The sequence below is a fragment of the Nerophis lumbriciformis genome, linkage group LG30 (genome assembly GCF_033978685.3).
Source record: "Nerophis lumbriciformis linkage group LG30, RoL_Nlum_v2.1, whole genome shotgun sequence".
Taxonomy (NCBI): Eukaryota; Metazoa; Chordata; class Actinopteri; order Syngnathiformes; family Syngnathidae; genus Nerophis; species Nerophis lumbriciformis.
Window position 1 is genome coordinate 5,448,845 of NC_084577.2, and position 251,242 is coordinate 5,700,086.

At 39.8% G+C, this 251,242-nt stretch overlaps 3 protein-coding genes across 9 annotated transcripts in view; all 3 read left to right on the forward strand.

Annotated features, from left to right (window-relative positions):
- The first annotated feature begins 5,946 nt into the window (after nucleotides 1-5,946).
- On the forward strand, nucleotides 5,947-105,188 carry LOC133572602 (eukaryotic translation initiation factor 4 gamma 1-like). 5 transcript variants are annotated; one of them, XM_061925420.2, is made up of 32 exons: nucleotides 5,947-6,004; nucleotides 11,708-11,828; nucleotides 20,215-20,301; nucleotides 31,671-31,703; nucleotides 32,170-32,190; nucleotides 32,592-32,777; nucleotides 37,408-37,510; nucleotides 55,015-55,154; nucleotides 68,835-68,924; nucleotides 69,469-69,559; nucleotides 73,004-73,954; nucleotides 74,104-74,192; nucleotides 75,736-75,931; nucleotides 76,124-76,257; nucleotides 78,652-78,777; nucleotides 78,866-79,273; nucleotides 82,110-82,256; nucleotides 82,365-82,598; nucleotides 82,692-82,796; nucleotides 82,902-83,192; nucleotides 83,517-83,643; nucleotides 83,723-83,831; nucleotides 87,018-87,256; nucleotides 87,376-87,503; nucleotides 88,274-88,446; nucleotides 88,651-88,776; nucleotides 89,797-89,878; nucleotides 92,886-92,984; nucleotides 93,178-93,312; nucleotides 93,606-93,687; nucleotides 103,952-104,092; nucleotides 104,161-105,188. In XM_061925420.2, exons 2-32 carry the CDS (start codon nucleotides 11,754-11,756, stop codon nucleotides 104,337-104,339), a joined length of 5,127 nt encoding a protein of 1,708 aa, XP_061781404.2. In that variant the 5' UTR covers nucleotides 5,947-6,004; nucleotides 11,708-11,753; the 3' UTR covers nucleotides 104,340-105,188. The 5 variants fall into 5 exon arrangements, with proteins under 5 accessions (XP_061781404.2, XP_061781405.2, XP_061781407.2 ...); XM_061925421.2 differs by lacking the exon at nucleotides 31,671-31,703; XM_061925423.2 differs by lacking the exons at nucleotides 5,947-6,004; nucleotides 11,708-11,828; nucleotides 20,215-20,301; ... (2 more) ...; nucleotides 32,592-32,777; nucleotides 37,408-37,510 and adding an exon at nucleotides 49,737-49,881.
- A 3,225-nt stretch (nucleotides 105,189-108,413) lies between these two features.
- alp3 (alkaline phosphatase 3) lies at nucleotides 108,414-186,645 on the forward strand. 3 transcript variants are annotated; one of them, XM_072911956.1, is made up of 12 exons: nucleotides 108,414-108,518; nucleotides 118,510-118,608; nucleotides 120,969-121,085; nucleotides 124,733-124,848; nucleotides 136,936-137,110; nucleotides 161,243-161,415; nucleotides 161,486-161,626; nucleotides 166,857-166,926; nucleotides 167,244-167,378; nucleotides 169,848-170,039; nucleotides 182,759-182,875; nucleotides 186,246-186,645. In XM_072911956.1, the coding sequence occupies exons 2-12, from the start codon at nucleotides 118,551-118,553 to the stop codon at nucleotides 186,557-186,559; spliced, it is 1,608 nt and encodes a 535-aa protein (XP_072768057.1). In that variant the 5' UTR covers nucleotides 108,414-108,518; nucleotides 118,510-118,550; the 3' UTR covers nucleotides 186,560-186,645. The 3 variants fall into 3 exon arrangements, with proteins under 3 accessions (XP_072768057.1, XP_072768056.1, XP_072768058.1); XM_072911955.1 differs by lacking the exon at nucleotides 118,510-118,608 and having other exon boundaries at nucleotides 108,420-108,518; XM_072911957.1 differs by lacking the exons at nucleotides 118,510-118,608; nucleotides 120,969-121,085 and having other exon boundaries at nucleotides 108,421-108,518.
- An 18,783-nt stretch (nucleotides 186,646-205,428) lies between these two features.
- The window catches only part of fam131ab (family with sequence similarity 131 member Ab), an 86,403-nt gene continuing 40,589 nt past the window's right edge, over nucleotides 205,429-251,242 (forward strand). The window contains exon 1 of the mRNA XM_061925432.2: nucleotides 205,429-205,973. Coding sequence (XP_061781416.1) covers nucleotides 205,947-205,973 — 27 coding nt within the window. The 5' untranslated portion in view covers nucleotides 205,429-205,946. The remainder of the gene's footprint in view (nucleotides 205,974-251,242) is intronic.

A 251,242-nucleotide genomic window follows, 5' to 3' on the forward strand; every position in this document is an offset into this window, starting at 1 on the left:
GCATGAAATGTAAACATTGTATATGAATTGTGCACAAATGACAATACATGACATGCAAACATGCGTGTGGATACTGTACGTGACATGCTAACATCGAGTGGCACAAATATGAGAGGGGCTGCATGACATGTAAACAATTATATGGATCAGTGCAGATATGATACATGACATGTAAACATGAATATGGGGTGGTACAAATATGCATGATGCTGTACATCAGTGGTTCTTAACCTGGGTTCGATCGAACCCTAGGGGTTCGGCAGAGGTCAAAACACACCCGACTCATCATGTAAATACAAACTTCTCCCTATCGGCAACAGCTGACTGATTTGCAGGTGTGTAATTTGTTGTGAGTTTATGCACTGTGTTGGTTTTGTTGTTTGAACAAGGTGATGTTCATGCACGGTTCATTTTATGCACCAGTAAAAAAAAACATGGTAACACTTTAGTATGGGGAACATATTCACCATTAATTAGTTGCTTATTAACATGCAAATTAGTAACATATTGGCTCTTAACTAGTCATTATTAAGTACTTATTAATGCCTTATTCGGCATGGCCTTATTATAACCCTAACCCTCTAACCCTGACCCTAACCCTAACCCTAACCAAATAACTCTAAATTAAGTCTTTATTACTTAGAATATGTTCCCCTAGTGTCCAAATAACTCTAAATTAAGTCTTTGTTACTTAGAATATGTTCCCCATACTAAAGTGTTACCAAAAACATATAACTTTGTCTTGAATTTGAAAAAAAAAAAACATTTTATTTTTCACTAAAGAAGGGTTCGGTGAATGCGCATATGAAACTAGTGGGGTTCGATACCTCCAACAAGGTTAAGAACCACTGCTGTACATGAAAGGTAAACATATGGTGTGCCACAATTATGATAAAGGCACCATGACATGTAAACATGATATGGCGTGCCACGATGATACATGCCATGTAAACATGATATGGAGTGCCACAAGATGATACATGCCATGTAAACATGATATGGCGTGGCACAAATATGATACATGCCATGTAACTATGATATGGAGTGGCACAAATATGATAAATGCCATGTAAATAGGATATGGGGTGGCACAAATATGATAAATGCCATGTAAATAGGATATGGGGTGGCACAAATATGATAAATGCCATGTAAATAGGATATGGAGTGGCACAAATATGATACATGCCATGTAACTATGATATGGAGTGGCACAAATATGATAAATGCCATGTAAATAGGATATGGGGTGGCACAAATATGATAAATGCCATGTAAATAGGATATGGGGTGGCACAAATATGATACTTAGACTTAGACTTAGTTCCTCCCATTCCTGTTGGAACATTGGGCGACGAGTCCCCTCTATTTGTTCCGGTCACTGGCGACCATTCTTGCTCCATGCCAGCTGACTCCCATCTCTCTCAGGTTTTCCTTGGCTGTTTGTCTCCACGTCTTCTTTGGCTGTCCTCTCTTCCTCTTTCCCCCTTCTGGTACCCAGTTCATTGCCACACTTGCCGGTCTCTCTCTTGGCAGTCGGAGTATGTGTCCAGCCATTCTCCTTCTCATGTCAGAGACTATGTCAGACAATGGTGCTACCCCTGCCCTTCTCATCACCTCTTCATTGGTGATGTGGTCTCTCCATGAGATCCTCAAGATGTATCTGAGGTACCGTCGGTGGAAGACATCCAGCTTGTTAGTAATGCTTGATGTCTTCATCCACGTCTCACAGGCATAGGTCACTGTAGGGATGACCACTGACATATACAGGCGCAGCTTTGTGGACGTACTGATAGATTTTGATGACCAGATGTTCCGTAGGCGTTGGAAGACTCCTGCAGCTTTTCCGATTCTGGTCTGTACATCCTTTTCTGTGTCTCCAGTGTTTGAGATGTTGCTTCCAAGATACGTGAAGTTCTCAACGTACTCTATGCCTTGTTCGCCTACGGTGAGCAGTGGAACGTTTTGGTCTTGTGCGACGGTCATGGCCTTGATCTTCTCTTGGCTTATACGTAGGCCAACTTTTTCCCCTGCTCATGCAGATTGTTGGTCAATTTTTGGAGCGCAGCGTAATATGATAAATGCCATGTAAATAGAATATGGGGTGGCACACATGATAAATGCCATGTAAATAGGATATGGAGTGGCACAAATATGATATATATATGTCGATCTTCCTTTACGCCTGTGAAACATGGACCCTTACAGCAGAGCTGCAGAAAAGAATTCAGAACATGGAGATGAGATGCTACAGAAGACTCATGGGTATCTCCTACACCCAACATGTCACAAACGAAGAAGTCCGGCAAAAGATTAGCCAAGCCATCGGCCCACATGATGACCTGCTCACCACGGTCATAAAGCGGAAACTGAGGTGGTACGGACACATCACCAGATCCTGAGGCCTTGCAAAAACCATCCTGCAAGGCACCGTACAAGGTGACAGGAGACGAGGGAGACAAAAGAAAAGATGGGAAGATAACATCGGAGAATGGACTCACCTGAAACTCACTGAGGCAATGAGAGCTGCTAAGGACAGAGAGGGATGGAGAGAGCTGGTCAACAGATCGTCTGTGGTGCCCCAACGACCCTCCGGGGTTATGGGATAGGTTAGGTTAGGTTAGGTAAATAGGATATATAGTGGAACAAATAAGATAAATGCCATGTAAATAGGAAATGGAGTGGCACAAATATGATAAATGCCATGTAAATAGGATATGGAATGGCACACATGATAAATGCCATGTCAATAGGATATGGAGTGGAACAAATAAGAAGTACATATTCCGTACAATTGACCACTAAATGGTAACACCCGAATAAGTTTTTCAACTTGTTTAAGTCGGGGTCCACTTAAATTGATTCATGATACAGATATATACTATCATATATACTATCATCAAAATACAGTCATCACACAAGATAATCATCAGGGTATATACATTGAATTATTTACATTATTTACAATCCGGGGTGTGGAGGGGGGGGGGTTAGGTTTGGTTGTTATCATCTTTCATCAACAACTGAGAACAGAGAAATGGATATTGGAACAGTGTAGGTCTGACTTGGTAGGATATGTACAGCAAGTAGTGGACATAGAGAGAGAGAGAAAGAGAGAGAGAGATCAGAAGGCATAAGAAAAAGTATCTACATTTGATTGTTTACATTTGATTCTTAACAATCCGGGGAGGGTGTTAGTTTAGGGTTGAAGTTGCCTGGAGGTGTACTTTTATTGCGGTTTTGAAGGAGGATAGAGATGCTCTTTCTTTTATACCTGTTGGGAGCGCATTCCACATTGATGTGGCATAGAAAGAGAATGAGTTAAGACCTTTGTTAGATCGAAATCTGGGTTTAACGTGGTTAGTGGAGCTCCCCCTGGTGTTGTGGTTATGGCGGTCATTTACGTTATGGGAGTAGTTTGACATATACTTCGGTATCAGGGAGGTGTATCGGATTCTATAGACTAGGCTCAGTGCAAGTTGTTTTATTCTGTCCTCCACAATGGGCCAGCCCACGTTGGAGAAGTGGGTAGGAGTGAGGTGGGATCTGGGGTGGAGGTCTAGAAGTAATCTGACTAGCTTGTTCTGGGATGTTGATATTAATGATGTTAAATATGATTTGGAGCGGCGCAAATGTGTTAACATGACATGTAAATATGATACGGAGTGATGCCAATATGATACATGGCATGTAAACATGAGTGGTGCAAATATGAGAATTAGTTTCAAACAACATTACTTGCATAAAAAGAACAAGACATCATACTTGCCAACCTTGAGACCTCCGATTTCGGGAGGTGGGGGGGGGGGTCGTGGTTGGGGTGGGGGCGTGGTTAAGAGGGGAGGAGTATATTTACAGCTAGAATTCAGCAAGTATATATATGAAATACTTGACTTTCAGTGAATTCTATATATATATATATATATATATATATATATATATATACATATATATATGTATATATATATATATATGTATATTTATTTTATTATATATATATATATATATATATATATATATATATATATATATATATATATATATATATAAGAGAAATACTTGAATTTCAGTGTTCATTTATTTACACATATACACACACACATAACACTCATCTACTCATTGTTGAGTTAAGGGTTGAATTGTTCATCCTTGTTCTATTCTCTGTCACTATTTTTCTAACCATGCTGAACACCCTCTCTGATGATGCATTCTGCTTCGTCTCTTTGTTGCGTAAGCAGTTGTGCACTGCACTCTCTAAAAGCTATACATGTTATTGTCACATATGCATGTACAGTAGATGGCAGTGTTGTCCTGTTTAAGAGTGTCACAACATTGCTGTTTACGGCAGACGAACTGCTTTACGGTAGACGAAAAGGTGACTGCTGTTGTTGTGTGTTGTTGCCGCGCTGGGAGGACGTTAATGAAACTGCCTAACAATAAATTTAAAAAATTTAAATTTAAAAAACATGCCTCTTCAATACAGCCATTACTTGCCTGTCTTGAGGATATCAAGGCCTGGATGGCCCTAAACTTCTTAAATTTTAATGAAAAGAAGACAGAAGTAATAGTGTTTGGACCTAGTGGTACCTGTGAGCTCCCCCCTGTTGACTTTGGCCCTTTGGCTTTGCACGTTAAGCCCATGGTCACCAACCTGGGCTTTCGTATTGACTGTGATTTTAAATTGGACCGTCAGATTGGCACAGTGGTGAAAGCCAGCTTTTTTTATTTACGTCAGCTGGCCAAGGTTAAAAACCTTCTTTCTAGGCAACAGTTAGAGACAGTAATCCATGCCTTTACTACATCTCGGCTGGATTACTGTAACTCTTTATATTTTGGAATTAGTCAGTCCTCCCTCTCACGTCTGCAGCTGGTCCAAAATGCAGCTGCCCGACTTTTAACTAACACAAGAAAAAGAGAGCACATTACTCCTGTTTTAGCCTCCCTCCACTGGCTGCCTGTGTCTTTTAGAGTCCATTTTAAGATTATCTTACTCGTTTTTAAATCCTTACGTGGTCTTGCCCCACCTTACCTCTCTGAGCTGCTCCATCTGTATGCCCCCACCCGGTCCCTCAGGTCAGCTGATCAGCTGATCCTGGAGGTACCCAAAACAAAGCGCAAGCTCAGAGGGGACAGAGCTTTCTCTGTTGTGGGTCCCAAACTCTGGAACGATCTCCCTCTCCATGTGAGACAGGCCCCTTCTTTGGCTATTTTCAAGACCCTTCTTAAAACCCATTTTTATTCACTGGCTTTTAACCCAGCATGAGACTTTGAACTGTTTTTAGCTTTTAACTTTTTGAACTGTTTTTAACTTTTAAACTGTTTTTATCTAACAAACTGTTCTTAGGGTAATTTATATTTGCTTTTTAATTGTGTATTTTTATTTCTGTTTTAAATGTTATTTTTTAGTCTGTCCTTTGCCTCTATTTCTTTGTGGTGTACAGCCCTTTGTTTTTCCAACTGTGCTTGTTTTTAAAGGGCTTTATAAATAAAGTTGGTATGGTATGGTATGGTATAAACCCACATAAGAAACCAAGAACTCGCCCTCGATCATTCTACAGTTACAATGTGATTGGGCAGGCATGCTGTTTATATTGTGGGAAAGCGGACGTGAAAACAGGCTGTCGACACGTCACTCAGGTCCGCATGGAGCTGGAGGGAGGGTGGCCTCCAGCTCCGCCTGAATTTCGGGAGATTTTCGGGAGAAAATTTGTCCCGGGAGGTTTTCAGGAGAGGCGCTGAATTTCGGGAGTCTCCCGGAAAATCCGGGATGATTGGCAAGTATGCATAGAAGTACAATACGTTTTGAGTCACTAGAAAAAAGAATATATACATTATAATGCGTTATTACTACAAATAACATTTTAAAAGTATATAATAAAACTGCAACCAGTAAAGTACCTTTCTGCGATATAGTACCACGTGACCGGATTTGGCCGGTAGCACCTCTGTACCGGCTTCCGGGAAGGTTTTGTCCGTCCGGCTCTGCGGACTCAAGGAGAGTAAGGTAACGAGACGCTCCTCGGCATTGATTCTGATTTATGTGTTTATTTAGTCGACATACGTCTTGTGACTTTACCGTAGACTCACAACGAGGTCTTCCTTGAGCGTTTAGTATACATGTTGTAAATATCCCCGGGTTGTAAAGAGGTTTAAAATGATGTTATCAGGGCCGGTGCTCCTGCTGTGTTTTCGGGGATTAGCCTAGCTAGCTAACTACATAGCTAGCCGGCTAGGCTAATCCCCGTGCTAAAGCGACGTGGGTGTTCCCTCTTCGGTGGAGCCTCCGTAGCCTGTTTGCTCAAACTCGGAATAGAAAGCCAATACACGTCCCATTTAAATACACGTAACAGTTGTTAACACGTCACAAGTGTGAGTCAATTAATCTGTCTCCCGGTTTTGCTGGTTAACGTGCTAACAATGTCAGTTGCGCGATCGTTTTAAGCCATTGCGGCTATAGTTTTGTAGTAGAATTATAACATCGTGACATTTGATTAGATGTAATACTGGTCAAATAATACTTTGTTGAGCTCGCTAACATGTTTGCAAATTGCCTATGTCGTGTCATTGAATCTAATCGGAATGCAGTGCATGTGCTTAAAAGGCAGGAAAAACGAGGTTATAAATTGTGTTCTGTCAGTACTGTGCATTATTATATGGTGACAGTCATTTGTTCACCTTGCTGAGTAGTTAAACATTTGCTATGTTATAAATATAATTCCAGACAAAGCTATTGGCTTCTTTACGAAAATCTAAGCAATATTGGTACAGTATTTTTGTCAATACTCCCAGCTGTCAAGCAGAGATGTCTGTTTTACGTGCTAAATAGTTACCGAGCCGAATTAACATTACAGTTCTATAGCAGCTACTAACGATAAGGTATATCTGCTATAATCGTGCTTTTCGGAGATTGGGTTAGAAAAGGATGAGACTCCCAATAGTTTGAGGTGTGGCTAGCAAGAGGCCCAGAAGCATGGCAAACCACGTGGTTAACGCGCGTCTTTGCGGCAGAGTTGGCCGCTTGCCTTCCAGGCCATATATGACGCACACCGTAGCCGGATAGCACAAAATATACACTATTATTTATATGGGTGTTTAAGTAGATGTCATACAACCGCCATCGTGAATGATTCGTTTTTTTTTTTTGCTTGTTGCGCGTGTGTATGAAAAAGACAGTCACGCCCCTGAAACGATCACGCCGATAAAAGCAGGGATCGTGAGTCAAGTCGGGGCTGGGCGTGCTGCGAGTTGCGGTATGAATGAATTGCATATTCCTTTTGTCGTATGATTTTTGTGAGCGTACCTTTTTTTTTTTTTTTTTTTTTTTTTTTAAATGCTGCAAGATTATAAACAAATGCAAAAGAAATGTGCCGCGCGGGTCAGAAACAAGACGATCTCCCAAAAAACAACTGTATTAGAGAAATGCTGCAATTTCCTGGAACAAAACAGAAGTTCGCCGGACTGCCAGGGACGCCAGTATTTACAATAATTTGCAGTATTGTTTAACATATTGTATATGTATTGTGTGCTTTTTTTCTTTTTCTCTTTGTTTTTTTCTTGTAATTTTACTGCCTTTTTTTTTTTTTTTTTACATCATGGCCAGGGGACTACAGATAAAAACTAGCCTTCTGGCTAATTCTGTCTTTTTTACCCATGTGTACACATTAGAGATGCGCGGATAGGCAATTTATCTCATCCGCAACCGCGTCAGAAAGTCGTCATCCATCCGCCATCCACCCGATGTAACGTTTGATCTGAACTGCATCCGCCCGTTGTTATATATCTAATATTAATTTAAAAAAAAAAAAAAAAGGGTGAAAACTACGCGAATTGCACCTTGTGCAGACAAGATTTTTCGATCGGACACGGAGGAATTAGCCATGTAAAAGACCACGTTGGGACAAAAAAACACAAGTCTAATGCCGTTGCTAGCGATACAAGTGGAAAACTTTCAACGTTTTTCGTCGCCCAAACAGATTCTTTGGATGTGATAAATGCCGAAGTTTTATTTACGGAGGCAATAATTGAGCATGGACTTCCAATCGCACTGGCTGATCACATGGGACAGTTAATAATGTAATGCAACCTTTAAAAATCATTACGCGGTGATCGCGATCCCAAAAATAAACTTTTCTTGCATGATAATGTCCAGAAAATTTCGCTTTATATTACTATAGAGTCCTTTTAACGAATGAGTTTGATGGTTTATCACAAACCTTAAATGAAATTCCATGGCCACCGTCCTGCTCTCTATATCAACCAGGGTGAGCCCCACCCCTTTCGTGAGCGCACTGAGCGCGGAGTGACCCCTGTTACGCGCCCCCGGCCACGGGGGTGGCGGGCAGGTAAACTGCTTACCTGCTGCGCGTGACGCCGGCCGCGGCGAAAGCGGACGAGGCGGGGTGTCGGTGCGGTGGGCGCGGTAGTGACCCTGGACGTGCGTCGGGCCCTTCTCGCGGATCGCCTCAGCTACGGCTCCCGGTGGGGCCCTCTCGGGGGAAGGGGCCTCGGTCCCGGACCCCGGCGAGGCGTCCCTTCTCCGCTCCGTAAAAGTGTCCATCTCTTTTCTTTTTTTTTCTTCTGTTGTGGCATATGCAGCAGGTGCCTGCTCGTTTTTCGTATGTGGGTAACAACATTTAACTATGTATATATATTTACCAATTGGTTTAACTGCCACCCGCAAAAAAAAAAAAAAAAAAAAAAATCTAATTAATCCGCCCGACCCGACCCGCGAGCCGATAAAATCTTATTTTTTTTAATTTCATCCGCCCGATCCGCGGATAATCCGCGGACTCCGCGGTTGTGTCCGCAAACCGCGCATCTCTAGTACACATTCTCATTAAAGGTGCTGTTTTATTTTATTTTTTTTACTTTTAATTGTTTTATTACCGTAATCAATCTAACAAAACAATACCATAATAATGGACCACAATGGAAACAAGCCTTTTGGCTTTTGGTGCCATCAATTTGCCTTTTTAACGCATTACATGGATTCAATTCTTTAAGATGTCAATAAACCTCTCAATCAATCAATCAAAAATAATGCAATTCCAAAACCAAATCCGACCCAGCAACATTCAGAATACCAATAAACAGAGCAATTGAGAGGACACACAAACTTGACAAAAAACAATCCAAAAGCAGTCAAACAAAAATGAATAATGTCAATTTGATATTATTCGATATTAGTCATGTGTTTTTATGAAATTGCATTGTACCCTTTGAAATAACATAATCTAATCTAAGCAACGGTTACCGTATTTTCCGCACCATAAGGCGCCCTGGGTTAAAAGCCGCGCCTTCAATGAACGGCATATTTCAAAACTTTGTCCACCAATAAGCCGCCCCGTGTTGTAAGCCGCATCTAACTGCGCTAAAGGAATGTCAAAAAAACAGTCAGATAGGTCAGTCAAACTTTAATAATATATTAAAAACCAGCGTTCTATCAACTCTGTTCACTCCCAAAATGTACGCAAATGTGCAATCACAAACATACGTATATCAACATGGACAGAGCTGCGTGAAAAAAGCCACCCGGCCTCTTCGCGTAAACTTAAACTTACCTTAACCACTCGCTCATCTTTTCTTCATCCATCCATCCCTTCGAGTTAGCTTTTATGATGACGCCGGCTGGAAAGGTCTCTTTTGGCAAGGTCTTCCTTTTGAATATCACCATGGGTGGAAGTTAGCATGGCAAGCTAAAACCACAGTGAAGGATGACTTCTCATTCCCTGTGGTGCGAATATTCACCGTACGTGCTCCCGTACCACAGTGCGGTTCACAGGAATATCAGTTGCTGTGAAATACGGTAGTAATCCGTGTGCGGATGGAGAGATTGCGTCTTTTCATGAACCGGATCCTTGTCGCTTAGTAGGAGCCATTTTGTGGTCTTTACAGATGTAAACAGGAAATGAAACGTACAGTGATATCCGCGCGTTTTTTCTTCTTCTTCCGGGGGCGGGTGGTTGCTTACAGTAGAAGAAGAAGCGCTTCCTGTTCTATGGGGGCGGGTGCTTACCTTGGCGGTTGCTTGCGTAGAAGAAGAAGCGCTTCCTGTTCTACCGGGAAAAAAGATGGCGGCTGTTTACCTAAGTTGCAAGATCGAAACTTTATGAAAATGAATCTTAATATTTATCCATATATAAAGCGCACCTGGTTAAAAGCCGCACTGTCAGCTTTTGAGTAAATTTGTGGTTTTTAGGTGCGGCTAATGGTGCGGAAAATACGGTATTATGAAAAAAGACACACAAACATTTACTTTTATCACTGGTTGTCACCGACAATTGTTAGCCCGTCATTTGTCATTTGGTATGCTAAAATAAAACCTACTGCTGCTCATATAGTATTAATGCAGTGTTTCACAACCACATATTTTGCATTGGAAAAATGTACCCCAGAAAAATGGATGGAAATGTAACTGCACACCACCAAACATATAAATGTATTTATAATCTGCCATCTGGTGGAAAAACATTTAATTGTTCTTCATGTCGCTGGCTTAGACTGTTACATTTCTGTACTATCCATCCATCCATTTGGCTTAGACTGTTACATTTCTGTACTATCCATGCATCCATTTTCTACCGCTTGTCCCTTTTTGGGTCGCGGGGGTGCTGCAGCCTATCTCAGCTTCATTCGGGCGGAAGGCGTCCACCCTGGACAAGTCGCCACCTCATTGCAGGGCCAACACAGATAGACCACATTCACACTCACATTCACACACTAGGGCCAATTTTGTAAAAAACTGAAACAATTTTTTAACTAATTAGATTCAATTTGATAATTTGCCAAAGCACACTTGATGATCTCTCATTAAAGGTGCTGCTTGCAACTTCCTCATAGTAATATTTTTCAAAGCAAAAAATATAACATGCACACAGTTTGTAATGATTAGTGGTTTAACACAACATTTTTGTTTGACAATTGTCTATATTTTTCACAATTACAAAGTTTATGTAATAACAATTTTTACCGACCCGAATAAAATTATTGCTGTTTACGGCTGTCACTCACCTGCTTTCGTCAACAGGTATGCGCAGGGAGCGCGTGCACATATACGAAAGCAGTCCAAAAGAAGCAACAAACAATTTTCAGTCATGTTGTAGTTATGATAAAATATACATTCACTGACAGCTAACACTAGCTATGCAACTTGCTATTAGCTAACAACACCTAAAGCTAATGCGTGTGCATGTGTTACGTACATACGTAATTACATAATTACGTAGGTAAAGCTGTGAGAGGGCGAGATATACTGTGTAAAAATACTTTGGAAATTTGACGCCCTCTACGCATCTGTGTAAATGTTGCAAATAGCCCCTTTAACACTAGTTGGGATAGGAATCACTGCATTAATGTATATAAAGGCACATTACTGGTGTTGAGTGTTACTTTCTCTTAAGAATACACTTTGTCCATATCTTATTGGAGTTAGGGTATCCTATATGCTCACTGTGATGTGTATCCTGTTTAGTCTTTCCCCTATAGGTTTTCAGCTTGCCAACATTAAAAGGTTGCAATATTAGACACCAAAGCAGGAAGAGTCAACAGTTTTTACTTTTATTGATTTATTTTCATTCAATTTTTTTATGACAATTATTTAACAAATGAGTGAGTTACACCACAACACAATACCAGGGTTCATTATGTAGTGCACCCCTCAATAAACTTCACTTTGCAGCATATTTTACTTGGATGTTCTCTTCTAAAGGCTTGCACAGCTGTGGACGTCCCCCTCCTATGCAGAACTCCATGAAATGAATAAAGCACCACAGCCTGGAACAGGACCCCCCTCTCACCCTCACCCTGCCCCCTCCCCTGGCCTTTCACAGGTAAGGTTGTATGTATGTACTGTACTGGGGATGTCACAAAATGAACAATTTCATATCACGGTTATCATTATTATCAAGTAATTTTTTTTAAATAATTTTAATAAATTTATGCATTATTAGAAAACTATTTTGCATGTTTTGTGTTTCTTATGCTTCACTGATACTTTTAGTCTTAGTATTTTATCCGTTTTAATGGCTAAGCTTTTATTCTTTTAAATTATGGTTTGTATCGGAGAACTTTGATTTATTTAAATGAAAAGTGCCTGACAAATAAAATCTATCACTGTTATTTATTATTTTTGGCGGGCACTGTGGCGTCCTACTCTGTTCAGCAGTCCTTGAACGCCCCCCCCTAGAAAAACGTCTTAGTCTTAATCCTCAAAGTATTGAACGATCAATCTGTTCTAAGAGGGTACAGCTTGTTGATTTAATGTACACCGTTGAATAGCTTGGACAGCGTTTTGTTTATATAAGTTTAGATTGGGGTGTGTCGTTTCTTAATGGCGGAGGATGTTAATGGCTTTTGTTTCATGTTAGCATTTAAGCTAGCAAGCTGGCGCCAGTCAGTCATGAATTTATCAAAGTACAGTTATCTATCACGGTTTTTCGGTCATTTTAATTTAAACGGTAATACTAACTAACCGTTGGACGTTTTACCGCGGTCATCATTATTACCGTTTATCGTTACACCCCTAGTATGTACATACTAGGGGTGTAACATCAGTGTAATATTGTGAATAGGTATAATAACGTAATATTAGTGATACACTCTATAGCTGTGATGTCAGAGATGACATCCGTTTCCTACCGCTTGTCTATCGCAGGGGGGCTGGAGCCTATACCAGCTGCGCTCGGGCATATGTATTATATTTACTTTATTTTAGTTTTTATTAGTGAAAACAAGTTCAACAGTTAAAAGCAAATGTGTAAGTCATGCATGCAAAATTATAACAGATTTCAAAGGGCCCTGCCTTGTTTTGTGACCCATTCAAAATAAATGTTTCCTCATCCAGTTGTATAAAGGGATGGGTATACATTTTTACCGACACAAGTACGGGACAAGCGGTAGAAAATGGATGGAAGTACTAAATCGGTACTTCTGATACGGTACAAAATCGGTACTTCTGATACGGTACCAGTTCTTAAAGGGGAACTGTACTTTTTTGGGAATTTTGCCTATTGTTTACAACCATTATGAAAGACTTGACGATGGATGTTATTTTTTTTAAGGCATTATAACAATTAAATAAATGCAATCAAAAGTCCGCTTACAAAGGAGCCTATGGGAGACGCTCAGTTCTGCCTATAATGCCCTTAAAATTAGGGTTTTTTATACATGATGTAAGTATATATGTAATGTAGTAACAGGTACATTTATAATAACATTTAATATTTAAGTGTTTTGTACCCCGCCTACCGCCCGAATGCAGCTGAGATAGGCTCCAGCACCCCCTGTGACCCCAAAAAGCGACAATCGGTAGAAAATGGATGGGTATTCACCCATCCATTTTCTACCGATTGTCGCTGATCATTTTCGGCATTAATTTCAAAAACGCATCAATCAATCAATGTTTATTTATATAGCCCTAAATCACAAGTGTCTCAAACGGCTGCACAAGCCACAACGACATCCGCGGTACAGAGCCCACATAAGGGCAGGGAAAACTCACCCCAGTGGGACGTCGATGTGAATGACTATGAGAAACCTTGGAGAGGACCGCATATGTGGGTAACCCCCTACCCCTCTCGGAGAGACCGAAAGCAATGGATGTCGAGTGGGTCTGACGTAATATTGTGAAAGTCCTGTCCATAGTGGATCTAACATATTAGTGAAAGTCCAGTCCATAGTGGGTCTAACAAATGTAATAATAATAATAATATTACTATTATTATTATTATTATTATTATTATTATTATTAATAATAAGTATATAAAATATAATAAAACATCCCTTACTGTATAAGCTGTCATGAGGATGCTGACTGCTGGGAGGTTCATATATTCCCATTTAGATAAAGAATGAGTCATAATCACTGCGAAGAAACAGGGTGGGGGGTACCAAGCGTCTTTGCATGTCATTCTAGCCAGTTCGGAATCCTACATGACTGTCAAAGTGTACCAACATGTCGGAATACATCTCCAGCCACCTATTTTCTATGTGAGAGGCATGATTTATGATCTACAGTAAACTTCCAAGGAGCAGGGAAGCGAGAAAACAGCAGACCACTCGATGATGTAAACATGGGGACACACGGTTGTGATCACGACGCCACTATAAATAGTTTGCCTGCGTTAGCGCTTATAATAACAATATCACTAATACTTGGTTAATATTCAAGTCACAAAATGTAAATGGGGTGTTGTTGGCGCTTTTTGGGTGGTTATTTGATGGATTCTATGGGCGGAATAGAGGTCCCTCCGTTTGGCCCAGCTGTAAGCGGGCTTTTATTTACGTTTATTTAATTATTATTTTTTTAAATCCACCCGTCGTCATGTCTTTCATAATGATTGTGAACGATAAGCAAAATTCCAAAAAAAGTGCAGTTCCCCTTTAAATGGTGCCTAAAACAATACTAAAAAATAGAAAATGTACAAATATTGTTAAAAACAAAGCATTTTTATTTTTAAGGAGTTTGTGACATTCAAGTTGAACTAAATTGTAATTTAAACACTTCAATAATGTTAATAAAATGTAAATCCATACATACATACATATTTGTGTGTATATTTATATACATATATATATATTTATATATTAGGGCTGTCAAGTGATTAGTTTTTTGTTTCAAATTAATCACACTCTAATTCTATGATTAATCACAGGTTATTATTTGCTTGCATAAATGAAATGTTCTCAAAAAAACGTGTGTGTGTGTGTACAATATGTGTATATATACAGTATGTGTTTGTGTGTATGTTCTGCCCTCACTAAATGTGTTAAGGTTATACAGCTTGGCAGACAGCTAGCAAACAATCCAAGACATTCTTATAAAGTTCCAAAGCAGATGAATCCATTTAGGCTCTTTATTGTTGTTGATCTTGCTTTGTCTTGTTTCCTATCTTTACCTTTGTCTTGCACTGGACTTTTATGTAAAACTGAAATACACACAATGACAAATGTATAAGCTATGTGATTCAAATAACATACTGAAATGTAATACAAAATATGTAAATATTAGCTTTACACAAATATACAGCACTATCATCAAAAAAATACTGCTGAGTGTTGAAACTGTTTCGATGGTGGAAATATACGACTGGCAGCCATTTTAAGTCCTCAAAACATCCATTAAAACAGTGCACAAACATCGTTTTTCAATAAACATCTTAGTATCAAATATAACCACTTTTCACCTTAATATTGATTTATATAAACAAGTTAAACAGTTTGCTTACAGACTTATCTTTTCCAAGGCTTGTAAGAGCTAACACAACTTGTCTACTTCTCAATTGTCTCATGAACAGAACTGACATCGTCAACCCGGAATTGCCCAAACAAATAAAGTGTAGTATTTTCCTATCGCCACAAGGTGTCAGTAAGAGTCTACAATAAAATGGGCATAACACTCCCTGCCTGGTATAATGTTTTATACCACTATACAGTCTCTTTACAAAGGAGCAACACAACCTCTGATACAGGTCTAGTGTAGATTCTTGGAGTACCTTGTCGAATGATCTTGGCGTCTACTTTTCTTACTTTGTTGTCATGGCTGTTGATAGACTTGACGATGAGTCCAGTGGGCCAATCATTTCTTCTCACCTGGCCGTCTTTCAGTAGTACTTTGTCTCCGACTTGCAGGTTAGGCCTTTCTGCATACCATTTTCTCCTATTCTTGTTTCCATGTCTTCCAGAATCTATCAGAGAGAAGTTGGACTTGCCGCCATTGTTTTGAGTGGATGTCTTTCACATTGAAGTCTCCTGGCAGTGCAGATATGACATCTCTCTTCTGCGTATGATAAAGGGATGAAAGACGCTTTGATGCTTGCTCCCGATTTTTGAGAGGTGGCGATGAGGTGATTGATAGGGTAACGTGGCAACCCAAGTGTTTGACTCATCTTTGTATACTTCTTTGTTCATAATGTCAAGTAAAGCTTGACCATCTGGAGACAAACCTGGTTTATCGTCATTCTTAGCTTTTTGAAAAACTTGTCTGCCGAGGTTGTCCATCTCCTCCAGATGTTTGGGGGGTTACAGACCATGGCACGGATTAGGACTGTTGAACTTTTCACTGACACGAATGGTGTTAGAACATGGACTTAGAAAGGTTTCCTGTCCATTGTGCAGCAGATTAGTCCTGAAGACATTGATGTTTGCTGGTTTATGAGCTCCTCCAAGACATACTTCCCCGACTATGACCCACCCTAGGTCAAGACGTTGTGCATAAGGTGCCTCGTCAGGTCCATTGTACTGCTCCCTTACTTTATGCACTTGGATGATATCTCTTCCGAGTAAAATCAAAATTGATGCATTGGGGTCAACTGCTGGTATCTTTCCTGCCGGTGGAGCTAGATGAGGATGATGCTGAATAATCTCTGGTGATGGGATCTCGGATCTGTCATCCGTTGTCATGTCGCATTCTATAAGTGTGGGGAGAGGTACTGTGGTTTGTATGTCCAATGACTCTATAATTAAGTTGCATACACGTCTTCCTGCTGTCTCCATTACCCCAGAACATGTCCTCAGTGTGTATGGTGCTGAATCTGATTTGATGCCGAAGAGATTGAAGAAATCTGTTTTGCAAGGGATCGGTTACTTTGCTCATCCAGGACAAGCATACATTTTGACAGCTTTCTCTCTTTGGCCAGCAGGGTATGCTCTGACTAAACACATTTTGGAACAGGATTTTGGAGTCACTGAATTGCCACAGATCTCAGTACACTTTGATATCACTGATGGGATGAGATCTTCATTATTCTCCCCGCCTTGATCTTCCTTCACTGGGGAGTTCTCCGTTATTGGTGGTGGACCAGGGTGAAGCGCTGTGATGTGCCTAGTGCTGTCACACTCTTTACAATGCATGGCTTTTTCACAATCTTTTGCTATGTGTCTCCTAGATGCGCAACATCGATAACAGATGTGTTGCTCTTTCAGATAAGGACGGCGTGGCGCAGTGGGAGAGTGGCCGTGCGCAACCCGAGGGTCCCTGGTTCAATCCCCACCTAGTACCAACCTCGTCATGTCCGTTGTGTCCTGAGCAAGACACTTCACCCTTGCTCCTGATGGGTGCTGGTTAGCGCCTTGCATGGCAGCTCCCTCCATCAGTGTGTGAATGTGTGTGTGAATGGGTAAATGTGGAAGTAATGTCAAAGCGCTTTGAGTACCTTGAAGGTAGAAAAGCGCTATACAAGTACAACCCATTTATCATTTATAAGCCTTTCTTTCTTCGAGTGGTTTGTTTCGGAAGCCACGGAATTTACGTAGACGGTGAGGCTTATTGTGAATGGGACATAGTTTATCTGGGTCTTCCGATTTATTTTCTCGGAAGTTGTTGTTTAGCTTCAGGTACTGTCGCCACTTCAGTTTTCTTTACAGACACTGGTGTCCTGTAATTCGGTTGAAGTCGTTCTTGTCTAGCATTAGTTTCGCTACCACTGGTGACACAGGCAAAGCTGGGATCATTGCGGATCCTAGCTTCTTCCATAATGAAGTTCACAAAGAAGTGAAATGGTGGATAAGTCACCTTTTTGTCCCTTTTGTATGCTGAGCCTGCACTAACTCATTTTTCTTGGAGACAATATGGTAGCTTGATCAGGATGGAACTAATGCCATGAGCTGTGTCAAGATGAAGAAGACCGGTTAAAAGTTCATTTGACTTTGCTGCGTCAAACTCAAGAAGAAGGTCCCCAAACTCTCTCAGTCTTTGGTTGTCTGTGTTTGAGATATTTGGGAAGTTCTCAAGTTTTTTAAGTAAAGCATGCTCAATTATGTCAGGTGCTCCGTATGACTCCTCTAGCCTCTGGCACACCATTACGACCCCAGCTTCTGCATTATGTATGTACACGGCTCTTAATCTCTTAGCTTGTTCTGCTGATTGAGGTCCAAGCCATTTAGCCAGCATATCCAATTCCTCGCGTGCACTGAGATATAGGTCCCTTGTGGAGCCGATGAATGATGCCTTCCAGGCCCAGTAATTTTGTGGTTGGTCATCAAACTTGAGAAGACCAGAGCTAACCATCTCTTTACGCATTAGGTATTTAGCCAGGTCTGATGCACCACGATTGTCGAAGGAAGTTGCTCCTGTTGCGGAAAAGTGATGAGGCTGGGTATGGTGGAAGGATTTTTGATATGAAGAATCTATCCTTTGAGTTGCATCATTCCTTGTGAAGGGGTCTTTTGATGGACTTGCAGTAATACGAAACGGTGGAGTGCCCACGTCTCCTCGATGTGGTTGTTTGTGGTGCTGGACAGGTACGTAATTGGGCACATGGTACTTTACATCATCCATCTCTTGTTTATTAGCCGTTGTGTTGAACTTAACATCTTCATCGTTGTCCATTGTCTGCTGGCGCTCTAAGGAAGAGATCAGTATTGGCTGATTTAAAGAATGGAGTGAGTGTTGGCCATGAGATGCCTCTGACATTTGCTCCACATACTCTTTAGTGTGTTCTACTGGGCTTAGCACTGGCATATTAAAATCAAATTGACTTCTTTGGATATAACTTCCTTCTTGAGCTGATATGTCTAAAACATGTGCTTCAGCGGCTTTTGCTGATTTTAACAGAAGCAGATTAGCTTGTATTTCCGCTTGCTGTTTTAACATTTCTGCTTCTTTTTGTGCAAAGGAAAGTTTGACACGTGCACTTTCTGCTTTAGCACGCGCTTTTGCAGCAGCAACGATCACTGACGTCATCCGACTTGAGGGAGATGAATGTGACGATCTTGAACTTCTTTCATGTTCGCTTACGTCTTCTTTTGAGTGCTCCATGGTGTGCTGTTTACCACTGGATGTTGAAGAGAATGCTGCGTTATGTCTCTGTGAAGCCCGCTGTGCTTTCAGTCTTTTTACTGTTTTGCCCTCACTATATGTGTTGAGGTTATACAGCTTGGCAGACAGCTAACAAACAATCCAAGACGTTCTCATAAAGTTCCAAAGCAGATTAATCCATTTAGGCTCTTTATTGTTGTTGATCTTGCTTTGTCTTTTTCCTGTCTTTACTTTTGTCTTGCACTGGACTTTTATGTAAAACTGAAATACACACAATGACCAATGTATAAGCTATGTGATTCAAATAACCTACTGAAATGTAATACAAAATATGTAAATATTAGATTTACACAAATATACAGCACTATCATCAAACAAATACTGCTGAGTGTTGAAACTATTTCGATGGTGGAAATATACGACTAGCAGTCATTTTAAGTCCTCAAAACATCCATTAAAACAGTGCACAAAAATCGTTTTTCAATACATATCTTAGTATCAAATTGAACCACTTTCCACCTTAATATTGATTTATATAAACAAGTTAAACAGTTTACTTACAGACTTCTCTTTTCCAAGGCTTGTAAGAGCTAACACAACTTGTCTACTTCTCAATTGTCTCATGAACTGAACTGACATCGTGGACCCGGATTTGCCCAAACAAATGAAGTGTAGTATTTTCCTATCGCCACAAGGTGTCAGTAAGAGTCTACAATCAATGTATCAGTATATATATATATGTATGTATGTATGTATGTATGTATGTATGTATGTGTATATATATATATGTATGTATGTATGTATGTATGTATATGTGTATATGTATGTATGTATATGTGTATATATATATATGTATATGTATATATATATATATGTGTGTATGTGTATATATATATATATATGTGTGTATGTGTATATATATATATGTGTGTGTGTATATGTATATATATTTATATATATGTGTGTGTATATATGTATATATATATATGTGTATATGTGTATATATATGTGTATGTTTATATATATTTTATATATGTATGTATTATAATGGGTGTGTGTACTTTGTTAAAATGCAAATCACAACATATAAATATTGTATTGTTGGCGATTTGTGAATGTTTTTCAAGAGGGCTTTGTGGGCATAGTACAGGACTCCCATTAGCTACATTGTTAGCCATTTTGTTTTTACTGAATATTAGGATGGATTACAAATTAGAATGCATATAAAATAAAGACATATAGCTGAATGCAATGGAGGTGATGCATACATAAGAAATACTTTTTACAACATCGCTGAAGTTGACATTTCAAACTATCTGATTGCCACCCCATATTTTATTCTCTGCTTCAATTTATCTTGTGCAGGTTGATTTCCTCATGTAGTGACACTCCTTACGTACTCCCTATTTCCGCTGTCACGTTACTTGGCTTCTGTTGATTTTACATTTTGTTTTTTGCAGTCCTCATTCCCCCTTGGGCAGCCCCCCTCTGTTGTATTTACCACCACACCACCCCCACAAATGAACCCAACACCTCAGCCCAGACAGGTAGGAATACTGAAGTTTGCTCTGGCCACACACGCATGCACACATGCACACTTATTTGTATCCCAGAATAGACTATATATACACTGTAAATTCTAATTTGAATTACCTTTAAATGCTTCACCTTAATAGATTTCTCCCTTCCACTTAAGCCAAATGTTTGTCACAGATAAAACTTTTTTTTTTTAATTATTTGTTTCACATGAAGAAACCTGTTAAGTTCTCCCTTGGGTGGTGCCCAACCCCTCCACAATGTTTCAAGTATCGTTTGCTAACATAAGAACTAACAAACCATATCAACAAGAAAATATCTCTTTGGCTAAAGTGTCACTGAACTGCTCATTTTAGGAAATTGATTATAGAGGTTTTGCCTAAATGTTGCTACCTGAATAAAGTATGGTTCTTTTAAATGTTAAGTACACTTAAAGAACCGTCTGTTAAATGTTTACTGTACATAAGTTGTAGCTGGTTATCATATTTTTGGACTCCCTGATTTAAAGCTCAACACATATTTTATTTAAAGGGGACCTATGTTGAATTTGTCTTTTCTGACTTATATTTTTGTACAATGTTGGATACTTGTGTTGAACAATGCCGAAGCATCAAATCATAAGGTTCGTGTATTCTGACGTGAGCTTCCACACAGTTTTGGATGGCTCTGTTTGCGGGTTTTGCAGTCTGGCTACGTTATGACGTCACTGCGAGGTAGAAGCACTTATTTAGACATCAAGGGCCTGATCTAGGGTTGGGCAATAAAACGATAATCGATATACTGTATATCGCAAAATAAAATTTCCTCTATAGAATTATGAGGCACCTGTGCGTGTCAGACTGCACATACGCGCCATTCTGCAAATAAATTGCAATCAGCACTGTTAAGTAAATAACTTCCAGATCTGTCATTAAATTGGGTTTTAAAAAATGTATAATCTTGCATAATGTACTATGTAAATTGTTGTTTGCATCTATGGGACTGCTGTATGTGCGCACACACATTACGTGCATTCGTCTTTCCTCATAATGTTCCATTAAGTCCGCCGTTATTTAGAGTTTAGCTTTAGCCTGATCTACTAAAGGTTTGCGTGTACAAAAACACGTACACAACGCGGATCTCCTAAATTTGGGCGCAGAGGATTGTGTCATGTCTGAAAATGATGTGCAAACTGTACCAGTTATGCACATGGCTGTGAGAAAAGAGGTGCCTGTACTACTACGTCCATGTGTCTGTGTCAACATATTTGGACTGTCATGAATAAAAAAAAATATTAGCCAAAACATATATTCAGCAATACAGGGCTTTTAAAGATACAGCTATTAAAACAATATTGTATAGCTGCTAGATGTCTTAACTCAGTGGCCTAGTGGTTAGAGTGTCCACCCTGAGATCGGTAGGTCAGAGTTCAAACCCCGGCCGAGTCATACCAAAGACTATAAAAATGGGACCCATTACCTCCCTGCTTAACACTCAGCATCAAGGGTTGGAATTGGGGGTTAAATCACCAAAAATTATTCCCGGGCGCGGCCACCGCTGCTGCCCACTGCTCCCCTCACCTCCCAAGGGGTGATCAAGGGAGATGGGTCAAATGCAGAGAATAATTTCGCCACACCTTGTGTGTGTGTGTGACAATCATTGGTACTTTAACTTTTAACTTTAAGGGGCTGAGTATAACAAATGTAACTGATGCGTTTGGGTGTCTGCTGGCGTTTTTCCATTTAGGAAGTACATTATAATATACCTCCTATATAAAAAAAACATCTTTCAATAAGCATATACCGTATTTTTCGGAGTATAATTCGCACCGGAGTATAACTCACACCTGCTGAAAATGCATAATAAAGAAGGAAAAAAACATATATAAGTCGCACTGGGGTATAAGTCGCATTTTTTGGGGGAAATGTATTTGATAAAAGCCAACACCAAGAATAGACATTTGAAAGGCAATTTAAAATAAATAAAGAATAGTGAACAACAGGCTGAATAAGTGTACGTTATATGAGGCATAAATAACCAACTGAGAACGTGCCTGGTATGTTAACGTAACATATTATGGTAAGAGTCATTCAAATAACTAACACATATAACATGCTATACGTTTACCAAACAATCTGTCACTCCTAATCGCTAAATCCCATGAAATCTTATACGTCTAGACTCTTACGTGAATGAACTAAATAATAATATTTGATATTTTACGGTAATGTGTTAATAATTTCACACATAAGTCGCTCCTGAGTATAAGTCGTAGGCCCGGCCAAACTATGAAAAAAACTGCGACTTATAGTTCGAAAAATACGGTACTTGCATTTAGATCAGGGATGTCAAACATGCGGCCCGGATCAGGCCCGTGAAACAGGTTCAATTCGGCCCGCGAGATGAGTATGCTAAGTGTTAAATTGAGCTGCATTTTTAAATTAAAGAAACTGTTGTTCTAAATTTGTCCGTTGAGTGTCGCAATAGTTAGGCAAGCAATATACATCCATCCATCCATTTTCTACCGCTTATTCCCTTTGGGGTCGCGGGGGGCGCTGGAGCCTATCTCAGCTACAATCGGGCGGAAGGCGGGGTACACCCTGGACAAGTCGCCACCTCATCGCAGGGCCAACACAGATAGACAGACAACATTCACACTCACATCCACACACTAGGGCCATCCATTCATTCATATATATAATTTTTTCGTAAAAATACAAATTTTTAATGTGTGGTGACCATATCTATGGGGATGACTTTTATTTTATTTTGAAGTAGTTGCGACTTCCTCCTGGTCAACTTCCTTTTTTTCACTTTAGCGAACTACGCATGCAAGTGACGTCAAGGTAACAATGGGGTCACATGCATATTTACATTGGAGTCTGATAAAAAATAACATTTTACTTGCAGTGTATACAGTCAGATGGAGAGAATGAAATTTAAAAAATATCAGACTTGGGCCAATTTGGCCTGCAGTGTAAACATATCATCTCAGGGCGTTCAATAGTTCGCAACTGGACTGCTTGGTTTGTCTTGGAAGACGTTTCGCCGCTCATCCGAGTAGGCAAGACAAACTAAGCAGTCCAGTTGCGAACGACTGAATGCCCTGAGATGACAACGACCTGGATGAAAGAGAACATTCATAGGTAATGTAAACATACGGTAGTCTTAATGGCAGGGGTGCCCACACTTTTTTAGCAGGCGAGCTATGATACATATGTGTGTGTGTGTGTGTGTGTGTGTGTGTGTATATATATATATATATATATATATATATATATATACACACAGGTAAAAGCCAGTAAATTAGAATATTTTGAAAAACTTGATTTATTTCAGTAATTGCATTCAAAAGGTGTAACTTGTACATTATATTTATTCATTGCACACAGACTGATGCATTCAAATGTTTATTTCATTTAATTTTGATGATTTGAAGTGGCAACAAATGAAAATCCAAAATTCCGTGTGTCACAAAATTAGAATATTACTTAAGGCTAATACAAAAAAGGGATTTTTAGAAATGTTGGCCAACTGAAAAGTATGAAAATGAAAAATATGAGCATGTTCAATACTCAATACTTGGTTGGAGCTCCTTTTGCCTCAATTACTGCGTTAATGCGGCGTGGCATGGAGTCGATGAGTTTCTGGCACTGCTCAGGTGTTATGAGAGCCCAGGTTGCTCTGATAGTGGCCTTCAACTCTTCTGCGTTTTTGGGTCTGGCATTCTGCATCTTCCTTTTCACAATACCCCACAGATTTTCTATGGGGCTAAGGTCAGGGGAGTTGGCGGGCCAATTTAGAACAGAAATACCATGGTCCGTAAACCAGGCACGGGTAGATTTTGCGCTGTGTGCAGGCGCCAAGTCCTGTTGGAACTTGAAATCTCCATCTCCATAGAGCAGGTCAGCAGCAGGAAGCATGAAGTGCTCTAAAACTTGCTGGTAGACGGCTGCGTTGACCCTGGATCTCAGGAAACAGAGTGGACCGACACCAGCAGATGACATGGCACCCCAAACCATCACCCAACCATGCAAATTTTGCATTTCCTTTGGAAATCGAGGTCCCAGAGTCTGGAGGAAGACAGGAGAGGCACAGGATCCACGTTGCCTGAAGTCTAGTGTAAAGTTTCCACCATCAGTGATGGTTTGGGGTGCCATGTCATCTGCTGGTGTCGGTCCACTCTGTTTCCTGAGATCCCGGGTCAACGCAGCCGTCTACCAGCAAGTTTATACATATATATATATATATATATATGTGTGTATATATATATATATATGTGTATATATATGTGTGTATATATATATGTTTATATATATGTGTATATATATATGTTTATATATATGTGTATATATAATAATAATAATAATAATAACTTGGATTTATATAGCGCTTTTCTAAGTACCCAAAGTCGCTTTACATGTAGAACCCATCAATCATTCACACCTGGTGGTGGTAAGCTACTTTCATAGCCACAGCTGCCCTGGGGTAGACTGACGGAAGCGTGGCTGCAATTTGCGCCAACGGCCCCTCCGACCACCACCTATCATTCAATTCACCGGTGTGAGTGGCACCGGGGGCAAAGGGTGAAGTGTCCCGCCCAAGGACACAACGGCAGCGATTTTTTATTTTTGGATGGTAAGAGGCGGGGAGCGAACCTGCAACCCTCAGGTTTCTGGCACGGTTGCTCTACCCACTACGCCATGCCGCCACATATATATATATATATATATATATGTGTATATATATGTGTGTATATATATATGTTTATATATATGTGTGTATATATATATGTTTATATATATGTATGTATATATATGTTTATATATATATGTGTATGTATGTATGTATATATATATATATATATATATATATATATATATATAAATATATGTATAAATATGTTTATATATATATATATGTGTATATATATATATATATATATATGTGTATATATATATATAATATATATATATATATAATGTGTGTGTGTATACATATATATATATATATATATGTTTATGTGTGTGTGTGTGTATATATATATATATATATATATATATATATATATGTTTATGTGTGTGTGTGTATATATGTATGTATATATATATATGTTTATGTGTATATATATATATATATATATATATATATTAGGCCTACAACAACTAATCGATTATAAAAATAGTTGGCGATTAATTTAGTCATCGATTCGTTCGATCTATGCTATGCGCACGCGCAGAGGCAACTTTTTTATTTTTTTTATTTTTATTAATTTATATATATATTATATATTTATAAACTGCAACTATTACAAACAGCTGAGAAACAATAATCAAAATAAGTATGGTGCCAGTATGCTGTTTTTTTTCAATAAAATACTGGAAAGGATAGAAATGTAGTTATTTTGGTGACCAAGATTGTTCAATCTTTATATAAACGACATTTGTAAGGTTACGAAGGACTTAAAGTTGGTTTTTATTTGCAGACGACACAACTGCTTTCTGTTCAGGAGAGAGCACACAGAAGATAATACAAATAATAACAGAAGAAATGAACAAATTAAAAAGATGGTTTGACAAAAACAGACTACCGTATTTTCCGCACTATAAGGCGCACCGGATTATTAGCCGCACCTTCAATGAATTACATATTTCATAACTTTGTCCACCAATAAGCCGCCCCGGATTATAAGCCGCGCCTACGCTGCGCTAAAGGGAATGTCAAAAAAACAGTCAGATAGTTCAGTCAAACTTTAATAATATATTGAAAACCAGCGTTCTAACAACTCTGTCCCAAAATGTACGCAAATGTGCAATCACAAACATAGTAAAATTCAAAATGGTGTAGAGCAATAGCAACATAATGTTGCTCGAACGTTAATGTCACAACACACAAAATAAACATAGCACTCACTTTCTGAAGTTATTCTTCATTCGTAAATCCTTCGAATTCTTCGTCTTCGGTGTCCGAATTGAAAAGTTGCGCAAGCGTGGGATCCAAAATGGCCGGTTCCGTCTCGTCGAAGTCATCGGAGTCAGTGTCGCTGTTGTTGTCCAGTAGTTCTGTGAATCCTGCCTTCCGGAAAGCTCGGACCACAGTTGTGACCGAAATATCTGCCCAGGCATTTACGATCCACTGGCAAATGTTGGTGTATGTCGTCCGGCGCTGTCTGCCCGTCTTAGTGAAGGTGTGTTCGCCTTCGGTAATCCATTGTTCCCACGCCGTTCGCAGTCGTGATTTGAATGCCCTGTTGACACCAATATCCAGCGGTTGGAGTTCTTTGGTTAATCCACCCGGAATGACGGCGAGTGTTGTATTTGTGTGCTTCACTTGTTTTTTGACACCATCTGTGATGCGGGCGCGCATAGAGTCGTATATCAACATGGACGGAGCTGTGTGAAAAAAGCCACCCGGCCTCTTCGCGTAAACTTCCCTTAACCACTCGCTCATCTTTTCTTCATCCATCCATCCCTTCGAGTTAGCTTTTATGATGACGCCGGCTGGAAAGGTCTCTTTTGGCAAGGTCTTCCTTTTGAATATCACCATGGGAGGAAGTTTCTGGCCATTAGCATGGCAAGCTAGAACCACAGTGAAGGACGACTTCTCATTCCCTGTGGTGCGAATATTCACCGTACGTGCTCCCGTAGGAGCCATTTTGTAGTCTGGTCTTTACAGATGTAAACACACAAAGGAAATGAAACGAAATATCCGCGCGCTTCTTTTTCTTCCGGGGGCGGGTGGTAGTTTACAGTAGAAGAAGAAGCGCTTCCTATTCTATGGGGGCGGGTGCTTACCTTGGCGGTTGCTTGCGTAGAAGAAGAAGCGCTTCCTGTTCTACCGGGAAAAAAGATGGCGGCTGTTTACCGAAGTTGCGAGATCGAAACTTTATGAAAATGAATCGTAATATTAATCCATATATAAAGCGCACCGGGTTATAAGGCGCACTGTCAGCTTTTGAGAAAATTTGTGGTTTTTAGGTGCGCCTTATAGTGCGGAAAATACGGTATCTTTGAATCTCAGTAAAACTAAAATAATGCTATTTGGTAATAGTAGAAAAGAGCATCATACACAAATACAAATAGACGAAGTAGACATAGAAAGGGTAAAATAAACTAGATTTTTGGGAGTATTAATAGATGATCAAATGAACTGGAAATCTCATATACAAAACATACAACATAAGGTGGCAAAAAACATTTCAATAATGAATAAAGCAAAATATGTCCTGGGCCAAAAATCACTACATATTCTCTACTGCTCGCTAGTGTTACCATATCTGAGTTATTGTGCAGAAATATGGGGAAATAACTACAAATGTGCGCTACATTCGCTAACCGTGTTACAAAAAAGATCAGTTAGAATAATACATAATGTTGGATATAGAGAACACACAAACCCTTTATTTATTAAGTCAGAAATATTAAAGTTTGGTGATTTGGTAAAATTGCAAACAGCTAAAATGATGTACAAAGCAAACTATAACCTGCTACCAAAGAATGTACAACAATTCTTCTCAACTAAAGAGGAGAAATATAACCTTAGAGGAAAAAATAATTTAAAACATTTATATGCACGTACAACACTTAGAACTTTTAGCATATCAGTATGTGGAATTAAATTATGGAATGGATTAAGTAAAGAAGTTAAAAATTGTACTGATATGATCCAGTTTAAGAGGTTGTTCAAAATAATAGTGCTTACAGAGTACAAAAAAGAAGAATTATGAGGAATACTTTCAACCTTATTGAAAATAAGATATTCTTCATCTCAGTATGTTAATAATGACTGAATTAATTAATTAATTACATATTACAAAACTGTTGTATACTAATTCATAGATGTTATTTTATTATATAAAAAGGTCAGTAAATGATTCTATATATTTGTAAACGCTTGAAGTGGGAAAGGGGTAGGATTAAATAAGCTTTGCTTCTTCCTACTCCTTTTCGGGCATGATGTAAAATGAAATTGTGTGATGTATTATGATGTAAGTGTGTTCATGTTCGAAATAAACTAAAGAAAGACGTCTTTGAGAGGTGGATGGATACGGGGTCCCTCGGTGCTCGGTCGATGTTACGATCGTCTGTATTTTGAGCACCCGGCTTTTGTAGTGGTTCGTAGAGGCTTTGCGCCGGTGGTGGGTGGCCCGCTCTGTTAGCAACCATTTTTACAACGTGCTCGAACGATGGCAGTTGAGAAAAGAAGGGAAGTGTTGTTAATGCTTCACGTGTCTCCGCAACTCCATCATTTGTTTGGATATGCACAGCAATGCTGTTTTGCCGTGCAACTTGTGGCGTTTGTTGTCTGTTCATCCGCGTGGGTGCCTTTCCAGGTTTTGGGAAACTAGCTAGAGTGCCGAGACAATGGCGAGGCGTGCGGTTTTGTTTTGTTAAAAAATGCGAGCCTGCTGGTAATATTTGGGTAACCCTGCGGGAGAGGAGGGCACTGATGTAATAATGCATTTATTTTTCCCAATAACTTTGGGAGTTACTGGCTGATCAACATTGAACCTCTGTTGCCAATCACTCTTACTCGCTCTCTCATGAGCCCACTGTCCATCGGTTGCCCCCCAGTGGTTGGCTGACTGTTGGTTGTCAACATGCTTGGTTTGAAATGGAGCGAAGCTGTTTTTTTTAAATGTTAATATCGCCGACCATCTCCCTCATTTAAAGGCCTACTGAAATGCGATTTTCTTATTTAAACGGGGATAGCAGGTCCATTCTATGTGTCATACTTGATCATTTCGTGATATTGCCATATTTTTGCTGAAAGGATTTAGTAGAGAACATCGACGATAAAGTTCGCAACTTTTTGTCGCTGATAAAAAAGCCTTGCCTGTACCGGAAGTAGCAGACGAGCAGCGTGACGTCACAGGTTGTGGAGCTCCTCACATCCGCACATTGTTTACAATCATTGCCACCAGCAGCGAGAGCGATTCAGACCGAGAAAGCAACGATTTCCCCATTAATTTGAGCGAGGATGAAAGATTTGTGGATGAGGAAAGTGAGAGTGAAGGACTAGAGGGCAGTGGGAGCGATTCAGATTGGGAAGATGCTGTGAGAGGCGGGAGGGACCTGATATTCAGCTGGGAATGACTAAAACAGTAAATAAACACAAGACATATATATACTCTATTAGCCACAACACAACCAGGCTTATATTTAATATGCCACAAATTAATCCCGCATAACAAACACCTCCCCCTCCCGTCCATATAACCCACCAATACAACTCAAACACCTGCACAACACACTCAATCCCACAGCCCAAAGTACCGTTCACCTCCCCAAAGTTCATACAGCACATATATTTCCCCAAAGTCCCCAAAGTTACGTACGTGACATGCACATAACGGCACGCACGTACGGGCAAGCGATCAAATGTTCGGAAGCCGCAGCTGCTCACGGTACCGCGTCTGCGTATCCAACTCAAAGTCCTCCTGGTAAGAGTCTCTGTTGTCCCAGTTCTCCACAGGCCAATGGTAAAGCTTGACTGTCATCTTTCGGGAATGTAAACAATGAAACACCGGCTGTGTTTGTGTTACTGCATCCGGCCGCAATACACCGCTTCTCACCTACAGCTTTCTTCTCTGCTGTCTCCATTGTTCATTGAACAAATTGCAAAAGATTCACCAACACAGATGTCCAGAATACTGTGGAATTTTGCGATGAAAACAGACGACTTAATAGCTGGCCACCATGCTGTCCCAAAATGTCCTCTACAACCCGTGACGTCACGCGCAGGCGTCGTCATCATACCGAGACGTTTTCAGCAGGATATTTCGCGCGAAATTTAAAATTGCACTTTAGTAAGCTAACCCGGCCGTATTGGCATGTGTTGCAATTTCATCATTGATATATAAACTATAAGACTGCGTGGTCCGTAGTAGTGGGTTTCAGTAGGCCTTTAATCACAGTAGCCAAAATTGTGATCACGATTAAAATTCGATTGATTGTGTAGCCCTAATTAGTGGGCCAAATCACCTATATCAGAAAATAATCTGATGGAAATGACTGCTGTCATTTGATCATTATAATAACATATTTAAATTATGATGTCTGGTTTGAGACAAGTGTGCTGCTCCTTTACTTGACACACACCTCGAAACTTCACCACATCTTGTCAAATCACTATTTGTAATAAACACATTTTATTTGCTGCACTGGAGGCGAGCATTGCTGACTTGGAAGCTGCTGTGCAAAGTGGAGTAACAATAGCCGCTAGCTTGCCTACAAAGATGCACGAGTGGACGGCGCTGCTATATATGTTTGCTAATGTTTATTCTCGTCTTCAGTAAGGTAAGCTAACGGAGCATGTCTATGAATCATTTTGCAGACTTTCTTGGCTCTCGAGCTGTTTTGAAGATTGTCAACTGATTGCTAGTCTCGCGCAATTTCCGGGACTTGATTCTGCACTCAAGTAACCTAAAACACGGAGCTTATTTTTATTGATTGTAACGGCTGCTACCGACGCAGCCAAATTGCTTGCTTGTGAAACGGGATATCCGGTTGCATCGATTTATCCCTCAAAACCCTACACGCCAACTAATATTACACACCTATAGTTTGCAAACGCTGTTTAGCGCATGTTATTTAAATCTTAGTAAAACGGATCCTAAGTCAAGCTTTCAGCCACTCTGCTTCAGACCATGAGGAAACACACAAAAAAGGTAAACTCTAATCGTGGCATGTGCCAAAAAACACCGATGTGCGACATAGAGTGACGTAAATGCAGCTAAAAGCATTTTTTTTCATTCACTCTCTGAATCAACCAAAGAGTGTGCAGGTATAACTGTTATGACAGGGTTAATCTATATAATTCATCCATCCATCCATTTGTTTGTTTATATTCGACCATGTCTGGAAAAAATATTGCGGTGATGATTCCAAGATAAACAGTGTACATTAAATAAAAAAATACATTATTATACTTTCGGAGAGAGTACGGCATGGTTTTATTTGTAATCTCTTCCACTAACACCTTGTGGACAGACTAAAAAACGGATTATATTTCTGACTGTGGGGTAAGATTTATGTAAAATTTACACCAAAGCATATCCTATACATATATAGACCACACGGATATGTTTTAAATGTAGACTAAAATCGTCATAGGTCCCCTTTAAAATACATCAGTACACAGAAGCCCATTTGTGTCACTGACAGGAGCGTCACTTGGTGAAACTCACAAGGCAAATGTTTTCCAAATATGGTGTAGGGAAAGAGGTGAACAGAAAGCCAATACAGGATGATACAGATGCTTCTTGTTTTAAATAGTTTTAATGTTTGGCTTTAATGCTGCAGAGCTGAAATGAGTTAGTCCGCTTGAGTGAAGCATGGGTCTGGTACTTTTTTTTTTTTTTTGTCTTTAATGTCTTCAATGTCTGCCTCTCCTCTTCTAGTTTGCCTCAGGGCCCAGGCCTTTACATCAACAGGTACTAACAGCATCACTGACTATATAACAAGAAGCATTTCAATAAACACAAAACAAAATATTACCAATGTATTAGTTTTGAACCGCATGAACAATTGCCGGAATTAAAATAATCTGGTCTTTTTGTTTGGAGTATTTTATTTCAGAAGTCTACTGCTATTCATATACTCACCACAGGTTTTATAACGTTTTTATATTAGTTTTACAAAATGGATCACACAAAAGTTAGCCGCATATGCAGATGAACAGCACCAAGTAAAGATCTAAATGATAATTATTCGGTCTTCTTTCATGTTGGGTAGTACTGTACTACATTCAGGGAGGAGGGATCCTTCTCTGCATGTTTCTTGGTAATTCACTGCTTGATTTAGAATGTATTGTTGCTGCTTTGCACTGACAGTGGTGCTGTATTCTCTCAAACTGTCCCACCTCATGCATGTATTTCTGTCTTCTTTGTGCTGCTAAAGGGAAACTTTAGATCACTACAGGTTAGTATTTCGTCCACTGCCCAATTTGTCTTTCTTCTTTTCTCTTCCTCCTGAGAACTGACTAATAAATATGTGCCTGTGTATTGCTTTTTCGTTTGGCTTGAATTAATTTTGCTGGCTACAGCAGTCACCTCCCAAGTCAGCAGCAGAATGTCAATGAGGAGGCTCTGAATGAAACGGCCTTAGTTGCCTTTTTATCCAGGGGCAGACTTGCATTATGTTCCTACTATGAGTCTAGGGTTTAGAGCTAATATCAGTTGAGTTGTTTTTTTTGTGGACCAATAATTTAATTTATCTTTCGTACCATATTTCTTTATCGTATTTTGTGTCCTGATGTGGATTTTTCACCTGTGCTTTTTCCTTGGTCCCTCTCCTTGGATTACCCCCTGTCTATGATCCAGCCCTACTACACTAACAGAGCAAGTCTGCCTCCCAGTAGTGGGCCTCGTGGCGTTCCACCCAACAGTGCTCCTCGGTCTGTGACTTCCACCCACGTCTACCCTGGCTCCCAAATGATGATGATCCCAGGACAACAGCTGTCTTTCCCCAGCTCACCACAGGGAGCGGCCTATTTTATACCAGGCCAGGTATAGGCAAAATGTATAAAGCATTCTACACTGTGTGCACAAATATTTGGCATGTTATGTTTTTGAGGATTTTATTTTTAATCAACAATTTAGGGGTTTTGAGATTGAAAACCCCTCAAATACTGTCCATCAATCAAAGGCTGCCAGTTGCCTGATCTGTTCCCCATCAACTTTTTAAAAAAAAACGTTTTTACTTCACTGTAAATCTCTTGTTTAAGAAGGGCACACTAGTTCCCAATTAGGGTTAGGACAGGTGAGGAATAATCGTGTGTTACATTTGTACTGGGAAGTCGGAATTTCAACTGGAATGGCCCTTGATGTCTGATTTCCCACTCGGAAAGTTGGAGCATTCTCACCACCCTCGAGTTGCTGTTCTGAATGTAAACAGTACCGTATTTTCCGCACTATAAGGCGCACCGGATTATTAGCCGCACCTTCTATGAATTACATATTTCATAATTTTGTCCACCAATAAGCCGCCCCGGACTATAAACCGCGCCTACGCTGCGCTAAAGTGAATGTCAAAAAAACGCTGCGCTAAAGTGAATGTCAAAAAAACAGTCAGATAGTTCAGTCAAACTTTAATAATATATTGAAAACCAGCGTTCTAACAACTCTGTCCCAAAATGTACGCAAATGTGCAATCACAAACATAGTAAAATTCAAAATGGTGTAGAGCAATAGTAACATAATGTTGCTCGAACGTTAATGTCACAACACACAAAATAAACATAGCGCTCACCTTCTGAAGTTATTCTTCATTCGTAAATCCTTCGAATTCTTCGTCTTCGGTGTCCGAATTGAAAAGTTGCGCAAGCGTGGTATCCAAAATGGCCGGTTCCGTCTCGTAGAAGTCATCGGGAGTCAGTGTCGCTGTTGTTCTGTGAATCCTGCCTTCCGGAAAGCTCGGACCACAGTTGTGACCGAAATATCTGCCCAAGCATTTACGATCCACTGGCAAATGTTGGCGTATGTCGTCCGAGGCTGTCTGCCCGTCTTAGTGAAGGTGTGTTCGCCTTCGGAGCTGTGTGAAAAAAGCCACCCGGCCTCTTCGCGTAAACTTCCCTTAACCACTCGCTCATCTTTTCTTCATCCATCCATCCCTTCGAGTTAGCTTTTATGATGACGCCGGCTGGAAAGGTCTCTTTTGGCAAGGTCTTCCTTTTGAATATCACCATGAGTGGAAGTTAGCATGGCAAGCTAGAACCACAGTGAAGGATGACTTCTCATTCCCTGTGGTGCGAATATTCACCGTACGTGCTCCCGTTCCACAGTGCGGTTCAGTTGCTGTGAAATACGGTAGTAATCCGTGTGCGGATGGAGAGATTGCGTCTTTTTATGAACCGGATCGCTTAGTAGGAGCCATTTTGTGGTCTTTACAGATGTAAACAGGAAATGAAACGTACGGTGATATCCGCGCGTTTTTTCTTCTTCTTCCGGGGGCGGGTGAAGCGCTTCCTGTTCTATGGGGGCGGGTGAAGCGCTTCCTGTTCTATGGGGGCGGGTGCTTTCCTTGGCGGTTGCTTGCGTAGAAGAAGAAGCGCTTCCTGTTCTACCGGGAAAAAAGATGGCGGCTGTTTACCGAAGTTGCGAGATCGAAACTTTATGAAAATTAATCGTAATAAAGCGCACCGGGTTATAAGGCGCACTGTTAGCTTTTGAGAAAATTTGTGGTTTTTAGGTGCGCCTTATAGTGCGGAAAATACGGTAATATAAGCTTCTATAATATCCGTCATTTGCACTTCTGATTTTTGTTGTGCTAAAAAATCAGCCATTTACAGCGCTTCACTTTTTCTAAATGTTTTTTGTTACAGCCTTGTTCCAAAATGGAGTTCATATTTGTCTTCAAAACTGTACTTATAATACCCCATAATGACATTGTGGAAAGGTTTCTTAAAACAAATTCTGCAAATTTTTTAAAACTAAACAAATACAAAAACACTTGTACATAAGTATTCACAGCTTTTGCTCAAAACTATGTTGATGCACCATTGGCAGCAATTACAGCCACAAGTCTTTTTAACCTATCTTTGGGCAGTTTTGCCCATTGCCCATTCCACAAGTACAACCATCTCTGCAGCAGTCCACCAATCAGGCCTGTATGGTTTAGTGACCCCTCATCACCAAGCCAATGCCATCTTTACTGTGACGCATGGAGGTAACAGCATCATGTTGTGGGGATGTTTTTCAGCCGTAAGAACTGGGAAACTAGCCAGGGTTAGGGATGTCCTATAATGGCTTTTTGCCGATATCCGATATTCCGATATTGTCCAACTCTTTAATTACCGATATCAACCGATACCGATATCAACCGATATTTACAGTCATGGAATTAACACATTATTATGCCTAACTTGGACAACCAGTTATGGTGAAGATAAGGTACTTTAAAAATGTTTTAATAAAATAAGATAAATAAATTAAAAACATTTACTTGAATAAAAAAGAAAGTAAAACAATATAAAAACAGTTACATAAAAACTAGTAATTAATGAAAATTTGTAAAATTAACTGTTAAAGGTTAGTACTATTAGTGGACCAGCAGCACGCACAATCATGTGTTCTTACGGACTGTATCCCTGCAGACTGTATTGATATATATTGATATATAATGTAGGAACCAGAATATTAATAACAGAAAGAAACAACCCTTTTGTGTGAATGAGTGTAAATGTTGGAGGGGGTTTTTTTGGGTTGGCGCACTTATTGTAAGTGTATCTTGTGTTTTTATGTTGATTTAATATAAAAAAAAACAACGAAAAAAACGATACCGATAATTAAAAAAACGATACCGATAATTTCCGATATTACATTTTAATGCATTTATCGGCATCTCTAGCCAGGATAGAGGGAACGATGAGTGCAGCACTGTACAGAGCCACTCTGTATGAAAACCAACCAACCTGATGGAGTTTGAGTTGCTGCAAAGGGGAATGAGCGAAACTGCCCAAAGAAAGTTGTGCTGAGCTTGTAGCATCGTATTCAAAGACTTGAGGCTGTAATTTCTGCCAAAGGTGCATAACCTATGTACATGTGATCTTTTATTGTGTCGTTGGGCACGGCACTTAGGGCGGTATAGCTCGGTTGGTAGAGTGGCCGTGCCAGCAACTTGAGGGTTCCAGGTTCGATCTCCGCTTCTGCCATCCTAGTCACTGCTGTTGTATCCTTGGGCAAGACACTTTACCCACCTGTCCCCCAGTGCCACCCACACTGGTTTAAAAATACAACTTGGATATTGGGTTTCACTCTGTAAAAGCGCTTTGAGTCACTAGAGAAAAGCGCTATATAAATATAATTCACTTCACACTTCACTTCACCCTCTTGTACTCTCAGCGCAAGTGATCAACACTTCCGCGTCAATCACGGTCCAATTTTGAAATGATTATGGGTTACATTTATTTTAAACATGCTACACAGATGGGTGAAAATGTTACTTTAGTTTTATCACATTTGCATGGATTTATTTTAGGAGCAAAATGCAATGAAAGGGTTGAAATTCCTTTTCGTGCGACACTTTTTCTTTAAGTAATTTGATCGTAAATGCAACTGAAAATAGACTGTGCGTGTGTGTATGTTCTACGTTGCGAGCAATAGCATCTGTCTTTCCTCTTCTACTGTGTTTAATGGTTGAAGAAATAGTCCATATTTTCCCGTAAGTTGTTCATATTCAGACAAGGCAAGCGCAAAAATAGCTTTTGTGGATATGGCCATCTTGACATCCAACCTCGTAACTGGAATGCTCACAACTCGGCTGTGATGTCAATCCCAGTGCCAACTTTAAACGTTCCAGGTAAATGAAACACACCATTATGACATTTTATGCCATTGTTCTTTAACCCTCAAGGCCTTTTTTTTTTGTAATTTTACTTATTCAAAATTCTTATGTGAGACAAGAACACATATGTCTTTTTTTTTTTTGTGTGTGTATTCTAAATCCAAAAAAAACACAGAAGCAAAATGTGGCTAACAATGTAAAATTCCCCAAAAATTGTAGTTCCCCTTTAAAGATTAAAAAACAAATGACGGGTGGAATAATGAAAACAAGCACAATTTCCAAATTCTTCAAATTGACCTCAAATCAATAGCTCGATAGCAAAAACTTGCACACAATTGCGTGTTTCCATAGGATACTGGGCTTTAACTTGTGTGGCGCTTTTGTCCCTTTAACATGTTTTGGGTGTAACATGTGAAAATTATGGGTATTTTGAAAAATGCAGACTTTCCTGTAGTACTAGATGAAGAACATATCTTTTTCATAGAGGAAGGGTTTTTAGCCTAGACTTGACTTATCGTTGCTTAATAATTGTGTACACAGTGTATATATAGTTTGACATGCAAATTGTAATTGGTACAACTTGAATTAATTTGTCTTTTAACACGACTTATCTGATTTTTTGTTGGAGGGTCTTCAACATTTTGAGGATTTTTTGACAGATGTCGCTGTCCTTAAGAGAGTGAAAAATATTTTTGACATGTATAGTGCTAATAATACACCCCTGTGCAGAATGACAATCAAAAAAACTAAATGTCAGCTGGCTGTTTTTTTTCCACCTTGGTGAATCTTTGCTATGTCTCAAACAAATGGCTTTTTTCCTCTTACACTGTCTTGTCCACTCACCTGTCTTCTTAGTACCGCTCACCAACCTACGTGGCCACACCCCAGCAATACAATGTACCCGCTGGCACTCCAGGTTTCTACCCAGGTACCAGCCCTGCTGAATACAGTAGTTATGGTAAGTGTATCTGCCTCCCTGGAGCCACTTACATACTAAGCACAGCAATGCAACTGGACACTCTGAATTACCCATAGGGGTGAGAGTGAATAGTTGTTTGTCTGTCCTGTTTGTGCCATGGAATTGCAAAATAGAGAAAATCCAAATTCCTTTGTGTAGCTGCACTAAACATTATATAGGTGCTGCTCAATAAATTAGAATATGACCAAAAACTTGATTTATTTCAGTAATTTCATTCAAAAAGTGAAACTTGCATTTTATATACATTCATTGCACACAGTCTGATATATTTTAAGTGGTGTTTTCTTTAGAAAATGGATGGATGGAATTCTGTTGTCTATAACTGAAAACTAATGAAAATCCCATATTCAATATTTCAGAAAATAGAATATTACTTCTAACCTATTAAAAAATGATTTTAGAAATGTTGGCCAACTGAAACGTATACGTGAAAAGTATGAACATGTACAGCTCTCAATACTTTGTCGGTGCTCTTTTTGCCTGAATTACTGAAGCAATACGGTGTGCCATGGACTTGATCAATCTATGGCACTCCTCAGTTGTTATGAGAGCCCAGGTTGGTCTAATATTGGCCCTCAGCTCTTCTGCATTGTTAGGTCTGGCCTATCGCATTTTCTTCTTGACAATACCGGAGACATTTACTATTTTTGTTTTTTTTGTCCTGTCCAGCTTTTCAGGCAAATCATATAGTTGATGTAGATAGCCATATCGGCTGTACAAATTCACTTTACCAAAGAGAAGTGTGGGATACTTCTCTTGTTGCCTTATTTGTATTTGACATTATTAAATGGATTTATATTATTATTTGGTGCAGCCGGGCCGGGGCAGGAGGGAATAGAAAGAGAAAAAAAGGATAACGGGGGGGGGAAATTGTGGGAACAAGAGGGTGATAAGACAGAGAGACAACAGCAAACACAACAACAATAACAACAGAACAACATCAGCAAATACGATATGTACAAATATGATGGTAAAAGTGATAGCAAAGAAGCAGTTAGTGAAATAAATGATAATACAGAAATGACAATGAACATTATTACACTACAAATGGAGCTAAACAAATACCAATAGAAATAGCACTATTGATAATGAATATTAACAATAATTACCTCTATCAACAATACAATTGTTTCAAATGCAACAATACATTTATGTAATGTTAACTTGAAATACAAAAGAAAGCAGATAAATGGAGGGGAAGAAAGAGAAGCCCAACTATATTAACCTTATAGATGTGTAACCCCGTTTCCCAGAGGGCAACAACGTTATTATGTTAGATGAAACGTGATTATATGCATGAGTGTATGTATGCATATGTACTTGTATATTTACATTGTGTATACAGGACTGTCTCAGAAAATTAGAATATTGTGATAAAGTTCTAATGAATGAATCCAGAATGTATGACATTTTTGTTTTTTTAATTGCATTACATAAAATAAAGAACTTTATCACAATATTTCAAATTTTCTGAGACATTCCTGTATGTATGTATGTTTGTATAGTGAATGTATATGTACAGTATATGTTTGTACCGGTACAGTGAATGTGTGTGTGGATATACGAACTTTGAGTGTGTAGGTATGTGCTATATTTGTGCATGTATGTGGGAGCGTAGGTACCTATGTGTATATGTATGAATAACTGTGTGTACGTGAGTATATGTGTATTTTTATGTACAATATACAAACCCCGTTTCCATATGAGTTGGGATATTGTGTTAGATGTAAATATAAACGGAATACAATGATTTGCAAATCATTTTCAACCCATATTCAGTTGAATATGCTACAAAGAACACATATTTGATGTTCAAACTGATAAACATTTTTTTTTTTTGCAAATAATCATTAACTTTAGAATTTGATGCCAGCAACACGTGACAAAGAAGTTGGGAAAGGTGGCAATAAATACTGATAAAGTTGAGGAATGCTCATCAAACACATATTTGGAACATCCCACAGGTGAACAGGCAAATTGGGAACAGGTGGGTGCCATGATTGGGTATAAAAGTAGAGTCCATGAAATGCTCAGTCATTCACAAACAAGGATGGGGCGAGGGTCACCACTTTGTCAACAAATGCATGAGCAAATTGTTGAACAGTTTAAGAAAAACCTTTCTCAACCAGCTATTGCAAGGAATTTAGGGATTTCACCATCTACGGTCTGTAATATCATCAAAGGGTTCAGAGAATCTGGAGAAATCACTGCACGTAAGCAGCGACTTTCGATCCCTCAGGCTGTACTGCATCAACAAGCGACATCAGTGTGTAAAGGATATCACCACATGGGCTCAGGAACACTTCAGAAACCCACTGTCAGTATCAACAGTTGGTCGCTACATCTGTAAGTGCAAGTTAAAACTCTCCTATGCAAGGCGAAAACCGTTTATCAACAACACCCAGAAACGCCGTCGGCTTCGCTGGGCCTGAGCTCATCTAAGATGGACTAATACAAAGTGGAAAAGTGTTCTGTGGTCTGACGAGTCCACATTTCAAATATTATTTGGAAACTGTGGACGTCGTGTCCTCCGGACCAAAGAGGAAAAGAACCATCCGGATTGTCATAGGCGCAAAGTTGAAAAGCCAGCATCTGTGATGGTATGGGGGTGTATTAGTGCCCAAGGAATGGGTAACTTACACATCTGTGAAGGCGCCATTAATGCTGAAAGGTACATACAGGTTTTGGAGCAACATATGTTGCCATCCAAGCAACGTTACCATGGACGCCCCTGCTTATTTCAGCAAGACAATGCCAATTCACGTGTTACATCAACGTGGCTTCATAGTAAAAGAGTGCGGGTACTAGACTGGCCTGCCTGTAGTCCAGACCTGTCTCCCATTGAAAATGTGTGGCGCATTATGAAGCCTAAAATACCACAACAGAGACCCCCGGACTGTTGAACAACATAAGCTGTACATCAAGCAAGAATGGGAAAGAATTCCACCTGAGAAGCTTCAAAAATGTGTCTCCTCAGTTCCCAAACGTTTACTGAGTGTTGTTAAAAGGAAAGGCCATGTAACACAGTGGTGAACATGCCCTTTCCCAACTACTTTGGCACGTGTTGCAGCCATGAAATTCAAAGTTAATGATTATTTGCAACAAAAAAAAATAAAGTTTATGAGTTTGAACATCAAATTTGTTGTTTTTGTAGTGCATTCAACTGAATATGGGTTGAAAATTATTCACAAATCATTGTATTCCGTTTATATTTACATCTAACACAATTTCCCAACTCATATGGAAACAGGGTTTGTATATGACTCACAGATACATTTACTATGGGGTTGAGGTCAGGCGAGTTTGCTGGTCAATTTAGAATATATATGACTCACAGATACATTTACTATGGGGTTCAGGTCAGGCGAGTTTGCTGGCCAATTTAGGACGGGGGTGCCATGGTCTTTAAACCAGATACTGGTAGTTTTGGCACTGTGTGAAGGTGCCAAGTTCTGTTGGAATATGAAATCTGATTTTTCATTAGGTTGGTCAGCAGCGTCAAGTATGAGGTATTCTAAAACTTCCTGTTAGGTGGCTGCAGTGACCGTGGACCTCAGAAAACACAGTGGACCAACACCAGCAGATCACATGTCTCCCTAAACCATCACTGACAGGAGACTTTACTTTAAAATTTCCACCCCAAACCATCACTGACTGGAAATTTTACTGTAAAGTTTGAGTGTCATCTCTGCTGGTTTTGTTCCACTGTGTTTTCTTAGGTCCAAGGTCTCGGCAGCCGTCTACCAGGAATTTTTAGAGCACTTCATGCTTCCTGCTGCTGACCAACGTTATGGAGATGCAGGTTACGGTACACATTAGATGTGTAAGTGGGACAGTCAGATTTGCTAAGAATTAAATGTTTATAGAAGATTCATTAGGAACTGCTTGGGGTCACTATCAGAGCAATCTGCGCTTCTAATAACACCTGAGGAGTGCCACAGACTGATGGAGTCCTTGTAACACTATATTGCTGCTGTAATTCAGGCAAAAGAAGCCCTGACTAAGTATTGAGAGCTGCCCATGATCATACTTTTCAGCTGGCCAACATTTCTAAAATCTTTTTTTTATTGGTCATAATACGAAGGTCCTGAGTTCAATCCTGGGCTCGGGATCATTCTATGTGGAGTTTGCATGTTCTCCCCGTGACTGCGTGGGTTCCCTTCGGCTACTCCGGCTTCCTCCCACCTCCAAAAAACATGCACCTGGGAATAGGTTGATTGGCAACACTAAATTGGCCCTAGTGTGTGAATGTGAGTGTGAATGTTGTCTGTCTATCTGTGTTGGCCCTGCGATGAGGTGGCGACTTGTCCAGGGTGCACCCCGCTTTCCGCCAAAATGCAGCTGATAGAGATGCGCGGTTTGCGGGCACAACCGCGGAGTCCGCGGATTATCCGCGAATCGGGCGGATGACAATTTAAAAAATTAGATTTTATCAGCGGGTCGGGTCGGGTCGAGTCGGGCGATTGAAATTTTAAAAAATTAGATTTTAAATAGATTCAGGCGGGTGGCAGTTAAACCAATTCGGAAATATATATACATAGTTAAATGTTGTTACCCACATACGAAAAACGAGCAGGCACCTGCAGCATATGCCACAACAGAAGAAAAAAAAAAAGAGATGGACACTTTTACGGAGCGGAGAAGGCCCCCGACGCCTCGCCGGGGTCCGGGACCGAGGCCCCTTCCCCCGAGAGGGCCCCACCGGGAGCCGTAGCTGAGGCGATCCGCGAGAAGGGCCCGACGCACGTCCAGGGTCACCACCGCGCCCACCGCACCGACACCCCGCCTCGTCCGCCTTCGCCGCGGCCGGCGTCACGCGCAGCAGGTAAGCAGCTTACCTGCCCGCCACCCCCGTGGCCGGGGGCTCGTAACAGGGGTCACTCCGCGCGCTCCGCCCGCGCAGCTTACCTGCCCGCCACCCCTGTTGCCGGGGTCGCGTAACAGGGGTCACTCCGCGCGCAGTGCGCTCACGAAAGGGGTGGGGCTCACCCTGGTTGATATAGACAGCAGCTAGGACGGTGGCCATGGAAGTTGGAACCCGCTAAGGAGTGTGTAACAACCCACCTGCCGAATCAACTAGCCCTGAAAATGGATGGCGCTGGAGCGTCGGGCCCATATACCCGGCCGTCGCCGGCAGCGAGACGCGCTTGGAGGTGCGCTCAGCGCGGCTCCCATATGATTGCGCACTGGTGTGCGTCTGGGTCGTGACAGCGTGGCACGCGAATGCTGCATTGGATCAGTCTCTTTTCTTTAACAGGCAAAAGCTTTATAACCTCACTAATGCCTTGCATCGTCTATATTAGATATATAACAACGGGCGGGTGCGGGCGGATGGCGGGCGGATGCGGTTCTGATCAAATGTTAGATCGGGTGGATTGCGGATGGTTGACGACTTTCTGATGCGGTTGCGGATGAAAATATTGCCTATCCGCGCATCTCTAGCAGCTGAGATTGGCTCCAGCACCCCCCGCAACCTAGGGGTTAGGGTTAGGGTTAACCCTAACCCTAACCCTGACAAGCGATAGAAAATGGATGGATGGATAAATAATATTCAAATTTTCTGAGGTACGGAATTTGGGATTTTCATCAGTTTTCAGTTATAATCTTTCAAATTAAAAGAAATAAACACTTGAAATATATCAGTCTGTGTGTAGTGATTGCATATAAAATCAAATGTTTAATCCCATTTTTAAATGAAATTACTGAAATAAACATGTTAATCATATTCACATTTATTAAGCAGCACCTGCTTAGTCTACTTCTTTTTCACATTTTATTCCATCTTCAACCATGTTGCACCCTCTAGAGGTTTTTGGGTGTCTGTGCATAGCAAGAGTACAGCATGTAACATCTCTGACCTCAGACTTAACAGGTGTTGGTGCATAAAGTACAGTAAATAAACTATTTGACTCCAGACTTACAAAAATCTATTAATAGGGTGCTTCAAATACAGTAATAGTATTATTGGACGTCATTTCATAAAGTTTAATAGAGTAGATTCTGTAAGAATATTCAGTTTGTTAAAATTATTGTTAGATCTATTTTAATAATCATTATATAAATATTGTTTAAGTGAATGGCTTTAGATTTGACAGTTCTGATTATGTACTTTTGCAGTGTTTCCCATAGATGCATTTTTGTTCGTCAATCCACACACAAACCTCTATCCATTTTCTACCGCTTCAACCCCTGGAAAAAAAATATGGAATCACATTTAAGTGTGGGCTTTAGTTGATATAACACTCCCGTCAGGGGGTGCATTCTACGGCGGGAGTGCATTCTCTACCACCAGGGGGCGGGATTACTGCGAGCCTCACACAGTGCATCTTCGCAGCAGTTTTATGATTGCTCAGCACAAGAAATACGTTACACACATACAGTTGTTGACAAAATACACTGTATATTATATACCTCAGCTAACTAAACTATAGAAATGTATAATATAATTCATATAGGAATACGGTCTCACTGCACAGCAGGCCAGCAGTTAGCCGACTCCGCAATCCATGGTGAGGCACAACTGAGTGACGTGCCTCAACTGGCTGCTGATCACCGCACCGTCTGTTCTCAGTATTTGAACGGCAAATGTGAAAATTCAACGATTTTGAATAAAAAGAATCTAAAACTGGTGAAATTAAATGGAAAATAACTTTATAGTATAATCACTGGATACATTTAACAATTTAATAAAATGTTTTTCTTTTTACATTTTTTTTCTTTCCATGATGGCAGGTGAGGCCCCGCCTCACCTCCCTCTAGTGACTGCACGTCACTGGCTAGAACTTTACGCAGCATTTTATTAGAAATGGCAACATCAGAGGATACAGTTTTGGCCTAAAAATGAATGAAAGTGGCGGACTTGCACAAAGCTCTTTGGGTAAACCTCTACCTTATATGAAGATACCTGTTGATGTAACTAAGACAAAACATGTTACTATACTATTTCAAAATTTGGAGCAAGTTTGGAAGTAGGCAAGATTGGTTTATAAAAATTTGCGCCATGCCTCTGGTTTAATCTAGTATTTTCTGGATTTATAGGGATCCCAATTACATAAAAACAGGTGACAACAGAAAATAAATTTGGCTTTGCATTATATGACCCCTTTAAGCAGACATTTTTTAGTAATGAGAAGAAAATGGACTTGAGTTGGTCGTGATAGACTTGTTAACAAAAGCATGATCGACTTAAGCGGACTCCTTTCTAACTGTTAAAAAGCATGGTCATTGTATTTTTTCCCAACCACTTTTTAATTATGTTACCATGTGTGCGATCAGGTTTTTTCCATTCATCCATCCATCCATCCATTTTCTACCGCTTATTCCCTTCGGGGTCGCGGGGGGCGCTGGAGCCTATCTCAGCTACAATCGGGCGGAAGGCGGGGTACACCCTGGACAAGTCGCCACCTCATCGCAGGGCCAACACAGATAGACAGACAACATTCACACTCACATTCACACACTAGGGCCAATTTAGTATTGCCAATCAACCTATCCCCAGGTGCATGTATTTGGAGGTGGGAGGAAGCCGGAGTACCCGGAGGGAACCCACGCAGTCCCGGGGAGAACATGCAAACTCCACACAGAAAGATCCCGAGCCTGGGATTGAACCCCAGACTACTCAGCACCTTCGTATTGTGAGGCAGACGCACTAACCCCTCTTTCACCGTGCTGCAATGATTTCCAAATCCAATATGCTTTCGAAGGGATCAAGGGCCATTGATATTTATGATTTTTTTTCAGCCTTGCGTCATTTGGGGAGGTACTGTAATTTCATGGATGTTAGACTTACTTCTTCCCCTGTTATCAAATCAAAGCTGTCTTTGAGAGATGACTAGTCTTTGCTTACAAGGTTTTTTATTTTAAATTTTTTTAGATGATGAGAAATTCACTTGCCAAACTTAAAACTTTTGAAATATTCTAAACTGGTGTTGTCTGCATGTGACGTTATGTCCAGTTGCAGACTTGGCAGTGGCTCAAGCACTTTTCGGGCAAACCGGCATATTTGGACAAACTGAAATGAAAGCATACTTGCAAATGAGACTCAGTCGTGTAAGAATACAAGATATAACGACTGGACAGCACAGTTATGATTAGGGATGTATACCGAGTACTAGTATTTCTGGGTACTGATTATTAATTGGGCCTGTACAGGAGGACTGGTCATTCTGCAAAAATTATATGGCTATCAGTATTTTTTATACACCTAAAGGTTATGCAATTGCGACAATGCTGTCAACAGTGCACCTACACATTATAAGTGACAGGCGTAAGACTTGATAACCCGCTGGAAATAGGGCTGCATGATTTTGAGGGAAAAAAACAATTGCGATTTTTCTGCCTAAAGGTACAGTCGCGATTTGATTTGCGATTTTTAGACTTTATTCATTTACTGTATATGCCTAAAACTACTAAAATGATGAGTGAAGGAAGTCAATCAACATTCTTGTTTTGAGTTGCCACACATTCAAAGAATACTTGGGTTTATGTACAAACCCCGTTTCCATATGAGTTGGGAAATTGTGTTAGATGTAAATATAAACGGAATACAATGATTTGCAAATCCTTTTCAACCCATATTCAATTGAACGCACTACAAAGACAAGATATTTGATGTTCAAACTCATAAACTTTATTTTTTTTTTGCAAATAATAATTAACTTTGAATTTCATGGCTGCAACATGTGCCAAAATAGTTGGGAAAGGGCATGTTCACCACTGTGTTACATCACCTTTTCTTTTAACAACACTCAATAAACGATTGGGAATTGAGGAAACTAATTGTTGAAGCTTTGAAATTGGAATTTTTCCCATTCTTGTTTTATGTAGAGCTTCAGTCGTTCAACAGTCCGGGGTCTTCGCTGTCGTATTTTACGCTTCATAATGCGCCACACATTTTCGATGGGAGACAGGTCTAGACTGCAGGCGGGCCAGGAAAGTACCAGCACTCTTTTTTTCCGAAGCCACGTTGTTGTAACACGTGCTGAATGTGGCTTGGCATTGTCTTGCTGAAATAAGCAGTGGCGTCCATGAAAAAGACGGCGCTTCGATGGCAGCATATGTTGTTCCAAAACCTGTATGTACCTTTCAGCATTAATAGTGCCTTCACAGATGTGTAAGTTACCCATGCCTTGGGCACTAATGCACCCCCATACCATCACAGATGCTGGCTTTTGAACTTTGCGTTGATAACAGTCTGGATGGTTCGCTTCCCCTTTGGTCCGGATGACACAATGTCGAATATTTCCAAAAACAATTTGAAATGTGGACTCGTCAGACCACAGAACACTTTTCCACTTTGCATGAGTCCATCTTAGATGATCTCGGGCCCAGAAAAGCCGGCGGAGTTTCTGGATGTTGTTGATAAATGGCCTTCACTTTGCATAGTAGAGCTTTAACTTGCACTTACAGATGTAGCGACAAGCTGTATTTAGTGACAGTGGTTTTCTGAAGTGTTCCTAAGCCAATGTGGTGATATCCTTTAGAGATTGATGTCGGTTTTTGATACAGTGCCGTCTGAGGGATCAAAGGTCACGGTCATTAAATGTTGGTTTCCGGCCATGCCGCTTACGTGGGGTGATTTCTCCAGATTCTCTGAACCTTTTGATGATATTATGGACCGTAGATGTTGAAATCCCTAAATTTCTTGCAATTGCACTTTGAGAAACGTTGTTCTTAAACTGTTTGACTATTTGCTCACGCAGTTGTGGACAAAGGGGGTGTACCTCGCCCCATCCTTTCTTGTGAAAGACTGAGCATTTTTTGGGAAGCTGTTTTTATACCCAATCATGGCCCCCACCTGTTCCCAATTAGCCTGCACACCTGTGGGATGTTCCAAATAAGTGTTTGATGAGCATTCCTCAACTTTATCAGTATTTATTGCCACCTTTCCCAACTTCTTTGTCACGTGTTGCTGGCATCAAATTCTAAAGTTAATGATTATTTGCAAAAAAAAAAAATGTTTATCAATTTGAACATCAAATATGTTGTCTTTGTAGCATATTCAACTGAATATGGGTTGAAAATGATTTGTAAATCATTGTATTCCGTTTATATTTACATCTAACACAATTTCCCAACTCATATGGAAACAGGGTTTGTATATAATGCCCACGGGGAGCGAGAGAGGGAGATCACATCTTTTAAATTAAAACTGATTTCCGGTTCATATTGCTTGTTAGTTTCTGCCCAGTTAAGGCGTAGCTTTTATACTTGTAGGCTTTAGTGTGTATTGCCTCACTAGTAGGGTTGTCCCGATACCAATAATTTGGTGCCGGTACCAAATTATATGTATATCTGCACTTTTCGATACTATAAGGGAACTACAAAAAATTTCAATATTGGCTTTATTTAAACAGAAAATCTTACAATACAATAAACATATGTTTTTTTATTGCGCTCAAAGAACAATTGTAGAAGGTTAAATTATAAATTAAAGGGCATTAAACACATTGGGCTTTTCTTGTTGCACTCAAAGAACAATTTTCCACATTACATATAGACTTAGACTTAGACTTAGACAAACTTTAATGATCCACAAGGGAAATTGTTCAACACAGTCGCTCAGTTACAATGATGGAAAGTGTAAGGATGGAAAGGACAATGCAGGTATAAATAGACTAATATAGCGATAAAAAATCTAACATGTATACGAATATATACATAATATGTGTAAATAATAAATGATAAATGGGTTATACTTGTATAGCGCTTTTCTACTTTCAAGGTACTCAAAGCGCTTTGACAATATTTCCACATTCACCCATTCACACACACATTCACACACTGATGGCGGGAGCTGCCATGCAAGGCGCTAACCAGCAGCCATCAGGAGCAAGGGGTGAAGTGTCTTGCCCAAGGACACAACACAGAATAATATATATACAGAATATAGTCTGCCATAAGCAAGGATTAGGTTAGAATGTAATAAAATGCTTCATAATTTATGGTGGTCTGTGCTTTAAGAAAAATCCAATTATTAGTAAGTACTAAAAACAAAACTGTGGATAAATGTACACAGATAAGCCATGTAGCAGGTAAACATGCAGTAGTTAAAGATAAAACACAAAATATAGTATTTTCACTTGCATTAGTTGACTGCTAATTGGGCAGTTTTAATTTGACATCAATCCAAGCAGCTGTGTGTGTGTGCATCTACGTATCTACATGTGCACAGCAGGGGAGCTAGTTTACTTATGAGAGTAGTGTGTGTGTTTAAGAGAATGGCAACATGTTGGCTGAGTGACTTCAGTGAGTGAGTGGGCGAATAAAGAGGAGAGAGGTAGCGCATGCACTGCAAAGTAGAAGGATGAACAGGTCCAGTTGTGTCCTGCAAAACTAACAATAAAGCAACCAGATCGTAACAAATCGACGGCCTTGTCATTCTGACCTCAAAGCAAAGCTTAGCAAACCTATTGACGAGTAAAGTGAAGTGTTAACCCCACGAAAACATCGACCCTGAAGTGAATGTCTGCCCTGTGCACCGCTACTACGGTCTGCACTGGAACAGAACAGCAGGACAGGTGTAACAACAACATCATTACCTGTCACTCTTTAAACTCCTTGTGCAGATCCGAATGCTTATTATTTAAATGTTGACTTAAGTTTGAAGCAAAGGTTGTAATATTAATCGCCACATTTGGCGAGGCGTGTTTTAAAGCAACACTTCAAGCGCGTTGCTTCATTGTTTAAATCGTCACCTTTATCGTTGGCTTTGAAGCCCAAATACTTCCATGTTTCGCTTCACGCACCCTCTTTATTAACCAGTAGAATTATCATTTTTTGCCATTCCTCCTCTCCAATATGTTATTGCTTGTATGCACTTTGTGTGTGCGTTTTGACATACTCAACATCATGCGCCTCGGGTCTGTCGTCACCGCCACACAGCGGCATTGAGATGAAAAAACGGTGCCGATACTTTTCAAAGGCAGAATAGTACCGATTTCAATCAATTAGTATCACGGTACTTTATTACTACTGGTATACCGAACAACCCTACTCACTAGTATGACTCCTTGTCTTGTCTTAGTTGAGGACTACTATGGTCTCTTAGTCCACCTACTGTGCATTTCCGCTCGCCTGCCAATGTACTTTTGAGGGAGAGTGTGAAGGTAAAAAAAAATGAAAGGCTGGAAAGAGTCACGAAGGTCGGAGGGAGGAGTACTGAAAGAGGCAGAGCCAAGCGCTGAAAGAAATCATTCTGAGCTGACAAGGGAAGAGAGGGCAGGGACAAATAAATGAGGCTTGTTGAGAAACAACCCCGACTCTCCATTTTGCTAATCATACCTTATTTTGCACTTAGCAAACATTCAGCATGGGGAATCGTGGGTCTCAGGAAGGGGTGGACTCTCAGGGTAGGTGTCTTCAGAATTACTGTCTGTCTTTTTTAGCTCACCCCCATGCTTTAGCTGCACATGCTCCTGTGCTTGAATACTCATATCTCATGCCTCTTATTTACAGTTTTGGGACACCGTCCAAGAAAAGTCACATTCTTCCTTTTGGCTTTTTGGTTGTGAGCAGGCTCCCTGCCTCCCTCGGTCTGTCCTCTCCCTCTTGCAAACTATCTTGTGTGGGTTTTGACTATATTTAGGCTGTGTTGGTCCTGGTCAACAATGCCGACTCAGTAATGTGAGTTGGACTGTAACGCTTGCAGTGGTGGAGAGTTGGTGTGTGTAGTTACTGTTGAGCTGAGCTCTTTAGTTTTGAATATTTTGTATGTCCTTACTTGCCTTTGACAAAGAGATAATTCTCAAAGGTTGAGGCTAGTATAAGTTACAAGGCTATCAGTTTGAAGAACAGAATGTCTTGTTTACATTATTGACTGGGTAAGCCAACAGAAGTACTTTGAACTTGTAGTATTTTTTGTATTTATGCTAAATTGGGGTTATTTAAACTTAACATTTTTTAATGGACGTAATCTATAATTTGTTTTATTAATGGGGTTAGGCCAGGAGTGAATGACTATGTGAAGAGTGTGATATGTCAGAGCTTAGAGGCCTCTCCATAGACCTTTCCAAGCCTTATGTCCTTTGTTTTAAAGGTTGCATGCAGATACAAAATATGTTAAATTTAGTTGCGTTTTCAAATTTTGCTGCTATTTAACAGTTTTAAAAATTGGAGCTATGGATCTTTGTTTCTGGACTCAATATGCTATAACTAAAAACCCCCGTACATTATTTGACTTCTTAATTTTGCTTTCATGCAAACATATTACATAAAAAAACTTAGGGGAAAAAAACTCTCAAACATGTTTTTAAATTATAATGGTCATGATGGTTGAAATGGAAAAAAATTTGGGAAAACAACACAACACTGCCCGGCATTATGGAAACTACACTATCTTTCATATTGATTAGAAGTGTAATGTATAGTGGAGTAATATTAATAATAGTAATATTAGTTTTAACAATTTGTGGTTGCCGATACAATTCAGGGACAATGTTATTTTTTCAGAAAGATCCGATCCGAAATTATTCAGAGTTGAAATCAATTTAGTAATGTTTCAGCAAAAACAAACAAAAAATCAAGCAATGTGACTCGCCGATGAAGTACAGTGTCTCAGGTGTGCGTAAGCATTTATGTTTCCTCATACCTATTGACGGTGTAGGCCCCTTGCTTCCTAACTTCCGTAGCCTCCTTGATGCATTTGTTGTATTTAATTGTTTGTAGTGAAATTACTTTTCTTAGGCTACCAGTTTTTATTACTTCATGTTGTGTTGCGGAAGTCGGTGTGTCGCCATAACTTGCTTCGCTGTCACGTCCTTTTTGGCTTAAAGTTGTGTTGCAGCTTTATAATATTGTGTTGTCGTTTGTCTCTGTTATGGCATTTGCAATCGTGCTGTAGCTGAAAGTTTTTGTGTTGTAATTTATGCTTTTGTCTTGTGGCATTTGCTTTTGTTATGACCTTATTTCGATGAGTGTAGCCATCCACCATTTTTGTTTTGATGCCGTCACAGACGGGTAAATAGACTTATGGTTTACCGTTCTTATCATTAAAAGTGCTGAACTTCATATCAAGTCTGCTGTTTTTAAATTCAATGTTTTTTTTTCTAGCATCAATAAAATCGATCAATTCCCTTTTAAAACGATTTTGGATCGATACCTATCTTCCGGAAGGCAAACTTGCTGAGCACAGATCGATATGCTTGAAATTTAGGAATATAAATCGATCTGTCTATATATGAATCAATTGTTACACCCCTAATATTTATACTTTAAAAAAGTAATTTTAAACCTTAAGGGACTCCCACCAAATTCACTAAGCCATTGGTATCTTTATTTTTTCTCATTGACCAATAATTATTTTTTATTCCAATGGGGTTCTTAGGTATTCAAGGTTTTGTTCTGCCACAGCTTTCCCAGCCAGTTTTGTGCATACTTTTTGTCAAAAGAACACAGTTCAGTTTTGTTTCGATGGTGCTCAAATTTTGTGTTGGTTGCAGATCTCAACACGGTGTTTCTTTCTTAAATGCAAGTGATTCAAAACACTTTAATTTGAGTTGTGTGTAACAGTAATGTGCACTCAGGTGTAATGCTAAGGATAGGATTATACAGGTAAAAGCCAGTAAATTAGAATATTTTGAAAAACTTGATTTATTTCAGTAATTGCATTCAAAAGGTGTAACTTGTACATTATATTTATTCATTGCACACAGACTGATGCATTCAAATGTTTATTTCATTTAATTTTGATGATTTGAAGTGGCAACAAATGAAAATCCAAAATTCCGTGTGTCACAAAATTAGAATATTACTTAAGGCTAATACAAAAAAGGGATTTTTAGAAATGTTGGCCAACTGAAAAGTATGAAAATGAAAAATATGAGCATGTCCAATACTCAATACTTGGTTGGAGCTCCTTTTGCCTCAATTACTGCGTTAATGCGGCGTGGCATGGAGTCGATGAGTTTCTGGCACTGCTCAGGTGTTATGAGAGCCCAGGTTGCTCTGATAGTGGCCTTCAACTCTTCTGCGTTTTTGGGTCTGGCATTCTGCATCTTCCTTTTCACAATACCCCACAGATTTTCTATGGGGCTAAGGTCAGGGGAGTTGGCGGGCCAATTTAGAACAGAAATACCATGGTCCGTAAACCAGGCACGGGTAGATTTTGCGCTGTGTGCAGGCGCCAAGTCCTGTTGGAACTTGAAATCTCCATCTCCATAGAGCAGGTCAGCAGCAGGAAGCATGAAGTGCTCTAAAACTTGCTGGTAGACGGCTGCGTTGACCCGGGATCTCAGGAAACAGAGTGGACCGACACCAGCAGATGACATGGCACCCCAAACCATCACCCAACCATGCAAATTTTGCATTTCCTTTGGAAATCGAGGTCCCAGAGTCTGGAGGAAGACAGGAGAGGCACAGGATCCACGTTGCCTGAAGTCTAGTGTAAAGTTTCCACCATCAGTGATGGTTTGGGGTGCCATGTCATCTGCTGGTGTCGGTCCACTCTGTTTCCTGAGATCCAGGGTCAACGCAGCCGTCTACCAGCAAGTTTTAGAGCACTTCATGCTATATAATCCAATGACGACAAATATCACGATCTGTTACTTGGAATGTAAATGATAATAGAACCATTTCACAACGGTTACAAAGGCTCCTAATTTGGCTGCTAATGTATGAGGTTGCGTAAATTCCAGCTGTTCTATTTTCTCAAATCTGTTATTAATTTACTTACTAATTTATTGTTAATGGTTGGTTACTTTCCATTGTAACATGGTTATATCAACACTTCAGTTAACATTTACTCAACACTTAATCTTCTGTTGTTCCAATACTTAATACATTTTTAATATCATTAAACGATGACATTTTTTATCACAATTTCAGGCAAAACAAAGGATTGCGGTGTAACAATATCAAATCAAATATTTTGATTATTTCCTACTACTGGCTACTACATTTCGTTTTTACTCCTAAATATTTTCTGATAATAAAAAATATAGATCTAACCACTGTAGAATCAATCCTGTATTGTTACTGGTGATATTTGTATTGATCTGTTCATCTTTGTTTACATTTAGGGCTCTGGCTTGCAGTTAGCGTTTAACATATCTTCTTACGGTGGAGCACAATGCCTGACTTAGATGTGGTTTTGAGATGTGGAGGGACATTAGACGCAAGCTAGAATTCTAAGTTTTAATGAGGAAGCGGGCTTTCACGTGACATTTTTTTTGCGGAAAACCGCTAGAATGTGTCATCACCATGCATTATTACGATATAACGCTAGTATTAAAAACTTTATTGTCGCCAAAATGTATATAATTTATATCGTATATCGTCTGAGTAGCGCAACCCTACAATAGAGCAAATTTTACACCAAAGCATTATTTTAAAAGTTATTGGCGAATTTTCATCTACCTTTAAGGAAATATTCAAATGGTATAATGAACAAGTCATTTCATTTTGTGGCTGATCCAGATATATTCTACTACGTTACAGTACCTTACGTTTAATTTACGAGCTTCAACGTGTGTGTTTATATGCAAATGACCCCACCTCCACCCACAGAGACAAAGACACTGGATGACTGACAAGAAGCTTCACTGTGTTTCTTTTATTCCTCTATAGATAGTTCAAAAAGTGATCGGCAGATTTTTATCTACCTCTTAGGAAATGTCAGAAATGGGATAAGTAACAAGTGATTACATTTTGAGGCTGATTCGGATCACAGTCTGGATTCAGGACTGTTTTTTTTATTGAGATATGGGATCTGGCAAAAGTCTGCACTCTGACTGCTTTTCTAGTTGCACAATTCAACATGTTCAAAAAGAGTAGGAGGAAGGAAAGCTCATTAAATCCAACACTTTTTCCATATCTCAGCAATTACTGATAGTTTGTTCATTTCATTTGTGGTAATTTATAACCATTTTGTGATAGGGAATGAAAAGAATAGAGAATGTGTAATGATAGATTGTGATGAATTGGGAAAAGTGTTTTAGTACATAAATACATAATAAAAGATAAATACAAATAATTAAACACATTACTTAAATAACAAGAAAATACATTACATTAAAGTGAATAAAAATATTTATAAATAAATACATCGAATAAATAATCTTTGAATTACTTACATTTTATTAATATAATTGATTCATTGACATTTACAAGTCTCCCAATGTAATTAATTCATTAATTTAGTCATTTGCTACCACTTAATGTTTTAGAATGTTTTCCATAATGTTGGGTAGATAAAGATGCAAATGCAAATTATCTCCACATCCAACTGACACCAAGGTGGTTAAAGTGCAGTGAATTCACTGTCATGATATTGTACCCTCATTAGATAATACTGAAGTTGCAGCTGTTATGTCTTGAATGATAAGGAGAGAGCCTCTTTGTCTTTTACATTTTACCTGACGTAAATGATTGTGTGACCATAGACTGTGTGTTTTTGTCTCTCTGTGTCAGGCCTATGTTGGTGTCGTTTTAAAGCTGTTGGTGTAGGCCTTTGTTTTGATTAATATTGTTCTCTGTCTGATCCACAGCGGGGGCTTATTATTCAACCCAACCTCAGTTTACCCCTCCAGTTCAGGCATCGCCCGTCATCATGAACCCAGCCCCTCAACAGCAGCAACCACCACCTCAGCCTCCTCAACACATCCACACCAAACGGGAACGTAAACAGGTAATGTCTATTGTTCTATTTATAGAAACATATTGAAAAGGTGGGTATCTGCTTTTCTTCCCAACATTTCAATTAAGTTTATGATGGACCCTTATTGGCCTGCAGTATTTTCTATCATGGTGACTATGCATAGTGAAGTCCTTTGAACACATCTAAATAGGTTATCACCTATGGATAGGTACATTAGCAATGCTCTCTGTTTATTCTTCACTTGTTAATTTCATTTTGTGGTGTATTTTGTAGGGATAAACTTAGAGTAATAGCAGATTGAGTGATTGTTAAGAATGATTGGATTGAATTCCTTTGTTGTTTACTCACAATTATGTCAAAATGATGTGACAAATTTATAAATTTGGTGCTACCTGTTGGTTCTCACATGTAAACAAATGATAACTGTGCTGTCTGGGAATGTAGTTTGTCTATAAAACACTATTTGGTAGGTGGCAATACGCATCGTAACTCACCTCATGAGCACTTGTAGTAGGAGGAATCATTGTTACTGTCTTAGCTCATATTTGAGGTGTGCATGATAAATATCGGACAGCGAAGTATCGACCTTATATGAGTTATTATGATGTCATAACATACCAATCTGATACTATAAAAAATTGCTTTAAAAAAATTACTCCAAAAAGCTGAAATTACCCGCACTGTGCTGTAGGTTGGTTCGGGTGAGCAAATCAAGCACTCCTTTTCTCTTGCTCGTGCTGTAAATGGCTTGTGGTAAACTTCTCCTGAGCTCACTGTAAACAAACATGGCGTTGATCTTGTAGGACTTTTTCACTATTGTAGAGGAAGACATTTACATGTTATTAGCACCCAATGTTCTGCAAACATTCCACAAGGAGGAAAAAACATGGAGATCAAACGTTATCAGCAACCTCAAATGGCAGCATCGCTACGACAAAGTTTTTATCGCTTAACAGGGTGCCTGCTGCTAAAAAAGCTGCTCCAAAGCCAGCCGCAAAAAAAAAAAAAAAAAGTTCTATCTGCATGGCGTTCGAAAACCAAAGCCAAAACCATGGTGCTGAAAGAACAGCCCTTTACCACTGTTAAGATACTGGCTTTTGTTGACTTGTAAACCACTTGGAGCCACAGTTTGTACTTCAGAGCCGCATGCGCTATTTTTCAAACTGTTTCAAATTTTTGTTTTGTTAATACCGTATTTTTCGGAGTATAAGTCGCTCCGGAGTATAAGTCGCACCGGCCGAAAATGCATAATAAAGGAGGAAAAAAACGTATATACTGTAAGTCGCACTGGAGTATAAGTCACATTTTTTGAGGAAATTTATTTGATAAAACCCAACACCAAGAATAGACATGTGGAAGGCAATTTAAAATAAATAAAGAATAGTGAACAACAGGCTGAATAAGTGTACGTTATATGACGCATAAATAACCAACTGAGAACGTGACTGGTATGTTAACGTAACATTATGGTAAGAGTAATTCAAATAACTATAACATATAGAACATGCTATACGTTTACCAAACAATCTGTCACTCCTAATCGCTAAATCCGATGACATCTTATACGTCTAGTCTCTTACGTGAATGAGCTAAATAATATTATTTGATATTTTACGGTAATGTGTTAATTTCACACATGAGTCGCTCCTGAGTATAAGTCGCACCCCCGGCCAAACTATAAAAAAATCTGCGACTTATAGTTCGAAAAATACGGTATTAGTGATGTGTAGTGGTGAAAAAAATTCAGAATGGCAATATATCGATACTAGATGATACTAGAAGTTGACAGTTAAATATAGGGCATTTCTTTGACATTTAAGTGGCAAAAAACTTTATCTACTTACTCTACAATGCAATACAATAAGGCTGAGACAATTTGTCAACGTTGTCAACGTTTTCAATGACGTCACATAAGTCGACGTCACATACACCTTGCTTCGGAAAATAATGGCCCTACCTAAGGAGAAAAAGATGCCACTAGTGTTGTTCTAATCGATAAGCCACTTCGCATTATTGACCAATTTCTTTGGAAAACTTTGTGATCGCCAGATGACAATCAATGCTTTCTAATGCTGATCACAAAATGATCACTTGTAGCTCATACCTTACAGCTCACTTACAGACAAGGCTACTTACTACTAGCTACTGCTAACAATTTGTGTATATCCATACTAGGGATGTCCCGATCCGATATTTGGATCGGATCGGCTGCCGATATTTGCCAAAAATTGCGTATCAACAAGGCATGGGAAAATGCCGATCCAGATCCAGTTTTAAAAAAAAAACCTCCGGTCCGTGTTTTCCAACGCACTTTTCTGCTGCTCCGTAATTTCCGTTCCGCATTTTCCAGCACACCTTCAACACATCCACAGGTCTGTCAATTCTCACGCAGTTGCTTTTAGCTGCTGGCATTACATGACAGGCTCTTCTCACTCTTTCCTGTGTCTCCCTCTCACAGACAGCAAGTGCACCTTCTTACACACGTCACATACTGTCACGACATACGTCACATACTGTCACGTCACACGTCACATACGTATACGTCCTCCCGAGCAGAGAGGTAGCAGCATGGCTAACATTAGCTGTGATGCTAGCGCAGCCGTGCGAGCAACGCTCCCTCTAATGTGCAATTGCGCACTGTTTAAGCGTCCTTTGCGCATAGCAAATCTATGCCACGCACAAAATCTAATAAAAAAATAAGCGCATAACAATTTTCGACACACGGACACGACAGAGAAAACAGTTTTCGTCATCATTGTTCAAATACTGTGACGTCTGTCGAGACACTTATCTCCATTCGGTGCCACACGCCCACACCATCAAAATGCTGAGGCAAAAATTTCCACATCAACACCGTATGAAAAAAGTAGTGATTTTTTTAGTTGTGATTTCCTTCTCTGCATGAAAGTTTAAAAGTAGCATATATTAATGCAGTATGAAGAAGAATGTTTTAATGTAGACATGCAAGCCTTGAAAGAAAATTTTGAAAATCAAGACTACATTTCCTGCAAATGGGTGCATTTCTACCCTATATTTTAACTTTAGATTTATTCTCATATCAAACTCTTTTGGCTGTCTTTTTGACACTTACATCTGGCGCCCCCCTCCACACCCTGGATTATAAATAATGTAAATAATTCAATGTGATTACCGTATCTTGTGTGATGACTGTCTTATGATGATAGTATATATCTGATAGTATATATCTGTATCATGAATCAATTTAAGTGGACCCCGACTTAAACAAGTTGAAAAACTTATTGGGGTGTTACCATTTAGTGGTCAATTGTACGGAATATGTACTTCACTGTGCAACCTACTAATAAAAGTCTCAATCAATCAATCAAAACACATAGAATCATCATACTGCTGTGATTATATGCATCAAGTGTTCATTCAAGGCTAAGGCAAAATATCGAGATATATATTGTGTATCGCAATATGGCCTTAAAATATCGCAACATTAAAAAAAGGCCATATCGCCCAGCCCTAGTTCAATGATGCCATTTCTGTTTGTCATGTATAATTTTGTCTATTTAGTGTTTATCCTTGAATAAACAGGTCAGTTTCTTGTTACCAACCATTGTGTATTATTCAAACTCCCCTAATTCAGCTGGCTAGTTGTTATCAAGAGTACTAAAACCCTTTTCAACATGATTCTGACAACTAAGTAGGCTAAATAACTTTAAACTTTAATACATGCTCGGATAGGCCAGTATCGGTCAGTATCGGTATCGGTCAGTATCGGTATCAGTATCGGTATCGGTCAGTATCGGTATCGGATCGGAAATGCAAAAACAATATCGGTATCGGATCGGAAGTGCAAAAACCTGGATCGGGACATCCCTAATCCATACTCAGTGAAGTGCGGCCCCTCTAAGGTAATGTCACCTCCATTGCGGCAAATAAACTTCATTTCTCATAAGTAATATCACAGTGGAACTAGAGAAAAATACAAAAAAAGTGACATATTGAGAAAAAGAGCAGTAGATGACAAGGAAACATGTTACCACTAAGCTAGTTTGAAACAACCGAATAAGTGCTTAGTTCACTTTCACAGACATGTAAATTGAACCATGTTACAGCAGAAAGTAAGCAGATATTAACAGCAAATTAAACAAGTAGATTAATAAGTCTAAAAAGATGATGATATTACAGCAGTCCTGTAATGCCAGGGCGTGTGACCTCGAGGAACATGTTTTTTTTCTTCCGTACTAGAATATAACGAAGTGTATGTAGCACTTGGCTTCATTGTAACCACAGTGAGAAACTCAGAAAAGGCCCGTGTGTTGTTTCCTTTAATGTTAATAAACTTACAATGTTATGCAGAGGAATAATTACAACAAATTATATTATTTATAGTCACGGTGGAGAGTGGGGGGGGGGGCGCGCAAGATATTTTCTTCTTCCGAGGGGGGGCGTAACAGAAAAAAATTGAGAAGCACTGTATTACAGCGACAAAAGCAATGTTGTGCTCTGATGTTGTCTGTCGTGTGCCAGGCGATCACGCAGGATTTTGTGTTGCTCCATAAATTGATGCAGTTGATACCAAGAGTAGCACAGTAGATGATTGATACTAGCGATTAGATTAATATTTTATTTTAACACTATGCATTTTTTGTCGTTTTTGTAATGTTTAAAAATTCAGGAAGTAAATCCCTGGAGACAGGTGGATTATGACTTTATATTACTCAAACAATTGTATAAAATAAAATAAGGAAATATTTTGTAGTTTATGTCATTACAGTGGCTTCATGTGTTTTTCTGCTGATTAAAATTGTGATTAAAAAGCAAAATAATTTAGTGATCTTAAATATTTTAAATAAAAAAGTAATAATCTCAATATCATTATTGCCAATACTGCACCTGCAACTACATGGTATTGAATCAATGCCCAAATTTGCAGTATGATCCACTCCTAGTTCACTTCCCAAAAAGTAAGGCGATTTTTTTGGGTTACTTTTTCAGATAATTTAAGTCCATAGCTCGCACCATAAATAAATCCTAAAATTTACACTTAGTACATGTAATCGGCTGATCTCACTTGTATAGATGTTATGGGACTAGGCAGCATAAAACCCTAATCAAAACACCCTTAGATGATACTTTAGAAAATAATCCTTTTAAGGTGCTCTCTAAAATGCAAATTAGAAATGACTTTTCACAGCAGCACACTGTAATGCACACGCTCTTCAAAGACATCAAGGTATCATCAATCAATCAATCAATCTTTGGCACCAGCTTAAGCACAAACAGGCATATTTATAGCCAACTACCTCTCGGTAATATTGCCACTTTCCATGCCAAGCCTGCTTTGTAGAAAGCGCTTGAAAGCATTGGATATACCATATACATGCTACTGACGAGCATTAGTGGTTTTACATGGTGATGTCAACAACTCCAAAATTGGTCATCAAACTACAGCTAAGAGGAACGTTACAATCAAACAGCTGGTGTTTAATAAGTACATTATCTACAGTATAAACACCTTTTCATTAAGTTAAATGTGCCAGTCTTTGTCTTTTTTAAATTGTACAAAGACTACTTCCTGGCTACGGCAACACACTGAAATGTATGCATATTTGCAAATGAGACTCAGAACCTGTTCCCAGAGTAACGTTTTTCGGTGGAAACGATAAAGAAATGTATTGTTTCAGCTAGAGATGTCCGATAATATCAGACTGCCGATATTATCGGCCGATAAATGCTTTAAAATGTGATATTGGAAATGATCGGTATCTGTTTCAAAAAGTAAAATGTATGACTTTTTAAAACGCCGCTATACGGAGTGGTACACGGACGTAGGGAGAAGTACAGAGCACCAATAAACCTTAAAGGCACTGCTTTTGCGTGCCGGCCCAATCACATAATATCTACGGCTTTTCACACACACAAGTGAATGCAATTCATACTTGGTCAACAGCCATACAGGTCACACTGTGGGTGGCCGTATAAACAACTTTAACACTGTTACAAATATGCGCCACGCTGTGAACCCACACCAAACAAGAATGACAAACACATTTCGGGAGAACATCCGCACCGTAACACAACATAAACACAACAGAACAAATACCCAGAACTCTTTGCAGCACTAACTCTTCTGAGACGCTACAATATACACCCCCCGGGGTCTTGTTCACGAGTGAGGGAAGAGTGAATCGTGAGATCGACAGGGGGATCGGTGCAACGTCTGCAGTGATGCAGACCTTTTATCGGTCTGTTGTGGTGAAGGAGCTAAGCCGGAAGGCAAAGCTCTCAATTTACTGGTCGATCTACGTCCCTATCCTCCCCTATGGTTATGACCAAAAGGACAAGTTCCAGAGTTTCCTCCTTCAGCTGGCGGGGCTCTCCCTTGGATTAGAATGCCCCCCAAACGCTTCCCAGGGAAGGTGTTTAGGGCACGTCCGACTGGCAGGAAACAAAACAGGGAGGACCAAGGACACGATGGAGAGACTGTCTCCCAGCTGGCTTGGGAACGTCTTGGGATCCCCCTGGGAAGAGATGGATGAAGCAGCTGGGGAGACGAAGTCTGGGCTTCTCTGCTTAGGCTGCTGCCCCCGCAACCGGACTTCGGATAAGCGGAGGAAGATGGAGGGATGTCCCTCCATCCATTTTCTACCGCTTGTCACTCTTGGGGTCGCGGATTGGCTGGGGCCTATTCAAGCTGCATTCGAGCGGAAGGCGGTGTACACCCTGGCAAGTCACCACATCATCACAGGGCCAACGCAGATAGACAAACAACATTCACACTCACATTCACACACTAGGGCCCATTTAGTGTTGCCAATCAACCGATTCCCAGGTGCATGTCTTTGGAGGTTGGAGGAAGCCGCAAATTAGTTTAAATACTAACACGATGTTAAGCTCGGGCCACCAGAAGAACAAGTGTTTTGTGTCCTTTGCTGTTTATAATACTGAAAAAAAAACAGGGTTTTACCGTTATATACTGTACTATTATGTACTACCAATGTTTAACATTGTAACTTTTGTATATAGCTTTTGTAAAGCGATGTTGGCAAATTGTGTGTGTGATGTACCGGTAGCTAATGACAGCCATTTCCTAACTTTTTTTGATTGGACAAGAATCACTTTTTAATATAGTGCACACACAACATCAAACAACAAAAATTAATCAGTACAAACACAAATATATCGAACATCCTCTTCTTTATTTTCCCTAAACACTATGTTAGGAAGTATGAACAACGCACCAACGCAAAGATTATGAATTATAACCTCACACATCGAAAGTTACATCACGTTGGCTAGCTCTGATGTAGCATAACAAGTAGCTCGTAGCAGCGAGCTCGTCAAGATTAAAGTATGATTAAAGCTACCAGAAGTGCATTTCTGCTTTAGTTTCCCACCAAACTACTGCTGGTTCAAGCATATTTGAGGGAAGCTGTAGAATGAGGTGTATTTCAGTGGATAAAGAATTTTCATCTTTCATATCGCTGCTACATTGATGTATAGCCAGTGGCAGTGGTTGCTAGCTGCTGATCCATCCAGAATGTCCTCACAGAGTTGGAAACGTATTATGTCCAAATGTCTGTGGCCCCTCCAATGCCCAGATTCCATGACATGTCTGTACTTGTTCTAGACCTTCTTTCACTTGTTTTATAAACCGACATGGACTTTCGTTATGTCACTATATGAATGAAGTCCGGTGCTCTGTCTCTGTCTGCTTCCAGTGCCACTTTTGGCGAGGCGTTGTACAACATAATTTTCACCCAGTAATCGTTTCTGCCTGGACGTGACTCATTCTTGATATGACACCGTGCAGACACATTAACTTTTCAACTCGGCGGCAAAACAAAACATAAACTTTACTCTGGGGACCGGCCATTCTAATTGTAAGAAAACAAAAAACAACTGGACAGCACAGTCAGCTGTGTGTTAAATGTTTAGTTAACCAAAAATTAAGATTGTATTGTTCAATTAATTAAGGTTTATTACCACAAACACACAGAAAAGTACCGAAAATCATAAACATAAACTACAAAATGGAACCACCGAGTACCAGTATATATTACCAAGTATCAGGAATTGGTACCGTATCAATTAAAAGGGACCCTTATTATGCAAAATGCAACATTTCTAAATTGTTGGTACCTGCTTATGTGTATTTGGGATCTGCATAACTCCAGGAAAATTTCAAAGCAAACCGTGGAGGCATTGCAGAGATATTTATAAAATAATCTTGTCTGCCTTCATACTTCCTCCAAATGAGCCGTTCTGTGACGTTTTCTGACTGTGACGTCTGTGGATATCTCCATATATGGTACAAATGTACCCAAAGATCTTTGCCTGAGTCTGCCCTTTTTAGTTTATGTAGGAGTAGTTAGGCCACATGTCCACAATGAAACCCAATGAACAAAAATGCTCTGTTGTTGGTTGCTTTATTCAGCACAAATCACTAAAGAAACGTTCAGCCTCTCTTGAAGTAAGAAGTGCTTTACTTTTAACTTTATTGATCCGTGGTAATTTGCCTTCAACTGTGAACATTGTCATTCTGAGTGTGTGCAGAGAGGAGTCGTGCTTCACTAACCACAAAACTTAACAAAAAGATCGATTTTCCGAAAAACTGTTTTTATTGGCGAGCTCGATGCCTCCTATTTATGGAAATAGAGGAGACAATGAAAAGGTAACTAATAGCAGTAGGTTAGAAATTATATGTTAGCAATGTTAACTTGATTTGCTCAGCCTTCTAATTTAAGACATCAGTGTCATCGTCCTGCGGCAAAATAAAGAATGATACTGGCAATGCACTTATTAGTTATATAATCTGTTATTACGTTAGCATTGTAGCTCGTAGCGTAGTTCATTGTATAGCTGGCTTCAGCCTAACGTTTACAAGAGTTTGAAGCAGAAGAGCAGTGAAGTTATTAACATGATATAGAATAGAAAATCATTTTATTGTCAATATATACATGTCTACATTCAGGATCTAGCATTGGAGAGATACAGATCCTGTAGAAGTTTAACCTTAGTTTATAAAAGTTAAAGTAAAGTTAAAGTACCAATGATTGTCACACACACACTAGGTGTGGCGAGATTATTCTCTGCATTTGACCCATCACCCTTGATCACCCCCTGGGAGGTGAGGGGAGCAGTGGGCAGCAGCGGTGGCCGCGCCCGGGAATCATTTTGGTGATTTAACACCCAATTCCAACCCTTGATGCTGAGTGCCAAGCAGGGAGGTAATGGGTCCCATTTTTTTATAGTCTTTGGTATGACTCGGCCGGGGTTTGAACTCACAACCTACCGATCTCAGGGCGGACACTCTAACCACAAGGCCACTGAGTAGGTTGTAGGTTATAGTTACAGACTTGACCAATGTTCCCTCTAAGATGCGCGCCTGTGCAATTGCGCACTACTCAAGCGTCCTCTGCGCACGGCAAATCTATGCCACGCACAAAATCAAATAAAAAAATAAGCGCATAATAATTTTCGACACGACACGGACACGACAGAGAAAACAGTTTTCGTCATCATTGTTCAAATATTGTAACGTCTGTCAAGACACTTTGAGGACATGAATTCCATCGATCACTTTACTGAGCAAAACTCTTTATTGTCGGCCATAAACACCTCACCAAAACATTAGTAAAAAAAAATTATATCTAGCAAAACTGGTCATTTTCTGCAGTACAAACCAGACCAAAACCAACTTTGTTATATCAACAGCAGCCGCTCGCTCTTTCTCACTTGCGCCAACACATGCACATATGGCACTTAGCCAGTGATGCGTTTACAGCCACACAAAAAGTCGGACAACTCCAACACCACACATAAAGTGTAGTTCCAGGTCGTTACACTATGATTTACCAATCAAATGTGTGCTTATTCTAGTGTCATTTATTAGGAATCTTAATTTATAAATATTAATCATGAAATGCTGTTAGTATATTAAATAAATACTAATAAAAATATATTTTTTACAAACAGGAAGTTGCAGGAATGTACACATGATCCCCTGCTTACATCTCATTGTGCAACATGTGAATGTTTTAATGGGAACTAAATGCAATGTATGCAGATTATTTCCAAAGCAGGACCTCCACCCAGACAAACAATACAAGTACACAGTTCATGAAAAACAATATTTTTTGTTATTGTCATTGTAAGTGGGCCTAAACACTTATATTAGAAAATAATCTCATGGAAATGACTGCTGTCATTTGATTATAATAATAAGAGAATGTTGTCTGTCTATCTGTGTTGGCCCTGCGATGAGGTGGGGACTTGTCCAGGGTGTACCCCGCCTTCCGCCCGAATGCAGCTGAGATAGGCTCTAGCACCCCGCGCGACCCCGAAAGGGACAAGCGGTAGAAAATGGATGGATGGATGGAGATTTAACTTGTTATTTAGTCAGGTTTGGGACTGGTGTGCTGCTGGTGTAGCCACAGTGTGCACGTCTGATGTTGCTCACATGGGCTCCACTGAATGCTCAGGGAGTTTTTGCGTTTGCTCACACACACGAAAAATTAGAGGGAACATTGGACTTGACTGATTCCTTCTGCTCCTCCACCTGCATTGTTTCCTTGTCATGCCGACAACTAAACTTGGCGTGTCCACTGCTCTCACTTTATCATCCGGGATGTTATGTTGTGGTGAAAGTCACTCAAAACAGATGGCTGGTGGCGGTCACCAAAACTAAAAAACATGGCTGCCGTGGCAGTGATGAAGGTTCACTCACCAAAGAACCACCATTACCGTATTTTTCGGGCTATAAGTCGCTCCAGAGTATAAGTCGCACCAGCCGAAAATGCACAATAAAGAAGGAAAAAAAACATATATAAGTCGCATTTTTGGGGGGAAATGTGTTTGATAAAACCCTACACCAAGAATAGACATTTGAAAGGCATATTCAAATAAATAAAGAATAGTAAACAACAGGCTGAATAAGTGTACGTTATATGAGGCATAAATAACCAACTGAGAACGTGCCTGGTATGTTAACGTAACATATTATGGTAATAGTCATTCAAATAACTATAACATGTAGAACATGCTATACATTTACCAAACAATCTGTCACTCCTAATCGCTAAATCCCATGACATCTTATACGTCTAGTCTCTTACATGAATGAGCTAAATAATATTATTTGATATTTTACGGTAATGTGTTAATAATTTCACACATAAGTCGCTCCTGAGTATAAGTCGCACCCCCGGCCAAACTGAAAAAAAACTGTGACTTATAGTCCGAAAAATACGGTATTCGAAAAGAACATGATTTATTAATGTCTTTTGACATATCAGGGCCATTTAATGATGACTTGGCACCTTTAACTGTAAACTAGTATAATTTAGGTATTAGTTTTGGTTCTTTAGGTCAACTTAATTTACTATTTTTGTGCAAATCATTAGTTTTTTTGCTGATATTGAGAAATCATTTCAACTAAAAGCTTTGCCTTTGCAGGTGAGATTGTGAGGGGGAAAAAAATACATTGACCAAAATAACAAACCCATAACAGAGAGGAAAAAAAATTAATTACGAAAAAAGTAGACAAGGAAAAAAGTAATCTTTCACCTCATCTGGTAATTGTGTAAATAGTATCAGTAAGTGAAACTTCTATTTTGACTATATGATGTATTATTTCTTTGTATGACTTTTGACTTTTGAATCGCATCAATAAATATATCAGATTTATTAAGAATGTTTCTTTTTTCTTTTACAATGTAATTGTTTTCTATTTTTGGTATTAGATTTCCATGTGATATTTAAAATAGACTGCAATGAACTTGACTGTAACATGAGGTGCTGTAAAACTACGCCGCTCATGTCCCATTTCTAGACGGTGCAGTCGATCTTCCTTTAAGAACGTGTGTGTCTGCTGCCTCCTATGTAATTGTCTTTGAGATTTAGGTTAAGAATTTACAGTTCACACTGGCAAAACCTTTTTTTTTTAAATTTAGCAATACAGAATATTGTCGTATCTATTTATACCTATATCTGTGTTTAATCTTCCTGTCGTATTGTATAAATCAGGGTTTTAGAGACATTCACAGCCTGAATATATGCCTTGAGCTTTGTTCTTTTGCCTTGCCTTTGGCTGGGTCCCTCTTTGGCTGCTTATCAGAGACTGGGGTTGCCTGGGGTTGGACTTTGAATTGGCCAAGGGGACACCCATTAGAAAGGGCCATTTGAGAAATAATGACACATTTGTTTGCGAGGATGAATGCGCTTTATCCAACAGTTTTTGTGTGCTCACGTATACAACTAAAAGCTTTTAGCATTGTTTTTTAGAGAGAGAGGTAAGCAATTTGGAGCCAAAGAACCACAAGGCTACCTTAAGAGTGTGCAAGCTTTTGCATCAAAGTTATAAAGTGTGTGTGTTAGCTTCCTGATAGTTAGCATATATTTTTTTAAAGTCAGGTATACTGATTGCGTCAAATTATCTTTTTTATTGCACTTACTTTATGTCATTGGAAAAACTAGAGCAGGAGGGGGTTGTGGGACGTGTCAGCACATTGCTCAGCTCCACGTGGCCAACTATCCCCCACCCCCTCCCTTACTTGGTTCTCTGGCACTCCCTCTTCTGCTAGTTTTGTCTGTTTTTTAGCAAGTGAGCAACTGATGAGCGTGAGGAAAAATTAGCAAAAGGGTACTCTCACTGGTAGACGCTCAATTGATTATAGCTATTCCTCTTTCGAAACCCTCCCATTCCTTCATATTGCACCCTCCCCTACTTCCCCCCTGGGCCTCTTTAACTGTTACTCTCTGTGGGTGGGAGTTGCACATTCCAATACCATAGCTCCAGTGGCTATCCTAGTTCCCTCCTCCCTGTTCTGTTCATCAAATGAGTGAAGCAGAGAGGGAGTGAAGTTGTTAGCGAGCCAACTGACAGCCCAGCCCAACCCTGCTCGGTTGTCAGCCTGAAACAGTTAAGATTAGGTAAAGCGTTCCGGCACCGGCCTGCGTTTTTTTTTGTCAAGTTTGGACCCCGCTTGAGCTGCTGCTCCACTCCCAGGATGAAATAGTTTTTTCCGTGCTCTTGTTACAAATAGCGGGCAATGGACACTGCTTGATAAAGGTTAGTCATGTTTGCCAACCGTTGTGATTTTTGAGTCAAAGTTCTAGAGGCCACCGTCTTTGTTGCGTGTGTTAGCTCAAGGTTAAATTTTTCACTTTAGTCCCATGACTGTGCACGTCACTTTTAGTGGCATTCTGGCTCATACCAGTTTCTCAGCAGCTCTGACTTCCTAGAATAAGCATGTCGTCTGTGAGTGAGCGAGTGTTTCAAAAATGTTTATGTGGCACTCAATATGAGCAAGTGATTGCACATTAACTTCTTTTCCTCTTTGCATGTTGTGTGCCAAGTTAAATTATGTTGTTTTCCTAACTTTTTTTTTTAAACAAACCCCTATATTTCATTATATTTTGGTTTAACGTGTAAATGGGTGCTCATAGTGGCTAGTGCTTTGCTGTTCCTGCATGTTTACAATGTGAGAAATATAGCATTTAATGTCATGAGAACAAACTGAAAACTGGAGGAATGCAAGATGGGAGGTTCTTATCTCAAGGACTACTGTGTTTCCCCCAATATATTTCATTATTACTCTGCATTTCCCTTTTATAAAGGTAATCTAAATCAATGCAACATTAGGGATGCAGCATATTTGTAAATGTATTTTTGTTCCTGACTGTTAGCACTGCATAACTTCGACCACTGATTCCCTTGTTTTTTTTTTTTAATAGATCAGAATAAAAGACCCAGAAAGTGGTAGAGACATTACAGAGGAGATTATGTCAGGGGGCCGCAGTGGCTCTACCCCAACACCACCACAGGTAAGTTATTGTAATGTAGGCCTTTACCTGACTGTTTTTTCCTTATTTTTCTTATTTAATTGACATTTGAAAATGCTTTGAATCAGTGACCTGCGGTCAGGTGAGGCACTGTAAGTGTGGCATTATTCTAGCTAATGGGACAATAAACTGCAGATAAATTTCATATGGCGAGGCGCACAATATTCCGTGAGAGAGCATATGTCAACTGGCAAGGGCTTGCTGCTGTCGTCTTTCTACAGATTGGAAAAGACAAACTAAACTCAAATGCGGAGGATTTTTAACAACAAAGTAACAGTTTTCCTGGAGAAGGAAAGTTGTGTTATTAATACATTGTGTGAATCCAACTTTGTATTTAATGTTTTTTTTAATGTGTCTTTTTTCACCATGTGAAACATCTGGTTATCCTCTTAATGACCAACCTGTAATATTTGATCAGAACACAGTAATTTAAATGTTAAAATAATAAGTCTGTGCCCCATGAGCAATTAACCTCACCTTATTTTTATTCTTACCACCAAAAATGTTGATGCTTAAATTTAAACAGACTGCCATATCTGGATCAGACAGTACAGGAGTGGTCCCGTCTAATGCTGAGATTGTACCAGCTGCTATTGCACCACTACCAGTTGGAGCAGGTAAGTCCCATATGCAGAGTCCTGACTATAATCCCAGGCGACACTGATTAAGAAGTTGCATTAATATGCATAATATTGGTACAGTCCAAAACTAAGACATGTAAAGTATGGCTGTCAAAATTAACACAATCAAAAGTAATCCTAATTAAAAATGTAAACGCAATCCATCCCTGAAATTTCTCTAACCTACTTGCAGTTTACAACCTTGACAAATGATATGAAACCATGTGTTAATCACAACGAATATTTATTTAACAAATAAACCTTAGGCTTAGGTCAGGCTTATTAAAAAAATAAGTACTAATTAAATATACTGTTTTAGAAGGGACTTTGAATAACTGACGAAAAATACCTTTTACAATTACGATGTGCTAAACTAAATAAACCAAAATAATAATGAATATGTTTAACTATAAATCCATCTGTCCATCCATTTTCTACCGTATATCTCTTTCGAAATGTCAATAAAACTAAAGTGCAAATGAAAATACAGCTTCACCACTTAAGTCATATTTTTTGCGCTTAAGAAACTTAGACTATCTCCAGACTTCTTCTGTTTCTTTGAGATTGTTACGCGACCCCAAAAGGGACAAGCGGTAGAAAATGGATGGATGGATGGATGGATTACTTCCACAAATGGTAGAAAAGTGTATTACCGCTGAGTACTGCTGCAGCTCATTCGCACCACAGCTCAGAAACATATGTTGGTCGCAGTCCAACAATGGGCCGCTCGCAGTCTAACAATGGGCTCAATGGTTAAGAAACACTGGTCGAGATAATATGTATTGGATATGCTTATGTTTAAATTTTGCTCCATTGTCACATTTTCAACCCCCTTTCTGAGGATGCATGCAAAACAGTTTGTTTGGGGTAACTGTCCTTTTAGATGTAAGTTAAATCCTCCAAGCCCCACCCCTGTACACTGTTGAAATTTTTATTTTGAAGACGAACATCACCGCTATTTTTTTCTCCAAAATAAACTTCATAGCATATCTTACTGCATGTTGAACATTGTAGTTATTGTACGCATCACACGTTTAGAGGACAATAATACTTTATTCACGTCTATGTCAATATGGTAAGCTAAACACCGCTTGATTGAAAACTTTACATTAGCACCCTGTAAGTACACTAATGTGACATAGACAACCGCTTTTGCACAAAACAGAACACTGATACATTGTGACAGCCAAGGTTTTGGTAACATGAACATGATATTGAAGATGATTAAACACATTAAGTGAATATTTATTTCCTTTTTTCTTGAAGCGCTCTGCTCAAATGAAACACCATTAATATAAATTATTTTATTCATTGGTGATTTTTTTCATTTTTTTAATCCACAGTGACCCTGTGATTAATCTGAATAAAATGGTTTGACTAGAAACTACCCATAAAGGGAAATGAGGAGTGTAAAATATGTAATTCACAATGTTGTATTTTACAGCAAAATGCATAGGACACATAGCATAAAAGGCATCAAAGCAATACAGTTTTTGAAAGCTGTCAAACAGCTGAGTGTTTTTAATGCAGTGGACCCTGAACATTACAATCAACAAGTGGAAAACATATGGAATTGTCGCAGGATCACAGACTGTTGAGGTTTGAAGGAAAATGCCAGGAAGAATAAAAAAGCTGAATGCATTTTTGGCAAGTACTACGTCTGTACTCCATGTGATTATAATATTTTCTAATCATATTATTTGCCTGACTATATGATTTTTTTGTCAGGACATATTGTTGTTTTTTTTTCATATAAATTCAAATTTCTGAGCTAAACATAATTGTGGGCTTTGGAGCTAGTGTTCAGTGTGACAGGCAAACTGCGGTATCTACGGTTACGGCTCTAATGTAACAATTTTGCTGGATATATTGTCAAAGGTATACCCTCTCTGTCCATTAAAGAATGCTTATTGCCAAATTTTGTGCATTTTTATTTGTATTTGAAATATGAAAACCACATCTTTTTGGCATTTTACCAATTAAATAACCCTTTTGGAGCTACATGATTGTCACTGGGCAATAACAGGCTGTTTGATGACACCAAGTTGTCTTTGAATTGTCGACAAACAGTGAGTGGTCCATAGTGCCCTCATATTTAAGCAACTGTTTTGATATCTCCTCTGGAGGCACAATACTATAGAAGTAAATGTACTGTACGCATACTATACAGTTCTATATGATTGCCTTTAAATCTCTATACATTCAAACTTGGTTATACATAACTAAAGCAGAAGTAATGACGTGTGTATTAATACTGTATTAAGAGTACAGTGCTTACTAAAGACATAGTGCTGGTGTATACCTCTATAATTTAAATGTATATTTATTATTTCCTATCAGTTTTAATATGAAAAGCTTCTAAAAAGTGAGCAATCCAAATTCTATATTACCGTAGTTAGCATTTTTAAGAATTAATTTGATAGAAGATCCATACACGAGAAATTTTGCCTAGTAACAAAGTGATGATTAAAAGATGGATAGCAACTATTAACTTTTGTTGCTTTGGCAAGGGTATGTGCTTTACATTTTCAATGATAATATTGTTGGTAAATTATCTGATGAAAAACAAAATTTGTGGTAATATACATGGGACATGTAAGTGTCAAAAAGACAGCCAAAAGAGGTTGTTGGTAGATGAGAATACATCTAAAGGTAAAATATAGTGTATAAATGCACCCAAATGCAGGAAACATCTTAATTTTGTAAAAAAAACAATTCAGGCTTGCGTGGCAGCACTTGGTGCTGATAGACATTTTCCTCTTTTTTTCGTTAGTTTTTCTCTTTTTTTCCTCAAAGAATGTTCGCATGTCTATTTTTTGAGTGTAATTATGTACATATGTACGGTATGTATAAATATGTTTGCTGAAGCGTGATTCTATGCATGAGTATATGTATGTATATGTACGTATCTATGCATGGATATGTACAGTGAATGTGTGTGTCTATGTATTTATGTATGTACATTGTGTGTGCGTGTGTTTGTATGTACAATATATGTCTAAGTATGTAAGCGTGGATGTATGCATGTACTGTATGTTTATCACCCAGTATGTGCGAGAGCCAAAGCACTGCCTTACTACTATTTGTTGATGAGAAATTATTTTTATATTTTCTGCGCTTCATCAGTAAATGGCCAATTAAACGTGTCAATTAGTGGTGCCCATAACAGTTTAGATTCTACAAATTCCAAAATAAGTATATACAATAGCTACAATGCTGCCGAAAAAACGACAGACACTTTCCCATGATACATTTTCAAATAAATATTATTTGTGTGTGTGGGGGGGGTGTGGGTGTGTGGGTGTTTGTGTGTGGTAAAATTGGAGAGACTGCCGCAACGCTACGGTTCTAACTTGAACTCAAAGTATAAATGAGACAGATATATGTAGTTCAAGAAAAAAATTAATGTGTTTTTTTTATTTTTTACTTTTTACCTTCCAGATGACAGAGATAAACCTTTGCTGCCTCATCTTTCTCAGCCCCCTGATATGGTTAAGAATGACTGCAACCCTACAGAAGCAGCCTCCTCTGACATGAACATTAATCCCACTGCTCCACCTCTAATATCAGAAGCATCAGAAACCCCTTGCAACTCGCTTTCTACCCTTGTGCCCAGCGTTCCCATTTCAGACGTAATGGACGCCCCCAAACCTCCCAGTGAACTAATTCCTGACCCCCCGTTGGCGCCTGAGGTGCCTGCCTATCCTGCACCCATTCCTGATCCTGTGCCTACTTCTGCTGGACAGGAAAACCCAGAAAGGACAGCAAAAAGGCTTAAGGACAAGGTGGATAGAGAGAATGCTATTAAACCAGAAGATATGTCTTCTTTTATGGACAAATCATATGCTCCTTCTGCCACCTCAAACGGCATGGCTGTTGATGAGCCAGAAAGGCCTTTGGGCATGTTACCATCTATTTGCCCGCAGGCTCCTCTGGAGTCTCCCATTGCTCAGCCTGAGGAGCTCCACCTTCCCAATGGTTTACCATTGCCAGCTCTACAAGATCCAGAGGCTCAGGCTGTTACCACAATAGGACGTGATGATAGCCCCATCGCTGAACCTGACATTTTTCTGCAGCCTGTGGTTAAAGCCTCCGAAGCCATCACAAAGGCAGTGCCTGCATCAGTCTTTGAAACAACTACAGCACCTGTTGAGTTGGAATCTACAGTCAGTCCAGTGGTTCCTGCTGAGCCAATTAGCCAGGCAGCACCTTCCCAGCCTGACGACCATAAAACAGTTCCTTCTGTTTCCCTCGACACAAAGGGGGATAACCCAATCCCTGAGTCCAATCACAAGGGAGAAACATCCTCTCCAGGTCCAATAGATGACCATGCCCCAGAGAAAGTGATCAGTCCTCCCCAAGTAGTACCCACTGCCCTTGTAGAAACTACAGGCAAGTCACCTACCACATCTATCTTAACATTTTGCAAAATTTGTTTTAAAATAACCTGACCACTTTGTCTCTATGCATTTACAGCAATTGTTGTCAAAATTATTGTGTTGTTTCCAATGTTTGTAAGTTTAATATCCATTGTTCTCTAGCTGCTGTGTCTGTGCCAAAGAAAAAGAGGAAAATGAAGGATTTGAACAAAAAGGAAGCAGTGGGTGATCTTTTAGATGCGTTTAAAGAGGTAGGTGTATATGCAGTCATAAAATGAACCTGCTTTAACAAGTAAGTTTCATTTAAGTGTTAGCCCATTATAATCAATGAAACTCTATAACCATCCCCATATTGATACTAACATACAATTCTGATGTATTTATTTGAACCATTTTTTTTCAGGGTGGAATGAATTAAAAAAATACATATTGTCATTATTATACTCAAAAGTACTTGTCATGCAAACAGGTGTATTTATAGTGGACTGCCTCTAGGTAATTCTCCAGTTTACTGTACCGGTATATGCTACTGATTATTATTAGCAAATTTACATGGCGATTTTAACACCTCCAAATTTGGCAATAAAAAATACATTTAAGCTGCATGTTTTAGTGAAACCACTAGTATGTAATATATACAGTACTTACTTTGTAGGGCTAAAAAAAAGACGAGATAGACACATTCAACTTAATGTCAATAGATTACTTCCTGCCTATGGCAACACACCTAGGACAAACTCAAACGAATGCATACATATTTTATTATTAAACAAATCAGCATATATTACCACATACACACAAGTACTAAAATGTTGTATCGTTGAGTACTGATACTGATTCCCTTAAATACGTATGCACATGAATGATGAGCGTATATACTGTAAACTTTTGACGCAAAATGGACATATAGACTCTAGAGTTGCAGGATATAGACAATATATGATATAAATGACATACATTTGGCAGATGATAGAACTTTTAATACTGTCGTTATGTCGTGATAATGAATGTTCATGACACAATCTGGCTGTGTCTGCAAATTTGACAGCGAGAAGCGAACGAACACACCCTCTCAACACACTGTAGCACAGTTATGATACCAAGTAGTATAGTATCAGGTCGATACCACAGCAGTTAGATCAATATTTTTACTATCAAGAAATATTTTGGTGTTTTTTTGTATTGTTTACAAACTCAGAAAATAAGTCCCTGCATACAGGAGGGCTTTACTGGCAAACAACAAAGAGTTTAATTTAGAGCCAATTGTTAGTCATAATTTAAAAATGTAATTTAATATTTTTTAATCACCATCCTGTGTTTTTTGTCTTATTATATCCATATCCATTCAATGATCTTGAAAATTGTCAGCATTGGTATGGCCAATACTGCCCCTGTAACTATCCTGGTATTTATTGGATCAATACCAACTTTTGTAGTATTCAAAGTATCCAAACAGAAGAATAACTGCATATCACATTTTAACTGAAGTGTAGCAAGAACCATGCATGGTACAACAGAAAGTAAACACATTTTAAAAGTAAATCAACAAGTCTATGAAGAATGGTTTTGAGAAAGTAGTACAACTGGAATCTGGAACTGCACATCAGCCAAATTAGTACCCCTTGTAACCTGTTGTGAAATGGTTGTTTTTTAATTTTTATATACCAAATAATATATTGTGATATATATTGTTATCGTAGGAGGGCTGCTATTTATTTTGCGAAACAGATTTTAGGCCTTATCGCCCATTCCTAATAGACTCCTATTTCCCTCCTTCTCACCCCTCTGATCCAGGAGAACATAGTTGTCCCACCAGAGCCTGAGATTGTCCCAGCACCATCAGCTGAAACCCAACTTCCCGCGGCTTCTCCAGCATTGGAGGACACGGACATGACTTGGGAGGACAAAGAGGACAAGTTGGATGCAGAGAACGTTCAGCCAGACGATAATGGGCAGACAGCAACCGACAAGAAATATCAGTATAAAGAAGGTGGGACTGTAACACCGTTCAGAGTCTTTTACACTCGGTTCAGTACGATCCATAAAACGTTGGTACATTTGCTTTCTTTTCTGATAGAAGTGTGTTTCAAAGTTATTAATGTAACCCTTCACTTTAGCTGTCAGAGGATTTTTCTTTATCTCAAATGATGTATGAAAATGAAATGAAACATTTTATTTTCAGAACAATGGCAGCCAATCAATCCAGAGGAAAAGAAAAAATATGACAGGGCGTTTCTGCTGGGTTTTCAGTTTACCTTGGCCAGCATGAACAAGCCCGAGGGTCTTCCTGCAATCAGTGATGTCGTACTTGACAAGGTGCAGACACAACTGACATACAAAAACAATGTACCCTTGTATAGAAAGATAACATAATATTCGTTAGATGCCAAATAGGGATGTAATGATAAATGGTAATAATGATAACCGTGGTAAAACTGTGCACATTGAACCAAGCTGGGCTCTTAGAACCGAGTGATCGTTCTATACACAAGAAGAAAAAAGACAGATGTGTTTTTACAGTACGTTCAAAGACCGCTGAACAGAGTAGGACACCGCGATGCCTGCCAGAAATAATAAATAATAATAATACATTTTATTTGTTAGGCACTTTTCATTTAAATAAATTATAAAGTTCTACAGTCGAAACCAATTTTTAAAACAATAAAAGCTTGGCCATTAAAACAGACACAATACTAACAAACACAAAAACTTGCAAAATAATGGGTTGTCTAACAGTGTGTCTATTTATTTTACTTATTTATAATCAGTGTGCATATAAGTATTTTCAGAGCACATTCGAATTTACTGTAAAAAAAAAAAAAGAGGTGTTTTAGAAAATTATGAATCAATTCAGAATTGGAATAAATAAGAATCACAATTCAAATGAAAATATATTTTTTTGGTGCACACATACATACCAGATTGTAATTAGAGCATCAAAATGCAAAACCCCCCCCCAAAAAACCAAGAGCAAAAACAATGCAATAGTCTTGTCATTTATTGAAAACTATTTAAATTCAAATGGACTATTCACCAGCTGACAAAAAGAACAATGTCTTAAAAAGTCAAAACATCTGCATTAAAATATGCTTTTAATTACATTTTCTGTGATACATTCACATTGTTATGCTGTACTGATGGCAAAGGCAAAAATATTTGTTTGAAAGTGGCAAAATTGTTGAACTGCACAAGCAAGCCTTCTTGTGAAAACCCAGCTCTGCTGAGGTTGAACACAGTAAAACCTTTTTGATTTATTAAAATATCTTGTGGCTCAAATCAAGTGGAAGACACCCCCCCCCCCTCCCCAAAAAAAAAATTCCTGCACAAAGCCAGAGCAACTGACTGTGAAGACATATCCTCGACCTAAATTAAGGCATGCACATTTTGACTACATAGTACAGCCATCTGCGACAGAATGGCTTAAAGATGGAGCTTCAGGTTGAGCAATGTCTTTTTAAGGCAACTGTCTTAAACTTTTGATCAGCTAATAAACAGTCCTGTTTGTTTAAAAGCAGTTCTCAATAGATTACTGACCCTCTATTTTTCTATATTGCTCCGTTTTTTAATTTTACAATTCGGTTACAATCCACCAGCACAAAATCTGAATACTACCAGTTTGAAAAAGTACTGACAAGCCCCGTTTGCACTGCACACCAAATCAAATTTTTTTTGCCCTCAAGTGACACATATCTGATTTTTTTGCCAGTATAAAGCTCCAATGTGCTTCGAATAAGATCTTTTGGCATCAGATTCAGGCCACATCAGGAGTTACTCCTGAATCCAATCTGTTGTTTTCAAATGGGACTTCAATCCAAACGTAATGTGACCCGAATGCGCCATTTTCGTCAGCTTTGTGCGAGCTACGTCATTTGTGTGGGCCGGAAAGATGCAGTTGCCAGCGGAAATGGATATTTCATCTCATCATCTGGTTTCGGCTTCTATTTAAGACGACTGATTTTTCGGTGCATCACTTGTCAATAGTGCTCAAATAATAGTTTATATGTAATATATGAATATATATTTTGATTCCGAAGAAATAGCGATTGTTGAAAGACCGTAATTGGCGCCCTGGCGCATTTGCCTTCATGTGAGTTGTAAAATAAAGCTCCCGTAGCGCCACGCTGATGTCCGTGTCTCCTATACTTAACAGCCCTAAAAAGGTTACAACCCTACCAAATGTATTACATACATTCATTATATCATTAATTTACTTTCACGTAAAAAAGTACTTTTATTTTGTAGTATTAGCATCTTCCTCCCAGTAAACTTCCTTTGTTTTCACTTTATCTAAGTGCGCATGCAAGTGACGTCAAGGCCACATTGGGGCCTTTGTGCGTTTACAGTGGAGTCTGATAAAGATCATATTTTACTTGCAGTGTAAACAGCCAGCTGGAAAAAAATCAGATTTGGATTACTTTGGCCTGCAGTGTAAATGTAGTCTTAAATGTTTTATGCGTATGTTAGAGTTGTCCGTAGTTGTGCAGCTACCTAAGGGGCAACATGGCTCAGGTGGTAGAGTAGTTGTAGGCTACCGCCCCGACCATGTCAGAGTATCTATCCTTAGCCAAGATACTGAAGCCCAAGTCATAATCGCTTTACAAGTAAAAAGTCAATTTACCCTTATTGCACATGCCAAAAATATGCAAGTTTAACATTTTTCCACATAATGTCCATGCAATTTGTGATTCACTTGTCTGTCTCTCTGCTCAGGCTAATAAGACTCCTCTGCGCCAGTTTGAACCTAGTCGCCTTACTGGGATGAACTGTGGTCCTGATTTCACACCTTCCTTTGCCAACCTTGGCAGGCCTGGTATGGGTGGAGGAAATAGAGGATCAGTAAGTAATTTCTCTTCACATCAAGGACATGTACCAGTAATTGAAATAGTCTGCCCTCTGATTTCCCCTGTCTGTCATCTTTTTATAGCCTCCGGGTATGGGTATGGGCATGGGCCCACGTCGTTCTCAACAGATGCAAAGGAAAGAGCCAAGGAAAATCATTACCAGCATGTCATTCAGTGACGATGTGAAGCTGAACAAGGCAGAGAAGGCATGGAAGCCTTCAGTGAAAAAATCTATGCAGAGGATAACAGCAGAGGAGACTGACGATTCTGATGCTGATCATCTGAAGACACAGGAATTGTTTAAAAGCGTCCGCAGTATTCTCAACAAACTGACCCCTCAAAAGTTTGAACAGCTTATGATACAAGTGAAAGAACTACAGATTGACACTGAAGTGAGGTTAAAAGGTGTCATAGACCTTACCTTCGAAAAAGCCATCTCTGAACCAGGCTTTTCAGTGGCCTACGCCAATATGTGCTGTTGTGTAATGGGGGTAAGTATTTAATCTGATTAATGATTGATTTGATTCCTTATTTTCCACGGTGCAATGTAAATACCACATACAGCCTCAATGATTTTTGAAAATAAGAATAGTTTACACATTGTCAAAATGATACATACAAGCTCAATTGTTGATCACGAGTTTCACCCTGACCAGATTCTTTTTTTTTTTATATTCAACAAGCTTATGGTGTATATATACTAAACCACAATGTTTTGTAGAATTGATTTCCATCCATCCATTTTCTACCGCTTGTCCCGCCAGTATTTAATTTAAATTGCACAGAAAGACCCCGACCTCGGGGTCTTTCTTTGGCGTTTGTATGTTCTCCCTGTGACTGTGTGGGTTCCCTCCGAGTACTCTTTCTCCCACCTCCAAAGACATGCACCTGGGGATAGGCTGATTGGCAACACTAAATTGACCCCAATGTGTGAATGTTTGTCTGTCTATCTGTGTTGTCCCCGCGATGAGGTGGCGACTTGTCCCAGGTTGTACCCCTCCTACCGCCCGGATGAAACTGGGATCGGCTCCAGCGACCCCAAGAGGGACAAACTGTAGAAAATAAATGGATGGTTTTAAGCATAGTCATGAAAATATGTTGACAGTGTTTTGCATAGCACTGCAATCTATTTGTGGTGTGGGGAGCTGAGATTACGTCACTGTCTAAATTGCACAATCGGCCATGATGCATATGCAATTTTTTTTAATGGCTAAACAAAAAAGTCATACATATATTTTGCATAATGTTAATTGGTTTATTTATTTGCCACAGCCCCATAAAAAACGAGTCATGGTCCGCAAATGGCATAAATTGAGTGGGATTTATGGAATGTCCTTAAAAAGACTTAATTTGAGCTTGATTCACCCATTCTTAAACCAGTTTTGATGTGTTTGGGATCGTTATCGTGTTGGAACACCTGGCTGTGTCCAAGTTTCAGCTTTATGAATTTAGAAGTGATCCTACTTAATGATTCTATACACGTTGTGCAGTGCTACAAAGTCCACTGGCAGCAACACAACCCCAGAACACGATGCTGCCAATGCTGTGTTTGACAGTTGGTTCAGTGTTCTTGGGTTTTGAATAGGGATGCCAATTCCGATACCGATCATTCATAAGTGAGATTGGCCATTACCGATTGCGTTTTAACTATACATTTTTGTATTCGTTTATTGAGAGTGCTATTGACAATATCAACACAATATTTAAACTAGGTCCTTATTTTCCTTAATTACACACAGTACATTTGTTTGAGCAAACGTGATGGGGCGGTATAGCTCGCTTGGTAGAGCGGCCGTACCAGCAACTTGAGGGTTGCAGGTTCGATCCCCGCTTCCGCCATCCTAGTCACTGCCGTTGTGTCCTTGGGCAAGACACTTTACCCACCTGCTCCCAGTGCCACCCACACTGCTTTAAATGTAACTTAGATATTGGGTTTCACTATGTAAAGCGCTTTGAGTCACTTGAGAAAAAGCGCTATATAAATGTAATTCACTTCACACTTCACAAACCAAAGTCAATAGTACAGACTAAACAAAACAAAGTCAATGGCTCTAAACAAAATCAAAAACTACTATCTATTACTCATTGAAAGCCTTGTTGCCCTCAAAGTCCTCCTGTGCCCAGCAAACCATTAACAAAAACAACAACAGTTATTTTGAGAAAAAAATATATAAATGTAATCACTCAAATTTTGAGATCGGTAGGTCGTGAGTTCAAACCCCGGCCGAGTCATACCAAAGAATATAAAAATGGGACCCATTACCTCCCTGCTTGGAACTCAGCATCAAGGGTTGGAATTGGGGGTTAAATCACCAAAAATGATTCCCGGGCGCGGCCACCGCTGTTGCTCTCTGCTCCCCTCACCTCCCAGGGGGTGATCAAGGGTGATGGGTCAAATGCAGAGAATAATTTTGCCACACCTAGTCTGTGTGTGACAATCATTGGTACTTTAACTTTAATATACCGGTACTGATTTTACCCTTGGAGACAACACCACCAATTTACAGTTACTGTAATATTATCCTCTCTTTAAACTTTTATTAATTTATTTGCTAATTTCCTGTTTAGTAACTGCTTACTTTCTGCTGTAACTGCCTTCCATCTTCACCTCTTAAATTTTACTAAACACTAATTGTCTGTTTCTAGCTAGTTTAGCGGCTAGCTTAGCTATTTGAATCCTTGCTCTCGGGGTGTAACATGTTTGGCCTCGTTTTAAAACTTGATACTGATACTTGATAATGATTCTTAAGATATTAGGAAATGCAGATTATTGGCCGTAATCGAGGTGATTATTGTCAACGTAGGGGAGCGTCTTTACACAGTATATGATGATAGACAAATAGCTGCTAACTTGTCAGCCGGGGACCTAAAAATTTAAATATTAGCCAGAAGGGATCTGCGTTAGTGATTGGCTTTGAAAAGTATTAATTATTAAATAATATTGTTGAATACTGATCAGTGGACAATCATTTGGCAAATCCCTAGTTTTAAAGCATCACCTTGACTACTCTACACATACTTATTATCATTGGGGTCAAATTGCTCAATTTTTGGTGTTATTTTTTGCTCAGCACCCTTTTCCTTTTTTTCCTTCACTGTGGAAAATGACCTTGGCGTTTCAGCAGTTTCCACTTCATGATAGGCTTGAACCTTGGTGGTTTCTGTGTTGTTCCTGAACATATAAACCATGTTTTTTCAGTTTAGGTTTTCTTTCAGACCTTAGCAAACAAATGACACATCCAAAAAACTTAATTACAATGACATTCATGGCAATGGTGTGTGTATGTTCTGCAATCTGCCAATAATACGTGTTTCTGATCTTGTTAGCTGAAAGTTCAAGCTACAGATAAGCTTGAAGGCACAGTGAATTTCAGGAAGCTGCTACTGAATCGATGCCAGAAAGAGTTTGAGAAGGATAAAGATGACAATGAGATTTTTGAGAAGAAGCAAAAAGAGCTGGATGCTGCCGAAGGGGTATGATATTGGCTAATTTCATACTTTTGGTTACATTTTATTTTGAGCATCCATTGTAATCTCTTCCATTACCGCATTTTTGGAAATGTCCTATTATTTCTGCAACAGGATGAGAAGAAGCGGTTAACTGAGGAGCTTAAAGAGGCGAAGTTCATTGCGAGGAAGCGCTCACTCGGGAATATCAAATTCATCGGTGAGCTTTTCAAGCTCAAGATGCTCACAGAGTTTATCATGCATGATTGCGTTCTGAAGCTACTCAAAAACCATGATGAAGAGTCTTTAGAGTGCCTGTGCAGACTGTTGTCCACCGTTGGCAAGGACCTCAACTCTGAGAAGGCAAAGGTACAACCCAAACTCTTAAGTTGAATTCATTGTGATTTTGATTAATAACTTTGTGTAGAAAATACAATACAATTTTTTTTTAATGGTCTTTAGCTCCGTATGGAACAGTACTTCAGCCAGATGGATAAAATAGTTAAGGAAAGGAAGACCACTTCCAGGATTCGCTTTATGTTACAAGATGTGATGGACCTTCGACGGGTAGGCCTGTGCACTACTACTAAAATGTTTCTAAGCTGTTTTAGGCTATTCATTTTGTGCACCCAAGCATTTATTGTGCATAACCCTCCTCCTGTGCCAACTCAGAATAACTGGGTGCCAAGACGAGGTGACCAAGGCCCTAAGACTATTGACCAGATTCACAAAGACGCTGAGCTGGAAGAGCAAAGAGAACAGATGAAAGTGCAGCAAGCGCTCATCTCCAAGAAAGATTCTGTCAGTGGTCCGGGAAGTAGAATGGGTGGCGGAGGATCAGGGAGTCGTGGGGCACCTCACACCTCTAGTCGCGGTGTTTCACCACAAGACGACGGTTGGAGCACAGTTTCCATCTGCAAGAACCGACCTTATGACGGCTCACGCCTAAGTAAAATGACAAAGGTAGTTCTTGTTGATGTTATATATGCATCCATAGTAAGCTGTACTGTTCTTTTCCAACTGCATCAAACACAATCAATGAATTGATCATCCCAGCTTGAATCAGCAATGATGTGAACGGCTGTTTTACTGCCTCCAAAAATCATCATTAACAATAGTGGTTTTGTTTAAAAAATTATATTTGTAGCACTTTCCCATTCACTTTGATATTATTGGACACATCCACCAAATTGATTTGAACTTTATGACATTAACCGAAGTATTAGAAGAGCTATGTTAAGGTACGGTATTTCTTTCTTTGAGGTTTTAATCCTGTGTTCTTTACAGACATCGCCTTTTGATGCCCTCAGTCAGTGTCTTGCTCCAGGAGGCAAAGGTGCATTAAGCTGGGGTAAGGGCAGCAGCGGTGGCAGCGGTGGCAGCGGTGGCAGCAGCACAAAGTCTGCTGATTTTGGTAGGTCTCTTTGTTCAATATGCCTGTGAGATACCTACCACCTTGCTTGGCCTTGGCGCTAAAGGCTATTTCTTCTCAGGCCCAGAATCAGGAGGCCGCCCAGCTACTAGCACTCTAAACAGGTTCTCAGCTCTACAGCAGCCCTCTTCAGGCTCTTCACTGGAGTCAGACCGGCGTGTTCCTCAAAGGTTAGGACAGAAAAGTTACCATTTTATGAAGTTACTCTTGCAGACCTGCCAACCTTGGTTACATTTTTTGAGTCAATGTTCATGCATGCATGTCTGTAATTTTGGGGGTCACATATTAGCAGTGAGACACGCTAACAGATCTGATTGAAATTATATTTATGATTTCTTACTGAAATGGTACCTATAAGAATGTAATGAAAAATGGTAATAATCATAACTGTGGTAAAGGTCCTAATGGTTAGTATTACTGTTTTAGATTAAAATGATCGAAAAAGCGGAATTGATGACTGCACTTTGATAAACTCATGGGCTGAGGGGTACCACCTCGCTAGCTTAAATGCTAACATAAAAACAAGAGCCGTTAACATATTTCCTCGTTAAGAAACAACATACCCCAACCTAAACTTATATACAGTGCATCTGGAAAGTATTCACAGCGCTTCACTTTTTCCACATTTTGTTATGTTATAGCCGTATTCCAAAATGGAATAAAATCAGTTTCCCCCCAAAGATTCTATCAAGCAATCAATACCTCATAATGACAATTTTTTTTGAAAGTTTGCAAATGTATTAAAACTAAACATATCACATATGTATATAATTATTCACAGCTTTTTTTTATTTAGTTGATGCACCTGTGGCAGCAATTCCAGTCTCAAGTCTTTTTGAATACAGTGCCACAAGCTTGGCACACCTATTTTTGGGCAGTTTAGCCCATTTCTCTATGCAGCACCTCTCAAGCTCCATCAGATTGGATGGGAAGCGTTGGTTTTCATCCAGGATATATCTGTACATTGCTGCATTCATCTTAGTCTCGTCAGGGAGGTGACCAAGAACCTCCCAGAAGTACACCCATCCCTGCAGCAATCCACCAATCAGGCCTGTATGGTTTAAGGGCAAGACAGAAGGCATTTCTTAGTAAAAAAAAAATTGCCAACATGAACCTGAAATACTCTGACCATGAGAAACAAAATTATCTGGTCTGATTAGGCACAGATTGAACTCTTTGGCGTGAATGCCAGGCATCATGTTTGGAGGAAACCAGGCACTGCTCATCACCAGGCCAATACCATCCCTACAGTGAGGCATGGTGGTGGCAGCATCATGTTGTGGGGATGTTTTTCAACAGCAGGAACTGAGACTAGTCAGGATAGAGGGAAAAATGAATGCAGCAATGTACAGAGACATCCTGGACGAAAACCAACACTTCCCCTTCAACCTGATGGAGCTTGAGAGATGCTGCAAAGAGGTATGGGCGAAACTGCCCAACGATAGGAGTGCCAAGCTTGTGGCATTGTATTCAAAAATTCTTGAAACTGTAACTGCTGCCAAAGGTGCATCAACAAAGTATTATTAAACAAAGGCTGAAAGTACTATGTACCGTATTTTTCGGACTATAAGTCGCAGTTTTTTTCATAGTTTGGCCGGGGGTGCGACTTATACTCAGGAGCGACTTATGTGTGAAATTATTAACACATTACCGTAAAATATCAAATAATATTATTTAGCTCATTCACGTAAGAGACTAGACGCATAAGATTTCATCGGATTTAGCGATTAGGAGTGACAGATTGTTTGGTAAACGTATAGCATGTTCTATATGTTATAGTTATTTGAATGACTCTTACCATAATATGTTACGTTAACATACCAGGCACGTTCTCAGTTGGTTATTCATGCGTCATATAATGTACACTTATTCAGCCTGTTGTTCACTATTCTTTATTTATTTTAAATTGCCTTTCAAATGTCTATTCTTGGTGTTGGGTTTTATCAAATAAATTTCCCCAAAAAATGAGACTTATACTCCGACTTATATATGTTTTTTTCCTTCTTTATTATGCATTTTCGGCCGATGCGATTTATACTCCGGAGCGACTTATAGTCCGGAGCGACTTATACTCCGAAAAATACGGTACATGTAATTCTTGTGTTGTTTTATTAAAAAACATTTTTTTTATAAAATTAAAAAACAATACTATTCTGTAGGATTTTAAGGACAAAATGAATGTATTACATTTTGGGATAATGCTGTAACATAACAAAATGTGGAAAAAGTGAAGCGCTGTGAATACTTTCCAGATGCACTGTACACACATTGCTGTCTGAGCAACTAAGCGATTCAATTGTGCACATTGAATCTACACGCGGTGCTCTCTTAGACGGAGTGATTGTTCAATATAGGAATACAAGACAGAGGTGTTTTTACAGTGTGTCAAGGACCACTGAACAGAGTAGGTTGCCACAATGCTCCCCAGAAATAACAAATACCGGTACTAGATTTAATTTGTTACTCCTTTTGATTTAAATAAATATTAAAGTGCTGCCCCTCAAATGTAAATACATGATGTGCCTCCAATCTTTTCTTCTCTAATTACCGTAAGTGTCAAGTGAAGTAAGGTAGCAGTAACCTCTTGGTGATGATAAATGGTTTAAATCTTTTAAAAATATATATTTTTCTTAAGAGTCTAAAAATCCACTCACCTATTTTAAATATTTTTTCATGATCGCTTTTATATTTGCCTCTAAACCTTTCAAAATAAGCCCAAATCTGCACGGATCCAGATAAAAAAACAGTAGCCTAATGGGGCTTACTCCATTGCCTGAAACCCAGAAATGCCTGGATGTGCCTCTTGGTGACGTGATTGCAACCCACCTACAGGGCTTTCATAATGTTATAACTTTTATTTAGAAGGTAGTAAACAGGTTTTGAATGCTCCAACTATGAAAATATTAGATTCCTAAATTGTGGAAATGAATTCACTACCGTCAACCGATTAACAGCGATAAACGATCTATTAAAGCTTAAGATTTTCAGATCTACATTATGTTAAAACTTTTAATATCCACCCAGTTAACGTTAATGTACAATTGTGCCCTCTCATCCAAAGTGAACATATAGGAGATGCATTAAAATATTTCTAGTGCCATGAATGTGTTAAATTCCCTCATCAGTTAAAATGTTTTTTTTTTCCTCAGAAGCATATTTGTGTAGGTTTAGGTGACAAATACCAGCCTGTTTTGAGGTATAAAAAATGCAGCCTTAAAAAACTTTGGTATGTGGTGAATGACAAGGTAATTTTTGTGATCCCAATTGTGCTTTGGAGTTGCATTGGACTATTCTGTATTTTTTTGTTATTAAGAACATTCAGCCTTTTCCATTGACTCTGTTCCGTCCCTAAACAGAAACAGCTCAAGTCGAGAACGAGGAGAGCGATTTGATCGCTCTGATCACGGTATTGACCGACGTGATGACCGAGATCGAAACAGGATACAGGTTGCCACTAAACGCAGCTTCAGTCGGGAAAATGAGCGGAGTCGGGAGAGGGACCGACGTGGGTCAGCAGATCCAGTCCGCAGAGTCGCAAACAGAACAGATGACAGAGATCAGGGCAGCAAAGAGAGAGCTCAGAGCAGAGAGAACGGTATCTAACTTTTACTCACACAGTTTATCAGTCTTGTTTGATCCTGCAATTTTATCAACCATTATTTCAGTTCACTTCACTGCACTTACATCTTTTTCTATTTTTGACGGCATAAACAGTGAAGAGGGAAACTACTTCCACACCTCCACCTCCCCAGGCCTCAACCAAGCCTTCAATGACTGTAGAAAAGCTAACCAAGAAATCCAAAGATATCATCGACGAATACCTCAGTATTGTTGATATCAAGGTAGCACATCAACACACAAAACAGAAAAAAAACACCCTCCTATTTTTCCCTACTGCATTCACTTTAGTGGAGTTAAAAAAATGTTTTGTCGCCAATACAAATGCTACCGGAGCACATTAAAATGCTGCTGTACATCAGTATATTGATATATTTAATCATACTATATCATATTATTCAGCGCACACTTACATGCACCCCAGGAGATGGAATTAATTTATTTTTAATTGCCCATGCATATTGCTGTATAAGGCATACACAATCTGCTGCACAAAATGAAGCCAACACCCATGAGTCTATAACTTTGTATTCTGTTGGTAAATAAGGATTAAATACATAGAATAGTGTCGGGTATATCTTATGACACAAACCAAAAATTGCAGTTTTACCCTTCCATACACAAACAATGACGCCATAGTTTTTGAAAGTCTTCACTCTGGCCGTAGCCGAACGATACACGTTTTTAAAGACAACGTTTTTGTTTGCATGTCGACAAGAGGCTAAAACTTTGAAGTATCCATATTCGGGTGAACCTGTCCTAACATTTTACTTATTCTGCTAATAAAGCCAAGTACAGAGAAGATCCAAGTACAGTGCTACCTCAGTTTTTGTGATTAGTCTGTTCCAAAAGGTCCATTGTAATCTGTTTTATACATATAAAAAAAACTATAAACAATTGTTCCCACAGAAAAGCAGATACATGCAATTGATCGGTACCAGACACCCAACAATGGCAACACAAAACACTTTTTTATGTGTGTCTGTCCCCACAGGAGGCCTTCGAATGTTTGCAGGAGATCGATTGTCCTCATCTCCTGTCTGTGTTTGTACAAGTCGGACTGGAGTCAACGCTGGAGCGTAGCACCTTGGCCAGACAGACCCTGGGCGGGCTGCTGCAGCAGCTCATTAAGGCAGACATCCTTCCGATGGAACAGTACTACAAAGGGTCAGTGCATTTTTTGGTCCTCATCGTTAGTCATCATGTGACATTTTTTAAGTAGTTGTTATACACTGTATATGTATTCCTCTTGTCATTCATGTGGTCTATATAAAATTATATTAATATTAATAGCGTGACATTTATCATAGTTTTTGCATTTGTTTTGTTCTGTTTTTCCTTAGTTATAAACCCTTGTCTTTGTTTACCTAGGCTTCATGAAATTCTGGAGACAGCGGATGAAATGGCAATAGATATCCCACACATCTGGCTGTACCTTTCAGAACTGATTACCCCCATGCTCTATGAGGGAGGGATCCCCATGGGAAACCTTTTCAAGTTAGTCTCAGACCACTCTGTACTAGGGATGCAACGATTAACTGGGTTTTCTATTAACTGTGCTTAAAACATCATGTTTAATCGCAGAAGCTCCACTACACTGTTTGTTTCCGTCTACCTCACTTGCTATAAATTAAAATTATGCTGGTATATTATTTTCACCCCAACTTACTTTTACGCACCTATTGAGAGACACGCTAGTATGCTACATTAGCTTAAAAATGGCTGCAATACAAAGCAACAAACTTTTCCTACCCAAACAAAAAAGCTTAAGTCGCAAGTGTGGGAACATTTCGGTTACTTGAAAATTACGAGGGTCATTGAAGATGATTCCTCACCCATTTGCAAGACATGCCAAAAGAAAGTTGTGGCCAAATGATCTAATTTATCCAATATGGTGTAGCTTTACACAGCAAAGTAAAGGTAAGAAATAACTGAGGTAAATTATGTTAGTGGCAAGTTACTTCATGAATAATAGTTTGTGAAGACTTAAATATGAACGTGTCACTTACAATCAGTAGTTTAAGGGCTTCATTCAGTGACCATTTAAAATAATATTAGATACACTGCATCTTCCTATCTGTGTTGAATAAACTATAGACTTTGTAAGTTTATATAGCAAATGTAAAACACTAATATAACACTGGGAGCTTTTAGAATAACAGCGCTATACCATGGGATCTAATTTTGTGCATTCTAGTTATTAATAACTAAGCATAAAAATGAATAAATGGGTATGGCTGAAAATAACACTTGAAAGTATTAGTCCTATTCTAATCATTTCCAACATCAAAAGCTTTTAGCAATGTCTGAGTTTATATATATATTTATATATTTTTTTGTGAAATTAATCACTGCATAATAATCATGAAACTGATTATTTCTCGGACTATAAGACTAAAATTGTACGGTCAAAATCTATAACCGTTGCATCCCTACTTTGCACCTCTTTAAATGTTCAAATACAAAATGGGAGAAATTTTCTAAATGATGTAAACAATATTTGTTGGATTTTTACAGGGAGATTTCAAAGCCTTTGATCCCACTGGGCAGCGCTGGAGACCTCCTGGCCACCATCCTCAATTTACTCTGCGAAGGAATGGTTAGATCATTCGAAATACCTTATCAAAGTAGATGTGAAGTTACCTTCACTATGAATTGCACATTGTAAATTATGTTTTGGAAACCGTGTTTGAGCGCTTAGTTTTTTAGTTTTTCTGCATAGAAACTGAGTCGATGTCATTCAAAAGACAGTTAGTAGTTTAGTTTGAGCTGTCTAGATTACTGGAACCTATTTGTTTTATTGTACAGTGGTTTTCTGTGACCATGCTTTTTGTTAGTTACATGAATGCAGACAAGAATAAAAGAAGATGCTTAGGACCAGCATAATGAAAATTAAGTGTATATAATATTTATGCATGGAAGTGTTTAAGTGCCTTTTTTCCATTCCCATATTTTTTCCGTTTATTTTGTCAACCCATCTACAGCCTTGTTCACAATGTAGGTCAATTCTGATTTTTTTTGCCCATATGCAACCTGTATCTGTTTTTTCCGACTCAGGCCTCGAATATATATATGCGATGCGTCCTCAATGTGAACGCTACCGCGTTTAGATCGCATTCATCCGACCAGAACGTCATCAAAAAGCATCATATTTATTCGCCAAAATAGACCGTTACAAAATTAACAGTTGACAACAGAGCAGAAAACAGGTGAAAACAATGTTTTTGGAACTCACGTGAAAGTTCCACCGCTCCTCCTATCTTCGACTGCTCGCCCACAGACATCGGGAAAAAAAAATACAGAGCCAAAATACTTGTCCTCTTCCTTCTTAATCTTCTACGCACAATAATTCGGTTGAGAAAATGTTGACCTTGATTGCACAAAATCCTTGAAATTGCCACAAATTCGCCAGTACTAAGACGACTAAAGTGAAAGCCATGTTTACTTTCCTAAACTATTGCGTGCGACGTCATGTCCGCATGCGGTTCAGATTACATTCACATTAGAAATCACACTTTTGTTGTAATGTGAACGGCCACTAAACAGATTGGATTTGACAAAAAAAATCAGATTTGGACTCCAGTGTGAACCTAGCCTAAAATAGACCAACTCCTCAAGTCCTGGTTCACCGCTTAAAGGGGCCCTGTTTTGAAAATCCAACTTTTTTCACCTATTGGTATCTGCTGTTCTGTATTTGGGATCTGTCCCGAAAATTTGAAATCAAACCGTGGAGGAATTACGAACATATTTATAAGATAATTTTGCCTTCCTTTCTCCTTCTGCCAAACAAGCTGTTTGGAATGTGCACAATTGTTGATGTCACAAATATGGAAACCCGTCAGCGGATTATCCATATACGGTATAAATATACCCAGAGTGCCTTGCATGCCTCCGCCATTGTAGTCCGCGATGCAGTCAATAAGCTCCTTCTTTTTCGCTTTTCTTTTGTTGTGGGGCAGACTAGATCGTACATAGACACGCATCATCCGCTGTTGCCATTTCTAATTTAAAGTAGCGTAAAGTTCTCACTTATATCTGTCAGTAGACTCTATATGGAACCCCTAAAAACTACAACAAAGTGGAAGCACGTAAATAAGACCGCTCACAAAACATAACATATTATATTCAACATTTTGACCAAAGAACCACCATTACATGTTATGTACACCACAAGGAAGTGTTTTAAATGTGGAAAAAAAAGTAATGATATGACCCCTTCTAGTTGACATTGACCTATTGTCGACCTAAAATTTGAGAGCCTAAGGGATCATTTAATTGTAAAATGGGTCTGTTAATATCAAGATGTGTTGTATTGTAAACGTCATTGTTATTGCTAGACAAAGTGAAACGACTACAGCAACATAACTACTGTCTAGTTACGCAGCACTTAAACACGCACAATTGGGATGCAACAATATGAAAATGTCATATTACTGTTATGACCAAAATAATGATGATGATGATAATATTATTATTAGTATGGTATTGTTGAAAGTGCTGAAAAAGTATACATGTGCTGAAATCGTCAACCCAATATTTTTTAAGAAAATAAAGATGCACGCAATATACTTCTTTGGCATAAGGAAAATTAAATATTGTTCTGGCTACTTTTTGGAAAAAATAATGTTTTGAGTTTTAAGGCATATACAATTTTAGCAGTACAGTCCCGTTACAAATGCTTTGTTCTGGTTTCTAAAGAGCCATATTATTTTTATTTGAGTACTCAAATATAGTAATCTTCTTCCGTTTTAAAATGTAAAGGTTTTACTGTTTTTTAATTATAAAGGTAAAACGGGGGTTTTTGTTTCACTTCCGGTTTTTGTGACGTCGAATGGGTTCATTTCCTGTTGTAGACATGTCCTTGTATTGATCTTCACATCTGTCACTCAGTTTAAGAGAGCACCGATTGAAAGTCAATGTGCACACTTGAATAGCTTAGTTGCTCAGATAGCAGTGTGTTTATATAAGTTTAGATTGGGGTATAATATTTGTAGCTGAACTTAATGTGTCTTGTATTCATGTTAGCATTTAAGCGAACTATCAATTAGCGTGCAAGCTGCTTCTACAGGAAATGTGCAGTATTACCGGTCCAAAATGGCAAACTCGATCACAGTTTTACGATCATTTTAACTTAAAAGGCTAATATCAAACTGTTGGGAATTTGACCAGGGTTTATCAATAATACCGGTCATTGTTACATTCCTTGTGCACACACTGACTTCCGTCACTTACTGCATTTATGAAAATGTTATTATCATGAAATTACCGCATCAGCTCTGTTATATACGAATAGGAAATACAAAAACAGAATGATTAAATAAATACACAAAAGCAAAAAATTAGGTCAACAAACTGCAGTAGGTTAAAACAAAAAGGTTATTCTTACACATTCTCCTCATGTCTCCGGCAAAAACTTCAAGTAAATGTTTCACTTTTGGTCATGTGACATCTACTTAAGTCAGCCAGTTTGAGGCGTGTCGACTTAAATGGGTACCACTGTATGAAATGTATTATTCGATGTCGGGCTTTAGAATGTGTAGGACTGTTTTATTTTTGTAAATTGTGTCTTTTTAAGGTTTGTTAATGTGGATGTTTTCCTTCAATAGAGCCATAACAAGGTGGGCACAATGTGGAGGGAAGCAGGACTCCAATGGAAAGACTACCTCCCTGAGGATATAGATGTCAACAAGTTTGTGACAGAAAAGGTGAGGCATGTCCATTAACTCCCATGTATTCAAGTTCATCCACAGTCTTAAACAACTATAAATAACCAATGGGAATGGATAATCACTTTGTTTATTGAAGAGAAACATATGATTCAGTTCAAACAACGTTCTGCTGTGGATTAGATGAAAGAAAAAGTGAATAGAATACTGAATACTTTGTTTTTTCCTGAAGAATGTGGCGTTCACACTGGGTGAAGAGCCTGAGAAGAGCAAAAAGAAGGAAATGATTTCTGCAGAGCTAACCAAACAGCTTGAAAGACTGATCCAGGATAAGGCTGACAACCAGAGAATATTTGACTGGATTGAAGTTCGTATGCTTTATTGTACTTTTTTAAAACAGTTAACTGATGTCTTTATTGTCATTTAATTCCTGTTCAATATTAAACAAAAGAGGATTACCCATGTTTTTATTAGTATTTCAAGCTTTTTAAAACAATATATGAATTTTGGAGAAAAGTATGTACACAACCTTGTAGATCCTTTCAATACACAACTAAGTCCAAAATACTCATTTTATGGATGGTTACAGGAAGCAATAACACAGCCAGGAGAATGCCTTTTAGTATTTAACATATGAGCATATTCATGTTTCTCTGTAAGGCCAATCTGGATGAGCAGCAGACCTCTTCCCACATGTTTGCCAGAGCCTTGATGACCTGCATCTGCCAGTCAGCTATCATTTGTGAGTTGTTTTCTTCACATTCTCCTTTTATATCTAAATAAGAGTGGCCAAAGGTCTCGATGTAAATTCAAGTTGAATAACACAGCTTTTTGTTTTCTTTGAGTGTGTTTATTGAGCTGTAAGAATCATCAATAGCAACAAACATCGAGTTTGGGTGTGTTTATTGAGCTGTAAGAATCATCAATAGCAACAAACATCGAGTGTTCATCATAGGGATGTCCCGATCCAATATTTGGATCGGATCGGCTGCCGATATTTGCCAAAAATTGCGTATCGGCAAGGCATGGGAAAATGCCGATCCAGATCCAGTTTAAAAAAAAAACTCCGGTCCGTGTTTTCCAACGCACAGATTTAAATAATACATTCCACTTTTCTGCTGCTCCGTAATTTCCGTTCCGCATTTTCCAGCACACCTTCAACACATCCACAATTCTCACGCAGTTGCTTTTAGCTGCTGGCATTACACGACAGGCTCTTCTCACTCTTTCCTGTGTCTCCCTCTCACAGACAGCGAGCGCACCTTCTTACACACGTCACGTCATACGTCACATACTGTCACGACACACGTCACATACGTATACGTCCTCCCCGAGCAGAGAGCGAGGTAGCGGCATGGCTAACGTTAGCTGTGATGCTAGCGCAGCCACTAAGGTGCGCGCCTGCTCAAGCGTCCTCTGCGCACGGCAAATCTATGCCACGCACAAAATCAAATAAAAAAATAAGCGCATAACAATTTTCGACACACGGACACGACAGAGACAACAGTTTTCGTCATCATTGTTCAAATATTGTGACGTCTGTCGAGACGCTTATCTCCATTCGGTGCCACACGTCCAGACTCCACACCATCAAAATGCCGAGGCAGGCAAAAATGTCCAGATCAACACCGTATGAAAAAATTAGTGATTTTTTTAGTTGTGATTTCCTTCTCTGCATGAAAGTTTAAAAGTAGCATATATTAATGCAGTATGAAGAAGAATGTTTTAATGTAGACATGCAAGCCTTGAAAGAACATTTTGAAAATCAATACTACATTTCCTGCAAATAGGTGGATTTCTACCCTACCGTATTTTCCGCACTATAAGGCGCACCGGATTATTAGCCGCACCTTCTATGAATTACATATTTCATAATTTTGTCCACCAATAAGCCGCCCCGGACTATAAGCCGCGCCTACGCTGCGCTAAAGTGAATGTCAAAAAAACGCTGCGCTAAAGTGAATGTCAAAAAAACAGTCAGATAGTTCAGTCAAACTTTAATAATATATTGAAAACCAGCGTTCTAACAACTCTGTCCCAAAATGTACGCAAATGTGCAATCACAAACATAGTAAAATTCAAAATGGTGTAGAGCAATAGTAACATAATGTTGCTCGAACGTTAATGTCACAACACACAAAATAAACATAGCGCTCACCTTCTGAAGTTATTCTTCATTCGTAAATCCTTCGAATTCTTCGTCTTCGGTGTCCGAATTGAAAAGTTGCGCAAGCGTGGTATCCAAAATGGCCGGTTCCGTCTCGTAGAAGTCATCGGGAGTCAGTGTCGCTGTTGTTCTGTGAATCCTGCCTTCCGGAAAGCTCGGACCACAGTTGTGACCGAAATATCTGCCCAAGCATTTACGATCCACTGGCAAATGTTGGCGTATGTCGTCCGAGGCTGTCTGCCCGTCTTAGTGAAGGTGTGTTCGCCTTCGGAGCTGTGTGAAAAAAGCCACCCGGCCTCTTCGCGTAAACTTCCCTTAACCACTCGCTCATCTTTTCTTCATCCATCCATCCCTTCGAGTTAGCTTTTATGATGACGCCGGCTGGAAAGGTCTCTTTTGGCAAGGTCTTCCTTTTGAATATCACCATGAGTGGAAGTTAGCATGGCAAGCTAGAACCACAGTGAAGGATGACTTCTCATTCCCTGTGGAGCGAATATTCACCGTACGTGCTCCCGTTCCACAGTGCGGTTCAGTTGCTGTGAAATACGGTAGTAATCCGTGTGCGGATGGAGAGATTGCGTCTTTTTATGAACCGGATCGCTTAGTAGGAGCCATTTTGTGGTCTTTACAGATGTAAACAGGAAATGAAACGTACGGTGATATCCGCGCGTTTTTTCTTCTTCTTCCGGGGGCGGGTGAAGCGCTTCCTGTTCTATGGGGGCGGGTGCTTTCCTTGGCGGTTGCTTGCGTAGAAGAAGAAGCGCTTCCTGTTCTACCGGGAAAAAAGATGGCGGCTGTTTACCGAAGTTGCGAGATCGAAACTTTATGAAAATTAATCGTAATAAAGCGCACCGGGTTATAAGGCGCACTGTTAGCTTTTGAGAAAATTTGTGGTTTTTAGGTGCGCCTTATAGTGCGGAAAATACGGTATATTTTAACTTTAGATTTATTCTCATATCAAACTATTTTGGCTGTCTTTTTGACACTTACATCCGGCGCCCCCCCTCCACACCCTGGATTATAAATAATGTAAATAATTCAATGTGATTATCTTGTGTGATGACTGTATTATGATGATAGTATATATCTGTATCATGAATCAATTTAAGTGGACCCCGATTTAAACAAGTTGAAAAACTTATTCGGGTGTTACCATTTAGTGGTCAATTGTACGGAATATGTAGTCCACTGTGCAACCTACTAATAAAAGTCTCAATCAATCAATCAAAACACACAGAATCATCATACTGCTGTGATTATATGAATCAAGTGTTCATTCAAGGTTAAGGCAAAATATCGAGATATATATTGTGTATCGCAATATGGCCTTAAAATATCACAATATTTAAAAAAAGGCCATATCGCCCAGCCCTAGTTCAATGATGACATTTCTGTTTGTCATGTATAATTTTGTCTATTTTGTGTTTATCCTTGAATAAACAGGTCAGTTTCTTGTTACCAACCATTGTGTATTATTCAAACTCCCCTAATTCAGCTGGCTAGTTGTTCAAGAGTACTAAAACCCTTTTCAACATGATTCTGACAACTAAGTACGCTAAATAACTTTAAACTTTAATACATGCTCGGATAGGCCAGTATCGGTCAGTATCGGTATCGGATCGGAAATGCAAAAACAATATCGGTATCGGATCGGAAGTGCAAAAACCTGGATCGGGACATCCCTAGTTCATCATGACAACAAAGATCAGCAATCAGGGATGAAACCAAGCAATAGCTAAACCACATCTAAACCAAGGTTATAAATGGCAAACATTTACATTTATCTTAAACACCATAAATAAATGGGAGGTTATGTTTCCAAGCACAGTACACAAACGTCATCAAATGTACCTTTTTGTATTTACACATGGCGGCAGATTTCGGTAATTGCTGTGAGTTGAGGGGGAAGAAAAGTGGCTAATGATGAGAAAGGTAAAGGAAAAAAGTTCAAATTCACCGTCAATCTGTGGCATCATCAGAAGAATGTGAGGTAAACAAGTACATTCCAAAACCCCAAAATTAATTGCAAAAGTAATGAAGGCGCAGTGATATTGTCAGGTGCCATCTTGCGTCTCGGACACATTAAAATCTGAAAGGAGACTCCTCTTTTTCCTCATGAAAAACGGCATATTGTGTTTAAAATCACAGTAACAACAAGTGAGGTGTGACAATTTGTTGAAGTTATTGACAAACGTAATTTTAAAAAATTCAGTCAGTGATGTGATTGTTGCCGTTTTTCCGGACAGAAATGAACGTGTTCGTGTGACCAGCGACTGCCGAGCAACAAGAAGGGAATTGTTCTAAATGTAGACGAAAAATCATAATATGACCCTTTTGAATAATTAATATTTGGAAGTTTGTCCATCAATTCTGTAATGTCTATGTCCTAATCGTGATGGTTCTTAAGTATCAATGATTTCCCCCACTCCTATTAGTAGCTGACAATGCTGCTTAATGTAAAGTTGTCTGTTGCAACCACCTGGAAAACCAATCCTAGATAAAGCAATCATTTTTTCTTCCAAACTGGACAGGTTGATAACCTGGTGCATTTAATTTGAAATACATCGGTATAGATACGTCTTAAACAGTAACAAACTGGCAAACCCTGAAGAGACGGTCAGAAAGCAGTTTGAAGATGGTGTGTAAAACAATCTATGGAAAATTTGGACCTAAGAACCACCAGTACATCAATCAATCAATGTTTACTTATATAGCCCTAAATCACTAGTGTTTCAAAGGGCTGCACAAGCCACAACGACATCCTCGGCTAAGATCCCACATCAGGGCAAGAAAAAACTCAACCCAATGGGATAACAATGAGAAACCTTGGAGGGGACCGCAGATGTGTAGTTTACCATGAGGTCAGGATCGAGGTTAAGTCTTTTGAGCAGAGGATGAATAACCGCTTTTTTGAATGCTAGGGGAACAGTGCCAGAGGAAAGTGATACGTTTATAATATTTAGCACTGATGGTCCTATGATTACAAACGGTTCCTTGATAAGTTTCCCAGGAAGTGGGTCAAGTAAACATGTTGTTTGTTTTATCCCATTTATACGCCTTAGTAGTTCCTCTAATGTTATTTCATCAAAAAGACAGAGACTATTTTGGAGGGCAATATCCGTCGTATATATATCCGTATCTGTGTTAATAAAACCCAGTTGTAGCTGAGACGCGTTGTCTTTAATCTCCTTTCTAATGAGTTCAATTTTCTTATTAAATAAATTCATAAAGTCATCTGCCGAGTGGGTGGAGCTACTGGAAGGAGTCCCTTGTTGGGTTAGCGATGCTACTGTACTGAACAAATATTTAGGATTGTTTTTGTTGAGGCGGATGAGATTTGAGTTGTATTTCGCTTTAGCTAAGGTAAGCATGCGTTTATAAATTATTAAACTATCACTCCATGCTTGAAGGAAAACCTCAAGTTTAGTCGCGCGCCATTTGCGTTCCAGCTTTCTACATGAATTTAAGAGTTCTAGTTTCAGTACCATGGGGTACGCCTTTTAGGGGCCCGTTTTAGCTTTAGCGGTGCTATACTATCAATGGTTTGGCGCAGGGCGTCGTTAAAGTTGTTAGTGAGGTTATCAACAGAGCCCACATAATATGGGAATGGTGCCATTACCGAAGGCAGTAGGCCAGCAAGAGTTATCGTTGTGGCAGCATTAATGTTGCGGCTGCTAAAGCAGTTGTTATTATTAGCTTGTTGTCAATGAGTCAGAACTTCGAATTTTATAAGGTAATGATCGGACATTACTTTAGTATACGGGAGTATCATAACTTTGGAGGTGGTGACAACCCTGACAAGCACTAGATCTATCGTATTTCCGTTGCGATGCGTGGGTTCATTTATTATTTGTGTAAGACCACAGCTGTCAATTATAGTCTGGAGCACCACGCACGGAGGGTCTGATGGAGTATTCATATGGATATTAAAGTCCCCCATTATAATTATATTGTCGGCGTGCGTCACTAGATCAGCAACGAACTCTGAGAATTCACTGATAAAGTCCGAATCGGGCCCAAGGGGGCGGTAGATAACAGCCAGGTAGAGAGGTAGCGGTGCGACAGACCTCATAGTAAGCACCTCAAATGATTTATATTTATTACTTATGTTAGGGGTAAGGTTAAGGTTTTCATTGTATATTAGTGCCCCCTCCCCCTTTTAAGGGGACGGGCAATATGCGCATTCGTATAGTTAGGAGGAGATACCTCGTTCAGCGCAAAAAATGTGTCTGGTTTGAGCCAGGTTTCGCTGAGACCAATGACGTTGAGATTGGTGTTTCTAATGACCTCATTAACTAATGACGTTTTGGGAAACAATGATTATGTTTAAAAAGCCCATATTATATAGGTAGTGGGCTGTTTTGAGGAATTTTTGTTAAAGTTATGCGTAGTAGTAATATTAATAATGTTGCGTTTATTTTGCGTAGTGAGCTTTAAGTAATTTCGACCATATCTAGGAATTGTTATGACGGGAATCTTCAGATTGTTTGCTTTGTGCCGCGATACATTGAACGCATCATAATTTGCCACCTCTGTAGAATGCATGTCCACCTCTGGCACAGTCACTGCAGAAAAAACAATGTGAGTTGTGTATTATTCTAGGAGAAATCCTATGTGTGCAGTAGAGATGCGCGAATAGGCAATTATTTCATCCGCAACCGCATCACAAAAGTCGTCATCCACCCGCCATCCACCCGAACTAACATTTCATCAAATCCACACCCGCCCGCCACCCGCCCGTTGTTATATATCTAATATAGACGATGCAAGGCATTAGTGAGGTTAGAAAGCTTTTGCCTGTTAAAGAAAGGAGACTGATCCAATGGAGCAGAGACATTCAATGCGTGCCACGCATTACTATCTCTTGGCCACGCATTAGTGGCTAAGAGATATTAATGCGTGATAATATTATTTATCATTATTATAGTATTATTGTCATTTCCATTAAGAAAGTGTTGACTATTGTTGCCAATGCCCTCTGATCAGGAGTGCGTTCCTCACACTTTGTGTGCGCAGTTGCAGCAAGCAGAACGATGCTTTTAAGAAGTTAAAAAAATGTTTTAGAAAGACTAGGCCTATATTTTCGTTAGGTAAAAAAAATGTTCTGAATTTATTTCAATGAATATTAACTTGTTAACGTTATAATGCGAGGGCAGGGTGCACAGTGAAACAGTGAACAATTTCGCGACAAAGATTAACCTTTATTGATTGATCTGCAGCCATGACAAAATATCAGACAATCTCCATTGTCAACGACAGGCAGGAAAATAAAGATAAACACATAGCCTATGTTGTAGGCATAGGCATAGGCTCATACGTTTTTAAGTTGGAATAAAAAAATAAATAAAAAATGTGCCTCATAAGCCTTAGGCTTAACTGACTCCTCACCCGGACTAACAGACTCTGTAATTGCCTGTGACCGGGCTTGCTGTCGTGTAGTTAGTCAAGTGTGACTCAAACAATAATCTATGTTCCTAGTCAGGATGATGGTGCCTTCCTGGTTAGGGTGAAGGCCGTCCCTCATCAGCAGGCCCGGTTTGCCCCAGAAAGAGGGCCAATTATCAATAAACGTTAGTCCCTGTTGTCTACAAAAACTAGCCAGCCACTTGTTAAGTGAGACTAATCTGCTATACCTCTCATCATTGCCTCTCGCAGGCAGGGCGCCAGAGACAAGTACTCGATGCCTGGACATCTTTCTAGCGAGATTACAAGTCCTAGCTATGTTTCTCTTTGTAATCTCTGACTGTCTCATCCTAGTGTCATTGGAGCCAACGTGTACAACTATGTTCGCATAGCTAGTGGTGCGATTAGCCTGTTGTATGTGTTTACTAGGCCTGTTGCGAGTTAGCTCCCTAAGATTAGCTTCAATGTCAGGTGCTTTGGCTCCGGGAATACACTTAATTATGGCTGGTTTGCTAAGCTTTATGTTTCGTTACATGTTATGTAGACCAGTGGTCCCCAACCACCGGGCCGAGGCCCGGTACTGATCCGTGGATCGATTGGTACCGGGCCGCACAAGAAATAAAAAATAAAAATACTTTTTATTTTTCTTATTTTTTATTAAATCAACATAAAAAACACAAGATACACTAACAATTAGTGCACCAACCCAAAAAACCTCCCTCCCTCATTCGCACAAAAGGGTTGTTTCTTTCTGTTATATAATGTAGGAACCAGAAATATTAATATCGTTGGGGACCACTGATGTAGACCACAATGAAGTGTTTTAAATGTAAAAAAACAATCTTATGACCCCTTTAATTTAAACTATTGAATATTGACAGCAATTTAGCAGTATCTCCCAAGATATTGTTTTTTTTTTTTTTTGAGATGCCTGAATTTGCAGATCATCCCAAAAATTGCAATGGAAAGTGCAGTTTTTTTTTTTTAGATCCATCCATCCATCCATTTTCTACCGCTTATTCCCTTTTTTAGATGTTTGTTGCAATAACATTATGTTTGTTGTATTAACATTACAGGAGAAAGTGAAAATTACAATAAATTATAGTGATTTGCACTCTGTGATCATAAAAGGGAAATTTGCTGAAGAAAAATACATTAATGAATACATTTAAATAAAAAGACATGGTAAGCAAAAATCTGTAAATACCGGTAGGCTTTATTCAGCCACAACAAAGTGCATGTGACCTCTGCAAGGAAAAGACTAAAAATATCTCATTTACTGTACATGAGGGAAAAAAAACCTAACAAGTAATTTATCATAGAGACGAGTAAACAATACAAATGATTACTATAGAAATTACTTTTGTATACCAACTGTACACTGACCACTCTAAAGTATATCAAAGCTTCATTTCTAGTGTTCTCCCTTAGAAAAATATGTACTTTAGTAAAATGGTTGAGGAGTATACTCACTTTTGTGAGCTACTGTATATCTACATAAGCCTGTTAAAGTTAATAAAGTGTACATTTAGGCATAGTGTATTTACATATCTTGAACAACAGTCTGCTCCATCTGCTGACATGTTTATTAATCACACGTGGCTAATTCACACGCAGTCATGCATAATTTGTCCGCTGTCTGCTGTTGTCTACAAGTTGCATATATTCTTGTGCACATTCGTGCAAGTTTTATATCGAAAGTCATATAAATGAATGAAATATACGTGTAATATATTAAATATATGTGTAATGTAATTAAATAAGCATCTAAATGAATTTGATATTGAAATCAGTACACTTAACTTTAGTTCTTTCATTATTATTTCTTGCAAGTGTGTGCTATCTCAGAGTGATCTGTGATCAGGTTTACATTTATATTAATTTCATACCAAATTGAAGAGGTAAGTTTGCCAAACATGCAAGAATACAGTTAAACCTGCGGTAAAGCCATAGTTTCAATCAATCAATCAATGTTTACTTATATAGCCCTAAATCACGAGTGTCTCAAAGAGCTGCACAAGCCACAACGACATCAGATCCCACATCAGGGCACTAAAAAACTCAACCCAATGGGATAACAATGAGAAACCTTGGAGGGGACCGCAGATCCCCCCCACCCCCCCAACCCCGTGGGCGACCGGTGCAATGGACCTCGAGTGGTTCTAGCATAATATTGTGAGAGTCAAGTCCATAGTGGATCTAACATAATAATGAGAGTCCAGTCCATAGTGGGGCCAGCAGGAGATCATCCCAAGCGGAGACAGGTCAGAAGCGCAAAGACGTCCCCAGTTTCAAGGGTAATTGTCAATACGCTGTTATATGGATGGATTGATGCGCGTGCACACACACACACACAAAGACACACATTACATTGCTTTTTTTCGCCACACAGCAGAGCGTTGATTGTGACGTAACAATCCTTTGTACAAAAATGAACACTTCAGTTTGCATTCATTAAAAGCAAGTTATAACAGACTGAACAACAACACATAACTTCAACTACTTCAACTTTAGCAACACCCCCCACATCAGACCCTGCAGGCATTGCAATAGGAGGTATAAACGATAAAACATTGAATATTAAGAAGGTGTAAACGTTCAACACATCCCTTTTTTTAATCCTTAAAGTTTTGTAATCAATAAGAAATATCCAGCAGCTAAATTGTGCCAAACATCAGGAAATGTGGAGTGTTTTGCATCTCACCCATCATGCACTGTAATGGATTTATACATGTGTAATTTTAAATTATATTTAGTGCTTGAACATGTTTTATAATGTCCACAAAGGTTAATAGGCAGGAGGTGTGTTATGTGTTTACTTTATTTGTTGGTTATAGTTGATTTATACCATTAGAGGGAAAAGTTGTTTGGATGGGATCATTTAAATGATTTAGTCACTGCCAAACTCATGGTCATCAACATCAATTACCGTATTTTTCGGAGTATAAGTCGCACCGGAGTATAAGTCGCACCTGCCGAAAATGCATAATAAAAAAGGAAAAAAACATATATAAGTCGCATTGGAGCCCGGCCAAACTATTAAAAAAACTGCGACTTATAGTCCGAAAAATACGGTATGTCATTGAAGGATCTCTCAGACTGTATTCTCAGGGGACCAAATTTAGGCAAAAACACAGCGGTCCAACCTTGTTAAAAGTTGTGATGTCTCGCGGGCCGCGCTAAAGAGAGCCCTAGTTTCGACACCCATGGTGTAAAAGTAAGAGGTCTTCCTTCACTCGTTATTTTCACGGTTTTATGCGTTTACATGTATAAAATAGCAAGTAAAATCGCATTCGCAATTTTGGAGTGAAAATGGCAACGTTTTTTTTTCTGCAGCCCTATGTCAAAGTACGACTAAACGTTAAACGAAAAATGGGTGAAACAAAGAATATATTGTGAACTTTTTCTAACAGTACTGTTGTTTTTTCATCAAAAGGTGAGAATCCATACAAAGTGAATGAAAAGGTGATCCATGAGAGAGCCGAGTTGCTACGGAAATTCCTCAAGGATGAACAGAAGGAGTTGCAGGCTCTCTATGCCTTACAGGCCCTCATGGTGCACATGGAGCAACCAGCCAGTGAGTAACCAAATACCATCGACAACAGTTTGATTACAAAGGCGTCACCTTTCTTGTTACGTCACCAGATCTGCATCGAATGTTCTTCGACGCGCTTTACGATGAGGACGTAATCAAAGAAGATGCCTTCGACAAGTGGGAGTCGAGCAAGGACCCCGCCGAGCAGCAGGGCAAGGGCGTGGCCATCAAGTCCGTCACCGCCTTCTTCAATTGGCTCCGCCAGGACGACGAATCCGACAACGTTTAGGTCATTGGACTGGTGGAATTTTAGCGAGCATCCTTGGGGAGAGAGGACGTAACATGGACGATTCAGCCTGAATCAGCAAAACCCTTCTGCATAAAAAGGAAAAAAAGCAATAAAAAAATTCTTCAACTGGGAGAGATTGTATTATGGATTGATGCCATTTCTTTTTTTTTTTTTCTCCTTTTTTCCCTTTTGCGATTGAATGTGCTAATTCTAAGAATACGGCAGCATTAAAAGAAAAATTATGAGGAGAGGACGCCATTTTTCTCAGTATTTGTTTTGATAGTTTAACTAAGGCTTTCTCTTACCTGAGCAAACAGTACTGACAAATGTGCTAGAAGCGCTTCACAAATATATCTATTTTTGATGACTTCATCCTTTTATCGTGACGCCTTGCCTTTGGTGTGTGATTACACGTGGACGCTTTGCTTTTTTATTTTCCCGTACTGGATGATTGGAGTGTGTTTTATACAAGACAAGAGGAAAAACAACTACACAGGATTGTGTCTAATGGATAAATTCTGGACTCCTGAGGATTAAACTTAAGAGGAGAACAACTTTGAACTTTGACCATTTTGCTGCTGGGGGGGCGATGGCGCTTTTTTCACGCCCCCTTCCACCTACTTAACCTACGCTGTGTGTCGCTTGTTTGCTGCAGCACACAACCTGAGCAGCAGGGGAACATTGCTGCACCGCTACATAGCTTGTTGGACCTTTAGATGGATACTCTTATTGAAACTTGAAAGCGCTATGAAGTTGAAAATCCACCTTATCAAAAGAACACTTTAAAAGAAGAAAAAAGTTTAACAGTACAAAATCCTATGGCCTTTTTTTTTTTTTTTTTTTTTTTTTTCTCATCCATAAATTGAAATGCATTTCAGGAGAATTATGTACATATAGTTTTTGTTTGGTTATTTTTTCCTTCTCTTCTGGGCGTTAACCCCTTGTATTTATATTTCTCTCCTCAGCTGGCAGAAGGTGCTCGTAATTATCAAACCCAATTAATTGATTACAATTTAGTCAAAATGTGTAAATAAATATTTGCTTTACTTTATTAAAGAATATATTTAATTAAAGAACATTATGCCTCTTTTCACATCCAAAACTGGAAGAAATAATAAAGACAGTTGGAAATCGAAACCTCCTATGATTGCTTTTGTTGCCATTTGTTACTTGATATTTTTAATGATGTAAATATTGTGATTTTTAATTTATTTTGTTGATTATGATTGAAATAGAGAATCTATAGTATATAGCAATTTAGATTTTAAGGCAAACAAATATATTTTATATCCAATTATGTGTGAACAGTTGCAGTATACTGTATGAATACAATATCAACAAAATAAGACAAAACAAAACAATACTATTCCTTTTTATTGCATACAATTGAGCAAAATATAGTTAATATTGCAAACAGCTATTTCAAACCGTTGGTTTTTTTGCCTACAAACTAAGTAATATAACATAATGAACAACAAAACGCATTTGTGGACGACAACAGAAAACAACTGAAAAATAGTATTGATCTGATACTGCCCTTTGGTATCAATATTTGGATTGACAATAGTTAAAGAGGTAACTTTTATTTTTGGGACTGACCGGCCTGCCCAAGTATATTGATTGTCATCATTTGTAATAATGACCATATTATCATACGATTTGAATGACTCCCATAATTGTCATATTTCCAATTAGAAGGTGGGCCTGCAGCTTTGCACTTACCAGCTGCAGTCAATCATGATCATTACCAAAGTTAATAAGGCCTTGGCCTTGACGAGTTTAGACATTCTAAAATCTTCAGCTGATTATAAGGTGAAAGTACAATCAAGGTGGGGCCCCAAAACGTCACATAAAAAACTACTTTTTCAATCAATCAATCAATCAAAGTTTATTTATACAGCCCTAATTTAAAAGAGTGTCTCAAAGGGCTGCACAAGCCACAGACATCCTCGGCTCAGATCCCAAGAAAAAACTCAACCCATGATGGTGTGTGTTCAAGCACCCAAGGGACTACAGAAATGGACCTTGGTCAAAACAACACAAGCGAGGACACTGCTCAGCGAAAATGTAGAAAGTGTGACCTTGGTGTCAATATTATGAGAGAGAACTGTGAAAAAAACCAAAAATATGTAATATCTACAAATTCTCAACATGCAATATCACATATATCCACTAGAGAGTGGTGTTGCACTTGTAGTCTCAACAGTTGCAACAAACTAATCATGGGCAAACCCATCAGTATCATAAAAATCTATTCAAAAGTAATTATTTTACAAATGTATATAATACAAATACAAAAAAAAATACAATTAACACATTAAATACAAATATGATGATTTTACTTTGTATCTATTCATAAACGTGGTACTCTCATTGCTAATTCTGTTCATTTGCATCTGATTAATAACGCCCCCCCCCCCCAAAAAAAATTAAATAAAAATTGGATTATGCGGCTGCTAGACTTTTGACAAGAACAAGAAAGTTTGATCATATTACGCCTATACTGGCTCACCTGCACTGGCTTCCCGTGCACTTAAGAAGTGACTTTAAGGTTTTACTACTTACGTATAAAATACTACACGGTCTAGCTCCGTCCTATCTTGTCGATTGCATTGTACCATATGTCCCGGCAAGAAATCTGCGTTCAAAGAACTCCGGCTTATTAGTGATTCCCAGAGCCCAAAAAAAGTCTGCGGGCTATAGAGCGTTTTCTATTCGGGCTCCAGTACTATGGAATGCCCTCCCGGTAACAATTAGAGATGCTACCTCAGTAGAAGCATTTAAGTCCCATCTTAAAACTCATTTGTATACTCTAGCCTTTAAATAGCCCCCCTGTTAGACCAGTTGATCTGCCGTTTCTTTTCTTTTCTCCTCTGCTCCCCTTTTCCTTGAGGGGGGGGGGGCACAGGTCCGGTGGCCATGGATGAAGTGCTGGCTGTCCAGAGTCGGGACCCGGGGTGGACCGCTCGCCTGTGCATCGGCTGGGAACATCTCTACGCTGCTGACCCGTCTCCGCTCGGGATGGTGTCCTGCTGGCCCCACTATGGACTGGACTCTTACTATTATGTTGGATCCACTATGGACTGGACTCTCACAATATTATGTCAGACCCACTCGACATCCATTGCTTTCGGTCTCCCCTAGAGGGGGGGGGTTACCCACATATGCGGTCCTCTCCAAGGTTTCTCATAGTCATTCACATCGACGTCCCACTGGGGTGAGTTTTTCCTTGCCCGTATGTGGGCTTTGTACCGAGGATGTCGTTGTGGCTTGTGCAGCCCTTTGAGACACTTGTGATTTAGGGCTATATAAATAAACATTGATTGATTGATTGATTGATTATATTAATATGTTGTATGTCCAGACTTAAAATACATTGGCGTCGTGTACATACAATATATTAGCGTGGAGATTGCAATGGGGTGCGCCATTTCTCCAATTTTGTTTAAGATAATTCTCATCGGAGCAAGACAAATGGTTGGAGGAATAAAACGACCATCTGGTCAGAGGTTACCCCCATTGAGGAGTTACATGTACGACATCACCAGCCTCCTCCAGACAGCAGCATGCACATCTTGGCTGCTGAGAAGGATGGACGAGATGATGGTATGGGCCAGAATGAAGATCCATCCATCCATCCATTTACTACCGCTTGTACACGAGTGTCATGAGGGGGTGCTGGAGCCTATCTCAGCTGCATTCGGGCGGAAGGCGGTGTACACCCTGGATAATCAACAATAACAATCAACAATCAACTTATTCCCAGGTGCATGTCTTTGGAGGTGGGAGGAAGCCGGGTAATGATATATATATATATAGATATGTGTTCTAGAACGTCTGGTATCCTTTTTGGGAAGGGGGGCTACTGTCAGGCTTGCCCCTGACAGTTTGGTTGTGTTTTAGTTTTTCCTCTGTGTATAGTATTTCCTGTCAGCGCTCTTGTTTTGGTTCTGTTTCCTGTTTCTCCCTGAGTGCTGTGTCCCCTCAGCTGTGGCTGATTGGCACCTGGCCACACCTGGTGTCAATCAGCCAGCTGCTATTTATACCTGCCCTACCCTCCAGTCACTGCTGGATTATTGATTGTCGTTCCTACCTGTCGTGTCGTTGTTTGCTGTATGCTGTCGTTGCTAGCTGTGTATTCCCTGGATCCTGACTCCTGTTCCTGCTTCCTGGTTTTTGGTTCGTGTTTTCCTTTTCTTATTTTTGAACATTAAAACCATGTTTTCGTGTACCAAGCCTGCTGCCATTTCTGCATCTTGGGGTTCGTCAACAACACACCTTGACATGTATGTATATGTGTGTGTATATATATATATATATATATATATACAGTGAAATGTTTTTCTTCTTCTATTTTTTAATTTTTATTTTTTAGCCCATTTCAAAAATGACAGTAAAACAAAAAAAAGAGCAAAATGGGGGACAGGGGTTGACAAAATTTGTTATTACTTAATTGTGTCAACATTTCAACTTTTGTCAACCCCTGTCCCCCATTTTGCTCTTTTTTTGTTTTACTGTCATTTTTGAAATGGGCTAAAAAAAAAAAAAATAGAAGAAGAAAAACATTTCACTGTGTATATATATATATATATGTATATATGTATGTGTGGGAAAAAAAATCACAAGACTATTTCATCTCTACAGGCCTGTTTCATGAGGGGGGGTTCCCTCAATCATCAGGAGATTTTAATGGGAGCATTCACATACCATGGTTTATATAGGGCACAGAGTGGGTGGGTACAGGCTGGCGTAGGGGCGTGGTGATTGGCTCATGTGTTACCTAGGAGGTGTTTCCGTCTGTGGCGGCATGCTGTTACAATTTCGCTGCGCTTGTTGAGGGATGACAGGTCTGGACGGTAAATAATAAACAGTTTCTCTTTCAAGCATAGGTTGCATCTTTTATTACCACTATTGTAAGGTGTGCTGGATGCAAGAATTTGCCATGTTATTGAATATTCAACATTATTGTCTTTGAGGTCCCAAATGTGTTTGCTGAGTTCTGTGGTATTCCGCAGGTTTTGGTTCCTGAAAGAAGCCTTGTGATTGTTCCATCTGGTTTTGAATTCTCCCTCGGTTAATCCTACATATGTGTCGGATGTGTTAATGTCCTTGCGTGTTACCTTAGATTGGTAGACAACTGATGTTTGTAAGCACCCCCCGTTGAGAGGGCAATCAGGTTTCTTTCGACAGTTACAGCCTTTGTTGGTTTTGGAGTCGCTCTGTCCGGTGGCAGACGGCTCATTTGCAATTGTTTTGTTGTGGTTTGAGATGATTTGTCGTATATTGTTCATACAGCTGTAGCTCAATTTAATGTTGTTCTTGTTGAATACTTTTCTTAGGGTGTTGTCTTTGGGAAAGTGTTTGTCAATCAGATTGAGGAATTTGTGTCCAATGTTAGTTGAGACGTTTTTGCTGTATGAGGGGTTGTACCAGATGATGTCGTTTCGTTTTCTGTTCTTTTTTGGCTGGTTTCCTGGCGTGGGTTCATAGGTGAGGGTGAAATTGTATCCGCTTTCATCAAGGGCTTTTTGGTACGGGGGGGTTGCTTGGTCAAATTCAGCTTTGCTAGATGACAGCATCGATAGCCTTTTATTAATTCCGTTAGGTATTCTTTTCGTGGTGGTGGGTGGGTGGATGCTGTCATGGTGCACGTATTGGAGTGTTGTGTTGGGTTTCGTGAATGGTTGGTAGCTGTTATTTCTCAGGTTGAAAGTGACGTCAAGGAAGTTGACGGTTTGCTTGTTGGCTTCAATCGTGATCCGTAGGCCGTTCTCTTTGAAAATTTGGCATATGCGCTTCTTGGTATTCTCGCTGCTCCTTGGCGAGGCGCGACACACTGCCAGTCCGTCATCACGGTAAATACCAAGGTTCAGATTGAGGCTAGCGAGCTGGGAGAGGAGGAAACTCCCAACGAGTTCACACGTTTCTGCTCCGTCAAAACTTCCCATAGTGACGTCAAATGTTGCATTGTTCTTTTTTTGCCATGGTGTACTGTTGTGGATGAGAATGGAGTTTTTTGCGTGGATGATGATGTTTCTTTCGTTGCCTGTGATTGAGTCGTAGTCTGAGGCGAAGTCTAGTGCTTGAGTCAGTAGGTCTTGCGTGATGGAAGGGTAAAATTCTTCGATATCAAAGGAGATAAAGTTGTGCTGTTGTTTGTCTTGGATGTTGTTGAACCATTTGATTACTGCTGCTGTATTTCTCCATTGGTTGAGTGGTGTTTTGTCCTTGATTTTTGTGTTGACTCTGTCCAGGATTATTTTGCTGATTTTTCCTATTTCAGATTTAGTTGGGTTTATTAGTCGGCATGTTGGGTTATTTGCGAAGTTGGGTTTGTGGTCCTTCAATGTGATGAAGGCTTCCTTGTTGGCTGTGGCGTCCACCCTGTCCTCAATGTCCAGTTCAGCCGCGATCCTTTTATTTTCCAGGTGGATGTTCTGTAAGGTATTGGGTTGTGCTTTTTTGTATGATTTGGTGATGCTTCTGTCCAGTAAGGTGTGATGTTCTGGTATGTCCATTCTGTAGAAGTTTGTGGTTTTATCGGCAGCTATGATGAGGTTGTTTACTTTCTTGATGCGTTCCTTGTCATTTTTCAGCTTGGTGAGTGGGTTGCGGATTGGCTTGAATTTGACTGATTGTATCATTTTGAGCATGTCGTTCTCAAAATCCTTTAGTTCCTCAACTGTGGGTGGGTTCTTGGTAGATTTGAATCCGTAAGTTTTCTTTTGCGTTCCTTTTGTTTCAGGGTGCAGGAAAAAATGTGCTTTCCACCGCATCCTTCTTAGGAAGTGTTCCGTCTTTTCTATGAGCCTTAGCTTGTAGTCATTCTGCGCGGGTATGGGAATGTTCTTCGTGGAGTAGTCGATGTTGAATTTTTCCATTTCTGATCGTCGTACAGTGCTCAACAAATGTCAATTTGGAGCGCAACCACCCACCCACCACCACGAAAAGAATACCTACCGGAATTAATAAAAGGCTATCGATGCTGTCATCTAGCAAAGCTGAATTTGACCAAGCAACCCCCCCGTACCAAAAAGCCCTTGATGAAAGCGGATACAATTTCACCCTCACCTATGAACCCACGCCAGGAAACCAGCCAAAAAAGAACAGAAAACGAAACGACATCATCTGGTACAACCCCCCCATACAGCAAAAACGTCTCAACTAACATTGGACACAAATTCCTCAATCTGATTGACAAACACTTTCCCAAAGACAACACCCTAAGAAAAGTATTCAACAAGAACAACATTAAATTGAGCTACAGCTGTATGAACAATATACGACAAATCATCTCAAACCACAACAAAACAATTGCAAATGAGCCGTCGGCCCCCGGACAGAGCGACTCCAAAACCAACAAAGGCTGTAACTGTCGAAAGAAACCTGATTGCCCTCTCAACGGGGGGTGCTTACAAACATCAGTTGTCTACCAATCTAAGGTAACACGCAAGGACATTAACACATCCGACACATATGTAGGATTAACCGAGGGAGAATTCAAAACCAGATGGAACAATCACAAGGCTTCTTTCAGGAACCAAAACCTGCGGAATACCACAGAACTCAGCAAACACATTTGGGACCTCAAAGACAATAATGTTGAATATTCAATAACATGGCAAATTCTTGCATCCAGCACACCTTACAATAGTGGTAATAAAAGATGCAACCTATGCTTGAAAGAGAAACTGTTTATTATTTACCGTCCAGACCTGTCATCCCTCAACAAGCGCAGCGAAATAGTAACAGCATGCCGCCACAGACGGAAACACCTCCTAGGTAACACATGAGCCAATCACCACGCCCCCACGCCAGCCTGTACCCACCCACTCTGTGCCCTATATAAACCATGGTATGTGAATGCTCCCATTAAAATCTCCTGATGATTGAGGGAACCCCCCCTCATGAAACAGGCCTGTAGAGATGAAATAGTCTTGTGATTTTTTTTCCCCACACATACATATATTGCGCTCTACTACGGTATCGAGCACTATTTTTTGGATAACCTTATTAAGACATATATATGTATATATATATATATATGTATATACAGTGAAATGTTTTTCTTCTTCTTTTTAAAAAAAAAAAAAGAAGAAAAACATTTCACATGTGTGTGTGTGTGTGTGTGCGTGTATGTGTATATATATTATATATATATATATATATATATATGTATACATTTATATGTATATCCATCCATCCATTTCCTATCGCTTATTCCCTTTGGGGTCGCAGGGGTGCTGGAGCCTATCTCAGCTACAATCGGTGTATATATATATATATATATATATATATATATATATATATATATATTTGTATAGTGTATATATATATGTATAGTGTACACAGTATGTACTACTCGTATTATTCACTTAAATGCAAAAAGAGAAATTCAAGCAGCGTGATGGAGTTTGTAATCCACTCTGCATTTCCACAAGTCTCTGATCAGCAGGGGCCTGCTCACGTTTGAAAGGCTCATCAGCGATTCCATCGGGAACGCCAAGCCACCAAATTAGTGCTGATAAATGTTCTATTATCTGCGTGACACGTTGTACTCGCTGAATAAGAAATGAGGCATCAATAAAGCTCTGCAACGACACCCACGCAGACATTTTGGTCAAGCGTGACAAATATTCATATATTGCTTGCGCATTCATTATAAAATGTCAGCCTTTTTAAAAGTAATCTACTTTAAATATCGCTTGTACACACGTAATAAAGTCATATGTCTATTTCACTGTTTAATTTACGCTGTGTAGGTGTACCTTATTTTGTGGCCAGTGATAGTCAGCTTTTGTACTAATGGACTTTCTCACACTTACATCATCATAAGCCCTGATGTGTTATCAGTTGACCGATACACACATAAGCGTATCATTACCCAAGTATCATAAATACTAAATACATACACTGTCCTTTTAATGCTGCATTCAAATTTTAGCGCCAGTTCTTGCCACTTAAGAAAAAAAAAGTATCTCTACGGTTGTATCTACAGTATACTGGCGCTGTGTCGATACCAAAATCGTTCAATGATCATGAAAAATATAAAGTATAACGTATCAGTATTGGTGATACACTTTGTATCGGATCAATGTCAAAATTTACAGTACTCATTCAAGGTGTATATCTTTTAATTATCTTGAAAAATCTTAGCTCTATAGCAGTTTCATTATCGGCGATACAAAGTATTAGGCCACTCAATATCAGATCGATACCAAAATTTACATGAGTAATTCTAGTAGTATTTTATTAGGATTATGATCGTGATCAATAAATTCAAAGCAAAATGACAAAAGCAGTCAGCGCTGAAACATTTAAAATAAAATCACATTGGTACCAATAATGGCCCTTTATTTACTTGTTTACAGATCAAAAGCAAAATTTGCTTATGTTTCAGTTGCCCTGTATTTACTTCGTTTCAGATCAATACTTAAATCTGAAGTAATTTTTCTAGTCGTATTTTTCAACTAAGGGCAAATTCCCAAAATCGTTCAATGATCTTGAAAATTTTCAAGCAAAATGTATTGTTACACACGTAAACATATCTATATCTAAGTATATGTATGTATATATATATATATATTAGATATGTATCGGCCTGCCGATATTATCGGCTGATAAATGCGTTAAAATGTAATATCGGAAATTATCGGTATCGTTTTTTTTTTATCGGTATTGTTTTTTGTTTTTTAATTGTTTTTGTTTTTTTATTAAATCAACATAAAAAACACAAGATACACTTACAATTAGTGCACCAACCCAAAAAACCTCCCTCCCCCATTTACACTCATTCACACTCATTCACACAAAAGGGATGTTTCTTTCTGTTATTAATATTCTGGTTCCTACATTATATATCAATATATATCAATACAGTCTGCAAGGGATACAGTCCGTAAGCACACATGATTGTGCGTGCTGCTGGTCCACTAATAGTACTAACCTTTAAGTTAATTTTACTCATTTTCATTAATTACTAGTTTCTATGTAACTGTTTTTATGTTGTTTTACTTTCTTTTTTATTCAAGAAAATGTTTTTAATTTATTTATCTTATTTTATTTTATTATTTTTATTAAAAAGTACCTTATCTTCACCATATCTGGTTGTCCAAATTAGGCATAATAATGTGTTAATTCCACAACTGTATATATCGATTGATATCGGTATCGGTTGATATTGGTATCGGTAATTAAAGAGTTGGACAATATCGGAATATCGGATATCGGCAAAAAGCCATTATCGGACATCCTTAATATATATATATATATATATATATATATATATATATATATATATATATATATATATATATATATATATATATATATATATATATATATATATATATATATATATAATGTGTGTGTGTGTATGTATATATATATATATATACAGTACAGGCCAAAAGTTTGGACACACCTTCTCATTTCAATGTGTTTTCTTTATTTTCATGACTATTTACATTGTAGATTGTCACTGAAGGCATCAAAACTATGACACCTGTGAAGTGAAAACCATTTCAGGCGACTACCTCTTGAAGCTCATCGAGAGAATGCCAAGAGTGTGCAAAACAGTAATCAGAGCAAAGGGTGGCTATTTTGAAGAAACTAGAATACAAAACATGTTTTCATGAATTTCACCCTTTTTTTTGTTAAGTATATAACTCCACATGTGTTCATTCATAGTTTTGATGCCTTCAGTGACCATCTACCAGTACAATATAAATAGTCATGAAAATAAAGAAAACACATTGAATGAGAAGGTGTATCCAAACTTCTGGCCTGCATTGTGTGTATATATATATATATATATATATATATATATATATATATATATATACAACAGCATTAAATTGAGCAGTGCTAGCCAATGAGTTTAAAGCACTAGGCCAGGGGTCTGCAACACAAAATGTTGAAGTAGCCATATTGGATCAAAATTATACATATACATATACATATATACACACACATACTGTATGTAGATAGATAGATAGATAGATAATAATAGAATAATATTAAATTAAAATGTTATTGCTGCAGTTTTTTTCAATCTTAATCAACAAATAAATGGCAAAATAAAATAAAAAAATAATTTGATGATCTTGTGAAATGTATGTTATTGTACAGTATCAGTATCGACAATATAAACAAAAAAATCTGTCTGGAGCTGCAAAAAGTTAAAAGCCTTATAATAGTGTTATAATGAAGGCAACACATGATAAAAGTGTCTATGTTAGCCTACTATCAAAATGACTATGTTTCGCAGGCTGACACAAATCTTCGTTGACAGAAATGTTGAAATTTAATATTTATTTTACACATTTTTACAACATTGGAAAACATTGGTAAAACAGAGGCTTCTCAGAGGGTGAGATAACTCCTTGGATTTACTGGCTTAGAATGGCTATAGGTATATACATATACAGGTAAAAGCCAGTAAATTAGAATATTTTGAAAAACTTGATTTATTTCAGTAATTGCATTCAAAAGGTGTAACTTGTACATTATATTTATTCATTGCACACAGACTGATGCATTCAAATGTTTATTTCATTTAATTTTGATGATTTGAAGTGGCAACAAATGAAAATCCAAAATTCCGTGTGTCACAAAATTAGAATATTACTTAAGGCTAATACAAAAAAGGGATTTTTAGAAATGTTGGCCAACTGAAAAGTATGAAAATGAAAAATATGAGCATGTACAATACTCAATACTTGGTTGGAGCTCCTTTTGCCTCAATTACTGCGTTAATGCGGCGTGGCATGGAGTCGATGAGTTTCTGGCACTGCTCAGGTGTTATGAGAGCCCAGGTTGCTCTGATAGTGGCCTTCAACTCTTCTGCGTTTTTGGGTCTGGCATTCTGCATCTTCCTTTTCACAATACCCCACAGATTTTCTATGGGGCTAAGGTCAGGGGAGTTGGCGGGCCAATTTAGAACAGAAATACCATGGTCCGTAAACCAGGCACGGGTAGATGTTGCGCTGTGTGCAGGCGCCAAGTCCTGTTGGAACTTGAAATCTCCATCTCCATAGAGCAGGTCAGCAGCAGGAAGCATGAAGTGCTCTAAAACTTGCTGGTAGACGGCTGCGTTGACCCTGGATCTCAGGAAACAGAGTGGACCGACACCAGCAGATGACATGGCACCCCAAACCATCACTGATGGTGGAAACTTTACACTAGACTTCAGGCAACGTGGATCCTGTGCCTCTCCTGTCTTCCTCCAGACTCTGGGACCTCGATTTCCAAAAAAAATGCAAAATTTGCATGGTTGGGTGATGGTTTGGGGTGCCATGTCATCTGCTGGTGTCGGTCCACTCTGTTTCCTGAGATCCAGGGTCAACGCAGCCGTCTACCAGCAAGTTTTAGAGCACTTCATGCTTCCTGCTGCTGACCTGCTCTATGGAGATGGAGATTTCAAGTTCCAACAGGACTTGGCGCCTGCACACAGCGCAAAATCTACCCGTGCCTGGTTTACGGACCATGGTATTTCTGTTCTAAATTGGCCCGCCAACTCCCCTGACCTTAGCCCCATAGAAAATCTGTGGGGTATTGTGAAAAGGAAGATGCAGAATGCCAGACCCAAAAACGCAGAAGAGTTGAAGGCCACTATCAGAGCAACCTGGGCTCTCATAACACCTGAGCAGTGCCAGAAACTCATCGACTCTATGCCACGCCGCATTAACGCAGTAATTGAGGCAAAAGGAGCTCCAACCAAGTATTGAGTATTGTACATGCTCATATTTTTCATTTTCATACTTTTCAGTTGGCCAACATTTCTAAAAATCCCTTTTTTGTATTAGCCTTACACAATATTCTAATTTTGTGACACACGGAATTTTGGATTTTCATTTGTTGCCACTTCAAATCATCAAAATTAAATGAAATAAACATTTGAATGCATCAGTCTGTGTGCAATGAATAACTATAATGTACAAGTTACACCTTTTGAATGCAATTACTGAAATAAATCAAGTTTTTCAAAATATTCTAATTTACTGGCTTTTACCTGTATGTATATATATAAGGTATAGATGTGTGTGTTCAAGAAGACGGCAGGCTGTCTTCTAATGGATTTATTACAATCTTTGCAAGCTGGGTTACGTTTGCTGTGGTCTGGAACAACATGGCACACAAACAACTATCTGAAATGCAGCCAATATTACATACAGATAATGTGTCATGAGACATGCAAATATAAATTAAATACACGGAGGACACAAGTAAAGGAAATTAAATGAGCTCAAATATACCTACAAGTGAGGCATAATGATGCAATATGTACATACAGCTAGCCTAAATAGCATGTTAGCATCGAATAGCTTGCAGTCATGTACTGACCAAATATGTCTAATCAGCACTCCACACAAGTCAATAACATCAACAAAGCTCACCTTTGTGTTTTCACGCACAGCATAAAATATTTGGTGGACAAAATGAGACAAAGGGGTGGTATAAAACACGTCTTTGTGTGGCAGCATCAGAGAAAATTGTACTTGTAAACAAACTACGGTGAGTTCAAGGACCGCCAAAATTAGTAGGACAAAACGGCGTTCGCCAAATACTCTCATCAGTGAAGCATGTTTAATATAAACAGTGGGATGACTAACAATTAGGAAGGTTTGTGTCATGTTTGTCCTTCTAAAGAAACCATATTAAAACAAAAAATATATTTTCTATTTTCATACATTTTCCAAAAAGCTCCAGGGACCCACTACGGCGGCGCTAAAGAGCTCATTGGCTAGTGCAGTCCTTAAGGCGTCAGGGAGATGTGTGTTACAATGCAATACCGTATATTATTAAAAATACTTTTCCCCCGTCATTATGTTTCTCAAGTGTGAGGCAGACTCTTATGATGGCAGTGTGTCAAAGAGAGGTAGAGTGAAAAGTGAAGTGAAATGAAACAATAAAAATTGGGGAAGTCAACTGGACTGTAAATTCCGACTCACACTAAAACTCACTTTACGTGGTCGTCACTGGATTATGCCTTTTGCTATAAGATGCATATAACTTATTAATGTATCTACATTGGTTTCATTTCAGTCCTGTTAGCAAATATATTTTCTGTCAGTATGTGTCCCTGCCGTACAATATCAGTAAAGCGTCTCTCAACACCAGCAATAAACGTATCAGCGTCATTTATGACACGTTGTTAATGATATCACAGGATGACCGAGACCAGATCGGTTCTCCAGCCTCAGCACAGCCATGGAGCTTTCAAGATTTGCTCTTTTACTTGTCATCTTTGTAACAACTGCAGCCAAAGGTAAGACGTTTAGATACTTTTGCCACCACTTGATGACGGAATTCCAGTCTCATAAAATCCAACACATAGCAGAGGAAAGAAAAGTCCAATATCAAAATCATTGATACCAAGGGTAGTATCAGTATTGGTCTTGCATTTTTATTTTCACTAATCTGGGTTTATATTGTATTGTTCATCTTGTTACATTATTGATATTGTTATATTTTATTATTTACATATTCTTTTTTATTCAAGAAAATGTTTTTAATTTATTTATCTTATTTTATTTTATTTATTTAAAAAAAAAGTACCATATCTTCACCATACCTGGTTGTCCAAATTAGGCATGATAATGTGTTAATTCCACGACTGTATATATCGGTTGATATCGGTATCGGTTGATATTGGTATCGGTAATTAAAGAGTTGGACAATATATATATATATTATTATTTTCTTAGCATTTTTTGCTAAAGGATTTGAATGAGCGCTGATAGTAGTTTTTGCTTTTGTTTTTGCTCAACCATTGTATGTAATAAAAGGAAACTAACTATACACAAATGCATAAAGAAAGAAATACACAATCAAATAAAATATATTATTAATAAATAATAATTGTATTGTTTTGTTATTATTGTTGGATTGTCATATATTGTTGTATTTGTATATATACACACGCACACACACATATATATATATATATATATATATATATATATATATATATATATATACATATATACACACACATACTGTATATAGATAGATAGATAACAGAATAATATTAAATTCAAATATTATTGCTGCAGTTTTTTTCAATTTTAATCAACAAATAAATGGCAAAATAGAATAAAAAATAATTTTATGATCTTGTTATTGTACAGTATCGGTATCGACAATAGAGGGTATTTAGCCCCCTGGTATCAAATCGATATCAAAATTTGCAGTAGCAATTTACTAGTATCCTACTTAGATTATGATAACGAGAAACAAATTAAAAGCAAAATGACAAAATCCATCAATGATCTTGAAAAATGTTGAGTAAAAGGTTTTGGTGTTAGTATCGGTGATACAGGCAATTCAGCCACTTGATATTGGATCAATAACATCATTTTCAGTATTAATTATATTATTATTTTATTGAGATTATGCTCATGATCCACAAATTAAAGGCACAATCTGACACTCATTCAATAATCTTGAAAACGTTCAAGTAAAACACATTGGTATCAGTATTGGCGATAGAGGGTAGTTAGTTAGCCACTTGGTATCAGATTGATACCAACATTTACAGGATTGATTATAGTAGTATTTTATTCAGATTATCATCATGATCAATATACTAAAGGTGAAATCACATGGGATCGGATCGGTATCAAAATGTACATGATCAGTTCTGGGAGTACAACATTTTTGATTATAATTATAATCAACAAATTGAAGCCAAAATTACAAAATCATTCAGGGATATTGAGGAATTTCAAGTAAACGTATCCGTATTGGCGATACGGGGTATTTTAGCCACATGGTATCGAATCGATACCAAAGTTCACAGTAATAATTCTAGTAGTATTTTATTGCGATTATTACCATGATCAACAAATTGAAGGCAAAATAAGTCAATGATGTTAAAAAATGTCAACTAAAAAGCATCGGTTCTGTATTTACTTGGTTTCAGATCGACACCAAAATCTGCTGAAAATTAATCATAAATATATTAAACAACTTAGAGGCAAAATACCCAAATGGTTCAATTAAATATTGAAAATGTTCAAATAAAAAGTATCGGTGTCAGCACTGGCTCTGTATTTACCGGGTCGATTGTAAACTCATTGTCTACTCATTACATCAAACTTTTTTTCACCAAGTACCACCTCAGGAAAAAAAAACTTGACTCTCCATAATGACCAACATTAAATGTTAAACATTAAAATACAGCAGCATAGTAGGCCCAAGTATTTATTAAAAACAACGCAGAGGTTTTATTCAACAAGTATATTAATTTTTTTGGCCATTGTAACATTACACACAGTTTGAACAGTAACACTGTGTTTGAATAGAGCTGACAAGGCATTTTCTTTCCTCTATTAAATATCTTACATTTGTACTGCTTGAATTAGTTTCTGTGTACATATTGAGAGTCACCTCAGACGCACTGATAATCTTGCGCTAATAATCATGCAGGAGATCAGAGGACATGATAATGAGGTGCGATACGGCAACACATCCACATCATCAAGGCCTGGACAAAGAGCAGTTCACTGGTTTCTCTCATGAAAACCGCTCCGGCTCATCTTATCAAATTAACTAAACAAAAAGTCAGCATCTTCCCCACAAGAGCGGTTCATGACGTTCATGTATGGCCGACGTGCTTCCTTACAGTCGAGGAGGAGAACCCGGAGTTCTGGAGATCACAAGCTCGGCAGACGTTGCGCAACGCTTTGAACAGGAAGCTGAACACCGACGTGGCCAAGAACATCTTGTTTTTCCTGGGAGATGGTGAGTTACGCAACAACACAGCCAGCAAGTCGTGGAGCATGTGAAACGGACGTCTGACCCAGTTAGTTGAAATCAATATCGGCATCTCAAATATCAAAACATAAACCCCCAAAGTTGTTTGGTCGGGTGTTGGTCCTCCAGTAGAAAATTGGATGGATAGAAAAGCGCGTGCGCGTGTGCGTGTGCGTGTGTGAGATCTGGCAATGCTTACTAAATGGGGACATCGCTCTGTTTACACAGTCACCTTTAGGGGACCTCTGACGGTGTGAGGACAAAAAAACAGGTCCCCTAAAGGGAAACCTTTTTAAAGGCCTACTGAAACCCACTACTACCGACCACGCAGTCTGATAGTTTATATATCAATGATGAAATCTTAACATTGCAACACATGCCAATAGCTTACTAAAGTGCAATTTTAAATTTCGCGCAAAATATCCTGCTGAAAACGTCTCGGTATGATGACGTCAGCGCGTGACGTCGCGGATTGTAGAGGACATTTTGGGACAGCATGGTGGCCAGCCAATAAGTCGTCTGTTTTCATCGCAAAATTCCACAGTATTCTGGACATCTGTGTTGGTGAATATTTTGCAATTTGTTCAATGAACAATGGAGACAGCAAAGAAGAAAGCTGTAGGTGGGAAGCGGTGTATTGCGGCCGACTGCAGCAACACAAACACAGCCGGTGTTTTATTGTTTACATTCCCGGAAGATGACAGTCAAGCTTTACCATTGGCTTGTGGAGAACTGGGACAACAGAGACTCTTACCAGGAAGACTTTGAGTTGGATGCGCAGACGCAGTACCGTGAGTACGCATGCAGCTGCGGCTTCCAAACATTTGATCGCTTGCCCATACGTGCGTGCCGCAATGTGCATGTCACGTACGTAACTTTGGGGACTTTGGGGAAATATATGTGCTGTATGAACTTTGGGGAGGTGAACGGTACTTTGGGCTGTGGGATTGAGTGTGTTGTGCAGGTGTTTGAGTTGTATTGGCAGGTTATATGGACGGGAGGGGGGAGGTGTTTGTTATGCGGGATTAATTTGTGGCATATAAATATAAGCCTGGTTGTGTTGTGGCTAATAGGGTATATATATGTCTTGTGTTTATTTACTGTTTTAGTCATCCCCAGCTGAATATCAGGTCCCACCCGCCTCTCACAGCATCTTCCCTATCTGAATCGCTCCCACTGCCCTCTAGTCCTTCACTCTCATTTCCTCATCCACGAGTCTTTCATTCTCGCTCAAATTAATGGGGAAATCGTCGCTTTCTCGATCCGAATCGCTCTCGCTGCTGGTGGCCATGATTGTAAACAATGTGCAGATGTGAGGAGCTCCACAACCTGTGACGTCACGCTACTCGTCTGCTACTTCCGGTACAGGCAAGGCTTTTTTATCAGCGACCAAAAGTTGCGAACTTTATCGTCGATGTTCTCTACTAAATCCTTTCAGCAAAAATATGGCAATATCGCAAAATGATCAAGTATGACACATAGAATGGACCTGCTATCCCCGTTTAAATAAGAAAATCACATTTCAGTAGGCCTTTAAATGATAGTCAGATCCATTCTGAAGATGCCTAAGTGATTTTTAAGCTTTGGCCCATAAAACATGTTCACTGGTTAGTTTGAGTGTGAGACATTTGCACAGCAGCCCCCTCATCGGGCTGTAGCTGGTTTGTTTACTTTGTTTACATGTTTCAAATATTGGTAAAAGAGAAAATTAATTTTATTGAAAAGTGAAACATTTATTATCCTGGCATTAATAGTACTTGTCATGATCCATGTCCCGGATCATGTTTTATGTTCTGTTAGTTTTGGACTTCATAGTTCCTGTTTTTTGTGCACCCTTGTTTGTTTTAGTTACCATGGTTACTTATTATTTCCACCTGCCTCTGATTAGTGTTCGCCCGCTCATCTGCTGCCCGAGCACTAATTATTATTTAATATATAATACCGGTATATATAATCATTATTTAAACCTGCCTTGCCCTCCAGTCAGTGCTGGAGTATTGTTTGTTGTATGCTGTGGACTCCCTGTTTCATGCAATGCTCTGTTCATGCTTGTTTTCTGGAGATACCATAGTTCATGCTGATGATTTCATGCTTAGTTCATGCTGCTCGTGCCTTGCCAAGTAAGTTTTGTTTATTCATGCCAAAGTTAGCGACTTTTTGTTTCATGTCCATAGTTCAGGCTAAGTGGTAGCTTTTGTTTCCTGTGTTAAGTTGTGCCTTCGCCTCGTGCGCCTTTTTGTTTTCACCTTTTTTTTCTGTCATCTCTGCATCTTGGGGTTCGTCACCACCACATCATGACAGTACTCAAAGTAGGTGTACTGTCACGACCTGTCACATCACGCCGTGACTTATTTGGAGTTTTTTTGCTGTTTTCCTGTGTGTAGTGTTTTAGTTCTTGTCTTGCTTTTTGTCTTTTTTTGGTATTTTCCTGTAGCAGTTTCATGTCTTCCTTTTTAGCGATATTTCCCGCATCTACTTTGTTTTAGCAATCAAGAATATTTCAGTTGTTATTATCCTTCTTTGTGGCGACATTGTTGATTGTCATGTCATGTTTGGATGTACATTGTGGACGCCGTCTTTGCTCCACAGTAAGTCTTTGCTGTCGTCCAGCATTCTGTTTACTTTGTAGCCAGTTCAGTTTTAGTTTCGTTCGGCATAGCCTTACCTAAGCTTCAATGCCTTTTCTTAAGGGCACTCACTTTTTTGTTTATTTTTGGTTTAAGCATAAGACACGTTTTTACCTGCACACTGCCTCCCGCTGTTTCCGACATTTACAAAGCAATTAGCTACTGGCTGCCACCTACTGATATGGAAAAGTATTACACGGTTACTCTGCCGAGCTCTAGACAGCACGGACACTCAACAACAACACATCATTTGCAGACTATAATTACTAGTTTGCAAAAAATGTTTTTAACCCAAATAGGTGAAATTAGATAATCTCCCACGGCACACCAGACTGTATCTCACGGCACACTAGTGTGCCACGGCACAGTGGTTGAAAAACACTGCCTTAGGATGACATTTTCATACAGCATGATTATAAAACATTACTACCTTAAAGTATGATTCACATTCTGAATTTTCCATCCTTCTATATATGGTAGTTGGAGTTGCAGACAACTTCATTACTGCCAAATAGCAGTTTTCAGTAATGTCACTGAAGATGCAGGATTTGCTTTAACATTTAAGTGGTGAAACTTCCTATAAGAGGACAACTGTAGTGCTGTATTCTGAGGATCATGTCATATTTAATTTGAACTTTTTTTTTTTTTTTTTAAATGGTCCTCAGTAGTCACGTACTAATTTGTGGGAATTATGCAAAATTATTTAAATTTGGTCCCCATGAACCATATTAACTCTTTTTCCCCAGGGGTCCCCAGTAAGAATGATCAGCACATTACTTCATCAATCCAGAGATTTAAAGATGTATATGAGCTAATTTTTTAATGCCTCCACAACCTGTAGAAAGGGTGGTCCCCACAAGGGATGATCAAAAACTTGGTCCCCATTCCAAATGATAACCAGAATGTGTGTGTGTGTGTGTGTGTGTGTGTGTGTGTGTGTGTGTGTGTGTGTGTGTGTGTGTGTGTGTGTGTGTGTGTGTGTGTGTGTGTGTTGCGTGTGCACGTTAGGTATGGGAATCACAACCTACACAGCAGCTCGTATACTCAAGGGACAACTGCAGAACCACACTGGAGAGGAGACAGTGATGACCATGGACACCTTCCCTCATGTGGGCTTGGCGAAGGTAACACACACACTAGAGATGCGCGGTTTGCGGACACAACCGCGGAGTCCGCGGATTATCCGCGGATCGGGCGGATGAAATTAAAAAAACTAAGATTTTATCCGCTCGCGGGTCGGGTCGGGCGGATCAATTTTTTTTTTTTTTTTTTTTTTTTGCGGGTGGCAGTTAAACCAATTCGGAAATATATATACATAGTTAAATGTTGTTACCCACATACGAAAAACGAGCAGGCACCTGCTGCATATGCCACAACAGAAGAAAAAAAAAGAAGAGATGGACACTTTTACGGAGCGGAGAAGGGACGCCTCGCCGGGGTCCGGGACCGAGGCCCCTTCCCCCGAGAGGGCCCCACCGGGAGCCGTAGCTGAGGCGATCCGCGAGAAGGGCCCGACGCACGTCCAGGGTCACTACCGCGCCCACCGCACCGACACCCCGCCTCGTCCGCTTTCGCCGCGGCCGGCGTCACGCGCAGCAGGTAAGCAGCTTACCTGCCCGCCACCCCCGTGGCCGGGGGCTCGTAACATGGGTCACTCCGCGCGCTCCGCCCGCGCAGCTTACCTGCTTGCCACCCCTGTTGCCGGGGGCGCGTAACAGGGGTCACTCCGCGCGTAGTGCGCTCATGAAAGGGGTGGGGCTCACCCTGGTTGATATAGAGAGCAGGACGGTGGCCATGGAAGTTGGAACCCGCTAAGGAGTGTGTAACAACCCACCTGCCGAATCAACTAGCCCTGAAAATGGATGGCGCTGGAGCGTGGGCCCATATACCCGGCCGTCGCCGGCAGCGAGACGCGCTTGGAGGTGCGCTCAGCGCGGCTCCCATATGATTACGCACTGGTGTGCGTCTGGGTCGTGACAGCGTGGCACGCGAATGTCTGTGCATTGGATCAGTCTCCTTTCTTTAACAGGCAAAAGCTTTATAACCTCACCATACCTGCCAACTTTTAAATCAGAAAAACCTAGTAGCCAGGGTCCAAGGGCCGCAGGCCCCGGTAGGTCCAGGACAAAGTCCTGGTGGAGGGTTCAGGGCTTCGCCCCCCGACGCAAAATGACTATTAGCATTCAGACAGGTTAAAATGTTGCTAAAACCATCACTTTTCTATCAGTCACAGTGACTTTTCAAAACAAAAATATTACAGCAAAAATCATATGGGTTGATTGACATGTTTATTCTGTAAGCTAACTTCAATAGTTTGAAATTATTTTGACAGTTAATGCCAGTTATCCTGTCAACCTTTCACAAGACTTCAATTTGTTAATTGAAAGTATAAATAGTATAAACACTTTTTACAGTATGTCGTGCTGTGAAATACAGCCGACAGGATTGCGCATGCATGGTGCAAGAGAACAAAGGACTTCTTTCATTTAAGGTTTGTGATAAACCATCAAACTCATTCGTTAAAAGGACTCTATAGTAATATAAAGCGAATTTTTCTGGACATTATCATGCAAGAAAAGTTTATTTTTGGGATCGCGATCACCGCGTAATGATTTTTAAAGGTTGCATTACATTATTAACTGTCCCATGTGATCAGCCAGTGCGATTGGAAGTCCATGCTCAATTATTGCCTCCGTAAATAAAACTTCGGCATTTATCACATCCAAAGAATCTGTTTGGGCGACGAAAAACGTTGAAAGTTTTCCACTTGTATCGCTAGCAACGGCATTAGACTTGTGTTTTTTTGTCCCAACGTGGTCTTTTACATCGCTAATTCCTCCGTGTCCGATCGAAAAATCTTGTCTGCACAAGGTGCAATTCGCGTAGTTTTCACCCTTTTTTAAATTTTTTTTATTAATATTAGATCTATAACAACGGGCGGATGGTGGGCGGATGCAGTTCTGATCAAACGTTACATCGGGTGGATGGCGGATGGTTGACGACTTTCTGACGCGGTTGCGGATGAAATAATTGCCTATCCGCGCATCTCTAACACACACACACAAGCATGCAGGGTTAAGGACGAGCTTCAACACAATCAAATCTAAAAAGTCACTTAAAGATTCACAAACTTGGGGATTTTTGGAAGCAGTACGAAGCCGCCTGTGCTGCTAAGCCGAGACCCGGCGTTAATAGCGGCGACCGCAGCAAACGTAAAGCCACAGGACTGATGAAGAAGTGTTTGATAAGAGGAAACAGTTTGAAAGAAAAGACCATAGGGTAAAAGAACCTGAAAAATTGTTTACGTTTACATTTGTGGTTCCTCTTGAGGCACAGGTAACTCTTAGCTAACTTTTATCATTTCATTATAGAACAATACACTTTATCATTTGAACCCTGATGTTTTTATGTTCTGCTAATGAATGTTGCTTTCCTAAGGGGCAGGCATTTTTAATGTTACTTATTTGTCATGATTAGACTAAAGGACCCCCGCCCTTCAAGAAATGTACCATAAAGTAGCCAGAATGTTTGTTTTTATAACCATACAATCCGTCATTTTTCACTGAAATATGATAATAAATCTGTCCCTTTACTTCACAGTGTAGATATTTACTGATTCATGTGGGATTATCACCACTGGATAAGAATAATCACAACAATACGTTATTATATTATTATTATTATTATTAGTGCATTTACTTAAGCCTCTCCCTGTCTTTAAAAAAGAATGAACTTTAATCAGGTCCTTGAATGCACCACAATTGTGTGCTAGGACACAGGTGCCAAACTCACACATCGTTTTTTTGTGCGTCAATAAAGTACTTCAGCTTTTCTCACTAAATATATTAATTCTTTCCAATTTGACAGAAAACAATACATGTACTACATGAAGTTAAAAAAAACAAACGTTTTTACTTTAATATTATCTAATAATGCAACACATATATTATCATACAAAATATATCAATCAACCAATCAATCAAAGTTTACTCATATAGCCCTTAATCACAAATGTCTCAAAGGGCTGCACAACCCACAACGACATCCTCGGAAAAAACTCAACCCTCAAACCTCATTTATTTATTTAACTCATAAGGTAGTTAAATAAATACTTAAATATCCACTTGACTCATAACATCTATCAAATCGCACACTTTAACGATGAGAATTGATTGTACGGTAAAAAAAATGGAAGCTCAGTCGCCAAAATTTTACAGCAAAATACAGTAATGCTGTAAAAAACAAAAAACAAAGCACTGTACCGTTACCGCAAATGCTACAGATAATATTTTTCTTAAAAAAATATGTAATGATAAAACGCATAGGCAATTAAGTAATATTAGAATAAGGCAGCTCGTCATACATTTATATTCAAATATCATTCAGTTACCACACGTTCCCACTTTGATTCAAACAACCTTTATATTGAAATCTGACTGCAACATGTTTTTCAGCATACATTTTATAACAGGATTTTGTTTTTAACCTTTTCGACCTCAGGGCCCAACTTTTTCCATTACAGAGGGGCCCCGGGTCCCACTCAAATATTAACACAGAATTAGTAATCTTACTCCTGATTTTAATCACATTCAATAATTATATTGAACCTACTGACAGTTTACAAGCTTGTCAAATGATATACAACCATGGGTTGATTATTAGTTAATTACTATATTTTTAACACACAAACTTTAGACTTAGGTCAGGCTGATTAGACTAGCTACTACTAGTACTAACCAAATATACTGCATTAAAAAGGGACTCAAATAATTGATAGAAGTAAATTGACATACAAGTATGTTGTAAATGAATAATGAATATATTTCCTAACTAAACTGTGTCATGTCTTGGTGATCATGTTTAGTTTGGCTATGTTCTGTTTGGTTTTTGCACTCTGTCAGTTTCTGTTTTTTCACTCCCTGTTTTGTTTCCATGACTACCAATCAGTTCACCTGTCCTCACGACTCACGCACCTGATTCATTTGAACTCACGCACCTGTTTTCAATCACCACATGACTATTTAAGCCTGTCATTTTCTGTTGGTCAGCCTGGCGACATCACATTCATGCTCTGCACTCTTGACACGCTGCTTACTCTGTCCAGGTCATAGTTCATGCTGCTCTTTTCTTGCCACGTAAGCTTTTTTGTTTATTCAAGCCACTGTTTTGTACCTCCGCTGTGAGCGCCTTTTGTTTGTTCCTTTTTTCCATAGTTCTGCCTTGGTGCGAGTTTTGTTTTATTAGCCAAGTTTGTTCCCCGCCTTGTGCGCCCCTTTTGTTTATACTTTTTATAATCTATTATTAAATCATGTATTTAACTTCACGCCATGTCTGGTCCAAATCCTTTGCACCATGGGAAAACAAACCATGCCAAAGTCCAAAGTCAGTGGCCTTGTGGCTAGAGTGTTCGCTGTGAGATTGGTAGATCGTGAGTTCAAACCCCGGCCGAGTCATACCAAAGACTATAAAAATGGGACCTATGACCTCCCTGTTTGACACTCAGCACCAAGGGTTGGAATTGGGGGTTAAATCACCAAAATTATTCCCGAACGCGGCCACCGCTGCTGCTCACTGCTCCCCTCACCTCCCAGGGGGTGGAACAAGGGGATGGGTCAAACGCAGAGAGTAATCAGTGGTACTTTAACTTTTAACTCTGGTTTGAGATTGTCATTACTGCCACACATGGTGGAAAAGTGTATTACAACTTAGTACCACAGCAGCCCAAACAAACCTCAGCTTAGAAAGAGATATTTTGGGGCGGCCCAACATCAGTTATGAAACATTTTATAACTGATTGATATAAATGACATCCTCAACTCATTTCTAAAAAAAGTGGCCCTAAAAAACACAGAGTGTTAATTTCATTCACATACTCCATCCCCAAATGGTGAGTGTGATGGTTATTTGTGCTGTACGTGTCCTGGGATTGACTGGTGACCCGTCCAGGGTGTAAGACTCTAAGACCCAAATCGTCTGTGATAGGCTCCAGCTCCACATGACAATAAAGGGAGGCCTGGGTTTTGCAATCAGTAGAGCATATGGCATCCTTTATCCTCAAGCCTCCATTGAATATGAATGTGATCAAGCTTCAGGCTGTACATCTGCTGCCTGACAACGCACACCATTTTAGTGCGGTGCATGAACTCATATCAGGGGAAAAGTGCCTAATTTTTTATAGACAATACCAGAAATATTATTTTGGTTTTTGTCAGGTTTTGTTGAGGCAGAAACTAATGACTGCGCTGTCAAAAGAAAACAAAATAGTTGACTGACTCCCTAACTTTCTGGCTTGTCAGCCTTAGTTGTGTTCTCTAACCCATTGATCCTCAAACTGTGCTACGCCTATCACGAGTTCGACAAATAATCACTTAATTAAAGATCCAAACACAGTGTCACTGTTCAAATTGTGTAATGTTACAATGGCCGAAAATATTAAATATACTTGTCAAATAAAACCTCTGCTTTGTTTTTTTTTTAATGAATATTTAGGCCTACTACGCTACTGTAGTTTAATGTTTGTCCTCATGGTGGTACTTTGTGAAAAAAGTTTAAGAACCACTGATCTAACCTACATATTGGTATATTCAACAAATCAGTTCTTTTCAATAGGGGTGTCCTGATCCAATGTTGATATTAGATATCGTTCTGATATCAGCCCCCCAAAAAAATACAATTAGTGAATTATGTTGGCTTTTATCTAAAATCGCTGATTTAAGTGCAAAGAAGTTTGGTGATTTCTTGTATTTTAGTAAAGTAATTTACAAAACGTAAACAAGGTAGGCTATAGGCTACTAGGAGCTATCAGCTACACAACAGCTAAGCACACATTAACACACAAGCAAGACATACATAATAAGTGCTCTTAGTTGAATAGTACTGCAGTTTAAAACCCAACATTTGTCATAATAATATAATAATAAACATATACAAAGCCCAAAACCAGTGAAGTTGGAACGTTGTGTAATTGGTAAATAAAAACAGAATGCAATGATTTGCAAATCCTTTTCAACTTATGTTCAATTGAATAAACTGCAAAGACAAGATACTTAACGTTCGAACTGAGAAACAATTTTTTTTTGTTGTAAATAATCATTAATCATTAAAATAATTTAATGGCAGCAATATATTGCAAAAAAGTTGGCACAGGGGCATTTTTTTTTACCACTGTGTTCCACGGCCTTTCCTTTTAACAACACTCAGTAAACGTTTGGGAACTGAGGAGACCAATTTTTGAAACTTTTCAGGTAGAATTCTTATTCTTTCCCATTCTTGCTTGATGTACAGCTTAAGTTGTTCAACAGTACGGGGTCTCCGTTGTGGTATTTTAGGCTTCATAATGCGCCACACATTTTCAATGGGAGACAGGTCTGGACTACAGGCAGGCCAGTCTAGTACCCGCACTCTTTTACTATGAAGCCACGTTGATGTAACACGTGGCTTGGCATTGTCTTGCTGAAATAAGCAGGGGCGTCCATGGTAACGTTGCTTGGATGGCAACATATGTTGCTCCAAAACCTGTATGTACCTTTCAGCATTAATGGCGCCTTCACAGATGTGTAATTTACCCATGCTTTGGACACTAATACACCCCCATACCATCACAGATGCTGGCTTTTCAATTTTGTGTCTGCAATAATCCGGATGGTTCTTTTCCTCTTTGGTCCGTGGGACACAAAGTCCACAGTTTCCAAAAACAATTTGAAATGTGGACTCGTCAGACCACAGAACACTTTTCCACTTTGTATCAGTCCATCTTAGATGAGCTCGGGCCCAGCGAAGCCGGCGGCATTTCTGGGTGTTGTTGATAAATGGCTTTCGCTTTGCATAGTAAAGTTTTAACTTCAATCTCAATCAATCAATCTTTATTTATATAGCCCTAAATCACAAGTGTCTCAAAGGGCTGCACAAGCCACAACGACATCCTCGGTACAAAGCCCACATACGGGCAAGGAAAAACTCACCCCAGTGGGACGTCGATGTGAATGACTATGAGAAACCTTGGAGAGGACCGCATATGTGGGTAACCCCCCCCCTCTAGGGGAGACCGAAAGCAATGGATGTCGAGTGGGTCTGACATAATATTGTGAGAGTCCAGTCCATAGTGGATCCAACATAATAGTAGTAGGAGTCCAGTCCATAGTGGGGCCAGCAGGACACCATCCCGAGCGGAGACGGGTCAGCAGCGCAGAGATGTTCCCAGCCGATGCACAGGCGAGCGGTCCACCCCGGGTCCCGACTCTGGACAGCCAGCACTTCATCCATGGCCACCGGACCTGTGCCCCCCTCCCTCAAGGAAAAGGGGAGCAGAGGAGAAAAGAAAAGAAACGGCAGATCAACTGGTCTAACAGGGGGGCTATTTAAAGGCTAGAGTATACAAATGAGTTTTAAGATGGGACTTAAATGCTTCTACTGAGGTAGCATCTCTAATTGTTACCGGGAGGGCATTCCATAGTACTGGAGCCCGAATAGAAAACGCTCTATAGCCCGCAGACTTTTTTTGGGCTCTGGGAATCACTAATAAGCCGGAGTTCTTTGAACGCAGATTTCTTGCCGGGACATATGGTACAATGCAATCGACAAGATAGGACGGAGCTAGACCGTGTAGTATTTTATACGTAAGTAGTAAAACCTTAAAGTCACTTCTTAAGTGCACAGGAAGCCAGTGCAGGTGAGCCAGTATAGGCGTAATATGATCAAACTTTCTTGTTCTTGTCAAAAGTCTAGCAGCCGCATTTTGTACCAACTGTAATTTTTTAATGCTAGACATAGGGAGACCCGAAAATAATACGTTACAGTAGTCGAGACGAGACGTAACGAACGCATGAATAATGATCTCAGCGTCGCTAGTGGATAAAATAGAACGAATTTTAGCGATATTACGGAGATGAAAGAAGGCCGTTTTAGTAACACTCTTAATGTGTGATTCAAACGAGAGAGTTGGGTCGAAGATAATACCCAGATTCTTTACTGATTCGCCTTGTGTAATTGTTTGGTTGTCAAATGTTAAGGTGGTATTATTAAATAAATGTCGGTGTTTAGCAGGACCGATAATCAGCATTTCCGTTTTCTTGGCGTTGAGTTGCAAGAAGTTAGCGGACATCCATTGTTTAATTTCATTAAGACACGCCTCCAGCTGACTACAATCCGGCGTGTTGGTCAGCTTTAGGGGCATGTAGAGTTGGGTGTCATCAGCATAACAATGAAAGCTAACACCGTATTTGCGTATGATGTCGCCTAGCGGCAGCATGTAAATACTAAAGAGTGCAGGGCCAAGAACCGAACCCTGAGGAACTCCGCACGTTACCTTAACATAGTCCGAGGTCACATTATTATGGGAGACGCATTGCATTCTGTCAGTAAGATAAGAGTTAAACCACGACAAAGCTAAGTCTGACATACCAATACGTGTTTTGATACGCTCTAATAAAATATTATGATCGACGGTATCGAAAGCAGCGCTAAGATCAAGAAGCAGCAACATAGATGACGCATCAGAATCCATCGTTAGCAGTAAATCATTAGTCATTTTTGCGAGGGCTGTCTCCGTAGAGTGATTTGCCCTGAAACCGGATTGAAAAGGTTCACAGAGATTGTTAGACACTAAGTGTTCATTTAGCTGCTGTGCGACAATTTTTTCGAGGATTTTCGAAATAAAGGGAAGGTGGGACACCGGTCGGTAGTTTACCATGAGGTCAGGATCAAGGTTAGGTCTTTTGAGCAGAGGATGAATAACCGCTTTCTTGAATGCTAGGGGAACAGTGCCAGAGGAAAGTGATAAGTTTATAATATTTAGCACTGATGGACCTAATAATACAAAAAGCTCCTTGATAAGTTTCCCAGGAAGTGGGTCAAGTAAACATGTTGTTTGTTTTATCCCACTTACACGCTGTAATAGTTCCTCTAATGTTATTTCATCAAAAAGAGAGAGACTATTTTGTATTGCAGTATCCGTCGTAGATACAGTTGTATCTGTGTTCATAGAACCCAGTTGTAGCTGGGATGCGTTGTTTTTAATCTCCTTTCTAATGAGTTCAATTTTCTTATTAAAGAAATTCATAAAGTCATCTGCCGAGTGGGTGGAGCTATTGGGAGGAGTCCCTTGTTGGGTTAGCGATGCTACTGTACTAAACAAAAATTTAGGGTCGTTTTTGTTGAGGCGGATGAGATTTGAGTAATATTTAGCTTTAGCTAAGGTAAGCATGCGTTTATACGATATTAAACTATCACTCCATGCTTGATGGAAAACCTCAAGCTTGGTCGCGCGCCATTTGCGTTCCAACTTTCTACATGATAATTTATGAGCTCTGGTTTCCTCTGTAAACCATGGGGTGCGCCTTTTAGGGGCCCTTTTTTGTTTTAGCGGTGCTATACTATCAATGGTTTTGCGCAGGGCATTGTCAAAGTTGTTAGTGAGGTTATCAATAGAGCCGACATAATTTGGGAATGGTGCCATTACCGAAGGCAGTAGGTCAGCAAGAGTCATCGTTGTGGCGGCATTAATGTTGCGGCTGCTATAGCAGTTATTATTATTATTAGTTTGTTGACAATGAGTCAGAACTTCGAATTTTATAAGGTAATGATCGGACATTACTTTAGTATACGGGAGTACCATAACTTTGGAGGTGGTGACACCCCTGACCAGCACTAGATCTATCGTATTGCCGTTGCGATGCGTAGGTTCATTTATTATTTGTGTAAGACGACAGCTATCAATTATAGTCTGGAGCGCCACGCACTGAGGGTCCGATGGGGTATTCATATGGATATTAAAGTCCCCCATTATGATTATATTGTCTGCGTGCGTCACTAGATCAGCAACGAACTCTGAGAATTCATTAATAAAGTCCGAGTAGGGCCCTGGGGGGCGGTAGATAACAGCCATATCGAGAGGCAGCGGTGCGACAGACCTCATAGTAAGCACCTCAAACGATTTGTATTTATTATTTAGGTTAGGGGTAAGGTTAAAGTTTTCATTGTATATTAGTGCGACCCCCCCACCCCTTTTAAGGGGACGGGCAATATGCGCATTCGTATAGTTAGGAGGAGATGCCTCATTTAGCGCAAAAAAATCGTCTGGTTTGAGCCAGGTTTCGCTAAGACCAATGACGTTAAGATTGTTGTCTCTAATGACCTCATTAACTAATAACGTTTTGGGAGACAATGATCTTATGTTTAAAAAGCCCATATTATAAGTATTGGGCTGTTTTGACGAGTTTTTGTTTAAATTATCCGTAGTAGAAATATTAATAATGTTGCGTTTATTATACGTAGTGCACTTTAAATAGTTTCGACCATATCTAGGAATTGATACGACGGGAATTTTCAGATTGTTTGCTTGATGCTGCGATCGACTGAACGCATCATGATTTGCCACCTCAGTAGAATGCATATCTACCCCGGACACATTCACAACAGAAAACACATTATGTGAGTTGTGTGTTATTCTAAGAAAATTGCTATGCGTACAGGAATTATCCAGCCTGGCGCTGGCTAGTTCTAGCTTAACTGACTCCTCACCCGGACTAGCAGGCTCTGTAATTGCCTGTGACCGGGCTTGCTCTAGTGTAGTTAGTCAAATGTGACTTAAACAGTAGTCTATATTCTTAGACAGGATGATGGCGCCTTCCTGGTTAGGGTGAAGGCCGTCCCTCATCAGCAAGCCTGGTTTGCCCCAGAAAGAGGGCCAATTATCAATAAACGTTAGTCCCTGTTGTCTACAGAAGCTAGCCAGCCACTTGTTAAGCTAAGTTAACTTGTACTTACAGATGTAGCGAAGAACTGTAGTTACTGACAGTGGGTTTGTGAAGTGTTCCTGAGCCCATGTGGTGATATCCTTTACACACTTATGTCGTTTGTTGATGCAGTACAGCCTGAGGGATCGAAGGTCACGGGCTTAGCTGCTTACGTGCAGTGATTTCTCCAGATTCTCTGAACCCTTTGATGATATTACGGACCGTAGATGGTGAAATCCCTAAATTCCTTGCAATAGCTGGTTGAGAAAGGTTTTTCTTAAACTGTTCAACAATTTGCTCATGCATTTGTTGACAAAGTGGTGACCCTCGCCCCATCCTTGCTTGTGAATGACTGAGCATTTCATGGAATCTACTTTTATACCCAACCATGGCACCCACCTGTTCCCAATTATCCTGTTCACCTGTGGGATGTTCCAAATAAATGTTTGATGAGCATTCCTCAACTTTCTCAGTCTTTTTTGCCACTTGTGCCAGCTTTTTTTAAACATGTTGCTGGCATCAAATTGCAAATGAGCTAATATTTGCAAAAAATAACAACATTGTCCAGTTTGAACATTAAGTATCTTGTCTTTGCAGTATATTCAATTGAAAATAGGTTGAAAAGGATTTTCAAATTACTGTATTTTGTTTTTATTTACAATTTACACAATGTACCAACGTCACTGGTTTTGGGGTTTGTACTATCATTAATTGCATAGTACTTACAGATACAATGTGTCCAAGGCAGTAGTATCCAGTAACAAATGTGTCCGCATCATTCAACCTGCTATGCCATGAGCTTAAATTAACGAATCATTGTGACCACTATGTGTCACCAAAAGCTATTACCACTCCACTTCAATTTGAAGACAGCGTTAGTCCAGTCCAGGTGATAGATAACACATAGGTTAGTATTTTGCATACCATTGATTGTTCTCTGCTTGAGCAATTTTACTGGATGATGCTTTTTCCAACATGCCACACTACAAAATAAGAAAAGTATGTATGACTCGTGCTGATATATCATATCAATATCTGTATCAGCCAATAGTGAAGACTCCAATGTCGTTATCGTATTGGAAATAAAAAAGTTTTATCGAGACATTTTTAAAGTACCTTTAAGTTACCTTCTGAGTCAATGAAGTACAGTATAAGCAATTATTTGTAATGATTTAAAAACAATCAAAAATATTACAAAACATAATTTTCCACTTATGACTAAAAAAACACAATAAAGTAAAACTACACTAAATACTGTGATACTATCGCCTGAAGGTAGTTTATGGTATTGCTGGAATTAATTGAGTGTTGTAGGTCTGTTTGTCATTAGATGCTCGCCTTACCTGTTCAACCACCAGGTTATGTTTTCCTTCTGGGACATATTTTTCATGCAGAAAAGATTCCACTCTGGAGAGTCAAGGCCAAACCTGTGGACTGTCAGTAAATAGCATTAATGCTGCTTTATTGTGCTTTGTGCAGACTTACAGTGTGGACTTCCAGATTGCAGATAGCGCCGCCACAGCCACTGCTTATCTGTGTGGAGTCAAAACCAACCTGAACACCATTGGTGTCAGTGCAGCAGCTCGAAATGGCGTCTGCAGGAGCCAGATGGGAAATGAAGTCACATCCATCCTGAAGTGGGCCAAAGATGCCGGTGAGAAAACTTTAAGATGCTGTAACAACCATGAGAGGTGTTAGTACAGTATATGGAAAAATAGGCGCGGGTTACTGTACTCATACTAAAGAAGCACCCTGAGTCTTATCATGTTACCATGTTATCAGCAGCCATAAATATCTTATGACCCACACACACACACACACACACACACACACACACACACACACACACACACACACACACACACACACACACACACACACACACACACACAGACCTCTGGACCAAGTGGGTCAAGGCCCATGACACCAAGTTTTAACGTGTTCAAATATTATCTTTCCTTGTTTTTGACCAGAAAATAATCCTAATTATACAAACCCCAAAACCAGTGAAGTTGGCACGTTGTGTAAGTCGTAAATAAATACAATGATTTGCAAAACCTTTTCATCCTATATTCAATTGAACAGACTTCAAAAACAAGATACTTAACGTTCAAACTGGAAAACGCTGTTATTTTGATGCCTGCAACATGTTTCAAAAAAGCTGGCACAAGTAGCAAAAAAGACTGAGAAAGTTGAGGAATGCTCATCAAACACTTATTTGGAACATCCCACAGGTGAACAGGCTAATTGGGAACAGGTGGGTGCCATGATTGGGTATAAAAGCAGCTTCCATGAAATGCTCAGTCCTTTACAAACAAGGACGGGGCGAGGGTCACCACTTTGTGAACAAATGCGTGAGCAAATTGTCCAACAGTTTAAGAACAACATTTCTCAACCAGCTATTGCAAGGAATTGAGGGATTTCACCATCTATTTTCCGCAATATCATCAAAAGGTTCAGAGAATCCGGAGAAATCACTGCACGTAAGCGATGATATTACGGACCTTGGATCCCTCGGGCGATGCTGCATCAAAAACAGACATCAGTGTGTAAAGGATATCACCACGTGGGCTTAGAAACACTTCAGAAAACCACTGTCAGTAACTGCAGTTGGTCGCTACATCTGTAAGTGCAAGTAAAACTCTACTATGCAAAGCGAAAACCATTTATCAACAACACCCAGAAACGCTGCTGGCTTCGCTGGGCCCAAGCTCATCTAATATAGACTGATGCAAAGTGGAAAAGTGTTCTGTGGTCTGATGAGTCCACATTTCCAATGGTTTTTGGAAACTGTGGACGTCGTGTCCTCCGGACCAAAGAGGAAAAGAACCATTCGGATTGTTATAGGCACAAAGTGTAAAAGCCAGCATGTGTGATGGTATGGGGGTGTATTAGTGCCCAAGACATGGGTAACTTACACATCTGTGAAGGCACCAATAATGCTGAAAGATACATACAGGTTTTGGAGCAACTTATGTTGCCATCCAAGCTCTGTGTTCAGCAAGACAATGCCATAGTAAAAGAGTGCGGGTACTAGACTGGCCTGCCTGTAGTCCAGACCTGTCTCCCATTGAAAATGTGTGGTGCAATATGAACCCTAAAATACCACAACGGAGACCCCGGACTGTTGAACAACTTAAGCTGTACATCAAGCAAGAATGGGAAAGAATTCCACTTGAAAAGCTTAAAAAATGTGTCTCCTCAGTTCCCAAATGTTTACTGAGTGTTGTTAAAAGGAAAGGCCATGTAACACAGTGGTAAAAATGCCCCTTTGCCAACTTTTTTGCGATGTGTTGCTGTTCGAACATTAAATATCTTGTCTTTACAGTTTATTCAAGTGAATATAAGTTGAAAATGATTTGCAAATCATTGTATTCTGTTTTTATTTACAACTTACACAACGTGCTAATTCACTGGTTTTGGGTTTTGTACATTGACTGGTTCAGGACACACAGTGGAGGACGTTTATGTCAACGCCCCTTGGACATGATTTTCTCCATCTGTGCATACATTTAAAAAATGTTTATTCTCGTTTTATATATAACTTTTTCCATCAAGGGCTGCAAGCTATGGATGTATCATTACAGCAAAACCATTTATAAATGTGTAATTCAATCTGTATGTGTGTGTGTAATCAGATCTGTGTGTCCATGTTCCAATTTGTAAAAATAATATCTGTCTTTCTTGTCGCAATTTGTGTGTCTGTGTTGGTATTTCTCTGTGTGTAAAAAAAAAGAAATGCAATCTGTCTGTCTGTGTTGAGACTTGTGTGTCTGTGGTTAGATTTGTGTCTGTGTAAAATAAATTAATCTGTGTTGTGATTTGTTTGTTTGTGTTGAGATTTTTCTGTGTGCAAAAAAAAAAATCTCTGTCTGTGGTCCGATATGTGTGTCTGTGCTTAGATTTGTGTCTTTGTAAAAAATAAAATAAAACAAATAGGTCCGTGTCGCAATTTGTGTCTGTGTTGAGATTTCTCTCTGCGTAAAAAAAAAAATCTGTCTGTCTGTGTTGCGATTTGTGTGTCTCTGTGTAGATTTGTGTGTGTGTAAAAAAAAAAAGGTGTTGTCATTTGTGTCTGTGATTAGATTTTTCTGTGTAAAAAAAAAAATCTCTGTCTGTGGTCCGATTTGTGTGTCCGTGCTTAGATTTGTCTTTGTAAAAAAAAAAAAATCTGTGTCGCGATTTGTGTGTCTGTGTTTAGATTTGTGTCTTTGCAAAAAAAAAAAAAAAAATCTGTGTCGCGATTTCTGTGTCTGTTTAGATTTGTGTCTGTGTAAAAAAAAAAAAAAAAATCTGTGTCGTGGTTTGTCTGTTAAGATTTTTCTGTGTAAAAAAAAAAATCTCTGTCTGCTGTCCGATTTGTGTGTCTGTGCTTAGATTTCTCCGTGCGTAAAAAAATAAAATCTGTCTGTCTGTGTTGCGATTTGTGTGTCTCTGTGTAAGTTTGTGTCTGTGTAAAAAAAAAAAGGTGTCTTGATTTGTGTCTGTGATTAGATTTTTCTGTGTGTAAAAAAAAAAAAAATCTCTGTCTGTGGTCCGATTTGTGTGTCAGTGCTTAGATTTGTCTTTGTAAAAAAAAAAAAAAATGTGTGTCGCGATTTGTGTGTCTGTGTTTAGATTTGTGTCTGTGTAAAAAAAAAAAAAAAAAAATGTGTGTCGGGGTTTGTCTGTGTTGAGATTTTTCTGTGCTGTCCGATTTGTATGGCTGTGCTCAGATATGTGTCTTTGTAAAAAAAAAAAAAAAATCCGTCTGTGTCGCAATTTGTGTGTCTGTGTTAAGATTTCTCTGTGCGTCCAAAAAAAAAAAAAATCTGTCTTTGTTGCAATTTTTGTGTCTGTGTGTAGATTTGTGTCTGCGTAAAATAAAAAATGGTGTCTTGATTTGTGTCTGTGATGAGATTTTTCTGTGTGTAAAAAAATAAATCTCTGTGCTCAGATTTGTGTGTCTGTGCTTGGATTTGTGTCTTTGTAAAAAATAAAATAAAACAAATAGGTCCGTGTCGCAATTTGTGTCTGTGTTGAGATTTCTCTCTGCGTAAAAAAAAAAAATCTGTCTGTCTGTGTTGCGATTTGTGTGTCTCTGTGTAGATTTGTGTGTGTGTAAAAAAAAAAAGGTGTTGTCATTTGTGTCTGTGATTAGATTTTTCTGTGTAAAAAAAAAATCTCTGTCTGTGGTCCGATTTGTGTGTCCGTGCTTAGATTTGTCTTTGTAAAAAAAAAAAAAATCTGTGTCGCGATTTGTGTGTCTGTGTTTAGATTTGTGTCTTTGCAAAAAAAAAAAAAAAAATCTGTGTCGCGATTTCTGTGTCTGTTTAGATTTGTGTCTGTGTAAAAAAAAAAAAAAAAATCTGTGTCGTGGTTTGTCTGTTAAGATTTTTCTGTGTAAAAAAAAAAATCTCTGTCTGCTGTCCGATTTGTGTCTGTGCTTGGATTTCTCCGTGCGTAAAAAAATAAAATCTGTCTGTCTGTGTTGCGATTTGTGTGTCTCTGTGTAAGTTTGTGTCTGTGTAAAAAAAAAAAGGTGTCTTGATTTGTGTCTGTGATTAGATTTTTCTGTGTGTAAAAAAAAAAAAATCTCTGTCTGTGGTCCGATTTGTGTGTCAGTGCTTAGATTTGTCTTTGTAAAAAAAAAAAAAAAATGTGTGTCGCGATTTGTGTGTCTGTGTTTAGATTTGTGTCTTTGCAAAAAAAAAATAAAAAATCTGTGTCGCGATTTCTGTGTCTGTTTAGATTTGTGTCTGTGTAAAAAAAAAAAAAAAAATCTGTGTCGTGGTTTGTCTGTTAAGATTTTTCTGTGTAAAAAAAAAAATCTGTCTGCTGTCCGATTTGTGTGTCTGTGCTTGGATTTCTCCGTGCGTAAAAAAATAAAATCTGTCTGTCTGTGTTGCGATTTGTGTGTCTCTGTGTAAGTTTGTGTCTGTGTAAAAAAAAAAAAGGTGTCTTGATTTGTGTCTGTGATTAGATTTTTCTGTGTGTAAAAAAAAAAAAATCTCTGTCTGTGGTCCGATTTGTGTGTCAGTGCTTAGATTTGTCTTTGTAAAAAAAAAAAAAATGTGTGTCGCGATTTGTGTGTCTGTGTTTAGATTTGTGTCTGTGTAAAAAAAAAAAAAAAAATGTGTGTCGGGGTTTGTCTGTGTTGAGATTTTTCTGTGTTGTCCGATTTGTATGGCTGTGCTCAGATATGTGTCTTTGTAAAAAAAAAAAAAAATCCGTCTGTGTCGCAATTTGTGTGTCTGTGTTAAGATTTCTCTGTGCGTCCAAAAAAAAAAAAAATCTGTCTTTGTTGCAATTTTTGTGTCTGTGTGTAGATTTGTGTCTGCGTAAAATAAAAAATGGTGTCTTGATTTGTGTCTGTGATGAGATTTTTCTGTGTGCAAAAAAAAAAATCTCTCTGTGGTCCGATATGTGTGTCTGTGCTTAGATTTGTGTCTTTGTAAAAAATAAAATAAAACAAATAGGTCCGTGTCGCAATTTGTGTCTGTGTTGAGATTTCTCTCTGCGTAAAAAAAAAAATCTGTCTGTCTGTGTTGCGATTTGTGTGTCTTTGTGTAGATTTGTGTGTGTGTAAAAAAAAAAGGTGTTGTCATTTGTGTCTGTGATTAGATTTTTCTGTGTAAAAAAAAAATCTCTGTCTGTGGTCCGATTTGTGTGTCCGTGCTTAGATTTGTCTTTGTAAAAAAAAAAAAAATCTGTGTCGCGATTTGTGTGTCTGTGTTTGGATTTGTGTCTTTGCAAAAAAAAAAAAAAAATCTGTGTCGCGATTTCTGTGTCTGTTTAGATTTGTGTCTGTGTAAAAAAAAAAAAAAAATCTGTGTCGTGGTTTGTCTGTTAAGATTTTTCTGTGTAAAAAAAAAAATCTCTGTCTGCTGTCCGATTTGTGTGTCTGTGCTTAGATTTCTCCGTGCGTAAAAAAATAAAATCTGTCTGTCTGTGTTGCGATTTGTGTGTCTCTGTGTAAGTTTGTGTCTGTGTAAAAAAAAAAAGGTGTCTTGATTTGTGTCTGTGATTAGATTTTTCTGTGTAAAAAAAAAAAAAATCTCTGTCTGTGGTCCGATTTGTGTGTCAGTGCTTAGATTTGTCTTTGTAAAAAAAAAAAAAAAATGTGTGTCGCGATTTGTGTGTCTGTGTTTAGATTTGTGTCTGTGTAAAAAAAAAAAAAAAAATGTGTGTCGGGGTTTGTCTGTGTTGAGATTTTTCTGTGCTGTCCGATTTGTATGGCTGTGCTCAGATATGTGTCTTTGTAAAAAAAAAAAAAAAATCCGTCTGTGTCGCAATTTGTGTGTCTGTGTTAAGATTTCTCTGTGCGTCCAAAAAAAAAAAAAATCTGTCTTTGTTGCAATTTTTGTGTCTGTGTGTAGATTTGTGTCTGCGTAAAATAAAAAATGGTGTCTTGATTTGTGTCTGTGATGAGATTTTTCTGTGTGTAAAAAAATAAATCTCTGTGCTCAGATTTGTGTGTCTGTGCTTGGATTTGTGTCTTTGTAAAAAAAAAAAATCTCTGTGTTGGGATTTGTGTCTTTGTAAAAAAAATGTACTGTCTGGGTCGCGATTTGTGTATCTGTGTTGAGATTTCTCTCTGTCTAAAATTTTTTTTCCACTTGACAGCGGAACTTATTATAGTTGCTGTGTTGTATTTTTTTTGGTTTGCCCTGTTCTTGCTGTGCACCGTAGGCGGCGCCTTTACTCAAGGCGGTGAGTGCTTTGTGCACAGCTGGGACTTACTGGCAATTAGGGTTTTCTAATGCAGCTTGGAAATCTCAGCTATTTGCCGCATCGTTGCATCTTTGTTGCGTACGCTGTTGGTGCCACTCCTAGAACCTGAGTTTTTTGGATTCGAATTGTAACTCACCTTGGAGTTTTTTTGTATTTGCACTTCAGAGCTACATGACATTTTGCTGGCTAACTACCTTTTTCCGTAGCACCTTTGCAGATTTAGCTAATGTGCATTTCTGTATGTTGTCCTACATTGAGCACCTCTCGGTCATGCCGTTGAAACAAAGAGCAAAACATAACCGCTTCACTTTTATTTTCCTATACTGACCACCTAGCAGCCAGTGATGTTAACGAGGCTGATGTTAACTTCCGAATCCAATGGTGGCCGATACTGACGGTCGATACCAGACATGTACTTTTTACTTGAAATTAGTGTTGTCCCGAAACCAACATTTTGGTACCGGTATCGGTACCAAAATTATTTTGATACTTTTCGGTACTTTTCTTAATAAAGGGGACCATAAAAAATTGCATTATTGGCTTTATTGTAACAAAAAATCTTAGGGTACATTAAACATATGTTTCTTATTGCAAGTTTGTCCTTAAATAAAATAGTGAACATACTAGACAACTTGTCATTTATTAGTAAGTAAACAAACAAAGGCTCCTAATTTAGTCTGCTGACGTATGCAGTAACGTATTGTGTCATTTTCCATTCTATTAATTTGTCAAAATTATTAAGGACAAGTGGTAGAAAATTAATTATTAATCTACTTGTTCATTTGCTGTTAATATCTGCTTACTTTCTCTTTTAACATGTTCTGTCTACACTTCTGTTAATATGTAATAATCACTTTGTCACGTAGTGGGGGGGGGGATGCAGACGGAACACTCCGGACAGGACGTGCAGGTAGGAACAGGGCCGGCCCGTGGCATAGGCCGTATAGGCAAATGCTAAGGGCGCCGTCCATCAGGGGGCGCCACGCCAGTGCCACAAATGTTGGAGAAAAAAAAAAAGAAAAAAAAAGTTGTTACTATGATTTCTAAATACAAAAAATAATCCCACGTTAATTAAAATGCAAAGTAAAGCCTATTTATTAGAAATATTATTTGTTACAACATTACGCCCCCCCCCCCCCCCCCCCCCCCCCCCTCCCCCCGCACGGTGCGCCCCCTCCCTTCCCGTATCATGACTCGTTTTGGACGTCACCACATCAAAAAATCAACACAAGATGTCAAAACGGCCAAAACTGTCAGGTGCCCAGGGAAGAAAAAAGAGAAAAGAAGAGGAGGAGAAACGAGAAAAGACAGAGGTAGCAGGTAGGTAACGTTAGCCTACATGAAATTATTTGTCTGTTACAGAATGTGATAGTAGCTGGCTTTTTAGCATTAAGCTAATGTTACATGATTCGGCAATTGCTAATCAATAAATAGCTAGTTCTGTTTTAACGTCGGGTTAATATTGTGGAGGGGGCTAAATTGTTATGGAAAATAATAATGTAACGTTAGGTAATTACAGTACTCCCACCTTACATTCCTCAGGGACATTTGTATTAGATCTTTTAAGCAGGTGTTTTTTGTTTACATTGTTATTGCCTTCTGGTTAGCTAATGTTTGCCCTGCAGGTAATAGTCACTTTTCCATCCCTTTATATATTAGGTATAGTTGTATGTAAAAAAAAAAAGGTCAAAGACAAAGCTATTCAGTTTCTTGTGAGTATATACACTTCACTGCCGATGTGGGGGGGCGCCACCTAAAATCTTGCCTAGGGCGCCAGATTGGTTAGGGCCGGGCCTGGGTAGGAACAGGGTTTATTTGTCGAAAGTCAAACAAGTACCAAAAACTGAAAACAAGCAAGAGGAAAAATGTGCCGATCGCACTCGAAGCTAGGCCGACTGACCGGCAAAGGCAGGCTTAAATAGTCCCTCTGATTAGTGCTCGGAAAACAGGTGAGCGTCCCGAGCACCAATCAGAGACAGCTGGAAACAATAAGCACCCACGGTAACTAAAAAAAAACAAGGGTCCACAAAAACAGGAACTAAGGGAGTCCAAAACTAACAGAATATAACAAAAACATGATTCGGGCCACGGATCATGACACACTTATTCTTCGGTTGTTTGATACTTTACATTAGTTTTGGATGATACCACAAATTTGGGTATCAATTCGATACCAAGTAGTTACAGGTTCATACATTGGTCATATTCAAAGTCCTCATGTGTCCAGGGACATATTTCCTGAGTTTATAAACATAATATAGATAAAAAAAAACGAAAGAAGATGTTGTGATGCCAAAAAATATCGACGTAATCATAGTAGTATTGACTAGACCAGGGGTGCTCACACTTTTTCTGCAGGCGAGCTACTTTTCAATTGATCAAGTCGTGGGGATCTACCTCATTCATATATATAATTTATATTTACTTATTTATGAAATATATGTTTTTGTTAACAAGTTAAAGGTGTTTAATGATAATGCAAGCATGTTTAACACATATAGTTAATATTGTTAATACATTAAAGGTGTTTAATGATAATACAAGTATGTTTAATACATATAGTTAATATTGTTAACAACTTAAAGGTGGTTAAAGATAATACAAGCATGTTTAACGCATATAGTTAATATTGTTAACAAGTTAAAGGTGGTTAAAGATAATACAAGCATGTTTAACATATATAGATTCCTTTCTTTCATGAAGACAAGAATACAGTATAAGTTGGTGTATTACCTGATTCTGATGACTTGCATTGATTGGAATCAGACAGTGGTGATGATAACGTCCGCATTTTCGAATGGAGGAGAAAAAAAGTCCTCCTTTCTGTCCAATACCACATGAAAGTGGTTGGTTTTTGGCATCTTATTTGTCCAGCTTCCGTACTCCTTTGTATACACTTTACAAGAAATACATTGTCGGCAAACTCCGTAGCTTGCTAGCTTGTGCACGCCAGCTTTCTGAGACTCTTATTTTGGTAGCGCAGGCAGGATGAAGCAGAGCTTTTATTGTGCAACTGTGCAGTCGGTCTTTGGAGTTTTGACGACAGGTACGGCGCCAGAGTCTGTTGAAATAAAGTGTTTCTCGCCTTCCAGTCGGTAATTTTAATGAGCTGGCAGCAGCCAGCGTCATCTCAGAAGACCCTCGGGTGCCGTGAATGTCAATCAAGTGACGAAAGTGACGTCATAGTGAAGATTTATGATCGCTCATTTTTAGGACTATTTTTTTAATGCCTGGCTGGTGATCGACTGACACACCCTCCGAGATCGACCGGTAGATCGCAATCGACGTAATGAGCACCCCTGGACTAGACCATCAACACCGGTGCCCCACAGGGTTGTGTGCTAAGCCCTGCGCTCTTCACCCTCTTCACACATGACTGCATAGCCTCTTCAACATCCAATCTCACTGTCAAATATGCAGACGACACCACGGTGCTTGGGCTCATCAGTAATAATGATGAGACAGCATACAATGCAGAGGTCCAACAGCTGGCTTCATGGTGTGCTAGCAATAACTTGGTTCTTAACACTAACAAAACCAAATAAGGAAAGGGCAGAACAAACACCCTCCACTTTTAATTAATAACAATCTCGTAGAAAGGGTCAAGCATTTCAAATTCTTAGGGGTGAACGTAACAGAAGATCTATGCTGGGACATAAACACTGCTTCTACAGTCGGAAAGGCCCAACAACGTCTTTTTCTTTTGAGGAAACTAAAATGCGCAAACATTCCGCAGAAATCAATGGTAAACTTTTACAACTGTGCCATCAGCAGTGTCCTCACTTACGGATTTTTAGTGTGGTTTGCTAGCTGCACTAAAGCGAACCAACAGGCCCTCCAGCGAGTGGTTAAAGCGGCGGGGAAAATGACAAGGACGATACTCCCAGAGATGAGTGCCATGTACACAACTCGCTGCCTAAGGCGAGTACACAACATCCTGAAGGACAGATACCACCCAGCACATGGCCTCTTCAACCTGCTACCCTCTGGAAGGAGGTATAGATCGATTCGCGCCAGGACCACCAGAATGTCTCACAGTCTGTATCCCCAGGCTGTGAGACCGCTAAATGAACATCCTGCCCCTTTGCTGCCCCGGACCATCTTATTACCTCACTCTTCACCACCTCAATAATTGTGCTCTGGACATTGCATTGCTGCAACATCAACGTAACACCCATCAGACATCTGACTGTTCCCACCCCCACGTCCCTCTTATCGCGATCTTCCTGACAATGCTTAAAATGTAAACTATTGCCAACCTGCACATCAATGCAGTTTCTATGCCGCTGGACAAAGCTCAAACAAAATCTCGTTGACATGTATGACTTAAGTGTTATTATGACAATGACAATAAAGGAATTGATTGATTGATAGATACGCTATTGTACTTGGTATCATTACAGTGGATGTTGGGTGTAGATCCACCAATGGCATTTGTTTACATTTTGACGCCGGTGAGCTACGGTGTGTAGTGAAGCATGTTTAGCTATTCCTCAATCTGCAGGGTTGATGCTTGTAAGAAACGTACTTTATTTGTTGCCATGGAGGCGAGGATTAGTGATTTAGAAGTAGCTAAAACACTGCCGACTGGGGCTGGATGTTAGCCTCTAGCTAGCTAGCTAACCATGTCTTAAAGCACCTCTTCCTGAGGGAGTTTCAGTGTTTTAACTTCACCTTTATCGTTAGTTTTTAAGCCAAAATGCGTCCGTTCTCCCTTTTCTGTCTACACACTGTGTCTACTTGTAAGTACTCCGTGATTGTGCGCTGCCGAACATGCTCGTCTGCCCCTAAACCAGCGATGACACGACGTGACGACGACGGGGGAGCGAGGGCGTGGGCGACCGGTACTTTTCAGAGGCGGTATAGTACCGAATACAATTCATTAGTATCGCGGTATTATACTAATACCGGTATACCGTACAACCCTACTTGAAATGTTATGATAATTTAATAATTTTGTTACTACTGTAGTGCACAATATGATCAAAAAACAATAACATTGTTTTAAATTGTTGACAAGGCAATTTTTCTGTTCTATACGTTAAATATATTATTGTATCCGTAATAACCTGATCAATTACATGTCTACTTCCATGCAGTGACTGGTGCTATTATTTTAGTATCACTCATTCCAGTTATAAACTGCTGAACATGCATCCCATGGAAAATTCTGTGTTTTTTTTTTCAGTGGGATAATTTCTCCAAATTTGAGAACTTTAAATACAGTGGTTTTTAATCTGGACCTGAACTAATGTGGTCTACTTAGTGAAAAAAGGGTTAAATGGGACTTTATTTCATGTCCACAAATCGATGAATCCAATCCACTTTAATGCACATTTCAAAAATGAATAAAAGTTTCACAAAGTGCTGCAAAGGAGTTAAAACACAAATTTATAAGCAGGAAAAAACTGAGAACAGTCAATTTTAAAAACACACTTAACTAAACAGACAAATATATAAAATACATAAAAGAAAAGAAAATAGACTAAAATCACACAATTCTCATGCTGGTTTAATAGCCAAAGAGTAAAAATATGTTGTAAGACGTGATTTAAAAATTGATTAAAGAGGGAGATCGTTCCAAAGTTTTGGAGTCACAGAAAATGCACGATCCCCTCTGGATTTTAACTGGGTTTTTGGGATGACGAGAAGAAATTGATCAGCTGACCTCAGAAACCTCGTGGGGGCGCATATTTTTAAAAGGCCTGCAACATATTGTGGCGCTAATCCAACAAACAATAACATTTTAAAATGAATGCTGAAATAAACTTGGAGCCAGTGAAGGGATGCTGAAACGAACTGGTTGGTGAAAAGTTTCACACACCATAAACTTTGTTATAATAATTATTTGTACAGTATTTCTGTTGATATTTTTGTGACGTTGTTATTTTTGGTTGTTATTTTGCACCACATGCACACACAGATCTGCCACGGTAGAAGTGTAGTCAAAGGAGTTGAACACAGACACTTTCTTTTTACACGGATACAAATCTGAGAGATTGAGATACGCATTTGCAAATTGTTTTGTCACATTAGTACTTCAACAGACGCACTGAAAAGTCTAAGCATTTTGTAAAAAAAAAAGGTAAAAACAGACACATATTTTAAGGCACAACTTTGCGTTACAAATGACAAAGCATATTATTATTTATTACTGTGGTATCAACTTTTCTCTTTTGGTCTAATTACATTACATCTTGTTGCTCTTTTGTCTCACATGTTTAATGTTTTTTGTTAAATGCTTTTTTGATGAGGGCCAAAAAAATTTGAGCTGCGAGTCGCAAATGGCCCCCACACTTTTGACACTTCTGCTCGTATCTAACTGAGCTGTTGTGCTAATTTTACCCTTGTGCAAACCGGACATTACATATGTTACTTATGTAATATACTGTTCAGCCGTCTGAAACTTAAACAGGGAGGTTTTCACAAGTTTTTTTTAGATTGAATTGCATTGTGTTTTTGATTGCAATGTTGTTAGAATTGGGTATATAAACATAATGTATACACACTTTCTTTAAAAACAATTCGGCCCCATTGACTCACTCTATAACTACTATTTTTTGACAGACTGTAATCCTGGTATGTTACCGTGATTTTTTTCCATGAAAACCAAATGAATCCCTTTATTGCCGATTGAAAAACAAGAAAATATTGTTTTGGTGTAGTTGCAACTCTTAAACACCAGACAGCGCCAGAAAACCATGAGCATAAATCTCAGAGCTTTGATGAGCGTAAATGAGTTAAACTGCCATTAAAATGCAAATAATATATCATCGAACACTTATTTGGAACATCCCACAGGTGAACAAACTACAAACCCCGTTTCCATATGAGTTGGGAAATTGTGTTGGATGTAAATATAAACGGAATACAATGATTTGCAAATCCTTTTCAACCCATATTCAATTGAATGCACTACAAAGACAAGATATTTGATGTTCAAACTCATAAACTTAATTTTTTTTTTGTAAATAATAATTAACTTAGAATTTCATGGCTGCAACACATGCCAACATCTTTTAACAACACTCAATAAACGATTGGCAACTGAGGAAACTAATTGTTGAAGCTTTGAAAGTGGAATTATTTCCCATTCTTGTTTTATGTAGAGCTTCAGTCGTTCAACAGTCCGGGGTCTCCGCTGTCCTATTTTACGCTTCATAATGTGCCACACATTTTCAATGGAAGACAGGTCTGGACTGCAGGCGGACCAGGAAAGTAACCGCACTCTTTTTTTACGAAGCCACGCTGTTGAAACACGTGCTGAATGTGGCTTGGCATTGTCTTGCTGAAATAAGCATGAAAAAGACGCTTAGATGGCAACACATGTTGTTCCAAAACCTGTATGTGCCTTTCAGCATTAATGGTGTCTTCACAGATGTGTATGTTACCCATGTCTTGGCCACTAATGCACCCCCATACCATCACAGATGCTGGCTTTTGATTTTTGCGTCAACAGTCTAGATGGTTTGCTTCCCCTTTGGTCCGGATGACACGATGTCGAATATTTCCAAAAACAATTTGAAATGTGGACTCGTCAGACCACAGAACACTTTTCCACTTTGCATGAGTCCATTTTAGATGATCTCGGGCCCAGAGAAGCCGGCGGCGTTTCTGGATGTTGTTGATAAATGGCTTTCGCTTTGCATAGTAGAGCTTTAACTTGCACTTACAGATGTAGCGACCAACTGTATTTAGTGACAGTGGTTTTCTGAAGTGTTCCTGAGCCCATGTGTTCGGTTTTTGATACAGTGCCGTCTGAGGGATCAAAGGTCATGGTCATTCAATGTTGGTTTCCGGCCAAGCCGCTTACGTGGAGTGATTTCTCCAGATTCTCTGAACCTTTTGATGATATTATGGACTGTAGATGTTGAAATCCCTAAATTTCTTGCAATTGCACTTTGAGAAACGTTGTTCTTAAACTGTTTGACTATTTGTTCACGCAGTTGTGGACAAAGGGGTGTACCTCGCCCCATCCTTTCAGTTTGAACATCAAATATGTTGTCTTTGTAGCATATTCAACTGAATATGGGTTGAAAATGATTTGCAAATCATTGTATTCCGTTTATATTTACATCTAACACAATTTCCCTACTCATATGGAAACGGGGTTTGTAATTGGGAACCGGTGGGTGCCATGATTGGGTATAAAAGCAGTGTGTGTGCGGCCCCAACCTACAGGGTGTTGTGATGTGTCTAGTGCAGTGTTTTTCAACCATTGTGCCGCGGCATGTCGTGAGATACAGTCTGGTGTGCCGTGGAAGATTATCTAATTTCACCTATTTGGGTTAAAAATATTTTTTGCAAACCAGTAATTATAGTCTGCAAATTATGTGTTGTTGTTGAGAGGTCAGTGCTATTTAGAGCTCGGCAGAGTAACCGTGTTATACTCTTCCATATCAGTAGGTGGCAGCCGGTAGCTAATTGCTTTGTAGATGTCGGAAACAGCAGGAGGCAGTGTGCAGGTGAAAAGGTGTCTAATGCTTAAACCAAAAATAAACAAAAGGTGAGTGCCCTTAAGAAAAGGCAGTTAGGGAAGGCTATGCAGAACAAAACTAAAACTGAACTGGCGACAAAGTAAACAAAAACAGAATGCTGGACGACAGCAAAGACTTACTGTGGAGCAAAGACGGCGTCAACAATGTACATCCGAACATGACATGACAATCAACAATGTCCCCACAAAGAAGGATAAAAACAACCGAAATATTCTTGATTGCTAAAACAAAGTACAAACGTTTGTAGATGCGGGAAATAGCGCTCAAAGGAAGACATGAGACTGCTATAGGAAAACACCAAAAAAAGAGGAAAAAGTCACCAAAATAGGTGCGCAAAACAAGAACTAAAACACTACACAGAGGAAAACAGCAAAAAACTCAAAATAAGTCACTGCGTGATGTGACAGGTGGTGACAGTCAGTGTTGGGACTACAAAGTAACGCGTTACTGTAACGCCGTTAGTTTCGGCGGTAACTAGTAATCTAACGCGTTATTTTTTTTTATTCAGTAATTTAGTTACCGTTACTACATGATGCGTTACTGCGTTATTTTACGTTACTTTTGATGTAGTATCGGCTAGAAACAGAAGCGCTGCGGTGTCGCGTTCTTCTGAATCTTCCTCTGTCACAAGCCGGAGAGAAGAAAAGAGGCGCGGTCTATGTGTGTGTGGATGTGGAGAGGGGAGGTTTGATCCGCGGTTTGATATATGAAACAAAAAAAAAAAAGTTGTTGGCACGTTCAGTCCACACACAGCGTGGTCATGGCGAGCGCAATAAATCAAATCAAATCAAATCAACTTTATTTATAAAGCACATTTAAAATTTACCACAGGGGTAGCCAAAGTGCTGTACAATGAGCAGGTTAAAAGATAAAACGAGTACCGAGCAAACACAACACAACACAAACAGAACACGATAAAAAATAAATAATTAAAATAGAATTAATAAAAACATAAAAACATAAAAACAGGATCACAGCAGGTGTATTATGGGGCGCCATTGCAAGATGGATATCACTCAGTGTTAAAAGCCATGGAATAAAAGTATGTTTTTAAGAGAGATTTAAAAACAGGAAGAGAGGAGGCTTGTCTAACACTCAGGGGTAGGTCGTTCCAGAGCTTGGGAGCAGCAATGGCGAAAGCTCTGTCACCTCTAAGCTTCAGCCTTGTGTCAGGGACCGTCAACAGCAGCTGATCGGCTGATCTTAAGGATCGGGTGGGGCAGTAAGGTTTAAGGAGGTCGGAGAGATAGGTTGGCGCGAGGTTGTTTAGACATTTAAAAACAAATAAAAGGAGTTTAAAATGTATTCGGTAACGCACAGGGAGCCAGTGAAGGGACGCTAAAATAGGGGTGATGTGCTCACGTCTGCGGGTCTGTGTTAGCAGACGAGCAGCAGAGTTCTGCACGAGCTGCAGGCGGGCAAGGGAGGCCTGGCTAATGCCTACATACAGGGCATTACAGTAATCAAGACGAGTCGAGATAAAAGCGTGGATTAATTTCTCAAGATCATGTCTTGATAGAAACGGTTTCACTTTCGCTATTTGGCGTAATTGATAAAAGCTTTTTTGAACGACGCTGCTGATTTGTTTTTCGAATTTAAAATCTGAGTCAAACTTTACCCCCAGGTTTGTGACAGAGTCGCTGAGATACGGGGTCAGAGTGCCGAGGTCAACGTTGGGGGAGGGAGAGCGACTTGGACCGAACAACATAACTTCTGTTTTGTCTTCATTTAGGCTCAGGAAGTTAGCTGAAAGCCAGACTTTGATGTCGTGCAGGCAGTCAATAAGACGTTGAACCGTGTTATTTTGTGCCATGGGAAAATAAATCTGGCAATCATTGGCATAAAAATGAAATGCAATACTGTACTTCCTAAAAATAGAACCAAGGGGGAGAAGGTAAAGCGCAAATAAAATTGGGGCAAGGATTGAGCCCTGGGGGACCCCATGTGGTAAAGGAGCTGTGGACGACATAAAACTGTCTACTTTTACACAAAAACTCCTGTCGGTTAGGTACGACCGGAACCAGTTGAGGGCGGCGCCCTTAATGCCCACACAGTTCTCAAGACGAGTGATTAAGGTGGCGTGGTCGACGGTGTCGAACGCAGCAGACAGATCTAAAAGCACCAGGACAACATATTTACCAGAATCAGTGGACAGGAGGATATCGTTAAAAACTTTTAGAAGCGCTGACTCTGTGCTGTGGAGGGCTTTAAAACCGGACTGGAACAGCTCAGTGATACCATTATCCTCTAAGAAGGGCAACAACTGACTGTAGACAACCTTCTCTAATATTTTGGAAATGTATGGAAGATTAGAGATAGGTCTGAAGTTAGAGAGGAGAGAGGGGTCGAGGCTGGGTTTTTTAAGCAGAGGTCGTACCACTGCATGTTTAAACTCTACTGGAACTATTCCAGAAGAGAGGCTACTATTGATAATGTTAAGGACACTTGATCCAATAGTAGCAAGTACCTCCTTAAACAGGCGAGGTGGGAGGGCATCTGCAGGAGAACCAGAGGGCTTCATATGACTAACTGTGTCACTTAAAAAAGAAAAGGACACCGGCTCAAACTGATGGAAAACAGAAGAGAAATGCAGGGGAACAGAAGGGTCATATGAAGGCTGAGATAGACTGGCTCTAGTTGACACAATTTTGTCAGTGAAAAAATGGAGACAATTTTCACAGAATTCAAAAGAAGCATCAAAACCAGCAGATTTGGGAGCATCAATGACAGTGTTAATAGTTTTAAACAGAACTCTGGGGTTGTTACAGTTAGAAGATATAATCTGAGATAGATATATATTCATTTCTGCTTTTACAGTCATCTGAAAGGAAAACAGGCTTTCTTTAAAAATGGCAAAGGACACATGCAGCCTGTCTTTTTTCCATTTTCTCTCTGCTCTTCTACATACGCGCCTGGCAGCCCGAGTGACGTCATTCAACCAGGGCTGAGGCGTAGCTTTAGCGCGGCGGCATTTGAAAGGCGCGAACGTGTCCAGTGTTTGTAAACAGATAGAGTTGAACCCAGAAACCAACTCTTCAGTATTCAGACACACAGATGCTGCAGAATTATCATCACAAAGAGTCGAAAAAATAGAGGAGAACCGAGCAGGAGACGAAGAATTAAACATGCGAGAGCGTTGGGGCGGTGCGCACAATTTAACTGGACACTGCGTGGCAATATCAAACAGGATCGGCATGTGATCAGAGAACACAGCGTCGCAAATGTCCAAATTAAAAACACACAAACCATACGAGAGCACTAAATCGAGTGTATGCCCGCGTTCATGTGTAGAACCACACACAGACTGTACAAAGTTAAATGAGACGATTATATTCAGGAAGCTCCTGGAAAGCGGCTCATCTGGACAGCAGGTGTGAATATTAAAATCACCCACAATAAGGACACGATCATATTTGGTCAGGATTTCAGACAGAAATTCAGAAAAGTCAGTTATAAAGTCTTTGTGGTACTTGGGTGGTCGATAGATGACGGCACACAGGACGACATCAGAAAGACCCAGTTCAAACATGCACAGTTCGAAGCTTGAAAAGGAGGATTGTAGGCGGATCTGACGGCATTTAAAGTCATTTTTAAAAACGACTGCTAATCCTCCTCCTTTTCGACCGGACGGCCGTGGGGAATTAAAGTAAGAACACTCCGGAGGCAGAAGTTCATTAAGAGGGGCGGACTCACCGGCTCTCAGCCATGTCTCCGTCACACAGAGGAAGTCCAGTCCGCGGGAAGTGAAGAAATCCTTCAGGATAAAAGTTTTGTTTGTCAAAGATCTTGCGTTCACAAGACCGAACCTGGCGGGGGCCAGCACGTCCAAGGCCGCAATTAATCCGGGTGGGGCCCGACACACAGCCCGCAGGTGGCGGTGATCCACCCCACGCCTCCGGGGGCGGGGACAGCAGGAGCGACGACGGCAAGCTTCTTCCTCCAAACCAACGATAGGAACCAGCCAGGAGCCGATAGGATCGAGCGAGCGTGGGTGCAGGAGGAGACCGGATACCGCACCATTCCTCCTTCGGGGAGCCACGGGAAGCCGGGCCAGGAGTGCCCTAACTTTCACCAGCTGGCCGCCACGTTTACCGCGGCGCCGGAGACGCTTCCGCCGGGGGATAGGAGCCAGGGGGCGGGAAAGGAAGGCAGGAATCCGGCCAGGTGAAAAAGCTGACTGGGACGTCGAAAAACCAACGTCGAAGTTGATCATATCAGTGGGAGAGGGGCAAAGATCCAACAGTGTTTGGCGGTCATACACAAGCAGTGAGCTGACAGAGACGAAAATAGACGCAAAAAACACAAAAACGAACAGAGCTGACAGCGAGAGACGGCAGGCCAAAGCACATACTGGCGCCATCTTGCATCCATTGATGCAATAACGGAGGAGCTTGAACGCCCCCGCCATTGAATCGGTGTGTTTATAAGTGCAGATTCGGTTGTGCAAAACGAGGGTTTTAAACACATGCTGAACGTGCTTGAACCACGTTACGACATCCCGTCGCGCACCCACTTCAGCAATAAGATTGTGCCAGATCTTTATGAGCAGGAGAAGAAAAAAGTTGTGGATGAACTATCCCGAGCATCATCTGTTGCGCTCATGACAGACGGGTGGACGTCCAGGGGAACTATAAGCGCTCACTTCATCACAGCAGACTGGGAGATGAGAAGACACGCCCCCTCTACGAGAGTCACCTTGCGCAGGTACTGACACAAGCAGTGGAGGAATGGAAGATAAAGATATCCCAGTCACACGTGATAATGCCAAAAATCAAATAATTACAGAGAATGAGGCAGGACTGGGACCACAGATAGGTGCTTTGCACATGTAGTGAATTTGGCATCACAGAAGGGAATCTCAGTCAATAGGATGGAGCGCCTCTTTGGGAGGATCAGGACGGTTTCTTACTTCCACCCAAGCACAACAGCTGCTCATGTGCTTAAGACAAAGCAAGAAATGCTAAAGCTGCCTGCTCATACATGATGTCCCAACGAGGTGGAACTCCACTTACGATATGTTGGAGCAGCAGGCAGCTATATACTCTGCATTGACCCACAACACCCTGAAGACAAATGTCACCCTGTCTGATGATGATGTGAGAGTGGCAGATGAGGTCCTCTAGGTGCTTAAACCCCTCAAAAGTGTTCCATCTCTACTGAGCACTGAAACTTCACCATCTGTGTCAATGATCCTGCCACTGAAAACAAGGATTCTACAATCCATGGCTCCAAGTGTGGAAGACAGCAGCATCACTCCAGATGTCAGGCTTTATTTCACTACCTATGTTTCAAGGAAGATGATGTTTCTTCTTATGTTGCACTTAAACTTGTTTTTTTATTAATGATCATTGGTCCAAGTTTAAAGAAAGGAGGAATGCCTTTTTATGTTGCACTGTTTTTCATTAATTATGTTAAAAGGAAAATAAAAATGCATGTCAAGTTGATCAACAGATTGTATTATTCTCCAGTGCAATAACAGTACTGAAATGAAGGCAAAAAGGGCATTAATGGGAGCTTTAAAAAAAAAAGAAGAAAAAAAGAAGTAACTAAATAGTTACTTTTCACAGTAACGCATTACTTTTTGGTGTAAGTAACTGAGTTAGTAACTGAGTTACTTTTGAAATAAAGTAACTAGTAACTGTAACTAGTTACTGGTTTTCAGTAACTAACCCAACACTGGTGACAGTACACCTACTTTGAGACAAGAGCTATATTGATGCATGCTTGGTTATGGTTTAAAGTCATATCCAACAATTGCGACGACTTTTTACTGTCAACTGAGTTTAATTTTTTAATGATTTCTGCTGGTGTGCCTCCGGGTTTTTTCAACGCAAAAAATGTGCCTTGGCTCAAAAAAGGTTGAAAAACACTGCACTAGTGCAGTAGTTAGAGGGAAAGTTGCATGTCTACTTCCCACCTGCTTGCTAACCTCTCGCTTACAGACACTGCCGCTGGCTAGCCCTTGTGGTGAACGGAGAAGCAGCCTTAGCGTCAGTCTTCTCCTGCCAGTACACAGCCTCTCCTTCACCAAGACTCCTGTCAGGCCACACACGGTAACTAGGGCCCCGCGGCCCAAGGCAAACGTGGCAGGGGATCTCGGAGCTGCAGTGGTCCCTAGAGGCGTGATGCGCAGAACCACATTGTGGATACGCCCTGGCATCACCCAACCACTGCCCCGCTGCCTTGTGGGTTAGTCTGGGAAGACAAAAGGCTAGGGGAGCACACCCTGAGAGAAAAGCCAGTGCTGGTAGGTGCACCATAGGCGGTCCTCCGACAGACCGGAGCTCCGGCAGCCTCCTGCAGCTGTGATAAGGTGCCGGTCGTTCTGGGTTTCCCTTGCCATCGGATACAGCTCCCCACAGCGAAGAAGTGACGTTGGAGTGTGTGCGTCTCCCTCGTCGCAAAAGACCTCAACGGCGGAGTGGGCGGATGATGGTTGCAGAAAAGCTCCACAACGGTCACAAAGGCGGAAGAAGGCTGCAGCAAAGATCAAGTTTCAAGTTTCAAGTTTTATTCGTCACATGCAGAGTACACCACAGTGAAATGCTTTTTTCCATGCTCTTCAGATATTGTGTACAGTGGGATCCAAACACTAGTTGCAGAATCTAATACACTAAATACCAAAAATACAAAAATTTGAATAGCTCTGATGTACATTAATTACAAGACAATAAGTTGCACAATAAGTTACAGTAGTTATGGTAGAGGTATCAGTACAAGTAGAAATACAGTAGTCAAATACTGTACCAGTATCAAGATCAAATAGTATAACAGTATATACAGTATAGGAAGCAACAAATATTAAGGTGTCTACAGTTCTTTGGCAGTTGAGTAGTGACAGTAGTATGAACAAAGGTAATGGAACAGTATGACTTCTTTATACTCTTGTTTTTACATTATTTACAGTCATTGAATGAACAGTATTGTATAGAGATGTCCGATAATATCGGCCTGCCGATAAATGCTTTAAAATGTAATATCGGAAATGATCGGTATCGTTTTTTTTATTATCGGTATTATTTTTTATTATTATTTATTTATTTATTTTTTAAATCAACATAAAAAACACAATATACACTTACAATTAGTGCACCAACCCAAAAAACCTCCCTCCCCCATTCATTCACACTCATTCACACAAAAGGGTTGTTTCTTTTTGTTATTAATATTCTGGTTCCTACATTATATATCAATATATATCAATATAGTCTGCAAGGGATACAGTCCGTAAGCACACATGATTGTGCGTGCTGCTGGTCCACTAATAGTACTAACTTTTAACAGTTAATTTTACAAATTTTCATTCATTACTAGTTTCTATGTAACTGTTTTTATATTGTTTTACTTTATTTTTTATTCAAGAAAATGTTTTTAATTTATTTATAGTATTTTATTTTATTTATTTAAAAAAAAAAAGGACCTTATCTTCACCATACCTGGTTGTCCAAATTAGTCATAATAACGTGTTAATTCCACGACTGTATATATCGGTATCGGTTGATATCGGTATTTGTAATTAAAGAGTTGGACAATATCGGAATATCGGATATCGGCAAAAAGCCATTATCGGACATCCCTAGAATTGTAGTCCGGTAATTACAGTGGTAAGTAAAGTGATTCTTGTGTGTGCAGTTTTGTGCAATTGTGATAAGTGTTAATCAGCGGTGCAGTTGAGCAGTCTGATGGCTTGGGGATAGAAGCTCCTCCTGAGTCTCTCCGTGTTGGCCATGAGACTCCGGTAGCGCTTGCCTGACCGCAGCAGTGAGAAGAGTTGCTTGGGTGGCTAGAGTCCCTCACTATCCTTTTGGCCTTGGATCTACACCGCCTGGTGTAGATGTTGCAGATGGTTGGGAGCACACCTCCGATGGTGCGCTCAGCTGATCTGGCCACTCTCTGCAGTCTGTTGCAGTCGTGTGGGCCCCCAATTGTCTTGGTCTCCATGCCACTGGACTCTGGCCTTCTCTTTGCGAAGGACAGCGTGCACCAGTCTCCCCACGCACAAGCGTTCTCCTGAAGGACCCACCAGCAGGAGGACAATCATACTCGTTTCGAGTGATCGCCGATGATGATAAAAGCAGCTTCCATGAAATGCTCAGTCATTCACAAACAAGGATGGGGCGAGGGTCACCACTTTGTCAACAAATGCGTGAGCAAATTGTGGCACAGTTTAAGAACAACATTTCTCAACCAGCTATTGCAAGTAATTTAGGGATTTCACCATATATGGTCTGTAATATCATCAAAAGGTTCAGAGAATCTGGAGAAATCACTGCACGTCACAATGAATGCCCCTGACCTTCGATCTAATTTATGACACTTTTATGAGTGGTTCCCTTTAGGATCCCAAGAGTAAGTGATCATAGTAAATATATCTCAACCTGCTGTCACTTTGCCTTTGCGGGGAAAACCAATGAAAATTACAGATGTCCGATAATGGCTTTTTTGCCGATATCCGATATTCCGAAATTGTCCAACTCTTTATTACCGATTCCGATATCAACCGATACTGATATATACAGTTGTGGAATTAACACATTATTATGCCTAATTTTGTTGTGAAGCACCGCTGGATGCATTAAACAATGTAACAAGGTTTTCCAAAATAAATCAACTCAAGTTATGGAAAAAAATGCCAACATGGCACTGCCATATTTATTATTGAAGTCACAAAGTGCATTATTTTTTTTAACATGCCTCAAAACAGCAGCTTGGAATTTGGAACATGCTCTCCCTGAGAGAGCATGAGTAGGTTGAGGTAGGCGGGGTTGAGGTGGGGTAGGGGGTAGCGGGTGGTGTATATTGTAGCGTCTCGGAAGAGTTAGTGCTGCAAGGGGTTCTGGGTATTAGTTCTGTTGTGTTTATGTTGTGTTACGGTGCGGATGTTCTCCCGAAATGTGTTTGTCATTCCTGTTTGGTGTGGGTTCACAGTGTGGCGCATATTTGTAACAGTGTTAAAGTTGTTTATACGGCCACCCTCAGTGGCCGTATACTGTTGACCAAGTATGATTTGCATTCACTTGTGTGTGTGAAAAGCCGTAGATATTGTGTGATTGGGCCGGCACGCAAAGGCAGTGCCTTTAAGGTTTATTGGCGCTTGGTACTCCTCCCTACGTCCGTGTACCACTCCGTACAGTGGCGTTTTAAAAAGTCATACATTTTACTTTTTGAAACCGATACCGGTAATTTCCGATATTACATTTTAAAGCATTTATCGGCCGATAATATCGGCAGTCCGATATTATCGGACATCTCTAATAAAAATTGTTACTATACCTGGTCTGTGCAATGTATATACATATATGTATATAGTGCAATGTCCCTATAAAATAAACAAATAAATATATCTCGACTGCAATGATGAAAAAAAGTTTTTGTACTTATGCAAATCTTTCTTCCTGGGGATAGTAATATATATATATTAAAAAAAATACACAATGCATTTTGTTAGTTGCTGTGGTCAACAATGCCATGCTTTTATTTAGAAGCTTACTTTGCAATGAACAGGAAGTGTTTGTGTGCACATTTTAATGCTGTGTAAGCCCTGACCTCAACCATATTGAACTGTATATTCCTAGGCAAGTCTGTCGGCATCGTGACAACCACACGGGTGCAACATGCCACCCCAGCCACCAGCTACGCCCACAGTGCCAGCAGGAAGTGGTACAGTGACGCCGACATGCCTGCTGCCGCCAAGAGGGACGGCTGCACAGACATCGCCTCTCAGCTGCTCAACAACACAGACATCGATGTGAGATTACATCGCTGACCTACAATATGAGCCATGTCATATTTTGCTGAGGGAGTGTCCGTGTTTCCAGGTGATTATCGGGGGTGGGAGAAAGTACATGACCCCCAGGGGCACCAAGGACCCGGAATACCCGAAAGACTACTTATCCATGGGTAAAAGACAAGACAAGCGTGACCTCATCAGTGAATGGCAAAGCATGAAAATTGGCAAGGTAAAAACTTTTGAAAAAAAATAAAATAAAAAATTGTCCGACGATTCAACTGTGAGGTTGAGAGTCAAATCAGACTCCTCAGAATCGAAAAGAATAGTCCACTTTTCTACACTCTTAATATTATCCAATGTATAATTTCCTGACCATGGAAAGCACCCAAACATTATATTCTACTTACTATTATGCAAAGAAAAAATACCCTCACCTTTGTTTCCCATTAAATAACTAAACAGTGATTGAATGTACAAATACAAATGATATTGCTGTATATGGCTGCAAAGATAAATTCCATTAGAAAAAAACTTTTGATATTCTGTCATATTTAATGACTATAACTACAAACCCCGTTTCCATATGAGTTGGGTTGTGTTAGATGTAAATATAAACGGAATAAAATGATTTGCAAATCCTTTTCAACCCACATTCAGTTGAATGCACTACAAAGACACCATATTTGATGTTCAAACTCATAAACTTTATTTTTTTTTTGCAAATAATTAACTTAGAATTTCATGGCTGCAACACGTGCCAAAGTAGTTGGGAAAGGGCATTTTCACCACTGTGTTACGTGGCCTTTCCTTTTAACAACACTCAGTAAACGTTTAGGGAACTGAGGAGACACATTTTTTAAGCTTCTCAGGTGGAATTCTTTCCCATTCTTGCTTGATGTACAGCTTAAGTTGTTCAACAGTCCGGGGGTCTCCGTTGTGGTATTTTAGGCTTCATAATGCGCCACACATTTTCAATGGGAGACAGGTCTGGACTACAGGCAGGCCAGTCTAGTACTCGCACTCTTTTACTATGAAGCCACGTTGATGTAACACGTAGCTTGGCATTGTCTTGCTGAAATAAGCAGGGGCGTCCATGGTAACGTTGCTTGGATGGCAACATATGTTGCTCCAAAACCTGTATGTACCTTTCAGCATTAATGGCGCCTTCACAGATGTGTAAGTTACCCATGTCTTGGGCACTAATACACCCCCATACCATCACAGATGCTGGCTTTTCAACTTTGCGCCTATAACAATCCGGATGGTTCTTTTCCTCTTTGGTCCGGAGGACACGACGTCCATAGTTTCCAAAAACAATTTCAAATGTGGACTCGTCAGACCACAGAACACTTTTCCACTTTGTATCAGTCCATCTTAGATGAGCTCAGGCCCAGCTGGGTGTTGTTGATAAACCGTTTTCGTCTTGCATAGGAGAGTTTTAACTTGCACTTACAGATGTAGCGACCAACTGTAGTTACTGACAGTGGGTTTCTGAAGTGTTCCTGAGCCCATGTGGTGATATTTTTTACACACTGATGTCGCTTGTTGATGCAGTACAGCCGGAGGGATTGAAAAACGTGATTAGCTGCTTACGTGCAGTGATTTCTCCAGATTCTCTGAACCCTTTGATGATATTACGGACCGTAGATGGTGAAATCCCTAAATTCCTTGCAATAGCTGGTTGAGAAAGGTTTTTCTTAAACTGTTCAACAATTTGCTCACGCATTTGTTGACAAAGTGGTGACCCTCGCCCCATCCTTGTTTGTGAATGACTGAGCATTTCATGAAATCTACTTTTATACCCAATCATGGCACCCACCTGTTCCCAATTTGCCTGTTCACCTGTGGGATGTTCCAAATAAGTGTTTGATGAGCATTCCTCATTTTTATCAGTATTTATTGCCACCTTTCCCAACTTCTTTGTCACGTGTTGCTGGCATCAAGTTCTAAAGTTAATGATTATTTGCAAAAAAAAAAAGAAGTTTATCAGTTTGATCAAATATGTTGTCTTTGTAGCATATTCAACTGAATATGGGTTGAAAATTATTTGCAAATAATTGTATTCCGTTTATATTTACATCTAACATAATTTCCCAACTCATATGGAAACGGCGTTTGTAATAAAAGATGATAAAATCCAGACCCCATGGAGTATCTAGAACTATGCAGACAAAGTTTCTGCATGGCCGCGACAACAAAGTGCACGTGAAAGCGGTGTGTGGGGGTGCTGTGATCTAAAGTTTAGTTTAGTTTTAAAAACATTTATAAATTAATACACACATGTTAAAAGTGCTATTTCAATATTGATGATGTGCATTCATAGCAAAAAAAATGGAGATTATGGCAGGCAAAATTTTTGTTTCTTATTCAAATTGTTTTCCCTAAAATATGCGTTGAGGCTATGATGTGTGTAATATCTGATTACACTGATCCAAGGGTCTCATTTTAACTCAGGGGCCACATGGAGGAACATTTATTCCCACGTGGGCCGGACTGATAAAATCATGGCATAATAATTAAAAAATAAAGACAACTTCAAAATGGTTTCGTTGTACTGGGGCCAACAATAGAACACTCACATTCTTAAAATGTAGAATAGAATAGAGAATAGAATAGAAAGTACTTTATTGATCCCTGGGGGAAATTCAACACCACAGTTCGCTCACAATAAACAATAAACACTTAGGTATTATTCACAAGTGAATAATATAACTACAGTCTATTATACAGCATTATTCACATGTGAATAATATAAATACAGTCTATTATTATACAGCATTATTCACATGTGAATAATATAAATACAGTCTATTATACAGCATTATTCACATGTGAATAATATAAATACAGTCTATTATAAAGCATTATTCACACATGAATAATATAAATACAGTCTATTATAAAGCATTATTCACCTGTGAAGATTACAAATAATCCTCTTCGCAAAACACTTCCAGTTAGTTGAAAATTCTGAGGAAAAAATTGGTGAAATTTCAAAAACACCATGAAGAACACGATGAACCTAAACTTTGTCTCAGTGTATTTACAAAGTCATTAAACTTAAGCCCTTCCTGTTCAGCATTCTCATGTTGGTGGTTTACCATTAAAGACGTGTTTTGAAAAGCAACCGTGTTTCCTCAAACCGCCGCATTGGTGACATCCACCACTGCAACCACACATTCATTTATCATCATTCAAATAATACAATTATGATATAAACAAAACCATTCTCAAAATGACACCATAGCCGAACTCAAGAGAACATAACTACAAACGTAACCAATGTGAACATGGTAGATTTAAGCATAAAATAAAATAGAACAAACAACAAATGTAGAAACACACATTTTTACAATGGAGTTCAGAGTGCACATCGTGCCGTTAACCAATTGCGAGCTTAGCAAAGTCTTTGAATCTTACTGTGTCGTTATTTTGTCCGTTGAGTGGATAATTTACAAATAAAGAAGGTATTGTGTGTCCTCAGCCACAACAGGAGCAACTGATAGTAGCGGCAGGCAATCCAGAGGGCGCTTAAAGTCAGCTGACAGGTCATCCTTAAACAGTGTCATGTGTGACGTGGGTTACACTTGAATTACTATTGCGACATCCAGTAAACACATTTTGAAGAACAGTTTATTTCATTAAAAAATTGCAGCTTATTTTTATACTTAGCAAACTCGTCTTGCCGGCCGTACGTTTGACACCCCTGAACTAATCGATAGATCACTCGACTATTAAAATAATCAATAGCTGCAGCCCTATTACTATATGTCCCTATTTACTTGCAATGATAAGGCATTTTTATTTTCTTATCTATATTTTTTTACCATCATTTATTTTTCTCTTAGTTTTTTATCAGTGCACAAGCAGTCTATTTTATTTTTACATATATCCTGGCAACTTTTAAAGACAAAAAGTAAACAAACCGTTTAACGACAAAATGCAAGCACATTAAAGGCCTACTGAAATGCGATTTTCTTATTTAAACGGGGATAGCGGGTCCATTCTATGTGTCATACTTGATCATTTTGCGATATTGCCATATTTTTGCTGAAAGGATTTAGTAGAGAACATCGACGATAAAGTTCGCAACTTTTGGTCGCTGATAAAAAAGCCTTGCCTGTACCGGAAGTAGCAGACGATATGCGCGTGACGTCACAGATTGTGGAGCTCCTCACATCCGCACATTGTTTACAATCATGGCCACCAGCAGCGAGAGCGATTCGGACCGAGAAAACGACGATTTCCCCATTAATTTGAGCGAGGATGAAAGATTCGTGGATGAGGAAAGTGAGAGTGAAGGACTAGAGGGCAGTGGGAGCGATTCAGATAGGGAAGATGCTGTGAGAGGCGGGTGGGACCTGATATTCAGCTGGGAATGACTAAAACAGTAAATAAACACAAGACATATATATACTCTATTAGCCACAACACAACCAGGCTTAAATTTAATAGGCCACAAATTAACCCTGCATAACAAACACCTCCCCCACTCAATCCCACAGCCCAAAGTATCGTTCACCTCCCCAAAGTTCATACAGCACATATATTTCCCCAAAGTCCCCAAAGTTACGTACGTGACATGCACATAGCGGCACACACGTACGGGCAAGCGATCACATTTTTGGAAGCCGCAGCTGCATGCGTACTCACGGTACCGCGTCTGCGCATCCAACTCAAAGTCCTCCTGGTAAGAGTCTCTGTTGTCCCAGTTCTCCACAGGCCAATGGTAAAGCTTGACTATCATCTTTCGGGACTGTAAACAATGAAACACCGGCTGTGTTATCCGGCACAACAGTCAGGGGTGCATTCTACGGCGGGGGTGCGTTATCCGGCACAACACCTGCCGCAATACACCGCTTCCCACCTACAGCTTTCTTCTTTGCTGTCTCCATTGTTCATTGAACAAATTGCAAAAGATTCACCAACACAGATGTTCAGAATACTGTGGAATTTTGCGATGAAAACAGACGACTTAATAGCTGGCCACCATGCTGTCCCAAAATGTCCTCTACAATCCGTGACGTCACGCGCAGGCGTCATCATACCGAGACGTTTTCAGCAGGATATTTCGCGCAAAATTTAAAATTGCACTTTAGTAAGCTAACCCGGCCGTATTGGCATGTGTTGCAATGTTAAGATTTCATCATTGATATATAAACTATCAGACTGCGTGGTCGGTAGTAGTGGGTTTCAGTAGGCCTTTAATTATTGTCAGTATTAACGTGTCAATGACATAGTGGGAATGAAAGATCAGTGATCGACATGGAGAAGGGGTTGGATTTAAATAAGCTCTGCTTCTAAAACTGTAATTGTAAACATATTCACAGTATGTACAAATTGTATTCAATTATAGTTGTGCATACAAACCGTAAAGTAAAGCGATAAAAAAAGCTTGTGTGACTTTTTGGTCTTTTGTGTGTGTGTGTGTGTGTGTGTGTGTGTGACTCCTCCTGTAGGTAGCTCATTATGTATGGAATAAAACTGATTTTGATGCTGTGGACCCTGAAACAACAGATTACCTTATGGGTGAGTTTGTGTTTGCTTTTTTATTTATTCTAATTGGAAAAAAAAAACCAACATTTTTTATAAATTATATATAATGTAAAGATATATGTATAATATTTATATATTTAAATTAAACATTTCCGTTAAATGTTATTTTCATTTTTTTTTAAATGTAATTAATTTTTGAAAATTATGAATTGAATTACAGTTGGAATAAATTAATATTTTTTTCAGCACCCATGAAGCATTTAGGGCCCTCCAACTGTGCAATCACGTGAAATAGTTCCATCCAACATTGATTCAATTTCCTCATACATTCTGCCCCTCTTCTCCCTCAGCTCTGTTTGAACCCGGTGATCTGCGATATGAGGCAGAGAGGGACCCCAACATGGACCCTTCCATTGTGGAGACCACGGAAAAAGCCATTCGCATCCTTCGGAAAAACCCCAGAGGCTTCTTCCTTCTGGTGGAGGGTGAGGACAAACGCACCAAATCGGTCCAATCTCATCCCTCAAGCAGGTGACAAGTCTGCTAAAAATAGGAACTAGTGGTCGCACCTGCTGCATCGGTTGCATCATTGATCTTATAATCGTCACAAAGGGGTTGATGGTAAAACTGGTGATGTGAGAATCGATACTGAAATATCAATACCGCCGATACCAGAACTTTATGCTCTAATATCGATTCTCAAATTAAAATACAGAGGCTTTTGATACTTTAGTTCAGGGGTGTCCAAACTTTTTCCACCAAGGGCCGCGTACTGAAAAGTCAAAGTGTGCGGGGACCATATTTGTCACAGCTCAGTATAACACAGTTTAAGAGGAACCCAAGGATGCAGACAAAAGGTGAGTTGAACAGTTCTTTACTGAAGTATTATACTCACAAAAAAGGCGCTCCTTACTGGAGGGAACAAAAGGCGACGGTGCAAAAAGGAGAACTCAAAATGGGCACCGTGGATAAAACAAAAACTATTATATAAAAATAGAACAAACTTGGGTCGGAGTTGCAAGACGTGCTACCACCGACGTAGACACCAAGCTGGATGGCACCGGGAGTGGCCAGAAGGACAAGCTGCAAGAAACTCGAAGCATGGAAGCCATATGAAGTGGAGAGCCGCGGAGTGGAATCACCAAGTGCCATCCAGCTGCCAAGGTGATGCTTAAATCGCATCAGGGTAAATTGGGAGCAGCTGTGCACGTCTCACAACTCCGCCCACAATGGGAACACAGGAACTCTAAGGGGAAGGAGAAATGAAGTAAAGGTCAACAAGGTCAACTGCACCAACAAAAGGAAAACTTAATACAAACCACAAGGTGGCAGCAGGTGGTGACAATATTGATATTTTTTTTAATTTAAAAAACATATATTGTCTTAGCTTTGTGTTTTAGGTGACTAACTATATTATTACAAATTATTAGGTACAACATTTCAACGTTTTCTCATTACATACAGATTTTTTACTCTTTTTTTCATACATTTTTACCTTATTTTATTCCCATGTAAGAATAGACAAAAATATTAATAATACAATTGTGTAACCTAATGTGTCAAAATTCTGCCTGTATGAAATAATTAATAATCAGTTACATATTTAACAGTGTTTATTATGGTTGTTGTAATTTTTCAAGTTAATTATTTCACAACTTATTAATATTTTATTATTTTGAATTAATTAACTAACTAAACTTTGTTCATATTTTGAGTATACTTATTTTAATTTTAGATCTGGGTTGTCTAAACTTTTTCCACCAAGGGCCACTTACTGAAAAGTCAAGCGGGTTTGGGGAGGAGACAGATATTATATATATTTAAAAACAAATTGTTGTGTTATAGGTGACTAAGTATTAGTTTAAAAATGCCAGCTTTTTCCCCATTACATTTCACATTTTGGCTCTTTTTTCTTACATATTTACTGTTTTTTGTTTTTTTTATAGATAGAGATGTTATTTGAAAACACAACTTTTAAAATTTTACCAGACATACTAGGTATACTGTATTTGCACAAAGTTTCAGTATTGGATCAGTATCGCCGATACCAGCCTGAATTCTACTCAGTATCGGATCAGAGAGAAAATCAGTGGTAGGTAAAACGTCAGTATCCATCCACCCATTTTATACCGCTTGTCCCTCTCGGGGTTTCGGAGGTGCTGGAGCCTATCCTAGCTGCATTCAGGCGGAAGGCGGGGTAGACCCTGGACAAGTCACCACCTGATTGCAGGGCCAACACGGATAGACAGACAACATTCACACTCACATTCCCACCCTAGGGCCAATTTAGTGTTGCCAATCAACCTATCCCCAGGTGCATGTCTTTGGAGGAAGCAGGAGTACCCGCAGTGAACCCACGCAGTCACGGGGAGAACATGCAAACTCCATACAGAAAGACCCTGAGCTTGGGGATCGAACCCAGGACCTTCTTGTTGTGAGGCACACACACTACCCCCTGTTCCATAGATTTGCATTTATATTTGGATTAGGCATTCACTAAAAATATTTCAAAATTGACTTTTTGTGAACAAACCCTCAGTCTAAAGTGCTGTATGAAACACTGGTGACTTGCCTTGGGTTTGCATTCGGCTCAATATAGTTGCCGCAGTGTGTGTGCGTGTGTGTGTGTGTGTGTGCGCGCGTGTGCGTGTGCGTGTTTGCTGCCTACCAAGCCATCTCTCGTCTAATCTGACTAATGGCCTTGAGAATTCGTGGTCCCACTCAGGGTCTTCCTAATTTCTCAACAATAACAAGCGCATGTCTAAATTGGATCAGGCATATGTTCCTGCGCCTAAATTGACTTTCCCATTCACTGCAGAGATGAGAAAGTAAAATGGAAAATCATTTGTCATCGTTACTTTCCTATAACGAAGCACAGGTTAGAATATATACGAACTGGCCCTATTATCGTCTTGTATTCTGCACCCCGACTTAAACCGCGACTCTGTTCCCAGGGGGTCGTATCGACCAGGCTCACCACGACGGCCGAGCATACATGGCGCTCCACGAGACAGTGGCTTTCGACAACGCCATTGCCAAGGGCCTTGAGCTCACCAGCGAGGGGGAGACGCTCACCGTAGTGATGGCCGACCATTCCCACCCGTTTACCTTCAATGGGTACCCTTTCCGAGGGCAAAGCATCCTGGGTAATTATCAACCTTGGCAAATACGAGCCACTGCTGCTCAATTTTGACTCTAAAGAGAGTGATTCCCAGTTAGCCACCTGATGGCGCTGTTGGCTCACCCTTTCCCCTCTCCCTCTCCCTCTGCAACCAAATGTCTGTTCATGCCATATGGAGTTTTTTTCTGCCAACAGGAAGTGGTGTCATGATTCACTGCCTGTTTACTTTCGCCTTGAAAGCCCCTGTGGTCCTGCGCAGGAAGGGCTTTCAAATGAAAAATTAGGTTACAACTATGGCATCAAAATTCTTGTGTGTAAAAAAACACACTGCTCATTTTAAACTCGCAATGTGTTGCTCCATTTCTCAACATGCGTGGTGCTCCACCCTATTGTCTCTTTTTGACCAGGAGGCAGTAGGCGTTTAAAATGAGCCTGCATGCGCAAAATGAGATTTTGTTTTTTACGTGCGAGGATTTTGGCACTGTTTTGATGTTACACACCAGGGGTTCCTAAACATTTTTTATTTCGGGCCAAACTTTTCCGCTTTAGGTGGACCCGGTGCCCACTCAAATGCCTTACTTACCTATCAAGGAGTAAATTAAAAAGTTTGCCATCTCTGCCTTCAATCGTCTCCGATACAGATCTTCGTTTTGTTCCTGGCTTTGTCATGAATAAGTTGAGAATCGTAACGACGCCTTTTAGATTTACTAAGGCCTGACATGTTTAGTAACTTTACCAGTGGCAGTAGCTCGACGAAGAGGGCGGTACTTTCTAATTGGTCAGACGGTGGAGGGCGGGGCATCAAAATTAAAACAATAACAAGATTTCGGGACTGTAAATTTAATTTTGAAATGAGCATATCCCAGCTGAACTACCGTTATCAGTTACAAATGTATTTGAAAAGAACATGATTTATTAATGCCTTTTGACATATCAGGGCCATTTAATGATGACTTGACATTAAATTATTACATATGGCACCTTTGAATAATTACCTAAATTTGTCATTAATTGTTTATAATTGGAAATAAATATATACAGTAAATGTGTTATCCAATGTGTCAATAATGTATTGGACAATATAGTTTACATACCACATGTGCATTTCCATTTATTACAAGTAATAAGAAAACGTAAATGCCATACTTACCTATCAAAGAGGAAATTAACAAGTTTGGCGTCAGATGAAAAAATCTTCTCCAACTTCAATCGTCTCAATCTTTCGAAGGCATCCTGAAACAAATCCTTGTTTTGTTCCTGGCTTTGTCATGAATAAGTTGAGAACCGTAACGACGCCTTTTAGATTTACTAAGGTCTGACATGTTTAGTAACTTTACCAGTGGCAGTAGCTCGACGAAGAGGGCGGTACTTTCTAATTGGTCAGACGGTGGAGGGCGGGGCATCGAAATTAAAACAATAACAAGATTTCGGGACTGTAAATTTAATTTTGAAATGAGCATATCCCAGCTGAACTACCGTTATCAGTTATAAATGTATTTGAAAAGAACATGATTTATTAATGCCTTTTGACATATCAGGGCCATTTAATGATGACTTGACATTAAATTATTACATATGGCACCTTTGAATAATTACCTAAATTTGTCATTAATTGTTTATAATTGGAAATAAATATATACAGTAAATGTGTTATTCAATGTGTCAATAATGTATTGGACAATATAGTTTACATACCACATGTGCATTTCCATTTATTACAAGTAATAAGAAAACGCAAATGCCATACTTACCTATCAAAGAGGAAATTAACAAGATTGGCGTCAGATGAAAAAATCTTCTCCAACTTCAATCGTCTCAATCTTTCAAAGGCATCCTGAAACAAATCCCTGTTTTGTTCCTGGCTTTGTCATGAATAAGTTGAGAATCGTAACGACGCCTTTTAGATTTACTAAGGCCTGACATGTTTAGTAACTTTACCAGTGGCAGTAGCTCGACGAAGAGGGCGGTACTTTCTAATTGGTCAGACGGTGGAGGGCGGGGCATCAAAATTAAAACAATAACAAGATTTCGGGACTGTAAATTTAATTTTGAAATGAGCATATCCCAGCTGAACTACCGTTATCAGTTATAAATGTATTTGAAAAGAACATGATTTATTAATGCCTTTTGACATATCAGGGCCATTTAATGATGACTTGACATTAAATTATTACATATGGCACCTTTGAATAATTACCTAAATTTGTCATTAATTGTTTATAATTGGAAATAAATATATACAGTAAATGTGTTATTCAATGTGTCAATAATGTATTGGACAATATAGTTTACATACCACATGTGCATTTCCATTTATTACAAGTAATAAGAAAACGTAAATGCCATACTTACCTATCAAAGAGGAAATTAACAAGTTTGGCGTCAGATGAAAAAATCTTCTCCAACTTCAATCGTCTCAATCTTTCAAAGGCATCCTGAAACAAATCCCTGTTTTGTTCCTGGCTTTGTCATGAATAAGTTGAGAATCGTAACGACGCCTTTTAGATTTACTAAGGCCTGACATGTTTAGTAACTTTACCAGTGGCAGTAGCTCGACGAAGAGGGCGGTACTTTCTAATTGGTCAGACGGTGGAGGGCGGGGCATCAAAATTAAAACAATAACAAGATTTCGGGACTGTAAATTTAATTTTGAAATGAGCATATCCCAGCTGAACTACCGTTATCAGTTATAAATGTATTTGAAAAGAACATGATTTATTAATGCCTTTTGACATATCAGGGCCATTTAATGATGACTTGACATTAAATTATTACATATGGCACCTTTGAATAATTACCTAAATTTGTCATTAATTGTTTATAATTGGAAATAAATATATACAGTAAATGTGTTATTCAATGTGTCAATAATGTATTGGACAATATAGTTTACATACCACATGTGCATTTCCATTTATTACAAGTAATAAGAAAACGTAAATGCCATACTTACCTATCAAAGAGGAAATTAACAAGTTTGGCGTCAGATGAAAAAATCTTCTCCAACTTCAATCGTCTCAATCTTTCGAAGGCATCCTGAAACAAATCCTTGTTTTGTTCCTGGCTTTGTCATGAATAAGTTGAGAACCGTAACGACGCCTTTTAGATTTACTAAGGTCTGACATGTTTAGTAACTTTACCAGTGGCAGTAGCTCGACGAAGAGGGCGGTACTTTCTAATTGGTCAGACGGTGGAGGGCGGGGCATCGAAATTAAAACAATAACAAGATTTCGGGACTGTAAATTTAATTTTGAAATGAGCATATCCCAGCTGAACTACCGTTATCAGTTATAAAGGTATTTGAAAAGAACATGATTTATTAATGCCTTTTGACATATCAGGGCCATTTAATGATGACTTGACATTAAATTATTACATATGGCACCTTTGAATAATTACCTAAATTTGTCATTAATTGTTTATAATTGGAAATAAATATATACAGTAAATGTGTTATTCAATGTGTCAATAATGTATTGGACAATATAGTTTACATACCACATGTGCATTTCCATTTATTACAAGTAATAAGAAAACGCAAATGCCATACTTACCTATCAAAGAGGAAATTAACAAGATTGGCGTCAGATGAAAAAATCTTCTCCAACTTCAATCGTCTCAATCTTTCAAAGGCATCCTGAAACAAATCCTTGTTTTGTTCCTGGCTTTGTCATGAATAAGTTGAGAATCGTAACGACGCCTTTTAGATTTACTAAGGCCTGACATGTTTAGTAACTTTACCAGTGGCAGTAGCTCGACGAAGAGGGCGGTACTTTCTAATTGGTCAGACGGTGGAGGGCGGGGCATCAAAATTAAAACAATAACAAGATTTCGGGACTGTAAATTTAATTTTGAAATGAGCATATCCCAGCTGAACTACCGTTATCAGTTATAAATGTATTTGAAAAGAACATGATTTATTAATGCCTTTTGACATATCAGGGCCATTTAATGATGACTTGACATTAAATTATTACATATGGCACCTTTGAATAATTACCTAAATTTGTCATTAATTGTTTATAATTGGAAATAAATATATACAGTAAATGTGTTATCCAATGTGTCAATAATGTATTGGACAATATAGTTTACATACCACATGTGCATTTCCATTTATTACAAGTAATAAGAAAACGTAAATGCCATACTTACCTATCAAAGAGGAAATTAACAAGTTTGGCGTCAGATGAAAAAATCTTCTCCAACTTCAATCGTCTCAATCTTTCGAAGGCATCCTGAAACAAATCCTTGTTTTGTTCCTGGCTTTGTCATGAATAAGTTGAGAACCGTAACGACGCCTTTTAGATTTACTAAGGTCTGACATGTTTAGTAACTTTACCAGTGGCAGTAGCTCGACGAAGAGGGCGGTACTTTCTAATTGGTCAGACGGTGGAGGGCGGGGCATCGAAATTAAAACAATAACAAGATTTCGGGACTGTAAATTTAATTTTGAAATGAGCATATCCCAGCTGAACTACCGTTATCAGTTATAAATGTATTTGAAAAGAACATGATTTATTAATGCCTTTTGACATATCAGGGCCATTTAATGATGACTTGACATTAAATTATTACATATGGCACCTTTGAATAATTACCTAAATTTGTCATTAATTGTTTATAATTGGAAATAAATATATACAGTAAATGTGTTATTCAATGTGTCAATAATGTATTGGACAATATAGTTTACATACCACATGTGCATTTCCATTTATTACAAGTAATAAGAAAACGTAAATGCCATACTTACCTATCAAAGAGGAAATTAACAAGATTGGCGTCAGATGAAAAAATCTTCTCCAACTTCAATCGTCTCAATCTTTCAAAGGCATCCTGAAACAAATCCCTGTTTTGTTCCTGGCTTTGTCATGAATAAGTTGAGAATCGTAACGACGCCTTTTAGATTTACTAAGGCCTGACATGTTTAGTAACTTTACCAGTGGCAGTAGCTCGACGAAGAGGGCGGTACTTTCTAATTGGTCAGACGGTGGAGGGCGGGGCATCAAAATTAAAACAATAACAAGATTTCGGGACTATAAATTTAATTTTGAAATGAGCATATCCCAGCTGAACTACCGTTATCAGTTATAAAGGTATTTGAAAAGAACATGATTTATTAATGCCTTTTGACATATCAGGGCCATTTAATGATGACTTGACATTAAATTATTACATATGGCACCTTTGAATAATTACCTAAATTTGTCATTAATTGTTTATAATTGGAAATAAATATATACAGTAAATGTGTTATCCAATGTGTCAATAATGTATTGGACAATATAGTTTACATACCACATGTGCATTTCCATTTATTACAAGTAATAAGAAAACGTAAATGCCATACTTACCTATCAAAGAGGAAATTAACAAGATTGGCGTCAGATGAAAAAATCTTCTCCAACTTCAATCGTCTCAATCTTTCAAAGGCATCCTGAAACAAATCCCTGTTTTGTTCCTGGCTTTGTCATGAATAAGTTGAGAATCGTAACGACGCCTTTTAGATTTACTAAGGCCTGACATGTTTAGTAACTTTACCAGTGGCAGTAGCTCGACGAAGAGGGCGGTACTTTCTAATTGGTCAGACGGTGGAGGGCGGGGCATCAAAATTAAAACAATAACAAGATTTCGGGACTGTAAATTTAATTTTGAAATGAGCATATCCCAGCTGAACTACCGTTATCAGTTATAAATGTATTTGAAAAGAACATTATTCATTAATGCCTTTTGACATATCAGGGCCATTTAATGATGACTTGACATTAAATTATTACATATGGCACCTTTGAATAATTACCTAAATTTGTCATTAATTGTTTATAATTGGAAATAAATATATACAGTAAATGTGTTATTCAATGTGTCAATAATGTATTGGACAATATAGTTTACATACCACATGTGCATTTCCATTTATTACAAGTAATAAGAAAACGTAAATGCCATACTTACCTATCAAAGAGGAAATTAACAAGTTTGGCGTCAGATGAAAAAATCTTCTCCAACTTCAATCGTCTCAATCTTTCGAAGGCATCCTGAAACAAATCCTTGTTTTGTTCCTGGCTTTGTCATGAATAAGTTGAGAACCGTAACGACGCCTTTTAGATTTACTAAGGTCTGACATGTTTAGTAACTTTACCAGTGGCAGTAGCTCGACGGAGTGGGCAGTGCTTTCTAATTGGTCAGACGGTGGAGGGCGGGGCATCGAAATTAAAACAACAACAAGATTTCGGGGCTGTAAATCTTATTTTGAAATGAGCATATCCCAGCCGAACTACCGTTATCACTTGTAAAGGTATTTGAAAATAACATGATTTATTAATGCCTTTTGACGTATCAGGGCCATTTAATGATGACTTGACATGAAATGATTACATATGGCACCTTTGAATAATTACCTAAATTTGTCATTAATTGTTTTTAATTGGAAATAAATATATACAGTAAATGTGTTATCCAATGTGTCAATAATGTATTGGACAATATAGTTTACCGCATATATCAAATGTCCATTTCCATTTATTACAAGTAATAAGAAAATGTAAATGCCTTACTTACCTATCAAAGAGGAAATTAACAGATGAAAAAATATTCTCTGCCTTCAATCGTCTCCATCTTTTAAAGGCATCCCGAAACAAATCCTTGTTTTGTTCCTGACTTTGTCATGAATAAGTTGAGAATCGTAACGATGCCTTTTATATTTACTAAGGTCTGACATGTTTAGTAACTTTACCAGTGGCAGTAGCTAGACAAAGAGGGCGGTGCGTAACTGACAACCTAAATGTGACACACTCACAGACATTCTAATTGGTCAAACAGTGGAGGGCGGGACATTGAAATGAAAACAATAACAAGATTTCGGGGCTGTAAATCTAGTTTTGAAATTAGCATATCCCGGCTGAACTACCGTTATCAGTTATAAAGGTATTCGAAAATAACATGTTGTATTAATGCCTTTTGACATATCAGGGCCATTTAATGATGACTTGACATGAAATTTCTACATATGGTACCTGTATTATTGAATTAGTAATCTTACTCTTGTTTTTAATCATAATCAATGATTATATCTGACCTACTTAAAGTTTACACAGAATACATTTTGTCAAATGATATGAAAGCATCACAAAGAGTATTATCAAGGCTCAGGTCAGGCTGATTACAAAAGTAAATACTAATTAAATATGCTGCAAAAGAAAGGGCGCATAAAAACCAATGAAAAATAAATGTACAAACAATTACGCAGTGCTAAAATAAATACATTCTAAATTAATTTATAACAATAATAACAAATATGTTTTTAAAATAGACTGTCAATAAAATTTAAGTGCAAATAAAGATACAGCTTCACCACTTTAGTCATAATTTTTGCGCTTAAGAAACTTCTTTGGCTCCAGACTTCTTCTGTTTCTTTGATATTGTCATTACTGCCTAAATATTTTTTGGCGGCCCTCTGGTTGGCGTTTGCGACTCAACAATGGGTTAAGAAACGCTGCTACAGACGACACAAAGACAGAATGATGAACATCACTGTTCATAAATCAGGCTTTAATTGACCGATTTTCACCTTTTAAAGACTCGTAGAGTTTGAAGTCTGCACTATTGAGTCATCATGCTACGCTACCTACTGTGTAATACTCTGCTTTCATTTTCCCACTCACAGAAAGGTCAATGACTTCTAAGAATGAATTGGTCAAAAAATTATTTCCTATAAATATTCATCTATATTTCTATATCATCTATATATGATGCCAGGCAGAAAAATGCAATGCTTTTCCACTAAATGGCAGAAGGTACATAAGTCAAGGCAAGGCAAGTTTATTCTTAGAGCACAATTTATACACAAGGCAGTTCAAAGTGCTTTGCAGAAAATTAAAAGAAGGCAAACATGAAAATATTAAAAAATCATGATAAAAAAAAATCATATTTCAAAATAAAATCTGAAAAAAAAAGCAGCATAAAAACAAATATAATTAAAATTAAAATCAATCAAATAGTGTAGATAGAATACTTTCAGTTGTCATATGCACAATTAAATGAAATATTTTCAACCAGATTGTGAACATTGCCAACATTGTGGCCTGTCTCACATCTTCTGGAAGACTATTCCAGTTTTTAGGAGCATAAAACTGCAACACAGTCTCACCATGTTTGGTCCTGACTCTAGGCACCAGCAGGAGACCACTCCCTGAGGTTCTCAGAGCTTGAGATGTCTCTAACATGTTAGAGATGTACTTTGGCACAACACCATGAAAAGACTCACACAAAAGCAGAGCTGTTTTAAAGTCTATTCTCTGAGCAACGGGAAGCCAATGCAGTGACCTGGACTAATATGGTCGTATTTCCTGGTTCTAGTCAGGACTCGAGCAGCAGCATTCCCAATGTACTGCAGCTGCTTTGCAGCTTGTTTAGAGAGCCCAGTTAGAAGACCAACCTGTCTAACCTGCCTGGAGACAAAGGCATGGATTAGTATTTTTAATAATTGACATAATTAACTTGTATACTCTCCTGTTGCCATTTTTACAACTTCTTTTGGGACAACATGTGTTATTTTTCTGACGTAAAATTGACGCCAAGTGACTTTAAAGCTCTTTCTACTGACATTAACTGGAGTTGTCATTTGGTATGTGTGTGTCTGCACATTGTGTTGCCGACCACCGGTTGCTTGACATTTCCTCAGGTTTGTACCCTCTTTAATTACAACACCCTCAGTCTCTACTATTCACTTTTCTCAGGACATTACATGATGTTCTCTCACTCCAGCAGCTTTACTCACTTATTAATCTCCTTCCCGCTTTATTGACTTCACCTGTGTCTGTTCTGTTCAATTTTGTTTTGTTTACTTGGCGCTTAATGGATCCGGCAAGAACCTGTCTGGGAACAAATGTGATTTATTTGCATTTTATTGTACAGGAAGACCTCTAAAGGTGAACTGAGTGCTACATGAGCCATTGCCAAAAGGGTGTTCAGCTGGACAGCCAATAAGAAACAGGCTAATTGTTTTGTTAAACTGTTAATTGACGTTTACAGACACTCTTAGGGCCCGATCTACAGGTTTGCGTGTATTAAAACGCTTTCAAACTTGATAGCACATGTAAATCTGATCTACCAAGCTTGTGCACAGAGGATTGTGTCTCATTTAGAGTGTCTGTCTTCATGAAAATGCAAAATATATGCTGATCCTCAGAGCCCCCACAATATTGGGAGAAGAAAATGCATATACAATTATTTAGCACATGCAGTGTGATTTATCAAGACTAAAACTGTTCTGCGGTTGCTGTTTTGCGTCTATATTTCTGCACATCTAGAAGGAAGCTGTTACCTACGTATGTATGTCAATATACAGTATATGGACTGTCCAAAATAACAATATTAGACATATTGTCTATTCGGCATTATCATTTTATAATTTTATAGCTGCTGGATCACTTCAAAGGCTAAATAAAACAAATTCAGCTATTTTATTTGACATTAATGATGTTTTTTTTTTTTGGTAAATATGAAAATAACTTCTTGCAAGTTGCATTTTCCTGTGTCTGGAACATGTGCTAAAAAAGTGGGTTCCATTGTAAATGCACCGCAGGACTGCTTCTAAAATGCCCAGAAAAAGTAGTACAAAGATGCCTGCTGCATGTTTCAAAACATAGCAAAACGCCACAGGTAGAAGCATGATAACATGAATGTGCAGTAAATGAGTGTCTCCATTGTGAAAGCCGTGTAATACACACAAAAACCTCATTCAAATAAGGCGGTCTTTTTGATTGATTGATTGAGACTTTTATTAGTAGATTGCACAGTACAGTACATATTCCGTACAATTGACCACTAAATGGTAACACCCGAATACGTTTTTCAACTTGTTTAAGTCGGGGTCCAGGTTAATCAATTAATGGTATAAATATATACTATCAGCATAATACAGTCATCACACAAGTTAATCATCAGAGTATATACATTGAATTATTTACATTATTTACAATCCGGGGGGTGGGATGTGGGGGGGTTGGGGGGGGGGGGGGGGGGGGTTAGGTTTGGTTGATATCAGCACTTCAGTCATCAACAATTATATCATCTGAGAAATGGACACTGAAACAGTGTAGGTCTCACTTCGTAGTATATGTACAGCGAGCAGTGAACATAGTGAGCTCAGAAAGCATAAGAACAAGTATATACATTTGATTATTTACATTTGGTTATTTATAATCCGGGGAGGTGGGATGTGGTGGGGGGAGGGTGTTAGTCGAGGGTTGTAGTTACCTGGAGGTGTTCTTTTAGTGCGGTTTTGAAGGAGGGTAGAGATGCACTTTCTTTTACACCTGTTGGGAGTGCATTCCATATTGATGTGGCATAGAAGGAGAATGAGTTAAGACCTCTGTTAGATCGGAATCTGGGTTTAACATGATTTGTGGAGCTGCCCCTGGTGTTGTGGTTATGGCGGTCATTTACGTTAAGGAAGTAGTTTGACATGTACTTCGGTATCAGGGAGGTGTAGCGAATTTTATTGACTAGGCAAGTTGTTTTACTCTGTCCTCCGCCCTGAGCCAGTCCACTTTGGAGAAGTGGGTAGGAGTGAGGTGGGATCTGGGGTGGAGGTCTAGAAGTAACCTGACTAGCTTGTTCTGGGATGTTTGGAGTCTAGATTTGAGGGTTTTAGAGGTGCTGGGGTACCAGGAGGTGTACACAGTCTTACTAGATCACACGCAACACACCCACTAATAGTACACACAAGTTTATTGATTACACGTGTTATTTAGTGCGTGCTATTTGGATTTTAGGAGATCAGGTCTTTGATCTCTGCAAGTTATGGCTCGGATCAAATGATAAACACATGTTACTTTGTGCATACATGGAAGCATGCTTCCACTTGGTTTCTGAATATTACAACCAAACGAGTCAATCCTGTCTAACCTAAAAAGTCCATCAAGCTATAATTAGACCCATTGTAGACTTTACGAATGGCTCGATACCACTTTTTCATGCCTGATACGGGTACTGATATCAATCCAAGACCTTCTTTTTTTCATTTCTTGATATAGTAATAGAGTTGTATGTATTGTTTGATATACAGTATACATAAAAAAACATGTTTAAACTGTACAACAAATGTAATTGCCCTCAACATGACTCAAATTATGAAATATCTTACCCTAAATGTTACAATGGCATTTAGGCCGAGTCAGTTTATTACCACACAAGTAGGTGAGAATTAGGGGCGTCCTGATCAGATATTGGTCCCGGAATAAATCACCCCCCCCCCAAACGATTCCCCTAAAATCTCCAATATAAGCAGTCCTGCAGCATGTTTACTTTTGCCAAAACACATTAATGTACTCCAATAAACACACAAGGTTGCTGTTTTATTGTATTTTAGTGAAGTCATTAACTAAAAGGCCAACAAGGAGCTAGCAGCTACACAACAGCTAAATTCAGAATAGCACACAAGCTAGAAGTGTCTTTAATTGAACAATAATGCAGTCTAAATCAGGACATTTGTCAATATAAACAAGTATAAACTAAGTATATTTGCAAATTGCTTAAAGTGGGCAGCTGTTACTCAGTCCTAGATCATTTACTTTATTACACCATGAACTCAATGGTGGCTTCCATTTAAAGGACATATAGCGTCCAGATTACTTTATTTTCACTAGCAAGTTGTTTTATTTTTTGCCCCAGGAAATGAAACAAAAAATATTTTTTAGGGCCCTGCATCTACTACACCTAAATCTAGGTCTGACTCGAAGAAAATAAAAAGTATATTGAATTTTACTTGATAAAGCCTTTTCTAACACTCCACACTACAAAAATGATGTATGTATGATTTTATTGATTTGTGTTAGTATCGTACATCGGATCAATATCAGCATTGGCCAATACTCAAGGCTCCGATATATGTATCGCATGGGGAGTGAAAAAGTTGTATCGGACACCTAGGGAGAATCGCAGAATAACTCACAGCAATATCATAATACATGTCACCAAACTGTTACATTACAAAACATTATATTATAAATAAATAAATGGGAAAAAAGATATGCACACATCACAATATCTTTACGGCCGAAGAAAAAAATTAAAATATATGTATTAAAGGTTTTTGAATATTGCATAAGCTATTTGCACATTATAATTACATATTAGTAAATATGTTCTTTGTTGAGTTAGCATTTGTTTTATGTTTTGCATTATCAAATGTTTTTATTTATTTATTGTTTCATTTTGATAATTAAAAAATAAGCTTTTTTGTATGATGTATGTTTTGTTTTTTGTATATGATATTTCCAAACTTTAGGGACACCCTGTGTATTTCTACCTCATACAGGCCAACAGAAATATATTAGAATTATCTGACAACACTGTAACGTTATTTATCATCATCATCTCTTTCAAAAGTTATATTGATGGAGTCTTGCCTTCTGTACTCTACTTCCCGTTCTGTTCCCGTTTAACCCTCCTCTTCATCCTAATCATCCTCCTCTTCCTCCCGGCGGTGCAGCAGTGATTAATGTGCTTGTGAAACTCTGAGCTCTTCATCAACAAGGAGACCAGGCGGGCTAATGGCTCATCTGGAGAGAACAACTGTTTAACCCGGCAAGGTTTAGACCCCTTGCAGCCCCCTAGGGATCCACAGAATTCACCCTTGTTTTGTCTGCAACTTTGTTCATGTGTGGGAAGAAGAAACATGAATACAAAAAAGAGCTGAATAACCCTTATTAAAAGGATATTTTTTGTATTTTTCAGGTAAATCTCCATTGTGGGCCAAAGACATGTTGCCTTACACCACACTCATGTACGGCAATGGACCTGGACACAAAATCACCAACGGCACACGTCCTGACATCCGCAATGTTGACACAAGTAAGATCCTTGTAGATGGGGAGAACGAGGTTGGTCGTCACCCTTTTCGTACTCTGGTGAGAAATCCCAGACAATTTGTGACAACTAACCCCATCACAGGGGTGGTTGCCCCACACTGCGGGGTTGGTTCAATCAATCAATCAATCAATCAATCAATGTTTATTTATATAGCCCTAAATCACAAGTGTTCAAAGGGCTGCACAAGCCACAACGACATCCGCGGTACAGAGCCCACATAAGAGCAAGGAAAAACTCACAACCCCAATGGGACGTCGATGTGAATGACTATGAGAAACCTTGGAGAGTCACATTGTAGTTTTATTGGTAAAAATGGGATGTCGACTTTCACAGGTTGAACTATACATTTATTGTATTTTCCGGGGTACTTAAGCCGCACCCACCAAATTTTAGAAGGAATAAATATTTTTACATATATTAGCCGCACCGGACTATAAGACGCAGATATACCGTATTTTCCGCACTATAAGGCGCACCGGATTATTAGCCGCACCTTCAATGAATTACATATTTCATAACTTTGTCCACCAATAAGCCGCCCCGGATTATAAGCCGCGCCTACGCTGCGCTAAAGGGAATGTCAAAAAAACAGTCAGATAGTTCAGTCAAACTTTAATAATATATTGAAAACCAGCGTTCTAACAACTCTGTCCCAAAATGTACGCAAATGTGCAATCACAAACATAGTAAAATTCAAAATGGTGTAGAGCAATAGCAACATAATGTTGCTCGAACGTTAATGTCACAACACACAAAATAAACATAGCGCTCACCTTCTGAAGTTATTCTTCATTCGTAAATCCTTCGAATTCTTCGTCTTCGGTGTCCGAATTGAAAAGTTGCGCAAGCGTGGCATGCAAAATGGCCGGTTCCGTCTCGTAGAAGTCATCGGAGTCAGTGTCGCTGTTGTTGTCCAGTAGTTCTGTGAATCCTGCCTTCCGGAAAGCTCGGACCACAGTTGTGACCGAAATATCTGCCCAGGCATTTACGATCCACTGGCAAATGTTGGCGTATGTCGTCCGGCGCTGTCTGCCCGTCTTAGTGAAGGTGTGTTCGCCTTCGGAGCTGTGTGAAAAAAGCCACCCGGCCTCTTCGCGTAAACTTCCCTTAACCACTCGCTCATCTTTTCTTCATCCATCCATCCCTTCGAGTTAGCTTTTATGATGACGCCGGCTGGAAAGGTCTCTTTTGGCAAGGTCTTCCTTTTGAATATCACCATGGGTGGAAGTTAGCATGGCAAGCTAGAACCACAGTGAAGGATGACTTCTCATTCCCTGTGGTGCGAATATTCACCGTACGTGCTCCCGTTCCACAGTGCGGTTCACAGGAATATCAGTTGCTGTGAAATACGGTAGTAATCCGTGTGCGGATGGAGAGATTGCGTCTTTTTATGAACCGGATCCTTTTCGCTTAGTAGGAGCCATTTTGTGGTCTTTACAGATGTAAACAGGAAATGAAACGTACGGTGATATCCGCGCGTTTTTTCTTCTTCTTCCGGGGGCGGGCGGTAGCTTACAGTAGAAGAAGAAGCGCTTCCTGTTCTATGGGGGCGGGTGCTTACCTTGGCGGTTGCTTGCGTAGAAGAAGAAGCGCTTCCTGTTCTACCGGGAAAAAAGATGGCGGCTGTTTACCGAAGTTGCGAGATCGAAACTTTATGAAAATGAATCGTAATAAAGCGCACCGGGTTATAAGGCGCACTGTTAGCTTTTGAGAAAATTTGTGGTTTTTAGGTGCGCCTTATAGTGCGGAAAATACGGTATACCGATACGAAAGATTTTGTAAATGTTTACTTACATTCCTTAAATAGACAAACTTTATTGATCCATTACCATGAATTGATTAACGTGGACCCCGACTTAAACAAGTTGAAAAACTTATTCGGGTGTTACCATTTAGTGGTCAATTGTACGGAATATGTACTGTACTGTGCAATCTACAAACGTACTAATACAAGTTTCAATCAATCAATCAATTCACAAGGGAAATTGTACAAATGTTTCTAACCGGTGCCTGTAACACGGCACTAAAACGGCACAAAACAGAAGTCATAGGCATGGACCCACTAGCTGCGGAAGCTAGTTCTCCAATCAGCTAAACAGACTCAATGACTCCACAGTGACGTTTTAGTGAATTTACTGAGGAATCTGTGAAACTGAAACAATTTCAAAAATAATCCCATTGTAAGTTAATAATATTAACACAGACACTTGTAGACGTGTTAGCATATTTGTTAATGCTAACGGCGCTAGCTTGAAGACATTAAAATAACATGTACAAATATGCATGAAAACACTCCTACAGACATCACACATGGGACGGTTTAGCAAGTATTAATTGTTTTAGTTATATTGTAAAATATTGCTCGGAGTGATGAATGAAGAATACTTTTGAGCAGAAACGCTATGCATGGTTATACTTCCAGGTCAAATGACGAAATAGGAAATACATTTTTAACCAGCTTTAGTTGCAGTGAGGGAACTTGTCCAAAAGATGGCGCCATAGCACAAACAATAACACACATTTTTTTTTGTCTTTGTCAGTGTTCTACTTGTGGACGACAGAGCAGACAGCGGACAAATAGGAAGCCTTTAGTGGTGTTTCTGTAATTATAATTATTACTATCATTAGTTATAATCAATTAAATCAAAACAGCAATTTGACAATGATCTCTGAGTATGTGCTTTTACTGCCATCTGGTGTCTACTTTTAAGTCTGTCCGGTATAAAACGAGTAAAACATCAATACAGTACAGTGTAACCTTATGAACTGAAGTAGTTCTTGGACAGGGTTCGTAAATAGAAAAAATATATATATTAAAGCAACGTTCGCCATTTAGACACTATTTAAACATAAATAACGGCCAAAATTCCTTATTTTAGTAAGGATTTGTACACTTTGAACACAATGTAAAGTGCTATACTATACTGTATAGAAAAAAAACATAGGAAGAGGGTGTTGGATCCATTATCTCTTTAATAACAAAGCCAAAGCAACAACTAGCTGAACCGTCTTACTATGCGGCCGCCCTGCCGACACGCACACACACTGTCACTAGCCCTGTGGTGCACTCACATTTTGAAATCACAAAACTCCTTAACTTTAACAGCCAGGTCACTACAATAGTTAAGAATAAAATAATAAAAAACACTTTATCTTGTTGGTAATCTTCTTTACGGTGGATACTTCCTGAATATTTCAAACCTCGCTTGTCCATTGCTTTCTTTGGACTCATACTGTGCTAGCAAAACTAGAAAAATGTACTAGTTAGTGTTTAAGAGTTAGAGTCTGGGTTTGGAGTTACCTTGGACAACAGCATATCTTTTTACATTCTTTTTTTTAATTTTTTTTACAGAAGCTAAAGCTTATGTCCAGCAGTCAGCAGTGCCCACTGACTCAGCCACCCACAGTGGCGAGGATGTGGCCGTGCTCGCCCGTGGACCCATGGCACACCTCTTCCACGGCGTCCAGGAGCAAAACTACATTGCCCACGCCATGGCCTATGCTGCGTGCGTGGGCGCAGACATGGGACACTGTCGGGGACTAACCACTCCGTCTTCGGCTCACACCCCCTTAGACAACAGCAACACACCTTTGGGAGCCCACGGGCCAACAGTATTGATCTGTGGACTCCTCAGCACATTCTTGGCCCTTAAAGTGCTGATTTAATGTCCCTTTACTTGAAGTCAAGTGCTACCATTTGGGTCATAGGAGGTGAAGGGGGGACATGTTTCCTGTTTCCTGGAATGACTGTGTCATCAACACCATACTGCCAATAAAGTATTTGTGGAAAAATGGTTTGTTTTTTCAAATAATAACTTATAAGTAACAAAGTTAAAACATTTTCTTCATTCATACAATGTGGAGAAAGGTTTTGAGGTCCATTTGCTACACACATTGTAAATTTTTACCAGGATTTCACAGCATTTTTCAGTATTTTTTCACAGTAAAATACTGTAATTAAAATACTGTAACATTACAGTAAATGACTGCAAAAATTACGATTTATTTTCTATTTCACATCATTTCATTATATTTTCACAGTAAAACACATCAAATCACAGTAAATCATAGTCATCTGTAAAATCACAACAAATTACTGTAAATTCAAACTGAGTGGTCCTTTCAGGGGTTCCGTAAACTATGTGGCACACTTTTGTACAGAAGGTCTCTTATGCTGTTAAAATAAGAGATAAAGATACAATTTCAATTTTGACGTTGCAGCATAAAGTTTTAATGTTATTGTCATTGTGTGAATGCTTGAAGACATTGAAGACACACCTATGTTATTCAACACCAAAGTTTAACTACAACATTTTTCTTCTCTATACTTTGGTGCGTTCTTCCTCCCACATTTTTTATTCAATTCACACCGTTCCAAATTCTAAATATTCAAGCCTATTCGGTAATCCAGGGCTTTACATCGACAAATTCACAAAATTCCCCTATTTCCCATTTTTTCCCCCATTCAAAATAAATTGGCCATTTTTCAAACTTACACAATCCCCCACATTTTTCAACCGATTCAAACCATTCCACCTTCAACACATTCCACCCATTCTGGAAATGTTTCCAAGTTTCAAAAAATTCCAGGATTTTCTAGTTTTCCAGGTTTTACCCTATTTCCATAATTTTTTCTTTTGACTACTATTTTCACATTTTACAACCCATCCTAACCATTTCACCATTTAAACATTCCTCTTTGTCACGACAAAAAACCAAGTTGGTTTTTAAATCATAAAAAAATTCCGGTTTTACCGAAATTCCAGGAATTCCTTAATACTATTTCGCACATAAAAATGCTACTACTTCAACATTTCTCAACCGATTCATACAATTCTAAAACCAACCAATTCAGCTCATTCAGGACATTCAAGCTATTTATTTATTTTTATTCAGCTTTTCGCGAAATTTCCAGGAAATTCCCAATGAAATGAATGGGACATTTTTTAAGGTTTCACATTCCCCACATTTTTCATCCGATTCAAACCGTTGCACCATCAACACATTCCACTCATTCTGGACATTCAAACTAACACTTTCCCCAGTTCCAAACCAAAATCTGGTTTTCTTGGAATTTCTGGAATTCTGTAACAGTAATTCTCAAATATAAATGTTCACTATTAACACAGTTATTAACCGATTCCAACCATTCCAACACCAACCAATTCAACTCATTCAGGACATTCAAGCTATTTAACACATTCAAAACCTTCTAAGTCTAAAAACTGAAAAACGCTGCAGAAGACTTTGAATCACAGAGGACGTACATGACTTTGATCTAAGCCAAACACTGCCATGACACACACAAGCTGGGCCTCCAACATATGCAAGGGTTAATTAAGGCTGCTGTGGGTTTGATGACATTACCACCGGCAGACCGTTAATAATGCAAAATATTTAAAGACCACCTATTTTTATCTTCGGGTGACAGATTATGGTAATTATTTTGGATTTGTGCCAGGGTTCAGAGTTTATTAAATCTGTTTTTCATTTGCTTCGGACTCATTTAGACTTGCTGCAGGCCATCTTTTTGTTCCAAATGATAGACCTGCTCTCGTTTATTGCACACATTAGGCTGAGACGCACACATTTTATAAGTAGACTGAGACCACCTTTGTGTCATCATCTGGAATAAATACTCTTTAAACATCAATTTGTATCTAATTTCTATAAAGTATATGTCTTTTGTATACTATAAGCCAGGAGTTTCCAAAGTCCGTCCTGGTGGCCATTTGCATTTTTATTGCTTCTTGGAATATCTTAAACACAAAATTAAATACGGCCTCTAATCAAAACCACCACAGATTACAATGGAACCCACTTAAATCGGTCCTGTTTATGTCGACCATAACCCATTGTTAACTTCATCATTATCACATTAAAATGTGCACACAGTCACTTCCTGCTCAATGCAAAATAAGCTCATTTTACAGACACCAACCAAATTCCGCTGGTACTACCTGGCATTGATTTACGGAAAGTCAAACAGTGCCATATTTTGATACCTTTGTTGCTCGTGACACTACACAGGCTCAAGCACTTGGCCGGGAAACAAGCACTAAAGCAGCACTTAAAGCGTACCCAGTGCCTCTAGGTAATGTTGCAAGTTTTAATGCCAACAAAGCAAGTATGCCCGATAGAAAACAATCAAAGGTAAAGAAAGGCTCCACTTTTCCAAAATGTGCTAGCTTGAGGCTAATTTACATTGGCTTTGCCATACACATGCTACTGATTTGCATTAGCGATTTTACATTGCGAATATTCATTATTAAATCCAAATTTGGTAAAGAAAAACTACAACTAAGATGCAATCAAACAGCTGGTGTGTAATAAATACAACACTTACAGTATAAATACTTTGTACTACAGGGCTCAATATTATCTAAACTAGCATATTCAGCTTCATGGCAGTGAACTTAGTCAGTGCACCATAGTTTATACACTACTGACATCTGATATCTTGGAATTGCAATTTCAAGCAATATAATCTTTGCAAATGAGTATCAGAAATGTACAAACCCTGTTTCCATATGAGTTGGGAAATTGTGTTAGATGTAAATATAAACGGAATACAATTATTTGCAAATCATTTTCAACCCATATTCAGTTGAATATGCTACAAAGACAACATATTTGATGTTCAAACTGATAAACATTTTTTGTTGTTGCAAATAATCATTAACTTTAGAATTTGATGCCAGCAACACGTGACAAAGAAGTTGGGAAAGGTGGCAATAAATACTGATAAACTTGAGGAATGCTCATCAAACACTTATTTGGAACATCCCACAGGGGAACAGGCAAATTGGGAACAGGTGGGTGCCATGATTGGGTATAAAAGTAGATTCCATGAAATGCTCAGTCATTCACAAACAAGGATGGGGAAAGGGTCACCACTTCGTCAACAAATGCGTGAGCAAATTGTTGAACAGTTTAAGAAAAAACATTCTCAACCAGCTATTGCAAGGAATTTAGGGATTTCACCATCTACGGTCCGTAATATCATCAAAGGGTTCAGAGAATCTGGAGAAATCACTGCACGTAAGCAGCTAAGCCCGTGACCTTCGATCCCTCAGGCTGTACTGCATCAACAAGCGACATCAGTGTGTAAAGGATATCACCACATGGGCTCAGGAACACTTCAGAAACCCACTATCAGTAACTACAGTTGGTCGCTACATCTGTAAGTGCAAGTTAAAACTCTCTTATGCAAGGCGAAAACCGTTTATCAACAACACCCAGAAACGCCGTTGGCTTCGCTGGGCCCGAGCTCATCTAAGATGGACTGATACAAAGTGGAAAAGTGTTCTGTGGTCTGACGAGTCCACATTTCAAATTGTTTTTGGAAACTGTGGACGTCGTGTCCTCCGGACCAAAGAGGAAAAGAACCATCCGGATTGTTATAGGCGCAAAGTGTAAAAGCCAGCATCTGTGATGGTATGGGGGTGTATTAGTGCCCAAGACATGGGTAACTTACACATCTGTGAAGGCGCCATTAATGCTGAAAGGTACATACAGGTTTTGGAGCAACATATGTTGCCCTCCAAGCAACGTTACCATGGACACCCCTGCTTATTTCAGCAAGACAATGCCAAGCCACGTGTTACATCAACGTGGCTTCATAGTAAAAGAGTGCGGGTACTAGACTGGCCTGCCTGTAGTCCAGACCTGTCTCCCATTGAAAATGTGTGGCGCATTATGAAGCCTAAAATACCACAACGGAGACCCCCGGACTGTTGAACAACTTAAGCTGTACATCAAGCAAGAATGGGAAATAATTAAACCTGAGAATCTTAAAAAATGTGTCTCCTCAGTTTCCAAACGTTTACTGAGTGTTGTTAAAAGGAAAGGCCATGTAACACAGTGGTGAACATGCCCTTTCCCAACTACTTTGGCACGTATTGCAGCCATGAAATTCTAAGTTAATTATCATTTGCCAAAAAAAAATAAAGTTTATGAGTTTGAACATCAAATATCTTGTCTTTGTAGTGCATTCAATTGAATATGGGTTGAAAAGGATTTGCAAATCATTGTATTCCGTTTATATTTACACCTAACACAATTTCCCAACTCATATGGAAACGGGGTTTGTAATAAGAAAACAAGACTGGACAGCACAGTCATTATAATCAGCTCGTTAAAAATGTGATATCAATAAATTGCATTGTTACACAATTAACATGCATTATCACACAAAAATACAAAAAAATATATGGTATTCTTGAGTACCAGTATTGATTCCTAGTTACTGGAAATTGCTATCGTAATTGGACAGCAACTAAGAAAATCTACATCTGCTATTTTTTTTAAATTATAGATGGTTAGCCATCAGAAGAAAAACATTGTGCAATGTTTTGTTTGGGTAATGTTGACAACTTCTTATATTGACTGCCGCTTATGTTGACATGAGTCCAAAGGACGTCGACTTAAACGAGTACAAACTGTCACCTATAACACAAATGCTGTTTTTTCCTTTAAACATAACAAACTACGTAGCATATTTTGACCTGCGTTGAATTGGTTTTAGTGTGTATCGTATTTTTCGGACTATAAGTCACAGTTTTTTTCATAGTTTGGCCGGGGGTGCGACTTATACTCAGGAGCGACTTATGTGTCAAATTATTAACACATTACCGTAAAATATCAAATAATATAAAAAAAAATAAAAAAAAAAAATTAAAAAAAAAACATTTAAAAAAATTAAATAATATTATTTAGCTCATTCACGTAAGAGACTAGACGTATAAGATTTCATGGGATTTAGCGATTAGGAGTGACAGATTGTTTGGTAAACGTATAGCATGTTCTATATGTTATAGTTATTTGAATGACTCTTACCATAATATATTACGTTAACATACCAGGCACGTTCTCAGTTGGTTATTTATGCCTCATGTAACGTACACTTATTCAGCCTGTTGTTCACTATTCTCTATTTATTTTAAATTGCCTTTCAAATGTCTATTCTTGGTGTTGGGTTTTATCAAATAAATTTCCCCCAAAAATGCGACTTATATATGTTTTTTTCCTTCTTTATTATGCATTTTCGGCCGGTGCGACTTATACTCCGAAAAATACGGTAATTGAAATAACATCAAAATCTAATAAATACATCAAACATCAAGAAACAAAACAGCTCGGAGTGCATAGTGTGGGTCCACGCTGCAGTTTCTCAGCAGTAAACAATGAATCGCTTTATTTTGTTACTTATACAAACTACATATTCAATCTTTAATGACCTCGGTATTTAACCTTCTGTGTAGTAACCAGCTCCTCACTTCATGTACTGCATGTCACCGTTTGGTGGCGCCACAGCAACAAACACAGGCTGTCACTTCTTTTGAAATATTTAAAACATGAACTCCAGGAAAATTGTCACCATACTTGCCAACCCTCCCGATTTTCCCGGGAGTCTCCCAAATTTCAGTGCCCCTCTTGAAAATCTCCCGGGGCAACCATTCTCCCGAATTTGTCCCGATTTCCACCCAGACAACAATATTGGGGGCGTGCCTTAAAGGCACTGCCTTTAGCGTCCTCTCTCACCTGAAAAGGAGACTATTATATATGTTTCCGTTGTCCATAGGTTTATCCATCCATCCATCCATCCATCTTCTTCCGCTTATCCGAGGTCGGGTCGCGGGGGCAGCAGCCTAAGCAGGGAAGCCCAGACTTCCCTCTCCCCAGCCACTTCGTCCAGCTCCTCCCGGGGGATCCCGAGGCGTTCCCAGGCCAGCCGGGAGACATAGTCTTCCCAACGTGTCCTGGGTCTTCCTCGTGGCCTCCTACCGGTCGGACATGCCCTAAACACCTCCTTAGGGAGGCGCTCGGGTGGCATCCTGACCAGATGCCCGAACCACCTCATCTGGCTCCTCTCGATGCGGAGGAGCAGCGGCTTTACTTTGAGCTCCCCCCGGATGACAGAGCTTCTCACCCTATCTCTAAGGGAGAGCCCCGCCACCCGGCGGAGGAAACTCATTTCGGCCGCTTGTACCCGTGATCTTGTCCTTTTGGTCATAACCCAAAGCTCATGACCATAGGTGAGGATGGGAACGTAGATCGACCGGTAAATTGAGAGCTTTGCCTTCCGGCTCAGCTCCTTCTTCACCACAACGGATCGATACAGCGTCCGCATTACTGAAGACGCCGCACCGATCCGCCTGTCGATCTCACGATCCACTCTTCCCTCACTCGTGAACAAGACTCCGAGGTACTTGAACTCCTCCACTTGGGGCAAGATCTCCTCCCCAACCCGGAGATGGCACTCCACCCTTTTCCGGGCGAGAACCATGGACTCGGACTTGGAGGTGCTGATTCTCATCCCAGTCGCTTCACACTCAGCTGCGAACCGATCCAGTGAGAGCTGAAGATCCTGGCCAGATGAAGCCATCAGGACCAAATCATCTGCAAAAAGCAGAGACCTAATCCTGCAGCCACCAAACCGGATCCCCTCAACGCCTTGACTGCGCCTAGAAATTCTGTCCATAAAAGTTATGAACAGAATCGGTGACAAAGGGCAGCCTTGGCGGAGTCCAACCCTCACCGGAAACGTGTCCGACTTACTGCCGGCAATGCGAACCAAGCTCTGACACTGATCATACAGGGAGCGGACCGCCACAATCAGACAGTCCGAAACCCCATACTCTCTGAGCACTCCCCACAGGACTTCCCGAGGGACACGGTCGAATGCCTTCTCCAAGTCCACAAAGCACATGTAGACTGGTTGGGCAAACTCCCATGCACCCTCAAGGACCCTGCCGAGAGTATAGAGCTGGTCCACAGTTCCACGACCAGGACGAAAACCACACTGTTCCTCCTGAATCCGAGGTTCGACTATCCGGCGTAGCCTCCTCTCCAGTACACCTGAATAGACCTTACCGGGAAGGCTGAGGAGTGTGATCCCACGATAGTTAGAAGGTTTATCTATAACCCATAAAGTAGGCAGGCACGGAGTTATTTCTCAGCGTGTGTTTATTCCAGCCGGCACGTTAATACACTGATACACAACATCCGGATTCCCATCATGCATTGCTTCAAAACTACGGCAAGTGGTAATGTCCAAAAACATGACAGAGACGAAGCAGAAGAACGAAGAAGAGACATGGCGACGACGAGTAAGAAGAAGAAGTACGCTTGCAAGTTCCAAAATAATTAGAAACAAATAATTTCAGTTCATCCAGGACAGCTCGAAGGGGAAGGGGTATGTTGCCTGCAAATTTTGTAGATCAGACTTCTCCATTGAACACGGTGGCCGAACGGATATACTCATTCATGAACGGATTATTTATTTATATATATTTATATATATATATATATATATATATATATATATATAAAAGAAATACTTCAAAATATATACACCCCCCCGCTTCCCCCCTACTCCCTCCACCCCCCATCCCCGCCACTCCCAATAGCTGCTATTTCCTATTAGCTTATTGGCTTCCGTGCTTGACTTCACTCAAGTACCTTGTGATTTTATTAGAGAACCTTCTAGATGTTAACTGGATGTCCAGCTTTGCAAAAGTAAACACGCTTGAGGACCGCTTGTATCAGAGCGCTTATTATCAGAGATTCTAGATGCAAGCCGATCATCCAATATTTGTTTTTTCTGATATCGGACCGATATCTGATATTAAAATCGTATCGGGACACCCTTAACTGTAGGCATTGTATTTATTACACACTAGGTCAGTGTTTTTCAACCACTGCGCCGCGGCACACTAGTGTGCCGTGAGATACAGTCTGGTGTGTTGTGGAAGATTATCTAATTTCACCTATTTGGGTTAAAAATATTTTTTGCAAACCAGTAATTATAGTCTGCAAATTATGTGTTGTTGTTGAGTGTCCGTGCTGTCTAGAGCTCGGCAGAGTAACCATGTAATACTCTTCCATATCAGTAGGTGGCAGCTGGTAGCTAATTGCTTTGTAAATGTCGGAAACAGCGGGAGGCAGTGTGCAGGTGAAAAGGTGTCTAATGCTTAAACCAAAAAAAAAACAAAAGGTGAGTGCCCTTAAGAAAAGGCAAGGAAAGTTAGGGAAGGCTATGCAGAACAAAACTATAACTGAACTGGCGACAAAGTAAACAAAAACAATGCTGGACGACAGCAAAGACTTACTGTGGAGCAAAGACGGCGTCCACAATGTACATCCGAACATGACATGACAATCAACAATGTCCCCACAAAGAAGGATAAAAACAACCGAAATATTCTTGATTGCTAAAACAAAGTACAAACGTTTGTAGATGCGGGAAATAGCGCTCAAACAAAGACATGAAACTGTTACAGGAAAACACCAAAACAAGAGAAAAAGCCACCAAAATAGGAGCGCAAAACAAGAACTAAAACACTACACACAGGAAAACAGCAAAAAACTCAAAATAAGTCACTGCGTGATGTGACAGGTGGTGACAGTACACCTACTTTGAGACAAGAGCAATATTGATGCATGCTTGGTTATGGTTTAAAGTCATATCCAACAATTGCAACGACTTTTTACTGTCAACCTAGTTTAATTTTTTAATGATTTCTGCTGGTGGTGTGCCTCTGGGTTTTTTCAACGCAAAAAATATGCCTTGGCTCAAAAAAGGTTGAAAAACACTGCACTAGGTGTTTGATTGTAACGTGCATCTTAGTCATATTTTTGATTACCAAATTTGGAGAGGTTGAAGTTGCCATGTAATATTGCTAATCAGTAGCAAGTGTATGGCATATTCAATGTAACTTAGCATCGAGCTAGCATATACTGAAAAGGAGAGCCTGACTTTTGAGTGCTGTGTATCAGGCCTGCTTGCTTTGTCGGCATGAAAAGTTGCAGCATTAACCACAGGCAGCCTGCTATGAATTCGCTGAGTCTGCAACTGGACGTAACATTACGTGCAAAAAAGGTACGAAAATATGGCAACGTTTGATTTTACGTGAATCGGTACCTCATAGTACCGACAGACTTTGTTCTGTACTAGGGTTGTATGGTATACCGGTACTACTAAAGTACCGCGGTACTAATGAATCATAAACGGTAATATACCGCCTCTAAAAAATACTGGTTCCCTTTTTTTTTTCAAACGGGCATCGTTTGACAGCGCTGGTTTTACGAGCAGAGGAGCATGTTCGACAACGCACAATCACGGAGTACTTACAAGCAGACACAGTGTGTCGACAGAAAGGGAAAATGGACGTATTTTGGCTTAAGAACTAACGATAAAGGTGAAGTTATAACACTGAAACGCCGCTCAGCAAGAGGTGCTTTAAACATGGCTAGCGAGCTAGTGGCTAACGTCCATCCGCAGTCTGCACTTTTTTAGCTACTTCTAAATCACTAATCCTCGCCTCCATGGCGACAAATAAAGTACGTTTCTTACAAGTATTACCCCTGCAGTACAAGGAATAGCTAAACATGTTTCACTACACACCGTAGAAGGCAGTGACGTGCGGTCACTAGAGGCAGGAGAGGCCCCGCCTCACCTGCCATCATGGAAAGAAAAAAATGTAAAAAGAAAAAAAAAATATTAAATTGTGATATGTATCCAGTGATTATACTATAAAGTTATTTTCCATTTAACTTCACCAGTTTTAGATTATTTTTATTCAAAATCGCTGAATTTTCACATTTGCCGTTCAAATACTGAGAAGAGACGGTGCGGTGAACAGCAGCCAGTCGAGGCGCGTCACTCAGTGCCTCAACATGGACGGACTCGGCTAACTGCTGGTCTGCTGTGCAGTGAGACTGTATTGTTATATGAACTATATTATACATTTCCATAGTTTAGTTAGCTCAGGTATATAATGTACAGTGTATTTTGTCAACAACTGTATGTGTGTAAAGTATTTCTTGTGCTGAGCGATCATAAAACTGCTGCGAAGACGCACTGGCTGAGGCACGCGTAACCACGCCTCCTGGTGCTTAAGACACGTTCGCCGCAGACTGCACCCACCGACGGGAACGCCACACCAACCAAAGCCCACACCCAAACCCTCCACGTGCAAGACTGAATCCACCCAAAAAAAGTCACTTAACAAGAAGCCAAAAAGTGCAAAAACAACAGTGAACGACTGCAAGGACACTACATTAGGTACACCTGCAGACTGCAGCACGGATTTCATATTTCATTCATTCACAACTCCTCCACACCGAACACCACTGTACCCGCAATTATAAGTAAAGGTAAGACCATAATAACGTTTTTTTTTATTAAATGTGCTTTTTTGTGTGCTACAGTTTGTATGTGTAAAGTTAAAGTTAAGTTAAAGCAGGGGCGTCACTAGCTTTTAAGGACAGGGGGGGCTTTGCCCCCAGGAGATGCACAGGATGCGAACGAATGTTACGCACGAGCACAAAACTTCACAAACGGCTAACAAAGACTTAGAAATTATTCATTGTTATTATTATTATTTAAAAAAAATGCACGGGACGAAATGAAATGCTCCCCGGGACGATGGCTTTTAACCATATATTTTCTTTTTCTTTTTATGTATTTATTCATTTTACATTTTATATTAAATGTCTTGGTTTTGCCTCCCTCTGAAAATCCTATTAAATGTTTAACAAGCCATCCTATAATAATAAAACAGCTATTAATATAACAATACAATAAAACAAATATATTTAATTATGTTTTTTTCATTATTTTAACAATAGGCTTATGTATATTACTTTATATAGATTCCACAAGAAACACAAAACTTAAAAAATAAATGATTTACAATTGCACACACAAGGTTTTGTGCAGCTTCACTCATTGTAAAGGAAGATAATGTGCTTCGTACACCTGCAGGACCGCAAGCAAGGTCGCAGAGAAAATGCGGGCTGGAATTTGAGTGATGTGGGCATTTTCTATATGAACAAGTGGAATGGATTGGATACCGATGCACGAAAGGGGCTCTCTACCTTACGCTACGAAGTGGGGGGAAACTGAGTGAATAATAACAGGTTATATGATTATTTATTTAAACTCATATTTGGGCCACTTTATAATGAATATGTCGGCATTTATTTGTAAAAAAAAACAAAAAAACACCAAATTATTTAGGGGGGCTTAAGAATATTTTAGGGGGGCTTGATCCCCCCTAAAATAGGCCTAACAACGCCAATGAGTTAAAGTACCAATGATTGTCACACACACTAGGTGTGGTGAAATATGTCCTCTGCATTTGACCCATCCCCTTGAATCACCCCCTGGGATGTGAGGGGAGCAGTGGGCAGCAGCGGCGCCGCGCCCGGGAATAATTGTTGGTGATTTAACCCCCAATTCCAACCCTTGATGCTGAGTGCCAAGCAGGGAAGAATGCTGGTATGAGCTTTTAAACATAACCCGTTAACTGCTGCCAATCAAATGGTGAATAAGATACTCTTTAGGGTTCATGTTTGTAAATCTGACTGTGATGAAGTCAGTGCCTCACCAGTCATGAACCTCACCGCACGTCACTGGTAGAAGGATACAATAGCTCACCGCTAACAAGCTAGCGCTCCTCAATGTACACAAATGCCATGGGTGGATCTACACCTGACATCCACTGTAATGATACCAAGTACAAGAGTGTATCTCGTCGATACTAGAATGATTACATCTATATTATTTATTTATCACCACAAAATCTTTTTTACTTTTCAAAGAAAAATTATATTAGGTTTATAAACTCAGGAAATATGTCCCTGGACACATGAGGACTTTAAATAGGACCAATGTATGATCCTGTAACTACTTGGTATTGGATCGATACCAAAATTTGTGGTATCATCCAAAACTAATGTAAGGTATCAAACAACAGAAGAATAAGTGATTATTACATTTTAACAGAAGTGTAGATAGAACATGTTAAAACCGAAAATAAGCAGATATTAACAGTAAATGAACAAGTAGATTAATAATCCATTATATACTTCTTGTCCCTCATCATTTTGACATAATAATGAGGAATTACACAATATGTTACTGCATACGTCAGCAGCTAAATTAGGAAGCTTTGTTTGCTTACTTACTACTAAAAGACAAGTTGTCTTGTATGTTCACTATTTTATTCAAGGACAAAATTGTTATTCGATTGCAATAAGAAATGTAGGTTTAATGTAGCATAAGATTTTTTGCGGTCCACTTTATTTGGAAAAGCATCAAAAAGTATTGAAAAGAACCAAAAGTTTCGAAAAGTTTCGAAAAGTTTCGAAAAGTATCAAAATACTTTTTGATATCGGTACCGGTACCGGTACCAAAACATTGGTATCTGGACAACCCTAGACTGTACCTTTCAAAAAGTATCAAATTCGGTATCCATCCCTAACCCCGCCTCTTGCCAGAAGTCAGCTGGGATATAGAGTACAGGCCAAAAGTTTGGACACACCTTCTCATTTCAATGCGTTTTCTTTATTTTCATGACTATTTACATTGTAGATTGTCACTGAAGGCGTCAAAACTATGACACCTGTGAAGTGAAAACCATTTCAGGTGACTACCTCTTGAAGCTCATCGAGAGAATGCAAAGAGTGTGCAAAGCAATAATCAGAGCAAAGGGTGGCTATATTGAAGAAACTAGAATATAAAACATGTTTTCAGTTATTTCACCATTTTTTGTTAAGTACATAACTCCACATGTGTTCATTCATAGTTTTGATGCCTTCAGTGACAATCTACAATGTAAATAGTCATGAAAATAAAGATAACACTGTGGAGGGGGGCGTGGCCTGCGGGCCTGCCACGGAGCGGGGTGTCCAAGGACTGGCCTTGAAGACAGCGGCAGGTGAATAGATGGCCCAGCTGGGCCTTGTTATCTAATCACCTGTCGCCTTTATTAGCAGCAGCCGGTACGAGACAAGTTGTTGGAGTTGGAGCCAGGGAGAGCCACGCGGGACTGAAAAGCCAAATCATATATTGCTGGAAAGCAATTGCTCGAGGCGTGCATGCAAATAAAAAGACTTTACTCACACTGTATACCGGGCTCCCGAAGATCTGTCGGCCAGGAGAACCCACCCAAGGGGAAACCTCCACATTTTTGCGCCCAAACGGACCTGACCGAAAATGGAAGCCGACCCCCTAGCAGCATTAGTAAGGATTCTCGCGGAGGTGACGGTGGCCAATCGTCAACAGCTAGAGGCGCTCCAACTCCAGCTGGCCCAGCAGACCCAAATTCTGCAATCAATGGCGGGCCGGGTCGGAGCGGCACAGCCGACATCAGCGGCCGTCTCTGTTTCACGCATGGGGGAGACAGTGGACCCCCAGGTCTTTATAGACACTTTCGAGGCCATGGTGGCGGCGTGCGGGTGGCCCGAGGAGGAGTGGGGCGTGTGACTGCTGCCGCTGCTGGCGGGGGAAGCGCAGCGGGTGACGTTGGCGGAGGACCACCTGACGGTGCATCATGAGGCACGGAGGGAGGAGAGGACTGGCGCTGTGCAGGCCGCGCGCGCCACAGGACATTTAATCACCCTTGTGATTCGTTGCAGGTCCCGGCTGCTGCGGATACAGTGCTTCCCGCGCAGACGGCCCCTCAAACGCCTGGACAAGCGTGCTGGAGGCGTGGACAGCCCGGTCACGTGCGTCAGGGACATCCGCGCATGGAGGTGGGGCAGGTGATCCAGATTGTCGGCCCTCCGGCGCCCTCCCCAGGCCCGGGTGTGACGTACTGTATTCAAGGATACAAGGGAGTACACACCGGGCGATGGTGGATTCGGGCTGAGTTCATGATCCACCAGAACCTGGTTCGACCCGGGGCTTTGAGGCAGGCAGCACAGGTGAAAATTAGATGTGTTCATGGGGATGTGCACAAACACCCCGTGGTGCCGGTGGAAATTCGATGTGGCAAACAAAAATATAGTGTCAAAGTTGCTGTAAGTGCGCACCTTACGCACCCCTTAATTCTGGGTACCAATTGGGTGGGGTTTAACAATTTAGTGACACTGTGTGCAGGGGTGCGTTCACGACCAGTAGGAAAGGGGAATATCTGCGCGGTTCTCAGCGGCGACGCGGGTTCATCCGACACTGCCGAGGAAGCCCCCCCCGCTCCCCCACTGGCACCCCATGGAGGACTTCCCTCTTGAGCAGTCTCGGGATGCTCAGCGCTCGGCCTGGGACCAAGTGACTTCTATTGATGGTCAGCTGGTGCGCCCAGGAACAGCGGGGGTAATCCCTCACTTTGCGTTAATTAGAGATAGATTATACAGAGTGAGTCGTGACACTCAAACAGGAGAGGAAATCACTCAGTTGTTAATGCTGAAACGCCGTCGAGAAATGGTTTTCCAGGCGGCGCACTTTCACCCCATGGCCGGACACATGGGGTATGATAAAACACTCCAACGGGTAATGGTCCGTTTCTATTAGACAGGCATCCGGGCAGACATGTGCCGCTAGTGTGCGGCCTGCCCGGACTGCCAGCTGGTCAATCCAGCGGCCACCCCCATTACCACTCATGGAGGTCCTGTTTCAGCGGATTGGCATGGACCTCGTCGGACCATTTCACCCGAGCACACGGGGATATCGTTTTGCGCTAGTCCTGGTGGATTACGCAATTCGCTATCCCGAAGCAATGCCGCTATGCTCCATCTCTGCAGAGAGTGTAGCGCAAGCGCTGTTTCAGGTCATCTCCAGAGTTGGAATCCCGAAAGAGATTCCGACTGACCAGGGCACGTCCATTATGTCACGCACGATAAAGTAGCTGTACGGATTATTGGGGATCAAATCCATTCGGACCAGCGTCTACCACCCGCAGACCGATGGGTTGGTGGAGCAGCTGAATAGGATGTTGAAATCCATGATCCGTAAGTTCGTGCACGAAGACAAACCAAATTGGCATAAATGGTTGGATCCCCTGCTGTTTGTAATGAGGGAGGTTCCCCAGGCCTCCACGGGGTTTTTAGCCTTTGAATTATTGTACGGCAGGAAGCCGCGTGGGGTTTTGGACCTTGTTAATGAAAGCTGGGAGGAAGGTCCAAGCCCCAGCAAAAATGAAATACAATACGTATGGACCTGAGAGCAAAACTCCACACAGTGGGTCACTTGTCACGCGAGAATTTGCTCCGGGCCCAGGAACGTCAGCAGCGCCTGTATAACAGGGGGACGCAGCTAAGAAAATGTTCACCGGTAGAGAAAGTGCTTGTATTACTCCCGACATCCAGCTCTAAATTACTCGCCAAGTGGCAAGGACCCTTTGTGGTCACACGGCGAGTGAGTGATGTGGATTATGAGGTCCGGCGTTCGGACCGGGGCGGAGACACCTAAATTTACCACCTTGACCTCCTGAAAGCATGGAAAGAGGCGGAATAATGAAATATATCGTGAAATTATACAAACCCCGTTTCCATATGAGTTGGGAAATTGTGTTAGATGTAAATATAAATGGGATACAATGATTTGCAAATAATTTTCAACCCATATTCAGTTGAATATGCTACAAAGACAACATATTTGATGTTCAAACTGAAAAACATTTTTTTGTTGTTGCAAGTAATCATTAACTAGAATTTGATGCCAGCAACACGTGATAAAGAAGTTGGGAAAGGTGGCAATAAATACTGACAAAGTTGAGAAATGCTCATCAAACACTTATTTGGAACATCCCACAGGTGAACAAGCAAATTGGGAACAGGTGGGTGCCATGATTTGGTATAAAAGTCGATTCCGTGAAATGCTCAGTCATTCACAAACAAGGATGGGGCGAGGGTCACCACTTTGTCAACAAATGCGTGAGCAAATTGTTGAACAGTTTAAGAAAAACCTTTCACAACCAGCTATTGCAAGGAATTTAGGGATTTCACCATCCACAGACCGTAATATCATCAAAGGGTTCAGAGAATCTGGAGAAATCACTGCACGTAAGCAGCTAAGCCCGTGACTTTCGATGCCTCAGGCTGTACTGCATCAACAAGCGACATCAGTGTGTAAAGGATATCACCACATGGGAACACTTCAGAAACCCGCAGTCAGTAACTACAGTTGGTCGCTACATCTGTAAGTGCAAGTTAAAACTCTCCTATGCAAGGCGAACACCGTTTATCAACAACACCCAGAAACGCCGTCGGCTTCGCTGGGCCTGAGCTCATCTAAGATGGACTGATACAAAGTGGAAAAGTGTTCTGTGGTCTGACGAGTCCACATTTCAAATTGTTTTTGGAAACTGTGGACGTCGTGTCCTCCGGACCAAAGGGGAAAAGAACCATCCGGATTGTTATAGGCGCAAAGTGTAAAAGCCAGCATCTGTGATGGTATGGGGGTGTATTAGTGCCCAAGACATGGGTAACTTACAAATCTGTGAAGGCGCCATTAATGCTGAAAGGTACATACAGGTTTTGGAGCAACATATGTTGCCATCCAAGAAACGTTACCATGGACGCCCCTGCTTATTTCAGCAAGACAATGCCAAGCCACGTGTTACATCAACGTGGCTTCATAGTAAAAGAGTGCGGGTACTACTCTGGCCTGCCTGTAGTCCAGACCTGTCTCCCATTGAAAATGTGTGGCGCATTATGAAGCCTAAAATACCACAACGGAGACCCCCGGACTGTTGAACAACTTAAGCTGTACATCAAACAAGAATGGGAAATAATTCCACCTGAGAAGCTTCAAAAATGTGTCTCCTCAGTTCCCAAACGTTTACTGAGTGTTGTTAAAAGGAAAGGCCATGTAACACAGTGGTGAACATGCCCTTTCCTAACTACTTTGGCACGTGTTGCAGACATGAAATTCTAAGTTAATTATTATTTACAAAAAAATAAATAAAGTTTATGAGTTTGAACATCAAATATCTTGTCTTTGTAGTGCATTCAATTGAATATGGGTTGAAAAGGATTTGCAAATCATTGTATTCCGTTTCTAACACAATTTACCAACTCATATGGAAACGGGGTTTGTAAATCAATTATTAAATAGATGATTAAACAATAATTGAATAGCGAAATAATTACTTCAGTAATTGAATGTACAGTACTTTAAACTTAGATGAATTGACACATTTAAATATTTTACAAAGACGGTATTGTTGATTGAATGTTTACCCGTCCATACAATTTAGCGTAAAGGTAATAATATTCAACTTGATAGTCTTCTGTAGCTCCTCCCCTGCCCTCCATGTTGGATGACGTAAGAGCTGACAGCAGCCAATCACAGCTTATTGCGCTCCTACCTTGCGTGTGAAAAGAGTGCAAGGGGGCGGGGAGTGCGCATATAAAAGCTCTTGCGTGGGTTCGGATATCCATGTGTGCTTCTGTGGTGATCAGCACCGGTGTGGACTAATTCTAAACCGGGAGTGGTCTCCGTCTTATTTAGAAGAGTGAACGTTATACCGCACGTGCACACCAGACGCTTTTAGACGCATGGCTTTGAATAAAAAGAGACACTAGAAGCGACACCACGTGATGGCCCCGGCCGCTTGACATCACCGCACCGGAACCCAGCGGAGCCTCGTTGGATGCGAGCAGTGTCTATGAGGTAATGTTTCACGCTCCCGCGGGGAAAACTTGTCAGTAAAAGATGGTCTTCATACAGCTGCATCACTTTTAAAAAAGCCAGTGGGCAAACAGAGTTGCTTCATTTCTCCTGCCTTCTGCGCTTACGGAAGCATTCACTGTTGCTGCAACCTTGCGTCTTCGTGACAGCGCGATTATTTCCTTTTTGCATTTAGTGCATTTGAAATGATGATTTTAAAATCGGGAGACTCTGCAGCCGTAAACATCGCGATGCTTGAAGAGTTGCAAGAAGCTTTAAGTGGGAGGAGAGGACAGACTGCATGCCTCTGACTGGGGGTGGACGATACTGTGAATGTCGGTGTCCTTTCGATACCAAGTGGATCCAGAGTTCGTAATCGGCGATGGGGAAACGGTAGCGATGCATTTTACTCCAGCATTTTCAAGAACATCAAATGATTTTGTATTGTTTATTATATTTCTTCAAAATCTTTTTTAATCATGATTTTTTTGTATTTCGTTTTAATCACTATTTTAGGTGTATTATTTATGATTTATTGTTTAATTTTTTTTTTTTTTTATTGTTTGGGTAAGCACTTTTTATAAATATGTGTTTTTTAATTCAGACCCCCTTATCACCGATGGTAAAAAATATTCCAATGTTTTTTGACTTTTTACCATTTTTGTAATTGAATTGTAATTGTGGCGATACTATTATTATTATTATTATTATTATTATTATTGTTATTATTATTATAGTAATCATATATTACTATAAATACGTATTTTTCTAATTCAGACCCCCCTGTATCACCAATGCTAAAACATATTCCAATGCTTTTTGACTTTTTACAATTTTTGCAATTGAATTGTAATTGTAATTGTTGCGATACTATTATTGTTATTATTATAGCATTATTATATTACTGTTGTGATGTCGTTATTTTTTTTAACAATTATAATTGCTTCAAGTTGACATTTTTTCATTATTTGAGTCACTATTTCTGGTTTGTTTTAAGTAATTTCAATTATTTATGATTTATTATTGTTACTTTTTCATTGTTTTGATGAGCAATTGTTTTCTTTATTATTTTTAAACGAACGCTGAAACTTATTTAAATGCTTTTGACTTTTTACAATTTATCAAGGTTATTGAGATAGTATAATTCTCATTATATTGTGATTTCAAAAAAATATTTTATTTGATTAACATTATTTTATTATTGTAATTATTTTTATGTTTCTATTTATTTTACGAACATATACGTTTTTGTGTCATTCCAATAATTGCACTATTTACTTTTTTTATTTAAGCATTTATTATTTATGTATAGTGACCTATCAATTGTCACACATTTTTAATTTCCAATTTAATCACTAATCTGACATATCCTGTATAATGTCATTTATAAACACATTAAGTCAACACACTGAGTTATTTAAGGACATGTTGATGATGTTCCTTAATGCAACTTGATCAGCATTAATTATATATTAAAAAAACAAAAACATAATTAAAAAAATGTCGATCCCTACCCGGCGCTACTGACATCCGTATCGCTCCGCCCGCCCTACAGAGGAGACTGCATGCTTGTGACGTCAGTGAAGGAAGCTCCCTCTCAATTAAACACGTTTTCGTTGTTATTGTCGTGACGTGAAGGCTCGTTCAGGCAAGATGGTTCTAACCCACTTCAGCTGCAAGGTAGGCTGCAATCCGCTCACAATTCGTTCACGTGGGGAAGTTGGTGTTGCCAAATGCGTCAGAAATGGATCATTTGTTGCCAAGAAACACACTTCCGGTTGTTTACACGTTTGCTGCTCCCATGCCAACATGCGCTGCTCTTTTTGCATCTATCATCTTTTTCCACCTTTCCTGCACACGTGTGAATCATCCGCCATGTTTCTGCAGCCACGGTGTATATATTATATATTTATGCTAAAATGATTGTGTAACCTCCGTCACTTGATGATTATGGCGCCTTGCAAGCAGGAAGGCTGCAATGCCAGCTCAACTCTTTCCACCTGTTTCACTTATTCATCATGCATCACGTGTGAACACATCGGTATTGACCTAATTGTTTTGACGTGTGTGTGTGTGTATGTGTGTGTGTGTGTGTGCGTGTAAGTGTTTGTGTGTGTGAGCGAGAAAGATGCTGCCAGGTCTCTCTGTCTGCAGTTTCCACGACAACGAGACGTACAGAGAGAGGACATGTGTGTTTGTGTGTGTGTGTGTGTGTGTCTGTGAGAGAGAAAATGCAGAAAAAAACATGCCTAAATGCTTAATTGCTGCAACCAAAAAAGAAAATGTGATTATCTCAGATATTTTGTAAAAAAAAAGAAAAAAAAAGGACACTGGTTTATTCATCTCGATGTATCGCGAATCCGTTGATATCATGCAAATATATACGTGATAACGATCGCTGATGTGACCACGTCGTTGCCACGATCATCCGTGTATGAGTGAACAACAACAGAAGCATAGTGCATGTTCATGTTCGGTCAAAAAGACAAGACAATACATTAAGTTCAGTACACGGTACCCAGGTTTTTAACTGGTAATCTGTCCTGAAAGGTCAGACGATAACCAAATTGTATGAAAGCAAGCCATTTTTTCCAATAATAAATAACGCAACATTGTAAATCCAATTAATCCGTTCCAAACACTCAAGAACAATAACAACACATGTTATATACGATATTAAATTTTTACGATGTGAAATACATTGCTGGCAAAGACTTATCCATTGATATTTGTTTTTCCAACATTGTTTAAGCTGGCTTCTGTAACCCCGGTCAGGGAGTGGAACAGACATGACTAACATACACTATATTGCCAAAAGTATTTGGCCACCCATCCAAATGATCAGAATCACGTGTCCTAATCATTTGGCCCGGCCACAGGTGTATAAAATCAAGCACTTAGGCAAGGAGACTGTTTCTACAAACATTTGTGAAAGAATGGGCCGCTCTCAGGAGCTCATTGATTTCGATCGTGGAACTGTCACAGGATGCCACCTGTGCAACAAATCCAGTCGTGAAATTTCCTCGCTACTAAGTCAACTGTCTGGTTTATTATAAGAAAATGGAAGAGTTCGAGAACAACAGCAACTCAGCCACGAAGTGTTAGACCACGTATACTGACAGATAGGGGTCAGTGGTTGCTGAAGCGCATAGTGCAAAGACTTTCTGCACAGTCAGTTGCTACAGAGCTCCAAACTTCATGTGACCTTCCAATTAGCCCACGTACAGTACGCAGAGAGCTTCATGGAATGGGTTTCCATGGCCGATCAGCTGTATCTAAGCCATACATCACCAAGTCCAATGCAAAGCGTCGGATGCAGTGGTGTAAAGCACGTCGCCACTGGACTCTAGAGCAGTTCTCTGGAGTGATGAATCACACTTTTCCAACTAGCAATCTGATGGACCAGTCTAGTATTGGAGGTTGCCAGGAGAACGGTACATTTCGAGCTGCATTGTGCCGAGTGTGAAATTTGGTGGAGGAAGAATTATGGTGTGGGGTTGTTTTTCAGGAGTTGGGCTTGGCCCCTTAGTTTCAGTGAAAGGAACTTTGAATGCTCCAGGATACCAAAACATTCTGGACAATTCCATGCTCCCAACTTTGTGGGAACAGTTTGGAGCGGGCTCCTTCCTCTTCCAACATGACTGTGCACCAGTGCACAAAGCAAGGTCCATAAAGACATGGATGACAGAGTCTGGTGTGGATGAACTTGACTGGCCTGCACAGAGCCCTGACCTGAACGTGATAGAACACCTTTGGTACCAACAGCAGTGTGTGACCTCACCAATGTGCTTTTGGAAGAATGGTGGAAAATTCCTATAAACACACTCTGCAACCTTGTGGACAGCCTTCCCAGAAGAGTTGAAGCTGTAATAGCTGCAAAAGGTGGACCGACATCATATTGAACCCTATGGGTTAGGAGTGGGATGACACTTCAAGTTCATATGTGAGTCAAGGCAGGTGGCCAAATACTTTTGGCAATATAGTGTAAGTATTCTCTTCTACCAGTTTATTCCAGTAAAAGAAAGCTGGGTTTGAATTTCTCTGCTCAAGCCATAAACTGATTGAAATCATATTTGACAATGTGGCCAAATCTTACCTTGACTGTCCATGGGGACGTCCCACAAGGCTCTATACTTCGACCAATTTTATTCTCCCCGCACATCAATGATTTCTCCAAAGCCTCACAAAGTGGTAATTTTTAGATGTATGCAATTGTTGCTCTAATTTTTATGCAATGCAGTAAGAGCGTAAACAGTGTGCAGCTGCAGTCTTGATGGACAGGCAAATTCCGATCAGGGATTATTGCTACCGATTTCGATATTAATCATCCATGAGTGAGATTGGCAGAGACCAATACCGATCACATGTAGTAACTGTACATGTACAACGTATTTATGGTGAGTGCTATTAACAGTGTAACAATATTAATGCACTATTTTAACTCATTCTCTATTCTCTTTTATTATACAATTTTTTGAACAAAACAAGGTTAATAGTACACAATAACTAAAAAAAATCTAACATTTCTAACAATTGAAATTATTTTTGCCCTCGAAGTCCTCCTGTAGTCTCTAAATTAGTAAACATTAACAAAAACAAACAAAGAAGATTTTGAGAATATAAAAATATCGATCTAATCATTCTAGTGTTGATGACATTCTGATTTTAGTCTTGATGTAAACATTACCAATTTATTGCAATTGTACAGAAAGTGGATCAAGTTTCTTGCCAATTAAATGTCAGAAAAAATATTTTACTTCTTAATTGTCGACCTCTTGCTCACCGCTAACCTGGCACTTCTTCGACACTTTGCGGAGCGGAGGTGCGGAAGTCGCTCTTGAGTTATAATCGTCCGAAAACATGACTTAAAAAAATAAATAAATAAATTAAAAAAATAATATATATATATATATGTATGTATGTATGTATGTATGTATGTGTATATATATATATATATATATATATTAATAATTAAACAAAAACATTCAATTTTTCCAAAACCCTAGCAATCAAATTTAACCTGAATTATTTGAAGCACATTTCTGAAGGTTGTGTTTTTATTATTTTATTGCAACAGCAGACACAGTTGGTATTCTTCCTGGGATTAAAAAAAAAAAACATACATATTTACAATTTACAATTCATTGTAAAACTGACAGATTTTCTCAAAAAGTGTGTATCGTAATCTTCAGATATACCTAATACATATTGAAAATAAATTTCCACTATAAAATACAAATTAAATTGTTCTAAATCTTAATAAAGTTAAACTATTGTTAACACATTGACTACTGCATAACTAGCTGGTCACTTACAGGAGCATCAGCTCTAAAAACCTGTTGAATCCCTGTATAAAAGATTTAATGTTCTTTTATACAGGGAACCACCATTGCAATACCCTTCAAAAGTATAAACTCTTGAGCATTGAAAAAAAAAAAAAATGTAAACCTGCCTGTCTGGTGTAGCACTGCCTGCCTACATTTTATTGCTTACGTCATACTTAAAGGGACGGTCAGGGACCTATGATGATTTTCTTCTTTTCTGACTTTAAATGTTGTTATTCTGACTTTAAATGTTGTTACAATGTTGGGTACTCGTGTTAAACAATGCCAAAACGTCAGATCAAAAATGTTCATGGATTTGGGCGTGAACATGCGCGCAAGCTTGGATCCTCTGACTGCTGTGTCTTTATTTGACAGTGTGACATCACAGATTGACGGACGTACCTATTTGGACATTTCTAGAATCTGCTGTCAGCCACCCTCTGCTTCAGGCTGTGACAATGTTATTGCTATTCCCTAATTTTCATATGGTCTTATACACTCAGAGTTCAATATAGTGCAGTCCCTACAACGCGGCGTTCTATATAACGTGACCGTGCAGTGGACCCCAAAATTTCGCCCGTTTACAATAACATTCTGTTTCATGACAGTGAAATCTTGTCTGTTACTACAGGATTACCCCCAGATTGCCAAAATACCTGTGGCGCTGGGGGCGTGGTTGTGGGCGTGGCTATGGGCGTGGTCAATATGATGTCATCACATTATTTGCACAGATTTAATATTTTCTTTAAGAAAGCTAAACAAAGTACACACACATTTTAAAATAAATCTGTCATTATTAAGTATAGTATTACCATATATTTTTTTCTTACATAATAATGTTTTGCTCTATTTTTCAATTGTTGCTGCTTATCGTACTATCTACTTTGTTGAGAGTTTTTTTTTTTTTTCTAGAGATTTCTCCAATTCTTTTAGTCACTCTTTATCAAAAACGACTGGCAACACATCTAGCATCCATTTTTGGTGTTATTGTAGACTACTCGTTTTTAGCGACTCTTTACTTCTGTCCTGGCCTGACGTCAAAATTGCGTCGCGCTGCTGGGAGCCTTTTTCTCCTTTCTCTCCGCCAGTGTCATCTTAAATTTAGAAGATCCTTGTCCGCGGGTATACCTTGGATACAGTAAAGTACGTCCACATCGCGGACATGCCGCCTGTGCTCCCGACAACCCTGTGCGTATTGCTCACGTAATCACTAAGTCGGTTTCGGCAGCGCTGTTCTGTTGATCAAAGAACATCTTTTTTCGGCCAAATTTCCGGTGCATCACTAGTCAATTGTGCACAAGTAATAATTCAAACTGTATCTACCGGCTTGTGTTAATATGTATGTTAGTATGCTCTTTTGCCACCCACACTGGTTTAAAAATGTAACTTAGATATTGGGTTTCACAATGTAAAGCGCTTTCAGTCACTTGAGAAAAGCGCTATATAAATGTACTTCACTTCACTTCACTTTTTTCCCATTGTCTGTGAACACACCGTGTCGGCGGAGACTGAAGAAGTGTTGAGTGTGTAGGAGAGAAACACAGAGAGAGACAGACGTGTGTGCGCGGAGGAAATACTTGTTGGGATTGGGCCTGTTGTTAGCATAAAATTGGCAAAAAAAGCTAAAAAGAGCGTCACATTTTGGTTGTCTTCTTCCGGACTCCACAATACATTATGTATTTTGTTTTCACGTAAAAACCCAAATTTTTAGGGTGTGGCAGCTTAACATATTGCAATGGCGCACCGCTACAATCAAATATATTAAGGGAAGTGGGAATCACGCAATTGGTATTTTATGGACCCCAACGACTGCGTTATATATATATATACACTTTGAGTGTATTCTCGTATTCACCTGCGGTAATTTCGTTTGTACTGTATGTCTTGACTACAATGACAATAAAGCTTTTTTACAGTTGCTGACAATATGAAATAAATAAGTAAATAGGTGCTTTGTTGTTATACCATACCGTACTGTAGTTGCTGTGGTAGCATCCAGGTTCATACTAGCTTTTATTTTGAATCTTACTTTGCACTGAGTGGGAAGTAACTGTTCAAAGTTTAATGCTGTGCGTATTGCTTACGTAAACAGTTACAGTAGTTATCTTGCTGTTGTCGTTTCACACTGTGGTAATGATGACGTTAACAACACTTGATTTTGGTCTATTTATTTTGTCCGAGTTACAGAAGGCCTCTGCTGTTTTGAAGAACCTACAAAAATTTGAGCCTCTCGCAAGTTTTTTTAACTTAACTTGGGGGCCCAGTTAAATTAAATCTGAAGTAAACAGGCTACAGCAACACCATCGTTACATGAATCACATTCTGAAAATTGTAACTGCCAAAAAAGAGAGGACTTAAAGGGGTGCCTTAAGGCAGTGTTTTTCAACCACTGTGCCACTGTGAGATACAGTCTGGTGTGCCGTGGAAGATTATCTAATTTCACCTATTTGGGTTAAAACTATTTTTGCAAACCAGTAATTATAGTCTGCAAATTATGTGTTGTTGTTGTTGAGTGTCTGTGCTGTCGAGAGCGCGGCAGAGTAATCGTGTTATACTCTTCCATATCAGTAGGTGGCAGCCGGTAGCTAATTGCTCTGTAGAAGTCGAAAACCAGCGGGAGGGAGCGTGCAGGTTAAAAGGTATCTAATGCTTAAACCAAAAACAAACAAAAGGTGAGTGCCCCTAAGAAAAGGCATTGAAGCTTAGGGAAGGCTATGCAGAACGAAACTAAACTGAACTGGCTACAAAGTAAACAAAAACAGAATGCTGGACAACAGCAAAGACTTACTGTGGAGCAAAGATGGCGTCCACAATGTACATCCGAACATGACATGACAATCAACAATGTCCCCACAAAGAAGGATAAAAACAACTGAAATATTGTTGATTGCTAAAACAAAGTAGATGCGGGAAATATCGCTCAAAGGAAGAATGAAACTGCTACAGGAAAATACCAAAAAAAGAGAAAAAGCCACCAAAATAGGAGCACAAGACAAGAACCAAAACATTACACACAGGAAAACAGCAAAAACTCAAAATAAGTCACGGCGTGATGTGACAGGTCGTGACAGTACACTTAATTTGAGACAAGAGCTATAGTGATGTATAGTTGGTTATGGTTTAAATACATATGCAACAATTGCGACAACGACTTTTTACTGTCAATTGACTTTCGTTTTTTAATGATTTCTGCTGGTGGTGTGCCACCAGATTTTTTCAACGCAAAAAATGTGCCTTGGCTCAAAAAAGGTGGAAAAACACTGCCTTAAGGAACGCCTCAGTTGGGTAAATCACAAGTTTGGACGCCAGTGTGCTATGTTTGCTAGCAAGATTAAATGTCAAGACAAGAATCTGCTGTCTTTACAGTGGTTCAAAATGTTTGTCTCCCAAGTTTTGAACTGAACCTGGGGGTCGGTATGGTGACTTTCCCCCGGGTCGCCATTTGAAAAGCCCCGACATAGATGGATTGTCCGACCTGAGCGGGTTCCACTGTATTTTCTAATCTACCCTAACGCAATTCCTGCTTTTGTTTTTGACAGCCGCCTGGAGTTGAATATTTGCCCAACTGTCACTCTGAACAATACCAGCATTCACAAGGGTGTCCTAAATTCAACGATACAATACACCCTAGCACCTGATATCATCACGCCCAATTAAATGGCACATATTGAATTCTGCTGGTGGGCAACCTGAGCTCAGGTCTTTAACCCGGGGTGAGTGATGGGTCTTGATACGGGACTCAATAAATAAGACTGGTGTTTTGCGAATAGTTCTTTTCGGAACGAGAAACTACTCGTAATTTGGGCTGCAAAAAAAGGAGCCTGGCTGTGACGTTTGAAGCGCACCTCCTAATCTCGTTTTACAAATAAGATTGGAAGCGTGGTGAGCACGCTCAGACGGGGGCGAGGGGGTAGGCGAAGCGGCGTGTTTCTGTGCGGACACGCCGGGCTAAATTCATGAACAGGTGACGTTTGCATCAAGGGAGGTGGTGCAATCTGTCAGTGTGACCCTGTTGTGTTTGTGTTCATGACATGCCCGGCTGCCTCCACCAATGCTGTCAACAAAGACAGGGAGGTAAAATTGCATAATTCCGCTGCAGCAGGCATGTCCCTTCTACTTTTCCTGTGCTTCTCCTCTGTTATATGCATTCACTGAACACCTCCAGCATCCAGCGTGTGGATTAAACCTTATGAAATATCAGACAGGCTTTGGGCTTCTGCCAGAGCCTCACCTGCATGACATCATGGCACTGCTGTTAAATGCACAGAAGAAGACTTGTACCTGTTATCTCAATGCAAGGCGACCTTTTGCAGAATGATGAACCTTCTACAAACTACAGATGCTTTTAAGTGTTTGTTTTTTTGCACGGATCTCCTAGTTGTGAAGCAGAAGTGACAACCATTATTCCACCATGCCATCTTTTTATCGTACATATACAATATTGACTCAAATTAAAGCTTTAGTCAATCATCCAGAAAAGATGAGTCATCTTATAATCGAGGTCTAGATGAGGTTTTTACATGGAAACCAACATCATGGAGCACGCTGTCACTTATGCACATATCTTGGAACCTTACAAGCAGGAACATAGCACCAAATAGCCCCATACACAATATTCAGGCGTCAAATTTTTACTTTTTAAGGTCAAGGCAAGTGTTGCCTTAAAGGAGGCCTCATGTTTTAGGGCACCAAGGCAATTTAGAAGGGCACTAAGGCAAACATTATTTTCTTTCGAGGCAGGATATATATAAAATATATAATAGATAAACATTGTGTTCATGTATGAGATTTAGGCCTGCCTATAATTAAGATTAGTGTTATCAATATTGAAATCCCGATACTGATTGTTAAGTAAAGCCGTGTTGGGGTGTGAACGTAATACCAACATGTCATTTTTTAATGTCTAATAAAAAGATTATAGACTATATAGACTTTATATATGATTTTTGAAGTAACACAATTGTGACATGAAAAAAACACAATGTAACAAAAACCTGGTGATTACTTTTTGATATCAAAATAAAACACAAAGCAATTTGGCTAATGAAGATTAAGTCTAATAAACAAGCTTTAGTCCTCTCCAACGCCTCCCTAGGGTTTCAGTAAAACAGTTTGACCAACAAAAAACCCCCCGGAGTGATACCTATCACTTCGAATAAACAAACTTCACAACCTGCGTTCAATTCGATGAGATGACAAATCATTTGAGCTAATATTGATGTTATTTGAACACTGATACAGTTTGCAGTTAAATAAAGGACGAGTGAACATCTCAGTCAACACAGTAAAGACTTTATAAAGTAGTTGTGACAACGTTCACGACACATCGCCTGCTGCAAAACATCAAATAGTTTTCTCCTTCGCTGTTTACTTTTCGTGTGGGGACAAGTGCGTCTGTCTCCAATATTGTCCACACCTGTCTCCATCTAAACACAGCAGTGCGCTCTTAAATGCACGGCGGGAAGCGAGGGAAAATGACGTTAAACCAAGCGCTTGGCTCCGTTTACTCCGAGGGTAAATCTCCGCAGCAAAGTCGGTGTCGCCGGTCCGCCATGATTATCAAGCCAAACACCGCTAGTGCGCATGCGCCTGACTTCGTGTTGCCGAAAATGCATTAATAAATGACGGTTTTTCGGTAATTAAAAAATGAAATGGTATTACTAACCGTCGGAAATTTCATCACAAATTATTATTGTACCGTTTACTGTTACATCCCTCGTCAGCTAACAAGTAAAAAGTCAAGGGCGGTCACGGCATGTTCTTGCCGCAAATGTTGGTCAATTTTTTGGGCATTACGGCGAAAGACAAGGGCGGTTGCGGCACGTGCGGCAGATGCCACGGTTAAATTCGAGCCCTGAATATTCCAAAAAGGCCCCTAACCCCACCCTAAACACTGCTTCAATCACACCCACACTTGATATACACTAAAAATAAAGAAATAGTGCATACATTCGGTTGAAACCAGCTTTTAAAAACACATGTAAAAATATTAATTAGGTTTTGGTCTTTTTAAAGATATCATTAACATATCCAGATAAACCCCCATAAATACCAATTTTTTTTAAAGTATATATAAAGTGGCCAGAATATGAATTTTAAATAAATAAGCATATGGTCCTATTATTACTCACTTCAATATGATTATAAATCTATCAAGTTTTCCTTTCCTTTCAGAGTGTAAAGTGGACCTGTGACAACCTGTGGATTATCACGAGGGATGTAACTATCAAAAAATCACAATACAATATTATCACGGTATTAAAACCACGGCATGATATTATTGTGGTACATGTCCCCAAAAAAGGCTTAAAAATGTTAGAGTGTGTATAATTAAGTGGCAAGAATGTTTAGGATAAACACACATACTGTAATTGAACACTAACATAATGCTGAATTGTTCCAATCCTATTTATTACTACAAACAACTATTGTTAGTGCAAAGAATAGTGCAGGGACATCTGCTGATTCACCGCAAATATTAAAAAAAAAAACTTACTGCTGAGTAACTTTAAAGTGACAATGTAAATATCTAATAGAAAACAATAATGTTCACTTTAATGTATTTCAATTTTTACCTTATGACAAGCATTGTCCTCCACAGTGGACATTTTTATATCAGTTTGGAAAATGCGATTTCTCAGAAAAGTCAACTAACAATTTAACATTTAACCATCTATATGGCTCACACACTGATGTTTAGCTTTGCTGGCAAATATATTTTCTGCGTAACAGTTTATGAGTTGGCGACTTGTAAAAAGAAGTAATAATGGATTAGATTTAAATAGCACTTTTATAGTCCAGCCCAAGTTGAGCCCTGTATTCTGCCCGAATGCAGCTGGGATAGGCTCCAGCACCCCCACAACAATGAGAGGGACAAGCGGTGGGAAAATAAATGGATGGCTTGCCATCCATCCATCCATCCATTTTCTAGCGCTTGTCCCTCTCGGGGAAGCCGGGGTGCTGGAGCCTATCCCAGCTGCACTCGGGTGGAAAGCGGGGTCCACCCCGGACAAGTCGCCATTTCATCGCAGGGCCAATACAGATAGACAACATTCACACACACATCCACACACTGCGGCCAATTTAATCATAATTGATATTAGAGAATGTTAAATCTACCTCAGAAAAGTTCAGATAACTCGTAAAATGTGTCGTCATACATCAAAATGATTTATCAAATAGTTTTTCAGTTTACTCATATTTTCCACATTGTAGATTTTTTTGGGGTGATTCCCCTTCGTGCAGTGCGACGTGACTGGCTGACTCTGTGTTGCCTTGGAAACGATCGAGACGAAAGTGGTGTGCTTTGCAGAATGCAGACTTTCTTACCTCTGCCACAGAGGTTATGTTTTCACTAGGGTTTATTTGTCTGTTTGTTAGCATCATAACTCAAACAGTTATGGATATATTTTGATGAAATTTTTCAGGAAATGTCCCAAATAACAATTCCTCTCATCGACTGCGAACACACTTTACTTCCTGCTTATGGCATTACACGCCCCCATGTTGCCGGCCCCACGCTGCGCAGAAGATTTGGGAGATGTAGTTTATTTTCAGATCCAGCCAACGGCAGAAAAAAAACTACCCACCAAGTTTTTGTTTGATACCGTCACGCGTCACGGCATTATTGTGAAAACGTTAAAACCGAAATACCGTGGTATCTACAATACCATTACCCATCTAATAAACACCACTCCCACAAGTGTTGGCAGTCTACTCTGCAGATTGAACTGTTTTGAAATATAAAAAGCTAAGTAATAATTGCTCAGGTTGTGTAGTGGTTATTTACCTCTGATGAAATCCCAACAGTTCTTTTGTTGAGAAACATTTCAGAGCTGGGAAATGTACCCTTTAGGTCTTCAGGATTGATGGTTTTCAGTGCCTCAATGGACTCTCATCAATACAGCAGCTGCAAGTTGATGAAACACACACTATTTCAGTTAAAATATTGTCACTATATTTTATTGAATTAATCTATTAAGATGTTTTGGTCTGAATGAGGAAACAATAGTTACTTTGTAAAGCCAGATTTTAAGGAACTTCGATTTAAAGGGGTTATATCATGATATTTTTGGTCTTTATAAAATGTAATGATGGTTCTTTAGTCAACATTTTGCACGTAAAGTCCTATCTTTCAGCGATTTTTTGACTGCCTCTAAAAATGGTTGTTTTTGTTTTTGATTTGCAAAGACCATATGGAATATGGACACAGGTGATTGCCACCTGCCATCTAATTTTTGCTTGACTTTCACCTCAACACATCTCAGATGATTTAGCCAGACCAGCGGCTCACCGTGGTTTGTTGTCGAAATCAAAGAGGAATCTGGTACTGTACGCAGGCTAAGGTTAAAATTCTACCGAGTCTTTCTCTCTTCAATGCTAAATCCTGGACATATACATGTGTATATTGACAATACAATTATTTTTATTTTACATCATTGTGGAGGTTGCCATCTAGTGGGTTCTTCGGATCACCACACACTTGCACGAGAGCCCAGTATTCAGGGTTCAACAATGTCTTTTATTGTGAACGCACACACGACAGTCTCTGCTCCGTGACTTTTCAGTCTTTTTGGCGTGTCGACTTTCTGGCCTTCTCTTGCAATGTCCAGCGTCTGTGTCCGCTCACCAGCACCAACTGCAACAACGTGTCTCGGACCGGCTGCTGCTAATAAGGGCGACAGGTGATTAGATAACCAGCCCCAGCTGGGCAATCCACTCACTTGCCGCTGGCTTCGAGGCCGGTCTGTCATGATCCGTGGTCCGGATCATGTTTGTTTAGTTATTTTCTGTTAGTTTTGGACTGCTTTAGTTCTTGGTTGTGCACCTGTGAGTTTGTTTTGGTTGTCATGGTCACTCATTGTGTTCACCTGTCTCTGATTAGTGCTCGACCGTTCACCTGCTTCCCGAGCGCTAATCAGAGGCATTATTTAAGTTGCCTTTGCCAGTCACTCGTTCTGCCTTCGTTGTCTTGATGTCACACCGGCTTATATCTGATTCTGACCAAGTAAGTTTCCATGTCCATGTCCTAGTTTCTGTTAAAGAGTAACTTTTTGTGTTTTAGGCACGCTTGCCTTTTTTTCTTGTATTGTTTGCGTTTGTGGTAGTTTGGATTATTTATATTAATAAATCCAAGGATTATTTATGTTAATAAAACCAAGCCTACCTTCACGCTGTCGTCAGGAGCCGTCTTTTGCGATGGAAAAACAACCCCGTAGCAAACTGCGACCCCCATGTGACACGGTCCTTACACACCCCGCTCCGCGGCAGGCCACAATCATGTTAATACTTTTGCTGCTGCTGCGTTTGATCACTTGTAAACAGTAGAAGCTCGAGCCGGCTATACAGTAAACTAAGCTACGAGCTCGATCGCGTACATAATAAATTATTTTACTATCTGGTCTATTGCCAAAGATGATCCAATTAAAAGTAGTTTTTAGGAAAATGTTTTGTTATTTTGCCGCAAGACGGTGACACTATTGTCTTACAGTAGAAGGCTAAGCTAGCTACACAACAACTCTCTAACCTACTGTTATTACTTACCGTTTCATTGTCTCCTCCATTGCCATTAGCAGTAGGCACCGACTCCGCCATTAAAAGTAGTTTTTCGTAAAATCCATCTTTTTGTGAAAGTTTGTGGCTGGTGAAAGAGTACTGTTCTTTGCACACACTCGAAATTACTTCTTCACAGTTGAAGGCACATTGCCACAAATCATAAAAGTTAAAAGTAATGCACTTTTTACTTCAGATGAGGCTGAAAGTTTGTATAGTGACTTTTGTTAGTTAAAGCAAACCAGCAACAAAGCATTTTCCTTTTCTGGGTTTCATCGTGGACATGATGTTGTGACAAATCCAGTTTTACATAAATGAAAAATGGCTGACTCGCACAAGGATGTTTGGGTAAATTTCTACAACTGACCACTGATAATCCACTGACGTCACACTTAATTCGAAACAGACTGTTTGGAGGAAGTTTTAAAAAAGGCAAGATTGTTTTGTAAATATCTCTGCAATGCCTCCACGGTTTAATTTGAAATTTTCAAGACTTATGCAGATCCCAAATACACATAAGCAAGTACCAATAGGTAAGAAAAGTTGGTTTTGTATAATAGGGCCTCTCATTTGCTCAGGCTCTCGTGACGGCGTGGCGAAGTTGGGAGAGTGGCCGTGCCAGCAATCTGAGGGTTCCTGGTTCATCCCCACCTTCTACCAGCCTAGTCACGTCCATTGTGTCCTTGAGCAAGACACTTCACCCTTGCTCCTGATGGGCCTGGTTAGCGCCGTGCATGGCAGCTCCCGCCATCAGTGTGCGAATGTGTGAATGTGTGTGTGTGAATGGGTGAATGTGGAAATAGTGTCAAAGCGCTTTGAGTTCCTTAAAAAGGTAGAAAAGTACAACCCATTTACCATAATGTTATACATTTTAGTGCATTTCTCACTGGATGGTCAGCCAATGGTTTTATTTAAAGAATGCATAATTGTTTAGCCACTGCACAATATGTTAACTATTAAAATGTTAACATCCCATGCTATTTGAGCTGGCACAAGTGCCGTGGCTTAAACTAAAGTAATGCTAAGGTAACAATGCTGATAAAATAACAAAAGGCCACTTACCAACCAACACTTACAGTCAGTGCGTTTGAGACCAACTTGTCTATTTTGAGAATGCAGCTGGCCACAAGTCTTATTTTTTCCGCAATAATTAAAGAAATGTACAAAAGATTGAGAAAAAATATGCTAATATATTAGCTAGCCAGCATGCTAGCAACCCTGCTTTGCCTAAAAATGAAACGTTTGTTTACTCTAATATCTTATTAACACCCATAAAAATGTTTATGCTACTTCTTCACTGTATAATTTATAGAAAATAGTACTTACCTTGATTATTGTTCGCTTGACCTGCTTAGTTCACCATGTATGCAGCATCTCTCCAGGTTCTTCTTCTTCATTTGATTTAATGGCAGCTTGCAGTACATCAGAATATGAAACATGGACTATGTATCAGCTAATAGAAAAAAAAGGGAAAAAAAACACCCATTTGCCATTATATATAAATAATTTAAAATGTTTTTATCTATTATTATAACTATAAATTATATTTCATTAATTCATTACAAATTGTATTATGATTTAAAAGTACAGTATGATTGAGCAACATAAACCTTTATGCATTCAACCTTTGTCCTGAAACCAATGTAACACTTTCAAAACTTACTTTGAATATTTCAAATCCGCAGTAAACCATAATCACTTTCTTCAATCTTGTCAAAAAGCAATATGCATTGAAAACCCTATGTTTACAAAATGAAAAAGAAGTAGGGCTTATATCAGTCGATACAAATGCTGAATACATGATACAAAAGGTCAATAAAGTTTTGGGAAAGCGTCAATGTCTTACAATAAAAATAATTAAGGCTGCAGCTAACGATTATTTTTCTATCGATTAATCTATAGATTATTTTTTCGATTAATCGGTTAATCTATAGATTATTTTTTCGATTAATCTATAGATTATTTTTCCTTTTACCGATTATTTTTTTTATTTAAAATGAAGATGAAAAAATAAATGTAGGCCAGTTTTTTCAAAAGGCATGGCTTTTATTTACAAAAAAAAAAGTATGGCCACTCAGTCAACATTGACAACAACATGACAAAATATTCTGTAACAATGTAAACATTTAACAAAATTAAAAGTAGCTTATTTGCTTTTAATGTGCAAATATAAAAGTAAACATCCAGTGCAAATCTTAATATTCTGCAATAGTATAAGCATTTCAAAAGTAAAAGTATTGCTTATTTTGCTTTAAAATGTGCAAAAATAAAGATAAACATCCAATTCAAAAAAGTGCAAAACGGAAATATTCTGTAACAACAGTGTAAACATTTCAACAAAAGTAAAAGTATTGCTTATTTGCTAAAATGTGCAAAAATAAAGATAAACATCCAATACAAAAAAGTGCAAAACGAAATATTCTGTAACAACAGTGTAAACATTTCAACAAAAGTAAAACTTTTGCTTATTTTGCTTAATAACACAACAATGATAGTATGATTAAAGTGAAAGTTAATTGTTCGTTTGTACATAGTATACGTAATTGTTAATGTTGTAAAAGGTATTTGCACAACTAATTAACGTTAGCGTTAAAGAGGAGCACGTCTTTGTAAACACTGAACAGGCACGCCAAACGCTCCTCTCAGAGCGAAACGGTGCTTTAGTTTATGAATTTACAACGCAGATACAAATGACACATTCATGTTTTTGTGTAATGATGACAACGTATACTCACGCGGACGATTGACTAGTTGATGGTGATGGCAAGAACGCTGCCGTTGTGCTGCTATGATAGGCCATTTCCGCTCGACACAGTGTGCATACAACAACATTATTAGCAGAGGTGGGTAGAGTAGCCAGAAATTGTACTCAAGTAAGAGTACTGTTACTTTAGAGATTTATTACTCAAGTAAAAGTAAGGAGTAGTCACCCAAATATTTACTTGAGTAAAAGTAAAAAGTATGTTGTGAAAAAACTACTCAAGTACTGAGTAACATACACACACATATCATATATATGTATATATATATATATATATATATATATATGTGTATATATATACACACACACACACACACACATATATATATATATATATATATATATATATATATATATATATATATATACATACATTGATATATACAGTATATAATTTATATTTATTTATTTTGCCGTTTTTGTTTACATGTTAAAGGTGTTTTAATAATTATACATGCATGTTTAACATATAGATTCCTTTCTTTCATGAAGACAAGAATATAAGTTGGTGTATTACCTGATTCTGATGACTTGCATTGATTGTAATCAGGAAGCAGTGCTGGTAACGTCCACGTTTTCAAATGGAGGAGAAAAAAAGTTCCTCCTTTCTGTCTAATACCACATGAAAGTGGTTGTTATTTGGCATCTTATTTGTCCACCTTCCATATTCGTTTTTATACCCTTTACAAGAAATACATTGGCGGCAAACTCCGTAGCTTGCTAGCTTGTTTGCGCTGGCTTTCGGAAACTCTTATTTTGAAAGCGCAGGCGCGATGGAGCGGGACTTTTATTGTGAAGACAGGAACTGTGCAGTCAGTCTTTACGGTTGAAATAAAAAAAGGGTCTTTTTTCCTTCACACTTTTGATTGATTGATTGGAACTTTTATTAGTAGATTGCACAGTACAGTACATATTCCGTACAATTGACCACTAAATGGTAACACCCGAAGTTAGCTCGGAGCCAGTCAGGTCATGTGACCCCTGGCTCTGTTTGATTGGTCCAACGTCACCAGTGACTGCATCTGATTGGTGGAACGGAGTGAACGTCACCAGTGACTGTATTTGTTGAAACGCAGGCACTATGAAGGTCTGTCTGACAGACCAAAACAAACAAAGCGTGCATTAACAGATGGATAAAAAATTAGTAGCGAGTAGCGAGCTGAATGTAGATAAAAGTAGCGGAGTAAAAGTAGCGTTTCTTCTTAGGCCGTTTATTGAAATAGTCCCACACTTTTGACGACTTTTGGCGTGCTTTTTTCCCCTCGCTCGCACCGCTCGCATCGTCTGCTTTGCGCTCCGCCTTGACGGTAGTGTGACGTAAATATGCGACGCGGCGACGAACAAAAACGTCCTCGACGTATTTACGTAACCGATGACGTCGACTACGTCGACGCGTCGTTTCATCCCTAAAAATAATACAAACGGAAATTATGTCATATATTACTAAATATGTCATTTAAAATGGTTGTGTTATCATTAACATACCAAATAATGTGTCGTGAAACAGTATTTATCGTTAGGAGGCTACATTATCTATAATGATATAAATTTCAGGCCATATCGACCTCCCTTGTCTGTGGGGAAAACCAAATTATCTTATTGAGAGATTTAGTTTCTTGATTTGAACATCCATCCATCCATCCATCCATTTTCTACCGCTTGTCCCTTTTGGGGTCGCGGGGGGGGTGCTGGAGCCTATCTCAGCTGCATTCGGGCGGAAGGCGGGGTACATCCTGAACAAGTCGCCACCTCATCGCAGGGCCAACACAGATAGACAGACAACATTCACACTCACATTCACACACTAGGGACTAGAGATGCGCGGTTTGCGGACACAACCGCGCAGTCCGCGGATTATCCGCGGGTCGGGCGGTTGAAATAAAAAAAAATTAGATTTTATCCGCGGGTCGGGTCGGGCGGTTGAAATTTAAAAAAATTATATTTTAAATAGATTCAGGCGGGTGGCAGTTAAACCAATTCGGAAATATATATACATAGTTAAATGTTGTTACCCACATACGAAAAACGAGCAGGCACCTGCAGCATATGCCACAACAGAAGAAGAAAAAAAAAAGAGATGGACACTTTTACGGAGCGGAGAAGAGACGCCTCGCCGGGGTTCGGGACCGAGGCCCCTTCCCCCGAGAGGGCCCCACCGGGAGCCGTAGCTGAGGTGATCCGCGAGAAGGGCCCGACGCACGTCCAGGGTCACCACCGCGCCCACCGCACCGACACCCTGGCTCGTCCGCGTTCGCCGCGGCCGGCGTCACGCGCAGCAGGTAAGCAGCTTACTTGCCCGCCACCCCCGTGGCCGGGGGCTCGTAACAAGGGTCACTCCGCGCGCTCCGCCCGCGCAGCTTACCTGCCCGCCACCCCCGTTGCCGGGGGCGCGTAACAGGGGTCACTCCGTGCGCAGTGCGCTCACGAAAGGGGTGGGGCTCACCCTGGTGAGCCGAGTGGGCCACTTTTGGTAAGCAGAACTGGCGCTGCGGGATGAACCGAACGCCGGGTTAAGGCGCCCGATGCCGACGCTCATCAGACCCCAGAAAAGGTGTTGGTTGATATAGACAGCAGGACGGTGGCCATGTAAGTCGGAACCCGCTAAGGAGTGTGTAACAACCCACCTGCCGAATCAACTAGCCCTGAAAATGGATGGCGCTGGAGCGTCGGGCCCATACCCGGCCGTCGCCGGCAGCGAGAGCTGCGAGGGCTAGGCCGCGACGAGTAGGATGGCCGCCGAGGTGCGCGCTGAAGCCTCGGGCGTGAGCCCGGGTGGAGCCGCCGCGGGTGTGAGGGACATCGCACCTCCACGCGCTTGGAGGTGCGCTCAGCGCGGCTCCCAGATGATTGCGCACTGGTGTGCGTCTGGGCCGTGACAGCGTGGCACGCATTGAATGTCTCTGCTGCATTGGATCAGTCTCCTTTCTTTAACAGGCAAAAGCTTTATAACCTCACTAATGCCTTGCATCGTCTATATTAGATATATAACAACGGGCGGGTGCGGGCGGGTGCGGTTTTGATTAAATGTTAGTTCGGGTGGATGCGGATGGTTGACGACTTTTGTGATGCGGTTGCGGATGAAATAATTGCCTATCCGCGCATCTCTACTAGGGACCATTTAGTGTTACCAATCAACCTATCCCCAGGTGCATGTCTTTGGAGGTGGGAGGAAGCCGGAGTACCCGGAAGGAACCCACGCAGTCACAGGGTGAACATGCAAACTCCACACAGAAAGATCCCGAGCCCGGGATTGAACTCAGGACTACCCAGGACCTTCCTATTGTGAGGCACATGCACTAAACCCTGGTCTACCGTGCTGATTTGAACATGTCTGAACTAAAATAGAAAAACTATTCTTCATGCTAAAATTAAGATTATTCTATAAAGTCAATGTTTAAAATTAAGCAAACATCTTTTAGAACTTGGGAAATTAATTAATGTCTGGAAATAAGATTTTAAATCTTGGCAAGTGGCAAATAATTTGCAGTGCAACTGCATTCTGTGTATTCTGCGCACATAACCAGTTATTTTTTCTTTTTGTACAGCCCAAATAATTTACGGAAGTGCGTTGTAAACACGAAACAAATCGCAAGTGTGACGCAGACAGTCAGTACTTTTCCATGCACTAAATTAGTCCAATTTCTCAAATAGTTTGACTCTAAATAAGCATCCCACAAGCCATGGAAACACCTTAATCCGATCGTGTTCGGTTTTTATAAAGTCGGACTAACGCACCTGGATTATGCGATTGAAAACCAGATTTCTCGACCTCCGGAGAGGACCCTTCGTATTGCCCATGCGCGAGTCTCTATGCGCGGGATACAACCCAGAAGCAGATACCATTCAATAAAAACGTAGCAACAATTGTAATGACGAGGAGACTGTTTATTTGCTTCACTAAGTCATAGAAAGACCATTTTAAAGTGCATCGATTGGAGAAAAAAGAAACAGTTTAGCCTAATTTGGACTCCCGAACGAAATACGAATGAGAGGAAAGAGAATGAAGCAGGTAGGGCTGGGCGATATGGCCTTTTATTAATATCTCGATATTTTTAGGCCATGTCACGATACACGATATATATCTCGATATTTTGCCTTAGCCTTGAATGAACACTTGATGCATATAATCACAGCAGTATGATGATTCTTTGTGTCTACATTAAAACATTCTTGTTCATACTGCATTAATATATGCTCATTTTAAACTTTCATGCAGAGAGGGAAATCACAACTAAGTCAATTGACCAAAACTGCATTTATTAAACAGTTATTAAGCAGTGGCACAAACATTCATGTCATTTCAAAACAGAAAGTGCAAGATTGTCAGAGACATTTTAAAACAAGCTATTAGTGCACTTTTGTGCATGATGTTACTAAGATGACATATCAAAACAACACTAAATTAAAGTGCACTTTTTGGACAGAACGCCACTACAATAGTTTAAAACAAATAAAGTGCACTTTTGTGCATGATGTCACACAAGATATTTCAATAACTGTCAAATAAAAATGAGCTGCAAATAGGAAATCAAATAGTGTACATCCTTTGCTATGTGGTAGGTTCCTGCGGACGTTATCTCCTTCTGTTGTTGACTATTTTTTTCATACGGTGTTAATCTGGAAATGGTTGCCTCTGCATTTTGTGGGTGTGGCACCGAACGGAGATGTTGACATGCAGAGTTTTAAGCACTCTTTAAGTGACTTTTCAAATGATGCTACACATTAGCAGTAATGCTACTTTTTGTAGCAACGCTTTTGCCCCACACTTGACAAATTACGGTTGTCTGTTCGACATATTCCCACTTGAAGCCAAGCCACCTCCAGACGATGGACCCCGTGCTGTTTTTCTTGGGAATTAATTCTTCCTTAATTTTTTACCAGATTGGCACCTTCTTTCTCTCGTATTACCACTTGCACCACAGCTAACGTTACCCATGCTGCTACCTCTCTGCTCCGCGAGGGCGTACGTATGTGACGTATGTAAGAAGGTGCGCTTGTTTAAGTCTCTGTGAGAAGGAGAGACAAGAAAGAGTGAGAAAAGCCTGTAGTGTAGTGCCTGCAGCTAAAAGCAACTGCGTGAGAACGTATACTCGAATATCACGATATAGTCATTTTCTATATTGCACAGAGACAAACCCGCGATATATTGAGTATATCGATATATAATTGCCCAGCCCTACAAGCAGGTATATTAAAGGCAAATAATAAAGCGTACAAAAACCTCTTCACGATGCATTTGTGCAATCCAAACTGATTAACAATAACTTTGTACTCCACACACCTAGCAAGGTAGTCCAGAACAATAGCAACCCTCTTCTGGAACACTATCGTTTGCCGTTTCCTTCGAAGTTAAAACTCCTTCCATCAATCCACAGAGTGTTATTAATAAACCCGGAGACATTCGAAAGTTTTGTTTCCATTATTCTCCATCCAAAAATTCCTTCGAAATAACCCTCTGCCGCCAGTCTTTCTTTACTTCGAACCTGCATCTGCTACGATAAATTCTTGGTCGTAGCGTCATGTTCGTAGCGCAATCAAAGATCATTTATTGATGCTGTCTGCTATTTAACATCAGCATGGCCATTAAAGATGTAATATTTGAAATCAGTGTAAATTTTACAGCAGACATCACAACAGAGCTAGGCTGTTTACTTCGTAGGAGCCACCGACGCCGAGTGTGACGTCATAGGTCAACCGGAAAAACAATAGTTGTATCTGCGCTTAAAGTAAAGCGCCCTTCAGTGTACTGGAGGCACATGACGTATGACCAATAGTTGCGTTAGAGTGTGGACATTGGGACTTCACATGCATGTGTGAAAATACAGAAAACCACACTGTTTTAGAAATCAGACTAATTAAGTGCATGGAAACATAGTAGTTGTATGGTGTTGGTTTGTAAACAAGAATTTGTGATGCTATAGCACTTGAGAAAACATATGCAAAACCACCTCTGTATGGAAACACAATGAAATGGACATTGTCAGTCCTCATAAAGGTGTCCTCAATTGTATCAAGTGTCTATGAGGACTGTTCTAACTAAATATTAAGCAGGATAGAACAGTCTGTGATTTAACTGAGCTGCAAGATTTGCTCCGTCAAAGATGACATTCAGTCATTTCTCCTTTCTAGATAATTACATAATAAATCATTCATGCATTTGGTTGTAATATCATCCAACAATGAGCTTACTTTCACATTCTTGTCTTTATTAGTGATATTTGCCCTCTTAATACGATTGGTGATCGGCTGATGAGCAGCTGAGCCCTGCCGATCTTTACCGCAGCTGTGTCCCAGTGTTTACAAGGCTAAAGATTGTACTCACATGAAAGATTCCTTCAAAAGGATACACGCTCAGAAGACACCATTACATTTTCTGATTGTTACACACATGCAGGAAATGTGCGTGTCTTGTGAGCCGGCTCAAAATTGGGAGCAAGCTGCAACAAACGTGTCGTCTATCCACAGTGCATGGCCGCTTCTAAGATACCAATCCCCACCATGGCGGGAAATAAACTAAGTTTCTTCCACGTAACATTATCACTGGAAGACTAGAGGAAAATTAATGGCTTAGCATGCTCCACACACCGATCGGGACATAAAATGTTAACCACTAAAACTTCAATGTAAAGTAGGGGTGATCGACCCAGATTTCGATGCTTTCGATAACTAGTATTGTGTAGTATTGTATAAACGATACTAGAGTGATTACAGCAATATTGTTTTGTTTTGTTTTTTATTACAAAATATTTTTGGGGCGGTGCGCGGTTGTTATTGTTTACAATCTCAGGAGTAAGTCTCTGGATACAGGAAGGCTTTGAGAGCCCACAGAACCCAAATGGTTTAAATGGAAGTCAATAGTAGTTTTTGCTTTTGTTTTATTTTGTTTGTTTATTTTGATGTTTATTACACAAATGTGATCTAACATCGGATTTACAACAATAGTAGCAAAAATCCACATTTAATAAGATAAGTGTTATTAAAATGTTCTAAAAGAGTATCAACTCTACAATCCATTATCATAGTATCTGATCGGGACACGAAATCGGAATCAGGCTGGCTCTAACTGCGAGTGTGTGCGTCAGAGTTCAGATGCACGAAAAATGCATATTGCAAGATAGTTTTTTATTAAATAGGGAGATATGTTAATAATATATATTCTATATAAAAATCACTATTTTAAAAAAGCCAGCGTTAATTCAATTGGTTTTTTATCAGCCCCTTAAGTCATTCATCAGCTCTAAAATTATAAAAGGATATTGCTGAATTGACGATATGTCTAATATTTTTTATTTTTGACAGTCCATATATATTGACATGCAAACGTAGGACAGAGCAGCAGCGTAATCTCCTCTTTTCTCACAGCCGTGTGTGTAAGTTTGTCAATTTGCACATACTTTCAGACGTGCTAAATAAAGACGCACAATAGCGCTCATAGTTGAGTTATAGTTTTGATAGATCGCACTGCGTGTGCTAAATAATTACATTTGCATTTTCTCCTCCCGGTATTGTGTGCGTTCTGATGATCAGCATATATTCTGCATATTCATGAAGACAGACACGCTAAATTGATTGCACCCCTTATTCTGCTCACTAAACAGACACAATCCTTTGTGCACAAGTTTAGTAGTGCATGTGCTGTCAAGTTTGCACATGTTTTTTTATACACGCAGACCTTTAGTAGAACAGGCCCTAAATGTAACCTTACGTTGCACTGCAGAACATTGTTTGGTAAGAATTGTGAACAACTTGACGGAAAGTGTTGTTAACTCCATGCGGTTAAGGTCCAGTTGACTCAAATGTGGCTAGTTGAAATTTAAAAATCTAACTGACTCACTCTACCTTCCGCAGAACACAGGAAGTAATATTAGTTCTGTGTCTTAAAATGAAAAACTTCCGTCTGTATACTTTTTTCGGTGCCCCGTTCGCCACCTGTCTTCCCAACATGCCTTAATTGTGTTTGTGTTGATTTGATTGCGATAGTGGTTCTATTTGATGACCCTCCGTTCTTTAGTGCTGTGTGACTCAAACTGTCAGAATAATCTAAGTTATCTCAAAACTTTGTGTTTCAATGAGTTCCCGGCGAGAGGACAAAAGCTGTCTTTGATCCTACCAAGCAAAAGGCTTGTAAAACTCCACTGTATAGGATGGGGAGCGACATAGGGGTGTCGGTTTCTTTGATGTATTGTAATACACAGGAAGATTTTGTCTTGACCTGAGATCTTCAAAGCAGAGAGGAGGCAGGGCCTGACCCCCCTCCAGGCACCTTTTCTTTGAACTGTTTTGTAACCAAAGGTAGCGGCTTTTTACGACCCCCTTCCTTTAGAAACAGCTGTTGCCATGTAATCAGGGAAAGTCCAAATAAAAGAGGAGGCGTACAATCTTTCGTCAGAGCGTGGTGGGAGACTGTATAAGAGTACAGCCCAAACGTTTCTCCTCAATTGAGCCAAATTGAATTCTGTCTCTGTTTAATTCCTTGCTTCTTGTCTTGTTTAATAGATGTCATCAGTGTTTGAACCTGACACAAACGTGCCATAATATGTTCGAGTTTAGTTCATCCACTTTCTCTGCAAAGCATGGAGGATGCCGGTAGAGGGCGCCGATCTGACACATCCATGTCTAATGAGCACGAAATAATACAAAAATGTTTCCCCCTTTCATCCTTGCAAGATGAAGAATGCCATCCTGGTCAATTAGCCATGTGGCCCTTAGCTGGTGTACAGTAGGGATGGGCGGTAGGGCCTCTCTATCGTGATATATATTGCAGCCTCCTGCGATGTCGGTATATATCACAGTTACATTATTTGGCATATAAATGATAATAAAAGCATTTCAAAACGGGTTACAAAGGCTGCCCATTCATGTTAACTTTCAAGAGCTTGTGCTCCACATTAAGAACACAAGGAACAAGAACACACAAAATCACCAAAATAAAAGCACAGCAAAATAGCATCACATGACGAAAGGCAGCTTTAACCTAAGGCAGGGGTCGGCAACCCAAAATGTTGAAAGAGCCATATTGGACCAAAAATACCCAAAAAAATCTGTCTGGAGCCGCACAAAATTAAAAGCAGTATATACAGGGTTCATACGGGTGCTTAAAAACCTTGAAAATGCTTGGATTATAATGTTGTATTTTCAAGGTTTGAAAAATGCTTGAATTTTGAGTGAAGTGCTTGTAAATGCTTGGAAATGTTCATCATATTTCTCGGCAGTCTGACTCAATAGGCTAATTATAAAATAAAATGAAAAATAAAAAAGTTTCCTTAAAAATGAAAGCTACACGCTTGATCTGTTGGCTTTGCACGAGCAGAGAACATAGTGGGTTCAGAAAGCATAAGAACAAGTATATACATTAGAAATACATTTGATTATTTACATTTGGTTATTTACAATCCGGGGAGGTGGGATGTGGAAGGGGGAGGGTGTTAGTCAAGGGTTGAAGTTGCCTGGAGGTGTTGTTTTAGTGCGGTTTTGAAGGAGGATAGAGATGCACTTACTTTTACACCTGTTGGGAGTGCATTCCACATTGATGTGGCATAGAAGGAGAATGAGTTTAGACCTTTGATGGCATCATAGGAGTAAAAATCAAATTGGTTATCTTCACGTAATCCCAGTTGTACACATAATACGATGTGGCACGGCTGACTCCGGGTCAGCTAATAATAGCAATTTGGATAGATAGTGTTAGCTGTCAGGGAATGTATATTCTATCGTAACAACAACACGACTGCAAATTGTTTGTTGCATAAACTTTGTGATTTAAAAAAAATAAAGACAATTGTCAATCACATGTCTTCTGTTAAACCACTAATAGTAACAAAAGCTAGCCGATGGTGTTCTGGTTATATTTTTTGCTTTGAAAAATGTTACTGTGATGACATTGTAAACACAATCCACTTTGCACACGTTTAGTGGATCAGCTTTGCGTGTGTTTTAATAAATGTAAACCTTTAATATAATAAATCAGGCCCTATTTGTGTACCTGCTACACACACACACACACACACACACACACACACACACACACACACACACACACACACACACACACACACACACACACACATTATTCTTGTATTTGTTACATTCTTGAGACCTGAGAAAAATGGCTACCACTTTAGGACCACCCTTTCTAGATATATAAAGATTTGTATTTACAACATTAATAATATATACATACTATGCAAATATAAAAAAGGTTAGATTTTAGTTACCGTATTTCCTTGAATTGCCGCCGGGTATATATTATCTGCATGCCTCGTTTTACCGCCGGGTCAAACTCGTTACGCAAAATAATTAGCCCATGCTTAGAATTAGCGCATGCTTAGAATTACTGCCGGGTCAAACTTGTTCAGCAAAATAATTAGCGCATGCCTCGTTTTACCGCCGGGTCAAACTCGTTTCGCAGAATAATTAGCATATGCCTCGTTTTACCGCCGGGTCAAACTCGTCACGTCACGAGTGACACTTCACCTTTCAAGGCATCATTTTCCAAAATGGAGGAGACTAATTTCAATAATTTAAAATCGCATAAAGGGAAGAAGATAAAGAGCTATTCAGTAGGATTTAAGGTCCAAGCTATTGAATATGCTAAAAAGAACAGTAAAAATGTTTTATTAATATAGCTGCGTGTGTCAAATATGAATCATTAAATGACTCCCGCCTCATGGTGGTAGAGGGTGCTTGTGATCCCAGGGATCATTCTTGCGACTATTCGGCTGCAGAAGAAGTGACAACAACAGTTTTCTAAACTGGACTTTCAATCTAAGCAGGAGGTAATAATTAAAGGAAGATCTCCATCGAGACAGAGAGACTTTTAAAACTGAAGAAAGATAAGGAAGACTTCTATAAACAAGTTATCGATGCTTTTGTTCAGAAGGAGCGGCGCATGGACTTCATTTATAAGTAAAGGTAAGACCATAATAACGTTTTTTTTATTACCGATAAATGTGCTTTTCATGATGGTATCCTTACATCACACTCAAATTTATAAGCGCAGGCCTAAATTTACCGCATGCCTTTGGTAAGCGCCGGAGTGAGAAGAGGTTTTAAATTTATAAGCGCAGGCCTAAATTTACCGCATGCCTTTGGTAAGCGCCGGAGTGAGAAGAGGTTTTAAAATAATTACCGCCCCGCCGCTAATTCAAGGAAATACGGTAATAATTTTTTTTTTGTTTGTAGTTGTTTTTTAATCTTCATTATTTACTTCAATTTATTACAGTATGTCTCTATATACATATTTATTTTATTTATTTTTTAATACATTTTGGCCAAAGGGGGCGCATTTCAATTTCTTACACACACTTGTTGTTACATATGTTGACCAAAGGGGGAGCACTTCAAATTTTTTACACAGACTTGTTATTTCATATGTTGACTAGAGGGGGAGCACTTTTAAAACCGACACACAGTCAATTTGAAAAATCTCTCCTTTTTGGGACCACCCTAATTTTGATAGATTTCACCACCAGGGGTGCAAATGAGACATTCTCTATAAGATGCAATGGTTTTCCGTATTGGGACCATGATTTATGTGCTAACTTGTTCACCGGTCCTCATATGGAAGGTACTTTTCCTTGTTGATGTGTCAAGAAGGGTAGAAATACAAGAGCACGCACACGCACACACACACACACACACACACACACACACACACACACGCCCACACACACACACACACACACACACACACACACACACACACACACACACACACACGCCCACACACACACACGCACGCACGCTTTCGCAGCCCTCGCCACCTAATCTGCTTCCCCTGTTGGGTTCGCTATCGAGCTTTGTGTCATAACGGTGGGCCCACTGCCGCTGTCTGTCACTGTCATCCTCTGTGGCCGTGGGTGTTTTGAAAAAAAAATTGTGAGCTTCGGGATGCACTTCAATACATTTTCTCCCAGCAGTTGCTTCTCTCAAGCCAATTTTCTCTTGTGAGAATCACTCTCATGTGCCCCGTTTTTCCTTAATTGTGCAGTTGCAAAGATGATGTTTGCAGTAAATGCTGTTTGAACGAGACGCAATTAGCCACCGTCTTCCTTGTCCGACACGAGTCACCTCGATAAAGTTAGGATGAGTTTAGTTACAAAAACACATTTTGAAGGAAGATCATGAATATTCACCAGAACAGCAACTCGGCAACAATATCGTCCATTTTTGAAATACTTTATTTTGTGAATATTAAAGTTAAAAGTTAAAGTACCAATGATTGTCACTCACACACACTAGGTGTGGTGAAATTAACCTCTGCATTTGACCCATTCCCTTGTTCACCCCCTGGGAGGTGAGGGGAGCAGTGAGCAGCAGCGGTGGCCGCGCTCGTGAATCATTTTGGTGATATAACCCCCAATTCCAACCCTTGATGCTGAGTGCCGAGCAGGGAGGTAATGGGTCCTATTTTTATTGTCTCGTATGACTCGGCCGGCGGTTGAACTCACGACCTACTGATCTCAGGGCAGACACTCTAACCCAGGGGTGGGCAATTAATTTTTACCGGAGGCCGCATGAGCAACCCGAGCACTGCTGGAGGGCCACATCGACAATATTTCAATTAAATTTTGCTCAATATTATTTTTGATATATACCGTAAGATAAATAATAATAATAATAATGATACTTTTATTTAACCTAACTTAACTTTATACCAAAAGCACTGCTTTAGAAATCATTTGTACCCCTTTCAGAGATCACATTTAGTTGCCCTTAAACATCCTCATGTTGCACAATGAAATGTAAGCATAGGATGAAGTGTGCATTCCTGTAACTTTCTCTACTAACAGCATTCCATGATTAATATCAATAAATTAACATTAATAATAAATGACAGTAAACTAAGCACACGTATGACTGAGGAGTCATAGTGTAACTTTGTGTGGTGTTTGAGTTGTCCGACTTTTTGTGTGGCCATAAACGCACCAGTGGCTTAGTGCAACGCATGTTGGTGACTGATGACAAGTTGTTTTGGCCTGGTTTGTACGGCAGGAAATGACTAGTTTTTCGAGATAGAAGTTTTTTACTTATGTTTTTGGTGTGGTTATGGCCGAATATAAACAGTTTTGCTCAATAAAGTGATCAATATAATTCCTGTCTTCGAAGCATCTCGATAGACGTTACAATAATTGAACGGTGTTGACGAACACCGTTAGGGCCGCTTGTTGTCACTGTCACTCAGAGTTGCATTGCAAAATTACACACAATAAATGTGTTTATTTTGTTTAGAATTCAGGTGGGATTTGATTTGGTGCGCGGCATACATTCGCTGTGCGCAGATGACGCTTGAGCAGTGCGCAATTGCGCAGGCGCGCACCTTAGAGGGAACGTTGCTTGGCAGTCCATGTCTTGTTGAAAACACGCCAACTTTTCTCTTTTTAGCGTCTCGGGAGTAACCGTGCATCACTTGTCGCTGTGCACCTTCACTCACAGGTTACACACGGACATATGTCCATAAATAACACTTTTCAAAATAAAAGCAGCACAGTTGTATTGCGCGCACGACATAGAAGTTTTTTCAACTTTATTTTGTCATTTTTGATTGCCGCTGTTCACATTCACTCACAATCACGCACGCGCATATCGTCCACACGCAAGTAATACAAATAACTATTTTCAAAACAAGAACAGCACCGTTGTATTGCACACTCGACATAGATACTTTTTTAAATTTATTTTGTAATTTATGATTGGCCTCACACGGGCCGGACAGGGACGCACAAAGGGCCGGATGTGGTCCGCGGGCCGCAGAATGCCCAGGTCTGCTCTAACCACTAAGCAGGTATACAGTATATCTCTCGTGCGCCGGGCGCATGCACGTTTGTGCCAAGCCAGCTGCCTGTGATTGACAGCTATGAACCCCAATCATTGCATTCTGCAGTCAATATGGAGGGGGGGTGCTAAACTGGGTGGGACTCCTGGGCTCCAGCCCAGGTAAGCCCGGCCTTGCTCATGACAAAGTTAAGGTTGTAATATTTGACTTTGTGGCAATAACCCAATCTCCTCACCTGGATCTCGTATTTACAAGAAACAGGAAAGCATGTGAGAGAGCCTTACAAGGACGGTTGGGGCTGCTGGTCTTTCAAATGGGGAAGCTCACTTTCAGATACTTTTCGGGGGCCACAGGGAGAAAAATCTACTCCCAAGTGGGCCGGACTGGTAAAATCACGGAACGATAACTTAAAAATAAAGACAACTTCAGATTGTTTTCTTTGTTTAAAAATAGAACAAGCACATTCTGAAAATGTACAAATCATAATGTTTTTTTTTTTTTTTTTACACTTACATGTTGCGGTTAATAGTATTCCATCTTTATTTGTCGTCATTTATACTTTCTGAAAAAATAATTTCATCAGTCAACTCATTGGTGTTAATTTTCAATCCATCAAGATAAAAAAAATAATATCAAAATCAAATTACAAGATGTTATTTATGTAGTTTGCTCAATTTCCTCGACTGGTGCACTAACATCATGTATTTTTTTTTTTTCCACATATGTAGCATAATCTACAAAGATATAAAGAATTTATATTGTGACATCTAGTGGACACATTTAGAACAGCACATGTAGACTAGTTGGGCAAACTCCCATGCACCCTCAAGGACCCTGCCGAGAGTATAGAGCTGGTCTACCGTTCCACGACCAGGACGAAAACCACATTGTTCATCCTGGATCCGAGGTTCGACTATTCGGCGTAGCCCCCTCTCCAGTACACCTGAATAGACCTTACCGGGAAGGCTGAGGAGTGTGATCCCACGATACTTGGAACATACCCTCCGGTTCCCCTTCTTAAAGAGAGGAACCACCACCCCGGTCTGCCAATCCAGAGGTACCGCCCCCGATGTCCACGCGATGTTGCAGAGTCTTGTCAACCAAGACAGCCCCACCTGTGGGTTTAAATGACAGATTGTATATTTAGTTTTTGTTTATTGTGAACTATTGACTGCGATGAGGTGGCGACATGTACAGGGTGTACCCCGTCTACTGCCCGAATGCAGCTGAGATAGGCTCCAGCGACCCCCCGCGACCCCAAAAGGGACAAGCAGTAGAAAATGGATGGATGGATGGTGAACTATTGACTTTGTTTTTGTAATGGTACAGTGGAGGAGACGTCACGGAAACAGGGACGTTGCTTAGCTTGAAGCGTATTTATTATTACAAAGGCATGATGTGTGTAACTAATCCAAATATGTGTGGTGAGACTATGTAAAGCGATTATATGTTGAGTGTTACCGGGAGGTGTCGAAAGTGCGTGTTGAGACAGGTGCGGAAGTCCAGAAAGGGCAAGGCAGGCTCGGAGGTCCAGGGACAGGCAAGTGGTCAGGGGCTGGAGCGAGGCGTCGTTATCTGGGGGCAGGCGAAAGGTCGAGATCCGGGAAGGCAGCAGGGAGTCCAGAGGGGATTCAGGGAGACGAGACACACAGCTCGAAACCAGGGAATGACGCGGAGCTACTGGATGACGACACAGGACAAGACCCGATAAGCACAAAGGAGGGGAAACACAAAGAACAAGGAACTGTCCTGGTATAAGTAGCTACGTTCTGGCACTGGAACGCAGGACGTGCTGGTTTAAGAAGGCAGTGGAGTCTTCATCAGCGTCAGGTGTGTCAATTGCATAGTGAGTGCAGCTGCGCGGGGGTGCCGGCGCGGCAGAAGAGGAACGCCCGTGGGCGTGTTCAGAGGCACGTTGGTGTTAATTTTCAATCCATCAAGATAAAAAAAATAATATCAAAATCAAATTACAAGATGTTATTTATGTAGTTTGCTCAATTTCCTCGACTGGTGCACTAACATCATGTATTTTTTTTTTTTCCACATATGTAGCATAATCTACAAAGATATAAAGAATTTATATTGTGACATCTAGTGGACACATTTAGAACAGCAGTTTTTTTCATTGTAAAATTTTGGCTCATTTTTATACTTAGCAAACTCATCCCGCGGGCCTGATAAAACCTGTTCGCGGGCCGTACGTTTGACACCCCTGTTCTAAACAGTCCTCCAAACCCAGATAAAAGATGCCAGCTATGACAAAAAAAAAAACGTCACTTGTAAAATTCTCCATATCAACTCGGAACAACGAAATTAAACTTGAAAAATACTCTGGCAGTGGTTGATATTTCAAGGTTGCTGATTCGCTCATTTTGCTGTCAACCAAAAAGGGATTCAGCCTCAAATAGATCATCCAATCATCATGTGGAAGCCCAGCGTCCAGGCCAGCCGAGGCCAAGCCTACTTTCCATAAACTTCCAGAGACACTCGGCATCCGATGGGCGGAACAAAGCCGAGCATTTATCCACTGATTGTCTAGTTTGGCTGCTATGGAACAACCCACTCTCTGCTCCCCCAATGAAGTCAATGGACGCTCAAGTTCAACACTGTTTAATGCACTGTGAGGCTACCACAATGAATGAAAGAATATGCACATTTACTTAATTAAATGTAAACACTAAACTACGTATTGGTTTTTATTTTTAGTTTCCCTTGCAGTCTTAGAGCAATCACCACAAGCTTGTGAAAAAAACATTTTTATTTGACCTTTTTAATGAAAAGTCTAACTTAGTTTTTCTCAACAAAAATCAACACATCTCCTCAAGGGTATATGTCAGGTAGTCTCCTTCTGATTATCCTGTCTGATCTGTGAGATCCTCTGTGGCACAAGACGCTTAGCGGGCCTCCAGGCGACTGCTGATACCGTCACAACCTCGGGATCCCCTACACCGGCCTCACTTTTACTTTTAGTTAGTTTTTTTTTTTTTAATGTAAGCTAGCTTGAAACAACACCAAGAATAAGTGCTTAGTGAAGTTTAAGAAGTGTAGATGGATCGGTGGCTTGACGAAAATCAGAAGTGTGAGCACTAGAACTGGGTGTAGTATGCACACATGGGGCCAATTATTATGTTTTTATTTTTGTACTTTGTCTTTTTGTATGTGTTTTACACTTTTCTCATCTTTTTTTAAAAGCCTAACCAGGGACAACGGTTGCAAATTAGCCCGTGACTATAAGTATTATGTACTTTGACATCGGTTACCTATGGGTAGCAATGTTTAATTGTACTGTCCCTGTCAAATAAATGCATGAATGAATGAATGAATGAAGGTGTTGTGGCAGTTAGCAGATATTGACATGAAATTAACAAATAGATTTATAAGAGTCTATAGAGAGGATAATATAACAACAACTGTTGGTGTGTCAGCATTGTCACAGCCAGTACACGACACGTAAGAGGTGGGTGGGTCCATCCATAAATTGGTAGTGTTGATACCAGAGGTAGTATTAGTACATGATCGGTACTAAATTGATTAGATTGATATTTTTATTTTTTCAAAATTTTATTTTATTTATTACATTATTTTCTCTTTTTTTATGTACAAACTTAGGGAATCATTCCCTGGACACAAGAGGGCTTTGAGGACAAAAAAACAAGAGTTTAAATGATCCATCCATCCATCCATCCATCCATTTTCTTCCGCTTATCTGAGGTCGGGTCGCGGGGGCAGCAGCCTAAGCAGAGAAGCCCAGACTTCCCTCTCCCCAGCCACTTTGTCCAGGTCCTCCCGGGGGATCCCGAGCCGTTCCCAGGCCAGCCGGGAGACATAGTCTTCCCAATGTGTCCTGGGTCTTCCCCGTGGCCTCCTGCCGGTCGTACGCGCCCTAAACCCCTCCCTAGGGAGGGGTTTGGGTGGCATCCTGAGCAGATGCCCGAACCACCGCATCTGGCTCCTCTTGATGTGGAGGAGCAGCGGCTTTGCTCTGAGTTCCTCCCGGATGACAGAGCTTCTCACCCTATCTCTAAGGGAGGAAACTCATTTCGGCCGCTTGTATCCTTGTCAATGTCCTTTCGGTCATAACCCAAAGCTCATGACCATAGGTGAGGATGGGAACTTAGATCGACCGGTAAATTGAGAGCTTTGCTTTCCGGCTCAGCTCCTTCTTCACCACAATCAATACAGCGTCCACATTACTGAACACGCCGCACCGATCCGCCTTTCGATCTCATGATCCACTTTTCCCTCACTCATGAGCAAGACTCCTAGGAACTTGAACTCCTCCACTAGGGGAAAGACCTCCTCCTCAACTTGGAGATGGCACTCTACCCTTTCCCGAGAGAGAACCATGGACTCGAACTTGGAGGTGCTGATTCTCATCCCAGTCGCTTCACACTCGGCTGCGAATCGATCCAGTGAGAGCTGAAGATTCTGGCCAGATGAAGCCATTAGGACCACATCATCTGCAAAAAGCAGAGACCTAATCCTGCAGCCACCAAACCGGATCCCCTCAACGCCCTGACTGCGCCTAGAAATTTTGTCCATAAAATTTATGAACAGAATCGTTGACAAAGGGCAGCCTTGGCGGAGTCCAATCTTTACTGGAAACGGGCCCGACTTACTGCCGGCAATGCGGACCAAGCTCTAACACTGATCATACAGGGAGCGGACCGCCACAATCAGACAGTCCGATACCCCATACTCTCTGAGCACTCCCCACAGGACTTCCCGGGGGACACTGTGGAATGCCTTCTCCAAGTCCACAAAGCACATGTAGACTAGTTGGGCAAACTCCCATGCACCCTCAAGGACCCTGCCGAGAGTATAGAGCTGGTCTACCGTTCCACGACCAGGACGAAAACCACATTGTTCATCCTGGATCCGAGGTTCGACTATCCGGCGTAGCCCCCTCTCCAGTACACCTGAATAGACCTTACCGGGAAGGCTGAGGAGTGTGATCCCACGATACTTGGAACACACCCTCCGGTTCCCCTTCTTAAAGAGAGGAACCACCACCCCGGTCTGCCAATCCAGAGGTACTGCCCCCGATGTCCACGCGATGTTGCAGAGTCTTGTCAACCAAGACAGCCCCACCTGTGGGTTTAAATGACAGATTGTATATTTAGTTTTTGTTTATTGTGAACTATTGACTGCGATGAGGTGGCGACATGTACAGGGTGTACCCCGTCTACTGCCCGAATGCAGCTGAGATAGGCTCCAGCGACCCCCCGCGACCCCAAAAGGGACAAGCAGTAGAAAATGGATGGATGGATGGTGAACTATTGACTTTGTTTTTGTAATGGTACAGTGGAGGAGACGTCACGGAAACAGGGACGTTGCTTAGCTTGAAGCGTATTTATTATTACAAAGGCATGATGTGTGTAACTAATCCAAATATGTGTGGTGAGACTATGTAAAGCGATTATATGTTGAGTGTTACCGGGAGGTGTCGAAGGTGCGTGTTGAGACAGGTGCGGAAGTCCAGAAAGGGCAAGGCAGGCTCGGAGGTCCAGGGACAGGCAAGTGGTCAGGGGCTGGAGCGAGGCGTCGTTATCTGGGGGCAGGCGAAAGGTCGAGATCCGGGAAGGCAGCAGGGAGTCCAGAGGGGATTCAGGGAGACGAGACACACAGCTCGAAACCAGGGAATGACGCGGAGCTACTGGATGACGACACAGGACAAGACCCGATAAGCACAAAGGAGGGGAAACACAAAGAACAAGGAACTGTCCTGGTATAAGTAGCTACGTTCTGGCACTGGAACGCAGGACGTGCTGGTTTAAGAAGGCAGTGGAGTCTTCATCAGCGTCAGGTGTGTCAATTGCACAGTGAGTGCAGCCGCGCGGGGGTGCCGGCGCGGCAGAAGAGGAACGCCCGTGGGCGTGTTCAGAGGCACGCTCAGCGGAGCGCACAGCAGAGTGTGTGGCGGCAGGAGTTTGAACCGTCACAGTTTTGATTGAACAAGTGTTTGTAATGAAAAATAATAAGGGACTGGTTCTAATATTGTGTTGATATTGTTAGGACAAACAGTTTTTACCCGTCAGACATTAGGATGTGAAATTGGTCCCAAATAGCTTACACTGTTTGTCACTGTTGCACTGCTGTTCGTACTGTGTTCTTTATATTGTATTTCAGATGCACCTCATAGAGTAGACACCTGTATTTTAGCCATGCACCCATGTTTGATAACAATAAAGGGCCTGATCTACTAAAGGTTTGTTTGTACTAAAACGTGTGCAAACTAGATAGCACACGCAAGCTGATCTACTAAACTTGTGCAAAGTGGAAGTGAGCAAAATAAGGCGTGCAATCTAATCAGCGTATCTGTCTTCATGAATATGCAGAATACTGTATATGCTGACCATCAAAAGGCTCACAATACTTGGGGGAGAAGATGCAAATGCAGCATGCGCAATGTGATTCGATAACACGAATCACCATTTTGCCAGCACTATTTTGTGTCTGTTTTTAGCACTTCTGAAATGTACGGGCAAATGTACATGGCTGTGAGAAAAGAGGTGATCGCATCACAAAGACATACGATGGAAAAACTCTTCTGATTCTGATTCAACTTGACTGTAAGAAATAAAAAATATTAGACCGATTGTCTATTCAGCAGCTTCCTTCTACAAACCCCGTTTCCATATGAGTTGGGAAATTGTGTTAGATGTAAATATAAACGGAATACAATGATTTGCAAATCATTTTCAACACATATTCAGTTGAATATGCTACATAGACAACATATTTGATGTTCAAACTGATAAACATTTTTTTTTTTTTTGCAAATAATCATTAACTTTAGAATTTAATGCCAGCAACACGTGACAAAGAAGTTGGGAAAGGTGGCAATAAATACTGATCAAGTTGAGGAATGCTCATCAAACACTTATTTGGAACATCCCACAGGTGAGCAGGCAAATTGGGAACAGGTGGGTGCCATGATTGGGTATAAAAGTAGATTCCATGAAATGCTCAGTCATTCACAAACAAGGATGGGGCGAGGGTCACCACTTTGTCAACAAATACGTGAGCAAATTGTTGAACAGTTTAAGAAAAACCTTTCTCAACCAGATATTGCAAGGAATTTAGGGATTTCATCATCTACGGTCCGTAATATCATCAAAAGGTTCAGAGAATCTGGAGAAATCACTGCACGTAAGCAGCTAAGCCCGTGACCATCGATCCCTCAGGCTGTACTGCATCAACAAGCGACATCAGTGGGTAAAGGATATCACCACATGGGCTCAGGAACACTTCAGAAACCCACTGTCAGTAACTACAGTTGGTCGCTACATCTGTAAGTGCAAGTTAAAACTCTCCTATGCAAGGCGAAAACCGTTGATCAACAACACCCAGAAACGCCGTCGGCTTCACTGGGCCTGAGCTCATCTAAGATGGACTGATACAAAGTGGAAAAGTGTTTTGTGGTCTGACGAGTCCACATTTCAAATTGTTTTTGGAAACTGTGGACGTCGTGTCCTCCGGACCAAAGAGGAAAAGAACCATCTGGATTGTTATAGGCACAAAGTGTAAAAGCCAGCATCTGTGATGGTATGGGGGTGTATTAGTGCCCAAGACATGGAAAATTACACATCTGTGAAGGTGCCATTAATGCTGAAAGGTACATACAGGTTTTAGAGCAACATATGTTGCCATCCAAGCAACGTTACCATGGACGCCCCTGCTTATTTCAGCAAGACAATGCCAAGCCACGTGTTACATCAACGTGGCTTCATAGTAAAAGAGTGCGGGTACTAGACTGGCCTGCCTGTAGTCCAGACCTGTCTTCCATTGAAAATGTGTGGCGCATTATGAAGCCTAAAATACCACAACGGAGACCCCGGACTGTTGAACAACTTAAGCTGTACATCAAGCAAAAATGGGAAAGAATTCCACCTGAGAAGCTTCAAAAATGTTTCTCCTCAGTTCCCAAACGTTTACTGAGTGTTGTTAAAAGGAAAGGCCATGTAACACAGTGGTGAACATGCCCTTTCCCAACTACTTTGGCACGTGTTGCAGCCATGAAATTCTAAGTTAATAATTATTTGCAAAAGAAAAATAAAGTTTGAGTTTGAACATCAAATATCTTGTCTTTGTAGTGCATTCAATTAAATATGGGTTGAAATCATTGTATTCCGTTTATATTTAAATCTAACACAATTTCCCAACTCATATGGAAACGGGGTTTGTATAATGTCATCGCTGCCAGATGACTTACGGGCTGATTAAAACAATTTAATGCATTTTTGTGTCAAAGCTTGCTTTTTTTAAATGGAGTTTGTTTTTTCACATAGAATATATCTTAACATATCTCTGATATGAAAACAATTTCTTAAAGTATGCATTTTTTTGTGTCTTTAGCGCAGTAAGTGCAGCCTCTGCACATGAGTGCATCTGCAGGGAACAAAAAAGATGTAAGTTTCATTGTGGATGCCCCGCATAATTGCTACTAAAATGCTCATAAAAAGTGGCACATGTCTGCTGTTTGTTTGAAAACAGCAAAACGCCAAAGTTTGGAGCATCATGATAACATAAATGCGCAGTAAACGATCGAGTGTTTCCACAGTGAACGCTGCGTTGTAGACGCAAAAACTTCATTTAAATAAGGCAGTTTTAGAAGCCCCCCTGCAGTGCGATCTACAACGAACCCCACTTTCTTTCTTTTTTACCGCGCTAAGGGTGCACTCCTGGAAGATGCTGGCACTAACTGCGAGCTTTCCCTAGAATGTTACAGTTTTTTTCAAATAAAAGATATGTTGATAATATATCAGGGTTTGTACAGGTGCTTAAATACCTTGAAAATGCTTGGATTTTAATGTTGTGTTTTCAAGGTTTGAAAAATGCTTGAATTTTGGGTGAAGTGCTTGTAAATGCTTGAAAATGTTCATCATACTTCTCGGCAGTCTGACTCAATAGGCTAATTATAAAATGGAAAAAAAATAAAATACGTTTCCTTAAAAATGAAAACTACACGCTTGATCTGTTGGCTTTGCACGAGCCCTTACATTAGGTTGTTGTCATGCCACAGCCGTATATACGGCTCTGTGTTGCCCACAAGAGGACAATGGTGCATCAGTCCATCATGCCGGGAGGTTGTCGTTTTAATGAACATGATGTATGCATGAATTATGATACAAACAAACAAGTAAACAATAATGTTATTTCTTGTAAGGTATGATGTCTACATGAATTATGATACAAACAAGTAAACAATAATAATTAATGTTATTTATTGTAAGGAATGATGTATACATGAATTATGATACAAACAAACAAACAATAATAATTAATGTTATTTATTGTAAGGAATGATGTATACATGAATTATGATACAAACAAACAAACAATAATAATTAATGTTATTTATTGTAAGGAATGATGTATACATGAATTATGATACAAACAAACAAGTAAACAATAATTACTGTAATTTCTTGTAAGGAATGATGATGATACAAACAAACAAGTAAACAAGGTTTGCAAACACCAATGACATTGAATAGTCTACAGAAACACTGCTTCATTTTCTATGCCCCATTCAGTTAATGATAACTGCTGGTTCAATGTTAGGCTTAGGTTTTAGAAGATTTTCCGTATTTTTCCTACAGACAGCATTTGGTGACCTCGACTAACAAGGCTATGGATTGATTCACACTGGTTTTTGCCTTTTGTAGGGTACTGGAAAAACCGGAAAATTTATCTTGAAAGTCCTTAAAAAGTGCTTGAATTTGGCCATGGAAAAGGTGCACGAACCCTGATATATATGTTCTACGTGAAAAAACTTACGCCATTCAAAAAACATCAACACACAACAAATCGCATCAACTGAATGTGTTTTAATCAGCCCCTTAAATCATCCAGCAGCTATGAAATCAGAAACTTATATTGCAGAATAGACGATATGTTTTTATTTTTGACAGTTTATGTATGTTAGCACATGTAAATGATATTGCAGAATAGACGATATGTATAATATTTTTATTTTTCCTCAATAAATTCACCATAACATCACTGTGGAGTTATTGAGTCTGTTTAGCTGATTAGAGAGCTAACTTCCACAGCCCGTGGGTCCATGACGATGACTTCTGTTTTGTCTAGTCAGCCGTTTTACTGCTGTGTTACAGGCACTGTTTGTTTATGTATGTTGACACATGTACGTAGGACGGAGCTGCAGCGCAATCGCCTCCTTTCTCACAGCCATTCCTTTGCAACTGACAGTTTGCACGTCCTTTCTCGACACATGCAAAACAGTGACTGTATAGAACAATTTCCGTCTTCATAGATCATATTTGCTAACTAATCATATTTGCATTTTCTCCTCCCGGTATTGTGGGCGTTCAGATGATCAGCATATATTCTGCATATACAGGAAGAGAAACACACCAAATGGATTGCAGTCCTTATTTTGCTCGCTTCAGAGACGCAATCCTCTGCGTTTAGTAGATCTTAGTAGAAATTTGCACGTGTTTTATTACACGCAATTTTTTTAGTAAATCAAGACCTATATTTTTCTGTAAAATATAAATAAATTGTATTGGCTGATTTGTAGATGATATATCTGTTGTGAATTTGCACAGCAAGTTGTGCAAAAGTACTAACACATTGAACTTTGAACCCCTGCTATTTGCACATATTATGCCTACGACTGGCATTATAAATACAGGTAAAAGCCAGTAAATTAGATTATTTTGAAAAACTTCATTTATTTCAGTAATTGCATTCAAAAGGTGTAACTTGTACATTAGGTCAACGCAGCCGTCTACCAGCAAGTTTTAGAGCACTTCATGCTTCCTGCTGCTGACCTTCTCTATGGAGATGGAGATTTCAAGTTCCAACAGGACTTGGCGCCTGCACACAGCGCAAAATCTACCCGTGCCTGGTTTACGGACCATGGTATTTCTGTTCTAAATTGGCCCGCCAACTCCCCTGACCTTAGCCCCATAGAAAATCTGTGGGGTATTGTGAAAAGGAAGATGCAGAATGCCAGACCCAAAAACGCAGAAGAGTTGAAGGCCACTATCAGAGCAACCTGGGCTCTCATAACACCTGAGCAGTGCCAGAAACTCATTGACTCCATGCCACGCCGCATTAACGCAGTAATTGAGGCAAAAGGAGCTCCAACCAAGTATTGAGTATTGTACATGCTCATATTTTTCATTTTCATACTTTTCAGTTGGCCAACATTTCTAAAAATCCCTTTTTTGTATTAGCCTTAAGTAATATTCTAATTTTGTGACACACGGAATTTTGGATTTTCATTTGTTGCCACTTCAAATCATCAAAATTAAATGAAATAAACATTTGAATGCATCAGTCTGTGTGCAATGAATAAATATAATGTACAAGTTACACCTTTTGAATGCAATTACTGAAATAAATCAAGTTTTTCAAAATATTCTAATTTACTGGCTTTTACCTGTATACTCTTATTCCATAAACTATGTCTTTGGGATTATCAAATGTACCTGCAGTATTTTATGTCTACTGGACGGCGTGGCGCAGTGGGAGAGTGGCCGTGCGCAACCCGAGGGTCCCTGGTTCAATCCCCACCTAGTACCAACCTCGTCATGTCCGTTGTGTCCTGAGCAAGACACTTCACCCTTGCTCCTGATGGGTGCTGGTTAGCGCCTTGCATGGCAGCTCCCTCCATCAGTGTGTGAATGTGTGTGTGAATGGGTAAATGTGGAAGTAGTGTCAAAGCGCTTTGAGTACCTTGAAGGTAGAAAAGCGCTATACAAGTACAACCCATTTATCATTTATTTATTTACTGGCATTAAAAATGATTGGGAATTGCGAATACAGCTGAGATAGGCTCCAGCACCCCCCGCGACCCAAAAGGGACAAGCGGTAGAAAATGGATGGCATGGTCCTTTTGTCTGTAACTGTTAGACAAAGACTGTGGAGGGGGGCGTGGTCTGCGGGCCTGTCGCGGAACGGGGTGTGCCAGGACCGGCCTCGAAGACAGCGACGGGTGAGTAGATGGCCCAAGTGAGCCTTGTTATCTAATCACCTGTCGCCTTTATTAGCAGCAGCCGGGATGAGACACGGGGGTTGGAGTTAGGAGCTGGAGAGCGAGCGAGAACGACATGCCTAAAAGAGACTGCTGAAAAGCAATTCCAGACTGTTGTATTTAAATAAAAGACCGTATTCAAACAGTCTACCGGGCTCACGGAGGATCTTTCGGACTCAGGAGAACCCTCACGGCAAAGACACCTTTTACAGACACATTTTGTCAGTTAGAAAGTTGACGTATGCTATTGAGCGCTACTCAGGAACACATTTAAATGGTTACGGGGGTCAGCAACCTGCGGCTCTCGAGCCGCATGTGGCTCTTTAGTGCTGCCCTAGCTGCTTCCTGGAGCATTTTTTAAAAAGGATTGAAAATGGAAAAAGATAGGAGGAAAAATAGTTTTTTGTTTTAGTATGTTTTTTGTTTGAGGACAAACATGACACACACCTTCCCAATTGTTAGAAAGCCCACTGTTTAATATGTTTGTGTGTATGCTTCACCGATGAGAGTATTTGGTGAACATCGTTTTGTCCGACTAATTTTGGCAGTTCTTGAACTCACCATAGTGTGGACTATGACACAAGTTTGTTTACATGTAAAATCTTCCACTCCTTCTTTGTCTCATTTTGTCCACCACAAGTTTTATACTGTGCCTGAATGCACAAAGGTGCGCTTTGTTGTTGTTATTGACTTGTTGGAGTGCTAATCAGGCATATTTGGTCAGTGACTGCAAGCTAATCGATGCTAACGTGCTATTGGGCCAGTATAGCTCGGTTGGTAGAGCGGCCGTGCCAGCAACTTGAGGGTTGCAGGTTCGATCCCCGCTTCCGCCATCCTAGTCACTGCTGTTGTGTCCTTGGGCAAGACACTTTACCCACCTGCTCCCAGTGCCACCCACTCTGGTTTAAATGTAACTTAGATATTGGGTTTCACAATGTAAAGCGCTTTGAGTCACTTGAGAAAAAGCGCTACATAAATGTATTTCACTTCACTTCACTTTATTTAGGCTAGGTGTATGTACATATTGCATCATTATGCCTCATTTGTAGGTATATTTGAGCTCATTTAATTTCCTTTAATTTTATCCTCTTTGTATATAATTTAGTTTTGCGTGTCTTATGACACATTATCTGTATGTAATATTGGCTGCATTTCAGATAGTTTTTTGTGTGCCATGTTGTTCCAGACCACAGCAAACATTACCGATCTTGCCAAAGATTGCAACACACCTATTAAAAGAAGACAGCCTGCTGTTTCCTTTAACTTGGACACACACATCTATACTTTTGGCCATTAAAAAGCCAGTAATTTCCAGGTTATCTCACTTTCTGAGTAGCCTCTTTACTAATGGTTTTTAATGTTGTAAAAATGTGTAGAATAAATATTACATTTCAACATTTCTGTCAACAAAGATTTGCTTCAGCCTGCGACACATATTTATTTTGATAGTAGGCTTATATAGCTAATGTAGACACTTAAGTCATGTGTTGCCTTCATTATAAGACTTATGACACTGTGAACCGGAATCTCCTCTGGGACTTACTGGGAAGGCTGGGGATTCCGCCAAAGTTCCTCAACATCCTGAGACAACTACACGATGGAATGCGAGCCTGTGTCCGCATTGGAGGCCAGCAATCCCCCTCTTTTAATGTGAAAGTCGGGGTTAGGCAGGGATGTGTCCTAGCCCCTGTCATATTCAACCTCTTTCTCTCAGCAGTCACCCTCCTCTCACACAAAGCTCTGGGAAACACAGATGGCATCCACATACAGTTCCGGCTGGACGGCAGTCTCTTCAACATCCGGCGCCTCCAGGCCTTCACTAAAATTACAAAACAACAGATCCTAGAACTTCAGTATGCTGACGATTGTGCTCTCCTTGCCCACACGCCAGAATCTCTACAACGTGCACTTAACGTGGTCTCATCCACATACAGCGCCCTAGGACTCAAGGTCAACATTTCAAAAACTCAGATCATTGCGCAACACTCTACCCACCAGTCAGAAGTGCCTGTCTTCAACATTGATGGCCAGCAGCTCACCATCGTTCCACATTTCACCTACCTCGGAAGCGTCCTGTCCCCCACCTGTAACATCGATAATGACATCCAGGTTCGTGTTGGGTTAGCGTCTGCTGCCTTCGGTAGGCTCAAAACCAGGGTCTTCCTGAACAAAAACCTGACAGTTTCCACCAAAGCAGCTGTTTACAAAGCAGTTTGTCTGTCCACACTGCTATACGGCTCGGAAGCCTGGACCCCTTACCAAAGGCACGTCAGAATCCTGGAGAGATACCACATCCGCTGCCTGCAACGGATCCTGGGTCTGACCTGGGAGGACAGAGTCCCACATGTGGATATTTATGACCGGACCCAAACACCCAGCATCCAAGTGTTCCTTGCGCAAAGACATCTGCGCTGGATGGGGCATGTAATCCGCATGCCCACCCAGAGGCTCCCCCGACAGATCCTCTACGGCCAACTCCAGGAAGGCTGTAGGTCTCCTGGGGGTCAGCGGAAACGCTACAAGGACCACATAAAAACCCTCCTGAAGCGCTGTGCTATCCAGCCTTCCGCACTGGAAGTCTTGGCTGCTGATCGCCACACCTGGCGCAACTGCAGTCACGCCGGCATTGCTCATCTCCAGGAGCAGACCACTGAGAGGAGAAAACAACAACGTTTACAGCGACATCAGCGCGCTGCAGGGGCCCCCCTCTCAAGCGTGGACTACATCTGCCCCACATGTGGCAAACCATGCGGGTCGCGCATTGGCCTGCACAGCCACATGCAATGGCATATACGAAACCCCCCTCAATAACCCATTACTGGAGCAACGTCATCATCGTAATCGATGGACAGCCGCAAGCATAAGACTTATATACGACTTTTCATTTTTTGCGGCTCCAGACAGATTAGTGTTTAGTATTTTTGGTCCATTATGGCTCTTTCAACATTTTGGGTTGCCAACCCCTGGGTTACAATAAGGACGATTGGCTCACATTTTCAGGGAAATTGCAGGGTGGGGCATAATTTGCGTGAACTGGCGCCATTACAACACTGGAAAAATCCTAGGGGGTTTGTTTTACATCTTGTCCATGCTGAATGTTTTGAACAATAAAAAAACAGGTCACATGTTTTTACTATTTGCACGGAAAAAAACAAACTGCGCTTTCTGTCAACCTGTCCCTTGGTTACAGTCGGACTTTTTAAATATGTTGTACCATGTTGAAGTTTTTCTAAAAGGCTGCTGTGATCGTTCATGCGAGCAGACACAATCTGCACCTGTTGAGATAAACTTGTCTACCTCAAACTGCTCGCTCAGCCGAGTGTGTTGACCCATATTGAATGTCAGCACGGTCGATTCAGCTGCGCGTGTGGTTCTGGGTGTTGATGTGTGTGGTCATCACGTGCACGCCAGGATGAAATGACAAAGGAACCTTTCACCGACTGAGACTCTCTCAGTTTTTGAAATAAATGCTCTCTTTGATCACGATTATAACTATGAAACAAAAATAAAATACAGGTGAAAGATTTTAGC

Coding starts and splice junctions, on each gene's coding strand:
- LOC133572602 (XM_061925420.2), top strand. CDS start 11,754: ATGAATAAAGCACCACAGCCTGGAACAGGACCCCCCTCTCACCCTCAC. Junction 55,155..68,834: donor CCAAACGGGAACGTAAACAG/GTAATGTCTATT, acceptor TTTTTTTAATAG/ATCAGAATAAAAGACCCAGA. Junction 88,447..88,650: donor ATGGAACAGTACTACAAAGG/GTCAGTGCATTT, acceptor TTGTTTACCTAG/GCTTCATGAAATTCTGGAGA.
- alp3 (XM_072911955.1), top strand. CDS start 108,455: ATGCTGTCGTTGCTAGCTGTGTATTCCCTGGATCCTGACTCCTGTTCC. Junction 124,849..136,935: donor CTCATGTGGGCTTGGCGAAG/GTAACACACACA, acceptor TGCTTTGTGCAG/ACTTACAGTGTGGACTTCCA. Junction 137,111..161,242: donor GAAGTGGGCCAAAGATGCCG/GTGAGAAAACTT, acceptor GTATATTCCTAG/GCAAGTCTGTCGGCATCGTG.